The sequence below is a fragment of the Python bivittatus genome, unplaced genomic scaffold (genome assembly GCF_059951505.1).
Source record: "Python bivittatus isolate LINGU-HERP-01145 unplaced genomic scaffold, Pbiv_v1 ctg000330_np1212, whole genome shotgun sequence".
In the NCBI taxonomy this organism is placed as follows: domain Eukaryota; kingdom Metazoa; phylum Chordata; class Lepidosauria; order Squamata; family Pythonidae; genus Python; species Python bivittatus.
Window position 1 is genome coordinate 43,788,449 of NW_028277058.1, and position 264,772 is coordinate 44,053,220.

General features: G+C 38.9%; 2 protein-coding genes across 8 annotated transcripts; one reads left to right on the forward strand and one right to left on the reverse strand.

The window, feature by feature from the left end:
- Window positions 1-770: 770 nt before the first annotated feature.
- On the reverse strand, window positions 771-238,722 carry TBXAS1 (thromboxane A synthase 1). Of its 3 annotated transcripts, none has more exons than XM_015889542.3 (14): window positions 238,494-238,722; window positions 226,001-226,120; window positions 186,783-186,876; window positions 153,485-153,537; window positions 124,748-124,844; window positions 97,590-97,706; window positions 82,381-82,469; window positions 79,898-80,046; window positions 75,943-76,073; window positions 56,451-56,738; window positions 7,929-8,017; window positions 4,749-4,886; window positions 4,262-4,424; window positions 771-2,840 (listed from the first exon to the last, which is right to left on the reverse strand). In XM_015889542.3, exons 2-14 carry the CDS (start codon window positions 226,096-226,098, stop codon window positions 2,745-2,747), a joined length of 1,602 nt encoding a protein of 533 aa, XP_015745028.1. In that variant the 5' UTR covers window positions 226,099-226,120; window positions 238,494-238,722; the 3' UTR covers window positions 771-2,744. The 3 variants fall into 3 exon arrangements, with proteins under 3 accessions (XP_015745028.1, XP_025027778.1, XP_025027705.1); XM_025172010.2 differs by lacking the exon at window positions 238,494-238,722 and adding an exon at window positions 238,236-238,312; XM_025171937.2 differs by lacking the exon at window positions 238,494-238,722 and adding an exon at window positions 236,336-236,476.
- Window positions 149,127-163,525, forward strand: LOC148215964 (uncharacterized). 5 transcript variants are annotated; one of them, XM_088141116.1, is made up of 6 exons: window positions 149,127-149,687; window positions 152,508-152,742; window positions 156,486-156,548; window positions 158,772-158,947; window positions 160,378-160,562; window positions 162,891-163,525. In XM_088141116.1, exons 2-6 carry the CDS (start codon window positions 152,707-152,709, stop codon window positions 162,896-162,898), a joined length of 468 nt encoding a protein of 155 aa, XP_087997242.1. In that variant the 5' UTR covers window positions 149,127-149,687; window positions 152,508-152,706; the 3' UTR covers window positions 162,899-163,525. The 5 variants fall into 5 exon arrangements, with proteins under 5 accessions (XP_087997242.1, XP_087997243.1, XP_087997239.1 ...); XM_088141117.1 differs by having other exon boundaries at window positions 160,378-160,477; XM_088141113.1 differs by having other exon boundaries at window positions 160,378-163,525.
- Window positions 238,723-264,772: the final 26,050 nt, after the last annotated feature.

Below are 264,772 nucleotides of genomic sequence, written 5' to 3' on the forward strand. Positions count from 1 at the left end.
AAATGCATTATTTTGGACCTGTTTTCTGTTTGAACATACCTTGATGAGGTATGGACACAAGGAACTTGATCAAGAATCTGGGTTACACAAGACAGGATCCAGATATCAACCATGAATTAGCTTCGCTCCCCAAAGCATAATCCAATTCTAACTTCAAAAGTGGTAAAGAAAGACAGCAAAAAAGCACAACTGCACCCCCACCCCAGTAAAATGCACACAACCAGCCAAACAGTGCACACACACAATTGAAACAGCCCACAGCAAAGGGGTAGTGTAAACCCACAGGCAAAATAGCTTATATGCTCTGCACCACAGTCAGCTGAATCTGTTCCCCTTTGCTGTGATTGGGAACCCTTGAGACATAGACAACCACCTGCCTTTAGGGGAGCAAGAGCCAGTGAGAATTGGCAGATGGCACCCAATGGCTGACCCTTCCAGCCTAGGTGATCTCCCAGCCTCGTAGCAGGGGATCCATACTACTCCTTGGCTCATAAGAGGCCTGCCAGGGAGTTGGCTTTCAACGGGTGCCTTTCCTTCCTGTAATTTAAAGTAAGTTCATTTATTACAGAGGCTTCGCATTACACAGCACAGCATTAACTGTAGAAACACCTGCTATCTGTAATGGAAGTGGGAGGCAGGGGAGGAAAAGGACATCTTTTCCAATAAAGCAGTGTTGTCCAAACTTGGCTGGGGAATTCTGGGAGTTGAAGTCCACTATCTTAAAGTGGCCAAGTTTGGACAACACTGCAATAAAGGTTAATATTGGGGGTAAAAGTGCTTGAGGTGAGTATGATCCCCAATGACTAAATGGCTACATCCTTTTAGGTCTTTAGGAGACATTTCCAAGCCACAATACAAATGTGGCTTGCTGTTCTTTTCCTCCAGGCTTATCTTTTTCAATTTCCCAGTCTAGTCTGCAACCTCAGGATTTCCTGGTGATCTTTCAGCCACATATAGTCAGGCCTGATCCCGCTTAGCTTGTTGACTTCAGCCCAAGATCAGCTAGGTGGTGCAACCCACGGTGACAAAATCTGGTGCCCTTCTCCCTTAAAGTGGGTGCAATTCTGCAGATGCTGTTAGAAATGACAAGGAAAGCTTGATGGGAAAAATTGGACCTGTCACTCTGGCCAGTCTTCAGGCTGGGAAAGAAGTCATAAACTTCCCTTTTATTTTATTTATGTTAGTTTCCTTTATCACATGGCTGCCCATTTCACAAGCGTAATTCTGGATGGCTAACCATTATTAAAGATCCTGTGAATTTTTGTGTAATAATTTTCTCTTTGCCCACTCCGTCTACGCATAGTTTTATACGATGTTTGCCTAAAGGTTTGCTTTAGTTTTGCACTGAATATCATGTGCTTTCTCACCCCTAAGCTTTCTTCCCAGAATTGCACCAAGTCCTATCATTTTTATAGCAAGAGGATTAGAGGGGATATCACACAGAGTTGGGCCTGGAATATTCTATTTTGTGGTAATAGGAACTGGTAAAATTTTTGTTAAGCCTGTTTTATGGCTCGCGATACATTGCTTATGTGATTCCTGTGTCAAAAGGGTGGTAAACTCTGTTAACAATGGGTTTGTGGCCACATATAATTCACCCCCATCTCAGTCTTCAGTATGTCAGCATATTTTAATTGCTATATGAATGTATTAATGTGAAATGTTTAACATTAAATGTTAATGTTTAATGCCTCCCATTCATGTAAACACTATTCAGACTAGAGCTGGCATTCTGCTAAACCTAATTGTACGATTCAGTGCAAATTTGGGAGAAAGATGGCACCTCATTTGGGATTGTGAAGGCTTGTTTGCACCACCCTAGACAGAGAGAGCGTACAAAAAAACATTTCCCATGACTGGAATATCCTTAGGTCTTTCTGGAGATTTATGTTTATGTTGAAGTTTCTTGACTGAAAGTGTAAACCTTTTAAAAAATTAAAATTACACCTCATTAATCTTACAAGATTAAGAAAAAGTTTAGTAAAATGAAAAAAGGAGAAAAAATCAGTTAAGGGAAAAACCTTGGTGCTAATACAGAGTTCAAAGAAAGGTCAGGAATGCGATTGAGGGGTCAGTGAAAACCACAGGCCGTGAGAAGTTGGATGAATAAACTGGTTTTCATTTAGCTTTTTGCAATTTGGAACACACCATTAGCCAAGCCCACCAGAGGATGAAAAAGGTTATAGTCTATCACCAGATTGGAGAAGGCTGCCTTGTTTGATTTCTGGTGGGAAGAAAGGCCGAGACACACTCAGATTCAAGATTGTCAGTTACATCTTGGGGTGCAGAATTGTCTAAGTGAATCTGCCTGTGACCTTGGACAGGAAAGGAACAACTGTACCAGGAGATAAAGGCTAATCAGACCACTGACCAGTTATAACAACCTGAAATGTATTAAGAATCATATTTTTAATGCTCAACAGCTAAACAACTAAAACAATTTATTTTGTGAGTATCCCATCTTCATTATTAGCAAATTCTCCCCCCACCAAAAAAAATTAAACATGTTTTCAAAGTGCAGCACACATATCAGTCATTATAATGTTAAGTTTGTGAGCACAGAGGTTTAACTTGACTTTAGAATTTAGCATTCTAATATGACTTATAAGGCTAAAAGGCAGACCACAGAGATTTCAGATAGCAGAAGAGCGGTCTGAACAGGATGTTCTGGGGTAGGAGCTTTGATGCTTTTAACAGGTTTTTTCCATATTACAAATAAGTTTCAGCATGGGGTAAGCCAAAGCTTATGGAATGATGCTACTATCTGAACGAGAAACAATCTTGATGAAGATGCCATCCCGTGGTCCTAGTGTACTGTGAGATTTGACCTGCAAAGGGATCTGGGCAGAGGGTGAAGAAAGAGAATGCAAAGCAAGTTAGGAAGCATCAATAATGTAGGAAAGTGAACACTCTACCCTACACCTCCCAGGCTTCATATCTGTGTGAGTTGGGAGGGAGCTAGAATAGCAGACATGAAACTAGGACTAGAGAGGCCCAGGTTCAAGCTGATTCTTCAGGGAAAAAATAAAGGGAGTCCTATACATGTTGCCCAGAGCTCCTGGAGAAAATGTGAGATATAAATCTAACAAATGAACCTGAAATGCTTTGCAGGTTTCTCGGGGGGTTCTCCAGTCAGATCAACCATGGTAGACAATCTAGCTGACAACCAATCCTTCATTCCAGTGTGCTGCAGGGTTTGTTTTAGGAATATACTGGGGCAGGGTTTCTCAACCTTGGCAACTTTAAGACATGTGGACTTCAACTCCCAGAATACCTCAGCTACCTGGCTGGGGTATTCTGGGAGTTGAAGTCCACATGTCTTAAAGTTGCCAAGGTTGAGATGGGACAATGTTAAGCAGGTCTCAGGCTTGCAGTATCTATTTTATTTTTCAAAAGAAGCCTATGATCCACCAAGGGAGCCTGAGATATACCCTTCAGAGCAACCTACATGACATCTTATATGTTGAGCACATGGTGCTTAAACACAGTCTAGAGTAAATGAAGAGTGGCCCAACTGAGATTCTGAGCTTAATTCCATGTCCTCCTCTTGGAGTGAAAAACAACCAATCTGTACCAGTAGATTGTAAAAAACTACCATTTTATGGAGTACATATATGAATTTTTCAAAATAAGGGACAAGAGGACAAAAGATTAAACACCTCATCATACTCATGGTGATTCCGAAGGGGATTTGGTCAACCTGCACTTACTTTGTTTTCAATAATATAGTTCCTGAAGCCTCCAAGATTACATCACAAAATTTGACGGCAAATCACCAGTTTATGGTGGCGTGAGGCTTTTTTCCCCTTTTGCTTATTCTTGAAGTTAAAAATACTGAAATAAGTTTGTTAACTTACAGGCTTAACACATCCATTTTGCTAAACATACCCCAAGCTCCCCCCAAATCCCCCCCCCAAAGCCAAAGATTGCCACTATGCCCCTTTTAGTGATACCAAGTTGTAAACCTCAAACCTAGGAGGCTGAAAAAAGGGGCAGAATTTAATGGCAAAAAGATTAACCATCCATACAATGCATTTTTTTTTTAAAGGAGGAGCAGTTCCATGCCATCTATTTCACAAATGGTGTAGTTTGCCCCTTAGAATTAACAATGTCCGAGACCAGGTATTGGCTTCATTTCAAAGAATGATCTAGGTGGGGGAAAGTGTGTGGGGAGTCATTGGTTGGGTTCACACAAGAAATTAGACTGGGCTTCAGAGGACTGAGATCATTTAGGGGGGAGATCATTTAGGGGGGCACAAACCTGGGTCTCGGGGCAGGTTTTGAACATGAACCTCTGCAAAATTCTTAGAAATGCAATTTTTATTGTCATCAAACCCAACTTCATGCCAATGCAGCCACGAGGACCTGCCCCAAAGGGCAGATAAGCAAAAGGATGCTGCTGTTGCATAGCCTCAGATGTAAACCTGTGGGCAAGATTAAAACATTGGATGAGAAATGGCTTTCCATTTGCCTTTTCTAGTTTAAAATACTGCATAGGCACTAAATGACTTGTTTGATGATTAAGACATAGTAGTTCCATTCACACATTGTGCTCTGTGGGAGGGTACGCATTTTGCACTATGCCATAATTGGTTTAGTTTGTTTAGCATAACACATGGACCCTGCCATATAAACTCTTTCTTTTATGAGCATAACTTCCCCCCTTTTTTCTTTTTGTTATTATCTGTACAATAAATAATATTGTGATTTGATTGGCCTGAACAAAGAAATACTAGCAGTCCATGTACCTCTCAGGAATAAACTTTTCAGGTTCTGGCCAGAACTTTGGATTGTGATGGAGGTGTCCAACAGCAATTTCTATGATAGCCCCAGCAGGGACATGTTGCTGCAGCACTAAACAGTCTTTTGCTGCTTCCCGGGTGAACCTACAAGAGCAAAGAGTGTGTATTCCAGAAATAAGAAAACAAAAACATGAGAATGAAGTACTTTAAGAAGCCTTCATTTGTAAGCCATTTCAGAACCAGGCTGCTGTGTAAGTAGGAAAAGTATTACTAGAATAATTGCAAAGATAATCATTAGACAGCAAGAGGGGAGCTGATGAAATTGAATATTTTGCTAGTGCTTAAAAGCTAGTCCTTGGCTTCTAGTTTGTTTCTAGGAACAACTGATACTTGTTTTAACTAGGACTGAGAGAAGTAGTCCCACATAACAACTTATGTCTCAAAATGGGAAAGGTATGTATTTATTCATTCATCTGGTTATATGCCACCCAATCATGAAGGCTCTAGGCAGCTAACAATCTCATCCTAAATTAAAGCATCCAGAAACAAGGGAGGAGGAGGAGGAGGAGGAGGAGGAGGAGGAAGAGAGACTTGCTCTATAAATATTCAGTATTCAGTGAGATAGCCATCAGCCTGTCCACCAGCTGATGGCTATTAAGTTTTTCTGCCCAGAATGCAGGTAAAGTTATGCTATATGATGACATGACTCACTTGGGCATTTACATCATGACTCAGCCTTGTTGGGGTACACTATGATAGGGGAAAACATCTAAAAAGATTCAGTGTTGTGCATGAATTCCCTTCATTTGACCACCACATTGCTGAATTTTTGCAAAGCAATCCTTATTTTGCTTTGTCTGAATTCAGCAGCCAAAGTGGAGTGCCATTTTTGTTTCAGCTTTATAAAGCCTGTGAGCTACCTGGGAGAAGGAAATCTGAAATATTTCCTTCTCCTACATGCTGAGTCCATTTTTGCTCCTTCCATCTGAAGTCATATTGCATGGTTCCAACACCATTATTCTTTATTGCCAAGTTAAAATGTTTTCCAGTATTTGTCTCTTTTATTCTTAACTGCTGCTTTTGATTACCCACAATAATCCTCTGACAATTTTATTTCCTGATTTTTTTTAAAGCAGCTTTGCATTTTGAAAGTTTATCTTTGCATTGTTTTAAAATAAAAAAAGGAAACAGTTTGAAATTTCTGATGGAAAGAGGGAAGGTATGGTTGAAAACAAAACCAGCTCTCGCCTGATTTAAAAGTACTGGACTCAGTTTGATTTCAAATGCTAGAAAGGCTATTGAGAATATGCTTATATTCTTTATAATTGACTTTATATTGACATAAAGGTGCAAATACTGTACAGACCCAACACGTTATTGTCTTCTGGGGTAAGCAATATTATGCAAAGCACACAAAAAGAGTAGAAAGTATTAAGCAAGGAAAAGTACAAGATAAGCACACAGAAATCTAATTCAAACTAGTTTGTGCTAATTCATTTACCATACCAGTCTATTCATTCAACCATACATGATTCCATCAAGTTCTAATATACATTTATACATTTCCTTTCATTCTTTAAAGGTCTCGCTTTCTCTTTCTGAAAAGAAGTCCTAATTTATTCTCTCTATAACCAAATCATTTCAACATCTTTCCTTCAACCTGGATTCATTTCTGGATTCAGTCTGTATTAGTTCAAACACTATTAATTCTTCGACCCATCTCTTCTTGCCTCTTCAATATCCCACTGCCACAACGTTCAACTTGTTTTTAGTAGTTCCTCCCAACAGATCCAGCTCTAACAACATGGGCAGAATCATGTTCCTAAGCATGTGCATTTTTGTTTCTTTTGATAATCATTCCTGTCAATAGGCCATGTACAATCTACTCTCTTTCTGCCAGCATTTGCACATCTTAAGATATATCTATCCATTTTCCCATCTATCAAAGTGGAATAATATATTTTTAATTTTAATTTTTTGTTGTACAATATTTGTTGGCAAATGTTGAAGGAAAAGTCAGCTGCATAACCTTGCACAGTAATCTTCATTATCATGTGAACAACTACAGGTAGTTCTCACTTACTGATGGTAACTGGGACCAGCAACTCCAACGCTAAACAACACAGTTGTAAAGTGCAATGTTATACGATCACACTAACTTATGACAGCAGTTGCAGCAGTCTGGTTGCCATAGTGAAGTGACTCCTGCATGGTCACTAGGCATAATGTCACATGATCGCCATTTGCAACCTCTTGGCAGTTTCCCCATTGTCTTTGCTCATTGGAAGCCAGCAGTGAAGGTTGCAAATGGCAATCATGTGACCACGGGATGCTGCACATCATAATTGTGAGCCAGTTGCTGAGTGCCTGAATCGTGATCACGTGACTGCAGGAATGTCATAATGGCCGCAACTACACGGATCCATCATAAGTACCCCTCATTCAGGCCTGTTGTGACTTTGAATGGTTGCTGAACAAGTGGATGTTAAATGAGGACTACCTGTATAACCTTGTAAGCTTGCTTATGGAGTTCTGGGCACTGTGGGTTTTGGAATGTTTAGTTCATCCTCTCTGTATGGTGCACTGATTTTGGGGATCTCTGTTCAAATGCCTTCTTAATTTCTCTTTGCTTGCTCAGCATCTCTTAGATCTAGGCTTGTCGTGAAATGAGCCAGTTTCTCTGATTTTTTTCATCCAGTTGTTAATTAAATTTCTGCAGTGAGCCTCCTCCTTATAATGGGAAGTGAATTTTCTTCTTACTGCTGTTTGTGACTTGAATTCAGCTAACCAGCAAATGCAGTTGACTTTTTTCCCCCCAACATTTGCCATTTTTCAAACAGAGGGACTGAAACAAAAAATTAAAAGTGTATTATTCCAAATTCACAAAACTAAGTAAATGTAAAATAAATTTGAATCATTAAACTTTGAAATGATTTTTTTTGGTTAAGTTTGTAGCATTTATACTTCTGAAGTTATGAAAGCTTAAAACTGCACTAAGAATTTTGGAGCATCCTGTATTGCACCTAGGACTGATTCAAGATCCAGAGAAAGCCTGGCAACTGAGCAACTATCCAAACTCCTTACAGATTGAGAGAAGAGTCACATTCATAGTCTGGAATGGAGTGAATCACCTACATAAGAAAGAAAAGATGCTTCAGAAGCCACCCGGTCTCCTATCTTACTAACCTGAATGCCGGAGGATACATGCGCAGAGTCTCTGCTATCACCATATCAAGATATGGGAGTTCCTGTATATTTTCATAATTTGGAATGTCCTGTGGGAATGGGGAGGAAAAGTGGTTATTATTTTAACAAAATATTTATATTTTACCTGTTTCTTAGCATCACAATGGCCACCAGAAACACATCATGAAAGCATGAGGTACCAACCAAACAGCAGAGAATCAAAATAATTGAACAAAAATGCTAACAGCAAAAAAGAAAGATGAGTAAGCAAATGATATTTCTTGATGAAAGACTGCACCTAGGTTTTACAGTATTTTTACATAGGGATCTGAAAAGATCTATAAGGAAGGTTGACTTTGAAGATTACCTGAAAATTTAGTCCATAGACAATGTGGCAGCCCACATGCTGGCAAAAGAGCATTGTTTCAGCAGTGGGACATCTGTATGGTAGGTCCTGCATTGGTGGTTGGAATGTTTCCAAGTACAATTCAGAATGCTGGTTTGGATGTCTCATGCTCTCTAGGGCTAGGGTGCAGCTGTACAGAATCATGTTCCCTAAAGAGAACCTGCATGTTCTGTGTGGCTAGCCAGGAAAGGTATCCCAGAAGCTGGCCTGTGACAGTCACAGCTTACCTTCCACTCCCACCCTCCAACCCCCCATGGCCCTGCACTTTTAGTGTTCAGGAAAGCCAAAGGCTCAGGGAAGGGCTTTCCCCAGGGAAGGGTTCAGAAAAGTCAAGATGATGGCCACAAATGTGCAATTAAAGCCCTCTCCCTTTTTATGCATGTCCCAATGCAGGGTGGAGTTTTGATCACATGGTTATGGCCACCCTCTTGAGTTCTTTCTTATATCCCCACCCTCCCTGCAGACACTGCTGGTTTTAATTATGGTTTTGTTGTGCTGTTTTAAAATGTGGTTTTGTGATATTACATTTTTATGTGAGCTGTCCTGGGTTTGGGTAAATTGGGTGGGAAGGGAAGGGAAGGGAAGGGAAGGGAAGGGAAGGGAAGGGAAGGGAAGGGAAGGGAAGGGAAGGGAAGGGAAGGGAAGGGAAGGGAAGGGAAGGGAAGGGAAGGGAAGGGAAGGGAGTCAACTACAGTAGATTTGTCTGGATAGTCCAGCTAGGTGAGAATGCTTGGAAATGGTATCTGACAGTGCCATATATTTGACAGTGCCAAATGAAGAAAAGTTGCTGTTGGGCAAAAGTTTCCATTGCCTAGGACAAGATTACACACACAGAATGGTGCTTTCTCTGCTGCCTAAAATGCATTTATTTTTTACAATCTTCCAAAAAAGATCAGTGTGCTAATATATGTCAGACTCCTAGTAGTCATGCTTTCTCATTCTATCCTAGGTTTCAGGGTAGTTGTGAGGACAAAATGGAACAATTTCCACTATTGTCATGACTGCAACTCAGCTTGCTGGAGAAAGGCTGGGTTGCAAATGTGATGAAAAGCCTATTTCCAACATCCACGAATCACAGTGGATTGGATCCAGACTCTGCCCATCATAGATACAAGGTTTTTTTCCCCTTTGCTTCTAACACAGTGTAGGAATCCTGCTGACAAGAAATGGGATTGTTCCCTTTCATTCACTTGCTGTCCCCTAATGCATAGCCCCCAACCTTCTGGGAGTAGCAAAGAAAACTGGGCATTGACAAACATCATATCTGCTGGCAGAAGTATCTTGATCTGGTTATTCCTCAAGGCACATTCCCATAGGAAGAAAAAGAATATGAATCCAATCTATTGATCTTATACTGAATAGCATCTTTGGATACAGAATTAATACTATTTTACATTTCCTCTTTGGGTTTTAAATTGAACAAAAAAAGCAGTTGGCATCTTCCAGCCCTCCCTTCCAAAATGCCACCAAGTTTTTCCAGGTTTTCTTACTAATCTATTATCTGCCCACCCTTGCCACTGAGAATGGTCAGAAGGCAATAAGGAAGGAAGGCACAAAATATTACTCTGACGTGCCAGGTGAGGGCAGCAAAACTATACATGCCAATTATGCGAATCAAGCAGAACACTTACAACGCCTGAACATTCACTTCTAATAAAGCACTACGAGATACTTTATGTTAACATTTCATATTAATTTTAAGGAACCTTCCTTAACAAGGTGTCTGTTGGTTGTGTTAGAATATAATTCCCACAATTCTTACCCCATTATGATTACTGGCCATGTCCTTCAGAGATTATGGGAACGGAAGCCTAGTACAGGCCAAGCAATTGGAAGAACTGAACTTGGGTCTGTGTGTCTTAACAAGCATGTAAGGACTGGAATGAGGTCACGGTCAAAACTACATTTCATTTCATTGCATTTACATTCAATTAAAATCAATGTATGATAATTATTTATCTTGTTCTTATTGCTCTTCCTGAAATGCATCACTATCTACTCCAGGGTCAGCAAACATGCCAGCTACATGTCCTGATCACACAGATCAAAGTTTACTAAAAGACTACACAAAAATAGGCACAGATGTCTGACCTTCCTCAGTTTCTAGGGTCAGGATAAGCTTCCAGCTAAACTAGATCCATCTCAATTTCCTACCAGGTCAAGAGAGGTCAGGGAAACCTGATAATGTTAGACAGGTTTGGAGACACTCAGCTGCACACATTTGCTATTACCTTACTGATAAATGTAAAGACAGAATCTGGGTGGGTTTTAAACTGAATCTCTTCTAGAGCTGTTACCTGAAGCAGGTTCTGTGCTTACGGAGATTGTGGGGAGACCACATGAGATCCCTGGTGTCCATTCAAAACTGGAGGTGCAATGCCCAGCCTGGATTTTATTACATATACCCAATCAGTGTGAAAAGTGAAGGCCTGAAAATCATTTGAACATGGAGTTTGTGACAAAGGTATGTTTGAATAGCCAGAAAAAGCAACTAATACTGTCTTTCTGAAATTATACAACCCAAGAGGATTGTTGCATGTTTGATTTCTCTCCCATTTCATAAATTTCCTACTTACAAAAAGGTAGTAAGTCAGGAAGAAGGATTCTAAGCTAGTTTTTTCCCTGATGTGCCACTTTCCTTTATGGAAAGAGGATTCTTTGGGGGTTTTGTTTGGTCTTCTTTAATGCAAGGAGGCATTCATGCTTGAAACTTTTCCACCTACATTCTGAAGTATTAGTCCCAAAAGGACTATATGTGTGTATGTGTAGAAATCATATCAAAGCTTGATACAAAATTATAAAGAAGCCCCAGCCGTACATTTTTCAAGAGTGAAAGATTCCAGTGACAAAGCTTGGGCAAGCAAAAATTATCACTAAACACTGCTACATTTGGTCATCCTTATTTGAATCTCTGAATTTCTGAAATTGCAATCTTATGGTCTCTCAAAAGCTGTATCAGGACCACAAGATATCAATTCTTAATAAAACAAACAGGACCAATTTGATGCAGCAGGGTGGGCATGCTACGGGTCCCATCAGCTAAGGAATGTCAGCTGGCTGGGACTAGGAGGCGTGCCTTCTCTGCTGTAGCCCCTGCCCTCTGGAACATCCTCCCTCTAGAGATTAGGATGTCCCTGACCCTTCTGGCCTTTCATAAGGCCTTGAAGCCCTGGTTATGTGCCTGGGCCTGTGACCCCGAGTGTGTTAAGGGCCCTGTTGCCTGCTATATTGATACTTAAGGTTATAATTTTGTCAGCTGCTATATATATCAACCAGACATCATGGTAGTAGACAAGGACTAGACATTGTGGTAGGAAACAAGGACCAAAAGACAGTGGTGGTGATAGATGTAGCAATACCAAGTGACAGCAACATCAGGAAGGAGGAGTATGAGAAGCTGGAGAAGTACCAGGGCCTGAAGGAGGAACTAGATAGGATGTGGAAAGTGGTCCCAGTGGTAGTAGGGGCACTTGGGGTTGTGACTCCTAAGCTGGGAGAGTGGCTCCAACATATCCCAGGAGCAACATCAGAGCTCTCTGTCCAGAAGAGTGCAGTGCTAGGAACAGCTAAGATACTGCGCAGAACCCTCAAACTCCCAGGCCTCTGGTAGAAGACCCGAGATTGAGGAAGACACGTACCACCCATAGGGGTGACAGGAGATTGTGTGTCTGTGTGTTTGATGTTTGTAATGGTTTTAACTCTTTTTATGATTGTTTGCTGCCCAGAGTCACTTGTCTGAGATGAGCAGCTGCAGAAATTGAATTGAATAAAAATAAATAATAAATTAATTAATAAATATCATGGATTTCCTTTTTGAGGGACTGAAGAGAGCAAATCATGATATTTTCCTATTGTCTTTCTTCTACCTTCAGCGCTTCTGCAGCAGTCAAAGAGAAAGGGGTGGGACATTTTGATTTGCAAAATTTCAAAATCCCTTTGCTTCCTGACACCCCTTCAAGAAAGGAGTGAACTTTAGGGCTATACAGTAGTCTAGATTCAAAGGGGAAAAGGTGATTCAAAGGGCCTGTGGATGCACATCGCACCTATCGCTGTCAGCACCTCCTTAAATCAAATGGGTCTTTTCTTAGTCTCGGATGACCGAGGGAAAGATACCTCTTCTTTAAGGAGCTGCTGACAAGTGTTACATGAGCATGAACCATGCTCTGAATCACCTCTTCCCTTTCAAATCCAGATCACTGCACAGCTGTGGCAAAAATGTGTCAATCCTAGTGAAAACCTGTCAACCCTAGTGTTATTCTCCTTCCACTTGCTTCCCCCCAAACACTGGCCTGAGTCTGACAATAATAAACCTAATTAAACAGGCAGTAGCTTAATTATAATGTCCTTTCAGTTCACTTGGGCAAAACACAGGGCATTTTGGCCACTGTCATATTGATTGGCTGTCCTGTACCATTATCAAGTGCAAAAAGACCTGCATTTTTAAAGCACATTCATCTATTCAGTGGTCCTCAACAAAGCGGGGGGGGGGGGGCCTTAATTTTACTGGCCAGGAGTTTTTATTTGTAGACTAATAATCAGATTTAGGGATCTCAAAATAGAAGCTTTAAATACTAGGGTTAGAAGAATATTTCCCCTATTAGCATCCACATCAGCTTTGACCATCTTTCATATTAATGAAAATGAACTGCAACATGAGTTAATAGTGTGCTTCAGCAAATATTCCCCATGACCTACATCAGGGAATGTTGAGACAGAGATAGGACTGTTCAGGTTGAAATAAATAGACCAAGTTAGCCATGGCAAATTAAAGTCCTACATACACTGGATAAAGCTTTGGGATCTAATTCATAATAACCCAACAGCAAAACCATTAAAATGCTTCACTTTTTCTTTTCTTTTTCAGCTTAAGATTATCAAGTCAAACTGGGAATTCTCAGCACAATCTGGAAAGCATGAATGGAGAAGGCTTATAGGATGATTAAGTCCATAAACAGCAATCAAAATCAAGTTGGTCCATGGGGGAAAATGCCCATAAATGGGTGATTTGTTTAGAGATGGATCATTTATTAGAAGCAACTGAAATAAGCCTACACCCACATACATGGGTATAGGCCCTATTTAATCAGTGCTTTATTTTATTTGTAATTTATTCTTCCCTTCCAAATATCCCAGATTCTAGTGCTCATAGGAGTTTCAAATACACACACACATATTCACAGGGTATCTGTCAAGTATTAAACGGTGGTATATTCAGGGTTTTTGGGGGAAGTCATCCTTACTTCAGATCAAAAAGTGCTTACAGTCCTCTCTCTCTCTACACAAAAAAGTACTTTTTTTTTTTAAGTCATTTTGTACTTTCTGTAGTTGATTTTAAGTTGGTCTAACATGCTCCCAAATTATACGTGGGTAAGAACCCACCCAATTCAAACTCTAAATGGCAAAGTTTCCAAGGGGAAAAAAGGCAAAGAGAGGATATGAATTTCTTTTAAAAAATCCAGCTTATCATCCTAATGGAAAATGACATAAAAGTGAAGCCAAAGGGGTCCAAAGAGTATCACAGCAGTTAAGCACCACACAATTTTTGCATTACTGTTCTGCCTGAGATATAATCTTACTAGCCATGAAAATATCCAGAAATAGTTATTGCAGGTATGTTACCATAAAGAATCTTCAATCCTCCTGCCTCTTTCTTCCTTGTTTCCACCACCCTCCTGCACATCTCAGCAGACATTTGTGGTATCACTTAGAAGTCAGATGGTAAATTTAAATCATTTCTTCTCCAGCTGGCATTTGCAGCGTGGAGGTGACAATGCTTTAAATTAAGGTCTGTAGATATAAAAGGCCCATGTGTTTAGTTTAATCAAATGTTCATTTCCTCAAGTTTGTATTTATATTAAAAGACATCAGCAGCAGGGTGAATTTTCATACGCCGCCCTCCCCCCCACCAACAAAGATGATCATGTGGATCTTGAACAGAGCTCCTTTTCAATCCCTTTTCATCTACCAGACTTTGTATGCCAAGCAGGCAGCAGCAAGGAAAAAGATTTCCCATTACATCTGTGCAGAATGCAGGAACGGATAACCTATCGGGGGTGTCTGGTTTTGAAGGAGAATTGAAGGTGTATCTATATTTAAAAACTCTTAAAAGACCAATCATACATGCATTTGGATTGACAAAAAAATGTGCAGTGTAAGATATCAAGGACCCAGTCAATGCCGTAACCTTCCTGTTCTCTCCGGGCAATGCAAAGGTAGATGATGCTAATTGTGGGCACACGGTAGACAGCACTGCTGTAGAGGATCTTTGACCAACCGGGTGCCCTCCTGAGACTCTAAGACTACACTTTCTAGAATTTCCAGTTAGCGAGGCTGGAAGTTGTGGTCTTAATATGTGAAGACACCAAGGTAGGAAACTTCCTATACAGGATGTAAATTACACACACACACACACACACACACACACACACACACACACATTAAAAACAAGCCAGTTGAGGCTTCAGATTCTTCACCCTTCATTGGATAGAAAAACCTTTCTGCAAGTCTGTGTTAAAAAGCCTGCCAGTTACATTTCTTCAGTTATTTGCATGGAGTCTGAAGAAATCATGAGTTTTCAATAACAATAATTTGTTTGTGATCTTTCCTACAAGTTTTTTCAACAGCCAAGTCAAATTTGCTGGAACAGCTCAAACACCTGATACATACTTAAAATGGGATTGTGAGTCATAGTCACCACTGCAGAGCAGATCTGCCTGTCAGAGAATTTGGTTATACTTTCTGTAGGTACGTTGACTATTGTCCAGATCAAATCACAGCATCTCTTAAGAAATGGGTTTGTCACAGCTACATGTTACAATAGACTCTCTATTCTATTTAGCATATGCTATTCCAGGGAACCTAGAAATCTTTCTTCCTCAAGAGTCCAGAATCTGTTTATTTTAATTATTTAGTTTACTTTATATAACTAAATTTGTTTTGTTTTGTTAGGCAGCTAACAAAACCCAAAACACAATTAAAACTTTGTAAACATAAACGATTGATAATAAAATCTTAATAATGAAAAGACTGATAAAGGAAATGCATCTTCATAGATTTCCTGAACACTGAGAGATGCAATTCTTCAGCCAATGCAGGAGAAGCCCCTCTCCTGCCTGTGAGAAAGAAGGCTGCTGGCAGTAGGAACATCTTCAAAAGGACCTCACCTGCAGATTCAGAAGAAAAGGATGTCTGTTGGATAGTCAGACTATTAGCCTTTTTGGGCTTTAAAGGTCAATGTTCTTTGTAAAAACTACCGTCCAGTTCAGATTGTTCAGTGCTGATTTTGTATAATCTCTGTATCCTGGATTGGCTAGTAGCCTAGTTATATTTGGTGCCACTTCCAACTTCGAGCATTTTTTTAGAGTGTATTGCAATGCACGGGGTGGAATGCAAACAAGGCATGGATCATCACTGCCAAATCCCACTGGATCTGGGAGGTTTGCAGCTGATGCCAGGCATCACTGTGCAAAAGTGATCATCATCACAGCTGCTACCAGCAATTCCAATAACTGAAGCTCAAGGAGCACATCCAGACTGCTGACCTGATATTTCAAAACAGGGTGAGAGGAAACATTAACAAGAGAACAAATTATTATTACAAATGTAAATGAACATTTCCCTCATCTTTCTGCCAAGCAAGTAGGGGGCAACAAAGACACCCCACGATCCTGTTCTAGCCATCTGGTTTAGGAACTATGGCTCAACGAAGCAAGAACAAACAATTGAGCAATCTATGGTCCTTTGGCAGTCTGGTACAATCCAGAAAATGACCTCTGTATATCGACTCCTCTGTTTGCTGCAATGGTGGATTGTGGGCCCTGTGCTGCCTTCCAGAGTTTCTCACTGCAAATATGCGATGAATACCATCAACATGCCTATAGTTGGGCTTCTCAGCTTGAGTCAGAGCTGTCACATTTCAACACTGGATCTTGCAGTTTAGCTAGCATGTACTGAATTTGGAAAACTTTGTATTAATTTGGGAGAAAGATGTTGCATGACAGAACAGACATACCCATGTCACATTTTTGGGTGTCAAAATTATTTTTCGCAGGATGTAGGAAAATCTGTATATCAAAATGAATGTCTCAATCAAATGTTGGGTGAGCCATGCCAGTATAGGAGGTGATTCTAACTTTTGGTTCACCACAGAAACTATGGTTAGATGAGCTTGTAATTGAAAAACTAATCCTGAATACTAGATTTATCTCCGCCAAGATTTAGCTGTGCTGACACAACCATCATGGCTTTGCTCAAAACTTGAAAGATGGTTTTTATTTATTTTGACAACAGGACAATTGTTTCACAATCTTCCATTTTTACATCTTCAAAATATTTTATAATGCCACTTTACCTTTATTTGTTAACTTTAGTCTGAAATGCTCAAATGCATTTCATAGAGACGTGCATCATTTACATAGGATCCATTCTCCTACTATTACGTACAATAAAGTACATATTATCACAGTCCAGGAGAAAACAGAATTAATACATCAAGTGTTTAACACTTAGGAAACCAACTTTACAATCACAAGGACTGAAAGTGAAGCAAAACATTTGAAGCATCTGGCTTGAGTGTGACCCCGATGGTTTCAGGAATCACATTTCTGACTTTGTAGATTGAAGTATCTGAAAAAAATCCCCTAGACTTATATTTTCATCTCCAACTTGCTTGCTTAGTGGCATGTATCAAGCATTACTTCCTCTCATCTCCCCCCGCCCAATAAACAAGAGAGTGTTCTCTCTTTCTTAATTCCATCCGACAGAAATTTAAGAGGTGATTGTTCCCATTCACACCTCTTGCATCACCTCAATAGACTGCTGCCAAGTGTTAATGGCAGTATTCCTCTGTGTACTCAATGAAGTGCCTATGTTTCAAATGCATTGTAAATCTGTCCTCTCACCCCCGCCCAATGCTGAGATGAGATTGGCTCATCCTTGATCTTTTTTGTCAGCCTTCCTCTTAAAAAAAAAAAAATCTGGGAAAAGATGAAAGCATTAAATTATGATTTAACTTGGGCAAGTGAAAGGCTGAATACTATATTTGTCTACTTTAAGGATAACAGATCATTACTTTGAACTGTTTTATTACTGTATGGCACAACTACGAGCAGAAGGAACAAACTACAAAAGATTGTTTTGGAGACTAATAAATGTATCAGAGCATAAGCTTTCATGCACTGCTATCAACTGCATCATATACATATAATATTTCCTTAAGAGTATTAATTACATCTATATATTTACATGCCTGTTTCTATGTCTAGCCCTGATTGGGGAAGTTAGGAATATCTATTTCTAGATTTAGAATCTTATGAACAGTTATTATGGAGTAAGCGCCATTAGACACAATATGATATATTTCTGAGTAATCAGGAAAAAAAGTTGGAATATAAATGTGACTTGTTGGTGTTGTGAATGTATATAATGGTTGGTGAGCTTTTACAAGCCTGCAGATTGCATTGCAATTCAGTCTTCTCCCCATCACTTCTTATCTCTATTTTTATCCTGTCTTTCAGACAGCACTGTCTAGATTACCAAAACAGATTGACTATATTTATTGGTTTCTATAAATCAAGCCAGTTAAAGACCAATATATGCATTTTCACAATATACTAAGTTTGGTTAGTGTAAAACCTGGCTTGGTTTTCTTGTAATTTACCATGCTGTATGAACCCAGCCTGCTTGGCTATTTCTGTTTCAGGGTACTGATACATCGTGCAAATTCAGAAAATTGGCTAACATCATATCCAAATCAAGCAAATTGCACAAACCCAGCCACTGAGGATAATGAACTAGTTTTATCTCTCATCCTAGCCTAGGTCAGAGGGTTGTCGTGAAGATAAAATGGGAAAAGAGAACTGTGTCTACAGCCCTGACTTCCTTTTCATATTCATCATTAACTTTCATAGAGTACTAGTCACATGATGTATCTCAGCGTAAATAAATATTCCTAGCCATGTTAATACCTATGATCCTCAGAAGAAAACATGAATTTAGCAAGCCCCTTTGTGATTGAGTTGTGACCTGATAGCTTTCCGCATATGCCACAGGGCTCCTGGAGTATTTCCAGTGATTGTAGGCATATTAAATGTTAATAATAAATAGTTTTTCTTCTGAACATCATCACCTCATTCTGCTCATGGTGATTGAGGAAGACACCAGCAGATTGGTCATACACATGACTCTCATACTGAACCTTTTCAGGCTCTCACTGCACAAAATATGACTTGACGCAAGGTCATAAGAGCCATGATTTGAGCCCACCCTACTGGAGCATCCTCCTTCACTTCTTTTACTCTATTTCAAGCCCCACAGGACAGCCTGCCCATCTGTTTATGATTTTCCCTGAACAATGCCTTATTTCTGATTGCACAGATAAACATACTTGGTTATTTCGCGGGCAGCTGGTTAGCTCTAATTACACTGTTACTACATCAGAGCCATGGAAACCTTTGCCACCCTAGGAGAAGAAAAGAGGTGTCTAATAAGAGCTATGCAAGAAACATTATTCTGATTTTGTTTACCCTACCTGTCCTGTGGCCTTTAATCCTGCTGATCACAATAAAGTAGTTTCAGATTGAATGAAAAGGAAATAATGAAAATGTCATAATCCCCTATACCAAAGGAGAAAAAGCTGGCAATGGAAAATTCACGAAGCTTACAAAACACAGAAAAAGAGAGAAGATTTTTTAGTCATCCAACTATTCTGAGATTGAACTATTTTGGTGGAACTCTATCTTTCTCTACTTTTCATAAATTCATCATGAGTCCAGGGATGTTCCTGGAGTAGTTGATTCCTGAAAAATAATGGCTGATGAAGGCTTTTAGGAAGGGAGTAAAAAAAGAAACTTGAATATACTCAGTGGAACTGACAAAAATACTACTGGAAAATATTACCATTCTAGAACCTATAAAATGATTACAACTATCCTTTCAAAGGTTAGCATTTTCTTTACATTCATGGTAGTTCTAACAGTTCAACACATGTTTTGCTTGTGCAGACAGAGCAAAACAGTGGAGGAGTATGTGATTTGTACAGAATGTATTTTGTAGACTTGCATGTTCATGCTGGAACTTCCTATTCCAAGTAACCTTAAGGCAACTGTACAGAGTTATCTTAACTGAAAGATTCCATGTCTTGCACTCCCTCTTCAAAATAATTATAGTCTCTTTGAGTTCTATGGAAGAAGAAAGGTAGAATATAAGTAAAATCAATCTTGATCAGCCAACAGATTCCATATTTATTCCTTATTAGGTTTTTATACTCTGTATGTATATTTTCCTGTGGATGACTATGTAAGATGAATGAATGAATGAATGAATGAATGAATGAATGAATGAATGAATGAATGAGAATGAACGAACGAACGAATGAAGCCAGAATCCTAAATCAGAAGAAAGGAATACTCCAATAAATCCTCCTCCTTTCTGGCTTGATACATAAATAGTACAGATCATACTGATGATGAGTAAATAAATTCTTTAGTGCTGTGAACATGAGGAAAAAACCCAATGGGTTTTTCTTTTTCTCTAAAGAACACACAGCATAATCAATTTCTGCTTGTGTGGGATTCTACTGTAAAACATTGAACAGCATTTTTAGGTTTGTTTACAAGGATGTTAGGAAAAAAATGTGTATGACAGTGTAATAGAGTAACAAAGACACACACACACACACACACACACACACACACAGACACACCAATGTAGTATGTTCCAAGGCAGGGCATTAGTATTTGGAACACTACAACCTTTTAAAAAGGGATAATCTCTTATATTCAAAATGTAAAAGTGCTCTGTGAATACAAAAAGCTGGAGATACATTTGTTATCATAATGAATTCTGTTTCATACAAAAAAGGAAATAGGCAAGAGGTAAGAAAAATTTCTTGTTGTCATCCATTTAATTACTTTCTTTCTTATGTTTTTACTATTAACTGATGAGTGCTTCTTCCTTCCATACTAGCACAGTGATTACCATCTTCTATTACCTTTGTCCAATCATTATTATTGCAAGAAGAATGACACAACAACTAAAGTGGGAAGCAATTTCCATTGTTTGTATTTAAAAAAACCTTACTGCATTGAAGAGCCCTCGTTATCCCCTTATCTGAATTAATAATATTCACTAAATCCTAGAGATGGTCCTTGATTTATTATTTCTTTTGGAATGAACAGCAATGCAGTATTCCGGATCTCAGAGTGTGAATTTTTCATTTCCATCATCCATCTAGGGTTCTTGTTGAGAATGCTTTCCTGATCTATAATTTGATCACATGTATCTTTTTCCTAAAACATTTGGTTCAGTAGGAGCGGTGGGTGTCATGCTGGATGGAAAATTCAGAATTGAAAACCATATATCTGGAGGGTGCCCAGTTTGGGAAAGGTTAGTTTACAGTTGTTAAATGGTCTATCAATAGCTACGGGTATGAAAAAATAGAAACTCTATTTAAAAAAGATCTGTACTGAATTCCAATAATTTCTTTGTCCTGCAAGTATATAACTTAGTTGACATCTGGTTGGCCACAGTGATAAAAAGGATGGAGGACACAATGGATCTTTGGTCTAATCCCACACACATTTTCTTAGTTAGGAAAATCAATCACTTCAATTAAAGCACAGTGAGAAGCCCATGGAGGGTAATGGAGGCAACAGAAGAAGATCCATGTACATGTTATAGTTCCTACACTGCAGTGATTCAGAACATGGGAGGTGGTGTTTGAGGGGCAGAGGCCATAACTCCTTCTCCTGACTTCTGAAGGGCTTCAAAAGTCAGGAGAATTTATGGGATCGCAGAGGAGATAGAGCCATTTTTTGCTCATTTTTTGGTGTTTTGGGGTTTAAAGAATAGAATTAAGAATGGGAAGTCTCTGGGAGGCAAAATGCCTCCATTTCCTACCCTTAAAGCCTCCTCCCAAGCTCCCAGAAACCCTATCTTCATTTTTGGAAGAAAAATCCAAATGACAAAATTCTGCTATTTTGCCACCAAAAATCAGTGGTGGGAGCAAGCCTGCTCGCCCTTGTTTTAGATTTCTGGAATAGATGGATTCTGGTGGCAGAAAACCTTAAATGCTCAAGAACGTTTATCACATGGGATCTGAATTGCCTTCAAAATACTATAGGCCAATCATCTCCAACCTTTTCAAACCCAAGGTTCATCTTGAATAACCCCTTGCAACATGGGACCCCCTTTTACTTTTTAAACAGTACATTTTTGTGTTCCTGCTTTCGTTATATCTCAACCAGACCAACGCCAGGACAGCTGGAACCATTGTTAAGTTTAACCACAGAAGATGAGACTTTTATATGCCCTGCTTTTCTTGCCATGATGTACCAAGAAAGAGAAAATCTGAACCCTCTGAAATTTCCTATTACATTTATCAAAGACATAGGATTCCTTTCCTCCACTTTTGTATTTCTCTTTCAGGAAAAGGGGAAATGTTGCCAATGGGGATGCCCTTTTATCTACTTACAGTTATCTATTTTAGTAGGTAATGATCTACCTGGAGGCTCCAACTTAACATCTGAAGAATAACAGTATAGGTTAGCTTAGGTCATCTAACAGGGTTGGACTTTCATATCATCCAGCTGATGGCCATCCTGGCTGGGGAATTATAGAAGCTGAAGTCCAACATATTTCAAGGTTTCCAGATTGTGGAAGTCAACCATAAATAATTACTTTTTATGTGCCTTGGAAAATGTTGCATTTATGTATCCAGGATGGATTCTATCTTCAGCACAAGAGAAGCCCATACTATCTAAAGAGAGATTGCACATTTAAGAGAAACAGTTCATTCCAACTATAAGGTAATACTACACAATTTGGCTTAACTGATTTTATACCTACTACATTAATCAAAATTACTCTCTGGCCTTTTTTTATAATATAATTTTATTAAAGTTTTGAAAATTACAGTTAACATTTGTTTAAAAAATGTAATTCTCAGTAGTTTGTAATTAATAGGAATGTAATTATATAACTATATTACTATTGTATAAAACATCTTTAAAACAAATTTAACCTATTATATAAAAAGAGCTATATAGTGAGAAAAGAAAAGGGAAAAAAACCTCTATACTTCCTAAAATACCTAATGTAAAAAAGGAGGAAAAAGGCAGACCCCCAAGAAAATCAAAATAAAAACTTTTTAAAAAATCCCAACTAAACAAAATTTTAAAAACCCACACCTAAAGTATGTCTAATTTTAACTATATATAGAAAATACAATTAAAAGAAGTAAAAAAATATACCAGGGTATTAAAGTTATATAAATTCCTTCAATTTCAATATTAGAATGCAATTTTAAACAATGAACTAATCCTAGGCTGTGTGGAATCACATGGCCGGGCTTGCTATTCCTTTGGTATAAAGTTAATTCAAAGGTGATTAACCCAATTTTTAGATTCTGGGACACAAGGTTTTTTGCATGAGTACATAATCATCTAATTTTTTATTGGAATAAGCTTGATATATCTGAAGTTCTTTATAGATTGAAAGTGTCCAGGTTTCTGGAACATAGTTGAACAAAATATCAAGATCTTAACCTTAACTGCCTTCCAAGAACCTGGCTCACCACAGTGATTTTACTAACCAATATAGGATTACAAGAGGGCATGCCCATAGCCTCTTCAAATGTATTACATCCGCAGCGTAGAAAGAATGTGAGACAAGCCTTCTTAAACATTCTTTGAGGGGCCCAATAAAGCATCAGCGGAGGGGTTGGCTGAAATAGGTGAGTTTTTAGGTCATAGAAAACTTATCTAATAATCCTTAAAACCTGAAGCCATTCAATGGGTAACACACAATATTTCAATTCTCTCTTATCTTGTTGAGGTAAAGACCGTGATGTTTGTTTCGGCTGTCAGGCCAAGATACCCGCACGTGCTGTCCCGGGCAAGAGAGAGATTATGGATTTGGAGCAACAATTTCTTATGCCCCTGTAAGAATTAAGTGCACAGTAATATCAATGACACCTAACAATATCAGTGACACCTAACTCAGCCTTGGGACTTCACAGCTTAAACATCTGCTCGGGAGGAACTTTCTTGCTTCCTTTATCCACACTCCTTTAAAAAAAAAAAATTAAACATCACACCTGATGAACTGTTCTGAAGAACTTGAAAACTTAACACATTTTTTTGTATTATTTTAGTTGGCATCACCTAACAATTAGAGCTCTTTTCCTACGTCAACCAACAGAGCTAGAATTGCTTTTAATAATAGTAGCAGTAGTAACCTACTGGGGGATGTGGGGGGGGGTTAAGTACCCTTTGATTTTATTTCATCATCATTTCTCTGCCCCCTCCTTTTTGAGAGATACTTCAGCAATACTGGATCAGTTTCTAATTTTAAAGGGGGGAAAAAAGTCACTAAAGAACAAAGTCTGTTGTCTCTTTCTTAAGGGAGGTTTTTTTTTTTTTTTTTTAACTCTTGACCCCATGAGGCTTGCTTCACAATGAACAGTCACTAGGAAGAAATAAATAATGGGAGGATACAGAATGTGTTGTTATGATCTCTTGGAGGAAAAAGAATACAAAAATGTCCCCAGAGATGAACGGATGAAGGGCTTTGGAGGTTTAAAAGGGCTGTTTGTTTTTAAAATTTGTTTATTGTGCCATTGCCTCTTGAATAGGATTGCAAATCAAAATTAACTTTTCCTTTCTTCCTCATTATTAGAAGCCTAGGGTAGAGAGGAAGACTTAAATATTACAAATCAATTCATAAATAAATACAGCACATAGCAAGCAGACAAGAGCCTTCAGCAGTATGCAATAAGGTCTACAAGTAGAAAGCTATTATTATAATCTCTGAAAGGAAGACAATCCCTGTAGGTCATATTGCAAGTAGCTCTTGGTAGTATGCCAGTTTAAGTGCTAAATTAGCAGTGGGTAGATCTGGAGCCACGTCCCACATTAGTCACAAGGCTCTATAGGTGGCCGTGGGATAGCTGCTGTTGCTCCACTAAATCTACCTTGAAAGGTTGGGGTGAGAATTTTTTCTTTTTTCTTTTTTGGTGCCTTCAACTCAGTGTTGACTCCTGGAGATTGCCCAGACAAGTCTGTGAAGTTCTCATGGCAAGATTTTGGAAGTGTTTACCATTACTTCCTTCCTAGGGCTGAGGGGGTGTGACTGGCCCAAGATAAGGCAGCACTAGAACTCACGGTCTCCCAGTTTCTAGCCTGGTGCCTTAACCACTAGACCAAACTAGCTCTCGGTGAGGATATATTGAGCCATACAGGTGAAACTTGAAAAATTAGAATATCGTGCAAATGTTCATTTATGTCAGTAAGGCAACTCAAAAGGTGAAACCAATATATGAGATAGACGCATTACATGCAAAGCGAGATATGTCAAGCCTTACTTTGGTATAATTGTGATGATTATGGCGTACAGCTTATGAAAACCCCAAATTCACAATCTCAGAAAATTAGAATAGTGTGAAAAGGTTCAATATTCTAGGCTCAAAGTGTCCCACTCTAATCAGCTAATGAATCCATAACACCTGCAAAGGGTTCCTGAGCCTTTAAATGGTCTCTCAGGCTGGTTCAGTAGGAATCACAAGCATGGTAAAGACTGCTGACCTGACAGTTGCACAGAAAACCATCACTGACACCCTCCATAAGTAGGGAAAGCCCCAAAAGGTAATTGCAAAAGAAGTTGGATGTTCCCAAAGTGCTGTATCAAAGCACATCAATAGAAGGTTATGTGGAAGGGAAAAGTGTGGTAGAAAAAGATGCACAAGCAGCAGGGATGACCGCAGCCTGGAGAGGATTGTCAGGAAAAGGCTATTCAAAAGTGTTGGGGACTTTCACAAGGAGTGGACTGAGGCTGGAGTTAGTACATCAAGAGCCACCACACACAGACGGATCCTGGACATGGGCTTCAAATGTCGTATTCCTCTTGTCAAGCCGTCCCTGAACAACAAACGACGTCAGAAGCGTCTTACCTGGGCTACAGAAAAAAAGAACTGGTCTGTTGCCCAGTGGTCCAAAGTCCTCTTTTCTGATGAGAGCAACTTTTGCATCTCATTTGGGAACCAAGGACCCAGAGTCTGGAGGAAGAATGGAGAGGCACACAATGCACGATGCTTGAAGTCCAGTCTGAAGCTTCCACAGTCTGTGCTGATTTGGGGAGCCATGTCATCTGCTGGTGTTGGTCCACTGTGCTTCATTAAGTCCAGGGTCAACGCAGCCGTCTACCAGGAGATTTTGGAGCACTTCATGCTTTCTTCCGCAGACGAGCTTTATGGGGATGCTGACTTCATTTTCCAGCAGGACTTGGCACCTGCCCACACTGCCAAAAGTACCAAAACCTGGTTCAATGACCATCGGATTACTGTCCTTGATTGGCCAGCAAACTCGCCTGACCTGAACCCCATAGAGAATCTATGGGGCATTGCCAAGAGAAAGATGAGGGACATGAGACCGAACAATGCAGCGGAGCTGAAGGCCGCTATTGAAGCATTCTGGTCTTCCATAACACCTCAGCAGTGCCACAGGCTGATAGCATCCATGCCATGCTGCATTGCGGCAGTCATTGCTGCAAAAAGGGCCCAAACCAAGTACTGAGTACATATGCATGCTTATACTTTGCAGAGGTCTGATATTGTTCTATTTCCAATCCTTGTGTTATTGATGTCATGTAATATTCTAATTTTCTGAGATTGTGAATTTGGGGTTTTCATAAGCTGTACGCCATAATCATCACAATTATACCAAAGTAAGGCTTGACATATCTCGCTTTGCATGTAATGCATCTATCTCATATATTGGTTTCACCTTTTGAGTTGCCTTACTGACATAAATGAACATTTGCACGATATTCTAATTTTTCGAGTTTCACCTGTATATGGAGTATATGCAGTTTTGAGCTTCTAGAGAAAAGGAGGTGTAAATGTAAAGAATACCTCTGTGGCTATATGCCAAATAGCATGTTTTGGGGTAAGTAACATGTACAGCACAGAAAAGGAAAACGACAAATCAAAGAAATTAAGGCATGAGAAAAGAAATAAAATTAAAACAAGTTATAGGGAAAGAAAAGAAAAAGGAAAGGAAATGCAGAGAAATCTAGGTTACAGTAACATCATTCATTTTCCCTCTTCATATCTTTCCATCCTTGCAAATCATCTTGCTTCTCCATGCCCATACACTACTCCAAACACTGTTTTGTGCGTGTGTGTTTTTAAATTTTCATCTTTTTGTTTCTGAGGATTTCATCAGTTCCATCCAACCACAATTTTCTTGGTCTTTCCCTTTCTCTCAACCCATTCACTCTTCCATCATAGATTTGTTTTGTAATTCAAGCATAATTCATTCTATCTTGCCAATCCATGTCTATATTCATATTTTGTATAGGTTCTCACTATTGTATTCAATCACTATTCCGAGAACATCCATTCATTCTTTAACCTATCTCTTCACGTTTTACTATACATGCTTCTTAAATACCCCATTTCTACTGCATTTATTTATTTGGGCTTCTATACTGTTTGATGTATTTTTATATTTCTCCTGACATTCTCAACTTTCACATCCAGGTAACAAAGAAGGCAGAAACATATCTAGCTATTTTCACTTCTTTTGATTAAAATTCACACAATTCCCAGAGCCTTTCTGGCACCATTTGTACATCTTAAAATTTCTCTATCAATTTTGCCAACATTCTGTCAAGATAAAAAACACTTCTATTTGACTTTTTCATCATTTATGTATAACTTAGAATTGTTCGCTCCATTTTTTTTGTCTTTAATACATTAATTTTCAGATCCATACACCTTGTTATATCATACAATCTAACATTAGCTGCAAAGATTCAGGTTCTCAGTTGACAACGAAGCATTGTCTGCATACAGAAATTCATAACCCCAACCAACACATCTCTAATGTTACCACAAACATTATTTATAAATTTGTCATTTTATACACACACACACACACACAAAATTCAAGGGCACAGCACGCATTCTTGTTTTATATTCTGATAAGTGTTGAAACATTCACGAAGCATTCAATTGATACTCAGGGTATTACTTGTATTACTTCTATTATGTATTGCTCTTATATTCAGTAACTAACATGCTATTTCATAGTTGTACAAAACATTCCATAATCAAAGCCTATTCATTTTATTGTATGCCTTCTCTAAATTCAACAAATGTACAGTGAACTACCTTTGTAAATAATGAGTAGATTGTGTACATTATTGGCAAGGAGGCATATTGCTACAAATAAGGAATACTAGGTTACGGTGCCAAATTATCGGTCATTCTTCTATCACTATTTTGCCAGTGCAACAAGTTGCAAAGTCACAGACATCTGGATGACTTTTTTCAACTCTTACTAAACTTTAAAAATCAAGAAGTCATCAAATTAGAGGCAGAGGACCATAATACAAAAGATTTATGATAAATACCTAAAGTATTCAAGAGTTTAGGACACATAGAAGGCATTATGGGGGGAAAAATCAAAAATTCCATATAAAATGATCAAATCCTCCCCCCCATTCAAAAAAAAAAACAAAATCCCAAAAACCCAAACAATAGCCTGATCCATCATCTGGACCTCATAAAAGCCAGAAATGTTGGCTTCATTATGAGTGGTTGGTTCAGTATGAAACCGGAGAAATGCAACATAAATCCTCAGAGACTTGATGCATAAAGATAATGGGAAGTTTACATCTAAACAACTTCCTTGCATTGACAAGTAACAAGACAATATTTTCTTATTCATTAACCTTCTCACCTACAACATAAAGTGCCTTACCACATTCAAAGAATGTGTACTCACACTACAAAATCTTCCTACTGCATTCTTTGCTCATTAAAGAAACAACTCCTCCAACTCTGCTCTTGTTTTCACACAATGAGGCCCAGTTCTTGGGTGTGTGCTGAATTTTTACCATACCACTCATCCTATTGAGTTGGCACTGCTATGTTTGCCTTCTGTGGGACCTGCTCTTTCTGCTTTGCAAGGCTATGCTGACTTCTGAAATTTTGAATGCTCTGCAGTTTCAGAAGCTGAGCTCTTAGAAGTGACAATAAAAAATGATGAATAAATAAACATGAAAAAGGCAACTTGCTAAAGGGGCTTATTTAATCTCCATCCTTGAAGGTAGGAAGGGAAATGAGATTCTCCTCACAGAGAGGAAAATACCTACAGTCTAGAGATCTTCATTGGCAGTGACAGACTGATGAGTTCTGATGGTGAAATAAAGGACATTCCCACTGGGGTCCTGACTCATCATCATCATCTCTGATAACAGCTGAGTTAGTTTATTTCCAGTTTGTTTTTGGATCAGCTGTTACATCCAAAACTGCAGTGAAGCCAGTTTTCTGATACAACTAAAATTCCATCAGAGTTTAGTTTTCCGTTTCCCCACTGTTGGGAATTCTTGTCTCACCTTATCTCCTGGCCCCTAAGTAACCCCTCACAATAAAAGTTTAGCTTCCATAGTTTCACGCTAGCATTTCGGCAGTTGTTTCTACTGAGCAGAGGATTGATACTTTGGTGTTTTTTCAGCCCCCATCATAGCCACCCTTCAGATTTTTTTACAAATTACAAAACAAATGAAAACAGCAATGACCAAGAGCGTAGAGGAAACAGGGTACTAAATAAGATAGTTCATATATAATTTTGGAAATAATTACTTTCAAATCTGTTAAATATTACTGGTTATTATGCATAAAAATTTCCCAAGAACTGGAATCAACGACATTTATGTGGGGTACACTGGGTGGAAGTGCTGTAGGTTTAATGCACCTATTCTGATGCTCGTGTTTTCTGTAGTGAAAAATTCTACTGCTGTAAATCAGTAGATTGAGGGAACTTCAGGAGTTGGGTGGATTTCTCATACTTGCACTAAAGAAGAGATCCATATTGTCGCTTTTTACCTGCAGGACTAATGCAAGTTTTAAAAAGCTGAAAATATGTCAGCTGAGCAGACAAGAAGATACTTTTTAAGGAAAGCCATACAAAAGCACTTAGCACATATCATTTCCATTTGGTTTTGGTGAGAGTTGTAGGAATTCAAAAGGTTGGAAAATTAATTTAATATGCAGGTATTAAGATATCTTCACAACCTGGAGGATTAATACAGGATTAAACTCTGTAATTTTGGGAATACAGTTGAGAATGAGACATATCTGTTAATTTTTTAATGCTCACAGACACAAAAAAGTTATCCTGTTAAAAAAACACACTCACCTACTTCCACTTGGTAGTGATTCAAGGGTACAACTGCTGTCTATTTTTAGAGCACCCTAAGTAACATACCATTAAAATATGCATGCAGAAAGATAATGTGAGGCAGTTTGTGTTTCCTGTACTTAGACACAGGAACCCTTCTTCTGTATCTATTTTATTTTATTATGAAGAATAATTTTAATTATTCTCCCTGGCAAAAAGCCAACTCTGATTACCAAACAAGAAAAGAAAATGACACTTGTCTGAGACCATTTAAATTTCCTGCTCTAAATGACATTTATCTAAATTACATTCAAAAGAAAGAAAGAAAGAAAGAAAGAAAGAAAGAAAGAAAGAAAGAAAGAAAGAAAGAAAGAAAGAAAGAAAGAAAGAAAGAACTGCTAGTAATACTACAATTATTATGATGCCAGGTATAAACCAGGATTAACTATATTAAGGGCTCATTTGTTACAAAAACTGATGACCCAAAGAGTAAACAAAATGGGAAGCTTGAGAGACCCCAAAACAGGAAGGCAAGAGGAAGGAAAACTAATGTTCAAAAAACATAGTAATTTAACCCAAAAACAAGCCAGAAATACGTTGTTGCTACTTAACTGCTTGATTTTCCATGGATCTAAAGGGGCATTTACAGGATATATATTTTTAGACAACAGTCAATAGGTCGCTGGGAGGGGAAAGTAAATTCCATAGAAGCACCTAAATTGCTCCATATTCTGTGATTAGCTCAAGACTAACCCAATAAGGAGACTAAAATTTGAGACCACTCAATTCTGGAACATTTGTGGAAAATTTGTTGAACATCTGTACACAAGAAAGTGTCACTTAGCAATCCGTTTTTGCTATAAGGATGCTCTTGAACTAGGTGTTTGCCTAGCTTTCGTAGGAAAAATGCATTGTCATGGTACGGTTCACATAAATTGCTCTTAGACAAAGTATAAGTTTTTTAAATGGAAAAGAAATATGGTTCCTCCTATCTACACAAAGATTATGTATGAAAGGATATCAGGAAAGAAAGCACTGTAATACACAACTGATAAGATCACACAGTGCTGGGGCACCAAGAAAAGGATCTTGCTGTCCTTGGTCTAAGGTCTCATAATAACAACTTGCAGAAGGATTGAAGCTAATGAGGCAAGAAAGCTGTTCTGTAAACAAGAGACAGATGGCAGAGAGCTTCAAGGCTGAGAAGGAAGCTTAAAAAGGCGGGAGGCCCAGGATTTGGACCTTGAGACTGATATACATATAAGATGCTGTGAGAGACAGAACTTCATACGTAAGGGCTTTCTAATTCTCTAACTGCTTTTTTAACCTACTTGTGTCTGCCTGGGAACATGGTTTTGAAAAAGAGTTTTCTAGATATCCCTGGTACAAAACTTTGGTAGCATGTACCTGTTTTTTCTCCTTGGTTCTGCAAGAGGCAATCTGGATGTAGACTAAAGCAGGCATGAGAGGAAAGGGTTAGATCCCACCTTTATCTTGCCCCAATTTTTGGAAAAAGAAAATGATGAGAAATCCAAACTTGCATCAACTACTTTGATCTAAGTCAGGGTTCCATTTCAACACATCCTGTGACATGTTTTGTGTGAAGAAGTACTGGAGTTTATTTGTCCTCAGTCAACTGCTAACCAGTTTCATTAGATGACTCCAAGCTGAAGTCTTATAATCAGGGAAAACCTAGTTTCTTTACCCTAGGATCAACAGTAGCAATAGGTCCCAAAATGCTTAGTAGCAATTACTATTTTGGGAATGGGGTAGCTAAAATGGCCTGCAGTTTGTAAACTTAGCTTTCTAGTGTGGTCCCACCAGTAATGAACCCTTCTGAGGGATTTTGACTAGTACTGTACTGAACTTTTCTAAACTTCTCGGAATCATCTTTATCTTCTATTTTGCTGAATTTCAAAAGCTGCAAATACCTTTTTCTAGCATCTACTTTCTCAGATGGGAAATGATATTTTCTGTGTAAGGTTCCTAACTCCCATGACTCTTTTGAGGGATCTGGGTCCTAAGCCCAAAATTGGACAAGATGCGATATTTAATTTCACAACTATAGCTACATTTCTTCCAGACAAATGATTAAGTATTTAACAAAGAGTTGTTACATAGATTATTTATTTAATAATTCCTTAAGTCTCTTTTGATTAAAAAAAATCAGCCTTGATATTAGGCTAGCTAATATCTCAAACCCTTTTGCTACTTGGCAAAATATGAAAACTGCATGATGGCCAGTCACTGAACAAAAGCTATGGATTTCCCCTCCCCCCCCCCTTTCACATCACTGTACTGTGTAAGTACTTACAGGAAAAATAAGCATGTACTGAATTGGAATTCAAATCTTTATAGAGGAGTCATACTGCCAGCAATGCAAATTGCTGGAGCTGGAGCTGACTCGTGGGATGACTGATATTGCTTCCCCCATCTTCTTGATTTGTATATTGTTTTTATAGATTTGTTATTTGTGTTTTAATCAGGGGGTATTTATATTTTTATCATTTTATTGTCTTGGTTTTTAATTGTAAGCTGCCCAGAGTCACCCTCTGGGGGAGATGGGCAGCATATAAATTTAATAATAAAATAAAAAATAAAAATATGAAGGCTTGGGCTGTTGAAACTAAAGACACTTTTTATCTTACTTATTTTTATTTCAGTAAACTAAGCTTATTTATTCCTAACTTTTCATAAAACAAGGATCTTAATAAGCATTAAAAAAAAGATGCTTCCACTAAGTTTAAGAGGGAAAATTTGTACTTCTGCACCTAATCCTGGAGTATGCACAACTGCTTTAAGCCATAGCAGACAGGTGTTATATCTGTGCTCATTTGGGTGCTGAAGCACCTTCTGGAGACTAAACTTGAACTGTTCCATAACCCTGTCTAATACATGTGTAGAAGACAGCCATATTAACCATCCTTAATTTTAATTTAATGCAAACAAAATGGAATGGGATTATTTTTAATGTTCATCCTGGCCTTTCCAACCCACCCCACTTTCTGGAGTGTGGACTCTGATATGCCACTCAAAGGCCATATGCAGCCCTTGACCTGAAAAATGTTGCACATCCCTGTTCTACTTCTCCCCATTCACACTCTGCTTTTCCTCTGCTCTGCACCAGGTTCAATGACTCTCAACAAAAAACAAAAGAATTCAGCCATTCTAAGAAAAGCCTCAACTACAGTACCTATAGCAGCTATATTCCATTCCCCGTCTTTCGGAAACTCTGAATCTCACAGTCCTGCTACAAGATTGCACTCAAAGATTCTCCATCATTCTTGACTGGTGACCTGCATTATCAGAGCTTCTCAATATGATGCCAATAACCAGACATGCAGAGTGTATTACATGAATATATCTCAATGTAGAAAATGAAATGCACATTGGTTTAGATCACATGTTCCATTTTCCAATTAAAATTAGGAAAAAGTAGGAAATCAACTGTGTGATCCAATGAATTATACTGGATTTTACCAGCACAGACAATAAATGAAGATTGGTTACATAACTGATGTAAGATTATGTGATGGATTAGTGTGACCATTTGTGGGGGCAGATATACTGAGTTAGATGGGCAATAAAGCAGGTTTTCATTTTTACTTTGTACCATGATTAATGTTCTGCCCTATGTAAATGGAGTCACCGGGCCAGGTATATCACAACAGGATCCAATTCCCCATATCTTGGTGTAAGACATGAAGAGAAGAATAGCACCAGATATCACATAGGATCCAATTTCCCAAAAGTAAAAAAATCTGAAATACTTGGAAAGCCCCAGACCAGGAAAGGCTATGCCATGATGGGATCACAACTGCCAGAATCCCATTAGCATGTTGCCTGGGATTTGGAAGAATTATGGTCCTATTACATCTGGAAGACACCAGGTTGAGAGATCTGTTGGACAGACAACATCCCAAGGAATTGAAAACCAGCTCAGCAAAATGTAAGATATGAAAAAAATGGAAGATTGTTTAAAACAAGGGAGGGAGGGAGGAGTTGCAAAATGCTAAATGATTAAAATCAAGACTCTTTACAGCTTTTGAACATTGGATGAAAGAGCTGAAGAATGAAGGCAGGCAGAAATTTATGGGGAGCATTTTGTTTGTGCAAAAGCAAAAGCCCATCCTCTGCTAACATAAACAGTCCTCTTTGCTGAAACAGCAAGCAGGGAGCTTGCTGGAATGTCTGCTTTCATTTCACAAAGGAATTAAAAGGTCATTGGCACCAATCTTTGAACATGCGGCTGGCTGCTTGTCTAGGCTGCTGAGACAAGGGCCTGGCAGTGCCAGTGGCTTTTCTTTTCCTTCCCTTTCGTTCCCTCCCTCTTCTCCCCTTGTTTTTTTTTTCTTTTTTTCCCCTAATCATGGACTCAATTTGGGCCTGTGACCATTTAATCCAGAAGCCAGAATCACTTGGACTCCTTGAGGCCACAAGTATTAACAGCCCAGCAAGGATGTTTGCCCATTTGCTGCAGTGCATTTTTAAAACTATAATCAGAGTGTGGTTGAAAACTGGGCTTCTGAAAACAACTGTGAATAATGTTTCTAACACTGGGAATTGTGTATCCCACAAAACATTTTTTTCACTATGAACAGATTCCTAGTACACATTTATATATACACACACATGCACACACTTCCCTTTTCACCATTCCCCTGGGGATGCTGTCCAAGTGCAAATCCACAGGTCTTCTGATTTAAAAAAAAATCACTTGGAGAGTAAAGTCCAAATGGAGCTTAAGTGGAAGCAAAGGGTATCTCCTGCTACTTCCTCAGATGGCTGGATTCACCAGACATGCTAAGCCAAAACCAACCAAACCACACTAGGACTTAGCACCAGGACATAAAACTAGCCCTTGTGATTTCTAAACCATGGTTTATGGCGTAATATGATGAGTACTAATCTAGCCAGATGTGGAGTATTCAACAAACTAAAGTCAAGCAAAGAACAGCTTAATGCTATGAACAAATCCAACCATATTTATCTCAGCAAAGAAACAACCTTCACTCCTAGGGTGTCTTTAGCTAGTTCTCAATTCCCTCATAGAAACACTATTTTTTTCACTATATTCATATGTCTGCTAAGCTATAATGTGGTTTGTTATGTTGTGTAAATATTGCCATGGTGGCTTGGTCTATGGCTTAACATGGATGTGAGCCAGCCAACTTGATTCATTCAACAAGAAAACGATGACTCCGTGCATTTATTTGAGTTATATCCTGCCTTTCATTCAGAAGCTCAAGACGGCATACATAGTACTCCCCCTCCTCCCATTTTTCCCTTACAACAACAATCCTGTGAGGTAGGTTGCGTTGAGAGATTGAGTGGCTCAGAGTCCATCAGCAAGCTTCCATGTCTGACCTCAGTGGACTAGAATCTGAACCTCCCTGATGCCAGTTCAACAACTTGACCAATGTATCACATATGAAATATAACTTTCCTCTTTCCCAGGGTCATCCAAAAACCAGCAACAGAAAATGAATACAAACACACCAACTATACTACTAACCCGAGATCAGAGACCACACATATATCCTCACCCAAATTATTTAAGAGCTGGATGTAATTGTTGTGTCTTCCTTTGTGGTACATTAGTGTTTCTGCTGCAAAAAGGAAGAGGGTGGACAATGAACTCAAAATAGTCATGTTCATACATGCTTCAGGAAACTCCAGGTGAGCTGGAAATCCCCAACCTGGGTCCAGCAAAGAATCTGGGTACTAAACTCTTCGGTACAAGCACTGCAAGGAACCCCAGCATGTATGCAGCATTTGCACTAGTGTTATGGTGAAATCATGCAAATTTTAACTACACTCAGGACAAGATCTGTTCAAAGGAAAACTGGAATAGGTCTAGCAGTGTGCCTACTGGATGGGTTGTGTTCAAATTTAAAGCCAAGCCACTCTTTCAGAATATCATACAATACATTCAAGACTTGGGACTTCACCAGTTCAGAGGACTGTATACCTGAACGCTCACAACATCACAACAGAGAAACAATCAAAGCCAGCATGCAAGCAAAAATACCTTACTACATATACAGAAAACTAGCACTGCTTAAAAACTTCCACTGATTTTTTTAGCAGACTTGGAGGAGGAGGAGGAGGAGAGAAAATGTAATTTACAAGGTGAGAATAAGGTATTACCAACAATATCTTCTGTGGGAGAAAACCCAATAAAGAATTAATGCAGGGGAGTAAGGGGAATGGATTGGTGGGAAGCGTTAGTGAAATCTGTGCTTTTTTGCATCCGTTAATCTTCATATCTTTAAAGCAGCAAATACTCTTTTTTCAAAATTAAAACAATTCTGAAGGTATCACCTCCGTTTGTGTGAAGGGTTGCAGAACAGGAACATATAAATCACCTAGAAGTCACTTGAGGAAAACAAAGGACTAGATAAGGAAAAGAAAGAAAAGAAAGGAGACAGCAGTAAGTTGATTAAAAATCAGAACAAACATTTTTTGTATGTGACTGATAGACTTTTTTCTTTGGGAACAGCAACATATTTTTTTCCATTTAATTTTCCTGCTCTGTCTTCTCAAATCAAGCACAATTCCTTTCTCAGAAAGGGATACAACAATCTCCTCCAGGACAGCAAACTCCAGTTATGGTGCCTTGTTATTTCCATCTACAGTAATAGAAATATAGAACCCAGGAACTGGTAAGTTAATGTCTGAGAAGGTGCAGAAAGCAGGGCTGAAAACGGTTTCCATTTGTTATGGGGAGGGGAAAAACATCAACTTTTCTTTCTTATTATTACCTGCTCTCGACTCCTATGGCAATCAAATCACTACTGCAGGGCCTGCCTTCACTTCATGCATGCAGATTACATTACATCAGCCTTGACTCTAAAGCCCAGCAAACTGCACGTGCTGATAATTAGAACTCCTGCTCAATGTAGAAAGAGAGACGTATTTATTTGCTTATAACATTTATAGTCTGCCCCATTCCCAAGACTCTGGGAAGCTTATATAAAAGAATAAAGAAATTAAGTAATAAAAGCATAAGCATAAATAACAAAATATCATAAAAATGTTTAAGGGAGAAACAGAATCTATGTTGTGATTCCACATTCTAAATGCCCTGATCAAAAGCCAAGTCTTTGATGCTTTACAAAATTACACAGGGGGTGGGGTGCTATTAATTTCATAGGGAAGCACATTCCAAAGTCCAGAACAGAAAAAGCTGTTTCTGGTCCGACTCTCCCTTTTACTCTCATACTGGGGATGGAGTTGGGGAACCTAGAGAATTTTGTCTTGGTTGATCAAATAAGATGATAGATTCCCTCTGGAGAAATCAGTCTCTGGGCTACTCTCAATCTAAGCCATTTATAGGTAATAAATACTCCTTTTAATTGTACCCAGAAACACACCAGTAACCAATTAAGTTCCCACAGTATAATAGCATTTGGCACCAGCTGCAGCTTACAGCCCCACAGAAAGCACATTGTAGTAATGAAGAAGAGAAGTAATGACCGTGTGAGTTAGCATCACTAAGTAGGGCTACAATTGGAGTGCCAGCCAAAACTGGATGAAGGCCTTGTTGGCCATGGTCTCTATCTGTTGTTCTAGCAGCAGTCATGAGTTCAAGAACACTTCCAGGTGATAGATCTGTTCCTTCAGAAGGACTGTAACCCCATTTAGAGTTGAAGAACGGAACAACAGAAAACCTGAAGGCTTTGGAACAAACAATTCAGATTTACTGGAATTCAGTTTCAGCTTGGTTCATCCCATCCTGACAACCACCAGAGAACAGAACAGAATATCTACTGAATCTCCTGCCCAGATTCAGATGAAGATATCTGTGTAAATACAAAAGGATGGATGACCTCCCCCAGTGGCTCCCTACAGATGTTGAGTAGCATGGGGGAGAGTGCTGAGCCTTGCAGAAACCCACAGTAGAGCAGCCATGGATTTGAGCACTCCTCCCCCACTAATATTGAGAGAACCATCCACTCAGGAAGAAGCAGAGCCTCTACAATACAGTGCCCCCATACATTTAGATAATCTATTGCTTTCAAGATCCTTTGCAACTCGGCACAACTACCTTTTCTAAAACCTTCCCTAAAAAGAGAAGGCTGGAGGCTGGGCAGAAGTTGTCTAACACTGTTAGATTGAGAGATGGCCTCCTGCACCTATCAGTGTGGTAGGCATGATCCTCTCCCATATTATCAACCATCCAACCATTCATCTCATCTCTTCCTGCCTGAAGGATCAAGGTGGAGCAAGGATCCAGGTCACAGGTGGGTATACAGAGGACCATGTCCACATTGTCAGAATCTACAAATTGAAAGAAATATCAGATCATCAGGCAATACCTTAGCCCAGTTACTTCTGCCAAAGTGAAATAATCTGAATGTGAGTGATTTTATCTGAGTGAAATACTTAGCAAACTCATCACAAGAGGCTAAGGACAATATCCCATGACATCCTTCCCCCAAAGCATATGGGTGTCTTTAAACAGTGCTACATGACACTCCACTGATTTAAGAAGCTAACATCCCAAGCTCCTCCCTGTAACTTCAGGTACAGACATTCACATCTATCCACCTGTGGAGCAGAGTGCCTGCTGATTGCTGAGGTCCTGTGAAGGATCAGCAAGACCACCTGTTTCCATCCTTATAGTTGAAGCTGCTACAACACTTGAAAGCCTGGTGGGCAAACCTCAGTTAGAAGATGCTCCCTCCCCATCCTCCTCCAACTAGGTTTTGGTCATGCATAACAAGTTTGCTTTCCTTTCCCCAGGCAAGTTGATGAGGACAATGGCTTTACTGTCACCAGCATTATAGTTCCCAGGTCCACAGGAACAGTTCCTTAAGCTAGAAGGTAGTATCAACACCAATCTGCCAATCTCCCTTCTCCAGAATGCCTACCATCATATTTTTCCTACCTATCATTACCACAATCAGTGTCCCCATCTCCTGAACCTCCTTGAGACACCTCCATAAGTTTCTTCAATCGCTCATCTTCAATCTTCCCCTTCCCCTGAGTCTAGGTAGCCTTATCTCCCCAACCAGTATTCTAATCTATTCCTTTCCTCTCATTAAGTCCATGCTCTCCTTGTACACTCACTCTGTCACCCAGAGAGCAATGCTCTTATCACCTAACCTGGTTCTTCACTAGACAACCCAGTAGTAAGTGTCACCTGGGAGCATAATAGGAAATGGGCTGGGACAGTTGCTGGTTTTGAAAAACCCTCACTCGGCCATTAGTAAACAAATGCACCTCCAGCTGAACCAGCCTCTCTATGGCTTTACATTTCCCTCACTTCCCTCTGCTGATTTCCATGTCAATTTTTTAATTTTAAACCACATGAATCTTTCAATGTCATAAGCATTGACGGCACTAAATAATAAAAAGAATTAAATTATTAAATTATTTAAATAGCCATCAGAACAGTAAAGGTCACTTATGATTTAACCTTTTAAAACCGGAGATGCCATGGATTGAATTTAGGACTTCCTGCGTGCAAAGCACATGCTGTACTGCTGGGCTATGTCTTCCTCCCTTTATACAAAAGGACTGTAAGTCCACAGTAGGATCAAACCCAGTGAAGGGCAAAACTAAGCTTAATTAAAGCACACAGCTTTATTGTTCAAAAGAATACTTCATCTGCTAATTCTTCCTTTGTAAACTATGAGAAAGGAGATGGGGGTGAGAGGGCACAAAAATATGAAACTAAATTTTCAGGCATGTTTGCAGAACCAAAAGAAAATTGACCATGACTACTACTGTTATTACAAATAACAATAATAATTTGAGGGGACAGATATCCCCAAGCTGAATCAATAAGTGTGGCATTTCACAGAAAGAGAAGAAGAAAGGAGGAGGAGGGAGCAACAGCGGGAAGCTCCTTCCTAAGTCGGAGATAATGAAATGCTTCTAACCAGGCCTGACTGCTGAATATTACAAGAGCTATCATCTTGTGTGGGTTGCATGGGGCTTTATTTTGTGCCTCCCTGCATGGAGTGAATGCTGTTCACAGTGGAATTGCGGGAAACAGTCATTACTATTTATTCAGAGAGCAATGAGTGACTGTTCTAAAAAAAGCGTCAGACAGCAGCACCTGAAAAGACTTGGTGTATCTTTCTTCCTCTAAATTATTATTATTTTTCATTTGCCAAACCTTTTCCTCATACCTGCCTTGCTCAGCCCCAAGCCTCAGTTCAAAACTAGAGTGAGAATACTGGGCAAATCCATAGAGTGACTTTGAAATGATTTAATTCCAGTTCCTTTTGCAGAATGGTTCTTCTTCTCAAGAAGCTACCCTTATATGTTACAGCAACCTTTCCCAAACTGGTGCCTTCCAGATGTGTTGGACCGAGCCTCCCATTTGGTCACAGTGCCCTGTGTACAAAAATAGTGTGCTAGTAGTTAAATATTGGGCTAGGTCTAGGGAGTCTCAGGAATACGTCCACTATGGAAACTCACCAGGTAAACAAATTCACTCTTTGTCAGTACAACAGGGTTTTTGTGTGAAAAAAATTTGGAAGACAGAGTACATCATCTGCCACCTCAAGCTACTAGAGCAAAGTCAAGATAGAAATCTAACAAGTAGAACTAAATATATGTTTGTTTATGTCTTAATATGCTGAAGAGCAAGTACAGCATTCCTGTGATTGGAGCAGTCTGCTTGCTCCCCTTCAGGTTGTAAAAAAAATCCAGAAGTCTGTTTTGGAGCTAAGCATCCAGAAATGAATGCTGGAAAACCAAATATATTGTTTCTGGTTTAGTTACAGACATCCACCCTTCGATTTCTCTACTATGGCCTTTTGAGTGTTGTTCCTTTAAAAATAAATAAAACTCAATGTAAACACACAGAGTTTATCAGTCGACACAGCATGGCAGACGGATTACTATCGGGACTTCTAACCATCATAATTCTGTAGATTTGAAAAACAGCAGCTAAAATTACTCTCCTGTCCCAAGCTGCTGAAAAAACTGCAGTAACAAAAATTCCCTGACTCCACAGAAAAGGAAGAAAGATTGTTAGTTACTGTGCCTTTTCCAGTACTAAAAACAGGGGAGTCTAATAAACCTTTTGTCAATTTCACCACTGTTCTTTATGTTTGGGATATTCAGGAGAAGCTACAGAGCTGTTAAACCAGCATTTTCCTTCTGGACCAGAACTAAGAAGCTGGGAAGATGAGCGAGACAAGTCCCTTGCAATAGGAAAATCAAGCCATAACATCTCAAAACAACAAATAAACACAAAATCCTAACTTTGGAATAGTTTTAACTATCCCATATTTGAACTGAAAATAAATCAGTTTAGCTTCCCAGTACAGCCTAGTCTGTGGAAGCAGAGAGATCCAGAACCACATTCAAACTAGGACAGAATCCTTGTGTAGAAGTCCCCTATGATTCATTATCATTGGCACACAGAAGGTTTTTAGAGAATTCTTAGAGTTCTGGTCCTAGTATGTTCGTGACAGAATGCAGCTGCTGCCATTCTATCACGTGATTATCCAGTCATACACTCTTTTCTGGTACAGGTAATCCTCGTTTAGTGACCACAATTGTGACTGGCAATTTGGTCGTTAAGCAAAATGGTTGCTAAGTGAAACATCACAATTTTATGATCTTACTTCAGCTTTCCTTTGCTTTACAGACCTGCAAAGGCCACAAAATGCGAGGACCAGTCACAAAGTTACTTTTTCATCACCGTCATAACTGTGAACAGTCATTGAACAAGTCAGTCACTAAATGAGGACTACCTGTACTATGATAAGTGCAGAATGAGAAAATGGTAGTTTTTCAAGAAACTTTCTTGCGGGGGGGAGGAAAGGAGCCAATGGGCTGGCATGAAAGGGAAAGCTGGATAGGCTTGGACAGGAGATGAAAACTATTGAACCATGATGGAATAGACAGCTTTGCCTATGAAAGCTTGCAAGAGCAGGCTGGGAGAAGACTGCTGAAGTGTTCCAAAGTGGCCTGAAGACCAATGGGGCGGGGTGGGGGGGAAGGAGGATCAAAGCATCATGGGAATGGATAATCTGTTGTGGCACCATGTTCCAGAGGAAGATCAAGGAAGACAATTTCCCAACAACCTGAGAGATTGTCATCCAATCATAATTAATATCCCTTGCTTAACTCTAAGAGAGGAGAATTTAGAAACAGCTACCAGATATACAGACATATAGACACTTAAGAGACTTAAGCTACTCATTACAAGCAAAGACATAGTAACATTGATACAAGTAGCAATAATATCACTGCTACATTCTTACCTTTCATGGCTGATGCAGATAAAGGAAACAGAGGGAACACCTGTTTAAGTGCTTTAACTGAATAGTGCATAATTAACTTTGCAATTGAAAATGAAACCCAGAGATTTACCTATCTCTGATATTACAAATACAAGAAGGAAAAATGTGCAGGACAGTCTTGTGTAAATTGTCTGATTATTTCCCAAGAGCCCAAAGCCTCATGAAAATATCTAAAGAACACTAGGTTGGGAAAGGCCAGTATGGATAATAATGATAACGCAAAACTAGAATGACATAAATAAAATAATATAAAGTGACAAGAGTTGAAAGTGTCACAGACAATATTAAAAGCAAGAGAAAACAAGATGGACTTAGCCTGACACCTATAAGAGAACAAAGAAGGTGTTTCATAATTTGTGTATGTTCCCAGAAAGATTTTGTTATAACTAACTTCCAAAAATAAAGATACCTAAAAGGGGATGAACTGAGGAGCAAGTTCATGCAAAAGAAGACAATTTCATCAGGACCCTGGTTCAGAATAAATATAGTTACAATGAAAGAATTCAGAACCCAGGATTTTGTTCTGAATATCTGAACAGAATGGACTTCACATTCTTAATGGACCTAAATATCTGTTCCTACCAACAGGAGAGAATATATGTAGCTCAGGGTTGAATTGTGGAATCCTTGGGGTTCTCTGTTCCTAGTCAGCAACTATCCCAAAGCTTCTTGATTTTGGCTATTTAGGATGGAAGATGGTGATGGTGATGATTGTAGTAGCAAATTACTGGGAGCAAAACCTTTGCCAAAGTATAGAGCGTAAGCCAGAGATCTACCAGTCATCCTGTTCTATCTTCTGCCCATCTTGGCTTTAGAAACCACAGCCCAGAGTTGCAGAATCTTATGAATCAGACATAATTCATTTGGGGTGCTCTAATACTTCCTCCCAGGTAACTAGATATACAATTTGTAATGTTGGAAAGGCAGGACCAGCTCTTTCAACTGAGCCTAAAAACAAAGAGGCAGGCAACGAAAACCTTTTCAACTGATTTTTTTTTTTTAGTCTTTTAATTGATGTTTAACTTTTATTGCATTGAACATTCTGCATGTCTCATGGCTCCTTTAAGATGGTGATCCTGATCATTATCAAACTGCTCATACCAGCAGCTGCATCACCTTTGATTTTTGCACTTCTGACATTTAGGAGCAGTGGCTTCATATTGCTGATCCCTGATTTTCATCTTTCTCAGTCCTAGGAAGAATGCTTGTATATTCTGGCTCCTGACATCATGGACCAATTCAGGTTCAATTAATTTCTCTCTTAGGTTCTGAAAGTAGTGGTGGGGGAGGGGCGGGGGGGGCAGGGGCAGGCAGGGAAGCTTTCAATCTCCAGGAATGTCATTCTAACACTTGAGTTCTGAATGCTGAGAATTAAAATAAAAATAATTCTTTTTTATTTATCCAGTTTTTTATTGCATGTAAAAATGACAGTGTGAAAGTTAGATTTGGCAATATGCTAGCAGTTGTGAAACAAAGTGGCCAGTCAAATAACCTCACATCCTAAAACAGTTTAATTAGTTAAATTAATTAAATCAAGTTTAATTAGTTAATTGGAATCTTCTGGGAACCAATATGCTAAATGGAAAAAAAATGTTGTTGTTTTTCCACAGGGATCAAATTGCAAATGAAACGGTTTTCTAGCAACCTTGCTATCAAAAGATTGTGCCTCCATCTCTGTTTATAGATTATGCTTCCCAAAGATCTGTCCTCAGCTGATGTCTGTGGCAGGAGGAAGAAATGTGGATAAAACTCAATTATATTCCACCTATAGAGAATGGTGCTGAAAGAGATCAAAGTGCTCTAACAGAAATCTAGAGAAGTAAATTCTATGAATGTGCAGTACTTGCTTAAAATTGGTTTAAACATTCTTACACTCCTTGCTTCCCAGGGACCATCACTATTTTTAGAACCTGTTCCTGATAAAATGCTATTCTTATTTCACTTTTCCTGTGAAAAGTGAATAAAACAAAACAGGTGGACACATAATGGTCTGCACGTACAGCTTTATTACGTTTCCATGCTGCTTAGGTAAAAGCTACATCTCTGGAATAGGGGGTGGCTTCCTCTGACTGTAGTCTCCATGCAAGTAAACACAAAGCACCAGGTCACGGTCCCCCCTTCCTCTCGGGACCATGAATCCAAGCAATAAAAACAACTGAGCATGACTGCTGCTTAAAATATCAATTAAAGAGATACACGGTGATAAAAGCGGGCACCCTCTGTAAAAAGTACAGCTACATCGTTACTCATGAATTGACAACATTATGTCCCTTAGAAAAATGGAAGGATAGTGCTAAAAATACAGCTACGGTTGGGACACGGCAGGATGAATAAAAAATACAACATGTTCCCAAATAATGTGGAAAGACAGGTACAATTCCACTTTTACCTTGCAGCTGACAAACAATGATTTATTACCAATAGGAGCTGCCTGCTTGGAATTTCTCATAATTTTTCTCAGTATATGTGTTTTTTTTCCTTGGGCCAAATTGTATGACTGACATATGTAACAGCCTGCTTTTCTGTTTTTTGTTTTTGTTTTTTTAATGAAAAGCAGCTGGCACTCAAAACTGTTTTTCCATAAGTGGAAAAACCACCAAGAAAGTGACCATTTTTAACAGAAAAACAGCTGGAGAAAAATGGTTTAAGCAATTCTACCTTTCCTTAACCTCCTCTTGCCTTGCTTTGCTAAACTCTCAGCTTTCCATCATTATATTTCATTAAAATAACAACATTAACAAAAACAGGGAGCCTCTTTCACCATACAAGATCCCGTCTGTCTCTCATGATCACATATTTAGGGTTAAATAAATCAGAGAGAGAGAATGGCATTTTTGTGACTCAATCCGTCTCTCCTCCAATTAAATGGAGGCTTAAATATTTAATGATTTGAAATATTCACGGAAGACAGAATTGTTAAAACAATTTGTTAAATGTCTTGGGAATATCATCAGCGATGTTCTGTTTCTGTACCTGCCATCAGAGATTCAGGATTTATAATAATGCTAATCACATCTGCTTTTTATCCACCAAGCTTTTTACCCACAGGATCTCCTACCACAGATACTTAATGATATAAATAACTTGGGTAGAATGGAGTGTAATGGTATGTGGGAAAGACCTTGGGAGACTGGGCAAAGAGAAGCTGCCAAGGGAATGGTCAGATAAGAGACAGCATAGCCCACAGCTGGATTGTGGCTGGGGCAAGAGACTCAAAAGAGACTCTCCCTAGTTTCTTAGGTTGTGAAGGAGAAGGTGGGGTGGGATGGGGGAGATAATTGTTTCAGATTTGCAAGATTCTGTCAATGTAGTTTTACAATAAAGTAGAATTAGCTCATCTGGTTGTGATTCCTATCTGGATTACCCTGCAAAACTGACATCAATCTTGCAAATCTGAAAGTACAATTCTCTCTCCCCCACCCCCTTCTCCTTTACAGCCTGAGAAACTAGAGAGGGTCTTTTCTGAGCGGCTTGCTCTGGCCACTCTCCAGCTGCAGGCTATGCTGTCCCTTATCTGCTGTTCCCTTTACAGTGTCTCTTTGACCAGTCTCCCAAGGACTTTCCTACATGGAGTCACCAAAGGTAGACCTGGCAGAATGGTTAAGGACAGATCAGGTCTGGTTGTTCCACATCAGATGACAGGCAAAATACCACTTTAGAAGCAAACTTTGTCATGCAAACAAGCAAAGTGAGCAGCACAAAACCAGCAGAACAGGAAAAGGGTTGCCTCATGCAAAGAGCCTTTGGGGCAGAACCAGGAAATGTTGGTACTCTACAGAGTTGTCCTGGGAGGAGTGAGCTACTGTAAGCTTTATTTAAAGCATCTCCCTGGCAACAAACTGTTCTCAGGTTCCAGACTAGGCCCATCTATTTTTGCTGACCTATTTATTAATTGTACTGCTGTGTCGCCAAATAGTCAAAGCTCCCTCCTAGACAGGAAGGGCTCTCAAAGGCTTCCTATTTGGGCTGGAACTTTCTTTGAGGCAACAGTGGAACTCTGGATCTGCTGTTCTGTTCTCTGTCTCTGGTGCCCCTCCTTAGTTGCTCCTTAGGCTCAACAATAATGGTAGGATAACCTTTAGAAGTGGCATAATCCCCAAATATAGGCTAAGACAACACATTCCTTTTACCCCCTTCATAACACTCAGTGCAGGTTGTGCAGCTCCACGGCATCATGATGGCCTGTTAACACCAATTTTCTCAATGGTCCCACAGTAGTGCCTTTACCTTGTCTTCCTCACAAACAGAACACCCTAAAATTGTCATTAGGTAGGTATAACAGTGTAAAATGCTTCAGTTTCAAGGCATGTAAAATCAATGAGTAATACCTTGTGACCTGAACAAGTCAACAGCCTTGTTGGGAATATGAACAGAAGCATTTTTGGCAAGTGCTACAAGGCACAGCTTCATCACCTCCCTTTTGGCCTCTAGCCGGCCTCTACCACAGCATCTGCCCTCTCTAGGAACACTTTGTTTCCTGAGTTCCTATCATAACCATCACCTACCCTAGTTTTTATTCCACCTTTTCTCCAGGTTACGAGAAGAGGAGTGCTCCACTACTATGTTGGGGGGGGGGAGGAAGAGGGGTCATTTTTGCACTATGCTGCTTTAGCAATATTTTGAAATGTTCACAAAGTAGCGAGAAACATTAAACTGAACATCTGTTGTTTCTTTACCATTTCCCCTAGATTTGTCAGTTTCAATCGTTCTCCCCTGGTCAAGAAAGAGAACCTGTCATCCAGCAGTGAAGTCCAGTTCTCTTGCTGTCCTGGATGCACTGAGTTGCCCAACCATGTCAGGGATTCCTTCCCTTCTCTCTCAGATTATTTCTGACCTGGTATCTTTCCATATGTTTATTTCACATTATATTAATATGGGAGATGTCCAAAGGGTGTAGGGGAAGGAGGGCACATAAATCAAGCAGGAGATCTCCGTGAAGAATCTCAAAATTAGACTCTCCCATCCCTGCCCTCCTTATGGATGTTTTCCCCAATGGTATATGCTAAAGGCAATAGGCAACTCAACGGTGAGTCTGCCCTATTTGGCACTGACCCAGAATAGATACAACAGAGACAGGATTGGAGATTGGCAATGGGGACAACAAATTTTATGCCAGCATTCTTTTATGCCAACTCAAAAATGGGTGGATAATCCTTTAATTCAGAGGTGGGGAAAGGACTCTGATATATATGATAGGATACAGCAAGTAGTGCTCATGGGTACCAGCATGCCCACAATATCTCCAGATGGCATTTATTGGACCCTTACATTAAACAGAATTTAATTATTTTTAAAACAATAGTGGACAACACCTCACAAGACAACCAAACCTTGTGAGATTTTGAGTAAGAATGCCAACAGATTTTGAGTGAGAATGCTAAAACCTTAGAATTGCACAACATTTTGGTCATATATGTGTGTGCATGTTTTGGGCATTGTGCAAAAGTCAGAGGATAGGGCCTACCATCTGGAAAGGCTGCTGGCCGGTGATTTAGATTCAGGAAAGAGCATAAATTCATCAGCAATGGCAGAGCAATGTAAGAAACACTGAAGAGGGGAATCCTTGGAAGATGACAGCGGAGGCAGAAAACTCCACAGTCAACATCATGCAAGCAGATGAGTTTTGCAAGGACAGCTAACCAAGCAAAATCAAACACTTCCTCACAGGACTGACTGAAAGGATTTCTGGAAAGCATGGGATTCTCTAATTCGTCCTAATGTTTAATTTGTAGCTGAGTGAGAAGTTTCTAGGATCAAGCAAAAGAGACAAAACTTCTGAGTTCTCTAGAGTGCTCCATCAGGAGAGTTTGTACAAAAACATGTAACATTTTGCCTAACGTCTGGAGAACTCCAGAACTCACACAACGTTGTGTGTTATTTGTGGTTGATCCTAATAGAGGATCAACACAAATCCAGCTATGGGTTTAAATTTTCTCTCCATGGACCAAGATGACTATGATTGACTTCTACAGGATTTATAAGGTGCTTTAGTTATATAAAAAAAGTAAGGTCACCAGGAACAGTGCCTGAGTTATTTAACTATCTTCTTTCATCTTCCCATGCCTCCAGAAAGTTAACCCTGTGTTCTGTAATGCACGTAAGCTGTGAGTCATAATGACCTTAGCATCAAATTATAGGCTCAAAGACAATTTCTTTGTTGCTTTGAGTTTTCTATCTATTGCTTCCTTCTTTTTCTTTTCTTTTCTTTGCTTTGCTTCTAGGTGTGGCTCATTCCCCTCCCCAACTCACCAATTTAACACTCTGTGAGCTGCCCACGACAGAAGTAATAATCTGAAATGATACCTGGTAACTGCAACATGTAATTTCAGACTGGAGGCACCAATTTGCTAGTCAGTTTGTAGTGACACTGCAGTATTACTGTAACAGACTTTCTGCACAATTATCTTCACAGATTAGTACGCTATTCATTCTGTCTGAGGAGAAGGGTAAAGGAATATGATAAATTTGTTATCTCCATAATAAAGAAGGTGTTCTCCTTTGCCCCAAATCTTTTGAAATAAGGCTCTCAATATTAAATAAAATACATTCTCTGCAGAAAATGATGCGATTTATGGAACTTTGTTCAGAAAACAAGAGAAAACGCTGCATTCCCTTTCATATTCCAAATTAAAGAAAATGTTAACTTGAGGAGAAAACAAAAATTTTGGGCAAGGTTAAAAAAGAAAGATTTCATATTGGCCAAGAAGCATTTGTTAGCTGATCATTTAAAAATTGATACAACATGGGAAACTGGAATTCTACCTTATTGTGTTTTTTTAAAATCTGTCTTGAGTCTCACTGCTAAAAGTTAAGAAAATAAATAAAGAATTTCAACTAGTCCCCACATTTTCTGGCAATATTTCTTTTGAAGCACAGAAACAGATCTAGCATACTCAAATTTCCCTACTCCCCATCTCCATTTAGGACAAGGAAACAGAATCCTTAGGAACACATATTGCTGGATTCACATATTGTATCAAGCATGGTTTATTGATCATGGCCTATTGAATTAAATATAACTGGCTCATTTTCCATATTATGCTAAGTTCTAAATCATGAGCACAAAGCATGTTTTAGGCCAGAGGTCTGAACTACAAGTAACATGCCATGAACCCCACTTTGAAAATACCGAGTACGGCCCACAAAAAGGTACCTTTTAATTTACTTATATTTAAATTAAAATTAAAATACAATTTGATTACTCTCCATAATAGTTTTCCCCTTCTGTGTCATTATAAGTTACATGATTTGGAAGTGTCTGGGGGCCACAGCCAAAGGTTTGGCATGTAGCAGCTGAAGCTAAAGTCTGCATCCTCAATCGTGGCACTGGCTGTATTCCCATATCCTGCATTATTTATTTATTTAATTGGATTTAGAGGTTACCCAGCTCCCAAACAACTCTGGGTGGCTTACATTTTAAAAGTAAGAAGATGGAGCTTTGATCTCCCCTCCACTGCTTCCATCTTGATGTTTTTACCATAATCTGCCAACATCACATAACAACAACAAATACATAAAAGTTTGTACTTTAGTCTTTACTGAGTTTAGGCATTTAAAACTTGGAAATTTAGGAATGGGAGAACAAATGGTCAAAAATCCACTAGAAAGAATATTGTAGTTGAATAAAACAGGGACAGTGGATAAAAGGTGTGTTCTAATCATTACAGATTTTTTTTTCACATTCATCTAGAAAAAATAAAAACATGAGACACAAAGTTGCTTTGCAGAACTCCAGTTACCTCTATGATCAACTGCATAATTATTTGAGCTGAAAAGGCTTCCAAAATTTTGTTTTGTTTTAAAAAACCCTTTTATCTTTTTTCACACAGATGATAGTTTGCCAAAGAAACCAGAGTTTGCTGATTAGAGAACGGAAAAGAAATTAAGGTGAACATCTGAATTTATCATATATACCCTCCCTATATCAAAGAGAAGAAAACAAAATTGATCTTTTCTTCCTAACAAAAAGAAAACTTTTGCCTAGCATATATACCAACAGAGCTTTAAAACTATTTCAACCTTGGCTGGAGTAACCATCACCTGGAGTAACTTCAATATTAAAATCCTGTTGAATTAGACTAATGCTTTAAAGTGAACTATTCCTGTATCTCCTGAAATGCCTTCTGACTGCAGAACATCTTTATCAGAGCACCTTAATTAAGGTCTATCAGATCTGGGATGGAAATTCCAAAGAGCCACTAGATGGCAGCAAAGAGTTTTCTGTATCCTTTTGGTTAAGATGATCACCAGGAGGCACCACATGACCAGTTTAGTCCTATTTGGGACTTGTCTGACAGAGGTAGCCAGACTGTTATTCTATGGGGTTTACCCTCTCCTGGGGATTGAACTGATGGACCTTAGCACTTTAGATGACTAGCTTTAGAAGCTATCCAGCTCCTGGCACTCAGTGGTGCTGCAGGAAGGCTTACATAAAATCTATCAGAATGGTATATATCATTCCTCCACAGAGATATGGCCTGTGGTAGCCAATACACCTGAAAACATCCCCCAGAATATACTCCCCCCCCCCAGAAGTGGGGATGTGATGTAATGTAACATCTGTACTTCTCTACTCTGAGAGCCTAAGAGAAAGTGGGCTTTACAGGTAGTCCTCGCTTAATGACCCTAAAGGACCCTCCCACACAAAGAGTCACTTTGTGTGAGATGGGCGGCTATATAAATGATAGATAGATAGATAGATAGATAGATAGATAGATAGATAGATAGATAGATAGATAGATAGATAGATCTGGAATTTTCATCACTAAACAGAGTGGTCGTTAGGTGAAACATCACGTGACTGTACCACTTCGCGATGGCAGTTCCAGTAGTCCTGGTTGCGATTGTTAGGCGAGGACCTTGCACTTCTCCTGCCCTGCCATACTCGCCTCTGTTTCAACTCCCCCACTTATCTTCCCCCCATCTCTGCCCTTCTGACTGCACTCTGCCGCCATCTACCCCTGCCGCCCCCCACTGGCCCCAGCTGACCTTCACTGTCTCCTTCCTCCGGCTGCTGAGGAGGTGCACCTGGCAAATCTATCATATATATTAAAGGAGCTAATACTGAGCTCCTTCACATACACTCAATTCACTTTTTAAAAAAACCTAGGAAGAATGTTAGATATTCCCATCTTTGGGTCAAATCATTTACCCTAAAAGATAAGGCAAAGTAACTGATCAAGGTGGCAGGAAAAGTCCATTCCCAGGGGCAGAGTATGGAAAGAGGAACAGGAAATAGAAAAGGGAAACAGATGTTAAAGACAGGGAAATGCAAAGGGAGTGAGATCAAGACTAGCTGGATATTGGATAAGAAAATCCCAAGCATAGTGATACAAATCCCCTTAAGGCCCAACTTCTAACATGCAGAGGATGTTCACTTGTTTTATCTATAGCCATTCCTTGTGCAGATGGAATGACTTAGCTTTACAGAAGTCGCTTCAAATGAAATCATTTATTTCTTTAACTCATGGTAGGGCACATGCCAACGAAGTTGATTTGTGATTATATTTTTATGGTGTATAATAGGCTTTCTTGTTTCCAAGACATGGGGTTTCGACAATGTTATTGGTTTGATCTGTCTTCCTTGTTCTTGTTTTAATTCTAATCATCTATACTCTGTAAATTTCCTAGAATTACAGTTGCAGCTGATGTGGCCTACACAGCAATCAAAGAAATAAATAAAATATAAATAAGGGCACTGCTTAAGATGGAGACACCCATTTCTCTACGTTTCTCAAATCATAAATGGTTGCCGGGAGAGTTACTGGAATTGAGAGCTGGAGGTGTCAGGTTGTTACACCTAGTTAGCTTAAGTCAGATATGTAATTAATTCTACCTGAAACTTTCTGGATTTCAGACATAAGCACATATCCATTATTCTTCCTAAATACATCTTTTACCATCCCAATTTTGAGTAATAGAATACTTAGCTCAATATTTTAGATCAGGGTTGGACAACCCTTTGATGGCTGGAGTCCAAGTCTTTTTTGGGGGGGGGGTGAGTGTGTGATTTGGGTGGGAGGGACAACCAAGAGGTACAATGATTGGAACAATGTGCAACTGGGAATGGGATCCTGCATTTCCAAAGGTTAGGGTTGGGTGGGAATGGGTTTTGGGAGTATGTTACCTCTAGGAGAGGAAAAATTGGGTGTTTATTGGTGTTTTGTCACCAGTTATTGCTCTGGAACTTACAAAAAGAGATTAGGGACTACGTGAAATTCCATTTTAAATCAATTAGGTATTACCCATGTTTCCTACTGCATTTAGCTACTGCATGAATCAGATAAATAGAAATGTGCTAATTCAAGCCAGCAATGTTGTCAGCTGCAGAGGGTGGGGTGAACCAAGAAATGCAAAGCCAAACAAAGTCCACTTCACTTCACTAAAGGTTCTGCTTTATATAACCATCACATACAAATGAGTTTCCATGCTTTCGGCAACTGGTCATTCAGCTTTCACTTTGCACAATTATTGACAAATAAATGGGCTCTTGATTCCCATTAATGCTACCCTAATTTATGTACATACCTGGAGGAAAAATTCCATTCTGACTTAATACTCATAACAATCTGGAACATTTTTAAGCTACAGCAACATTAAATTGTTGCCTAATTCCATCGGTGATCGCTTCTAGGGATTTAATATTTCTTAATAAATTAGACAAGCATTCTCATTGGTATTCAGACCTTGTAAATAGAATGTGCATAATTTAAGACGGGGGGGGGTGTTAGATGACAGAATACACTTTCTTTCCTTATCCATGTGTGTATTCTGTCACTGTACTTCTGTAACACACAGGCCTGGTTTACACATTATGTTAAACCGTAATGAGGTTTTGTTTGGTTTTGACTTAACATGTTGTGTGAATTTAGACAGTTATGGTTTGGTAAAATGTACCAACCTCTGTTTTCCTTAAGAAGAACTGGCTTTTTTAGCATAGTGGTTTGTGATTAATAGGCTTTCTTGTTTCCAAGACATGGGGTTTTGACAATGTTATTGGTTTGATCTGACTTCCTTGTTCTTGTTTTAATTCTAATCATCTATACTCTGTAAATTTCCTAGAATTACAGTTGCAGCTGATGTGGCCTACACAGTAATCAAAGAAATAAATAAAATATAAATAAGGGCACTGCTTAAGATGGAGACACCCATTTCTCTACGTTTCTAGTGTTTACAAATAGCTTTGCCAAGAAAGGAGCTACTTGAAAAGGATTGGGGCTTTGCCAATATCCAGGAAAATGACATCTCAGAATAAGAGGAACTGATGCTTATACACTAAACAGACTACACTGCCTTAACCAAAGACTTCTTTGGATCCCCAAGGAATACAGTGATTAATAGTACTTGAAGAGACTAAAGAGACCTATTCTTAAGTGGAAAATAACTAATATTCAGACTGAGCATTTACCTTCTAAAGAAGATTTCCAGCCTTCCAAATTTCATTCTGGAATACTTTACAGAAGTATGAAATTGCACTGTATTCAATTACCAGAAAATATTCAAGGTTTACTGTTATTATATATTTTTAAAACAATATAACCTAATCAATAGATTAGTTTACTCATTACAATGCCTAGGTCACCAGTATTAAGTCTCTTCTGACTGACTTAGAATATAAAACATCCTATTTACTAGGAATATCTGTATGAGGTGTTTATAATTCTCCCCCTCAAAGCAAAATCTTCCAAATATTTTGCATTCCCCTAAAATGACTAAGGCATTTCTACATCATCCAGAAAATGTACAGTTTGTAGCAAAAGAATCTGATGGCTTAAAAACACCAGAATATCATTATAAAATATATCTTAAAATATCTCATTTCACACACAGCTTTGAAAGCTGAGAAAAATCTTTGGCATTAAAATTAAAATCCTGTGCACATTTCTCAAAAATTCATTGATAGGACAGAGATCTTAAGTCATCTTTAAGAGATCTTAAAATATGTCTTTTTTTTTTTTTGCTTGCAAAAAAGACCATTAAGCAGAGAAGAAAGAAAGAAAGAAAGAAAGAAAGAAAGAAAGAAAGAAAGAAAGAAAGAAAGAAAGAAAGATAGATAGATAGATAGATAGATAGATAGATAGATAGATAGATAGATTGATTGATTGATTGATTGATTGATTGATTGATTGATTTGGCTGGAATGTACTTTAGAAACTCTATCCCTGATTCAATATCCTCTGTAATAAAGATGCATTTTCTTGAATATAGCCTAAACTGAATTTACATATGCCCTTTATTTTCTAGGTGGATGTGCTGAGTAGCACCGAAAAGAGAAAAAACTATGGCAGGTGTACAGCTATGTAAGTCAAAGGGAAGGGAATAGTAGAAATATCTGTCAGTCTAATCTTTGAGACTTTACCCTTCATCATCTTGACAGGCAGAATATACTTCCCTTCTGCTGATTTGATGAGAGGAGCTACAGAAATTTGACAATCTTCACCCTTAAAATGGAAATCTTCCCAGTGATTCAGGCAAACATTTAAATTCTGCTAAACAGTGATCTTTTAAAAAATGTAGATTGGCACTTGTTTTCCCTAGGAAAGGACTGGAGGCTTTGTTTTTTTTTTTCCTAAGCTATAAAACTCCTTTGCTCACACCAGAGGCTCTAAAGTGTAGAGCACAAATAAAGAAATCAACGTGCTTTGGTGTTTTTGTTTTTGGACAGACAAAATTATATCTATTGGCTGCCCTTGTTTTTGCTGTGTGCCTGTGTATGAGCAATAGCTTCTTTCACCTCTGGAACTCTTCTTCTAACATCTATTTACACTGCAGTCTCTCTTGATACATGCAAGCCTTTTCAGCAACATATTGACTCAAGAAATCTAAGCCTCTGTAGTTGCCAGCTTCTGGGTGTAAAGTGCTTTGAGACTACATGAATGTCACTAAATATATGCAATCTGTCTTGGGTGGTTCCTTGATAACATCATCTCTGTAACTATTAAATTCAATTTCTTTTAACAGTCAGAGAAAGCTGCTTCTGCTTCTAAATGGTTCACTGCATAATGACCTAAAATATAAAGTATTACAATAGGTGGGCTGATCCACAAAAATCTTTGTTTTTCATTTTGTCTGGGAACTCCATGGAAGGAAAAGGGGTTTTCCTTAAGGGTTTTATCTGAGGCTATAATTGCTATGATATCAAACCCACAATGGAACAGACTAAATTCTGATAGAGAGGATGCTTGAGTGCTTATGCACACAGTATGAAATCATGGCTTACCATTATGTGTGAATTTGGCCAATGTATCACTGACTTTGGGATAGGGATAGACCTTGAAATGTACTTTTGTTCCTCAAACAGCAACAACGTCAGTAAAAGATGAGAGAAACATTCCTCCAGCCATGGTCACGGCCATAGGAGTGGAGGCACAACTTTTGGGAACCAAGAGCTGCGCTGAGCTGTTGAGCAGAATGCTACAGGCCATACTTCAAAAGCAGATGAATTCAAGATAGAAAAGTGGGTGGGGCCAGAACAAAAGTAATGGTTATTTCCTTTGCCTTTACATTTAATTAAAATCAAATACTATTAGTGATTGTTCCCCAAATCTTACATATAACGTGGCCCTTTATCTGAAGAAAACAGTACAGTTGAGAACTACATATATGGATCTGATGGGGGTAAATTGTAGGGATGATCCAGAAATATGATTTGCATTTCCTTTTAGTTCTGCATGTTTTTGTAACACACGGTCTTGTTGTTGTTCTGTATTTTATATTCCGATATGGCCTAATGGCCAATCAATAAAGTAAAGCATTTGGTAATTCTTCTTCCTTTTATCACATTAGAAATTGCAGCTGAGAGCAATGATGAGGCAGCATCCACGCTTCTCGAGGGGTACAGCCAGTTTTGGAGCTTGAGGTTGATCATTCCTCCCCCAGAGAGAATGGGAGCAAAGCTGGATCTACCTCTTCTGATCTGAACCACCTCTATGTTCATCTTGAGAATAACAAGGAGAAGCTGGTACTAGATAGGTACTGGTGGGGGGTGGGAGGAAGAGGAGGAGAGAAATAGGAAGGAATATCCAAATAATGCCTATTTCTGAAATGTTCTAAGACACTGACGAATATTCTTAGAAAGTTGTTTAACAAACAATGAGTAAAACTACTGTGAAAAACTGAAAGTGCAGGGCATTGGCCAGGTGATGTACTGTAGTCACTATCAGAGTATATGCAAACGATCCCCAAGTTTAATACTTGGAATCCTTTAAAAGGACTGGGAAAGGTTTTTGTCTGAAATGATCAGTTAGCCAGTTGATAGAGCAAACAGATGAATGGTCCAGTTAGGTGATGAACCAGGTCTGTGAACCTGCAACAGGATGTATGCACTTGAGAGGCAGACAGACACTTATGGCCCATGAAAGTATTAAAAAGAATCTTCTCCCTTTACAGAGATAGGCAGCACTGACCCTCCATCTGTAACTGATCCGGCTATATTGTTTTGCTCACAATAAAGTTCACAGAAGTGGGCATGGATTTGCCTTGATCTGACAGATGGCTTTATTTTGATTGAAATATGCATTTTATTACACACACTGGGCATGTAATCCACATTTGAAATAATCTTCATTGCTTGATTTTATCAAGGGGGTTCTCTCTCTCTCTCTCTCCCTGAAGAATTCTGTCCCCACCCTTTGTCTAAATGGCAGCCGGAATGCATACTTACATGTTTTGAAAAGAAGTCATCTACCTCTTGGAGCAGCTTCTCCTGGCACTGAGGATTGGTGGCTAGCAGGTAAGTGCCAAAGGAAAGCGTGCTGTTGCTGGTTTCATAGCCAGCAATCAGGAACAAGGAGGCTTGTCCAGCTATCTCATCATCACTCAACAACGCCTGCTGCTTTTTCGGCAGAGCTTCAGAAGAATCAGCTTGGTGAACTGTGTCAGGCTGTTCCATGGCAATGTCACTGGTAGGGATCCGCACATCGAGCATCAACTGGAGAAAGTCTCTGCGTCTCTGTAAAGCATATTGTCAACAAATTAAAAATCAGGAGTCTGGTAGCACGTATTCCCACGTAAAAAAAAATTAAAAACTATAAATATATGGAACTGAAGTGAGCTGCAGCTCATGGATGCCTATGCCTTTTAATAACATTTGTTAGTCAGAAAAGGTGCTACCAGACTCCTGATTTTTTGGCACCACAGAGTAAGATGGCTGTGCCCCGGCAATGCAAAAGAAGGTATTAGTTGAACAGCAAGTTACCAACCACATGGACATATATTTATTCTTACTCCCTCCATGAAATATCTTTTCTGTAGAAGACAGCAAGGCCTCTTTTCTTCATTGCTAAATAATTACACCCACATTTTCCAGTCTCTTTTCAAAAGCAGAGGTGGGTAACCCACAGCCCATATGTCACATTTCTTCCCCAGGATTGAATCACTGATATTTGCTAGCAAAATTACTGTTTTCAGTGCTGCAAGTTTTGCATTATTTTTACTGTTGTTGCTTGGCTAACGTTAAACCTAAAACAAAGAAATCACAAGAAGTAATGGAATGTAAGAATGACCTTGGAAGAGGAGGGAAGAGATGCTGCCGAGGGAGCAAAGAGATAAAAGGGGGAGGAGCCTGCAACTGAGTAAGGGGCAGAGAAAGAAACGTAGAAAGGATCCGCCCTAACTGATCAGGTGGTAAAAAGGGATAGCAGTGGGAGATTTGTAGTTTCAGACTTGCAAGATTCTGTTAACAATGAAGTAGAATTAGTTCAGTTGTCATGTTTCTTGTATGGTCTACTTGGGAGGCTGATACAAGAGCCATGTACATGGAGAGGGGTGGAATCAGCCTTCAAAATTTAGTTCCGTCCTCCTTGGTGACTTTACTGCATCATGGTGGCAAGCCCTGTGAGCTGAATATGTAGCAGTGAGGAAGATGTAATTCATCTCTTGGAGGAAAAGTTACCTAACTCTTCATATAAAGTCCAGAAGGCCTCCTTCCTCTGCCCAGCTGAACTAAACGCAATCTGGAGAAGACTGTGTTTTTTTCTTTCAATTTTCTTTTTTCTGAAAAGCAGTCCAGCAGCCTGAATTTGGGATCAGATTCCAAATCTTTATGGGTCGAGTCCTTAACACTATCTCTGAAGTGGGAAAGCTCCATGCCCAGCTATCATCAATAAATGCATTAAGACAGCATCCACAAATCACGTAACCTATGATTTCCTTTACTGTTGGTTTGTTGGACAAGCCAGAGCCACTCTTGCAGGCCAGCAATGACTTGTGTAGGCAACGTGATTGCTGGCTCATTTTGCTTCTACTTTTCAGCAGCTATTATGAGACTGGCTAGTGACTTTGGGGGGGGGGGCATATAAACTCTCCCAAGATTACTCACCACCTTCATACATATTATGCTATGTCAAAAAACAAAACAAAGCAAAAACACCCACACTGTTATTTATCACAAAACATGGACCTAGGAACATTCAGGGGGACGTGGTGGCACAGCGGCTTAATGACGCTGAAAGTTGCTGGCCAGAAATGGTTGACACTTCAGTGGTTCGAGCCCAGCTCCGCGCAGCAGAGTGAGCTCCTGCTTCCTCCCTAGCTCCTGCCAACCCAGCAGCTCGAAAACTTAACGTGAGTAGATAAATGGGTACTCTCACCCTGGTGGGAGGAAAAATGCTGGCGGCGCCTTGCAAAGGAGACAGGACCAGCTGCCAGTAACACGGAAGCCGCGCACGCCCAAAAAAGGCGTGAAGCAACGGAAACCCCGCCTCCTGCGCTCGCCAGCTGGGCTCTGCTCTAGGAAGGAGGCCATGGCAAACCACTTCTGAAACACCTTGCCTTGAAAACTGCAGGGACTCATCCAGGCAGTCACCACAGAATCAGTCACGATTGCGGATATACAACAACAAAAAAGGAACATTCAGCAAGTAGCCTCTGTTAAACTTAGGGTCCTATACCTAGAATTAGCACAAAGCCTATCTCTTTTGCTATATGCTTCTTTGAATATTGAAAATAATCCCTGAACACTTTAGATACCTCTTGCCTTTTTTAACTTAGCAGGGTATATCCGCTCCCTTAAACAAAGGCCTTTAAAATAACATTAAGGTTGTGCTGACTCAGCAATGCATATGACATTCTCCTGTTTTCAGCTCCTTTCTCCCAAACCTGCCTTTGGTTTAGCTATCAGTTTTTACGATTTTACGAAAGTGAGAGTGACCTGACACACTAGCCTTTACTCCTCCATAATTCTGTGTAATCGTTAGATTCATATCCTGCCTTTTCTCTAGGAGCTCAAGTCAGTTTACAAGGGGATCTTCCTTCCTTTAATCTTCACAACATCCCTGTAAAGTAGACTGGGCTGAGAGAAAGTGATTGGTCAAATGTGTCCCAGTAAGTTTCTGTAGCTAAGGATGGATTTGAACCTGGGTTTCCAGATCCTACTCTTAAAATTTATGCATCAAGGATCAAGATACTCAATGATGTATAATGATGTGTTTTTCAGGGACAGCCTATACAACTTCCTCTCTATTTCCTCCAGCATGCTATGAGAAATATTTGCCTTATAATCTTTTAACTTTCATTCATTTTCCCCACTAATGACAAATGTTTCTCCATGTTTCTATTGGCCAAGTTTGATTTAAACAAACTTGAAAGTGTGTGTTTGTCAAAATTATAAGGCTGCCCAACTTCATAAAGACCCTGGGAGGCATATATTAAAAACAGTGAGAAACAATATTACAAAGTAAAGAATGATACAGTGGTACCTCTACTTACAAACGCCCCTACTTACGAATTTTTCGAGATACGATCAGCTCTGGCCCCAAAACTTTACCTCTACTTGCGAACTCGCCTCGACTTATGAACCGGATCCGCGGCCATTTTCCGCCCGTTCCATGTGGTCTGTGGCCATTTTCCGCCCATTCCACGCGGTCCGCGGCCATTTTTCCGCCCATTCCACGCGGTCCGCGGCCATTTTTCCGCCTGATCCACATGGTCCGCGACCATTTTTCTGCCCGTACCATGTGGTCCGCGGCCATTTTTCCGCCCATTCCACGTGGTCTGCGGCCATTTTCCACCCGTTCCACATGGTCCGCGGCCATTTTTCCGCCCCTGACACGAGGTCTGCGGCCGTTTTTCCGCCCCAACGCATGGTCCGCGGACGCTGGAATGGTAATTACACTGAACCTTATGGGAAAATTTACTTCGACTTGCGACCAACTCGACTTGCGATCAGAGTCACGGAACGGATTAAGTTCGTAAGTAGAGGTACCGCTGTACATGTCCGTAAGATTAAAAAAAAAAAAAAAAAGACTAACAAGTATAGTATCTCCATGTGGGGGAAAAAATCCAAAATCCATGTTAATCTAAATGACACAAAAAAGTATGCAAAGGGTTTTTTGGGGGGGGTGTGGAGAATCAGAAAGACTGGATATATTTTCATGTCTTTTGGCTGGTCCTATTAAAGCTATGATCCATCTACAGATTTTGGATTAATTTTAAGAGTGACTCACATTTTTGATTTGGTGGGCATATTCCATATAACATTTGTTTGTGCTGATATTAGATGCAACACAGTAAAGATTCCCCCCCCCCCTTTGCCTGTTTATAAGATTTGGAGGGTTTTTTGGGGGGAGGGGGGTGTTGTATGCCTTCAAGTCAGTTTTTGACTCCTGGTGACTGCCTGGACTAGTCCCTGCAATTTCCTTGGCAAGTTTTTGGAAGTGGTTTGCCCTTGCCTCCTTCCTAGGGCTGAGAGAGAGTGACTGGCCCAAGGTCACCCAGCTGGCTTTGTGTCTAAGGCAGAACTAGAACTCACTGTCTCCTGGTTTCTAGCCTGGTGCCTTAACCACTACACCAAACTGGCTCTCAAAAGATTCATTAACCTTACTTTATTTTTTATATCAGGTTTCCCTAAAGTTTACACGGATCTAAATAGCTCAGATATACTCAGGGGCTTGTGAATGGTGTGTGTGTATGTGCATGTGTATATGAGCTGATCAAGAGGCACAAACCTAAAAAGTGCTTGGGAGTGTCCAACTAGATCTGTGATTCCTTAGATTTTGGCTGCTTCAGATTTTACCAATAATCTGCCTTAACGCCAATGCTGTCCGCCATCTCACATTTTTACCGCCAGTTGTAGCTCAACACACCATTCAGCTCTTGCCCTGTGCATGGAATATTAATCCTTGAAAAAGCAACTTTCAACAGAAATCTACTTGACAACAATTATTAAAGCTGGTGTGGACACTTAGTCCCTTTTGCCATGCACCAATAAGTACATTATGGCATTAAGTTGTTTTCAGTTCCTGAATCTCTTGCGTAATCTGTCAGAAAGAAACAAGAGATGCAAAATGGGTGCAAAGCTACAATTACTTCAGATGCTAGCGTAAGCTGAAAAGCTGGTTATGATTCTTTATAATAGTTAAAAAGAGCAAAAGAAATATTTCAAATTACATTCCTGAAATCATGATAGGAAATAAACAGAGAGAGGGGAGGAGGCAGGAGAAAAGGGCAGATGAGATAAGGGTATGATGGAATCATTTATTATATATGTCAAAGGATTTTATCAGATCATTGACACAAGAATGGTGAGAAACAAAGGAACAGAAATATTTAACATACTGCACTTTGACTTCACATGTGGTTAAGTGGTATGACTCAGCTAGAAGGAAAGGCCATCCATTAAGTTCCTTGGAGGGGGGGTGGTCAACAAAACCAATTCTGGGCTCTCATTCTAAATTCCGAGGAATTAATTGGCTTAGCCGTTCTCAAGCCTTGCAACCCATTTCCCTGATGAACTGCATTGTCTCTTAACATCCAACATGGATAGTCCATAATGATTAAGATAGCAATGCTATATGAAAGTAATCTGGGCTTGGCTGGACATTGTTTTTCCAATGGAAAAACAATATCGAAGCACTAAATTCTGGTCAATGATGGTAATAAAGGGTATTGATTGATACTGAAGCACTATATTTCTGCAATTGTCATTCTGAGTGGAGAAAAAGGCACCATATTCCACCTAGGTAGTGTTTTGCAAAATTCCCATCACAACGTACAAGACAATTTTCTTTGCAGCTATATTCCAATGGCCCAATTAAACCGTTTACAAGATGAGTTATGAATAAGCCTCAGCCTTATGTAAATGCTCCTTTTTTCCACAATTTTTAGTAAAAACCCAGAATCTCCATGTCTCCTCATTATGCTTGATCTGGGAGGCTCAGGCTACCATATTCAGTACAAGTCATGATATTAAATGTACCCTGAACAATACTGCAACCTCTTATCTTGTTCCCATTCAGTAATCATCATTCCTTAATTTCAGCAAAATAGCAAACTATAGCTAATTAAAGCCTTTTGAAATTATGCCCAGGAGAGGAGGGAAAAAAGGAGTCATGTTGGGAAGGGCATTGAGAGTTCTAATATCTATCTTTCTATCTATCTAGTTTGTTCATTCATTCATTCCTTTGAATTTATTGGCTACCCAATTCCAATGGACTCGTGTAGCAAGTCTGATTTGATCCCCAGAAAAATATATCCAATTCTAGTCAACAGTTTGCCAGGGTTGAAGACAGCAAGGCAGGAAGAGGAAGGCTGGGGAATAGGGAATTCTGTTCTACAAATGTTATGCAAGTGGCCATAGGAGATAAGGCTGAGAATAGGGCAGCTACCAGCGACGCAAGGATAGGACAAGGAAATTTAGAATTTAATTCTGCGTTAGCCTAATATATGACAGGACTCTATAGTTTGGTAGAAGCTGTTCTTTGTCTCATTTAGATTTTTGTGACTGTAATAAAAGGGTTTTATATGTTCAGGTTGAATCCTAGATTTTCTGTGAGTGCACCAAGAGAGGATTATTGCAGTCCACCTAAGTGGGTGGGCAGTGGCACATTAAAACCTTGCTTTGGAAGAAGATCTGTAAACCATTTCTTCTCTTCCACTGTGCCACTGAACCCACTCAACCTGCATTTATTTACCTTTATGTATATTTGTGGGTAATACGTGACATGGATTTAGGGATTTTAACAGGTACAGAGGGAAGGAATATTCAATGGGAATGGGGCATAATGATCTCAGTTAGGCTCTCTTGCCCCCATTTTAAAGATAAACAGAAGTATTGGAAGAAATAGAAAAAGAAAATAAGTTTTGTAGAAAAAAAAATTAAAAATCCAACCCATAGTATAGATATTTTGCCTCCTTTACTTGCATTTTTTTTTAAAAAAAATCCATTCAATCGTGTCCAATTCTCAGAGACTGCCTGGACAAGTCCCTGCAGTTTTCTTGGCAAGGTTTTTCAGAAGTGGTTTGCCACTGCCTCCTTCCTAGGGCTGAGAGAAAGTGACTGGCCCAAGATTGCCCAGCTGACTTTGTGCCTTAGGCAGGACTAGAACTCACAGTCTCCCAGTTTCTAGCCTGATGCCTTAACCACTACACCAAATAGGCTCTCTTACTTGCATTACTTGGTCACTTAATATTAATTCAGCTTTTATATTCATGGAACATAAGAACTGCCCTGCTAGATCTGGCCGAGGCTCATCTTGGCCTAAGATTCAGGTTCTCACAGTGGCCAAACAGATCCCCCTCGGGTGTTTGCAAGCAGGATAAATAAATATTCTTCTCCAACTGTTGTTCCCTTGCAACCAACATTTGGAGGAACACTGAGTCTTCAAGACCAGAAGCTACTGATGGACCTGTCATCTATGACTAGAACTATGCACAATGCTTCAGATGTAAACATACCATAGATTCAACAAGAGCATTAGAAAGTTAGCATTTTTATTTTCACTCCCTTTCCTAATGGTTCCTAGCATGAAGACTGCCTTTGTAGCTGCTGTACAAAGAGTTGGCTTCTTCACTGAGTTTTCCACTATCGCCCTGAAATCATTTTCCTGGTTAGAGATAATTCAGATCCCATTAATGTGTATGTGAAGTTACTGCTATGTGTCCCAATGTGCATTAGTTTACCTTTACTTAAATTGCATTTATTTATCTTTTGGTTAACCATCCACCCAGTTTAAAGAGATACCTCTGTAGTTCTTCATTTTATCACCCACAGGCTTGACCAGTTCACTGCTTATCTCTAATCCAAGATCATTTCCAAGCAAGTTAAAAACACTGGTGCCAAGACAGATCCTTGATGGAGTCTTCTTTTTACTTCCCTCCACTGAGAAAACTGTTCATTTATTCCTATTCTTTGCCTTCTGCTTGTTAACCACTTAGCAATCTATAAAAGAGCTGGCCTCTTATCCCATGACCACTAAGTTTATTCAGGAGCCTTTGATGAAGAACATTGTTAAAGACTTTTTTGAAAAACTAAATACATAATGTCAATAGGATTATCTACATTCACATGGATTTTGATACTGCCCAGAAATTCCAAAAGGTTGGTGAGGCAGATTTTCTTTTCCATGCTGATTTTCCTACAGCAAAGCTTGTTCCTCTGGGTAGCTAGTTATTTTTTTCTTCAATTACTGTTTCTATCAGCTTGACTGGAACTATAAACTTACTGATCTATAATTTCCTGGAACATCCCTGGGTCTCTTTTTAAAAATCAGTGTCACATTAGCTACCTTCCTGTCCTCTGGCCCAGAGCCTAATTTGAGTGACAATACATAATCTTTGTTCTGTTGGAAATTTCACATTTGAGTTCTTTCAGAATTCTTGGTGAGACGGGTTGTTTTTTAAACCATACCCAATTAGACTGACCCAGACTCAAGAGAGACACAATAGCACCGGATCCTGGATCAGGTGGTTTCTTCATATCTCCCTATATGGGATGGGGAAACTTTTTATTTTTGTAAAACAAAGGTATTTTATAAAAGTGATGTGTAAAACTTACTAATATGTACATACATATATATGAATGCTTCCTATTACCTTTACATTATTTATGCTCTATTTCTGTTGCTGTTACTTCAATACTATTACTGTCACTATAACAGTGGCCTCTATTACTATTACTATATTATTATGCATCAATGTCTGCTTCTTACAGAGCCCATCCATCTTAATTCCTCTCTCTGGGATTTGTCTTCTCTGTTGTTGCTTTTCAATGGCCAGGACATAGAGCTCTTGCCCCCTGTGCTTTTCCTTGCTGGCTCTCTGCACCAGTTTTCCTCTGGACCATCCCTTTCCTCTGAAGGAAAAAATGCCTTCTTTCTTTGGGCTGCAGCAGCACCTCCATTCAACGGTGAGCTCCAAAAACACCCCTCTCCTCCCACACCTGTGTCAAGGCTGCTACTTTATTGGCAATTCTACTGCGCTGATGCTGGAGGAAAAGTTCACATGGGAGGGAAAGGCAGCAGCACAGGTGTCTGCAATTTTCTTAAGCAGCCTGCTCTTCCACACTTGGGTGGATGTCATCAGGTCCTCATTAAAGTATAGTCTCTCAAGATGATCTAGATCAGGGTTCCTCAACCTTGGTGACTTGAAGATGTGTGGATTACAACTCCCAGAATTCCCCAGCCAGCCTTGCTGGCTGGGGAATTCTGGGAGTTGTAGTCCACACATCTTCAAGTCACCAAGGTTGAGGAACCCTGATCTAGCGTATTTTCCCTTCTTATCCCAATTTATTTTAGTTGTTCAGATTCCTTCCCTGAGAAAAATCAATTCAGACTCAGTACAGTATCTTTTCTATTAAAGACAGATGCAACAAATTCATTCATTCTCTGTGATCTCCATATTTTCCTCAAGAATCCCTTTCATCCCTTTACCATTTCACTGCCCAACTGCTTCCTTGCCTGGTTTTCTGCTTCCAATCTTGCTTGTTCTGTTTCCTTTAAGATTGTTGTCGAACATCAAGCTTTTGGGGAAGGCAGATTTTTTTTCCCCACTGTGCTCTCCCCTCACAAAATCCCCTAAAGTTTTACAGACTCTTGTACATTACTAGAATGCTACGGTCGTCCCTTCCTGGATTTTTGAGTATTGTTTTCACTAATGCCCTCATTTTTTAGAAGTTTCCTCTTTTGTAATCAAATGTCACTGTGTTCACACTGCTGGCAATTCCCATTCATGTGTATGTTGACTGTATTAACATTATGTTCACTGTTAGTGGCTACATCTTGCACCAGATCATTGTCACTACTTAGAATTAAGTCTAGGCTTGTCTCCCCTCTGCTTAGGTGCAACAGTGTATCCCTAGGTCTATTTTACACTTATGATCAGATATGCCACCCATAATGATCCTATGAGGAATTTGGTCTTCCAATGTTTTCTAGTATGTTAGTTTTTATACCCTCCTTGATGTGAAGTCAACTTCTCCCCCAATGTGTCCTTCTTTATCCTTCCTATATAAAGTTTGTATCCCAAAATGACTGTATCTCACTGATTCTCTTCCATTAGATTTTTGTTATATCCATTATATCTATAGTTTCATTTGCCATTCAGTACTCTAATTACCCCATAGAGATCTTCAACAGATTACTCAAACAGGAATCTGTAAGAAGGGTTTCCTTCTTAGATGTGAGTTGTAAGGCAGGACATAAGAGTATTTCTTTTCAGACAATTGAAAATAGTATATGTTGCCCAAATATGGACTTTCATCCAACCTTCAAAAATATGTTTGTTTCTGGGTGTTGAAGCAGAGATGACAATGGGACAAGAGTAATAAGTAGGTATATCATGGGAAAACAATATTAAGTTCTTCAAAACTATAACTCAGGTCTAGCCTTAGGGCACAATCCAGACAAAATTAAATGAAATCAATTGGATATAAGTATTTTAACTGATGTGCTGAAATTCCATTGATTTCAGTATGGCTTAAGTGTACTTAGCTTTCCTTGAACTCCGGCTTTAATGGTTTGTGCTGCAGCTGTTTGAAATAAATCCCTGCATAATTGGGAAGTGTGTCAGTGGAAAGAAGGAAGGTGGCCCTACATTTTTGGTTACAGAAATTATGAAAAGAAAATTGAATATTTTTTTCCCTTGATTTAATTTATAAGATCACTGAATGCTTCATATCGTGGCACTTAGTACTATCACAGAAGACAAAGCAACATCCACACCAATCTTCCTAAAAGCAGGGATAAAAGGCCACGTGAAATGAGAAGCCTTCTTTAAGGGACTCAGGAAAATAACGTGCTGGGTAATCAGCAGTCAGGACTGAGTGCTTAACCTTCTGAGAAAAAAAAAATGAGAAACTAGCTCTTCCAAGTACAAATAGCTTATATTTTTAACAACCCAACACATTTCAGAACCATGGGCTCCTTTTTCAGGGGCATTAATTGTGATAAATACTTTAGACATTCCAATTCTTAGAAAAAGAATCCATTCATGTATGAAAGGCTGTTATTATTTCTACAGATTGCTCCAGCTTCTTCTCAGCATTTTAATGTGTAAAGTATTTACAATGTTTAATGCCTTGGAAGGAGGAGCCCACAGTTCCAAAGCATATTGGGTTGTAAGAAATATCAGCCGTTGGCGCTTTAGAAAATTAGTTCCTCTTTTTGCATGTTTTTCCTTTTTATCTTCTGTACCACAGGCCCACAGTAAAAGGATGCTATTTATAGCCAGTTATAGTTTTAATTACAACTCATTTTGGTTGATAAAAGTCCTATCTATGGAGGTGGTCCATCATTGTGACCTCTCCTGACTGCCATATTTTCTTTAGAACCTGATATCTAAGCTACACTCATGTTTCTAGTCTCTTCAATTCACGCCTGTTTGACCTACACTTTTGCCCTTGACTTCACTGATCCTGTTCCCTTTGTCTCAACCTTTTCATGCTGGAACATGCTCCGTGTCAACATTTGAAACAAAAAGTAGATCCCTCTTGAGACCTAATAACTTCCTCAGATGACCTCAGAGCCAGCCTGGCTTCTTGATCATATTTTGTTGCTATGACCATAGGCTGGGATGGAAGATTGCTGCATTTGGGAAAGGTCCAAAGAGTTTTAGCTTCTTCTTAATTCTAAGTAACAATAATATTAATATGATAAAAATGGTGGAGAAAATTGCTTACTTCATGGAGTAAATCCATGTGACATTGCCATACAGTATCAAGCAAACAAATTAAATAGGTTCTAAGCTTCATAAGATAGCATGAAGATGAAATAAACTAGACTCGTATGTACCATTTTTAAATCCTATAGGGAAAAAGATGGGGTATTAATGTGATAGATAGATAGATAGATAGATAGATAGATAGATAGATAGATAGATAGATAGATATAGATAGATGATAGATAGACTGACTTCATACCTTCCATATCTTTTCTTCACTGAAAGAAAACCACCAGTGTATAACACTCTGTTTAGCTTTGCTTATCTACACAATAATTGAGTTATAGAAAAATGTAACAACAGTGCTAAACTGAGAGACATATAATTAAATATTATATATTCTTTTTCCTGGAGGGGGGATGACTACAAAGCATTTATCATAAAACCAACTGATGCTGCTATCACAGAACTTCTTGCCCAGCATAGTTTTGCAAGAGAACAAAAGCTTGACTTTATGGTGTTGTAGATAGTAATCCTTTCCATTATTGCTTGTGACATGGTTGCTCTGGGCCATGTGTCTCCTGCTCATTGGTCATTTTAATCACTGCCTGATTACACAGGATGCAATTCTTCATTAATGAAAATTGCAAACTTTATGTCACATAAAGGACAAATACAAACCTTTCTCCAAATCTTCATTTTCTTTTTTTTTAAATTAATTTCTACTAAAAGCTTTTACATACAGAAGTATAGAAAGAAAAGAAGAAAAGGAGAAAAGAAAAAGTGCAGAAAAGAATAGTTAAAGAAAAAAAAAGATAGTTAAAGAAGTGACTTCCACCCTTCTCTACAGCAGTTACAACCAAACTCATTATCCCTCCTCCCTCCTTAACATTCAGTAAACCCTTCAGCTCTTTATTCAATCTTTTTTCAATCATCAAATCCAGAAATTACCATTTCACTTTTTTTCATTTTTACAATTTTCATTTCCAAATTTCACTAAGTAACTAAATAATATCCAACAAAGTATAGGAATATAAAACATGAATACATGTTGTAACCTAATTCTACTTTCTAAAGAAGAAATATTAAATATCAGTCTTGAGTATTTTTTTCTTTAAATTGGACTCTGATATCTGTCTTTAACTGAAAATACCGAATGCTTTTTCAAAGAAATGAATTTCAACTTCTGTGCCTGAATTACTATATTTAGATACAATACAATATCTGAAAAGGTAATCAGAAATAGGACACAGAAATATTAACAAGGGACCTACACTTGAAATGTGTCTCTTAGAATCACAATGACTGATTATTCAAGTCCTCCCTCTAACTTTTCAGTGCCTGCAGCAGCTAATCAGAAGCTACAAACATCTAAGCAAATTCAGTTCTACAAAATTAATGGAAGCCAAGGGTTTTGTTTACTTCTCACTGTTTTCACTGTAAATTATACATTGTCGAAGGCTTTCACGGCCGGAATACGATGGCTGGTGTGGGTCTTCCGGGCTATGTGGCCATGTTCTGACACCAAAACAAGCAGCCACTCGTTAACCCAAACCCCACACCCCCCCACACACCCCCAATCCCCCCCCTTCAGATCTCTATAAATACCCACAAAAGGGTCACATCATCCTGGGCACAGAGAGAACTGCTCCTGTCTGTGCTCCTGCCCTCTGAAGATGCCGGTCACAGATGCTGGCGAAACATTAGGAAATAAAACTTCCAGAACATGGCCATATAGCCCGGAAGACCCACACCAGCCATAAATTATACATGTTGAAATTTGTATGGTAACGTCAGGGTTAAATAATCTTTTCATTGTATAATCTTGTACAAAAGTCAATAAATAAAGTTTAAAATGACAAAATCTTATAAGAATGTGGTAGCTCAAGAACTCTGAAATTGCCCATACCTTGCTTGAAATTTTTCAACATTTCATCTCCTTTACTCTCAGATATGAGAATGTGAAAACTCATGAAATTTGGTAAACCTGTGATGGTTACGCCATTGTTCAAACTCTTTAAAACTTTAAATATTATTTTTATTTAATTTTGGAGGACAGTAGTCACCATCTAGTGGGGTCACAGGCACCATACTAATGATTCCCAACTAAGTGATTGGATAGCCTTCCTAACCTACTTGGCTGTGCTGGCTGAGAATCAGTAGACCTACATCTCTGAATAATGCCAGATTAGGGAAGGTTGAGTTAGATTGTCTTTAGACAAGAGATATTCAAACTCATGCTCGAATCATGCTTGAATTGTCATGTTCATTTGGTGATCCTGAGCAAGCCAGTCCCCTTTTAGTATTCTGCCCAGTGTGTCAAATTCACTGGCAATGATTAGGATTAAGAAAGCAGTCAGTCAGAGGTCTGCACACAACATTTGTACACAGAATTTCATAATGCTTGAATTATAGAACAAACAAAAGTAGCCAATTAGGTTCAGTCAGCATACTATATACAGCAGTGTTGTCCAAACTTGGCCACTTTAAGATGAGTGGACTTCAACTCCCAGAATTCCCCAGCCAGCATGGCTGGCTGGGGAATTCTGGGAGTTGAAGTCCACTCATCTTAAAGTGGCCAAGTTTGGACAACACAGATATACAGTATGTGCCTTTATAAGACTAAAGGCTCAGAGCTCATATTATAGCCCTGAAAAACTAAATTTGTTTCTGTATATAGATACCTCCATATTGATTTTAATTCAGTCTTTTGAGTATTTAATCTCTCTTTTGTTTTTCAAGCATAGATACTAAAAAATGTTACAATGCTTAAACTAAAAAATTTTAGATTTGCCATACACGAGGTTAAGAACAGTATTCTCTCTTGTCTGGAATTTTACTCCCAGATTTCAAGTTTATTACATTTAGGCCATGTTTCATTCTCATATATTTTAGCTCAGCCCCTTTCTAAAACACTAGTTTAGTGATTTATCTTAGGATTGAAATGGCTTTGTTTGCTAAAATTAACAGCTGGCTTAATGGGTGAGTGTGTTTTTTATATAAACTGGATGAAAATTTGACAAGTTAATTTATTTTTCATAAAAGGATAGTGTAGTAAATCTTTACAGCACTTTGAAATGGGTTTGTTTCATCAGTGAAGAAACCTTGTGGAAAGTCTATAATCTTGCCTTGTCAGCTATATCATGAGTATGGGTACAGATATTTGGAAAATGTACCCATATATAAATAAAAAATGCAAAGATGTTTAGGAAACATGGATTTAAAATACAAGCTGTAGTTTTAACTACTATATTCAAAAAGAAAACACAAGGGAACTGGTTTAAGAAAAAACTTGTTCTGATCAAGAGGACTGGGAGAGAAAAAAATTAATCCCAGCAAAAGGCATGGTCTGGTTTGTATTCAGCCAGGCGGCTGACCCTGGGCCAGACACAATTTCTCATCCTAACTTTTCCCTTGGGATTTTATTTGTTTTCGTTTGTTTTAATCTGAGTTACAGAGTAGGAACTGAACACTATTCAGAGTCAAGCTGTGATTGGAATGGCCTATAAACCCTGCACCCCCTCAAGTCCTGCTAGCTGAACATGGTGTGTGTGTGCATGTGTGCTCCTGGGAGGGATGAGTTAAGAATGTTGGGAATGTCTTCAAGCATATATACTCGCAACAGGATCACCTAAAGCATGAAGCTGGTCAACTAAAGCAAGCAGGCATCTATATTGAGCAGCAATGATTTAGGAAGATACCGGAGGTGGATTATCACTTCAGTGACATCATTTTTATACTGTACGGGAGAAGGCAATGGTAAACCACTCCTGTATTTTACACATGGATAGAAAATATAAAATTATTAATGATATAGTGCTGGATGATGGTTGGATGGCATTCAACATTCTATTGAGGATTTGCTGAGGATCTTTCAGAATATTAATAATAGCTAGATTAAAGCCTTTGGGACATTTACTTGCTGATTTGCCATGCAGGAAAAGAAAATCGGAAGCTGCAAATACAGAATTACAGTGGGACCATGGAATGTAAGAAATATGAACATCTTTCAAACAGTGAAGGGTGAAATGAATTGACTATACATTGGTATCTTAAGCTTCAGCTAATTAAGATGGACAGGAATTGGCCACTTTCAGTCAGAAGATCACACTGTCTACTACTCAAGCCATGAAAAACAAAGAAGTAATGGTGTTGCTTTCATAGTTAAGGAAGGTGTAACAAGAACAGTACTTGGCTACAATGCAATCAGTGGCCAAATAAAATCAATTAGACTTCGTGGACAACCCTTTAATATGATGATTATCCAAGTTTATGCCCCAACCATTGATGCAGAAGAAGAGGTTGACAAGCTTTATGATCAACTTCAATTTGAAATCAAAAGAACATGCAAGCAAGATGTGCTGCTTGTGACTGAAGATTGGAATGTGTATTAAGGAGCAAAATGTAGTTGGGCTGTATGGCCTAGGAACTGACATGAAGTAGAACAATGACGTATCAATTTCTGCCAATAGAATTATTTCTTCATTGTTAACACATGTTCAAACAACCAAAATGACACTTATATACATCAACATCACTAGATGGAGTATACTAAAATCAAATTGACTACATTATTGACAGAAGGAGGTAGAAAAGTTTAGTTTAGCCAACCAGTTTCCATGATATGATCTTGAGCGTATACCCACTATTTTCAAGGAGAATATCAAGAACTGTTTTGAGTCCTGAACCACATTGATCAGGAACCAGAGACACTATAGAATTAATTCAAAAGAAGTTGTTAAGGATGAATATGAAAAGAGACTGCCAAAGATCAAGGAACAGAAAAAGCAACCTGGATGTCAGAGCAAACTGTGCCAAGAAGAGAAGAGAAAATGAAGCCAAGAAAGACATCAGAAAGGAACTTAACTAAGAATTTCAGAGAGCTGTTAGAAGAGACAAGAAGCAGTATTACAATAACATCTGCAAAGACATTGAAGATGGAAGCAGACACAGAAAAACGAGGAAAGCCTTCCAAAAGATCTCTGAACTCAGAAGGAGGTTCCAGCTTCAAACTGGTATACTAAAGGATACTAGTGAACAGGTAGATACTGACTCAAAGAAGATCAAACAAAGATGGAAGGAGTATACTGAACTATAATGGATTCATATACCAAACCATGAATCAGGGTTTAGAACTCAAAGGGGCCATATTCATATGATATTATGAGGCAAAACCAGACAGACACATTAGGTCATAGCAGGCTGTGTGAATCAGGACATTCTATCCACTTCTATTATGAGGAACACACTGCATAATAAGCAGGAGAGAGGAAGGCTGAGAAAAAGATTGATGAGAAAAATCACCATAGGAAGTCCAGACTTGAAAGAAGGTCATTCTAAGACCTTTTGTTACTTGAGGGGAAAAGAAAGATGGTGCCTCCCCATTTCATTCCCTCTGCCTAAGTGGATTCTTACTTCAAATCTAACAGTGGAAGTAGTCACTGAATCTTTATAAACACTGTCAGTGTCTCCTCCTGCTCCTGATGGCATCAACCTAGCTTGGAGGCAATCCAGGCACACACACCTCTATCTGGAAATTTACTGTCTGCCTCCAAACATCTATTTAATGGCAAGACTGGCTCTGGGTGAAAGTAAAACCTTTTCTTTCATATAATTTGTAGGCATTTTGCTAATTCCTAAGCTTCTTGTTGAGTGAGTTGGCGAAATTCTCCATGCATCTCAGCAGTTACTTCTTGTGTTTAAATTTCCATTAAATTCCTTTTCCATTGATATGCAGCAAAAAAGCCAATTAACCAAATTTCTAGCCTATGTAAGTTGGTGGTTTTACACAGCAAACAGATTCATAGCTCCATTTTTGGAAGCTTTTAAAAAGCCACTCAGATGGAAACACCACTGCAGTCAATGTTCCTCCAGGGCTGAATCAAGAACAATGAATTATTAATCTGCATGACAGTTTTCATGATAGGAAGCAGTGGGAAAACCAAGGAGGAACTGTATGTTTTAGAAATTCCCCATTTGGGCTAGTTTACATTTGATTGTAGCTTTTATGAAACTCATTTAAAATTTATGTTAGCCCTTATCTGAAAAACACTTTTCATTCTTCTGCCTTCTACAAACAATTGGATTACAAATCAAATGTTTGTAAAATGTATATATATTTTACAGGCAGCCACAGTGCTGAGATGATGATGATGATGATGATGATGATGATGATGATGATGATTTAAAAGCTGCTATTTTAATAAAAGGATTTTTTTCATAGCAGTTTTACCAGGTCAACCAACAGTCCAGCTACTGCAAAAATATTCTTTTGGAAGTGACCCATATGTTTCCTCCCATCTCATGTTCAAATTAGCTAGAAGAATGGTCTTACGCAGGATTCTCATTAATAGTATCTTGGCTGATTTAGAATGATGATGATGATGAATATGATGATGATGATGACAATGACTTTTACTACTTGTACTTATTGTATATTGCTCTGGGTGCATCTTAATGTAGGAAACAGCAGAATACTAATAATTATGCTTAGTATAATAAGAATTAAATAAATAAATAAGAATTCCATCATATTCCAGAATTCTCTGAAAAGGTTACTTATCCAATCCTTCTACTTTTCGTCCCAGAATTCATTTGATCTATAGATACAGGTTTTCAAAAATAGCTCCTTACAATTCTGCTTCATGAGCTCAGCTTTCATGGAAACAGAAAGAGACTAGCTACTTTTCATGGCAGCAGATTTTACAAATCTACAAAGCCATAATATTCTTGTTGCTTTCTTCTTTTCTCTGAAGAAACTTGAAAGCCATCACTGGGGATGGCAAGTATATTGCTGAAGCAAACAGGACACATCTGGGTAGGATATAAGCAGCTTTTAAAACAAACAAAAGCCACAAAGCAACTTACAAAAGATACATTTTCAGGTACTGCCTTTTTAACTACTCAAATTTTGAGTGGAAGGTATAATTAAACTGTATTTAAAAAACAACAAATTAAAGGATTAAAAACAATCTCTAACCCACTTAGCCTCCCAGCTTAGTCCTGTCTACATTCTCAATTTGGCCCTGACCATTTCTTGACACATTGTGGCCCAATGCTGCAAAAATACCCCTTTGGCTGAAACGGATTGCCTGCCCTACCACAAGGCTCAGAAACTGGTGTAGGATGATATACTGTTGCCAGAGGTGGAACAGCTAATAGCTCCCACTTTCTTCCTTCTAGTCAAGATGCAGAGCATCTAATGCAAGCCAATTTATTTTGGCATCTGAAGCAAAAATTCAACAAGCACATCCTTTCCTCCCTGACTGTATAATTAACACAGCAAATTTTACAAATAAGAATTTTCTGTCCTTTCCTGATAATGCAAACCAGCTGTTTGAGGTGACCTTCTCTGCCTTTTAGCAGCTTCCTCCTATGAACAAAACCCAACACTGTTTGACTGCTATCATGTACTTGCTTAGTCACTCTGAACAAAACTACAAATGGCTGCAGAATTATACTGATCAGATCACTTAGTCCTGTCTTCAGCACTGATGGACAGCAGCTGTTCCAGGCTTTCTAGCCCTATCTCAAGATGTCAAAATTGAACCTAGCACCTTCTGCAGAGGGCAATGCATGTCTTCTCCTGATCCATCCTTGTAGCTCAGATTAGCAACACTCCCATAATAGTCTATTTTTGCAGGTCAGTTATTGCACTACTAGTTATGCATTATGCTTTTCCTATGTTCATGGAAAAAACAACATCCAGCTTCAAGAATCAGCTGTCATTAAACCTTCAGTGGAAGAACAGACCTCATATTCCACACAACACCAATAATTATATTTGAGTCAGAGAGGGATTACCCTTCTTATTAACAGCTCCCTGGAAGAAAACAATTTTGAGTTGCATCTAGAAGGAAGTAGGAGAGGCCTCTCATTTTATTTATGAATGAATGAAAGAAAGAAAGAAAGAAAGAAAGAAAGAAAGAAAGAAAGAAAGAAAGAAAGAAGCTTACATGATCGCCCTTCTTGTATACCATAACTCTGACCACCTCACAGCAACAATAAAAACATGTAAGAAACCATTTTTAAAAATCGAATTTAAAAAAAAAGTGCCCAGTGCCCTAAAGCAACACTCCCCAACAACAGCAGTCACTGGGCTTCAGCCTGGTATCAGTTCAAGGATCAAAAACATGAGCAGGCATGAAAGCAACAAATAGAAATGAAATACCTATAATAACAGAGTGGATACAGAGAAGAGTATCTGGCTAGCCATTGTTGGTTACATATAGCTGAATTAAAGAGATCTTTAGTCTGGTCCAGCAACACATAAAATGCCTTACCTCATTTGGATCCTGCTGATCTCTCAAAGTAATCGTATTCTTGATGAGACTGATAAAAAACCCATTCACTTCATCTCGTTTCTTATTTGGCAAAATGCGAAGCAGAGGGATCATTATAAATGGAAATGCAACTTCAAGAGAATTGTGAAAGAGCAGTATTAGCAGTTGTTCAATTATCAGTTAATACAATTACTCCCAACCCTTAACTTCAGGCTATTTCTTTTTTAAGTTGAGAAATGTTCTATTCTTTTCTCCTTTTTTGGCATTTCTAAATGACCTAGCATATCTTCTAAAACATAAGTGAGGTAATCGCAGGAAGATTTTTTTAAAAAAGGTTGTTCCAATGGATAACATTGACACAAAAGAACTCTATTATGCTGCAGGAGTTGCTGAAACACATTTAATGCACGACAAGGCTTATTTTTTAAAAAGCTCTACAAGTTGAGATAGAAGATGGCTCTGAAAACATGATTGGGAGGTTATGAATTCATACCCATTAACCTGTCTTGCTCTGAAAACCAGTCTGCCTCACTCAGTGTTGTACTAATGTCTGCATATTCTTTACAAACAATATTTACAGAACCCTGAAACCAGTGTTGTCCAAACTTGGCCACTTTAAGATGCGTGGACTTCAACTCCCAGAATTCCCCAGCCAGTCATGCTGGCTAGGGAATTCTGGGAGTTGAAGTCCACGCATCTTAAAGTGGCCATGTTTGGACAACACTGCCTGAAACAATTAAAAGGTTTGTCTTATGGCTGTGGCAAGGTTTTGTGTAAATGTACCATTTAATTAATGAACCACGAAGTAAAAGGTCAATGAAGACTTCCATTTGAGGAATTTGCCCCGAAGTACTTGTCCTTTATAGAAACTATCCTGCTGGCATTATTCTTAATATCTTAGTTATGTTCTCTGCACAAATTTGAAGCTTGATCAGTGATTGTCATATGAGCAGTCACTACTTTATAGAGGAGAACAGTGAATTTCTGTTTTCCTACTCTAATATATCGTTAGATGGATTCAAAACTTCATACATGAATAAATAAAATAAAACTGCTTTCCCATACACAGAAAGGTTCAATCCCATGTATGTTTACTTGGAAGCAAGTCCCATGTATGTTATTTGGAAGCAAGGGGCATATTCCCATGAAAGGATTAATAAGACTTTATTTTATTTTAGCCACACTGAAACAGTGGCCTCCAAAAGGAAGTTATAGCAACAAAAGCACCAATATTATGATCTGAATAAAACATAATAATAGAGCTATTCACTGTTCATTTTTAATGACATTTGTTAAACAAATTATAGTGCAGCATTGCTAAAGAGATGCTTTGTTTTATGTTTAAATTTGTGGGATAATGCTATTTGTGGAGTCCTTGGGGTTCTCTGAGCTGGTTGTTTTCTTGCAAACGTTTTGTTACCCGGCTAGATAACATCTTCAGTGCTAAAATGGAGTGAAATTTGCTCTCTGTTTATATACTGTGGTATGCCTTGCCTGTGTTGGTCCCCCCCACCCCCAGTTTCTTGATTAGGATATTGTTTACTGCTTTTGTATTTTTGGTGATAATCTTGGTGTTAATCTCTGTTTCTCTGGGTGATGATTGCTGGTGAGGAGATGTTCTGGTGTTCTGTTTCCTTTTTATTGTCTCTTTTGAATAGTGTGTAGATGTTTATCTCTATGTGCCTGTTGATGGCTACCATGTCTGAATGCCAAGCTTCCAGGAATTCCCTCACATTTTTGGATTTAGCTTGGTTCAAGATGCTGAGAGTTTCCCAATTGAAACTATGGTTATGTCTGTCCATGTGTTGTGAGATTAAGGAGTTTTCATCGTGTCTTCTGACTGCTAGTTGGTGTTCATGGATGCGCTCAGCTAGTCTTCTGCCTGTCTGTCCTACATAGTGGCTGTTACAGTCCTTACACTGTATGTTGTAGATGACTCCTGTTTTTTCTTCTTGGGCTACTGGGTCTTTTGGTTTACTTAAGATGTTTTGGAGGGCTTTAGTTGGTTTGTGTGCTATGGAATGCCATGTGGTTGTAATAATCTGTTGGTAGTTTCTGAGACGTTTCTGATGTATGGCCGTGTTATCCTTTTCATAGCTTGGGTTGGCAGAGATTAACACCGAGATTATCACCAGACATACAATTAAGCAGTAAACAATATCCTAATCAAGGAAGTACCAGAAAAAAAGGCGGCGGGGGGGACACCAATACAGGCAGGCCAGGCCACTGTATATAAACAGAGAGCAAACCCCATTCCGTTCTAGCACTGAAAATGTTACCTAGCTGGGTAATGAAATGTTTGCAAGAAAACAACCAAGCTCAGAGAACCTGAAGGACTCCACAGTTCAACTCTGAGCTACACATATTCTCCTCTATTAATGCTGCTTGTCTCACAACTATGTGATTGTATACTCTTCTCTCTTTGATATTTTTCTATGGGATACATCCAATCAGTACTGCTAATACAAATATTCTTAAAGATGGGATAGAGCTCTGTAAGGACAAATCCAGAAAAGAATCAGTTCAAAAGTTTGCAAGCAGGAACAAGATAAATACAGGTAGCCTTCGCTTAATGACAGTAACAAAGACCAGAATTTCCATCACTAGGCAATGCAGTCATAAAACATGATATCACATGACTTCGTTACTTAGTGACGGCAATCTGGGAGTCCCTGTTACCATCGTTAAGCGAGGACTACAGGTTGTTAAGCTAGGACCTCCTTGCATCTTCCTGCTGGTTTCCAACAAGCAAAGTCAATGGGGAAGCTGGCAGGAAGTCACAAGTCCCAGGTGGTTTGCAAGCTGGTCAGCGGGCGGGTAAGTGGCTGACGCAGTGTGGTACAAGCGTGGCTGGGCAGGAGGTGACTATGGAGGCTGTGTTGATGGTGGCTGCGGGACCACATGAGTGCAGGCCGGGGGGTCACTGCTGCCATGTGCAGGAGGGCATGTGGGGGCTGCTGCACCGCTGCAGAGTCACGGCTGGCCAGGCATGCACTATGGAGTATGGACAGGGGGTTGGTGCAGATGGGCGCGCACTACAGAGTACAAGATCCCCAGGATCCTGTACTCCATAGCCAGGCTCCTTGGGAGAAAAAGCACTGGGAGTGGGAGCAACTTGTGACCTTCCCTGCCAGCTTCCCCACTGATTTTGCTTGCGGGAAGCTGGCAGGGAAGGTCACAAGCGGCAATCACATGACTGTGGGACACTGCAACTGTCATAACTGTGAGCCAGTTGCCAAACACCTGAATCATGATCACGTGACCATGGGGGTGCTGGGACAGCTGGAACTTTGAGGATCAGTGATAAGTACCACTTGTTCAGCGCCATCGTAATTTTGAACAGTTGCTGAACAAGAGGTTGTTAACCGAGGACTACCTGTAGATCTCAGCTTATCTTGATCCTGCAGGTTTAATTAACTCATATCAGGTACCCCATAATTTATTTTGGAGCAGAAGAAAGAAGACAGTAGACGCATTCCTCAGATCCCAGAAAGCCTCTTCTCCCCATATGGGTGGGATGTGAGGCATGATAGAAGCAGGAAATTCATGTATTACAGGCTAATTCCAATCTACTGAAGCTGACTGATATCACCATAAAACAGAAGATGTGGAGAGTGGCTGCTTTCAGCAGAGATCACTGAACACATCCTCTGTGCTTTTTACAGTAATTTAATTAAGGAAAAAATAACTTAAGTCTTTGTGAAAATTTGACCCTTCCCAAAGGTCTCCCAACTCTCCCAAAGACTTGACACCTTTCAGAGCAACTAAAAGGATGCTTAGGCATCTCTAAATGCAGATGGATGTGCAACCCCATCACACAGCAGAACTGCCAAGAAATTTTGCCAGCCTTCTTGAATCTTTCTTAGCTTTCTCTGATATTCCTCAAATGCTTTGGACATCCATTTGGATTAAATGTTAAGGAATAGATGCAGTCACCAATGTGAGATATACTTACTGGCAAGGATGAGAAGAGGTTTAAATATTAAAGGTCCAAAGAATCTTCTGGTGTTCTTAACAAAAATGTCATTAGGAGTCTTCTGGGAATCAATACGGGTACCAAAAGCTACACTTGCAACAATATCCAACATGAAGCAGCCATAATTCCTACAGCAAATTCAAGAATGTGGCTGTTAATCTGCAGCTTCTATCATTACATTTTATTTTTCTGCTTTAAGATATTGTGAGGAGTTTTGTGTGTGTGTGTGTTAAATCATTTAAAACTTATATCCTAGCATCAAGAGTTATTTATAACAACATGCCAAACTACGTGTAGCTTCTCTAATGCTGATTTTAAACTGTATTTGTAATTCTTGCATTATGAAAAAAATCCTGTACTTTAAAACCACAAAATGGAAAACAACAATTTCTTATGCATGGTTCTAAATGCAGTACAACTCCTATTATCATAATGAAATCTTATGAACAGCTGGAAATCAGTCCCCCCTCCCTTTATCTGCACAGAATTTTCAAAGGACTGGTTCATCATTTGATGCTTCCCATATCAAGTGATAATTGCATTTGTGAATGTGACATCACACATACAATTCCAGAAATGGATCTTATTTAAGATGTCAATGGCAATGAAAACATTTTATATATTCAGTTGCCAGTTACTAGGTACCCAAGCTGGAGTGTAGAGAAATCAAATTATGTCTCTACATACATGACACAATCTGAGTTAACAGAATTCACATAGTTGCTTTTCACATTTGTGGCTTCCTTTCTCAGGACTAAGTCACTGAAACAAAACACAGATTTCTGCTAACCTACACATTAGCTCCTATGGGATGGCTAATAATTATTAGTTAGTTTGCCTACAACTAGCCGGTGGCATTTAAAAACATCTGGAAAATGAAATGAATGTAATGAAATATTTTCATTTTAAAAATAGAAAATAGCACTAATTGCTTTAAAAATAAAAAAAATTATATAAAGAAATAAACAGTTAAAGCCCCTTTTCTCTGCAGGAACAGCAATTAAGGTGATATTCAAGAGCTATTAATCAGTAATATGTGGATGAAAAACATATCAATGCAGTATCATTTTTGTCTATCTGCCATTTTAAATAATACTTTATTTCTTCAAATAAAATTTAAAAGATCAATATGTACTGACCTGAAATAGTAATTTTTTATTATTTATTTTCAATAAAGAAAAAAAAATCATTCTGATTCAGCCTGTCTGAAATGTCCTTTTCTCTCAGATTACCACCTAGCAGAGATTTTTATTAATTTAATGATCCCAAGTTATGGCATAGACATCTACTGCCTCACTGCAGCAGTAGATCACCAATGGTGGATTTTTACACGCTCACTTTCCTCCTCTACCTCCAGCACAGCCACAGGCAGACTGTAGAAGCTTGTACTTCATTTTTTTTAAAAATAATTGCAGCTAATTCTTTTTTCCAGACCCAGCAAATGCCCCAACTGAACAAGCCACGATTAAACTCAATTAGGATTTGCTTGGAACAAGCCAAACAAACTTCAAATTGAATAATCAATTCCCCCCAAAACTATCAAGTACCAGTAGCTATTATATCACAGTATAGGTGAAGGAAGGATGAGATAGGACTGCCTTTCCACTGACTCTGTGAAAAGGTGTGTCCTTTGAGATCATCAAGCAGATCCCTTGGAGAAGTCAATCAATCATTTTACTTTGGTCACTGACCAGCAAAGCAAAACAAAAAAGTCACATGTAGTCCCTTGAAGAACTTTATAATTTTCAGAACCTTTGCCTGAGTGGGTTTCATCCTCTCTTCCTTCTCCCATCCTTTTTTCTCTCTGTGTCATGTCTTTTGGATCAGGGTTCCTCAACCTTGGCCACTTTAAGACGGGTGGACTTCAACTCTCAGAATTCCCCAGCCAGCCTTGGTTGGGTTGAGGAACCCTCTTTTGGATAACAAATCTGCAGGGGAGATTTGGGACTAGGGAAGACTCTTGTGCTAACATGTGGAGTCAATATTTTGTAAATAAATACATAACCGAACCACCTTCTTCCAACAAACCATAGTTAAGTTTCACCACAATGTTAACTATATCAAGAAACAGAAATTTTGGATCTCATACTTGTAACTGTGCTAGAGAGAGGGAGTCTATGTAATCCAGGCTCATCTACACTATGGGTTATCATGACATGCAAATACAGTCAGAGCGTGGGTTTATTTCCTTCCCAGTTTTTAAAATTTCATTTATAGACAGCTTTGATTTGGATACAGGAGTACCAATCTTTTTACTTATAATCACTGTATTTGAATAAGTTATTATAATAAAATCAACAGGAGAAATAGATACCTACCTACCCATATCTTTGAAAGTGACAACTGACAACAGAAAAGGGAAGGGAAAAATTAAAACATTTGTAAAATAATTCCATATTTAGGATAGTTTGGCAAGTCAAAGACCATAAAACTGTCATGTAGAAGATAATTTATTAAAGTACCTTTGAATGTCAAAAGCAGTACCAGAATCTGCACAGACCTTTAAGTTATTCAGCAGGATATTACATGCCTCGTTGATTAGAGGAGTCATCTATAATGAAGCACAGATATATGGTACAATTTTAAAACACAACGTATTTTCTCTACATTAATTATATACTGCAGGAGCTAACTGATCGCAAGAGCTTCTCATCAGTGGATGAAGTTATTTTCTCAAGGAAGAAGTGACGTATTACATTTATACAAGTGAGATTTATGTTCTAAAATGTTCTCTCCCATATTGAAAGCCCCTGAGTCTCCTCTATCTTGATAACTGTGACAGTTATTCTTGGTCAGAAGAAGCACTGGGATCTTTCATGACAAAATGGCACCCACATTGCACATAATATTATTAAGAACTGGAAGCAGGGATGTTCCAGTGGACGAGTGAAGTTGATATCTTTAGAGGTTCCTTTATCAGAAGGGCCCAAAAGCATCTTAAGGAATTACACCTGAACAGCTTTCCTAGTATCAGAGACAGGTTGAGTTCTGTGTTGAATGGTCTAAAAACAAGTATACAAGTCAGCTTCTCCCACCTGCAAAGACAAAAAGAGGATGAGACCTTTCTGCATGAAACCAAGAGCATGGGTTAGTGCTATCAATGGCATCACATTGCTTGGTCCTTTTGTTGCTTATCTGTCATCTCCTCCTGAATTGCACCCACCCAATCTGATTCAGGGTTTGTGTGACGACAATATTTTGGTCAAGAAATGAGATCAAAAATTTTGTTGGCAGCACTTATATGGCACCTTATGCATTAAAAGAAGGCTAGCAGACAAGTTCTGGATGGCTTGCAAAATGACGCTATTCTAGCAGAAAAGTGAAGTGCCCTCTATGACCTTCTTTGCTCAGCAATTTCTGGTAGCATTAGAGAATCAAATGATATTAATGTGACCCAAGGATGACCCTCCAAACCACTTACGTGACCAAAATTGTACAAACATCCCTTCTATTGAATCTTTTTGGTAAACAAAGGAAGGAGCCTAAAGATCCTATCAAGCTCTATCAGCTTCTTTGACAATCTTTGTTCCTGCCAGCAGGAAAGCCATTCTAGAATATGACCTTTAAACTTATGCTTCTGTTCATTAATCATTGTTTTTGTAATGAAGTTTGTGCTAGGATGGTATTTTCCCCTCTCCTTCCAATACCCCCTATCTGGTGTCTTTTGGTTGGTAACCCTTTGCCCTTAAAAAAAAAACAAAAAAAGCCCCCCATATCCTTTCTTACAGCAAGTGCTACTTAACAAGAATAATTAGGAACCAGAAGCAGAATCAAGTTGATCCTCCTGAACAAGTCATTAAGCAATAATATTTTAGCCAAACTGGAAATAGCTACTGATCCTTTTTGGTGGAAGACGCTTCTTTGCTGGAGCCTAGCCACCATGCGTTTTTTATTTTGCACTTAACCCCATCATAGTAGCATTGTTTGTGCAAGTGTTTATAGATTGCTTTGGCCTGTTAACTTTAATTGCATGAAGCTTATGTTCCCACCCCAACAACAGGGGAATGCTAAGAAGCACCCACACATTTTGTTAAAGATAGCTTGCAGTAGGAAGGAGAGACTCCATTTCAGCTTGATATAGGCACAGGAACAACCTTTCTGTTTTTAAAACTCAAGGCAAGCTATGAGGTTCTGAGAGCACCCCACCCCCCACCCCATGAACTCTATTTTTCTTTCCCTCCTCCATTAGTTCTTGTGAAATTGCAGTTGAACATTTATGTATGTCTGTATACGCGTGTGCATGTGTGCACACACATACACACAAATATATGTATTTTTACATACATATACAAAAAGATCTCTTATGGTATTTATGCTAAATGATGTACGTTCATTTTGAGACACTGAAATAATCTGTAAGTCCAGTGTTCCAAGTTTATCATGTTTTGTGGCTTTTGCCCAATCTGGTCACTAAAGTTTTTTGGTTAGGACAATGCAGCAATTAAGAGATCCTGTCTATCACTCTTCTGGGGTGCTGAAGAATTTCCTTATCCTTCTTCCTTGCCCTGAATCCAGAAAGGAGAAATAAAAAAAACCAAAAAACAAGATTTGCCTCTTCTTCTTTTTGTTTGATAACTTACTGATGATCTCCCAAAAACCTGTAGTGAGAATTTGATTTTGTTTTCTTTTTATTAGCTAAATTCCCTACAGAAACAATAAAAGTGGCTATCAACAACCCAGGGACGAATAGAAGCAAATATGTGTAGCTCAGAGTTGAACTGTGGAGTCCTTGGGGTTCTCTGAAGTTGGCTGTTTTCTTGCAAATGTTTTGTTACCCGGCTAGGTAACAACATTTGCAAGAAAACAACCAACCTCAGAGAACCCCAAGGACTCCACAACCCAGAGAGTCAGAGGAAAGCAAGATGTGACACTCTTCTCTCACAGTCCCTTTCCTTTATTCAAAATAAGCTAAGCCAACTTCCATCACAGCTAATTCAAGTCAGCCCCACCCAGCACTTCCAGGAAAGGTGATTCTTTCTCTTTCTCTCCCTCTTCCATCCAGAAATCCTTCACTCCCCACCTTTACTCCCCCTCCACCTTTTCTTCAGGAACATAACCTTCTCTATCTTTATTCTCCATTCCCAAATTAAGCTGTGTCCATGCAAAAATGCTAGCCTTAACACATGCATATAGGTGAATGATACTTCTTCAAACATCCTTCCTTCTTTGTGGAGGCAAGAGGCCTTTATGTTGTTTGCTTGGAGAGAAGTCTCATACGTATACAGTATGTTTCATCCTTACTCTGAATTCCTCATTTCCTCTCTTAGTGAGAAGCCTTGGCATGTACTGTACTGACTTTCTGTTTTTATTTTTTTTCTATCTGTAGCTGAATAGGTATGCACTATTACATTGATCTTCTCTCACAATGTCCTGTTTCATGGAGTCCTTGGTGCTGAGCTTGGTTGGTTGCTTGCAGACATTTCATTACCTGCTAGGAACATCATTAGTGTTAGTGAATGTGGGGTTTGCTCCCTGTTTATATATAGTAGCTTGCTCTGCCAATGTTGGTGGGGGTGTGGTTTTTCTCCTTGGTAATTCCTTGATTAGGGTATTGCTTTCTGCTTGTTTATCTGGTGTTAATCTCTGCTTATCTGGGTGTAGGTTGTTGGAGAGGATGTGTTCTGGTCTTTTTGTTTCCTTCTTAGCTTTTTTATTGTCTCTTTTGAATGGTGTGTAAATGTGCTTTATCTTTATGTGTCTACTGATGGCTGATTTGTCTGAATGCCAAGCTTCCAGGAATTCCCTCGTGTTTTTGGATTTAACTTGGTCTTAGGATGCTCACAGTTTCCCAGTTGAAACTGTGGTTGAGTATGTCCATGTGTTGTGAGATTAAGGAGTTTTCATCATGTCTTCTAACTGCTAGTTGGTGTTCATGGATGCGCTCAGCTAGTCTTCTGCCTGTCTGTCCTACATAGTGGCTATTACAGTCCTTACACTGTATGTTGTTGATGACTCCTGTATTTTCTTCTTGGGCTATTGGGTTTTCTGGTTTACTTAAGAAGTTTTGGAGGGCTTTAGTTGGTCTGTGTGCTATGGTGATGCTGTGTGGTTGTAATAGTGTTGGTTGTTTCTGAGACGTTTCTGATGTACAATAGTTTTATCCTTTTCATAGCTTGTGTTGGTTGTGCTGTAGTGGGTTTAGTGGTCAGGCACTTTTTGATAAAGTTGTATGGGTATCCATTTTGTTGGAAGATGTTGTTTGTATAGGTGGTCTGTTTCCTTTTTCTGGTGTTCTTGGTTGTTGCAGTGTGTTTGTACACTGTTCTTACACAGCTCCTTTTGTGGGAGGTTGTGTTGTTACTTGGTAATACAGCACTTAGTTAGTGGGGGTTGTTTTTTGATAGACTTGTGTTTCTAATTTGCCATTGTTTCCTCTGTTAATGAGGATATCCAGGAAGAGTAGTGGTTTTTTTTCTTCTTCTCTTGTGAATTTTATTCCTTTGAAAATGTTGATTGTTTCATGTGTCTTCTCTAGTTGTTCCTTTTTTATTATGACAAACATGTCATCTACATACCGGATCCATACTTTTGGTTGTATGTGTGGGAATGCTATAGTTTCTAGACACTGCATTATGGTCTCTGCTCTGAGTCCTGAGAATGGTGATCCCAACAATATTCCTCTGATTTGTTGGTATATTTATTTATCAAATGAAAGTAGGTAGTGAGGCAGAGGTTGATGAGGTCCATGATTCTAGATATTTCAGTCTTAGTGTATTTGGCTAGGTCAGGTGTGCAGTACACTACTGTTAGCTTTTAGACTGTTAAGTGCTTCAGATTCTGTGTTAGCCCATAACCTGCTAATTGTAACTATTGAAGACCAAGTGATTATTTGATAGCTCTATATGCCATTAGCCTCAAATATTATTTAATAGATTGTACTGAATGTTTATTAATTCCAGTTTCATTTTTTAACTTCCTGAATGCAGAAGCCAGTTTAGTAACCTATAGTGTTCACTCCCAACAAAACTGGCACTGTGGTTTGATACACTGCACTTAAAGGAGACTTAAACTTTTAGTAGTTTTATCTGCAAGTTAAATATTCACTGAGCTAAAATGGTTCAAATTCTCAGCCATTTTTAAAGGTGGAAACCTCCCCTTAATTAGCCCAAACTTTTGTTAACCCACAATTAATACTCCTTTCAACATTTTATAAAAGTGTGTTGGGTGCATACTTCTTCACACAGCAGAACAAATTAGAATATGCAATTAGTGGCCACAAGAGGTAATAGCCAGTTTAGACAGTTTTAAAAAGAATTTAAACCAATTCATGGAGGTTAGACAATCAGTGGCTGCATGTCAAGATGATTATATGCTACTTCCAAGTTCAGGCGCATCATGCTTCTAAATTAATAGTTGCTAAGACACAAGTGGAACAGAAAGTTGTGCCCCCACCCCTTCATTGAGGCATTTGGTTGTCCATTGTGAGGAACAGAATGCTGGACTACATAAACTTCAGTCTGATTCATGAATACTGTTATCAGAAGAGTGTTATCCAATGCACGTAGCCTTCAGCTTCCAGAATGTTCAGCAACAGCCATGCTGGCTAGGGAATTCTCAAAAAACTTTCAAAAACTGAAGCCTTCAATATTCTCATTATTTGATTAATCATCACATTAAGTTTAATTAATCAAGGATTTTCTTAATTATTGGCATGAAGTTACCAGAATCAAAGGTACAGAAAGGGGAAGATGGTTGTGATTCATTGTACCCTTCTTCTATCTTGTAATACAGCCTTCTATCAGATGGTCTCAGGCTTTTCCCGCTCCTCATTCTTTGCAGCTGTTTGCTACCTGTAGCAGCATGCACCTAACTTTCTGGTTTTCTTTCCTTATAGTTATCCTTTCTAAGGACCTTTTTTGAATGTTCCCATGATCAGTCCTCTTCATCTTTAAGTCATGTTCACCTGGCACAGATGTATGTCCTCCATAGTTCCTTGATACTTTAGGAATTGCTAATAGTCAAGCTGGTTTGCAGGATAGGAAACAATACTTTGGATAAAAAACACTAAAGCATGGTAAGATATCAAACTTTACAGAATATACTTGTTCTTTAAAAGACCCAAAGCTTATGTGCTGGTACTAATAGAGAGGATGATCCAAAAATGGTATTCTCAAAATCTATTTGCCTAGTATATATTTCCTGTTTTACTAGATAGAGTTAGCTTGGCAGGTAGAAAAATCCTGGGCATTTATATATTCTCACTGCTAATTATCCCTTGTCACTACTAATTTGGCACTGAAGTTCACATAGGCCTATCAAACAAGAATGCAAGAGTCTCTAGATGTCAAAAATACTGTATCATATCCTTGCCAGTACATATCCTGGCATTTCATAGGTCACGTGCCTTTTACAGAAATTCTTGTTTGCAACTTCCTGTAATTATGACACTGGGTTCTTCTCATTAGATTATCATAATTCTTCAAACAGTGCCTAGATATCATTTTTCCAGCAAGATTTTATACAATTGTGGATTATTTAAATTACTATTAAATCATTACTTGGGGGCACAGAAGCTTAGATTGTAAAACCACTTCCGAGTACCTGACTGCGATTTTGTTATATATGTAAAATGAAAGCAATATCACTTTTTAAATGAGAAAAAAAGGAGTGTCATAAGTTATCTCATAAGATTTTATTGGTGCAAACCTCGCAGGTTGAAGGGCCTCCTGAAAAGTCAGTATTGTAATCTGAAAACAGAGGCACACAATCTGAATTGCTAACACCATACGTGACCCTTGAAAACTTGAGGTGTGACAACCAAGGTCAGTTGGTTATCATGTTGTAATTTTTATGGTGATACAATGGGAAAATGGCTAAATACAGGGAGAATAACTACCATTATTTAATAAACCTAAATTAAAGTTGTTTTTTCCTGCCCCCACCCACTACTTTGCCTGGCCCTGCCTACATCTGCAGCGAGCTGATCAAAAAAGTGAAGATGGTGGATTTGTCCTTTTTATACCTACCAATATCTTCCAGTAATTACATTAAAACATCCATAGTATAACAAAATAAAAAATAGGAATGTAGCAAGCATCATAAAACCAAAAATTAACACCATTAAATAATATAAATAAATGGCAGCAATCATAATTCAAGTGCTCTTCTAAATAACCTTGAATATGAATCTGCAGTCATGTATTTAATAATGTTCAATTATTATTTAATAATTTTCTTCTCTGTCACATTAAGCATTACAAATTGCTAACAAGTTTGCAGGTTCCTGAGTGCTGCACTGCAGACTTCTGGGAGCTGCATGGTTTCCTGGGCATTCAAGTGAGGCAATGCTACACAGAGAAACAAATATGTAGAATTTTTGCAGATGATTTTATCCTGTTAATCAAGTCATTAGTAATTTAACTCTGTTATATATACAAGGAAGAACTTCAACTATATGCCCCAATTAGTTAGGATACTGCACCTTTGTTTAATCAATTTTCCACAGAATGTGTGGGTAGAACTACACATTAACCCGCACATTGATGATGACAAGAGCACAGTCAGGAAAAATAAAAATCAATAAACTTTGGGTGATGTCAGCTGAACAGGGGAACAAAGTTATTTATCAAACCTGACAAGAGATTCTAAAACATAGGATATTCCATTCTTCTATTCTATCCCGCAGCACTAAATCAAGCCTTCCTGTAGTTTGGTACAATATAATCAATCATTCATTCTTAACACATTTCCGTAAAAATGAACTGGAATGTTGTTAAGCATTTCAGCCACCTTAGTGACTTAACAACAATTACTGCTACTTCTTATCTTTATAACAGAATACTTATATGCCACCTTTCCTGCAGGAGATCAAGGCAGGAGATCTCCCTTCATTTTATCGTCACATGCTGCTATATCACTGCATGGCTGGCTGGGGAATTCTGGGAGTTAAAGTCCACACATGTTAAAGTTGTCAAGTTTGAGAAACACTGGCTTAAATGAACAGGAGTTGTTCCGGGATCAGACATTCTGGGTGATTGCCCATCCCCACCCAGAGTGAACTGCAGCTCTCAGCTGTCCAGTTTTCACTTGCCTATTCTTGCTCTTTCAGTGTTTTTACTGATGACTGAAGTCGTAATTATATATAGTTAAAGAGTTGTAAGTACAGGCAAACAGAATTCTACAGTGGTATATATATTGTCCACAGAAGAAATGTCTTGGTTAATTTTTAAACTGGAACATTAGGGTATCTGTCTGCTGCCCTACAGAAAGCAATTCAAAATCAATAATTTTAAATGTAACAGAGAAGAGGGGTAACTTCCCAAGAACAAAAGGTAGCAGCAAATCTGACAAATTCTGGTTGTATCAGTATCATATCAACATGTGTTTTTGTTCTGAATGTATATCCACCATTTTAGTTCACATTTAAATAAAATTTATTTTCCCATTTTCAAAGGAATATACAAAATTGAAACATAGTTTATAATGCACACTTTTTCTGAATTTTGTAATTTAGTTTGTCCATTTTAAAAGAATGTATATTAAAGGAAAGTCTGTACATAAATGCATACATTCATGAAAATAATATACAAAATGCTTTCTATTTGAGAAAATTTGCAAAAACTCATTCATGAAAATTGCTAAGAAAAATATATATTTGGAGAAATGTGTATCAAAATACATGCTAATTTCAGTGCAAGCTCTAAAAAAATTCTCAAGTTCAACTAACCTGAGAGCCAGTTTGGTGTGGTTAAGGTGCTGGCCTAGAAAGCAGGAGACTATGAGTTCTAGGCCAGCCTTAGGCATGGAACACTGAAAAAAAGTGAGCCTGATAGATTGCCAAAAATGAGAAATTAAGGGGAATTAAATGTGTTGATAAACATGAAGCTGCTAAAGAAGTTCATTTGGAAATTAGTAATGAGGTATCATTAATCCCACCTCTTCGTTACGTTGTTCCAGAGTCAGTAATGAGCTGGAGAAGGGCAAGGAGATGGAGAATACTGAAAAAGCACATGTGTTACTCGATGGAAGGGCCAGTAGCCAGTAAGGACTATCTGTTCTGGATATAGTCGCATTTCCATGAAGGAGTAGATATATAATCCTGGATCAACTTTGTCACTAGAAGCCAGTTTTGTTGATTACATAAAATACATCTGTAGATCCTGTTGATCTGGTTTGGAACAAACAGGATTTTATAGCTCTTTATGTTTTCTATCTTTATTTTGCTTCTGTAAGTTGCTTTGCAGTATTTTATGAAGAACAGTACACAAATAAATGAACAGTAAACAGGGGGACCTATTTCACAAACTCAGCAAGGTGGTTCAACTTTTTGATATAACTCACTATTTTAGGTTCCCCCATGATAATGTTGAACTTTAACCTTTAAGGTTGAAATTTTCCATGCTTGATTTCTGCCAGTACTTGTTTTCACCAACAGCAAATGAAGTAAAATTCCACAAGCATGTCTTGTGCATTTCCTAGTAACAGCATGCCCCTAGCCTTATGAAAGGCAGGGTAAGAACAAGATGAGGCTTTTTTAATGCTACTAAGTTCAGACTCCTTAAATAAACAAACAAACAAACAAATAAAATCTATGTCTGCAGAGAACCTAGCAGCATGGTCATTGCTGAATTATACTGTAAATACTAGGTGACTCAAATAACATGATGGTCAAATACCTTTCTCCCTACCATCACCAGCAAAAAAAAAGAAAGGGAAAGGAGAACATTTTAAATGATAGTTTTGAAAATGACAATTTTATAATCCAGAGATTCATCTTTGAATAGTGTTGAGGGACCACACTAAAAATACAGAAGTCCAAGGCAAAGAAGGTGGTGGGGCCAGGATTAAAAAAAAAAAATTAAAAATCAGTGCTAACTTTTAGAGAGGATCTAGAGACTCCAGCCATAGATTTTCTGGAGCACACCCATGTTTTGCATCAAATAACTGGAGAATATATATTTTACATGAGGCCAGGTGTTTATTAAAGAGTTCACCCCACTTTGGCTACATCAAAATAATCACACAGATGAGACAATTTCCAAAATACACATTTGAAAATAGTGAATATGTCAGGTCAGACTTACAACTTTTGAAGACAGCCAGCAAGACAGAGATTGCAGCTTAAAACAGAATTGATAGTACGTATGGTAACAACAGAATGCGGGCATTACAGGCACAAAAACTCTACAATCCATATATATTCCTGTGGTTGGAATAGAACTGTAGCATTTTATCATGTATCTACTATGGTTTTTAGCCTGTCTAAATCTGATAATATAACAAAAACCTAGCATTCCACTAAATATTGCAGTTACATAAAAGGTTGAATAGAAAGAATCTAGAGAATACTAAAATGCAACACATTTTTTCTCTGAACCTCAAGCTTTATATAGAAAAAATAAAATGGAATTTATGAAGCCAACTTTCTTTTGCTACTTCAACATTTGACATAAAACAACTTAACTCTCAGGATATATTGAGGAGAAAAAGCAGTATTTTTGTTATAAGAGTCAAACAAGATTCCATGCTTTTTATAATGAATCTGATCAAGATAGGGAGGAAGCAGTATATGCCATCCCAACCCACCTTTTGTTGTTTGTAGTAGAGTGGTATAACCTCTTTGTATAAATAAACATTCACACAATTTTTCCTCCCTCTTTTACACACACAAAACCTGGATAGCAAAAGGGACAATTTAAAGTGTGGGAAGAGAGAGAAAGAGAACGGGTTCCTAGATTCTTGTGGACTTCAACTCCCCAGAATTCCCCAGCCAGCAAAACAACATAAGTTTCTGTCTAGCATGCTAGCTGGGAAATTCTGGGAGTTGAAGTCCACATGTCTTAAAGTTTCTAAGATTGAGAAACACTGTCTGGAAGGATGAGCTTCTTCTCTTCAGGGAAGAGTCTTCCAGACTGATGCCTCCCACCCAGGCTAAGTACTGGATCTTTCCATACAAGAAGCAATCAAGGAGACTTCTTGCTTGAGCAACATGATCTTCCTGAGCTCTGATGTGCTCCTATATTTGTATCACTTCTTTAATCTTCCCAATTAGCGTGTACCTTGAACTGCTTCCATTTGTTCCTTTGCCTCTGCTTTGCTCTTTATTGCTATTTGTAGGCTCAGGTGAATAACAACACTCCTCTCCTCCTCTAGATCAATTTAAATATTAAAAAAAAAAAAACCTTGGCTCAGGGTACCTGTCAGCCAGTTGCATTGCACTGCACTACATTGCGTTCTCTTTTATTATTTTGTCTTTGTCCCACCAAACACACATATTCTGTGGCTCTTCTGTGCATGCGTTTCATCCCTAGTAGGCTGTTGGGTGGCATTGGCCTCCCTTGTTTCTCTTTATGTTGCAGTTACAGCAATGCAAATATTGTGGTTTTCTTCTCATTGCTTTCTCTGCACGGATGGTGGTGTTTTGGTCATATAAAGTTCAACGTTTCAGAAATGAGTTCACCGTTAGACATTAGCCTCACCTTAATTAGAAAAGAATGTTTCAAACTAACTTAGAAAATGTAAAAATAAATAAATAAATAATGAATATCTGTCCCTTTGGAATAGGCTTAGTTAATTTACTATAACATGCTTTTTCATGGACTGGGATCCATGTAGCATACACTTTACATAATAAAGTGTATCAATGCTTACAAAAGCTGGTATATAATATAAGTGCCAATCTTTAAGATGGTATAAGATTTTGTAACCTATGATTTCTATTGTCTGAATCCACTCAGTTGTGGCTTATTTCTGGTTAAAAGTGACTTACTATGAAGCATGAATCCAAACATTCTGTTGTTTTTTTTTAAAAGGGCAACTGTTCGTAATTTCCTCCTTGAGACTCCGGCTCACTTTCCTCTCTGGAAATTTCTGCCTTCCTTCACATCATGCCGCTTGAAATGCAACAGTGTGAATTTTCCTCTTGACTTAAATAATTAACTCTGTAAACAGAGACATCTATCCCTGCAAAGCACAATATCCAGGAACTATTTGTTCTTCTAAAGTGTGTCTGGCTCCTGCCAGCAGGGTCTGGCTCTGTGCAAACCAGGGGTTTTATCTTTTGTTAGGTTTAAGGAGGGGAAGGAATGGAGGCAAGGATTTGTCTTGTGCCAATGACCCATAGTAAGAGGGATTAATTTCTGTCAAGGCAATACAAAACTCTGGCCCCTCTCCCTCCAAATTATGGAGAACACATTTGCATTTATTGCTTCCCCTGCTTTAAATCCTATCAAATCCACTATCAAACCAGGGAGTGAGTCAGTTGTCTAGGTGCATTACCAATGTTATTGTCAGTTCTGATTAATCAGGGGTCCTTGGCAGGCTTATGGCCAATTAGAATTTACCATAATAAGGGGGTGACAGCTGGTGTTGCTAAGCAACAGCTGTCTATAGAACTAAAGAAGTCAGACACATTTAGATGGTACTGTGGAGTTCCACGGCAGCATGTCAAAACAACATAGGCTTCTGTCCAGCAATTTTATTTCCCAACCAAAGAACAACAGGCAATGGAGTGAGAAACGTATTTACTTTTAAGAATATGACTATGAGCGAAAAGAATGATCTCCTCCTACCCTTTGGAGATGAATTTTAAACAATGGAGACGCTATCCTCATTTTCAATTAAGAGAACGTATCAATGAACTGGAAGTTTATCCCACCATAAATTAAGTCTCCAGATGCCTGATGAGTGGATATAGGGAAATCAGCTATTAGAATAGTGAACAAGAGAAGTCAGCACCCCCAAACACTTTCATATGCCCTCTCTAAGAAATGCATGCACTATAACCTAGAGAAATTAATTCTGAAATGACCTGTTTAGAAGACAGCAAGAGTTGGTTAAGGCCAAATGAAGGATTAATTACCATTCCTTACCAGTCACCTAGGCAAATCCCACTTCTATAAGGACGCCTCTTATTAGCAGAAAATGGGATCCAGATTTTCAGCTGGTGTAAGTAAAATAGGTATTAGGTTAATGGGACTACATTGCTATATTGCATTTGAGGTTCTCATGCTAATCTGAGCTGGAACCCAAGGCCCTGTTGCTTATCTGGAACAGCCTAATACTGCCATGGAGGGGCAGAGCTGGCAAAATAAAAATCAAGGTGTATATGTGGGACTAGATAAAGATAGGCACATGCTAGAAAATTCTCATCTTATTTTATTTGGTAACTACTGTTTTATATGTGCAAGCCCAGAGAGCTACTCTTAGAAATAAATACATCTGCATATATTTCAATAAGTTATATAAAAGCAATGAATAGACATAATAATGAGGAGAAATGGAGAAGTAGCTACAGGTAGTCCTCGTTTAGTGACTGCCTCGTACAGCGACCATTTGGAGTTATGACAATGAAAAACTCACTTTGTGACCAATCCTCACATTTACAACCTTTCCAGGTCTGTAAAGCAAAGGAAAGCTGAAGTAAGATCACAAACCCAGTCGCAGTTTCACTTAGTGACTGCTTTGCTTAACAACTGAGTTGCCGGTCCCAATTGTGATCACTAAATGAGAACTATCTGTACAAGCTCTAATTTAAGGGTGGGTAACCTGCAACCCAAGGGCTAAATGAGATCCACAATCCTCTTTTTTAGTAGACTATGGAGCTTCCTCTGGCTATGGATGCCGAAAACTGACAGCACTATTTCCCACTATTTGAGTTGGGAAACAGATGAAAAACTAAAATATTGTAAACACTGAAGTTGACAAGGCAGGAACCAGCAGTGCTTTGGCCAGCCAGTACATTTGTGCAAACACTGAGCACATGCTCTCTTATTGCAAGGCTGGCAAAATAACAGCTGATTCAAAAAGACAGGAGGAAAAGTTTTAGGATTTAAAACCTGTTGGGGGGGGGAGGAGGAGGAGGAGGAGAGAGAGAGACATAGGCAGGCAGTCTGATTTCTGTGTTTTGCATATATATAGCTTCTTGTCTGTAATAAAGTAACTTTTCTAAGCTGTCTATGAAACGTCTGCCATCGGCTACCCAAGTTGATTTTATGGACAGTAGAGATTTATTCTTGTGTCTGGTATGCAATCTGAGATTAAAGTAGGTTAAAGTAGACATCAGTTACAAACTAAAGAACACCTTTACCACAACAAAGCCTGACTCACATACACGTATGATATGGCCCAACGCAATTTGTGGCACCAAATACTGACACACACCCCCCTCCCCATTCTAACTTAAGCAATCCAGAGATGGATTGGCCTCCATTGCAAAATACACAACATAGGTTCCAACTATTTACCCAGAACCTTTGTTCTCAAAAATATTTTTTGTAAAAAAAATAGCTTTTTAATGATAGGTCTTTGAGGAAATTCCAACTTTTGTACACTAATTACAAAGTGTTTAAAGTTGTGGTACCTTTCCTTTTGGGACACTGCTAGGGAAACAACAGACAAAACATCTTGTGGTAACCTCAAAGGCCAACAAATGTATTATTGCATAAATGTTCACAACCAAAGGCCAAGTGCACTATGATCCCTGCCAGTTTATGCAGGAATAAATTTGTTCATTTTTAAACTGCCACAACAATTCTAAAATCATTCATGTAATCTGGTATGATTTATTAATTTTTAATGTGCCACATGATTACTTGTTTTGCTGCAAAAAGATTAATACAGCTAGCCCGCTGGGAAGTGCTTGAGAAAAAGATATGCTTGCATAAGCAGGGGAAAATCAAGTCAGGAAATTTCCCATTGGCACTGCAACACTGGTCATTTCCATAGCAGTGACTTATAACATCATCTAGCATTATTAAATATCCCTGTGCCAAAATAAAAGTAATAAGGATAGGCTTTTTCTCATGGCAGCAATGCTTGGATAATGTTATGAAAACACTTTAAGTCACTAAAGGGAAAATGGCCTGAGGTATTATGAAGCCAATTAGATCAAGTTCTTGGATAAGACTGGGTTGTGAAACATAGACCCATATACACCACAGAGACCATGGCAGGAAAGGAGCATTGCCCATCCCTGCTTTCCCCAAGGGATTGTTAGACTGCAAAGGACTGATTGATTTCTGTAATTTAAAAAGAAAAAGCTTACATTCCCAGCAAATAACAGTTTGAACCTGTGCACTTTCATGTACAGAAAAAAGTTTGCAACTACTGGTCACCTCAAAAATTCAGCTGCTACATTTCTGGCAGTAACAGGGCGTGTGTCTTTTGCTCATGTTTCAAATGCAATAGATACTGTGCTGTACTTTCTTCTGAACCTACTGAATAGCAAGTGTGTCTTAGAAAGTATTGTCCTGATGGTGTTTCATGCATGAAAGTTGCTCCAGCTTAGATTCTGCAAAAGAATGGTAACCAAACATTTCTATCAAATACTATGCTCTTCCTGCATGTATAGATACCCTCCAACCTTTTTTTGGACTCCAAAGTGATATATAGATTTCTAATGGCATATCTTTTTTTTGGGGGGGGGGATCAATCTATAGGGATCTGAAGTCCAAATCTGATAGTTCTTTAAGAATACAAACTGCATATAGTTATTGCAAAGATGAAACAAAACTCATTCTTCATTTTCTGATTTAACACCCTTATATACTAAAAAACCTTCCCCTTAAAGGAGCAGTGACTCTACACAGGCCAATCAATAAGGCATTAACCATGTTGCAGTGATTCACTGACAATCCCTCATGATGCAATATTGCACATTTAGGAAACACATAGCAGAAAGAAAAAGAAAAACATTTTGTATGTGGAATTGTGACACCTGCCTGCATCTTACCTCTTTTATCTTTGCAGTACTGAAGGCTGGGGTCAATATGCTCCGGACATTTTTCCACTTCTCATCACGCAACATGACAATGCTGTCTGCAAATGGCTTAAAAGCCAAATCTGGATTCTAATTGAAGTCAAAGATAGAACAGGATTAAAAGCAGACAACTCTTAATAGCAATTTAACTACTGATAAACAAGTAAGATAAATACAAAGTAGGATAATAACTTGCAGCTTCCAATACTCTGAAAAGTTGTGCATTGGTTTGCCTTCACACTCTTGCTTGTATTGTATATACAGATGTATTGTGATTCTGAGAATCCAGAAATCCCCTGAAATGTTGCGGCATGGACTTCTTTGCCAAGGGACCTTCCTTTGCACTGTGCAGCTTATGTTGAGCTCAAGATGCCCCAATTGTTAATGCACACTGGGGTTTCCTTGTAATTGTGTGGATGTCCCATTCCAAGTTCCTTTGGAGGTAAGATTTCACTGTTTTGGAATGACACTACTGTCCACAATTGTTCCTACTGGGAGTTTTGTGAACCTCCAAGTAAAAACATGAATTTGAAATTCAGAACTAGTAGAGACATATTCTAAAGAAAGATTGCAATGACAAAACATTATGGATCCATGATTTAATCCCATTGGCTTCAGTTAAGCTTAAATTCAATTTATTTGGATTTAACCTGGATGAGAATAAAACTATGACAATTCAACATTTCAGTAATATTATATGAGAAACTGTTAATCTGCTGAATTATTGGAACCTTTGGAGGTGTATATTAGTTGTAATAGCATTTTCAAAATGCTAGAGATAGATGAAAATCAGAATGCTGTATCTTGATATCACCCATTCATACAGTATAAATAGTAGCTATCTTCTAGGTCATCTCATGCATCTGCTAATATATGCTGTTGTCCACAGGGTGGACACTTTGCCCTAAAAACCACAGTGAATGATCTTAAAAAGCTGTGCCCCGTGATATGTGTGTAGAGGAATGCATCACCAGTAAGAGTCAAGAGGACACCGTGTGCTATGCAGATTTTTGCCCTGAGAAACTCTGACTCTCAACCTCACTCCTGCAACAGGTACTGTACATATAAAACTGTTGCCATGCAGTACCACTAAGAAGCAGCACTCTGCACTGCAATATTTATTGCAAATCTGTTATGACTTGTCATTCTGATCAATGATTGTAGTAAAGAATGGACTGGCTCAGACCTAAATATACCCCAAATGAACATTCCTTTCAGATCCCTCCTCAAAAACTCATTTTTTCTGTAAAGTTTAGCAGAACTCCTTAGCTCTATATCCTATATAAACAATCCCAACCCAGTTTTCCCATGCCTCCATAACCTTCTACTGCAGTTCTTACATCAAACATTAGCTTAATTGTTCTTGAGGCAGAAACCTATCCATATGCACTTTTCTAATAGGCTTTGGTATCATCCATCTGTAAATGCTACGCTACAGTACAGCCTTCTTTCAAACTGGAAAATTCCAGCCAATCAGCCACCCGTGCCTTTCTACAGGATACTCTATTCAGTGTTCCCCATCCCTCGCTGCTCTTTAGATTACTTTTCCAACTATCATTCTACATTCTGTGACTGCTGATCTTCCTCAAACCTCATGGGCTCTTTTTTATTAGCAGTTGTTCCTTTAGCATGTTTTTAGAAAGGCAGGATGGTGGACCAGGGCTGGGTTTGTTGTTGTGTTGATGCTTGGTACTCCTGCACTTGGAAGGATTGATACTGAAGCTCAAGCTCAGATACTTTGGCCACCTAATGCGAAGAGAGGACTCTTTGGAAAAGACCCTGATGCTGGGAAAGATGGAAGGCAAAAGGAGAAGAGGACGGCAGAGGGTGAGATGATTAGACAGCATCACTGAAGCAATGAGCATGAAACTGAGCAAACTCAGAGAGGCAGTGAAGGACAGGAAGGCCTGGTGCGATATGGTTCATGGGGTCACAAAGAGTCGGACACAACTTAACAACTGAACAACAACAACAGCTCCTGCAAACCTTAGGCTTCTCTGGAGAATGGAGAGACTTCTTTATTTCTCAGTCTGGGCTACCAGGCTGTCAATACTCACCCACACTATTAGAATGTAATAATAGCCATTTCTATATTCCATAAAGATAAACCCTGAAGATACAGTACTTCTACACTGAGTCCAACAGAAGTAAAAAAAAGCTTAAAAGAAAAAAGAAAATGTGTTTACTGTAGTGAATCATATGGTTGAAATGAATATATTCCTCATTTTCTTTCTACTGAAGGTTTATTTGGTAGAACAAAAACAGAAATCCACACATTTAAAACTAAATGTCTTTTTTTGTTAATGAACCATAATTATATTTATAGTCAAGAGTATTATAGTGAGTAATGATTGACTTGTACCAAGAAACCATTCCCATGCAACTGTTCATGAGACTATCAACTCATCCCAAGATGAACCCCATAACAGCTGTCTTTTAATTCTAGTTCACCATTAAGTCCTATGGGATTTTCCTCCTGGGCTGGGATGATTAATCTCCTGGTATTGTTTTTATGGTTTTACTTTGCTATATGCTGCCCAGAGTCTTCATATTAGAGAAGGTTACAAAAATGTAGATAAACTATTAATGGAATTCCTATGTAGGAATTCCCATTCCCATTTACTCACTCTTTGACTTTATTTTAATGGATGCCACTGGGGGGTGGGGTAAAGAAGTGCTATGAGTGATATTAGCACATAACTATGCTTTTTCTTGCCAGATATTACATGTGGAGAACAGAAATAGGTCAGGGTCTCCTCTTGAGTTTCATCTCCTTTTTTCTACCAAGTTACATCTAGTAAAAAGAAAATGCTGTGGGACATAGAATCACTGTGCTGAAATGCAATCTCCCCCCCCCCCCGGCACCCAGTGAAATGAAATATGTGAAGGTAGACATAATCTACCAAAATTAGATTATATAATCTGATCCTATTTTACATGATAGTTCTTCCCCTTAATCTCTATTTTAGACCTCACAACCTAAGCTCCTTCACAAGTTTCTTGAGAAGTTATCATTATTCTCCTTCAGCCCAGTATATCCTACCAGGGTGTTCTTGTGGGAAAAAAACTAGAGCAGGGAGAACTATGTACACTGCCTTGAGCTCCTGGATGAAAGGTAGGATATAAATCTACAAATAAATAAACAGAATCTAGGAAACTGTTCTTCAAGTCTTAAAGGCACATGCCTTAAAGCAGAGATGAGTAACCTAGTGGGCCCTATGAAGCTCTCACCTGTTTCAGCTGAAACTTCACAGAAATTGCACTATTAACTCTGGCAACAATTAGTGGATTTGGGGTGGTACAATTTTTTTTTAATTCTTCTTTTAACAGTAGCCACTAAACCTTTTATACCTATTCCTCCAGTAAAAGAAATAAACCACCATTACAAATTTGCACAAAAAAAAGGGAGGCGGGGACAACAAACAAAATGAACAAAATCCTCCTGAATGGAAAATTGCTATTATAATCTCAGACATAATGTAACTTTTTTGGCATTGCCATACACATGAGCATCTGAGGAACAGCCCATGACTCACTGGTTGCCAGACAGATCTCATGAACTCACCCTTTTGATTCTAAGGCACAGTTATGCTATTATTGAATTTTTAATGCATTATTGTGTTGCAATCTTTGTTGTGTTAAAAACAAACTCTGCAAGTAAATCTTTATTGCAATATGAGAGATGGCAACCCCAAAGCAGCAACTCATGCAGAGAGACAATCGGCAATTCCTTCAAACATTAAACATGCCTACACCAAGTGTAGATTCACTCACACTGAACACTGAGTTCTGCCAACACTCCCACCTTCAGAAAACCAGAACAGTGAGTCATATTGTGAGTTAGCAGCTCAGTGGTTATAGTAACTTTTCATTATTTAATGTAAACTTATATGTTGTTGCCTATGGAGAGGAGCTCTTATATGTCAGATAACTGGCTATTAAAATTGAAAGAGGTGCTCAGCACAGATCTGCTTATGCAGAGGACAAGCAAACTAGCAGCTTCTACTCATGATCAATAGGTCAGACAACATGACATTCAGCATACAGAGAGAGGATCCATACTGTGGTGGGTTTTTTAAATTGCCTCCATAACTTGGGCAACTCCAGGCTTCAGTTCGGAAAACCTTCACCCCCTTCCACCAACGCAACAACTTTTACAAAGGTACCTTAGATTGTTCTTCAACAATAGCGAGCTGCCACCACAATCAATAAAAATATTGGATGGCCTCTTTGGTTAATGCCCCCGGATGAGTCTTTAAAGATCGCCACCCGCCTGCAGAGCGAACACTTTTGAGAAGGAAACGCAAACAGCGGACACACAATGGAAGTTAAATGTCAGATAAAGGTTTCCATTTTGAAGGGGGGAGGGGTCCAAAGCTGCTCCACTGACTATACTATTTTCTCATGCAGAAAAACACCAACAGATTTCTAGCCGTACCCAGCCAATCTCTGCTTGCCCTTAAAGGAAAGGATTAATGACTGTATCCTCTGTAAACAGACACATAAGGAATAAAAATGGAGCAGCGTTTATTTGAAACACAGCACAGCATTTTGTTGCATTCATATAGACCAAAGTGATATAATGGTTCAAGCATGAGACCAGAATGACAGAAATCCAAGTTCTCATCCCCGCTCGGAAATAATGTTCATGGAAAGACCTTGTGCCAGTCATTCTCTCTAATTAGGGTTTTTTGGAACAAGGGTACAATAAAACTGCAATAAATATATGGACCTTTTAAATGCAGGCTTAATCAAGTCTCAATGTACTCTGCTAATAATTCTGTACTGACTTCATTTTACAGTCCTTTCCAAGCAGATTTTATTCATCACCATATTACAATTATAACCTGTATTTCAACAAGATGATCCTGAAGGGGCCCTATGACAATTACTTAATATAATGCAAGAAAGGCTATTTTTAAAAACCATTGAACATAAAAACAAACCATGGCAATTAAATAGCAGATCAGCAGTAAAAAAGCTCCATATTAAATGCCACCAAATGCTCAGATACATAGAAAGATTTTCAGTTGGCATGTGAAATGCTAACAGAAGACACCCATTAGAAAACTGGCTGCCAGCCAACTTCTGGACACAATACAAAAGGCTAATTATGACCTGTAAAACCACCCCAAATTAAAAAAAAAAAAAATTAAACCAAGTTACCTTAAGATTGTCTTCTCCCATAAAAGCTGCTAGGTTTTGAGATTCTCCAGAAAGGCTCTTATTCTGCTTACATGTTAAGTTTTTTTAAAACCTTCTGTGTGGGTTCTGTCCTCTTGTTCTCTTTCCTACATGTTCTGAATGCTGGGAAACATTCACCATTTAAACAGGAAAGCAAGGGAAGGAGGCATGAATAATCTGTCCATTTAATCTCCTCTCTTTGTGGTAGTACCTAATCAACCTTGGCTGATCTCAAAAAGCTAACCATGGTCAGACTTCGTTAGTATTTGGATGATAGCCTATCTGGAATCCCAGGGCTGGAGGGTTAAATCTCTCAAATTAAATCTGAGTGGAAAGCGACAGCAAACCACTTATGTACTGCTGCCACAAACACTCTGTGGATCTGTGCATAACCTCATCAGGGGTCAGTCTTCATCCAAAGGAGATGTTCCTTTATCATATTTATTTTATTACTTTATTTTACTTTTTTAGTCTCCGAAAATAGAGACTCTCTTAGAACAGGATTCTTTTCGCAACCAGTGAGCAACCCATAATGTTTTGTTTCAAACAGATGCTTGGGAGTTTAAATAACATTTAACTGTTACTTTTTAGAAACTTCTTTAGCGGAGCTTTTGTTATTTTACAGCAAAAGATTTACAGAACACTATGCCAGCTGCATACAGTTCTCGGCCACCTTTCTTGTAGCAAATTTAGACAATAAACCATAAGAAATGGCAGCATAATTTCCTATTGTTTTCCAACAGAAAAAAAAGTGTGAATCTTCATTCTGGATTAATACACCTCCAAAACTCCAAAATATCCTCCAACTCTGCCCTAACTCCTCCCCCCAAAGAAATACTGGACTAAAGACTCATAAGAATGAATACTGCATCAACTGTTGCTGTCTCCATATACCTAGTAAGTGCAGCTACAAAAAAATCACCTACACCCATTTTGTAGGTACATCTACTATTTGCGGTTTTATCAGCCATGGTAGTAAAGGGGCAGTCCAAAAATAAACAATGAAATAAAAGGGCACAGTACCACTAACTCTAGTAGAATGTATACTTCTTCACAAGCAGAGTAATTTTCAAGTTTGGCCAACCTAGACTTGCTACTGACTAGCAGTAATTTCTGGCAAGCATCCATGGAACACTTGTTCACATTTCATTTAGTCATTTAGATGTACTAAACAAAGATCTTTCAAAACCTTAGATTGATCCTTAAGAAATATTATATGCGAGGTGGCCTCAGGTCAACTTCTGTGGGGCAGAAAGACCAGCCTATATTTATCTTCATAGCAAGTTGCGCGCACGTGACAGTGCTCCCCATTCCGCCATAAAATCTAGCATGGCTTGTCAAAACACGGCTCAATATCATCTGAGGAATCTGCAAAGCGATCTTCCTTTTACAGTTGGTGGGGAACGAAGATGAAAACCGATCCACTTCACTCCATGTTTGAGGGATTGAAGGTAAAACCTGTGATGAAAATACTGTGATGCAGAAGTGCCCCATGACAGGTGCATAACCTTTTGGAGAGTGAGGGCTGCGCTTGGCCTCTGACTGAGATGCTGGGAGCTGCACGCCTACAATTGTGTGGGTAGGGCCAGAATAAAGGAAAGGGTTGAAGTGAGAAAAAAAACCATTCATTCATTCATTCATTCATTCATTCATTCATTCATACATACATACATACATACATACATACATACATACATACATACATACATAGACTTATCCCCGCCCATCTCCCCACAATGGGGGACTCTGGGCGGTTTACATCAAATTAAAACAAATAAATACATAATTAAAACTTATAAAAAGACAAACATATCTACACAAATGGAGAGAAAAAAAAAATCCAAGAGGCCGCTGAAAGCCACACTAGGCCTCTAGGGGGCTAGCCTACCCCATTTCTGACAACCTCCCTCCCCGCCCCAGGCCAGATGGCAGAGCCAGGTCTTCAAATCCCTCCGAAAGGCCGGGAGTGAGGGGGCCTGTCTCACCTCCGGGGGCAAGATTTCCAAAGGGCGTGGGCTACAGCAGAGAAGGCCCACCTTCTGGACCCCGCTAGTTGGAGTTCTTTTGCCAAGGGGGTCCGGAGCATGCCCTCTCTGTGAGATCAGGTGGGACGGGTTGAAATTGTGGGTGCAAGGCAGTCCCTCAGGTAGCCTGGCCCCATGCCATGTAGGGCTTTAAAGATGATAACCAACACCTTGAATTGGACCCGGAAGCAAACTGGTACCCAATGCAGTTCATGGAGCAAAGGTGTTATATGGGTCCTTCTTCAGACTCCAAAAATAGCTCACGCGGCTGCATTCTGGACCAGCTGAAGCTTCCGGATACTCTTCAAGGCTAGCCTCATGTAGAGTGCATTGCACTAGTCTTTATGCTGAAATTAAATCTAACAATTGAATGTGGTTAATATCACTATCTGCTATGTGTTTAATGCTTTCCCCCTTTTGTCACATTAACATAATCTGGGGACAACTTTTAGTGGAGGGTGGGAAGGTGGCCTTCGAGATGGAAGTTCTGTATCCCTGCGTTAAAAGGACAAAGTAGTACATAGGATGTATTCCATGTGATATGTGTGATTTTGGGGGGGGGGGGTTAATAATTCATCTGCCAGTCTCTATCCCCATCACTGAATTATCTATAAAAGTTGAATTGTACGTTTTCTGGATGTAAAGCAGAATACAAGTACAGTACAATAATCTAAACGGTGCTAAATTCCTTTTACATTTTTATTTACTAACCACGGTAAATCCAGCAATATAAGCAAACTACAATTTGTAGAAACTCCCAAATTCAAATGGAAAGTTCTTGTTCAACTTCACTAGATGTCTCTCTTGAGACCATATGGCATTGTAAACAGCACTCCAAAACCTCTGATTACCCAGATGTTTTGGATGTCCTCCAGCCCATTCCAACAAATGAAGTTGAACTCTACATGCTTAGCTTTAAACAACTCTCCATGCCCTGATGAAACTAATGGGAGTTAAGCTCATAATTAAAATGCTTTTCTAACTGGGGTTTGCTTCAGAAGTCTGCTTACAAGTCTTTGTTTGAATAAGTGTTTCCTAAGTTGCTGACATTCTCATCATAATGAGTGTGACACAGCCAAAAAATATTTTAACATCAAGGCATTTCTTCCTGCTCTTGAGAGCAGGGAGACTAGCTGGCTCCCAGGATATGCCCATTGAATGAGGATACAGTTTATTCTGCCAATGTTTTCAAGCAAGGTATATCGTAATATTACAGCCAGGGATTTTAATAACTCAATAGTAATATGCAAGTTAATACAGAAAAAAGACTGGGTGTTATTGTGGGCACATGAAGGCCCAGAGAAGCTGAGAGAAATAGCACCCTATTCCACACATACTTGCAAATCAGCAGATTAAGGCTTGCTATAGTGCAGTGATTCTAATGCATGGAGTTTGCTATCTTAAGATGTACTTTTTGGACTCCACTCAATTCAGCTATGGTGTTCCTCCAAAAATTCTGCCATCCAGTATGTGTCAATATTGTATGAATAATATGGATCATGTGGCTGGTCAATCAATGTTTATTGCAATGTGTTGCCTAAGCACCATCCTGGGAATGAAGTCAAGAATTCTACCCAGTATGTGTTAGATGACTGACAGCAAAATCTGTCCCTCCCCTTCTCCAGTTATCAAGGATGAGCACAAGAAGGTTTAAAGAAATAAGTAACACAGGTATGTACAGTAGAAAGAAAAACTCTCTTGTATTGAGAATGCTTCGTCTCTGAATATGAAGGCAACTGAGATTTATCAGACCTCCTCCCCTATTTGAGTCTTTTGCACCAGAAAATATTTTATTCTGGCACCTTTTAATGGGTAATTTTAGATGTTGCAGCTGCTCAATTTAACTATTTTATATACTGTGATTTTAGTAAATTGTTTATTTGGATTCTATTAATTTGTTTGGTTTAATATGCTGCCCAACAAAGCATTTTTAGAAACAGAAAAGCAAAAAAAAAAAAAAAGTAGAGAAACCAAGACCATAATAAAACTATTAGGAGCACTAAAACCCACAAGTAAAACTAATAAAAATATTAAAAATGAAATGCCTGGCAGGTAAGAAAGTTCCTAGTCTGACATTCAAGTACATACAAGCAAAAAGGTTGAGAGATGTCTCGAGAACAGAAATGCACAACTTTTTCTGGGCTGAGGGTTATACCAGCTGGGTCTGCTCTCCAAAAAATGTAAGATGGATCCAAAACAAACATTAAATATGTTTTCATTTCAATTTCATTTCAATCTAATTAAATAATAATATGCGTGTTCTCTTGTTGAGCATGTAACATTTTTCCTCTCCACACTGAGAATTACAACGTGGTAACAGCTGTCGGTGGTCTCCAAGAGCCACGCTGAAAGTATGTCACCTCTATTCTAGAAAGAGTCCATTCCACAAACCAGAAGCAGCACTAAATAGGAAACTCTTTGTCTTCTAAGCCATCTGTGTTGCCCCTGTGGGTGGCAGCACCCAGTGAAGGTGTTGTGATCTAGATGCTGTCAGCTGTTCTAACTAGCTCAGTAGAGATAATTATACAACCATATGCAATATTAAATAATTATTTATTTTGAAGGCCATTTTGCACACTGTGAGACAGAAAATTAGAATCTAACACACAGTCTCTCATATAAGAAGCAGTGACTAACAACTGGCTCTTCAAACATAAATATATATTACAAGAGTGGTAGATAAAATTTTAATAGCACATTAAAAAAATACACAGAACCTTCCTGAGTGTAGGCTTCTTATTATTATACACAATGCATGGGATACAAAAGGGACTACTATTGAAGTGAGCTTAAACAGTGACTTCCAAGGACAGCTCACTTCAATGTACAGGACTTAGTCAACATAAATATGTAGCTATGGAAGCATAGATGGGGAAGAAATTCTTCCAGGATTTCACATGCATTTATCTAATTTTGCATTTCTAGACAATGCAAGAACTAAAATTTAGTTGTCATTTGAAGCATGACTAGTCATCATCAATGACAAATTATTTCAATTAGTCAATTATTTGATCAATTAACATTTAATTAATAAAATGTGGGTTAAGGAAAAAAGCAACAAAAATGCCTTGTATTACAGGATTTATTTATTTTTTTGAAAACTGAATGCATATGTTTGGAGAAATGTTCACTAAAATACATGCATGTTTTAATGCAAACTTTTTTAAAAAAATGAACATTAAAGGTTTGCTTGGAGAAACTTGACACATTCATAAAAAAGCAGGAAATGGAAAGAAACCAGAATTGATATCCCAAAGCAGCATTCTGTGCAGTAGACTAATTTAAGCAAATTTGATACAATGGAAGAGAATATACTGTATGTAGCTCAGAGTTGAACTATGAAGTCCTTGGTGCTCTCGGAACTTGGTTGTTTGCTTACAGATGTTTCATTACCCAAATAGGTAACTTCATCAGTGTGAGTGAGCATGGGGTTTGCTCCCTGTTTATATACAGTAGCTTGCCTGCCAGTGTTGGTGGGGGTGTGGCTTTCTCCTTGGTAGTTCCTTGATTAAGGTATTGCTTTCTGCTTGATTGTTTATCTGCTTGATTGTTTATCTGGTGTTAATCCCTGCTTATCTGGGTGCTGGTTGCCGGAGAGGATGTGTTCTGTTTTTTTTGTTTCTTTCTTAGCTTTTTTATTGTCTCTTTTGAATGGTGTGTAAATATGGTTTATCTTTATGTGTCTATTGATGGCTGATTTGTCTGAATGCCAAGCTTCCAGGAATTCCCTCGTGTTTTTGGATTTAACTTGGTTTTAGGATGCTCACAGTTTCCCAGTTGAAACTATGGTTGAGTCTGTCTACATGGACCACACTTACAGTGGGTAAACTACTTTATATGAACAGGGAGCAAACCTCACACTCACTCGCACTGATGTTGTTACCTAGTTGGGTAATGAAACATCTGCAAGCAACAACCAAACTCGGAGAGCACCAAGGACTTGACAGGTTTTATACACTTCACCCTTCCCACTCTATACATCAACACTATTCTTCATCTTAATTGAACAGGCCATGGTTTTCTATGAATTCAGGAGAATTACAGTATGCACAAATCAGCTACAAAATAAAAGGTGGAGAAGGAATTGGAGTTTGCAAGAAGTGAAGAAGGGAGTAATGACCAATCCATATTTTGGCCGAACCTGATATATTTAAAATACTATTAAGCCCAGGACTCTTTATATGTGCCAACATCCCATAGGTTGGGTTCATACATTAAAAACGATGACTTCTCAAATCATGCTTTGCTGAATAAGTTACAAGTCACATAGATTCACACAGTGGATGTGTTCATGCAATACGTTTAAACAACCCAGTTAGAGTCCTCAAAGTTCTCGCTTGCGGAACAAAAATACGTTTGGTTACTTTTTTGTGGTTTAGTGTGCATGCTGGCTGTGTTAACTTGTATTAAGTGTGGAGAATTCTGGGAGTTGAAGTCCACACATCTTAAAGTTGCCAAGGTTGAGAAACACTGGACTATGGAATAAAGAATGATGGATACCATTTACTTGTGGCAGTTTCAACTTATTTCAGGGCAAATTGGGATTGCAGTATTTGGGAAATAGTGGAGGGGAACAAATACTTCTGGCCACATCTGTATAAGCCCTGTCTAGAATCACCGCTCCTGCTGTAAAAATATATACTTAATTCTGTTTAACACTTGTGCAATTAAAAATTCTGTCACTTGGGGGGATGAAAATAAATCAAGCACTGTAAAATTAAGCTCTTATTTAATTACTTCTGAAATGTAATGTTGGTATTCAATTAAATAGTTTAGAGAAACATTGCTTTTACTATCTCTTGTCACTGTGCAAGGTTAGGGATACTAATGATTAGGGCAAGAATTACTCAATTTTGCCTTTCCTTGCTTTCTGGTAGTTAAATTCTTCTACAAGCACTACAGCTTTATACATAAGCAGGGAATAGTCTAGACAACATTAAATTTGCAGGTCACGCTTTGGCAAACTCAAGGTGCAACTAAGTCCATCAGAAACAATGGGATCCAAATTGGCAGTAGGACCACGATCCTTTGTAAGTTTGGGAAAAGTAAAACTCACTGAACAAACTGAAGAACTTACTTTTCAAAAAGAATGTCTCACCCTACTGTTTTTGTATGATTTAACTGTAACTAATCTTTGTAAGATAAAAATTAGTTTGTTGGAATCATTGTTACAAAATACTTTTCTTGAAACCTGCAGATAAATGGTTCTCAACCATACACACAGATGTACACATACATACACAATCTGGTCATTCAAATGATCCCATGAAAAGATGGATTTTTTTGCCATTTTAAAAGTACACAAATCAATTCTAAAGTATTTCTAAAGTTTAACCTTTGTATAAGCTTATATGAATCTTACATACATATCGTCCTGGCAGTACTAGGACACCAAAAATATGTTAATGGGTCCCTATTGTTACTTCTAAGTTAACTATCAGAAGTTCTTTCAGTGGAGAAAAACCTGGGCATATTCCATCATAATAAAAGCATCTTTAAGCACTTGTTTTAGTGGGAAAGAGGTAACCACAGACTTAGCTTTCCCAGTTAAAGTAATTCATTGATTGTAAGTTAATTTGAAAGCTTTCTAAGAGATGGAAATAATACATGCAGGAACATACACATAAATCCCATATCATACAAAACCCACAGCAACCTTGTGTTATTTTATGTCAATAGAAACATCGGTTAAACTGCACCATAAAAATAAGAACCAAAGAAACGAAACTAAAACAATAACTCTTCAGAGTGGCATTAAAATGAGAGTGGCAAAACATAACACTTATGAAATAAAATGAATACTTTATTATGGTCAGTGACCAATACAAAAACATGTAATTGGTACAACAATCAGTAGTCAGTTCCGTACATTACTAACGTGCCATAATATATAGGTAGACAAATTCTGATTGAATGTTAAAGAAAACATCCTAACAGTAGGAGCAACTTGGGGATGGTTTAAGTTAGATTTCCCCACTAAGCAGGAAGATGGAGTCATTAATATCTTCTGGGTAAATGGACCCCCCCCTTTTTTTTTTATTCACAAGAAAAAAATAGATTCAGGGAAAAGGTTAAACACCTTTCCCAAGCACCACAGCTGGCTCCTTGATCCACCTATCCTCTTATTATTAACACAAGAAACCAAGAGAATTCATATTGGAACTAGCTTGAACACACATTATTTAGTTAAGGGTAGCCGGGGCTAGGAGAAACTATGCCTCTGACAAAGAAAACTGGCTAGAATTAGCGGGAAGCAAAGCAGACTGTGTTACTACTACCTTTCATCTTTTATTATATGTTTTAAAGGAATATGAGTTATAAATGGAAGTATCTGTTGTCACTAAACATACACAAACACACACAAAGAGTGCTCAATGTTTAGTACACAAACATTCACACAGAGCCCTACCAAGAACAGGTGAACACCATTTGAATACCCAGTTATGATTCACAGCAAATATTTGTGTTAATCTAAATTTAAATTAACCTTACTTTGTTAGAATGAGCTGTAAGTACTAGTGCTTACATTGTCTCCAAGAACTCAGTATGTTTCAAGGTTGAAATCTACATTAATTAATACAAAACAATAAATATTTGTATTTTGTATATTGTATTTTTGTTCATTATTGTTTTTAATGTTTTGTTAGCTGCCCAGAGTTACTCTGGTGATTGGATGGCCCTATAAATTGAGTAAATAAATATGGGTCCAGAATTCAGTTTAGCTCAAGTGTATATTAAGCAGAAAAAGATGAGGCCATTACTGTATACCTAGTAATAAAGTGGGTAAAAATGAAATATATTTAGTCCTATAGGAAATTAACACTCTGTTTGCTGCATTTGGTTGTCTTTATAAAGTGGACACACCAGCAGGGAATCTCACTGCCGTATGGATCCATGGCCTCCTCCCAGGCCTGCTGCAAATACTGCACACATAATTAATTAATCTAGGCCTCCAAAAATCATAAAAGACTGGGAGGAAAGCCTAAAATGCTCTTCTGAAGAACATTCAAAAGAAATTTGTTTGAAGATCTGGCAGAGCTAAAGCAACTAAATGTGGTGACGGCAGTCTAGGAGCCCATTGCCCACAAAGGCAGGAGAGGCTGTAATTTAAAGCTTGAACCTCTTCCTCACCAAATTGCTATCTCCCCCCAAACCTGCTTTTAGGGTAAAGGTTTTTGGTCCTGGCAAAACAAATTAAGAGAAAAATGATTAACTTGTTGGGGAGCAGAAGATGAAAGCAAAGGTGGGACAAAAATAAATATTTAAATTGCTCCCCACTTCCCAGCCATAGTCTGTCTTAGAGAATCACAGGTAAGGGTGAGGATGCCACAGAGACAGGTGGAACATGAAGGAGCTGCCATGGTTACTGCATCTTGCCCACTAACATGGCAAGTAGAGAAGCCATGTAGCATGCGCTATGCCATCAACATGAAGTAGAAGGATACTTCACAGCCAGTGGAGACACTGGTGATGATCACTGTAAGATGCTGTCATGCAACACAGTGGCCTCCTAGTTTAAGGTTTTGCTGCCTACTCAAATACTGTCATGTTATCTCTCAGTACTTTCAAGCATTTAAGGACCTTTTTTTAAGTATATTAATCTAAGTAAACTTCAGTACTTACTTTATATTTCTCAGATGCTGCAGACACTTCTAGTACCTGAAATGTACCAACAATACATGCTCTACCTACTTCTCACATGTCCTTAGAATCTGTTCCAGAGGACTGGGAAACCCCTTGGAATGAGCTCTGGAGAACAAGTATCCAACCTGAGATCTTCAAAAGACAGTCTTACTCTGCAGCTTTTCCAATAGTTGCTTTAAATTGTAATTTTTAATATGAAAGGAGAAAATATTAAATATGTATAATTATATTCAATTGTATTTACATATAAATTACATAAAATCAAATTTAATTGTTGTCCTGACCCCACCCACTTCTTCATCCTGGCTCTGCCTGCTTTTTTTAGTTTGGCCCCTCATGTAGAAGTCAAAGACCAGGTATGACATAGACCAGCAAAATTGAGCAGCTCTCCCGTTAGGGAAGAGAACTGGAGAAGAAGGGAAGTAAAAAACCACAGTACTCAAATTAAATTAAATTCACAAAATAATGGATTCTGCTGCTCTGTAATGGCATCAAATGTGCAACATTCCCTCCTTAGGGAAATTTATAATGCGAATTGTTTTTAGATGCGAAACCAAGAGGATCTATACTGAAGATTTCTTTGGCTTGTCCTGCTTAACAATGGACAGAGGTGTAAATTTTCAGTTAAGTTTGTTCCATCCTGTTTCTATACTAATTTGCTAACATATTGCACAACATTTTGCCAAATATGCATTTTTTTCCAAGACAGTGGATTTTGTATGTTGTTTTTATGTGTATACTTTTCCCTGATATATGCATTTATTTATACTGGTGAATTCCAACACAAAATCTGGGAAAGTGTGAATACCAAAGTGCTTCTTAGAAATTCTTTAAATTTTTAAATGACATGAAATTATACTAATAAGTCTTGAAATCATTTGGTACATTAAGAAATAAACAGAATAGATTTGTCTAGCAGATATGGGTTCACTTCTTTTTGACACAACTCAGTAATATCCTAAACAGAATATGAGTGACAAGATACCATGAAACTACACTTAGTCAAAATGCTCACTCCCAATTTCCTCAGATTAATACCTTTTTTTTTTATTAGCAGCTTTGTCAATCCTTTGATGGAAAGGTAGGCTATACATTAATTCAAATGAATTACTAAAATACCAGGGTTCTTACATGTATTATGTAACTATCAAATAATTTCAATCTTCTAATTTTAAAAATGAGTTGATATTCACTTTGGAACCAAAAAATATTAATTAGATGATCTGGAAAATCTCTTCTGTAAAATTTCTCTTAGGTTGAAAGATATTTTGTTCCATTTGGGATTTTTCTGTTCCCTTTTCTTAACCACTGAATTGCTGTTCCAAAGAATAAACCCAATTAGAATCTTCCAAGACCTCTCTCAATAAAATTAAATAAGCTGATATCTTCTGAACACTTTCCGGCATGCAAGGTATTATAGTGAGTCCACATTTAACAAATTAAAGCCATTTTTCTCATGGACAAAGGCCTGACACCTGATTATAGACAGCTTTAATAAAAAGAAAACTTTTAGCAAGGTTCACTGAATTGTCATCTGATTTTTTATTAACACCTGATAAAAATTATTAATAATAATGATTTTTGTGCTAAATGCCTGGGAAATTTTCTGGGTTGAAAGGTTTTACAATTCCATCTGGTATCCCACACTTTAAATCCCTGCTCCTTTTAGCTCTCTGTATTCCAGATCCTTCCCATAATCCACTACCTAAGACATCCTAGTTGCATACATATCCAATTTATTTTCTGGATATACCTGCTTATTGTTCCAATTATCCCTTTCTATCACAATTCCATCTTTGTTCCTACTTTGCTATTTTTAAATCCCATCCAAGTCTTGTTAATGTTAGTTAAGTAGTATTATTCTCCTCCATGTCTCTAAATGTGAAATCTCTGGCAGGTATAATGCCAGGGTCAGTATTTCTTCTTGACATGGGTGCCCCCAGAATCAAAATTTCTCAAGAGATCAGCAAAAGATCGCTTTAATTTACTGACGAGGGGCATGTTAGGCACTGTCGCGTTCTGAGTTCCTCAAGATTTGCTGGGAGTCTCTACCATTTTTTAAAAATTCGAAGTATCCCAGACTCTCATGGATATCACTGAGAGAATTTGCAATCATAATGAGCAAACCTAAGAATCTAAGGCTAGCAAAATCTACTTTATATAAGTGGCAGCATGAACACAAATGCACCATACCGTGAACAACTGGCCATTTTATCGCAGCCGCTGAAGCATATTTTGAAGAAAATTATATTTTTTCTGCTACATCATGATCAAAAGCTTCCCATTTTAAAACACCTCTGTGGAAGATGGGAGTAAGCAATCACAGCCAGCAGAATGGACCATTCCAAAATAGTGAAACTGGGAGAAAAGGCTGTTCTCACCTTTGCAGTAAGAACTGGGGTGACAGGAAGCAAGTTCCTGTTTTCATCAATGATATATTGGAAAGTGTGCAACAGTTGATATATGTGCCCTACTTGTCATAGGGGTTTCCTAAATTTTTTTGAACTGTATTCTTTTAGAAAAAAATTTCTGAGAATTGTTCTAGAAAGTTTTCCTTGTAAAGTCATTCAGGGAGGGGGCCAAAAAGTCAAGATGGTAGCCATGACAGTGAGATTGAAACCCTGCCTCTTTTTTTGTGCTGCATATTTAAAAAAAGGATGGGCTTCAATCACACATCCCTGTTTTCTTATCCTTAAATCAGGGGACTAGTTTAGCATGTTTATTTATTTAAAGATTATGCATTGTACAAATATCTGAAAAATGTTTCTAATAGCCAAAACTATTTGCACTGAAATTTTATTAGGAAACAAAAAACTTGATATAACTTAAATAATTTCTCCCAACAAGGATGGTGGCTGAGAGATTATGGGAGTTGAAGTTCAGCATATCTGGATGTTATCAGATTAGACGAAGTTGGTTTAAATTTAAATTTAAATTATTCCCACAGATTCAAAGCTTGAGTGTACTTCCTCTGACATTACTTAGATTTGTGTGAGTAAATGGCCCATGAAGATACTCAAGATCATTTACATCTTCATGTTAGCATATCTAAAGAACTGGACATATACCCAACACATATCTCTCGGACATACTGTATTTCTCTAAAAACAAAATTTAACTACAATTTAATTTTAAGTTTGTTAAACATTTATTATATATTAACCATTATATCCTATCTTTTCATGCAATGGTATTTAACATGGCTATAAAAAAAGGTGAAGTGTAACACTGAATCTATATAAATTGATTAAATAAATAAATTAAAAATATCATAACATATGGGAGAGCATGTAAAACAAGCAGTCAACAGATTTGTGAAGCCAACTGGAAAAATAACAGGAGAACTGCAGAAATGAATCAACCTGGCAAAGACCTTCCCAGTTTAAAAGAAAAGATGTTTGCTCTAACTTTGATCTTTGTTTCATTTGATTGCATTTGTTGAAGTTCTGCTGGGTTTTGCTTGCTTAGATGGCCAGGCCTTTGTTAAACCCTTTATCTGTTACAGTTCCTGGACCTTGATTGAGTCTCTGCCCAACAGTTTTTCTAACCAGGCCTTCTTATCCACTCCTAGCTTCAAGAAGGCATTTAGAAATCTATCCATTCTACTTTTATAGGATTGACTGGAGCTAGAAAGGACTCCAGGTTGAACCCAAAAGTAATGTTAATGGGTCTTCAACTGCACACACCAAAAATATTTTTTCCATTTGCATCATCTCTTGCATGGAAAAGAACTTCTATGGAACTTACCTGTCAAACTTCTGTGCGTGTATTTGTAAAGCATCACTACTGAGGGCTACCTTTCCTTGCAGTTTCTGTAAGCCAACCTACTCATTTCAAAAAGTCAGAACAGTTAGAGGAGGGAATAATTTCAATGAATTCCAGCAAAGGAGCAATTATGAGATGAAAGTTTTGTGCATTACAAAAAAGACAGATCTTTGGCCAGCTCCAGCACAGTTTTCAAGTGTGCTGTGGGCTTAAAGCAGAATGACTTGCCTTTAAATTTAACTCAAAAGCAAAACTCTGGACACCTATACATGTTAAAAAAATAAAAAAGGACTCAAACTGGGCAGCCCTTCAAATAATCTCTTCAAATAAAGGAATGTTCTCTGTCTGTTATTTGAAGTATGTTCATTCTAATGCTCAAGTTATGAAACAAGGAAGAATAGATATGTCCCACCCATGCCAAGTTCCCTGAAGGAGGTCAGAGAATAAAAATGAGATTTTAAAAAAATTGTAACAGATTCTACTCTCTTTCCAATCTGGGGGTGGGGAAAAAATCCTAAGAACAGCAGAGATATTTCATTTCAAGAATGATCTGTATTATCATAGCTTTGTGATCAGCATTTACTCCAAAAAGCTTCATGTTTTATTCTCTCTGTTTCATCAGAGAGGGGATGGGAGAGAACAATACTAGAGAGCAGTTTTATTTTTGCAGAGTAGACTGAACACAGGCTCTGAATAAAAGCAGTGGAAAGGGCTTATTTGGAGTTATTTTCAAAATACAGTCCTTCTTACCTAAACAGTTTATACAGCTTTACATTTGTAAAAGCCACACAGAATGGCTTCTACATACTAGGCTGAATGTTTCTGTCTCACATTCCATATCTTCTTTTGCCTGAAATACAATTATGTTTGCAGACCAAGACTTAATTTTGCCTGTATTTTATATAAAACAACCTCTCCCAGGGGATTATCACCTTGACATGATGGGAGGCTGCAATAATCCTGAAAGCGATGCTGGCTTGATATGAGCTTCTGATCATATTACCCTTGGTGCTACACTTGAAAATAGAGAGGTGAAACCAAAGATAATGGGGCTGAGGGTAGGTGAGGTTCTGTGGACATGAGAAGAGCCAGCCCAACTAAGATGACAGAACTCCATATTCAAATCAGAAAAAGATAATGGCAAACTCTTTCTTTATTGTTGCTAAAGTATATGGACATGGCTAAAATATTTGTTTGGATGCCAGACAAATAGATCCCCTGGTCAAAGGTATGTTGACCAGGTATGTTTACTGGACAAGAATGCCAAATTTTCATAAGTAGATCTGAAGATGATGACTTGATCAGACCAAGGCTGCAAGGACCTCTGAATTATTGAAAAAGGAGTTCCTTGTTTTAAACAATACACACTATTAGAACATAGTATACGAGAAGCATAAACCAAGGAAAACCCAAAATTGCAAAAAAATGAAGCACATTATATTGGACATTTTAGAAAGAAGTGAACTTAAGTAAACTTGCATCGGCTAATTAAATCAAATAATTATATGATGTCCTATCCAGAGCATGAGATTACATGAAGGAAGCAATGATACTAAAAAAAGATGGGATCTCAGAATTAGTGAACATTCAATGAGCTTTCAGGATTCTGCATTATAGCCTCTATCACTACCACTAAAGTATTTCTTGTGCATGTCTGTTTCCTGACCTGGCCTACCTCAAAGGGCTGATACCTACAGACAGCTTTTGTTAAAAACTTCCATCATCACCATCATCTGACTCTAGAAAGGAATATTTTCTTCCCTACAGGCAGTGACTTGTTTCCCTACTAATCTATTAATGTCTGATTTCATCTTTACTAAACAATATTGTTCCATGCGGAGGAAGAGGAGGAGGAGGAGGAAGAGAAGGTTCATCACTTGCTGCTGCTCTGTCCTTGTCCTGGATATCAGCCATATCACTGAGCTTTTGAGAAACAGTTGAGCGGCAACTTCCTTTCAGTGCATTCAGAGTTGAACAAGGGAGGTTTTTTCTTCTTTTTCTTCAAAAGTTCATTCTGGATTTCTTATTTGAAGTAGCTAGGATTGTATATTGAATCTGGGTGAAGTTTCATTACAAAAACATATTTCAAGTCATTTGAAACAGATGTATCTGTGCACCTTGTACACATTTTGGTATGTCTTTAAATACTGCACCCATCCCAAATGCTTGGAATTTAAAAGGACAGGAGTCAAAGTTAATTAAATATATTAATTAAAGTCAGTAGCCAGACATAAAGTGAGAAAATGACTGAACCTAAAGCTGTCTGTTGACACCATCAAAGTGTGCTAAGTCTGGGAACGAGACAGGATCATGAAGAGATTATTAACTGGCCAGAGATGGAATTTCAGCCTAAGGCATGTGTGGCCTTTTTAAAGTCTCCAGGTATTTATGTCATCAGTCTTGAATACAGAGTTTAGGAGTTGGAGATATGAGGTGAATTCATGAGGAAACTGGCTATATAGAAACAAGCTTCAAAAAGTTATTTTATCAATGCAGAAGTAAGCAAGAACCAGTCATATGTGGCCTCTAAGCCCATTATCATTGTTTCCAAATTCTGCCACTAAAATATACAATAGAATATAAAGCAAGAATGATGTTAAGCTTTTGCATAGGTTTAATACACCTAATAATTATAATAATAACCACCATGCAGTCCCTCCTCAATGTGCAATCTGCCTGAAATGTCAGTGTATTTGTGTCACATCATTACAACGTTGTAGCACTACACACTCTACTATGGCGCTTAGGTATCACTCTTCCCCAAAATTAAAATATGGCCAATGAAAAATTGCCTATCTCTACTGTAAAATAGGCACTGTTAATACTAGAGGACTTATCAGTCTAGTAATTAAGGGTTTTTGCACTCTGTATTTCTTTTTTTTCTATTCTTTCTTTCTTTTTTTCCTGATTTTGGTTTGTATTATCTTCTAGCATTGTAAAACTCTTTAATAAAAAAGTATATTTTTAAAAAGCCCAGCAATTAGGGTGTTGTTTAATCTGGCAAGAATATTTTTTTTTAATCAACAAATACACTTGAATGTTTGTTGTTACTTTTACTATTTAATCTTCATTAATTTTAAAAAAATGAATCTACTCTAAAAAAAAAAAAAACACCCTGCATTTATTTTTAAGGCTGACTGACTCTGAAAAGTCAATATTTCAAATACATAATTTAAAAGCACAGTTAAAAACATAACCACCTAGACAAAACAGCAACAATATCATTCAAAAAGATTTGACACGGCTCCACAGATACCCTCGGAAGGTGGGAGCCATACACATCTCTGGGAGGAGGCTGTTCCAGAGTGCAAGGGCAGTGACAGGGAAGGTATGCTTCCTTGATCCCACAAGATGACAACATTTAATTGGGGCGACTAGCAAACTGAAACAACTGAAGATAGGCAGTCCCCCAAATAGCCAGGCCCCATGCAACCCTATGCAACCTTGACTTGCACTCGGAAGCCGACTGATAACCAATGCAGGAGGTTGCAGGAGTAGTGAACGTGGGCATAACAAGAAGTGCCTGTTACTGACTGCACTGATGCACTTTGGACTAGTGTAGCTTTCAGAATGGTCTGCAAGGTCAGCCCCAAGGAGAATGCACTGCAATAGTCCACACATGAGGTGACTGCTCTTTGAGCAGTACCCACAGGTCCAGGAGGAGGACCCCCAAGTTGCATCTCAGTCTTGAATGATGCAACCCTGACCAAGACCAAAGGCAAAAAGTTCCCCAACCCAGGGGGCCCAACAGCCACAACCACTGAGTCTTGTCAGAATTGAGCTGAAGTCTGTTCCTCCCCATCCAAACCCAAAGAGCCTCCAGACACAAGATCATGACATTGGCAGCTTCGCCTCCACAGCACGGCATCAGGATGTAGAACTGGGTATCATCTGCATAGTGTCACAGTTTGACACAGCACTTGCACTGAGAAAATATCTCATTCCAATCATTAGAAAATAAGGATTGAACGTAAGTATTGATCCTCAAAACAATTTACCCACTCTAACGAAATCATTGCTGCTACAGGTAGTCCTTGTTTAGTGATTTAGACCACAACTGGGGCTGGCAAAAAGTTACTTTTTCATCAACATAATAATGGCTAACAGTCACTATATCAGACAGCTGCTAAATGAGGACTACCTGAATTGTATTTATGACCATTTGGTATTTGCCAAGATATCCTGAACACCATTTAACCTTTCAACACAACTTACCTTATAAGTCTACTGCTGGAGTAGGCAACCCCAAGCCATAGATTATATCCAACCCCCAAGCAGACCTTCTGTAGTCCCCAGAACCCCTAGAGTACTCCTTGGTTGGAAAAGTCCCAAATTGTTGCCCCTTTTTGTTATGGGGATTAAAGAGAGGGTTTAAACAGTATGATTAATGCATCCATTGCACTTCTTATCACTCCACTTAATCAGGCCGATTTTCATGCTGGCGGCAAAATGCATGCCCAAAACCTCTGCAAAGCTTAAGCAACCTCTTTTACCAATTAAATCCTACCAACTGCTGTTTTGTTTTTTAAAAAAATGTGCTCTCCATTCCCTAAAAAATCTTGCCCACACCATCTACTGTGATCATACATTACAATGCCTCTTCTATGCCATGTCTGGGAATGTTACATCTTCTCAGTCACGTGTACATATATTCCATCCTTGAGCTCCTTACAGGAAGGCTGAAATACAAATGAACTAAAGAAAACAAACATGCCACCCAATTTGGGACATATTTATTAAAATCAAAGCAAAAACAGTGGGGGATGAAGAAGCCAGGCCAGATATAGAAAGGACAGAGACTTCCTGTCTAAGAAACACTTTGGGTTTCTCTCCAAGGGCATTTTAAAATGCCACAAAGAGCAAAACTGAGTTAGGTGGCCATGATAAAGATTTAGCGATCATTGAGGTGAGCAGTGGCTCAGAGTTTTAGCCAGGTACACTTGCCAACTCAGCACAAAAGCCTGAGCCTACCTAGAATAAATAAGTGCTTCAAGAACAGAGAATGTAGCAATTGACTCTCTGTTGTTTCCTGTGATGAAAAAAACTGGACAGTTGGCCATCTCAGAACAAAATAAAGGATATTTATTTATTTATTTGACAGTATTGCCCCAATTTAAAGCTCTGGGTTGTACCACACTTAGAAGATGCAAGGTGGAAATAAATGGAAACAGAGACAGACAACACTAGACACATTCAAAAAGTTGAGAATATGTTGTAGGTGCTTTCACAACATGGCAGTTTTTGTGTCGATTACAAGATAGGCCTGGTTACTCATAAAATTACCATGTGCTAGAAGGCAAACTAGTAAAATTGCTCCCCACCATTTCTTCTTGTCCTTGAGAAGCTCTACCATCCCCCAGCTTACATCTGCTTTTTTTTTTTAAGCAGGTGGACACACTTCCAGACCAACAGTACACTGTAGTTACTCACCAGTTTTCAATAGGCCATACATTGGACCCAAAAGCTTTTTTATAAATAAAGATAATGCTAGAAATCAGTACTTTGCTTTGCAGCATGATACTTAAAAAAAAAAAAAGGAGTGCTCTCTGGGTACCATTTGTCCACTGATGAAATAAGGCAAGCATGCTTGGTGCCCTGCACATATGTTGGGACACACTATTTGGGAGTTGCAATCCCATCGCACCTAGACAGCAACAGGTCAGGGAGGATGAAAGAGAGACTGACTATTTCTGAATAACCCTTGCAGACATTTGCCTATATCCCATTCAAACTGCTCAATAACAACCTGTTAAAGAAGATCAGCATACTAATATAATCTTCAGTATTAACATGATCCTTTTGAATCTTCAAACTGCTCTGCATTTCTTTCCTCAATCATCCTTACTACATGAATCTGCAGAACAGATCCATATCGTCATCTCAGACTAAAGATAACAATGAGCAAAATTAAAAGACAATGGCTTATTTTAGTACTGGGCAGGGAAATTATGTTGCATTTCTTTTCTACAAGTTCTCATTCAATTTGTTGACAAATAATTTGCTTGGTTCTCATGGGTGGAGTGTGACATGCGTGAATGCAAAAAAATGTCTTTTTTGTCCTCTCTCCGGAAATCTGCATGCTACAGTTAAATCCCAAGAGAAAACATTATGGAGAAACTCCTGCCATTGAGCCTTTTCAGTGGTTTTGCTACTGTCCGTTCACCTATGCTTGAGAAGTTGATAGAGAATTTCTCCTTTCTCTAGAGTAATTGTCCATCCAATTTCTTTGCTCAAAAACGTGGCTGAGAATTTCAGAAAGCCAGCTCAGTGCCAAGCCCCAAGCAACAGGGCACTATCAAGAAAGCAAAATCTCAGTAATCTCAATAATGAGTTTTAATGCAATAATTAGGTAAGTTACAGACTTTGGGAAACTTAGTCAGAATGCCCAGTATTCTTTTATTAGTGACTTCATTAAGGGACAGCCTCTTCCAAAGTTTTGAATTTCTTCTTCCTAGGCTTTTTTGCAACCTTCGCTAAATTGCCATTTACTTAATAAATCATTAAGAAATTTGCCCATCTCCTACTGGGTTTGATAGAGAAAGAATTGGAGAAACAACATGGATCCTTGCTTTTATATATGATCATAGCTGCAAGACTGTTATATACGCAAAGATGGAAGGACTCACAAATACCTACAGTGGAAGAATGGATTATTAAAATAATGAACTTGGCTCAAATGGCAAAGTTAACAGTGTTAATAAGAGATAATACTACTTCTAAATGTGTCTCCTCATGGCAATCCTTCTTAGATTACTTGTTTGCGTGGGGAAAAAAATGAAGCTTTGGTTGTGGGATTTAATGATTAGATGGTTTGTGTTGATAGAAATAATGCGAATTTGGATTAATCAGTGGTAAGAGATTAACCTTTTTTAATTTGTACTTATATCTGTATTGGAGATAGTTGGAAGTCACTGTTTCATTTGTCTGTTTTCACTATTCTAGTTTTTGTCTTTTTCTTTTAGTTCTATCTTCTTTCTTTGCTATACTTTCTGATTTGTATTTTAGCTGTGCTTTTTATATATCTCAATAAACATTTAATAAAAAAGAAATCTGCTGTTTACATCCAGAGATCCTCCCATTTCTTTCACAAAAGCTACCATGTCCTACCTCTTAGCAACAAAGTAGATGAGATGCTACTCAAGCAACTAGCTACCACTAAGTAAAGAAGAGGACCTATGGGCTACAAGTAATCTGGATGAAAATTGTGAGAAGATCCAATTCTTTTTCTTCCAATAATGTGGGCCTAGTAAGTCAAATCAACCCTGAATGCCTTTTCCAATGGGTATGGGAGGGGAAACTCCAATTGAGGTAATGTGTAATTCACTTCCCCAATGTAAACAGCAATGTAAACTATGTAAATCCTTGTTTGGATTGAGTAGCATATAAACTGTAGCAAGCAAGCCAATAAATGACTAGAATTCTCCATTCAGTCTGGGATTCTAATAGAGACAAACACTTAAACCCCTCTTATTCCGTACTACTAATGTCTCCATTTCAATCAGCCCTTTATCCCAAACCTTTGATTTTTAAAAACTATTTTTTTAATATTTATAATCTTTTTATAATTAAATTATAATTTAAAATGTAAAACTACTTAAACAATTTAAAAAACATATTAAATCCTTCTATGTAAGATTGTCATCTTACCTTATATAATTGTACTGGTCTAACTGACTGTAATAAAGTTAATACAATTAATACAATACCTTATATAGTACTGAACCAATCCAAAGTGTACATCGCTGATGGAAAAGTCTGAGCAACGGACCTATTGCTGAAACTCTTAGCCATAATGTAGACCGGTGTTTCTCAACCTTGAAGTCAACATGTGGACTTCAACTCCCAGAATTCCCCAGCCAAGTCCATACATCTTAAAGTTGTCAAGGTTGAGAAATACTGCTGTGGACCCACCCCTATGGAATGTCCTCTCCATTTACTTGCTTACATAAGAAATAGAGGAAAGTGCCAAACAAGTATTTGTCCCTCTTTAAAGTAACTTATATCATACACTGAAGAATCAGTGAAATACTGAAAACAACAAAGTAGTCAAATAGTCTTTGTAGCATTCTTACTATTTTATTTGCTTGTTTTTTTCTTAATTTAAAAGGTTGTAAACAAAAGTTCCCTTCAAAACAAAAGTTTTCCTAGGGTGGTTTAGAAATATTTTAAAGTCATAATTAAAGTTTTCAGTTAAAGACAGCATAGCTATTTTAAGACATCAATTGCTAAGAAGCATAAAAAATGTCAAAAAAACCCATCCATACTATAATATAAAGTTAACATTAAATAGCCTGGGAAAATGGAAATGTCTTAGTTTCACACTTAAAAGGAAACAAAGTAGATTCCAGGCAAACTACTGGGAAGGGTATTGTTGAGAACGGGGCCACCACCGAAAAGACCTACTCTTTATATTGCTGCATAGGAGACATTCAGAACGGGGCCATGGAAGATGGTATTAGGACACGAGGCAGGAAATCAAAGAGAAGGAACAACAGTGTTCATCTGCTTACTCACCATTCGGTTCTTGAAGTTTCTGAAGTCATCCTCTAAGATACATTTGATTATATCAGGCTCGGATACTACTATGTACATTCGACGACCAATGTAATACCTGTATTAGATTACAAGTGAACAGAAAAGTACATTCCATTAGTGACTAAAGTAAGCAGGCAGTAGATACATGGACTTCCATGACCTAGCAACCCTAAGTATGGAAGGAAGTCTCAAGAGTATACTTTCAACTGTCAGACACCAATTACATTTAAAAAGGTGAGAAAGGAGTTGCTCCATATTCATCAGAAGTATGTTGGGCACTACAATTATAATGTAGTGAAGAATCCAGTTTGATCTTAAAAAAGGAATTTCATTCTTGACTTTTTTTTTTTGGTTTCTATGGAACTGTACATCAATTCCTGGAGGCAAGATTAAGTTGGAGAGATATTCTCCCTATTCCAGGAAACCCAAATAAAATATTAATTAGCATTTTTGCTACATCCTCATTACAGCCACAAATGCAAAATCCCCATACCACACTAAAGCATGATGTGGTTTGTTTCTTTTTGGCTTAGCATGCTGTGAGAACTTCATCAACTGTAATATATTCAAGAAATCATAATTTTATAAACAGGACTGAATCCAACAAGTGAACCCAACCATTGTGTTGTTTATGTTCAGTTCTGATAAATAAAGGTCTACCAACAGGGTTTAGCACATTTCACCTTAATGTCAATTATATTATGAACATTACCAAATAAACAAGTAATCTACACAGCTCATGACCCAAATTCTTACAAGAATATATGCAGCTTATATGAAACTTGCTAAAAAAAGCAATTTCACATTTCATCAGAGGGATAAAATTAATCATTTGAAAGACACAATATTCTTGACAGAAATCTGAATAACATATGTTACATTTATTTCAAAATATACTGGAACGAGCAAAGTGGATGTACATCCCTGGATCATCCATAACAGGTCTTCCTGACCACCCACAATGAAGTTAAGTGTAGAATGTTTGGGCGCCTTCGTGATGAATTCAGTAACTTCAGTGAAAGAGCCTGACAAAAATTGCAAACCAAAAACATACCAAAGCACAAATGAATTTTAAAATATGCAAGGGAAATGAGCAAAATGTCTTTTATGTGAAGATGCCTTTATTTAGGCAATCTGCAATTAGGAAAAGATGTATGAAGAAAAAGCAAAGTAAAAAGTAACCTAATACTTCCTTTCACCTCCAGCAGTGGCCGTTACCTCAAACACTTTTCTCTAGTTTCTCCATCAGCATATTTGGAGTATATTCGCCCCAGCCTTAACTGGTCAATAAAAGATGTTGAAATACAGAAATGATTGGGGGATGCACAGAGCATTCAGATGGAAGACTGATGGTTTTGGCTTTTAGAGATTACTAAGTACAACGTTATCGTAGGTAAACACCACAAATATTTTTCCTATAATTCAAAGTAATTTGCTTTCTTTTCAAATTCTTATTCACATTGTTTCAAAGGGATTTGCAAAGTGTGCTCAGAAAGACATGGTAAGTTTTAACGAGTATATCCAATTTTGTTTTTAAGTAGTGGGAAGAGAGCGTTTCTCTCTTCCACTCCTCAAGTAAAACACAATTTTGTTTCTGTCCATTTCTAACGTGTTCATGTAGTATTACTTCTTGGATTTCCGCAATGCCCCTCTTCTATGAAATCCATGCATACACTTCCCCATTTCATCAACCAACAACTTTGGGGTGACAGCCAGGCTGGCCAGTGATGTGATTAGCATAGAAACATCCAGTATCCAGTTACATGTTGTGTTAAACATGTAACATGCAGCTAATCCTTTCTTCATTTTTTATTCTGAAATAAAGACGAAGAAAGCAGCTGCCCACTCTTTAGTTTTTTACTCGGAAATAAACTTGCAGAACTCCAAATCAGACTGGGAGTCCTGTGCAAAGAAAACAAAGGGTTAAATTTGCTTAGTAATGCACAATATAAGGTAGAGAACAGGAAGAACTAGAAATCGTAACACAGAAAAGTAAATATGACCTGATAGTTATCACAGAAGGCTTGCAGGATGAGAGTTCAGATTGAAAAGTGGAAAATACAAGTAGTAGCTTCTACTTGTTCCAAAGAAACAGAAAAGGAGAGTCAGAATGACTTTGTATGAAAAAAATCCAATATATCTCTGAAGAAATTCTTGTCCTTGAATAAAAGTCCTGTTGAAACTATATGAATAAGGTTAAAATGAGTAAGAAACAAAAACAATACCATTGTGTGAGTTTACTATAGGCCAACTACCAGACAGAGGATGTGGACAATGCCTTTTGAAATCAACTCACCAGGTTCTCAAGAGTGCAGATTACAATGGTAATTGAAGACTTTAGCTACCCTGATATTTGCTGGAAAACTCATTTAGGTGTAGGAGATACAACAGATTTCTGATATTATCAGCCTTCCCAGGTAGAACAGACAGGAAACATGACCAGATGAGCTAATTCTACTTTATTGTAAGGCTAAATTAACAGAATCTTGCAAGTCTAAAAGTACAACTCTCCCATTGTCCCTTTTAAAGCTTGATAAGTTAGGGAACTTCCTTTCTGAGTTTCTTTCTCTATCCATTATGCAGCTGTGGGCTATGCCCCCTCTTTTCTGATCCTTCCCTAGGCAACATCTTCTCCCCCCATCTCCCAAGGTCATTCCTACAGATATGCTATAATTTCATCTTTCAGAAATTATCTACTGATAATTTCATTTTTTCAGACAAGGGAAGAAACAAGGAGGTCAGCTATTCTGGACCTAATCCTGACTAACAGAGAGGAATTGGTCAATGGCCTGAAGGTGTCAAGCACTTTCACAGAAAGTGACCACATCATGTTTGAATGGAAGATATCTAAGGGAAGAAAGATGGGAGAAGTCGGTCAGGATTTTTGGATTTAAGGAAAGCTGTTTTTAATTGATTCAAGAAGAAAGTGGGCAGCTAACTACAGAATGAAATCCTCATATAAACAAGTTGAAGAGGGATAGAAATCCTGAAAAATTAGATTCTGAAAGCACAGGTATAAACAATCCCCATGAGAAGGAAGAATTGGAAAAGTTTAAGAAGCCAATATGAATGAATTGTGAACTCCCTTATAAGCCCATAAGCAAAAAAAGGAGATGTATAAAAACAGAAGCATGGGCAATAACTAGTGAGGCATATAGATTGGTAACCTGAGTCCACAGATGTGGAATCAGGAAAGTTAAAGATCAAATGAGGCTGATGAGGAATGTAAAATATAATAAAAGGGTTTTATTTTGTATATCCAAAATGAAAGAGTCGAGGAGGATATTGGTTTGTTATGTGGGGAAGAAAGGAATAGGGAGAATAACTCAAGGACCTACAGATCAGGTTTTTTAATATCCAAAATGGGAAAGGTATTAGAACATATTGTTCAGCAGCATGTATTCAAGCAGGCAGAAAGAATCTACCATGAACAGGGACCAGACCAAAGAACTCTATGGATACTTTGATCCCAGTAAAGTGTTAGGTCTGTCTTGATATCCTTGTAGAAAAGATAGATAAATGCGGGGCGCATGATACTTCAGTTCACTAGATTTGCAACTGGTTGAACAACTTCACACAAAGTTTGCTCATATATGGTTTTGCATTGTTCTGGAGGAAAGTACTGAGTGGGGTCCTACAGGGTTCCATATTTAGGCCTGAGCCATTCAACGACTTTATGAATGATCTAAAGAATGGAAGGGTAGGGATGGTAATCAGATTTACAGATGGCATCAAGTTAGGGAAATTGGCTAATTCCTTAGAGGTCAAATCACCGGCCAGATCCACCAGGATGATATTCTGCAGTACGTATATAGTTATGAATCTGGGTAGGAAAAATCAAATGCTTAGGCAGAGTTTTGGGCAGACTTGGTTTGGAAGCAGTGTTTGTGAGAAGGATGTAAGAGTACTAGTGGACCACCAGCTGAACATGGACAAGTAGCTGATGTAGCAACTAAAAAAGCCAACGCAATGTTGGGTTCCATAAAAAGAACAGTATGTACAGTTGAGCATGTTTAGCTTGCAAAAGATTAAACTAAGTGGAGCCATGATCTCATCCTAAAAGACTTTGTCATGCACAAGGACAGGCGTGTTCTCTGATGAAACAGAGAGCAGGACAAGAACCTATGGGTTCAAAGTAAAGGAAAGGAGATTTTAGGCTGAAAATTAGGACGAATTTCTTGATATTAATAGTTATTACACAGTGGAACATGAAAGCACAACCCACTCTTGCTGGAGTTTTTCCAACAGAAGCTGTTGCATTAGAATAATAGGGAGGGAGGGAGGGAGGGAGGGAGGGAGGGAGGGAGGGAGGGAGGGAGATGGATGAAATGATCTAAAATGTTCCTTCCAACTCATACATTCTCTATGAAGAGATTATTGCCAGAAATGGAAGCTTTTTAAAAAACATTCTCTCTTCTATGCAGGTGATTTTTTTTTAAAAAATACAGCTTGCTGGAGGAGGAGAAGAGAAGGAATCTTTATTTATCATTTGTGCTAACTCCAGTCCAGGTGATGATCCCACAATATAAAAAACAAAGAGATCAGCAACATACCGTTCACTCAGTACAATGTTCAGATTAACTCCTAGTGAGCTTCACAAAGATTGAAGCCCAGGTTTCATCAGTTCTAACCATTACGTCACAGTCGTGTTTGATATATATTCCCAGTACCTGGAAGAATATATAAATGGTCCTGAGACGTATGGCCTGCAACACAGGAGGAATCAGGAAAATGGACAGGCTTACTGCTGTACGTAGTTCACTAAATAGAGCTTGATGGTACTACATGTCTAGGCCAAAAACTGTCTTCCCTTACACAAGAGGCTTCTGCTTTTCTGTCTAATTCTCAGACTGTTTTAGGGGGTTGGGGTGATATCTTTTGAGCTTACTTTATGTGAATGAAAATATTGATGTTGCTTTTTCCTCACTCTAACATGGTACAGCTTTCTTGGCTGACTGCATGTCCTGATCTGAAAAAAACCATGGGAAGAATTTCGTCATGAGGTTTTCTCTTGGGATTTAACTGGAAGGTGGAAAGCCAACTGAGAGAAGACTGTATCATTCAAGATACAGTCTGGTCATCTCAGAGCTATGCAAGTGCAAGAATCCTGCAACCCAGTCATGAAAATCTCACCATTTTGGGGGGAGGGGGAGCCATTTATTTTCTATTAGATGAAAAGGGAATGGCTGAAAGAATCCAGACAGAATTTTCAGCAGATACAACTTGTTTACTGAGACTTCCATTACTCTGACTGAGCCTTATGAAAAAACCTGTCTTCAGACATAGCCACATCTTTGAATCAGACTCTGCAGGCAACCTCAATTTAAGAATGGTGATGAGAGGAAATCTAGATCATTATGGGCTAGGAGCTAGCTTTATGTTTAGAACACAGAGGCATATTCTTTCCCATATTTATCAAAGACATTTGCTTATCAAGAACAGTTCTTTTACATCACCTCAAGAGGGAGCCAAAGAGATTTTGTTCCCACAAACCAGGTTGCTGGGTTACTAAGGTCTGTGTATGTTTTCTTGCAAGTAAAAGAGGAGGAAGAAGGAAACTGTGAGAGAGAAGAGGTCTAGATCGGCACACTGTAAGTTGTCACCCTTCAGGATGTTACAGTTTTATCGTGTTTTTTTCTTTTCAAAAGCTTGCACAGATCACATTTTAAAAAAAACAAACCCACACCTCCCAAACACTAACTGATCCCTATCAGCAAATGTCTGCTACTATTGAAAAGTTAAAGATGTATTGCGCACACTACCGCTGTCCTCCTACTTCATGCATTCCTTTATACAAAAATGTATACATTTCCCTTTGGGGGCGTACGCACCATTCGAGAAGTCTAGCTGCAATGAACAAACAAACAAACCGTGAAATGAAATAAAGCATCAAACAAACAAAGAGACCAAATGCATAATGAAGAGAGAGAGAAGTGCATAGATAAAACAGAGATGGCAGATAAAAACTGATGCATCCAATCAAACAAGAACCTACTACACCAGAAGGCTTTTTCTATACACCAACTATTTGAGCCTGGGGAGGGAGCGGGGGGAATATCCACTCCTCAATGTAGAAGTGCCCCCCCCCCCCCCGCCTTCAGCCAAGATAGAGGCTGGGATGCAAAGAAGGACCTGAGGGCATAAGCAGGCTGATACGTCAAAAAGTCTATTTATAGAGAATAATAGCCAAAAAGACATCTATTTTTCTATAGATTTCCTCATGCCTGTTCCTAGGAAATCACTACTGTACCCATATTTTTGACATTTGCAGATGCCTTCTCATTCTTTTTTAAAATGTGTGTTGCTAAAATGGCCATTTACCAGGGTTATACCTTGCTCCTAGGGAGTCTCCTGAAATTAAATCTTGAGACTCGGGACCGCTGCATCTTGTTCCCAATGCATGAATACCAGGGCACCATGCAACGTCTCACCTGCACGTGTCATAATTTGGCTGCTAAAATACATATATTTTGAACTGCTGATAACCTACCGCAGAACAATTAGGATTCCTAGCCTATCTTTAACCAAAACTGCAAACTCTTCTTGTGGTTTTTAAATTGGTGGCTAACAGCCAAAGGTAGAGTAAATGAGTCTAGTATCAGAAACGGTTGTAATGGGAAAGGCTCAACAGGAGGAATTACGACTATGTCCCTTTTATCATCTGTGAAATTTAGAGAGTGAGTTATTAGTGAGCATGCTATTATTGGGGAAATGTTGTGCATGTCAATGTTTTCAATAAGGTTTGAGAAATAAGAAGCTTTCTAGCAAAATATTGTGCCAGATTATTGAGTAATTGAGGATACCTAATTTTGCTGAGATTTCTAATTCAGCTGTTTCTTTTAGCAAAACAGTGTTTTTATACCACATTCTTATTTTCTATTTTTATTTTGATCTCTCTTCATCACAGAAACAGTCAGGCACATTCTCTGGCCAGAAATATAGATAGTGAAGTAGTTGGTTATCCTACTGAATCTCTCTGAATATCCAGTTTCAAAATCTGAAAAATATTTTGGCAATAAAGAATGAAAACCAAAACTTGAATAAATTATAATATGAATGAATATCTTCTCTATTTCACTATTCTCTTTTACTATTTAGTTTGTATTTTCATCTGAACAGTGGGGTTTATATTTAAAGTCTGGAGCATCGAGTCAAGGATAGCTTTCTTGAAATGAAACACTCCAAACTGCAGAATCAAACACCATGATGTGTATCAAAATGCAGCATGAAACTATCATACTGACAAATGTAGCCTGGCACTAGAAATATCAATGTATATTGTTACATATATTTTAATTACAAGTCGGTTAATCTGTTGTCAGTTTCCAGTTATTTTATCCAGGGAATCTTTTACTGGCAAAAAAACTGTTCAAATTATATGCATATTATTGTTATTTCTTAGGCTTTCTAGTCAACAGCGGCCTTCTTCAACAAGGGGAAGCCTACAGCTCCAATTAGTTCAATTACGAGAGGCTTAATCATATACATCTAGAGGGCACCAGGTTAAGAAAAACCACTATGCAACTGAAATAAACCCTGTCCAACACGAGATCATTCATCATTTCAGAAACCATAACATTATTTGCATGCTCTACTCTGGACTGCTGTATCTATATTGTTCCATGGTAGCATAGCCCAGTGGAATAGATCATAACGAGCATTTGGAAGACGCCTTCGAATGTTCTGAGCATTTAATGTACATTTTCTTAGCAATCCTTATCTTGCTAATCCTTTTTAACAACTGTGTTAAAGTAACTCGGCAGTAGTATTAATATACTGCAAACGACGGGGTCCAGAAGAATGTTAGCTTGCCAAAGGCACCTTGTGAGTTGATGATAAGATCCAAACAGGAGTCTCCAGACACAAAGCTTCCTTGGGGTGTTTTGTAATATTTTGCCTGCTTTTATATAATGTTACTTGTATGAATAAGGATCATGGGGCCATTTTGTAAATAATCCCAGTTGTTGTTTTGTCATTTTAATCTCTCTTTTTGACTTACCCACACGAGATCCAAAGTCTTCCTAATTTTTTTTTCTGTCATTCATTAATGCTACATTAGGCATTAAGTCTTTATACAATGTGCACTTGCCTCCATTCGGTTCTGCCTCACTTCACAGACAAGCACTCCATAAAGAAGTGACTTCTACTGTATGTGGGAAAACACCTGTGCTCTGTTCTCTCTGTTTATAGCAAGGCCATCAACTTGCAGACAGCTTTGATCTGCCTTTCTGTTATCAGTTCTGTGCATTTCAAACATGTTGCATGCATCATAATATAAAAAGGGGGTAAAGAGCAGGGATGTAAAACAAAGCTTTGTTTTATTCTTCAGACCAACGTCTGGCAGAGCCACACAGAGAGCACCTGAAAAACCAAATGCAAAGGAAAACGATATTATCTTTTATCTGGCTAAGAGAGAAAGGGGGAAATTGTCCTTTTAAAAGAGATGGGAGGTAGGGAATAAGCATGCTGAGGTGAAATTTTTTTTCTAAAGCGTCATTCATTTCTGAAAAAAACCGAAGGAGTGAGGTTATCCTGTCCCTTATTTTTAGATATCCACATTCACAGCAGGTAGTGAAACACCCAGAAAGCAAAGCACACATTGACTCCTTTAAAAATAGATATTCAGCCATTACCGCTTGCTTAATTATTCCAGAGGTCAGAAAACTAATTCGCCAGAGTATAGTGCTTCAATGCAGTATGTTGATTCCTTGTAAAAATAAAAAATATAACATGTTACGTGATTTAACAGGCCACATGAAAAGCCTGGAAGTTGTTTTTCCAAAGCCAACAATTCTGAACCTCTGGTATCTGTGTGCAACTTTTTAAAAAATCAAAGTATAGTTGTATGCATATTTTCGTATTGGGTAATTGCTCTATGGTAAGTTTCTAAAATTGCTTCGAGAATGGACATAACCCTTAAGATTTCAAGAGGCAGAGAGGCTGGAAAGAGTAAAAGACTCAGCAGAGAAGCTGCTTACAGATAATAAACAGGAAGGAAAGTACATTTCTATTTTTATATGCATCATAATTATAGATATGTTAAGCAACACAGGTTGACAATTTGCTTTTCTTAGGTGAAGAAATATATGTCCTTGGTATACATATCGTGCACTTAGCTCCATTTTATTATTTATAAGAGATGTACTTTACCACATATATCCTGTGTTCACATCTAAGGGGGACAGGCAAAAGGAGTTTATGGGTGAGAGATGTGAAGGACATCCTTTCTCTCCCTTTGAATTAATGTGTTACTATTGCTTTAAGCCATTTTTTTCCTCCAGTATATTTTACTATGGTTTCAGAGTAAGATTGGGAGAAAAACAGAGTAGGAAACTATCTTCTGCTGAGTTAAAGCCCCTGATCTTTCTAACCCAGAATTGTTAATATGGTCAAGCAACAGCCTTCTTGCGGTTCAGGCAGGATTCTTTCCCAGCCTTATCTGGAGATGCCAAGAGTTGAACTTAGACCTTTTGATTGCAGAACCTTTTTCTTATAAAAATTAAACATCTGGGACCAGACTTATGCACGCTGTCTTGTTGGATCTAATTTGGAATGTAATACAGGCATACCTCGTTTTATTGCGCTTCGCTTTATTGCGCTTCGCAGATATTGCATTTATCAAACAGCATCGCATGCTACAGTGAAATCTTTCATGAAAGGAAGAGTCAATCGATGCGGCAAACTTCACTGTCGTATTTTAAGAAATATTTAAATTAAAGTTAAAAAAAATTTTTTGACATAATGCTATTGCACACTTAATAGACTACAGTATAGTATAAACATAACTTTTATATGCACTGGGAAACCAAAAAAATTGTGTGACCTGCTTTATTGCATTATTCACTTCACTGTGATGGTCTGGAACCGAACCCGCAATATTTCCAAGGTATGTTTGTATGTAGAAGCAGTTAGTTATTCAGAAATAATAGGTTAGTTATTCAGAAATAATTAGCTTATGGACTAATTCTGATTCTTCAAAAGGATGGCAACTGAATCTGGTGGTTAGTCCATGAACTAGAATTGTCCATCCCTTGCTAGAATTCACGTATCCAGGCTGGCCAGTGAATACTTCTTGTTCCAGGTTTCTTTTTTTTTTTTTATTAGCTATGTAGATTTGGTTCACATAGCATGCTAAACCATAGTTTAATAGTACATAAACCACAATTGATTGGTTTTGTCTTAAGTTCATTGTATGAATCCACCAAATTCCATTATGGTTTAGTGCAGTGTTTCTCAACCGTGGCAACTTGAAGATGGGTGGACTTCAACTCCCAGAATTCCCCAGCCAGCATGGCTGGCTAGGGAATTCTGGGAGTTGAAGTGCACCCATCTTCAAGTTGCCAAGGTTGAGAAACACTGGTTTAGTGTGATATGCAAGCTGTGTCTAAATATGTCCCTGTAACCATGATTATGCCTTGATCTTTTATTGGGCCCTTCAGTTCTTGCTTGTTCTTTGCTCTTGCCTTCTGGCTTGTCCCAAGTTTATGGGTTCCCCATTCCTAACTCCATACAGTTACGGACCTAGCTCAACAAGCAATTATTTCCCATGTGTTGTGTTTTAAGCAGGTCTTAATCATATCCTTTGACCTAGGCAATTCCACAAAAACTTTCCAGTATTTCTGGTATTAGAGATTTGCTGAATCATTTTTCTTATTAATTGGGCCATGTTTTCTAATGCATGATATTTCAAGACCAAAGAACTTCATATCTATCCTGCACCAAGGAAAACTACATTTTAAAAAAAGGATTTCCTTTCAGTAATAGATTAAAGAATAAATTTGCATTAAGCCCAGACTGGTGCTTGGGCTGTTACCTGTTCAGGGTGCTGACAACAGGCCAGCAGAAAAAAGACATTTCAGAGGCATCAAAATAATTTAAAGAGCTGCATTTTGACTATTTTTACTGATAATTCATTCAAGGGGTTTCTCCCCTAATTGTACCATTGGCAGCATGCCACGAAGACAAGCTTGCTTTGCACATAGGCTACACCTAGGCTCCAGACCATTATTATTATTATTTTTAAGAGTTTTTAGCATAGCCTTCAAGCCTTACTGCATATTATCAACAGCGATCACAGAAACAGAGTTTCAAATTTAATCCATATTAAAATAATCAGAACTGCAACCTGGAAGAAGGGACAGGAACATATGGCATGCTACTTCAGATTTACACACACACAGTTGCCCCTTATTGTAACCACTGTCTGGCTCATGAAAATTAGCAGCTTACAGTAGTGGAAAGAAGCAACAATCGAAAAGGTTTTGCAGCATTATGTGCAGGCATAAGAAACTGTCCCACTGGCTTTAAATGGATTGTTCATATGTTTATGAACTTTTAGAACCATCTATCTATAAACATACACACATATACACATGCATTAAACCATTTTCATTTGATTGTATTCACGTGTTATATTTGGACTGTGTACAAAGCCTATAGAAACAGTGATGACTGAACGAGCTATAAGAAAAATAGTCCCACCCGTCCATCTCTCCTACTCCTTTCCTTCCTGGTAATGAAAACAGACAAGGCTGCAACAACAGTTTTATATGAGATTACACACAGACAGCTATTCTTTCAACTCTCTCTTTTGCATGTCACTCTATATGCATCAGCACATGTTCCACTATGCCATTTTTTCTAAGAACTCAACAGTGAAATGTTGACTACTCTGCCTTAAAAAGTGAGTCTATGCTATTCTTATGTTCGCATATGGTCCGAAAACATTCCTATCGTTAGCTACATTTTAAAAATATTGAAAAGGGAAGAAAAGTTTGAGCTGTTCAGCATACAGCACTGCTAAATCAAGCTTTCAGTGAATGCTGTTTGTACAGTTTTTCCAAAAATAGTCAACCCAGAAAGGCCTGCAATAAACGGCTTACTTAAGGGTCAGTAAGTAACAGCCTGTTCTGCTACAGCTGCTAATTCAAGGGTAGTTCTAGACTGGAAGCTTTTTAATGCCATTTAGTAATTGCTATTGGGTTGTAAGCTACATGTAGAATTGCAATCAACTTTCAACACTTTATGGGTGGAGTGTTTTTAAACCCATGAAGAATATGTGTGAAACCATTTTTAATACTTTTGCGTGAGATTTTGTTATTATTTTAAAGACCAAAAAAAAAGAATCAGTGCCACTTAGAAAATTAGTTCTAAAAACTCACAGTTAAAGTGGTACTGACCAGAAAGGCAGTCAAGAAGATGTGCGAAAGTGAAAAAAGACAACAAGGGAATTCAAGGTCCTGAAATGTTGTTTGCATCAATCAAAACCACACGTCCTTCAGAAGATACTAAAATGAACCACACATTCCATTTCTTCTAGAACCAGTGGAATTCTATGAACTTTGAAAACACGTAGCAGCAGCAGGGAAATGATTTGATATTATATACAGGGAACATAGATTTTTTTTTCTGCTATTTTTCCATAGCTCTGGTTTGACACTCAAGTTTAATTCTCAGTGTTTGTCTTCTATAAGTCAGGTGTGAGTCCTTTGGGACAGAAACTGACATTAAATAGATCAAATCAAATAACATTTCTCCATTCTGCACACTAGATATGTGAGCAGATATAGGTCTATCACATTTGAAGAGGGCTATAACACATTTGAAGAGAGCTATGCCACAAAAGTGCATATTTTGCATGTAAATTATCCCAGACATATCTGCAGTCAAAACTAAGACGGTAACTAATGCTTGGTGCATACATCATAATAAACTATGGTTTTCAAAATGCAGCAATTGGTTTCACACATGACACTAAATCAGAACCAGACAAACCACATAGTGTGTTAGCACAATGTGGGAATCCAGTTTATGAACCGACTATAATAGGTTAGATGAATAAAAATCTAACCTAATGAAAGAAAACCACTTACATTAATCTTACAATGAAACCAAGAGCTCATAGAAGCAAGAATCTGGGAATTAAAACAAATATTTGGGGTGATGTGCAGATATGGGGAGAATGCAGTTGATAGAAATGGGCAAATTATTAAAACTGTTTAATCAAGATAGGGATATATTTGAAGAAAGGGAGTAACTTAATGAAACGTACACTGTATTACTTACACGTTAAGTGTATAATAACTAGATTGGTACCAAAGTATGGCTTGCTGGGGATGCTGGGGGTCATATAGTCCTGGCATATCTGAAGGTTCACAGGTTGGTAAGCTTGGGTTACCTTTAAGAAATGGAACATTAACAAACAGCATCCTGCTTGGTGGATGACGTCCTAGTGTTCCAAGGTTATTTGGGCTTTTTTATTATTATTATTGTAACAGGCTTTACCAGAACTACATCGGTGAGCATATGTCATCTCTTGCTGCTGCTGATTAGCTGAATCAGTATTCCATTTCATTAATGCATAATGAAAGCTGTTAATAGGATTGCGCTTCTCAGCTCTGAATAGGAACGTGATCCTAATAAGATAAGAGGTCATCTCTCCTGCTTGAGGAGAGAAAGAAACTGTGGACAGTACTTTATCCTGGCAAACAGAGTGTTTTTAATGTTTTTCCCACCCAGCTGCCACTGCTATTTGTCCATTTTATTACCTGTGTTCGGTTGTGACATTTTCACTCAGCTCGACTGGGGCTCGTTTTGCCTGCATTTTTAAAAAGACAGCCTTTGTCTGGCTAAACCTTTTGTGAAGTGGCAGAGTTTTCAGTGGTCCAGCCCACTGCCTTTACCAGCTCTGATGCAGAACTGACAGTACACAGGGCAGGGTTGTTTGCAACCCTGGAAACTCTCCTTTGTACATTTAAGGAATGGCTTATGTTGGAGCATACAAAATTTGGGGGTCTGAAGGCCATAATTAACCTTTTGGTGGGCAGCCAGGAAATGCACTCCGCAAGGTATTAGATGGGGCTGAGAAAAACATTTCATATCATTTACATTTTCTTAACATTTAAATGATTAAAATTAACTATATTGAGTATACTTATTAACATATGACTTTGATAAGTTAAATATAGGTTTTACATGCATACAGTGTCCATGTGAGCAAGATTCCTACATGTTCCTGCTGTTTTACACATACACACACCAACTGTTCATACATATTCAGTCCATTTACATAAATTATATACAATGTGAGCAATGTCACTGAAGAAAATAATGGAGAGGTAGAGATGGGAACTGGAGGTAGGCGCTGTGTAAATTTTCGTCTTTTTTTGTTTGTTGGTTTTACATACCTCATCTCATTTCTTCTCCGACTTTAATACTGCAAAAAACATATAAAATTGCCAACTCTGATTTTGCTGCTATCCCATATTTCTCCAGGGCACTTGACCGGTTAATCCTTCCCCGTCCTAAGTAGGGGGACCAGTGACATAGGGACACCCGCCTCTCTACAGTTCAGTCTGGTTTTACATAATGCTAAGCTATATAAGCAATCTCGCTGTTTTCTGAAAAAGAAACTTGATTATGTTGTATTCCCAATACAAATTGAGAAACAACACAGCTGTTCTCTGGATTTTCAGTTTGTTTTGCTATAAGAATATCACGATTGTTTTGTTGGATTAAAGCTAAATCCACATACAGTACTCTACGATTCTGCTTCCAGACATTCTTGGAATTTAATAAGAAGAACATGATGGGGAAATATCCCATTGATCTTGGCATCTTGTATTCAGCATATAGACTCCATGGAGCTAATGTGTATAACATTTATCTTTTTTTTTAAAGTTCTCTAACGCTGGATTATTCAAGTTACCTACAGGGTGACAGAAAGTAGAAAAAAGATTCTTCTTGAAACTCATTTCACGTCAGGATTCAAGGGTCGGTCTTTGTGACCCTTTACAAGTTAAATCTGCCATCAAAAGAATAAGGAGGCAATAAATGTAGATGTTATATAGGCTTACAAATAAATAAATAAATACATACATACATAGATATATAAACAAATAAATAAATGTGTACATAGGTCCCTGAAAAACAGTTGGAGCTGTAGCTCTGCAGGAAATGAAGCTCCTTATGGTCTTGGCCCCTGTAGTGCCAGATACCAGTGGGTCACCCAGCTGGCAGATCAGTAACGTTGAGCTTCTCTCCTCCTCTCTCAAGCAGCCGGTGGATATTGTGGAAGCAAGGGTGATTTCTAAGGATAGGATGGTATGGAGAGGTAAAGTGACTGGTGTTGGTGCAAACAAGACTAAACTACTTCTCCTTGTCTTTTTCTTATCTCAGGTTTTTCATTTTGTTAGCCTGCTGTTTTTACTTTTTTTCTGAGCCATGTATAACATTGTTTACTTCAAAAGGGAATAGCATGATGGGTTAGCATCTATGTAAGTGCTAAAAAAGAAATTACTAATTGCTTACAAACTCCAATAATAAGAGAGGGAAGAGTAACTTATACACAGACACACACACATTTATATATGAATGAGCATAGTACCTTACAGCACACTATGATCTGACATACATGCCACTAAATGAACATGCAGCTCATTAATCCAGGGGAGAAGTTGGCTCAATATGTTATAAGAATTCAATCCATTGCTATTTATTTATTTAGTGCCTTCAAGTCAGTGTTGACTTCTGGCAACTGCCTAGACAAGTCACTGCAGTTTTCTTGGCCAGGTTTTTTGGAAGTGGGTTGCCATTGCCTACTTCCTAGGGCTGGGAGAGAGTGACTGGCCCAAGGTCCCCCAGCTGGCTTCGTGCCTAAGGCAGGACTAGAACTCACAGCGTCCCATTTCTAGCCTGATGCCTTAACAGCTACACTAAACTGGCTCTTTAGTATAATGTGATTCCAGTGTATTTGTTCATTTGAGCTAGTATTTCCTTCTCTGGCAAGGACTTTCCTGGGTTTGGGGCAGTGTCATTTTTTGGCACATTCCAGGAAAAATAGCACAATAATTACCTTTGCTGATATGAAGATATTTTAAATGTGACTGATGGGAAATGCCTATATTCAAGCCCAATATTATTTTCTTCAGTGACTGTTTCAGATCTTAGTGTTTCCATCACCTACTCTCTGACCCCTTAAACTGGAAACGCCATGGGCTTTATCTGGTAATTTATGTATACAAAATATGCTTTCCACCACTGAGCTATTTCCCTCACCAGATGTTTTGATGCTGTTATGTGAATTCATCCATTTTCTTAGGTTTCACTGAACAATGAAATTTGCTTCTATTTGGATCTTCCATTTATAAAAACAGGCCTGATTTTTCAAACACACACCCAGAACTAAAGGTTATCTAAAGAAGGGGAAGAACAAATGTGACCTACAAAACCTCAGCTGAAATAATTTCCTAGAACTTGAAGGATTCCAGAATAGAAGGACTATATTGTTTTGACTTGATTAAAGCTGAAAAGTTGATTTGACATCCTGTTGTCAAGGAGACCAGTTCACACGAAAAGAAAACAAATTGTGATCGTATCGGTCAAATGATTCAAGTGACCTTAGGAAAAAAAATAAAAAAGGTTCAACTTTCAAAGCTCTGCATTCATCACAATGAAGGAGGAGGAAAAAAAAGCTCCTCATTTGGAAGCAGTTTTCAATCTGGAATGCATAAAATGCAGCCTCTTCTCCAACACTTTCATGTCAAACCCTTGAAGTCAGTTATACGTATATTGCTTCCACATAGCTTTCATTACCAGCATTCAGAAGAACCAAGAGAATTGCAAAAATGAGCACTAGCAAGTCTTCTTGAGTGACAGGAGATGATGCTTGAGACATTTTTCAGGCATAGTAATACTGATTGGACACAGGACTGTGTGTATCCCACAACACCCGCCAACAATTTGTGTGCCGAGAATAAAAACACAAAATACCAATGCATTTTGCTTGCACTTCAGTAGATTGTATAATCTCTTCTGCTGCCCAAGATTCAGAGTTTCAAAGGATTTTGATATCAGCGCTCCCACAGAGAGTTTTCCGTATTTTGACAATTTCATTTATTGACCCACTGTGAACATGAAATGCATTTTCCTCTCCACTGTCACTAGCTGTCAGTGATACAAGAGGAGAAATAAAGAAATGCAATATATAATGTATATGGCCCATAAAAACCATAGATGTGGCCTCTAGAACCATTCTAAAAGCCATCAAATGGTATATTCAGCAGTGACAGAAGAGGGAAATGACTAAACACACAGGGAGTAAATGCACTATTAATTAGTCATCTAATTAAATGTTATCTTACTTAAATCTAAAAGGAATTACATTCAGTTTTTGTTCTGTTCCACCCATTTCTTCATCCACATCCTGCTTACTTTTTGGAGAGCATTCTCCAAAACAGCAAAGGCCAGGGGCAACAAAATTTGTGCACTCCTGTTTTTAGGAGTCACTGATTTGCAGTCAGTGAGATCCTAAACTCATCTGCATGGTCGGTTAGAGAGAAGTCAGGGAGGCATGTTGGAAGCTGGACTGACACAAGTCAAAGTATGATTCTAGTAGCTGAGTGGCAAGTCTCCAGAGATGCACACGGGACTCTTTTCCTGCCCTTTCTGGAAATGCCCTAGATCAGTGTTGTCCAAACTTGGCCACTTTAAGATGAGTGGGCGTCAATTCCCAGAATTCTCCCGAGTGTACTTCAACTCCCAAGTTTGGACAACACTGCCCTAGATGGACCTAGTGCATGCAATGCATTCCGCAACACTGTGCCACAACCTCACTTAGCTACACTTGCCAACCTGTCTGTTAGTTAACAAACAACTATGTTTGAAGCAGCTGCTGGACTGGATTTCACCAAACAGAAATTCATCTCTTTGTGGCTGGATAACAGAAGCAAAGTTTCCTCTAAGTCAAGCTCAGCTTCTAGAGACTTCATGGACACGTCCATGCCATTTTCTTGGCAACTGTATACAAGCTGGTTGAAAAAGCTTATTACTAATCTGTATCCAGCTGAGGTGGATGCATTTGGTTATTCTTCTATTTTCAGTAGTTAGTTTGCTGTTATTTTTACTTGTCTAAAGTTCCCTGATCCATAAAGAGACACTCTAGAGTGAGGTCTAATGTCACATCAACCAATTTGTTACCCAGTATGAGCTGCATTTCCTGAAAGCTTCTGTCAAAAATTCACCTCAGAAACCTGGAACAATGTCACAAGTGCTGCTTGTTTCTAGCAAATAAAATGCTTCTGGCACTCCCCGTAATATTCACCTCCATACTTTTCTATGTCAGTTTGCTCCATAGTAATGGAATAGTACATTTACTCAAATGTTGGCGCCCTTTGTAATAACAAAGAGGCACACAATTTCTAATGGGTGAATCAGTTAGAAAAATTAGTTTTAAGTGTTCAAAATCAACTTTTAAAAGCATCTGGGTTAACTTTCTTTTCTCTTTTTTTAAAGCTAATTATCCAAAAGGCCGAGAAGCAATTTTCTTAAAGCTAATTATGATAGATAGATAGATAGATAGATAGATAGATAGATAGATAGATAGATAATATAAATTTATAAAAACTGAATATAGCAAGCAATTATCGCAAATAAGAAGGAAGTGTTTCTAGTCAGAGGACATATTTGAAATTCAGAGAGCATGTTCTGAGTGATGTGGTTGTCATGGGGGGCTTTTCCTTTCACAAAATGGTTGTCAAGCCACAAAATGGTGGCTGCTTTAGCCGAGACAAAGAAATCTATATGTTTGTACACTATACATCCACATACGTTCACTAGAAACAATGTAAGTTTAAAGTATAAACTTCTGAACATAGATATGGAAATGGAATTGCTTTAATTAAGTAATCAACTGATTAAAAGGAAACTGATTAAAAAGGAAATCAACTGTATCATAGCCCTAATTTTCCTGTGTGCGATGGAAGTTCATAGGCAGTGCTTTTCTGTGGCAGCATCTATATTTTGCAATAACCTTGCATTTAAACTGAGTTTGGTCTTCTGGAAACTACTGAAAACTACTGAACTTTTTGGAAACTACTGAAAAGCTTTCTGGAGGGTAACAAATGATACTTAGGACAGATGACTGTACTATGGTTTTCCAATTTTATCATTTCTTTTTTTTAATTTGGATGTTTCATTTCTTATGTTTCATTATTCTAAACAGCCAAGATTGGGATTGCAATAGGTAATCCAGTGTTTCAATGACAACAGAGCAACTGCACGTCAATGTGAATATTAATGGAACCACTTACATATCAACTGAAAAAGAAACAATCACCTATAAATTAATAAGTTTTGCATTTCCAAATGCAATGGAAGCAGAAGAAAATAGTACTCTAATTTAAACAGAGATAGATAGATAGATAGATAGATAGATAGATAGATAGATAGATAGATAGATAGATAGATAATCCTGCCTCTATTTGTACAATTCAGTGATAATACATCTCACCATACTGTGAAAATCTTGAGCAAGTGATATCTAAGGCTTGGTTCTTTAATTTATATTGATTTCTTACATTAACTCCCATCTTTTCACTGGGACAGTGAAATTGTATGTCGGCCAGAGTTGCTTTGCAATTCAGTGGCCATATAAATCAAATGATGTAAATAAATGATGCAAAGTGGGTGAGGTTGGGATGTTCTTTTGAGAAGAGACTTTTTCAATGCCTTAAGTCTGCTTTAGACTTATACTGCAGTTTCTAAGTGTTTCCCATCTCAAATGAAATTCAGTGGTACAGTGAGAAGAGGCTACAGTGAAATCAATCAGCCAGTCAATCACTGGAATGTGAAACATATAGCCTTGGGTGAAAAGGTACCCCACTTCTGTCTAGGACCTCAAGTCAACATGGACAGGATTCTTGCATTACTTTATCTACACAACTGCACAGCCACAATCTATCTGTGAGGTAGTTTGGGTTGAGCAATAGCAAATGACCAAAAAATCCCTTAGTAAGCTCCATGGAGAGCCCTTCATATAGCAAATAGCCCTATCAAATTTTATAAATAATTATTTTGCAGCTAGGGTCACAATCTCCAGCTCAGAGATGGCAGAGGTTACCCAGCTACTCAACATGGCATAGCTAGATAAGAATCTATATCACATAGATTCGTCATATTAGGATGAAGCTCCTTCAATATGATTCAGTTCCATCTTAAGATATTGCAGTTTATAACCAAGACTTCTTTTTCTTGCCCTTCTGTGTTTCTATCAGGCTTGGTGCTAGGTGGCAGTTGATTGTTGATGTAACTGGCATTCCTACTCTGGGAAATGCTAATTCCCAATACAACTACCACACCTAGAATTTACACTACATCCTAGACACACTAGACAAAGATGCTTAACTGATGGAACTAAAACAGGCATTTGGAAGACTGAACTATCCACTTGGCAAAATCAATACACAAAACAGCAGAACCAGACCAATTCCCAGGGAGGGCCTCTTAAAGGACAGACCACAAATATGTAATAACAGAACACCTCTGATTGTCACCTATAGGTCACAGCATAAGCCACTCAAATGTATCATTAATAATTTTAACTGAAACCAGATATTGATACTTCATTTTCCCAAGCACTGGGTGGTAGGCCCATATTTGCATACAACCAGCCACCCAACAAGTTTTTACAAGCAAAAAGAAACAACAGGACAATAATACCAACATGGAAACCAGACTCTGGAACAACCCAGATGTCTACTTTGCCCCCACATTTACAGCAACAATACCATCATGGGCCCCAACAAATTCATACACAAGGTTAGAGTCCCATGCTTTTCCTCTAATGTCATCATCTGCCAGCAATGTCCTTCTAGATGCTACATAGGACAAACAGGCCAGCTTTTGCAGACAAAGTTTGACATCAGGACTCAAAACAGGGACATAATAATATAGAGCATGTTAATCTCCTTGGACATTCCATCTTAGGTTTCAAAATAGCTATTTTGGAACAAAGAAACTTTGCCAGCATGACTGAATAGGAGACAGCTGAGGACCTAACATGCTGGCTGGGGAATTCTGGGAGTTGAAGTCCACACATCTTCAAGCTGCCAATGTTGAGAAACACTGCACTAGGTAGACCAGCCCATGAAATCAACTCCACACAAAGGCTAGAATGACTTTTATTGAGACTGGCTATAATAACATAATCCTGCAAGTCTGATTGTGCTGAACCTTCTCTTCTTTCTTATAGTTCACTGAATTAGGAAAGCATCTGCCTAAGCTGCTTCCAAACATTATCTGGCTGTTTTGGACTTTAAAAATGCTTCAATCCATTTTACCTAGGCAACAGCTTCTACTATCTCCATCAAAGCCATCTTCCTTTCTCTCTACAGTGGGTTCTTAATACAATTGTTAATTCATACCTGCTTGTAACCTACCTTCCAAAGAACTCCATCTGTATAACTACCCCTTACCCTACCCTTTCTCGTCATCTCATCCCCATAAAATTAAATCCCACATTGCTCTAGCCATTCCATGCTTCTGATGAGGTGAACTTCAGCTCATGGAAGTTTATGACTTAAATAAAATTATTAGTCTCAAAAGGTGTTGCCAGACTCTTTCTGAATTTTGGCTACCGAAGACTAACATGGCTCTCCTCTTACACAGCATCCTAGTTCATGTGTTATAAAGTATTATAATACTTTCTAATGATGAATGAGTTAGAAATGTTGCAATAAAACAAATACATAAATGTAAAAGTTATATCTGGAGACTTAATTTATTGACCTGAGTTTATACATTTCACTAAGCAAGAACTTTAAATTGTGGTTCGTTGAGCAAGCTATAGTGACCTGGCTTGAACACAGTACTAAACTATAATGGGTGAATTTATGTATCATGCTAAGCCAAAAATAAATCACATTATGCTTTAGCATTAATGGTGAAGCAAGCCATTATTTAATAGTAATCACATCTGAACCTCAAAAGTCATCTGGAAGTCTAATTTGAGTAAACTAAAGCAACTACATAAAGCATTTTCTCCTTACAGACTCTAGTTTTATGAATAATATCAAAAGGCAGCAGAAGATACTAAAATACTGAGCAAGAACCCAGAGACCTATTGATAAGAGTAGATAATAATAAAACCAGATGAACAAATAACCTGACCTAGTAAAATGTAGTCGCTCTTTTTCTATCCAGACTCTACATTTTTTAATGTATGCATCAAAATCGTAGATGTTCACACCTGAGAATGGAATGTGTGAAGTGTTTCTAAACTGTTGCTGATTATAAGCAGTTCTTGGGAATGTTCAAACTGTGGCATTAGTGCGTTAAAAATAAGCATCTGAAAATCACCAGCAACAAATGGACTCCCCCCCCCCCCAAATTCTGCCATGATGGGATACTCCTATTTCAGTCAGTCATGACTTTTGCATACACACAATAATAATTCATTATTCCGTACACCATTATTTGGGGAGTATTACTTCCCTTTAGAATTTTTAAAAAATGTTTTTGTACTTCTGCCAATATTGGGCTTTCCTCAAAACAGCACTTCTTTACACTCATGAGTAGATTATGCATTTTAGCAAAGGGGCCTCATAAGTGAACAGGTGTGCTACCAATTCCTTTCTCAGGGAGGGAGGGAGGAATTACTAGGTATCTAGATTTTAGCAAAGGACTTATAAAATGCAAGGTTCTTGAAAGAAGTTAAATGGAATAGGCAAAATACTAAAGAATAAACAACAGATGCCTAAGGTTGGAATAAATTAACATCTTAAGAAATTTTATGTCACTAACATAAACTCCTGAATATCATAATATAATAACAAATGGTGATAAGAGAAAGATAATGCACAAAATTTCCTTGCCAATATTTTAACAGTAATTAAAATATTGCAATCTCTAGAATCTGGCACTTAAAATAATTAGCATTCTCTTTTTTGTCATCAGAAAGGGCTTAAAAGTGATTAAACATGTATCACTTGGGAATGTTTGGTATTTAAGATCACAGAGATATGACATTTGAAGAGTTTGGGTTTTGTTTTTAATGGCTTTAAATGCAAGTGCCATCATTTAGCATTAATATGCATGACCTCAGTGCAAAGGGGAGGTCTGTCCTTAAAAATGAAAAATTATTGCAAAGAGAAAGCTGAAATATGGCTGTGCTAGTTTAACAGAAGTCATATACAAATTCCAATAATTGTGAGAATCTAAAAATGTTCCATTGCAAATTTTGCATTTTGTCCCATCTGACAAATCTGTTCACTATAACAGCAGAACCCTTCAGAAGGAGAGTTAAGTGTCTGGATGCCTACCTGAACATTGGGTGGCAAAAGGGACGGATCGTTTGGCCAAATTGAGGAGACATGAGGGAAACAGTAATCCCCTACTAAATGATGATGAATGGAGCAGACCCCAGAATCAATGAAAGTTGTAACATGTTACATCTTCAGACAGAGGTCTTGTTTCTGATTATGGAAAAAGTAGCAATCTTTGAGCAATACGATCAAAGATGGGAATGAATGTGAGAAGTCTTAAAGGGACATTCTGAGGATGTAGAAAGTTACCAGTTGCATCTGCATAGTTTCATACAGATGTTAAAAAGTTAACATATAGATGTTAAAAAGAGAGGCAGAGCACCAAGCCCCAAGGCATTCCACAACAGAGCTGCCACCAGTTCCACCTCTCTATCATAGCATTAGGGGGAGGGACCTTAGACAATGAACTGCACTTGGAGTTTGTGGCACCACAGCAGGTGTGAAAGTAGGACATATGCAGCCCTCGGTTTGTGATCTTCCCCATTTATAGGGGTGGGACCTGGATGCTCTTTCCCTGAGACTGCTGAGTACTTAGGCAGGTACAGCTGGGGTGGTTGAGTTCCCTGTGGGTGGGGTGGGTGTTGGGGCATTGGGTTTGTATATGATGGGTGTGCATGTGTGCCTTGGCCTGAGATGGGGGTGCGACTGTAAAGAGGGTAGCTGAGAGGGCAGGCAGGACCATCATGATGATGATGGGCAGAGGGGGGTGTGGCAGAAAGCTGGGGGTGGGCCACACTAGAGGACATTGGGCCACTCCTTGAAAGCAGTCATATGTCTGGCTCTTGGCTTCAACTCTCCGCCCATGGTTTTTGGATCTTTGGTGACCCTGGGCTCTTCAATGCCAGGTTGGGGTGTAACAAAGCTGCCCTCATTCATGATCTTATTGTGAATGAGGGAGCTGACTTAGTTTGTTTAACTGAGACCTGGCTGAGCCCAGAAGAGGGCGTTCCATCCTTCAGGTTTCAGGTTTTGCACCAGCTGAGATCCCAGGGAAGGGGAGGAGGAGTGGCTGTTGTTATCTCTCATTCATTACAGGCTTTCAGAGTTCTCCTCTGCAGATAACCAGCAGTGAGGCACTCTGGTTGAAGTTGGGCTTAAGGGAACAATTGGAAATGCTGCTGGTGTACTGCCCTTCTGCTGTCCAGCATCGTCCCTGCCTGAGCTTCTGGATTCTGTCATTGGGCTGGCAATAGAGAGCCCAAGGCTATTAATGCTCTGGGATTCCAATCTGCCACCTAGTGCCATTGAGTCTGGGGCAGCTCAGGAGTCTGTCCCACGTTATCAACAGTCCAACACATACCAATGAGTGCACATTATATCTGTTTTTTGTCTCAGGGTGTCATGTTCAGCTCCAACTCAGAGGAGTCTGACACAGAGGACCCTGCTCCAGGAGAGAGCTGGGTCACAGCCTGAGGAAACTTCAAGCACTTAATCACCTGAAGCTAATCCACCCGGCAATCACCAGGAGCAGCTGTGCCTGCTCCCAGAAGATGAGAAATTGGAGCTGGAAAGACTGCCCAGACAGCACCATGTCCAATAAAAGCAGAGCAACAGCATTCAGCATGTCTCCTTGCATTCAGGGGCATTCCTGGGTTTGACAGACTTCATTGGCATAGCCCTGTTTAGGAACAACTGCTAGCCTAGCTTGCTTTGTTGGGGAAAAACCACTCTGCTTATTCTACTCATTTACGCCTAAAGAAACTCTGCTATTTTGGACCTGGACCAGCTGAAGCCTACCCATGATGCTGAGATCTTGGTCTGGGCCCTGACAAAGTTTCTGCCTGCTGCTTTGGGCTTGGACTACTGGAAATCCCTTACAGGCAAGCTTCCAAGAGATTTGGGTCTGTTTGAACTGTGCATGTGATTGATCACACCTCCTGCCTGCTGCTGCTGCTTGTAATTTGCAAGAACAAAAGTAAAGCTTTGCAACCGCGCTCCTTTTTTTGTGTGTGTATGTGCGGCCTGGGACAGGACACAGGTGGTTGGGACATGATCTGGTGGTGGAAGACTAACCTAAGCCCATTGCTGGGAACAGATCACTCTCTTTGGCTCACTGGTGTCAACCCTCCCTGCAGAAAGAGAGGGCCATTTGATCATCCTGTCCCAGGTGACTGATAGATTCAGTGAGTTCCAGAGAGAGCCTGGGTTTTTTTCTGAGGATTTTGTGGGCAGTTCATTGCTGCCTGGAACAGGCAGGTGGCTGGGGCTCTGGATTGTACCACCCCTTTGTGGCCTCTACCTGTGAGCTGTGGCAGGATGCAGGTCAGTTTACTGAGCTCTGGGACACGAAGTGCCAGAAGAGATGCCTGAAGCATCATTGGAGGAAGACTCCAAGCAAGTCTGACCAAACACAGATAAGGGGTCCATATTAGGGATTACCTTGTAATAAGGGTGGCAAAATGTCAATATTTCTCTGCCCTTATTGTGCCTGCTGATAGCCACCCAAGCAGTCCTATTTAGGGTGATTTGGTCCGTGCTGAGCAGAAAGGGCCCTAAAGTTCATCTACAGGGCTACTGTGCAGAATATTCAGGCGATCTGGCAGATGAAGTTACTGATCTGCTCCAACTTGGACTCTGACTGGGGCCTGGCTTTGTGGTACAATCTGGGATGAGTTTGAATCGGTCATAAGGAAATGACAGTCCTCTGTGCTACCTGACCCGGCCCCCTCCTGGGTTGTGAAAGTAGCCTGTGGTTGGATCCATGCTGTGGTGTCAGCCTCTTTGAGGGCAGGTTGTTGAGAAGCTCATTGGTCTGCAGTTGATGAGAACCCTTGTGCTCCTTGATTTCTCACAGCTTCCAGTACTGTTTATGGTATCCTTCTAGGCCAGCTCTAGAGGTTGGAGATAGAGGGCAACATTCTATGGTGGTTCTCTTCCTTCCTCCAGGGCTGGTTTCAGTTGGTGTTGGTTGCGGGGAAGAGGTCATTCCCCAGGCCCTTCCTTTGTGGGATGCCACAGGGTTTAACTCTGTCCTTTTATTCAACATCTACATGAAACTGCTGAGTGAGTCATCCACTGCTTTGGGGTTCAGTATCACCAGTATCAATTATATCTTTTGACCCCAGGGTGGCCGAGTGAGGCTGTTGAGGTTCTATTACAGTGCCTGGAAGCTGTACAGTTTTGAATGAGGAAGAATCATCTCCAGCTCTCCAACTGAGTAGCTGTGGTTGTTGGGGCTACCTAGATCCAGGGATATTCCATCCTTGACCTTGAATGGAGTTGCACTTCTCCATTCAACAATGGTGCACAATCTACGGGTACCCCTGGACTTATAGCTCCTGCTCAATGAGCAGGTGGCAGTTGTGCCTAGGAAGGCCTTGGGAGACCTTTCAGTCAGTCACTCATGCCCTAGTCACCTCACAGCTCATCTATTAGAACGTGCTGCCCTTGAAGACCACCCAGGCAGCAGTGCAGGCAGTGATGGGCTTGCCTCGGCATGCCCTTGTGACACCCCTGCTTCACAAACTGCACTTGTTACTTCTGAAGCCTTATATGGCATAGGGCCTGGTTATTTGAAGGACCACCTATGTCCTGTGGTATCAGCCTGGCTAGTTTGATATGACATAGTTGGCACATTCCAGGTTCCTTCAATTAAACAATGACATTTATCAGGGTTCAGGAAGCATGCCTGTTCTGTCACGGCAATTGCCCTCTAGAATGAGATTTCCCCCTGATATCCATGTAGCTCTCACCCTCCTGGCACTGTGGAAAGCCTTAAAGACGTGGCTGTTCTCCCTGGCCTAGATTTAGGGTGGCTGGGGCACCTGCTGAATTGTGTGTGTGTGTGTGTGTGTTTGCCAGATTCACCTTAGGTTTTTGTTGTTTACTCCTTTATTCTAATTATTGTATTGTTGGTTTTATTGTACATCACCCAGAGCCAGTTGGAGTTGAACAGTGTCTAAATTGAATAAATTAAAGTATCAACTGGTACCACCCACTCAGGAAGGAATGGAACCACTGTTAACCTTGCAAAGGGTTTAGAAAGATACCACGGTCAGTGGCATGGGAGCAATTTCCAACAGGAGACTCAGAGGTAAATACACTGGGACATGTTAGGAGTTCTGGAGTTCTACAATGACTTCAGAGTCTGCTGTTCAAACAGTGGCTCACAACAGGATGAACCACTGTGATAAGCCTGTTTAGTAAACATTTGGCAGTGCTTACAAGAATCTGTTGCATGACCTTCCACAAAACTGAAAAGACAAAGTTTGTGTTCACCCAAATAGGAAGTCTGAGGAATGGGGTTATCCAGGATTCTTCAGACAGAGAAGTAAGAAATTAAAATAAAATTGTTGAACAAATCAAATACATTCTAATATAATCACAAGCTCAGAGAATGAACATGCTATTGCTGTGGCGATGATCAAAGCAAACTGTACTTTAAATTTTATTTATTTTTATTTATTTATATTTCAAATTTAGATACCACCCATCTCACAAAAAGTGACTCTGGGTGGTTCACAATAAAACAGCAATAAATATTAAAATACAATAAAAACAAAATGTGTGATATACATGGAAGGTGGAGCTTCTTTGGTGCATAAGTCATATGTGTGAATCTCAGAGATTACAATAAAAAATATAGTTAAAACATAGTTATAATATTATTAAAGAAACTTCTTTTTCTCTCTTTTTCTCAGCCCCAGACCATCAAACTCTACTTCCTTTGTCTGAGGGCAAGCAATATTATAGATAATGAGGGATGTGCAAGACTCACTGATTTGATCACAGAATATTTTGGAGAACCCCAGTACATTCAGTTTACCCTCAACACCATGGTGTTTAGTGGTCTCCAAAAGTAAATCCTTTGAGCTGGAGGTGATTCAAGGAGTCCCAGACATGCATTCTGCATCGAACAGGCCTGTTTCTGAACTGGTGAGCACATCTCTATAGATAACAATATTATCCCTCTCATATTACATTTTGTTGTGGGTGATTACCTTGATTTTGTAACTGTCTAGATTTAAAGCTTCCTTAATAATCCCAAGTATTATGCCATATCACCTTGCTGCAAACCCTAATTTGCAAATTTATGTCCTCAGTAAGAAACATCAATGTCTTCCAGATGAACGGGAAGGAGGGGCATACTCTGGGTTCCATCTATAAAAGAATGTCATCTGGTGGGACCCAGGAAGCCTGCCTTTTCTGTTGCTCCACCTGCCCTTTGGAATACCATTCCCCCACAAATTAGATTGGCCCTGCTGGTCTTTTGGAGGGCCCTTAAGACCTAGCTGATTGTCTAGGCATGAGGGGTTAGGAGGTCAGATGAGTTATTGTTATTAATATGGATGTTTATTCTTGGCTATCTTTTAAACATTTTCTCTGTTGTGTGCTGCCATTTTTCTAATTATATTGATGTTTTTAACCTTTGCTTGCTGTCCAGAATCACTTGTGCAAGATGGGCTGCCCTATAAACTGAATAAAGCAAACACATAAATAAACAACTGGATCCAATTTATAACAACCTCAATGAGAATGATGGGAATTCTAATTCAATATACCTAAAGGATACTAGGTGAGGGATGATTGGAGGCTGAGCGTATGTCAAAATTCACAAGCAGTTTCACACCCTAAGCCAGGAAGTAAAAAGGAAAAACAAAAAGCCAGAACAACTTACCCACAAGAAGGTCCATATTCGCTGATCAGCTTGTTATGGTTCTCCCAAAAACCCTGCATGAACATAAAAAGATGACAGAAATTATAGCCAGTTCTTTGAATTACCAGCACTGAACTCTCTATCATTTGACTATCATCCAAACCAAAACTGTTACGTGCTTAAAAAGCAATTGACAAAAATGTTCCCCCATCTTGTTAGATTGCATGGACCACCCAGATATGGAGCCACATTAAGTTGGTGAATTCCATGACTGTCCATGAAGCTTCAAGAGGAACCCTTTAGATGACCTACTGCTGCTCTAAGCAATGTCTTAAGTACCTTCTGCAATCAGGCAACTCTGTCCACATTTTTGCCTACCCGATTTTATGCTTTTCCAGTAAGGAAGAGGTGGGATATACTTTCTTTCTGGTTTCTGTCCATCAAAAATGAAGTCAGTAATTAGTTTTTCAATAATGACTTGTTGACTTGACAAATAACCTGCACACCTTCCTACAAGCATTTCACTAAAGACATTTCCACCTTCTGAAACATTAAAAATAGCAGCCTTTACTTCCTAACAATGCAAAGCAATCTATCCATTTCAAATGAGAAGGATTAAATACTTTATTAAAGGCCATTGAGGGTTTTTTTTTCTATCCTTACCCAAAGAATACACATAGAATGTTTTCTGTTTTAGAGTATTCCTTGAATATGGGTGTTCTTTAAAGCTGAGGCTCACTGTATGGTACAGAGGTATGATTTGTTTCAGAGTCACACATTTATTGGCAATTGTTTTACGATCTATTATGCTAGGTTTCTGAACGTGATGTGACATATATTTCTTTAATTAAGTTGTTATATCAGATAACTTCTAGTTGGAACTTGTATTTAATGTTTTTGACATCCTTGTTTTCTAGAATCAGCCTCTTACTAACTGGCCAAAATTTTGAAGAATAATTAAACATCAGACTCTCAAAATTAAAAACCACTGATCCCTGGTACCCTAGAGACAATAATTAAAATGATAAATGAGACTTTATTTTAAAGTTTCTATTTTGTGATGATTGCGCAAAGCAAATTGTCTTTTAGTGCAAACCAGCCTTCCCCAACATGAGCATCCCACAGAAGCATGGGTATCAACTCCCAGAATTCCAAGCCAACATAACCAAATGCTAAGGATTCTGGTAGTTGGCACACACACATAGCTTAAGGTGCCCACCTAGAGGAATGTTGATAGAAATAAATGTCTAAACAGAAAAGTGTGGCTTGCATCTTCAAGAGTGCCAAGCAGCTGCAGTAGAAAAATCAAACAGTGCAAGTATGATGAATGAAACCAAATGTAAAGAATCTAGATACAGAGTAAAAAGCACTGAAGGAAGCGTCTTTGCAGCTATCTTCCAACATAACATTTACTGGTTGTCAAAAGAGCCAGCAAAAGAGTCCTTTAGAGTAACGGTGTTTAAGAAACACTGATATACTTCATTTATCTGCTGCCATTTATTTTCCAGGAGCACTTAGTGTTTCTCATAACATGTGTAATTTCCAATATAACCCAAAATATTCAGATGAAATTGTCATGGAGAATGAATTTCCAAAAGCAGTAAAGGATAGCTAATAAGGCAGTGGCAGAGTCACTCAAACCCAAAGCAACATTAGGCTGATAATGCTGAACATCAGCAAAGAATTTCAAATGAATTGATTTACCAAAGGATCATTTTGTTGCATTAGGATGCATTTGTTTTTCAGTATAAACATGGATTTTTGCAAGGAAAGTAAGATAGATGCTTTCTAAATAAATGTTTTCTAATACCATACTGAAACAGAGAATCAGCTGCCATGATTTAAAAATTGGCTTTATACAGCGCAGGAAGAGCCCCTGGTTCTCATACATGCCTATGATGACATGGAAAATATAAAGCTGTGATGGGGATAACTTGATCTTAAATACAGGAGTAATACCAGCCATTCATCTTCTTAGCCTAGACATTGCAAACAGATTACGGAGTTTGTATCTGAGGATGACCCATCTTCCTTGTCACAATCTTCAGGCTAATACCACCGTTTGGAATGTATTTTATATACAGCACAGTATCTGATTTTCACACTGTGAATAATCCTTGCTTGCACAAAGATGCCAACAACTGACTTCATGCAGTAGCTTTATGATACATTGACAACTTTGTGGTAAACACATCAATTAAGAGTGAGGTCAAATGAAACTATAACATCTCAGGTCAGTTCCAACACTGAGCAGTTAATATATCCCAAAGAGGCTTGCACCACTGATAGTTTTTGGAAGACTACAAAAACCAGTTTCCCTTTAATGATTTAATGATTCTGTAGTTCTCTACTTAAAGAAACTCTGTCGCAAACATCAGAACTAAGTGAATCACAACGTGTGGATCAAGTCTTTCTACGTGAAAAACAGCCAACTTGGCAATACAAACCACATAAACCTAGTCTGGGAGCTCCATTAGAACCAGGTATTTGTTTAGCATGTGATTCCGGCTGACTGAACTTGTTAGGAAGAAACGTTACACTGGGCGGGATATACATTTAATTCATTAATGCCTTTTTTAAGCATCCACATTCACATAAACAATGCATGATAGAAGCTCAAACGGTATTAAAACTTCAGTGTGAAAAATGCAAAGACTTGCATGGTTAGCTATTTTTCACCCAAGTGCAATGACTGGTTTAAATGAGGATCCAGACAGGTCTAGTCAAAAAACTGGTTGTTCATCAGTTTTTCTTCTTTGTCTTGTGGTCACAGTGAAAGTAATTCAGCCACGTTCTATAAGATCCGACTTCTATGTCTGTGGAACTCTGGAGCCATATAAAATGGCTGGATCAGCATATGGAGCAGTCTGATTCAAAGACAATCCAGGAGTTAGAAAGACAAAGACAACCCGTGGGCTTTCTAGATATTAAACATGACTCAGCTGACTTAATTTCCAGGAATGTCCTTTGGGAAAAATTAAAAAGCACAACTACTGACAGGTACCTCCTCTTTCTGATATAGAAATTATACTTCAACACCACCTTAAGAGTGAGGTGCAATCCCCAAGTGTCCCTCTCTGGCACAGTAAGTATTCAGAAAGGAGTGCGACAAGGGTGTTATTCTTGCCCCCCCTCTTATACGTCAGTTCAATGGTGAACCTGCTTCATAATCCAAACTTCCATGCACCTAAACTAGCAGGGCACAAAATCCTTATAATCCTCTACACTGATGATGCCACCATAATTTCACAAACCCCTATAGGACTGAAAAGAGCAATAGCAGCAATATTTTGGTACTGCAGACAAAACCAGCTGGTTCTTAATTTTGATAAATCTACAATTCTGGTCTTTGCTAAGAGAGCCACGCAACAATCCTGGAGAGTCAAAGGGCACAAATTAGAGCAGGTTACTGCATTTAAATATCTTGGGGTGGTTTTCCACTCTAAAGGCACCTGGAACGTGCACCAGAATCACGTAGTGCAGCTAGCTCTTAGGTCTACAAGTGCTATTAAGCGCTTGTTTTATACAAGCAGAGGACAATTCATCCCTGTGGCATTAACACTTTTTGAGGCCAAACCACTGGCCCAAATCCTTTATGAGGCACAAGTAGGAACTTATGTGAAGAAGGATGCACTGGAAACAGTGCAAACATTTCTGAGATTAATCCTCGCTGCACCCAATGGAACAGGAAACACCAAGTTAAGGCTTGAGACAGGAATGCCTGCAATCCAAGTAAGGGCTTGGAGGAGGAGGATAAACCTCTGGCTGAAAATACAATTCTTTGCAGTTGGACTGACCCCTTTAGTTTTAATAGACAATTTTCCTTCTCCCTGGAAACAGGCCGTAAAGCAGAAGTTGGCATTATATGGGCTTTCTGTACCCATAATTTCTTTAGGGTATGACCAAGCAAAACAACTGCTCTCTCAAACAATAAGGAGTTTCAGGCTGAAGTTAATAGGCTGTCCCAACATGGCAGAAATTGGATAAATAAGGGCACTGGGGAACCAGCAAGATATCTACAAAATCGAACTTTCCCCACACTGAGAATAGCATTTTTCAAAGCCAGGCATAACATCTTACCATCCGCACTGCTGCAAGGCAGATACTCCAAAACCCCATTAACCGAGCGTACCCGCCCCTGTGGCGACAAGGAGATTGAAACCATTTTGCATGTATTACGACATTGTAAACTCTACAGGGATATCAGGTCTGCTTATATTCTGCCCCTAATATGTAAATTTCCAGGAAGGCCAGACAACTTCTCTGTGAACCATCTTCTAGAAGATTCAAAACCCTTTATCACCTGTGCGGTTGCCAAATTCTGCATTGCTACAATGAAAATAAGGCATAAATGGTTACAGAAATAATCACTTCAGTTTTATTTATCACTTTAGGTTTAACACATACGAGCTATCTTGTTTTTAGGTTATATATATTTTACTTCATAGTCCGTAATATTTTAGATTTATAGTTGCACAGGTCATTAATGCACCATTATAGCAGTGTATGTCACATTTTTATGTGTAATTTTATCTTTGTTATGCTAGTACTTTATCTCATCTATTTGATTTTACTTTGATGTTGTATTTTTTTTAATTTTTGCTGGTCATTGACTAAATAAATTATTATATATATGGGCTTTGCCATGGCCAAGGTTAATTAAAAAGTTGTAGCAATATTTTTACATCTTTAAGTCTGATAGACACACTATACTCATCATAGGGCTAACAGCTTCCCTATAGTGTGAAATATTCACCCTAATTATACATACTATTGTGGGATTATTCATTATCATCCTACTGCAAGTTGTCAAGAACCTACCAATGACTTTCAGCACTGCAGCCCAATTATTAAGCAATGTGAGTCCATCATCTTTAGTGACAGATGTTGCTGGATAGCAATGGCAATCACTGGGTCGCTACTGGATAGCAATAGCAATCTCTCCCACCCAGCAGATCTACCCAAGCACCCTGCCACTGGCCTCTCTTGCAGGTATGAACTGAACCACCCTGATGTCTGGTACAGAATCAGACAAATCAATGCCAAATCAATAATGAACCATTTCCTGGGTTGTGCAGTTCCTGTAGCCAAAGTGGGGACATCAAGGGGTCCTTGGAGTTTCTTGACCAAGAAACTCTATCACACACCTGCTTAGATAAGCAGACAAAAATAGTGCAGAATTATTTCTTCTAATAGCAAACTGAGTTGCTGAATATTGTTGAGATACTGTAGTTATATAGCAAAAATGGGGCTTGTGAAAACCGAAATGTACCAAGGCTTTAAGGCTTTTTTCTGATATTATTTTTAGGAAGCCCTAGGAAAGGACAGGAAGTCAAAATGCCCAGTGAGGACTACACATGCTCAATCGTCACAAAATGCCAAATGCCTGGAAAAGTGCTTGTATGAAATGGCTGGAGGGCAGAACGCTGATCAGAAGCATGCTACGTTACAGGCATGTAAAGATATCACACTGGCATGCCAATGGTAAATACTGTAATAGACACATCGCATACATACTTGTACATGCACGCAGACCATTTCCAAGACATAAGCTGTTAGTCCTTCAATTAAGTCAACCTCCATAAAGCAGAAATAGGTGTCTTTTTTCTTTAATTTTCTTTATTTTATTATACATTTATTATACCATGCGATTGGTCCGCCCCCTGGTGCCTTATGGACCCGTCAGGGTTTCAGAAGGAGCTGGGGGATATTCCCATGGATCTGCTGCACGGTCCAGCAGAGGCCTTGGCTGCTGCCTGGAATAGGGAGGCGGCCAGGGCCTTGGACAGGATCGTGCCTATGCAACCTCTCTTGCCACATCGGCCCTGACACTCCCCGTGGTTCATGGAGGAGTTGAGGGTGCTGAAGAGGGTTAAGAGACATCTAGAGCACCACTGGAGGAAAACAAAGACCGAATCCGACCGAACACAGGTTAGAGCTGCTATCAAGGCCTATCTTGTGGCAATAAGAGCGGCGAAGCGTCACTACTTCTCCGCCCTTATCGCGTCTGCAGAATGCCGCCCGGCAGCCCTGTTTTCCTAAATGAACCCCCACATCCCCCTTACCAAGGAGGGACCTAGTGATCCTTCACTAGGTCCCTCCTTGGTAAGGGGGATGTGGGGGTTCATTTTCAGGGTCGTGCAGAGGAATTTTCAGAGCATCTGCAGGACAAAGTCGCTCGGATTCATTCCAAGTTAGACTCCAAGCATGGGGCAGGGTCTCCAGGGGACTCTTCTTACCCAGTTATCTGGGAACGGTTTGACCCTGTTGCTCCTGAGGAAGTGGACAGGATCCTGGGGACTGTGAAGGCCAACACTTGCCATCTTGACCCATGTCCCTCCTGGCTGGTGAAAGCTGCTCGGGAGGTGACATGTGGTTGGATCCAGGCGATGGTTACTACATCCTTGCAGGAGGGAGTGTTTCCAGCTGCTTTTAAGGAGGCATTGGTGCACCCCCTCCTCAAGAAACCCTCCCTGGATCCTACTGTGCTGGACAATTTTCGTCCAGTCTCCCACCTCCCCTTTCTGGGGAAGATAGTTGAGAAAGTGGTGGCATCACAGCTCCAAAGGGTTTTGGAGGAAACGGATTATCTGGATCCCTTCCAGTCAGGTTTCCGGCCCGGATATGGAACGGAAACGGCATTGGTTGCACTTATGGATGACCTCTGGCAGGAGTGGGATGGTGGAAGTGCGACCATCCTTGCTCTCCTTGATCTCTCAGCAGCTTTTGATACCGTCAACCATGGTATCCTGTTGGGACAGCTCAGGGAATTGGGGGTGGGAGGTCTTGTGCTGGTTCGCCTCCTTTCTCCATGGCTGATCCCAATCGGTGGTGATAGGGAGCGAGAGGTCCCATCCTTGGCCCCTCCTTTGTGGGGTGCCACAGGGCTCAGTTCTCTCTCCACTCCTTTTCAGCATCTACATGAAACCGCTGGGCGAGATCATCCGTCATCATGGGATGAGGTATCATCAGTATGCTGACAATACACAGCTATACATCTCCATCCCTGATGAAGTAAGTGATGCCGTGGCCACCCTTTTGCGGTGCCTGGAGGCTGTAAGGGTCTGGATGGGGAACAACAGGCTTCGGCTGAACCCTGGTAAGATGGAGTGGCTATGGGTTAATGGCTCCTCTGTATCGGGGATTTTGTCATCTTTGGTGCTAGATGGGGTGGCACTGCCCCAGACAGACCCAGTGCATAATCTGGGGGTCCTCCTAGACTCACGGCTCCTGCTTGAAGAGCAGGTGGTAGCCGTGGAAAGGAGGGCCTTTGCACAACTTTGGGTTGTGCATCAGTTACACCCTTTCCTGGATAGGGATGCCCTTCGAACAGTCACTCATGCCCTTGTTATCTCCCAGATAGACTACTGCAATGCACTCTACATGGAGCTACCCTTGAAGAGTATCCGGAAGCTACAGCTGGTCCAGAATGCAGCCGTGCGAGCTATTGTTGGAGCCCCAAGGAGGGCCCATGTAACGCCTCTGCTCTGCAAGCTGCATTGGGTGCCGGTTTGCTTCCGGGTCCAATTCAAGGTGTTGGTTATCACCTTTAAAGCCCTACATGGCATGGGACCAGGTTACCTAAGGGACCGCCTCTCCCCTATGACTTCAACCTGTCCAACCCGATCACACAGAGAGGGCATGCTTCGGACCCCCTCAGTGAAAGAACTTCGATTAGCGGGGTCCAGAAGGCAGGCCTTCTCTGCGGTAGCCCCCGCTCTTTGGAACATTCAGCCCCCGGAGGTGCGATTGGCCCCCTCACTCCTGGCCTTCCGTAAGGCTTTGAAGACCTGGTTCTGCCACCTGGCCTGGGGTGGGGAGGGAATACCTCAAGCCTGGGGATGGCTAGCCCCATAGAGGGCTTCTGTCTTCAGCCTCAGATTTTTTATCTTCTTAGACTTTCCTTCTCCTTTTTAGTAATGTTTTTAACTAATGTTTTATATATTTATACATATTTATGTTTTTAATGTTTGTTGTGAGTCGCCCAGAGTTCCCCCATTGGGGGGAGATGGGTGGTTGAAAATTTAATAAATAAATAAATATATATATTTTTAAAAAGAGTATACAAAAATACCCCAAAAATGAAAAGACCAACTAACAAATAATAACAAATAAAAGAGAAAGAGAAAAAGAAAAAGAAAAGGAGACACAATCTAAGCATACCATATATATATCTAATACTGTATGGAAATTTCTAATTTGAAAGAAAAAAATAATAGTGTTGTGAAATATCATAAAATCTATGCCAAAGGGAAACACATCATCTTTTGATTGGTAGAAAATCTATCCATTTCAAAATTTCAAAAATGGTTACATTACAAATTTCCTGAACCCAGCCCTTAATATCTGGAATAATATTACTTTTCCTATTTCTCAAAATAAATCTCTTTGCCCATGCCCAACATAGCCAAAGTTCCTCAAAAATGTCAGGTTTTTTTTAATGTAATAAGTAGATTTCTCCCCAAATCTATTTATACATATTAACATATTGTTCCCAAAAGATGCCAGTAAGTCACAAGACCAAACCCTGTGAGTCAATGACCCCTCAAATATTGTACATTGCCAAAAAATAATATCTGATATCCATCCTTTCAAATACATTCTTTCTCCATAAAGCAGAAATAAGTAGCTACTGGCCACATGTGCATAAAATTCTATCTATGCCATCTTTTTTTTTTTAAGTCATGTACACAGTTTGCTTCCTTTCATCATCATCTCTAATAGCCATCCTCTGTGGGCAATATTCTTTAATTTATGTGTGTGCCATTTCAGATTTTAACACACACATATAGGCCTTCTGAATTTAATAAAAACAGCCTTTCTACCCTTTAGAGTTATTGAGAGGTTAGTGTTATGTAATTAAGTTAATCCTCATTTGTAAAGGCTAATTAACTAAATGCTAATTGAATCCACATATGAACATTAGCACAATGCATTCTCATTAGACAATTTTAAAAAATTACCTTGACTAAAACCAAGCAAATTATTTTGCTCCTTATGAAGATCTTTATAGAAAATGAAAAAGGATGGTATTTTGATGCAGTAGCATGCTTTTTGCCCTCGATTTGCATTTGCTTTGTCTGACAAAGTATACAATCAACAGCTATTGTGGCCTATAGTATTTTACCTCAGGCTGAAATTCTAAGCCTATTTATCTGGGAACAAGCCCCACTGAACTTATTGGGGCTTACTCCTAAATTAACACATGCAAGATTGTGCTATAAAGACATGCATATTTTAGGTCTACTCTAAATGGCAACTCAAACATTCCAAGCAAAACCAGTTAAGAAAGTTTTCAATTATAGTGGCAATAACTACAAGAAAAATGTTGTAGCAGGGGTATCTTGCCATCCTGGCCATATTTCATCTTTGAATAAACTGTCCACAGTGTAAAGTCATGTACTTCTCTTGTCTCCTTCATCCTCAGATCCATGAACCATAAACTCAGGATTTTACACAAACATACCTCTTTTTCTATCATGTCATGACAGAGAACAGATGATGATTAAGGACAGCTTCCCACAGCTGCTACATACTTTCCCAAAACAGATCATACAGATAGTCAGCCTGAAAAAGTAACTCAGTCATATTATTTTGGCAAATAATGAGAATTTCACCATTAAACTATACAGTAGATATGTGGTGAAGGCTGCCTGTATCCAAGAGACAAATGCTATGAGAGACCTTCAGTATTCTTTTATGACGACAATGAAGAAAAGATACAGACAAGTGTTAAAGAATTTATCTTTCTATTCTCCCCACTTTGAATCAAATCAGAGGAGCCAAATTTGTTTATGGTGGAACAGCCTCTGTCCTAAATGACCATATTGGGGTCTTCATCAAAACAAGCCATGTGTGTATGTCCGTAACAAGGAAAATCTACTGACATCTACTCAAAGCAAGTTGACAGAAGTGATTCAGAAATTAAAAATCTATGACAGGTAAAAATCTATGACAGGTACCTGGTTGCTTATAAAATTTAATAGAAATAAAAGCTATTTTTCTACTGATTCTTGGATCAGCTCCTTTTTCGCACACCACAGAAACTACCATTTTGTAGACACCTGAACCATCAAAGGTTCATCTTATTGTTTTCCTCAAACTGTTCATTTCAGGGAAATCTTAAGCAAAGAGAGAAGAAAATAAAAAGGAGTGAGAAAATAAAGGGACAGTAGTCTGTATCAGGGGAAATTCCTTCTTCCTCAAATGTTCAGTCCACACTTTCACCTTAATTTGTATAGTTGTAATTAATCAAACTATTTTTTAAAAAGCTCATGTTCCAACATTCCATTCCAACCTTCCCTGACTTGATGACCTCTGTATACATTGGTCTTCAACTCCTCATAATTCTTGGCCAACATAATGTCACACAAGCTGTGAATCATGGCATTTGAACTCTAACACAGAAAGGGCACCAAGTTGGAGGAGAATACTGGAGTTCTGCATTCCCAAATTAAGACATTGCATAAAAAAATTCTTTGATAAGAAATTATTGCACTTCTACTCACACTTCATGCATCTGTTGGTTTAAGCTTTTCAAATTTTTTAAAAAGGATTAAATATTCTAAATTTAAGAAATGCAGCCACAATAAATATACAAAGACATATATTGATTCAGGCAACACCATTAACATGAAAAAGCTGCTGTGGAAAAAGAAATACAAGTGGTTATATCATAAGCAAGAAAGAATTATTTTATAAGAATGATTTTGAGTTTGGGTGGATATTCTATGCTATGGCAGCTGAAGGTTTTGCAAAGATCAACATTTGGAGAATGCTGAGGCTTTTCCTTTTGGGGAAAACAACCGATCAGTTCTTCCATTCCTGCACAGCCATCCAAATAAAACAATGTTCCTAGCTAAGCATGTTCTTTGCTTTAGCAATACTACCTTATTAGAAAGCTAAGAAATGAGAAGGAGAAGGAGAAGAATTTATTAAATTTATATGCTGCCCGACTCCCATTGACTCTGGGCAGTTTACAATTGTTAAAACATTTAAAAACAAAGAATACAAAAACACAAAAACAGCACAAGACAAAAGAATAACAATGGCGAATGAATGAATGAAAAGAAAGAAAGAAAGAAAGAAAGAAAGAAAGAAAGAAAGAAAGAAAGAAAGAAAGAAAGGCATTGATCGTCCTTTCCAAAGGCCAGAACACCAGAAATCTGATGTTATTTGTTGCACTCCTGAACCAAGCAGTATTGCCAACAAATGATTTAAACAAAAATGCATGCCGCTTTTCTTTATCAAATCCTTCCTTAAACTAAATGTTTCTTCTTTACCAGACATGATTATGCAGCTGACTGTTCAGAGCCGAGAGCAACTAATTGTCTAAAGGAAAGAATTTGTGGGGAAGAATCATAATTAAGACGATCCAGAGATCTCTGCAAGAAGTGGTCAGCAGCCTGACATCCTTGCCCTGCTGCTTTCACAAATTTCAGTGCACAAACATAATCAGATCTGAGAAGAAGAATGGAAGGTATTATCATGACTCTGGATAGGTTCATACACTGGATGAATCCATTATGTGGTTTATTTTATTTTGGCTGGTCCTAGTGTAAAACCCAGCCATTATAGTCGGTAAACCATACTGTAAATCTTAAGGTGCTATGTGAACCTAACCAATTGTGGCTTAATCAGTAAAACATGATGAAACAAAGCATGATATGTACATCTGGCCGGGCACCATACTTCATAAAGATTAATGTAATCAGCTGACCAAGGGAGGCAATGAAAGGTCAGACAGTGGGAGTCTAAATAAGTAAGATTCATGAGGAAAGATTCTCCAGCAAATTCCAAGAGCCCTGATGGAATGCTAGGTTAACAACAAAAGAGGAGCTACATGGCATACATACTAGAGGCTACATAGCCTCTAGTGCAGTGTTTCTCAACCTTAGCAACTTTAAGATGTGTAGATTTCAACTCCCAGAATTCCTCAGCCAGCATTCCCCAGCCAGATTCTTGTTATTTATATAGAGAGTTGATCATTGTGGCTATTGCATGCTTAAGAAATGCTTTCCCAAATCAAGCACTATTAGCATCACACTAGACCAGTGTTTCTCAACCTTGGCAACTTTAAGATGTGTGGACCAAGGTTGAGAAACACTGTTCTAGTGTAATGCTAATAGTGCTTGATTTGGGAAAGCATTTCTTAAGCATGCAATAGCCACAATGATAAACTCTCTGTATAAATAACAAGAATCTCTCGCAGAATATTTTTTCACTTAGCAAATTGTCACTGGCAGTATTTCTCCAGTAAGTGCCCCAATATGAGGGGAGGAATAAGTAGAAGTACAGACAGAGGGATATAGAAGAAGCTATTGAGAGGAAGATAAAGCTCGGTATCATAGTAGTCCCAGAATATATCAACAAGTTTGGGAGACGGTTAAGTAAGAATTGCATGAATTACACATTCATGGATACTTTGATTTACTAGAGCTAACCTTATCAACTTGAAGCATAGCCAGATGCCCCATGCCCTGCAAGGCAACAGGAATAAGACAACAATCTTTTGTCATCTACTTGCCTCCCAGCATAACACTCAGCCAGGCTCTGCATAATTAAATACAACAAAATTCTCCAACCTGGTGCATTCCAAATGCATTGGACTACAATTTTCAGCACTTGCAGCCAACATGGACAATTAGACAATGGGAACTGTATTCCAACGTATCTGGAGGGTGCTATTCCAAAGACGTCAGGTCTATACCACTGGCCAATTAGCCTTATCTTCTGCATTGTGATAAAGTCACACAAAGAAGCTGACTGTTCAGGTAACCAGAGATAGCCCTGTCTTCCTAATGTATTCAACATAATCTGAGAAGTCAAACGCAAGCCTTTCTACCATAGCAACTATACTGCAACATCCACAAAGATCAGAAATACTACCTGTCTCCTGAGACAATGCAGTGATGTTGTCCACCTCCATGACACAAGAGCCTGTTTTGTCTATGTCTGTAGTTCACATCTTGAGAAATGATGAAAGCAGATATGCAGTCCACAAATAAGAAAAGCAAATTTAGAGCTATCGGTCCTAGTACAAAGCATATTCTTTTTCTCCAATCACCTACACACCCTTCTGATTCACCATGGGTTCAGCATGTTCTTGTAAATGGGCCGTGTGTGTATGCCTGTGTGTTTGTGTGGGTGTGTGTCTATGCAAATCTTAAAATTCTAGAATCAGTTTCATATGTTAAAATGGAAGCTCTGATGGAAAGCATGCTGGGAAATAGTCACCAAATCTTCACCGTTCAGAGTTAATGCGAGAAATCCTATCTCACAGTAGCTGTCGATGCTCTACAAAAAAAGAATACAGAGAGTCAGTCTCCCTCTCTCTCCTTATCATTCTAATCCCAGTCAAGAATCATCCAATGAAGTTGATATGAAGTGGATTTCGGGTAGGCAAAAGATAGCACTTCTTCACAGATGAAGAAATGTATTTATGGAATTTAATACCAGAACATTCCTGGAAGTCAGTGTATAAACACACATACTCCACCCTCCCCAAAAAACAACCCTGCAATTTGAAGTTTGTTTGAATCTTGTTATAATTTTGGAGGGTTGGTTTCCTCACAGTTCTCTTTTGCAACTCAATAATTTTGAACTCTAAGCCTGCAAACAGGGTATTAATTGTGCAATTCCTCATTCAAGGAATTTTACAAAAGTCAAGTTGCTGATGCTTCCATTTTTTGCCATTGCTTTTTTCATTTTTATCATTTCCTTATACAATCCATTGAAAAGAGAAAGACAACACAGCTGCCCAATCTCTTTTGATTGGTAATGCTAGAAGCCTTCTATCTGGAAGCATCCTCAAATTTCTGTGACTCGTTTTGCTATTGGTATAGGTTGCCCGAAGCACAATTGTAATAAAATGTCCAGTATATTCCTCTGGATATTAGACTAACGTACAACATCCAAACACAGCCAGTGTAGTGTCAAGGAAATAGACCAGAATTGCTCCAGAACACGCTAATTCAGAGGTCTATTTAAATGCAGGTGATTGCACTTGAGTCTCACTCTGAAAACACCTTTAGGAAAAATTGTCCCCCAAGTCTAACTGGCAAGTAAAATTCTACTGGAGTTTCATGCTGTGAACAGAACCTGGGCTCAGTATATCTATGTGTGCACAGGCTGCCTGCCTGCCAGCTTGCAAACTTGTAAATATTTTTATAGCAATTTTATTAAAAGTTGCAATTAAAAAGATAAAAACTAATACAATCTTTAAAAAGCAAAAAGAAAAAAAAGAAAAAAATAGAAAGTACAGAAAAAAAAACAAAAACAGAAAAAAGAATATAGTAAAGAAAAAGAAAAGAAATAAAGAAATTACTTCCCCTTCATCACAAGTATAAACAATTTTAGTAACTCATCACCTTCTCTTAAAAAACAACAAATGATCTCTTTTTCCTATATCCCATCTCTTATCAATAACAAATCCTTAAAGCCTTGTCGTTCAGTCCTGATCAGCAACAGTCCACTGAGAGATAACAACATATCCATTAAGAGATAACAACATATCTATTTTAACCTTGATCAAATAAACCAACTTTATATTCCTTCCTTTTACTTTTAACAATCTTGATCCTTAGTCCCTTCAAATAATGCCCTAGAACTTGATTTCTTTTCATTTTTTTCTTTGTCCTTTCTCAAAAAATTCTTCAGAGCTTTAACAAGTCTCTTTTGTAAATCCAATATAGGAAAATTATCCAGGTTACTCTCTTGGTTTGTTATTTGTATATCCCTTTTAATTATTAAGATATCGGCCGGGTTTTTTTGTCTGTCCAGTGTAACATCGTTTTCCATGTCATTCTTGTAGCCTGTCATTTTTAAATCCACTTTCAGATCCATCTCAATCTTGTCAGGTAAAACTTGTTCTTCTTCCATAACATCTTTTAAACCCAGTCTATCTATAGAGTTAGATGCTCTTAAAATTAACTTCCATGTCCATTGTTCAGAAATATCCTTCAATATATCTAATGTTAAAATTTTTTGCTTCCTTCTTTATTAGTAAGTCAAATTTAACTGCTCTTCTCCAATTGTAATCTTTGGTTCCTTCTGGTTCCCTCTAGTGTCCAATCTTGGAAGTCTCATCCTATCATGGTTTTTTCTTTTAAAGAGAATTCAAAACAAAAGCATTTTCCCATGGGAAGGATTCTTATAATTAATTCCAAAATCTTATTTCAAATCCATCTGTACCCTTAGTATATATCTGTATATTTCATTGTTTTAAAAAGCATGCACACACCAAACATGTGTTAGACATAGTAGTGAAAAACACTGAGATGCCAGAGGCCTTCTTCATGTATCGTGTAAGCCCAGAGTAGGACTGTGGCATGTCTGGTCCCAGCCCTACTAGGAATGAGGTTCTGCAACAGAAAGCTGATACAAACTGATATTCCAGAAAGTGGGATGATGTTGGGAACAGTCCACCAATCCATCTGGGATAGAAGCCTGAGGGGCACCCCTGTATCCCCAACCTCTATAGGGTTCTGCCTTTGTGAAGAGAGCCACAGTTTTTTACATACTCTTTGTCTGTATACCAGAAAGAATAAGTTAATTACCAGGTTCTCTGATTACACTCTGCTGCTGCTAAGTCCTCAGATGGAAGAAAGAAGGACAAGTGAGTAGACTAAAACCATGATGCAAAACGATTTCCTACGTAAGGGGAATTCTTAATTATTGTTTCAATTAAAAATTGCTGTCACCGCAAAGATTTTAATGTGCAGGGTCATGATACAGTAAAAACAGACGAGATGGATTGCAATATAATGCCTCCAGCATTTGCCATGCATCAGCTAAAAATCTGTTCGTATATTTGATAAATCTTATTCTGTACTGGAATTTGTTAACAATATATTTTTATAGTACTACATAAATCTTGTTACTAGATACCAATTCAATCATTTTCAAAGTAGCAATCAATAATGGGTAATCTTTAAACAAATAGCAGTGTTTAGAAAATCTTTTGGAATAACGATAGCATTGTGGTCTTTCCCCAATATGTAATATAACAGTGTTGCTTCCTCAATTCGAATAATCAAAACATGGCATCAGTTCTATGCAAGTACATAAATTTATGAGTAATTCTCACTATTACAATTTGGCATGTTATCTTAGGATACATTTCAAGGCCCCAAATCTCCTGTTTATTTTTTATTTTTGACTCAAAATTATGTTGTTGCAAAAAAGAAAATTAAAGCAATTTACCTTTTTTATTTACATATAACAACAGCATCATAAACTGCATCACATCAAGAGGAGGAATCAAGAAGATATTGCCAAACTATATTATGAATAACAGCTTGCTAATGCATAACATAATTTTTTTATATATTTAATGTGGTACATAGCAATTTACTCATAGCTCCCACAAAATACAGAAGTCCACTGAATGGTCAGAACCACAGATCAATATCACATCCATCTGGATGTATTTGTGCCAATCAGGATTCAATCTGCAGAAAATACTGGTCCTCTGAGTAGCCTTCTATAAGCCCAAATCCCAAGTGTTATCATGTAAAGGATTCTGTAACATTTCACATTTCATACCATACATTATCTATAAGAAACTCAGCGGACTTTGAATTGTAAAAAAATCTATAAATGTGAACTGAGCAAACATATTGCTCAGATTATCATTCTAAAGGCACAATTGGGCTTGTATGTTATCCTACCACATGGTAAACAGAAGATTTTGCTTCTTCTGTGAAGCCTGCTTGTCCATCAGAACCCAATAAAATATGGTTAATCTAGAGTTTGTTTGAAATCAGCAATGTTCAAATCATGGATTGTGATGAAGGTTTATAACAACCATAGTTAAGTTTAACCACAGTTGAGGTTCACTCAGTCTCAGCTGTGGTTAATCTAAACTGAGACATCCCAATCCTCTCATAGCACCAGGGCAGCACATGGATATAAGGCTTATTTTTGGTTCTTCATCAAAAAGAGAGCCATCTATTCCTTCCTTTATCTTTGCTAATTTCTTGTAATCTCTAACTCAGTCTTGGAATATTGACAGGATCAATAAACTATATAATTTAGTTACATCTGGAGGGCCAAATATTGCCCTCTCCTCATTTACATATTAGATATTCTTTTAAAAAAATACAAGCTACGGCATGTCTACTCCATGAGCATTATTAGATTGGTTTGAGGTACCTTATTAACACATATAAAACTCCTTTTTGCCACAACTTAGGTTTTATGTACAAATTGATTGAAAGAACTTTAAAGGAAATAAAAAACCTCCCTTTTAGTCAAGTTGCAGGCCTCGACACAGTACTGAGATAGCATTGGTTGTGCTTGTCGATAACCTATGGCAGTGCCACGACAGAGGCAGTACAATTCTCCTGGCCCTCCTTGACTTCTCAGCAGCTTTCAATAGCATGGATGATGGTATCTTTTTGATCCAGTCATGGGGAATAGGAGCGAGAGGCATGATGGTTCTCCTTTCTCCATAGCCAATTCCAGTCAGTTTTGGAGGGGAGAGGTTGTTTTCAAAGCCCCTGACTTGTCACAGGACTCAACATTCTTGCCCCTCCTGTTTCATATCTACAGTATGTGAAGTTGCTGAAGCAGATCACCTTAGCTGTATATTTGACCCTTGACTGACCAAGCAATGCTGTCAAGATCTTGCCTCAGTGCCTCGAGTCTGTGGGAGTCTGGATGGGGAGGAGCAGGCTTAGGCTCAAGCCTAGCAAGCCTAAATGACTGTGGATGTTTTGACCTCCCAATTATGAGGACTCTTCACGTGTGGTCTTGAATGGAGTGGCACTACTCCTAAAAGGTAGGAGACTGCTGTGTAATCTGAGGGCCATTCTGGACTCTCTCAGCCCAAGGAGCAGGTGGCAGCTGTGCCTAGGAAGGCCTTTGCATAGTCCAACTAACCAACAATTAGTACCAAGTATCATCTGGTACGAATGATACTGTTGTGGTGGACTGCAGAAGAGAGCAAGGTTCTCAGGAAGGAGGGGGCGCATTCCAAGAAGAGCAGAGAGACAAGAGACAATGCAGCCCAGAGCAGGAACATGGGAAATGGAAGAGGTTTAGAATAGCCACTCCCTAGAATCTCCCAGGGTATATCCACTAGCTGCAGTGGTACAGATTTAGTCTGGCAAGATTTTGTCTATATGGTGTAAGCAATAAAGGAACTGAACTCAGTTGGACTGTTTCCCTGTTGTTCTTGAGCTAGGCCCAAAACTTGTGCACCAATTGCACCCATCCATGAACCAAGAGGCTCTCCAGTCATTCGTGTGTTGGCCACCTTGCAGGTGGACTACTGCAATGCACTCTACATGAGGCTACTCTTGAAGACCATTTGGAAGCTACAGCTGGCCCAGGTTGCAATGGTATGGACAGTGATGGGCAGGCATCATCAGTGATGGGCAGGCTTCGCTATGCTCATGTCATTCCTCTGTTTTGTGAGCTGCACTGGTTACAAGTATATGTAACGAGAATAGGGAATGGCCTTGAAGGACAGGAGGAAGAGCCACTACCAAGGCAATGGTTAGCTAAAAAGGGCCTGAGCCTGGGTCCAGAAAGTAACTTGAGGAAATGTCTCAGACAAGCTGGTTCCCTAGTTCACACAGAGATACAGGAAGGGAGGAGGAAGCACATTCAGACTTGCAAGATTCTGTTTCCATTTTTTTTTTTTTTTGTCTGCGCTCAGTCGTTACCGACTCTGCAGTGACTGCTTTTTGGACGAGTCCTTTTTGCAGTTTTCAAGGCAATTGTTTTTCGGAAGTGGTTTGCCAGAGCCTCCTTCCTAGAGCAGAGCCCAGCTGGCGAGCGCAGGAGGTGGGGTTTCCGTTGCTTCGCCCCCTTTTTCGGGCGTGCACGGTTTTTCGCGCTTACCGGCAACTGCTCCCAACTCCTTTTTTGCAAGGCGCCGCCAGCATTTTTCCTCCCACCGGAGTGAGAGTACCCATTTATCTACTCACGTGAGTTTTCGACCTGTTGGGTTGACAGGAACTGGGGAGGAAATAGGAGCTCACCCTGTTTAACGCGAAGGCTGGACTCGAACCTGTGTGTCGAACATTTCTGGCCAGCAACTTTCAGCGTCATTAAGCCACTGCTCCTGACTTATATGGCATTGGTTTCTTAATCTGGTCTACCTTGTATAGCTGACAGTAAACTTCTACAGATTAACGGTAATTACATTGAACCTTATGGGAAAATTTGCCTCGTGTTGCGACCAATTCGAGTTGCAACCAGAGTCACGGAACGGATTAAATTCGTAACTCGAAGTTCCACTGTACTTAATTGTTTCCTGTAATAAATCTAATTTCATCCTAATCTCATTAATATGAGAGATAAACCACTATTCTTATCAATATGCATGTTAGATTAAGATTCCAGTCCCCTCTCAGGCCAAGCTCATGGGGTCAATCTATTCTATGCTTATGTTTCTAACTCCAAACATAACTTACCAGATCCACTTGGGCATCAATGGAGGCAATCTGTATTCACACATAATAATAAACTCAGATCTTTTTAACCTGCCCTTTGGGACAGCCTTCCCCCTGAGATCCAAATAGCCCTGACCCCTATTGGTCTTCAGAAGGGTGTGAAGACTTGGCTTTTCCTTCAGGTGTTAGGGTCAACCATCATTTGTTGGACAAGGAACAGTGGCCCAACCTCTATATAACTTTAACCTTAACCACATATCTCACTAAGCCAGCAAAAACACCACATTATGCCTTAGTGTTATGTGCAAACAAGGCCACTGATTACTAAGGATGCTGAGGCAAAATTAATTGATTCCCCACAATGGTCTACCTTGTATTTTGAAATCCCAGACATTGAGAAATTGAAAAAAAAGAGAGAGAGAGAGAGAGAGATTTTTTTCTTGTAATATATGAGCTCTTCTTTCCACAACCCACATGTTAAAAAGGAACCACAGTAGCAACATCATGGCATGCCCATTATGGAAAACCTTTCAACAGATGGCCAATCATGTTTATTCACTTTCTGCTTCACAAGCAGTATTATTTCAGAACATGTGCTAACTTGACTAGAGAGGGCAGTAGCATTTAAATTACGGATTTGATCTGTTTTGACTTCACAATGGGTTGCTTCAACCACTGTAGAATTCTTTTGAGCTCATACCTTGAATTCAAGATGAGTGTCAGTCCCACTAGGTAAACCAGACCAGGAAATCAACTCTACAGGAAGGCCAAAACTACTTTTATTGAGAGTACCGTATTTTTCCGACTATAAGACGATACTTTTTTCTAAAATCCTTACACTAAAAATTGAAGGGCATCTTATGCAAGGAAGTAAGCTGAGGAGAGAACTGCGCAGTTGCAAAACTGCCCATACTTTGTCTCTGCAAACAGGCTTCCTCCTATTGCTAGCCTCCAATCACGAGTGAAATAGCTTGTCTCTGCAAACAGGCTTCCTCCAATCACGAGCCTCCAATCATGAGTGAAACTGCCCATACTGTCTCTGCAAACAGACTTCCTCCAATCACGAGCCTTATGTAACTGACGTCAGCTGATGCTGAACAAACCAATTGGAGGAAGTCTGTTTGCAGAGATAAGCTATTGGCAGTTTCACTCGTGATTGAATGTAATCAGTTATGCAAAAGAGCATGGAAATAGAGCTGCAGAGAGATGGTTTGGACCTCCTCCCACCGAGTGTATCATTACTAAATAAAAATGTGTTCTGCACTATCTTTAAAATATTGATTTCTTAATTTTGGGTTGGAAAAGTGGGGGTCATCTTGTACATGGGGGGATCTTATTGAAGGAAAAATATGGTAGCTATAACAGAATCTTGCAAGTCTGTTTGTGCCATACCTCCTCCCTCTTCTTAAACTCCAGTGAATTAGGGATGCATCTACCTGAGCAAATGTTATCTTGTTGCTCTGGACTTTAAAAACATTTCAGCCCCCTTTAGGTAATAGTTCTTGCATATTTCCATGAAGGTCATCTTCCTCACTTTCTACAATGGGATGTTTGAAGCTCTGAAATGTTTCAGGTTGAAATATTTTGAATTTGAAATATTTTGCACATCCCTAAAGACGTGTCAGCCCTCTAGAGAATATTTGCTTTACATTAATTTATTCACTTATTTTAGAAAATGTACATAGCCACTGATATCGAATAGGTAACTCTGGATAGCTAACAAACGATACATAAAAACGAGTCCCTTCCTCATGAGATGGGCAGTGTCTAAATTTGATATATATATATATATTTATATATATATAAAAATAAAAATGTTGATGAAAACCAATGTAGGACAATACAGAATACAATTAAGAATCATTATAGTACTATAACCAAGGTGTCTCAAACAACTCACAGGACCAAACACATACATTGGACCCCACTAATATCCTGGCCCTAACACCTGAGGAAAAAGCCAAGTCTTCACACCCTTCTGGAAGGCCATTAGGATCAGGGCTATCTGGATCTCGGGGGAAGACTGTCCCAAAGGGCAGGTGTTGCAACAGAGAAGGTATGTCTCCTGAGTCCTACAGAATACTATTTCACAGAAGGGACCTGGATCATGTCCATACTGCCAGATTTGGTAGGGTGGGTACAAACCACTGAAGACAAGTGATCCTGCAATTAACCTGGCCTTGTGTTATCCAGGGCTTTAAAGATGATTACCAGAACCTTGAATTGCACTCTGAAACCTACTGGAAGACAGTACAGCTAGTGCAGCAGTGGTGTTACATGGGCAAATCTTGATGCATACCACTGCATTCTGGACCAGCTGAAGCTTCCAAATGATTTTCAAGGGCACCCCCATGTAGAGTATATTGCAATAATCCAATCAGGAAGTGGCTAAGGTATGAGTGACCATGAGCAGAGCCTCCTGATCCAGGAACTGGTGCAAGTGGTACACAAGATAAATTTGTGCAAAGGCCCTCCTAGCCACAGCTGCCACCTGCTCCTTAAGCAGGAGATGTGACTCTAGAAAAATTAGATTGCACTCTTTGTTTGGAGGAGTGCAACCCCATCCAGAGCTAGAGATGGAAGATCTTCAGATCTGGAAATCCAAAAATCCATGATCACTCAGTCTTGTAGGGTTGAGTCACAGCCTATTCTACCCTGCGTCCAGACATTGGGTAAAAACCTTGATGGCATCACTTCTACAGCCCAGGGCAGAGATGTGTAACTGAATATCATCAGAGTATGGATCACATGTCACCCTGTGCTGGCAAATGACCTCATCCAAATGCCTTTGTGTATTGAATAGGAATGGGGAGAGAATCACTTCCACTCCACACATCAAGAATTTAGGTTTGGAAACACCCCCCCCCCCCATACCAACTAAAACTGGCTTTGGAGGAAGGAAAACCATCATAGAACTGTGCCTCCCCGCCACTCTCAACCCCCTGAGCCATCCAGAAGGATAGTCTGATCAATGCTTCTGCAAGCTGCTGAGAGATCCAGGAGGTCAAGGATAAATGTACAAGTCCTCCAGAGGTCACCCACAAGCACAATCAATGGTGTCTTGGTACTGTAACCTGGTCTGAAACCTTACTGGAAAGGCTAATAATAATCTACTTCCTCCAGGGTCCACTGGAGCTGTGAGCCTAGAAAGGGAAGGTTGCAATCTGGATTAAAATTGTCCAATAATTACCACCACATTGATCTAACTACATGTCATCTCCCAAGGGGCCTCAACCAACCAGAAGGACATGGATCTAAAACATAAGTGGCAGAACTCACAGACCCAAGGATCCTATTCACTTCCTCAGGACCAAAAGGCTGGAACTTTTCCCATGTAATCAAGCAAGTCCATGCCTCAGTCAATTCCATAGGACTTGCCCAGCCAGAGCCCTAAAGATCCCAGTGGATCCAAGTAATTTGATTCAAAAGATCCTAGCATAGTCCTCAAAGCAACCCTGCGAGGACCCAATTGTTATATAGTTAAATGAACTATGATCAGGTTGGATCCAGAAACAAGCAACTGGGCTGATGGGAGCAGATATCCTTGCACTCTCTGCTCTCTCCCACCAAATGTTATGCTGAAGGATGAAGAAAAGTTGAACCTGGGGACCTAGATGGAGAGAAGGGGAATTTCTATGAAGAGAGAGCCTCTCAAAGACATCTCTGCAGGGGAGCGGTCTCTTCTCCATCTAATAGACTATCCCCTTCAGTAAGATCTTCCAACCCACTCTGTACACGGGATGGAGGAAAAGCTATAAAGAGGGGACAAAAAAGATTAGTGATGAACTTAAGCCTGGCCTTAATCTATTGTTTATAGATGGTTCATTATAATATGCAATTTAATTTTTGTTCTAATTAGAAATATTGTCATCCTCCAAGGAAGTTGTATTCAAACTAGAAATAATCTTTTTAAAATAACTTGTTGAACAGAATACTCCAAATCCCCCCTTTTCATAACGATGAAAGATCTTTGCTGTCATACTTCCAAAAAATGCAATAGGGTGTTCAGATATCATGATTTCAGATCTGAAATATGAAGCTTCCTCCCTATGCTTCCATAACTGACTTAACAGAAATTCATAGATTGTGTTCTGTTCATCCCTGCAAACTTGATCATGGCTACAGTTTATTTTGGCAGAAATGGTCTCAAATCACAGCTTACTGGTTTGGCCATTACAATGAATTCTGGCTTCAACAAATAAGCAGTATTCCATCAAGCTAGGGACAACAGTAAGAAGTCTATCTTATACTATGGAATCTATATTCCATAGTGGAATCTATATTCTATTTTCAGCCCCTCTAACTGAAGTTGCCAACGTAAGGTTCCCCTTAATTCTGATTCTGCTGAACCTGTGCTCATGCTATTTTACCATTCAGAATATTGTTGAAGACCTACTAAGACTATTCCCAACCCAGCCTCACCTACTATGTTATTTTGTTAAGACAGCACAAGTTAACTGCCTGCCTGATCAAGTTAAAGGCTATGTGCAAGCAGCAGTGAACAGCTTTCCCTTTGTAAGTTACAATCTAATTGGAGTTGACTCTGCAACCAAGAGCTCAGGTGGAAGCTGTCATGTGTACAAGTTCTGTGCATGAGTACTTCCGCACACAATCACACTGGACTCATCACTGCCCAAATGGTGAGTTCTACATGCCAATGCATTGCTCAAGCAAACCTAAAGTGACCTCAAAGAATCAGATTTTGACATACATGCCTGGAATAGCTTCAGCAGAAAACACGGAGCCTTCCACATTAGACAGAAAACCACATTAGGGATTCTTTGGGGAAAACATGCAAGTAAATGGGGCATGAAAAGAAAGAGAAAGAGGAAAAACCATACTAATTGAATAATTCACACAAAATGGAATTGTTTTCTTAATTAGACTAGAGTATACTGTCCCTATTTGCAGTTCCATAGCAGAGTCTACGTTTTTTCACCTTGGGGAGCCATTCATAGGGTCAGAATAATTGTGTGTTCTGAGCTGTCCTATGTTTTATTCCTCTTTCCAGAAATTAAGTGTCATGAAAGTGAAATTCTGTATTTACAGAGGTCACATAGGTGGGAAGAGGGAGCATAAAAAGCAGTGATGAAAAATGTAAATATACCTGAATATGGGAATCTATGTGTGTCTTAATTCAATCTATCTAGGATTCTTTATTAAAGCAGTGACCTCTGGTAGAAAGGTCATTCTACCTGTGGTCCGTATCACTCCATTATAAACTGCCCTTCAAGTCTCCTTGGTTATGAAAGTATTCTTCTTATGCTGCACCTGTCACCACCACCTATGTTAGCATATATCTTGCTCAAGGGAATCTGCAATTTGAGAAATAACTCACAGAACTCTCTGCAGTATCGATATAAGCTGGCTTTCTCCAACCTGGTCCGCACCAGAGAAATTTTATTTGTTTATGTTTTATCCATTAGATCTATATCCTTCTCAGGAGCTCAAGGCAGCTTACATGAGGATCTCTCTTCATTATATCTTGACAACTACCCCGTGTGGTAGCTTGGGGTGAGAGTTATTGGATTGGCTGGGAATGATGGGAAATACAATCCAACATATTTGAAGGCACTGCATTTGAGAAGTCTGGAATAAGTGGGTATGAGGGTTGAAACTGGCAAGGCAAGGGACCAAGAGCTTCAGAACAGACAAAACCATTATGTAAACATAGTGAGATGCCCTGAATATTTCAGTATGGGGAAAGAGCTGCAAAAATCTGTTACTATGAAACGGCAGGGGGAAGAGAGCTAAGATTTAAACTCTGGGTGCTCACAGACACACACAAGGCTGGATCCCTATATGCTGTAGCAGTTGACCCTACGCACAGATATGACTTCTTCTCATTTTCAATAAAGCTTTCATCTACTGTGCTGAGTCCTTCAAAGTTCTGTGATGAGTATGGCAAGTTGTGCACCTCAAGAGTTGTGAATCAAGCCACGCCTGGATGATATCCGGCAGAGAACAGGAAGATAAACCTATCAGCCATTAATATGATACGTCAATAATAAAATGGTATGTGCATTTACGGATTACTATATGTTTCAAATTATTGAATTTTTAAAAACTCAGAATATGATCACGTTTAAATTGAAGAGTAATATTTTTAGAGTGGGAAATAAGAGCAAAGGAGAAGTCACTACGATGCTAGCACCTGTGATGCTTTTTATATAACTGAATAATTAGGGGGCTTTTGTTAAATGTACTAATTAAACTGCCAAACAATAGAAACAAAAACTAAATAGAGACATTACAGAAGAAAGGCACAAATCAAAGTCATACTAGGATTTATTTACTGGACCTGGAATTGATGATAATGAATTTAATGGATGTTTTAATTGGATAAAAGAAAAACAAAGAAGTGAAAAGAAGACATGCTCTTAAATTATGAATAAAACCCTCCCCCAAATTAAACATGAAGGTTACATCCAACAATAAAGCAGAAGGTGAGAAAGAGGGAGAGAGAGAATCCATAAAAAAATAGATTAGTCATTAAATTTTTCCACAATTAACATTTACAAATGTTAACCATATATAATCCACAGGTATTACCGTGCAAACATGGTTTCACATTATGATGCAATCTTATCAATTGTATGATAATATCATACCAATCTTAAGCACATTTGCTCCCAATATCTACAGAATTATTGCCACAGTTATTCATATTTATATGCGTAGACATTTTACATGGCTTCACTAGCTAGCCTTATACTTTGTAAAGGAAAGCAAGAACAGAAAATGGGTGAGTTCCTCCATTTATTAAAATAAAAATTGGGAAGATGGTTCATACGGAATCCCAGCTTGGCCAAAATTAAAATCTTGAGTACTCTACATTTGAGAGTCAGTTTGGTGTAGGTTAAGAGCACCAGACTAGAAACCAGGAGACCGTGAGTTCTAGTCCTACCTTAGGACTAGAAGTGTGGGAGTTGAAGACCAAATGTCTTCAATTTGCCAAGGTTGAGAAACATTGAACTAGAGGGACGAACTGCAGGGACTAGTCCAGGCAGTCACCAGGATTCAACAGTGACTTGAAGGCACAACAGACAGAAACAAAACTCTACATTTAGGGCGTGTTCATACAAGGCAGCTACCAAGCATAAACCAATTAAAATTGCTTCCACAGGCTCACCGAACAGGGATACCTTGGCATAGATGGAAAGTCCTGAATTCATTAAACTATGTAACCATTTGCCACAGCCATACACATACCTAAAAAAGAGAGAGCCTTGGCCATACAAGTATCTAAATTAGTGTTGTCCAAACTTGGCCAATGCTGGCTGGGGAATTCTGGGAGTTGAAGTCCACTCATCTTAAAGTGGCCAAGTTTGGACAACACTGATCTAAATACTGGAGGCCTCAGGACTCTATGCAGTCTCCAAAAGCCTTATGTGCAGCTCTGGAGAGCACCAGAAGCTTTTTTCTCATTTTTAATTTGGTACATGAAAAAGTGATTAAATTCATGACTGGAGAGTAAACATATTTCCTTTTAATAAACGTAAACAAAATGTCAAATGTAGGTTTTGCTCTGGTTCTATCTACTATTGGGGGGAGATTTAGCCCTAGCACGCCTAGCCAAGCGTAGCCTTCAAAGTGTTTTTATCCATTTGTTTTATGGTCAAAGATCAAAAGGAAAGCAATAATACAATGTAAGCCAATAAAACAAGGTGAGAAATTAGCATATTAGGAGAACAGAAGGTACTGACAAACAAGTGCTGGCAATTTTCTATCCGAGGCATTAAGCAGCCAGACCATCCAAACCTCAGCATAATTCAAACCCAGAGTCTTCTAACAGCAATTGTAATTGAACAGAGTTTGACAACTTATTGACCTTGTTACTAAATGCATGAGTTGGCCTGAAATCGAGTTTGTCTGCTCTTTATTAACAGAAACCATTGACAGAGATTTCTAAGAAAGCTGCCCTTGTTTTTTCAAGAGAGCAGCCTTCAACTTGGGAAATGTCTGCACAGAGGAAGGATAACTTATACATGTGCAGGTGTCTATCCAAATGTGATTAAAATTAATACAAAAATGCGTCCTCCATTTTTCCCTTTCAAAGGATTTGCTCAAAAAAGTCAATAATTGTCTTAAATTAAAAAGCCTACATTTAACAACTGCTGAAAACCATGGCCAAAGGCAACATAATCATGCCCAAAGAAACGTCACCCAAGAGAGGAGGAAAGATTCCAAAGAGCCACTGCCAGTCAGAGCAGACAGCACTAAGGTTAGCAAATAAACAGACTAACCTTGTACTAAGCAGCATCCTCAGATGCTCATGACTCGCCGCTATATTTGCAGGCCGCAATCCCCGAGAGGCAGTTTCAGCAGGCCTCTCAGGACACTTAATATTCTAAGAAATGGCACTTCCTGTTCTGGAAAGCCAACCTAATAAGGACAGCTCCAGCAAAGCCAGAAGCCCCTAACTCAGTAGCACCTGTCACAAAAAAACTCCCACACTAATGAAAATAAATTGATATGTATTTACCCATATGCTGGAGAGCATATGTGTAATGTGTTTAGATATCACTAATACAGTTAAGCCTCCGCTAAATTTATTGGCTGACAGATAAAGAGTGATCTCAATAGCAAATCAAGGTTGACAGCGATTTTTGGCTCTGCAGTTGCTACTTGGGAATTTGTTTTGTAAGTTGTCCATTAAAAAAAAAAAAAGCCTTTTAGTCCTCATGAAATTTCAGAAGCATGATCAGGGCAATTCACGGGAAACAAGAATCAGGTAGGGAGGCTGTTTTCTAAGCTCTGCAACAATGATCAAAGAAGGGGAAAAGGGACTGTTCAAGACAGGATTTAACTTCTTATAATTCCCCCTCTTGAGGAACCATGTGACAATTATTCCATCTCACTAGACTGTCTAATGCCAGTCTTTCAGATCGGCTGAACTCCTTCAGCTAGATTGACTTGCCCCTGGGTGTTGGGGGACCATCAATAACTTTTGAGGCTGCTAGACCATTTTCTGCCTATGTACTTTCCTGGCCCACCATCCTTTCCCTTCTTGGGGCAATTCCACCTAGCTGCTCTTTCTGAGCTCCAGACACATTAGCAATACTTCTTCTTCTTTTTTTTTTTAATCATCCTTGCTTATAATTCTTTTCCAGTTGTCTGATTTAAACAACCCTGCTATATTTTTAAAGCAATGTCCACTTCAAATGAGTAGATACAAAAGAGGTATTTGTTTAGTTTATCCAAGTCAGAAGGTGTGACCTGCCATAAAAGGTTATACAGTCAAATGCTGCTGTTCCAGATTCTATTTAGTCACGCACTTCTCTACGAAATTCCATTCCATTTCTCTTCCCTGTTTTCAAATCTCTCCAACAGTCAATCCTCAGTCTGTGCCACTGAGAGCCTTTCTGTAGTAGAAAGCCACAGGAGTTATTGATGAAGTGATATAAAATCCTGTTGACATAACAATATGTTGGATTGAGTCCCACAGCTATTCAATGTGTTTTGCAGCTAGCAAAAATCTGGTTGGCAGACAACATATTGAGGTTGAACTGTTGATGGATAACCAATGGCATGTCTACCCTGTCTTTCTCACATCAACCTTTTCTTCCTGTCAATATCACCACCTGGGCTAAAGAATTTAACAGTGACTATCTAGACTGAGCTGATCACATAAACATTCCCCATTATGCTGCTACAGAGGGTCATCACCGATAAATTCACAAGCCAGGTGACATCAAGAGTAAGGTACATTCTTAACTTAGCAAGAGGACAGGCTTATAGTCACAACAGATGGCAATACCTGGCTAACTTTGGCTGATTTGGAAAAAACTAAGGATTATAGGAACTATAATCCAAAATACATGGAGGATACCAGGTTGTCTACCCTGCTGTTGAGTGAGGTCAGCAATAAGACACTTGGGGATGCAGCATAATCCAAAGAAAAAATCCCCTGACAATCTGTGCATCTTTTTGCTACCTGTTCAGTCATGTTCTTCAAGGGAACTGCCATCAATAAGAGCAAAGAGGAACAGTAATCTTTGCTTACCTTCCTTAGAGAATGTGCAAAGTGGACCTAAAGGCAAAGGACAAATGAATGGGTGTGCTGGCAACTAGTGGCAAAGAGGAAATTGGACCAATAGGTCAATCTTATTCAGGGAATCACCAAATCATGGGGATAGGACGGATCCCAAGCACGACAGGCCATGTCTCCCATAGTCTACTGTGCAAGCAACAGACAAGATTTTATAGTTTTGGTCCATCGGTGGGGGAAAAAAATCCACACTTGGTTGGTTAGGTAAGTAGATACAGTGGAACCTCGGTTTATGAACTTAATTCATTCGGTGATTCTGGTTGCACCCCGAATTGGTCGCAACCCGAAGAAAATTTCCCCATAAGGTTCAATGTAATTACCATTAATCCGTTCTGGCGTGGAGGACAGGGAGGCGGCTATTACTTGGAGGGAGAGTCCCCCTCCCTACGACCACCTGTCAGGGGTGGAAAATGGCCGCGGACCACGTGTCAGGGGTGGAAAATGGCCGTGGACCACGTGTCAGGGGCATAAAAATGGCCACGGACCACGTGTCAGGGGCATAAAAATGGCCACGGACCATGTCAAGGGAGGGAAAATGGCTGTGTATCCTGTTCGTACCCCGAGGCGGAGTTCGCAAACCGAGGTAAATTTTTGCGGCCGGAGCTGGTCGTAATCCGAAAAGTTCGTTAACAGAGGCGTTCGTAACCCGAGGTACCACTGTACTTATGTACTACATATCTAGTATCTAGTAATCAAACTAGATATCACAAAAATAGAAGATGGAAAAAACTGAAGTCCAAAACCTAGGCCAAATGTACCAGTGAAATCTGCAGCTCAAATTTAGCCTGGGGGGAAGGGGGGAGGGCAGGACAAGGTTGTAGACTGGATGCATTTGTTAATAATAGGCGCCATCAGACATTTAAAAATGGGGGGGGAGTCCAGGTGAGGGTTGGAATCTGCTTTCAAAACTCAGAAAGCTCATCTGAGGAATACTCTGTCTCACAGAATGGATGAGAGTCAATGTGGTAAGTGTTGTAATAAACCATTTTGCAAGAGTAAATTGTCCTCCTAATGATTACTAAATTAAACCATTGCTATTACAACACTGGGTGGTATTAGCATATACTTGTCATCTTGCTTCCCATTTCCAAAGAGCAACATGGTGCTTCATTGGAAGGATATTTCTGTTACATACTTCATTAACTTCCTGATGGGTAGCCAGGCTCTGTGAAGTTTGACCATGACAAAAATCAGAGGGGAAGTTGAATTGTTTTTCAATTAAAGCTGACAGTACTGGCAGAGAGAGGCCACTAGTACTGTAGGAGGCAAGGAGAACACATGATACTCTTTGAGAGTCTCTGGATGAGGGTGCAGAACTGTGACCAACAGCTTGTAAAATCCATGTGACCAGAGGCAAAGGAAATCTGGTAGAGTATTTGACAGAATCAGTCTCACAATAAATCTAATACAACTGGGCAATTAATTGCATTTTACCTTATGGGAGATAAATTATTTAGAGAAAATGTACAGAATAGAGCTTTTAGGATTACTTGATTTCTCCCTAACCTGAAAATTATCTTTCCCCAAGGAATTTGGGATTTTTAACTTCACAGAACCCATACTATTTTTAGCCAATTAAAATTATTTTGCAGATTACCAGTTGAAGTTGCATTAATAAATAGAGCCCTGCTTGGTGGGCACTCACTAAAGGATATAAAAATCCTAAAGAATTAAGATTTCTTACATTGCTCATGGCAGCCTAGCACTCATCTTCCAACCAATCTGGCCAAGAAGAGAGGCAGAATGGAGATATATTCTTCTTTTCTTATATATAAATTTTAAGCAATTATTTGAATATGATATGAACAAAATGTGACAACTAGAAATGAATGCATTTCCTAGTAAAACAATTTGCAAAATAAGCCTTTAATGTAGCACTGCCTAAGCTAACATGTGGCGACTGCAACTCCTAGAATTCTCTGTTGCCCAATCCATTTCGAAGGTGCAACAGCGGGGAAAGCTACTTTAGAGCTTACTCTTATCCAAATTTGGGAGCGGAAGAAAAGAAAACCTCAGGTTTTGTTTCTGTCAACTTCAAGGTAAATATCAGGCAAATAGTAGAAAATACTCTGTGCCCTCCAGTCACTTCCATTCTGCCTGTCTCTGCAAGAGCAATTCTAAGCACACGCAGGCATTTTACTCTCTCTGCAAGTGATCATTAAAAGCGGGACGGCAAGACATTGCATAGTGTACTAAGTCTTTCACTTCGGTTTACCATTTGCTTCTTCGCCGACCAACACTATTGGTACAAGCTTCTGCCCCTCCAACATATAAGCACTGGTTCTACAGTTTCCAAAGTAGGCCAGCATTTGATTTCAACAACTCGGTCCTACTGTGTGTATTGTTTGTTTTGCTTATCAAAGGGTGTTCTTAGTTAATGTGGAATGAAGAATGGGTAATGTCTTCTCTCTCTTTTCCCTGCTCCCCCATCCTCCCAGCAGCTATAAAACAGCTCAGCCCAGCCAGAACCAAAAGCTCAACAAAGCTCCCACGTCCCTGCCCCCGCCAGCTCCCATCTTCCATTCAACCAAAATGGGCCACTCAGGCAGAGCAGCCCAGGAGTTACAAATAGGCCAGACAGGAATAAACAGAGCAAACAAAGAATATCCTGTCCACTCCGAGAGAGGCTCAGGAAAGAGTGATGTCTCCATTAAAATTCAAGGCAGGGAAGCTGCATGCACCCTGTCAACAGCTTGGCTAATAAAATGAAGGGGGGGGGGAGGGAGGAAAGGTTTATAGAGGAAGAAAGAAAGCTTATGAGGACATGCTGATAAGCCCCAAAACTGTTACAGCCAATATTTTACAATGTTATAATTTCACTCATCCATTCCAACCAAACACAGCACAAATTCAAACCACGTCCCCCAACAACACCATGAGCCACCACAAGCCCTGCTCACCTTTTAAGTACATCCATCTGGTAGCATTCCCAAGATCACTTCTGGGGCTTGGTGGTTTAGCAATGGTTTTTGAGGCTCTATGCCATTATCCAATGCCTATCAGGATGATTTAAATAAACAACTAGGAGCAGGGGAGGACACCATCGCTGATTTAATGGTGGTGTTGAATTTGGGGCCTCTCTGAATTGCAGAGCTGAACAGCCCTCCTAGTGGCAACACTGGATCACCTCCTGTGGTTTGGCACAGAAGTGTATTCCTAACCTGATTTGCAAGCTTCATCCCCAAATGCTGACATTCTAAATATAAACAAACCACTTCATCTGTTTTGCACAGTTTTGATTAGCACTTATGTAAAATTAACTGCTGAGGAAGTTTTAAGCAATACTGCCTAGATGTTAATGCTGGATGCGAGGTTGGAGGGAGAGATTGTACATATTCCTATTCCTTATCTCTAGATGTATTCACTTTAAAGTTTAAATAGAGCCTACGCACATGTATCTTTACATGGGTTGAGCTGTTTTGCACAACCTGAACAAATATAATAAATTAGCCTGAACAGGATACATTTATTTTAGCTGTATGTTTGCAACACAGAATTAGTGTTTTGGTGTGGATTAATGAAGCATGAATAAGAATGGATATAAAGCAACATCACCAACTAAGCACAGGAGCACTGATGCTAAGGGAAATAAAAGGGATGGCAGGGAACTGGATATCTTGTTGAAATATCTCTTCCTGTGAAAGCCCTTTGGAACATGCAGATTATAGATCTGCACCTGTATGCTTCAGTAATTAGAATATCCTCACTGAAACTCTGACATTCCAGCAGGTTTTTCAAACTGGATTATTGTGATACATGCTTATAATCAGTGTAAACTAGAAGGTGGTCAAAAGACAGGAAGTTAGTGGATAAACATGGTTTCCTTAGTAATGTCTAAACTGCTACCATCCAAAGGAGTTCTTACCTCACGGAAATATAGCAGATTTCCAATCAAAGGCAAAGGTGGAGGATGACGGATTCCCACTTTATCAAGCCTGGAGAATGAAGAGGTGGTGTACCTGAATTAAAAACAAAAACAAAACATTGAATTAAATGAAGTTTTCCCAAAGTCAAGTTTTCAGAGGTAGAGGAACAGGGTCCAGAACTCAAGTAAGAATATAGCCCTGGGACCCAACTGACACAGCAATCATGGGAAATCCACACAGCACTTGCAGTGCAAGACTGGATGGGAACCTTTTATTCAATGTTCATTCTCAAATTTGTTATCACCTTATTTCAGAAAAGGCTGTTGTTTCAAGCTCCAAATATATGAGATAAAATCAGATTCTCAGACTACAGTAGTCTTGGATCACTCCAACACTAGTGATGCCCCTGATGGGTACTTTCTATTACACAATCACTGTGAAATCCAACCCTATTGATCTTATTAGATCAACCTTCACCAGCCTGGATAATTCTGACTATGGTCTTCGTTGGCCATGCAAGCTGTAGATTTATGGAAATTATCATCTAACACAGCTGGAGAGTGCCAGATGGAGAAAGTTGTTTTAGATGATTCTGCTGCCTTCAATGGATACGACTCAGCAAGATCTGATCTTTATTCACGGAATTGCTTGCTTTCCAACATTTCTATCCATTGCTGGTAAAGAGATCTCAGGAAATGGTAATGGAAAAAAATTCACTGCTCTCTTTTCCTCATGGTATAATAGGAAATTCTGCTTTATATAATATAAAATTATCTATGATACCACTAAAGCACAGGCATGCAACTGGGGGGAGAACATGAGCTGTTCTGTGGCAGGAGGACACAGCAAGGAGGTGAGGTACAGTGAAAGTGGGATTTCGTGGGATCGTTCCTTCGGTTTTTGCAAAGCGTGAGCTTTTTTGGGGGGAGGGGAGGAATGAGCAAGACCAAGAGAAAGCTTATATACCTTTTAATATTTGGCTTTTCACTGCCCCCACCCCGAAGAAGAAACCACCCTTACCTCCTTTTGTCAAAGGCAGAATTTCTGGGTGTTCTGGATCACAACAATGAAGGCCAGATGTGGATTGTCATTTCCTACAGAGGCTTTCAGAGCACCATTTTCTTCTTCCAATTCTGAGAGGAGGCAGAAACAAGTAGTGTCTGGTACTATAAGCAGATGATACAGTGGGGCAAAGAAGTATTTAGTCAGCCACCAATTGTGCAAGTTCTTCCACTTAAAAAGATGAGAGAGGCCTGTAATTTTCATCATAGGTATACCTCAACTATGAGAGACATAATGGGGAAAAAAATCCAGAAAATCACATTGTCTGATTTTTAAAGAATTTATTTGCAAATCATGGTGGAAAATAAGTATTTGGTCAATATCAAAAGTTCATCTCAATACTTTGTTATATATCCTTTGTTGGCAATGACAGAGGTCAAACATTTTCTGTAAGTCTTCACAAGGTTTTCACACACTGTTGCTGGTATGTTGGCCCATTCCTCCATGCAGATCTCCTCTAGAGCAGTGATGTTTTGGGGCTGTCACTGGGCAACACGGACTTTCAACTCCCTCCAAAGGTTTTCCATGGGGTTGAGATCTGGAGACTGGCTAGGCCACTCCAGGACCTTGAAATGCTTCTTACAAAGCCACTCCTTCGTTGCCCGGGCGGTGTGTTTGGGATCATTGTCATGCTGAAAGACCTAGCCACGTTTCATCTTCAATGCCCTTGCTGATGGAAGGAGGTGTTCACTCAAAATCTCACGATACATGGCCCATTCATTCTTTCCTTTACACAGATCAGTCATCCTGGTCCCTTTGCAGAAAAACAGCCCCAAAGCATGATGTTTCCACCCCCATGCTTCACAGTAGGTATGGTGTTCTTTGGATGCAACTCAGCATTCTCTCTCCTCCAAACACAACGAGTTGAGTTTAGACCAAAACGTTCTACTTTGGTTTCATCTGACCATATGATATTCTCCCAATCCTCTTCTGGATCATCCAAATGCTCTCTAGCAAACTTCAGACGGGCCCGGACATGTACTGGCTTAAGCAGGGGGACACGTCTGGCACTGCAGGATTTGAGTCCCTGGCGGCGTAGTGTGTTACTGATGGTAGCCTTTGTTACTTTGGTCCCAGCTCTCTGCAGGTCATTCACTAGGTCCCCCCGTGTGGTTCTGGGATTTTTGCTCACCGTTCTTGTGATCATTTTGACCCCACGGGGTGAGATCTTCCATGGAGCCCAGATCAAGGGAGATTATCAGTGATTTTGTATGTCTTCCATTTTCTAATTATTGCTCCCACAGTTGATTTCTTCACACCAAGCTGCTTGCCTATTGCAGATTCAGTCTTCCCAGCCTGGTGCAGGTCTACAATTTTGTTTCTGATGTCCTTCAACAGCTCTTTGGTCTTGGCCATAGTGGAGTTTGGAGTGTGACTGTTTGAGGTTGTGGACAAGTGTCTTTTATATTGATAACAAGGTCAAACAGGTGCCATTACTACAGGTAACGAGTGGAGGACAGAGGATCCTCTTAAAGAAGTAGTTACAGGTCTGTGAGAGCCAGACATCTTGCTTGTTTGTAGGTGACCAAATACTTATTTTCCATCATGATTTGCAAATAAATTCTTTAAAAATCAGACAATGTGATTTTCTGGATTTTTTTCTCCATTTTGTCTCTCATAGTTGAGGTATACCTATGATGAAAATTACAGGCCTCTCTCATCTTTTTAAGTGGGAGAACTTGCACAATTGGTGGCTGACTAAATACTTTTTTGCCCCACTGTAGCTGGACAAAGATTTCCCTTCGTTGCTAAGTTTCAGATTCTTCTAGTAGCCTTAGGCTCACAGAAGTGAGTTAGTGCTCCACAACTGTTTCTGTTAGCTCACATTATCAGAAAAGTATGCAACTGGTGCAAGAAAAAACGGACGAGCCAAAGGCTTCAAAGTTGCTGGCAGCACTAAAAGCTTTGGGTATGGTACTTTAGAACTCTCCAAAGGTCTCCAAAAAATCATATATTTTAATGTGACAGAAAGGGAAAAGATGCAGATTTAAGGGGTTAGAAAACCAATCCAGCAGTCAAATTATTATTGTTGTTGTTGGTCGCACAGTCAGCCAGTTGTTTAGACTGGATTTGGCATTTTATCCACCTATCAAGTCCTTCCCAAGGACCTGGGATAGGCAGATGTTGTTGTCTGATGGTGTTAAAAGTATCGTCGCAGGATATATGCTGTTCCAAGTAAAGCTGCCTTTTGCAATTGACTGATGGTGATGTTGTCAATGCCGATAGTCTTCACATGGTACTCCAGATGTTTTGGGATTGCACCCAAGGCGCCTATTACTATTGGTACTATCTTTGCTTTCTTTTGCCACAGTCGTTCTATTTCTATTTGCAGGTCTTTGTATTTGGTGATTTTCTCCAGTTCTTTCTCTTCTAATCTGCTGTCTCCAGGTATTGCAATGTCCACTGTCCAGACTTTTTTTGTCTTTCGTATCAACAGTTGTTAAGTCTGGGGTGTTGTGTGGCAGGTGCTTGTCTGTTTGAATTCTAAAGTCCCAGAGCATTTTAGCTTCTTCATTTTCTATTACTTTGTCTGTTTTGTGATCCTAAAGTGGTATTTCTTGCAGATATTCCAATGCACCATTGTTGCTACCTTGTCATGCCATTGTTTGTAGTCAGTCTCTGTGATCTTCTTGCAGCAGCTAATTAGGTGGTCCACTGTTTCTTCAGCTTCTTTGCAGAGGTGGCATTTGCTGTCTGTTGCTGTCTTCTCAATTCCAGCTTTGTATGCACTTGTTCTTAAATAGCCCCTCTGTCTCTTTCTTCAACTTTCCTGCTCTTAGCCATTGCCAGGCCTTGTTGTTATCTGCTTTGCCTGCTAGTTTTTTGTGTAGTGGCCATGTAATACTTTGCCTTGCCATGTCTCTTTTCTAGTCTTCATTTCGTCTTTCTTGTAGGCTAGTTTGATATATTCAGTATTCAGTAAGCCTTCATGGTGTACTAGCTTCAGTGCATCTTCTTCACTGTCCTTCAGATATTCTTCCAATGCCCTTTTTTCTTCTTCAACTGTCTGATGTACTTGCAACATTCCATGCCCACCTATGGTCCTGGGTTAGTAGAGTCTATCAACATTGCTGAATGGATGAACATCCATTGTCATTATTTTTCGAGTCTTCCTATCCAGGGCTTCTAATTCTGCTTGAGTCCAGCCTATTATTCCAGCTGTGTATCTAATGACTGGAATTGCCCAGGTGTTAATTGCCTTGATGGCATTTCCTCCACTGAGTTTGGACTTTAAGATCTTCACTCCTTTGATGTATTCACTACTAGCCTTCTTCTTGATTTCAGTGTGCTTCATGTTGTCAGTTTGAAGGATGCACAGGTATTTGTAGTGATCATCCAGACTCCTGATATTATTTCCATAGGGCATCTTGATTCCTTCAGTTTTCACTATCTTTCCCCTGTTGATGGTAAGGATGGCACATTTGTCCAGTCCAAACTCCATTACAATATCTTGGCTGTATATTCAGACAGTTGAGCAGCAATTCTATTTCAGATGGTGTTTTTCCATACAGCTTCAGATCATCCATGTAAAGGAGGTGAGATAGCCTGGCAGATGCTTTGATGTTTGATAGCCATGGCCTGACTTGTTCAGTATTGTTGACAGATGAATCAATGCCATGACAAACAGTAGTGGTGATAGTGAGACTCCTTGAAAGATTCTTCTCTTGATATTAACTTCTCCCAGTCCATCACCACTGACCAGCAACTGTGTCTTCCATTGTGCCACTGATCTTTGTACAAAGTTTCTGATGTTTCTACTGACTGCTGTTATTTCTAATCACTTGATTATCCAATCATGTAGCAGGGAATTGAATGCCTTCTTGTAATCAATCCAAGCTACATTCAAGTTGGTCTTCCTTCTCTTGCAGTTTTCCAAAATCAACTTGTCAATTAAGAGCTGATCTTTTGTTCCTCTGCTGTTTGAGTGGTTTCCTGTTTGCTCAGGTGGAAACAGCTTGTTTTCAACTACATGCTGTTGGACTCCATCAGCTACCACACCAGTTAGCAATGTGAAAGTTGTTGGCAAGCAGGTAATTGGCCTGTAGTTGCCTGGTGCTGCCCCTTTTGTTGGATCTTTCATTATCAGGTAGGTTTTACTAGATGTTAACCAATCTTCAATTTCACCTTCTTGCAGTATATTGCTAAACTGCTTGGCAATGGGTGGGGTGCAGACCAGTGAGATGTTTCAACCAAAAACCATGTAGTTCATCTTCACCTGGTGCTGACCAATTCTTGATCTTCCTTGTCTTTTTCTCCACCATTTCTGCTATTATTACAAGTTCTTTCATTTCAGCTTCTTTTTTCTTATCTACCTCCTTTATCCAAGGTGCATTCTTGTATGTCTTTGGGTTGTCCCATTGCTGCACCCAGAAGTGCACTGTTTCTTCTTTGTCAGGTGTTGACTGGCTCACCGCAGTCTCTCCATTGATGGATGGGTAGAAACATTTCTGATTTGACTGAAAATGGAGATTCTACATGTAGTGTGCAATTCGAGCTTCATATCTGCTGATCTTCTTGGCTATGGTTGTTATTTGCTGCTTTATTATTTCCAGTGCTTCTTTGAAATTCTAGGTGATATTTCTTGATCAGGTAGCCTTTGGTTGTTGCTGTTGTTGTTGTTATTTTATCCCACCTTTTTTATATATAACTCAATCATCATCGTCATCGTCATCGTCATCATCATCATCATCATCATCAATATTTCATCCTCCAAGCTCTGCAAAGCTGGATCACCTATATACAACATTAATGTTTCAGCAACACATTGTGTAGCTACACCAGATGTGTACTGACTAAATGACTGCTTAGCTACTAATCCACAAATTAAAATAAGACATAGTTGGAGGAACTGAAAAGATGAAATCTGGGGTTTTACATTATCAAACGATGGTGCTGAATAAGGCAGGTTGTGGTGTTTGCAAATATCCACCAAACTACATTTTCAACAGAACATGTGTAAGCAGTAGTACTTTTGAACTTTAGGAAACACCAGAGTAGATCCTAGCTAAACAGGTATCCTGATGACAGGAAATGTAAGCCAATATTAGTATCCTAAAAAAGTAAACTTGACAGGCATCATTTTCTCATGTTATTGAAGCTAGGGTCACATATGATTTTTACAGATAACGTGTCTTAAGCATGATGTACAGAACAAACATTAGGGTTAGTTCATACATAATGTTACACATAAACCATGGTTTACAAATCATATTATGCCATAGCACAGAATGTGAACCTAGCCTCTGTTTAGGACCCTTCTTTGCTTTGGGCTTCTGGTTGACAATAACAGATAGAAATGTCACTTTTCCATAAACCATGAAACTATAGATTATGGGCCACTAGGTCTTTGTTTCAATATTACCAAGCTACCAGTCAATAGTAATATTTGGCAATGTCTGGGATAAATGTTTCGTCAAAGCCACAAAGATATGTGATACATATCAGCCAGTGGATAATATCTATTAATTTTTTTCCTATTTTATCCAGCGTGTGTGATAATTAATATACTGTCAACCATAAGAGGTTCTGGGACTAGAAATATATTTTAAAATGAAGATTATTTATTCATTTATATCATGCCAGAAATGTACTAGGTGCTAAATAACATCAAGGCCAAAAATAGATTTTCACACTTCCTCTAGTCTTTGACAGAGGAAAACAGATACACTTGCTTGCTGTATGTAAGTGAAACAAGGTATGGTAATGAGGAAACCATAATGAACTAGCCACTATTATGAAGCTGGGTGACATGTTCCAAGGAACTTCTCCAGTAATAATATCTAACTATATCTTACTTGTACAAAATCATGTTTGGTATTATCCTTCCAAACTTCTGTATATTTTGGCTGACGTCAATCTCATTCTCTAATATTAAAGATATGTGAAATTGCTGAACACACTGTCAAAACTAGAGTCTACTCAACTGAGAGAGTTTCACGCTAGCAGAATTACAGGGTGATCTTCCTTATTAGGGACTAATCTGTTAACCACTAACAATGAATACATACTAAAATTACTTAAATGCTATGAGAAACAATGTCCTAATTCATTTGTTGCAGTAGTGTGAATAAATGATTATGCCATAAACTATGAACCATGGTTCCATAAATCTTGATTTATACACAGTGGTTCACACAAGATGCAAAACCATAGTGTAATGAAATGTGGGAATGACCTTGGAAGACGGGGGGTACGGGGGGAGGGGAGAGATGCTGCCTATGGAACGATCAAATAAAAGGGGGAAGAGCCCGCAACTGAGTAACAGGCAGCGAAAGAAAATTAGAAAGGACCTGCCCTAACTGATCAGGCGGTAAAAAGAGACGGCAGGAGATTTGTACTTTCAGACTTGAAAGATTCTGATAATGTAGCCTTACAATAAAGTAGAATTAGTTCATCTTGTCAAGTTTCCTGTCTGGTCTACTTGGGAGGCTGACACATAGCCAAATATGCCATATTTTGGCTTCGTGCAACTAAGTGGCATTATCTGCCAAAATGGATGACATAATGTGATGCAAGAAGGAAAATGCAGCATTTCCACTAGTATCTTTAATTCTCTGGCAAAAAATGGGTACAAAATGAAAAGGTAAATAATATGTATATTTGGGCAAGTTGAAATTAAAAAAGCATATAAATTGTATATAAAAGGTGGGCTTTTCTAATGGTCTATCTTAAAAGATGTTGCATTGATCCTGCTTTAAAAAAGCATAGAAACATTACAAAATGGAACAATACGGTGCAGGTTGTAATACTGAAATAGACCAACTTTAGACTGATTTGATATCTCTGACTCCAGAAATCACAGCTCAACACCCCAAACATAAAGGTAATCTCCTAGTCACATGTCCAGAAGGAACACATAATACAACTTTTTCCTTGATAAGTTCTGGATATGTACTTTCTTTTGCTGTATATGCTCTTAATTCAGTACGAAGCAGAGGAAATTTATTATGCCTTTGAGATGTGATATTTTTAAAAACGTTTCAGTGCAATTTCAACTAAGCAGCATAAAATTTCATAACATTTTTTCATCATGTAATTACATGTCTTAATTATATAATGTGATGTCTTAATTGCATAATTAAAAGGACATGATGTTTCAGCTTAATTAGACATCTTAATTATTATGCAAGTTCATATGCTAGCATTGTGATCCCCTTTGCAAATGTAAAACAAGTGCTTCTAGATATAACTTCAGCCATTTTGAGATATCAATAGGATGAATTCTGATCTAAATACATCAAGACACATGAGAAACAGATGGAAGCATCTGCCCTGTTGTATAATTAATATTCTTTGCATTAAAATTAGTAGGATGGGCCACTACTTTTCTATCTTTTAGAAACAGCGCAGGCAGAGGCATCCTTTGTTAATTATCTGAGATATACTGTAGTTACAGTCTCAGTTAAGCTATCCAACTTCTCAGAGACCCATAAGAGAATTGTGCTTGTATATTGTCTGTCACACACTCAAGCATCCAGCCCTTTGGTACTCCATATGCTCACCGTCTCACACCTGACAAGTCGGTATACATCCCTTTGTTCTATATACTGGGCAAAAAAATGGGATATAAATTATAATAGTAAATAATAATGTACAGTATGCAAGAACATAATGGCTCAGATTGACAAAATCGAAGCAGAGAGAAATAAAGGCTTCTAGGAATTGCTGTATAATTGATCAAGGAGGGCCTTATACTGGCCCAATGTGAAAATTCTGCCAAGCAGTCCGTGGGCACGGTGCCATTTTAGACCTAACTCATAAAAGGGCCGTGTCATATGCAGGCCTCTTCAGTGCTATTCTTGGATTCTCTGAGGTTATCTCAGAGTTATCTGAGGTTATCTTGGGTTATCTGAGGGACCACCTCTCCCCAATTACATCAGCCCATCCCATCAGATCCAGCAGGGGAGGTATGCTATGCATTCAATCAGCCAAGGACCTGCATTTGGTGGGTCTGAGGAGGTGGGACTTCTCTGCTGTGGGTCCCTCCTTGTGGAACATTCTCCCCCCTGAAGTGAGGCTGGTTCCTTCCCTGCTGTTGTTTAGGAAGTCCCTCAAGACCTGGTTGTGTCATCAGGCCGGGGGGTCTTTGGGAACCAAAGACATTCTTAGATGGCTCCACTATGATTAATATCCTTTCTCTCTGCGGGGTTTGTATATTTTAAAAATTAAAAATTTTAAACATTTTGATGATGTTGTATTTTAATAATAATGTTTTTATCTTTTATAATTATTTTTAATGTATTTATTTTATTTAATTGTTGTCGGTTTGTGTGAGATGGGCAGCTATATAAATGTGATAGATAGACAGACAGACAGACAGACAGACAGACAGACAGACAGATAGATAGATAGATAGATAGATAGATAGATAGATAGATAGATAGATAGATATTCTGACTAGCAAAGGGGATTAACCTCTAGGATGACAGAATCTGCAATATTATTCAAGCTTAATCTTGTATTGAAATCCCTGACTATATCAACCTGAGCAGGTGCGGAGCATCGCCCAAGACTGTTAATGTAGATTTCCACTTTTGACCAGATTTCTATGATTCAAGGTCAAGTGATGTTATGCAGTATATAAACATTTATTATATTCTTCTCATCAGAGAAATTAAAGACGATTGCTTGGGCAAAATTTTCAGATGAATCTAGTGGAGTGATTATGACGTTGCAACTGACTGAAATACAGATTTTCAAGCCTGCACAAAATCTTGTCCTGTTTCAGGGGCTGCTGGAAGAGACAAGCATTTATAGCCCTCAATATGCAAATCACTAGCTGTCCAGGTCACCTGAAACAAAAGAATTTTGAACTGGGCAATATGACTTGTGAATGCAAATTCCCTTATTCTGACTTCCCATCGTGCTACTTCTGGGAGAGCAGTAATAATGATTCAGGTAATATTACAAGTAAACTGGACTTTTTAGGAGTAGAAAAGGGAGGATCCAGTATGCCATGCCTTGACCCTAGGCTTGGGGGAATGATGGAGGCATCTAAGATTCTGTACCAACAAGAGAATCCAGCACCCTTGAAAAGCAATTGGATTCTTCCAGATCTCCACTCTGTAATAATTATGACAATACAGCCAGGCACATATAGCAGAGTGAAGTAAAAAAAAAGCAAGGATTGTGAGATAGAGTTGATCCTGGGGCAGCAAAGGAGGAACAGGGATTTACACCCCTCTATTTCACGCCCTGGGCAGAAAGTCCATGATACAAATTGAAATAAGATAGATAGTCCATTAATGTATGATTTGTTATTTACTGAAAGCAAATATTAATTGCTTTTCTAGATCTCACTTTTATTAAGCTTTTATTAAGGGATTAAAATTAGACTAAAACAAATCAAATAGTTAACCAAAAGACAGAAGAGCAGTACCCATTTTAAAAAAGCAGTAACTAACGTAATGTAAACCAATTAGTTTGGGGTCAGATGATTCAAATGGGTCTAAATAAATGTTTGTTTGAATCAGGGTCACCTAACTACTTTTGACTGTGCAATGACCTGGCACTGTTACCCTACTCTCAAATGACCCAACTCTCATAAGACTTTGTGCAAGATCCCCAAATCTTGTGAGAAAATATTTTTCCCAGGAGATCAGGTTGTTAACTTCTGGTGTGAAAGTTTCAAGAGACCCATTGAAGTCATAGTAAACTCATAGTAAACCACTCTTATTTCTTCAGGAATTTGCTATTCAAATGTATACTTAGGAGATATCAACTAATGCAGGAGACAGAATGGCCACAACCCACTGAAAAGAAGGGTTTTCTGAAGACTTTTCAACTTAGGAATTATACAAAATGGGCAACGTGGACAATCATGCAATCCTTTTCAGGCCTACCTCCAGCTATTCTTCTTTTGTATAATCAATTCTATTTTCAAATACACAGCTTATTGAAGAATAGTGTTTTCTGGAAGTCAACCACTATTTTTCACTCTGAAGATATAATTCTGCATCTTCTCCCACAACACCATCTGTGTTATCTGTATAGTAAGAGCCTTCTCTAACTTGGCTGCTCCAGATTTACACCAGCCCTGTTCTCTCTCACACTAAACAACTGACAGAACATGACATGTAAACTCCTTATCTAAAACTTGATTGAGAATGCCAGAATCTATTGCTATTGCTTCCTCATTTTTTGGTCCATATTTAAACACAGCTCAGCTTTACATCAATCTGACAATGGGGAAAAAAGCTATTCTGGTATTTCTCAAAAAATGACATAAGCTTAAGCCTCTATCATGCTTACCATGAATCTGTTTCATGTTCCTTTGGAAAAGATATGGGTGCTTTCTAGGAAGAACGCCAAATGCTAGAAGAAAGAAATGCCACCCAGTTTGACCCCTATATATGCTTCCCTATTTCAGATAACTTCCCATATTTTGTTTCTGTTTTATTAGGGGAGGAGACATTTTGGCTAATCAATCAGTTTATTGTGTTGACCACAAGTCACAACAAATAATGTGCTTTAAAACTATTGTTCTTGATACCACATGAGCCTCTGGAACACTTGTGGGCAATTTGTGGTCATTGTCCAGCCTCTCCAGAGTCCATGGAGGTACATCCACTCACAGTCACCCAGCAGATAAGACTGGGGGTGGGGGTGGGGAATGGATATTGTCTCTCCAGAGAAATAAGAAACAGCAACCTGGAGCAGGGCAGGCCCGCCCCTTAATTTTCCTGGTTACATCAATAAGTAGCCCTCCCCCAAATATTTGGCCAGCACCCCAAGACATTGGGGGTAATGTAGGAGCCTGAAGCAGAATCATTGGAATTTAAGAAATGAGGCTTTCTTTTCCGTCCCAGCAACTGTGTTAAGGACTGCTGTTGAGGGGATAATAGGCTGTTTCTCATAAACTTGCAGTAGGTTTAAATTAAAGAAGAGCCAAAATCTCCCTCTAGTTTTATTGCTCTGTTTCAAGCAACCTGAACCAGCTCTGCAAATAGAATCAAAGTGTTCCTAACAGTAACTATGGCTGGGATCACACAACATGAAAACACAGAGATGTTGGTTTAGCTTAGTGTGTGAACCTGCCCTGCATTCCCTGCCCTGTTAGTTACAGGTAGTCCTCACTTAATGATGTTCAGCGACTGTTCAAAGTTATGATGGTGCTGAACGAATGGTACTTACGCCCAATCCTCAAAGTTATGGCCATTACAGCACCAGGGCAGCAGAGTTCAGGGAGCCAAAAGGGCAGAGTTGGAGGGGAGATAAGTGGTTGGAGGGAGTTGAAGTGGAGGTGAGCACAGCAAGGCAGGAAAAGTGTGAGGTCCTGGCCTAAAAACAGCACAGTCCTGGCCTAACAACTGCAACTGGGACTACCAAAACTGCTGTTGTTAAGCAGTGCAGTCACGTGATGTTTTGCATAATGACCAGCGTGCTTAGCAATGGAAATTCTGGTCCCAATTAGGGACATTAGTGAGGACTACCTGTATTGTGATGGCTGGTGTGGGTCTTCCAGGCTGTGTGGCCGTGTTCTGGAAGTTGTGTTTCCTAACGTTTCACTAGCATCTGTGACCGGCATCTTAAGAGAGCAGGAGCACAGACAGGAGCAGTTCTCTCTGTGTCCAGGATGATGTGATCCTTTTGTGGGTATTTATAGAGATCTGAAGGGGAGGGATTGGGGGTGTGTGGTGGGGGGTTGGGTTAACGAGTGGCTGCTTGTTTTGGTTTTAATCCCCAGGAAGATACACACATATTCTGACACCAAAACAAGCAGCCACTCGTTAACCCAAACCCCCCCCCACCCCCCCACACACCCAACCCCCCCACACACCCCCAATCCCCCCCCCTTCAGATCTCTATAAATACCCACAAAAGGGTCACATCATCCTGGGCACAGAGAGGACTGCTCCTGTCTGTGCTCCTGCCCTCTGAAGATACCGGTCACAGATGCTGGTGAAACGTTAGGAAACACAACTTCCAGAACACGGCCACACAGCCCGGAAGACCCACACCAGCCATCGTATTCCGGCCGTGAAAGCCTTCGACAATACATTGACTACCTGTATTATTTTGCATTTTCTTCACAACATTAACATTAGCAGCAGAAAGCTTTGCTTTCGTTCTTATTTGACTTTAGGACACAAAAATATCCTCCAAAGACAAATCAGAGTGAAGGCATGCTTTTTTGACCTTCTGCAAGGCCTATGAGAAAAGAGGGTGAGGTGTGAAAATTTTCACCCTCAGTCTGCAGGACACCATTCAATTTTTTGCTCAGTCTTTAGCAGAAGCGGTAGTGAAATTACTGTTTCCTAATCAATCACACTTTCCTTTCCTCAGTAAAGACTGATTCCTTGCGTCTTCTTAATGGCTTGCTTTTTTCCTACTGTCCTAAAACTCTGTTATAATGAAAAACAGGAATTTCCATCAAGGGAGACATCGCCGGAAACGCATTAGTCAAAATGTTTTCCTCCAAGACGGCAGATAAAAAGAGGTTTGCGTTTTTCAGTTATGGCTGCTGGCATATTGGCAAGTGCAAGGCTGAGCCATCACGCACTCACATACACCTGGTTTATGGAACAGCACAACAAACAGGAGAGATGAGTCAGCGGTGCTTATGAAACACACATTCGTCATCTGAAGCTGCCGTTGTGCCCATTGTTTTGCTAACAAGCTGCAGCTGGTGATGATAAACCAGCACAAAGAGTGATTGGCTCTAGCTCCGTAAGATTACAACTCGGTTAGATTACAGGGTAGAAGATCAAATCTATCCTGACAGACTGTTGAACTGGCTAAAGATGAGTAATTGGCAAAGGCCAACAATTCATACGGAAGACCAACATTTTATTTATTCTATCCGCATCTCAGGCCTGTATTGATCCTTTACAGCCAATTAGAAAGCTGAAGAGGTGGAAAATCTCTGGGCTTCATGACTAGCACCACTTCACACGTGGGTTCTGCAGACACAGCCTTTAAAAAAGTATCTCATATTGTGCAATAGTCAAAACAGATGGATTCCTTGCTTCAGATGTAAGCATTAAGAGGATAACTCAAGATGTGGTTTACACGTGCTGTGAAATGATGGAAGAGTGAACAAATCTAATCCTTTCTTTTAAATAATCCCTTACGAAAGATTCCCTGGCAGTAAAGAACCAGCCTAGCAGGATTAATCTCAACCTTTTTCTTCCAAAGTGGTGTGGTGGAATATATAGGAGAATTATACATAGTTTCTTTAATGTGTTCAGGTCGAGAGTGTTCAAAAATGGTCTCCCCTACAATGATGGAGTCTATTCAAATACTTTGAAATGTCACCACCCATCTTCTACTGAACATGCAACCTAACTGAATACCAAGTATATGAGGCAGTTCCACACATTATGGGATAGAAGCCTGTTCCCAAGACAGGAATGCATCTGTCTCTAAAACATCCTCTGGGCAGCATGACAACACAGAGTACCAGTGGTTAATTTCTCAAGACTGAGGAAAGCGATAGCTCAAATGTGGGCGAATCCTGTCTATCTTATTACATGATTCCTAAGACTGAGGTTTACACTCTGTATTAGGTTACCCCAGTCTGGTGTCCTGTAGACACGTTGATGGCAGTTTCTACATTGCCTAGCCACACATCTTTTCAGTGTTCTCCTCTGGGATCTGCTGATCAACTAGCTGCCGGGGACCATGAAAAAGGAGCAGCAGCAGCCTCACAAGCATCTTTCAAGGGATGCATGTGGTCCATAGGTAGTTCACTCCCAATTTAAGGCATTCATCTTCACAGAAAATTTAGAGAACCAAGAAACTGAAGCAAGGTTGCTGGGAGGAAGGGGGAAGTGCGTCCCTTCCTCCCAGCAAATCTGTGATTGTCTTGTGGCTTTCTCCTTTCCTCCCGCCCAGTAACTATAATAATTCTATGGTCAACAGGAAAGTTATGCCTATATATGTGGACCTAATATCTTCTTGCCCTTCAGCCAATAAGATCCTTAGGGCCTAAAAGATATGCACACTGCCCTACGCAACCTTTTGGATAATATGTGGCTTTTAATGAAATAATTAGTAGGTCTATATTAATGAGTAAAGGTCACTATCTAAGGCTCTATTCCTTAAAGCCAAACACCATAAACATACGTGTAATATGCTACTTAAAATAATACAGTAAAAAAGTTTCACTCTGTAGGAATGCTTAAAAAAAAGTTTCACCTGACATAGATGAAGCAGTTGCAGCTAATCTTCAGAGGGCATTTGCACAATCTATATATATCCAGGTTTAAGAATGAACCCCTTCAGGCTAGTAAGTCAGTGGTACAGCAATAACCTCTTAAATCCTTCCAGTACACAGATCCACCGGATAACATGAACAAGTGTCTGGTTATATTGTGCTGACTTGCAGCTTTCATGCTCGGGTTAAATGTAGCCTCTCCTTGAATGCCGAAACTGACATTTGAAGAGCTCCAGAGTTTTCAGTTGAGCATTACAGGTGAACTGAAGAACTTGCCTCAGTAGGCATCCAGTGATATGTTTCCCCTCACTCTAATTTTACATCATTTTTCAAGTTTAAATACCACACAGACTTCAAAGTTGTCCCAATGCCCTTTGCATAATTTTCTTTTTATAATAATCCATGCAGTCTTGAATAAGGAACAGAACTTCCTCAGTGATCTCAAATCAGATTAATAGAGGCTTTGCTCTTAGAAGGAGCAGCTGAGAGGAGGGCTTGAGTCATAGGTAATTAACAGAATGCCTCTTTTTGGAGAGCAGACCTATATTACAGAGCCAAGTGTCAGACAACCTTTAAATTCCACAGAGCTCAGAATATTTTGTCAGTCTATAATAGGGATCAGTTAATGAACTGCACAGCAAAAAGGGCAAATAATTTAACGTGCTATAAGATTCCTACTTTGTACCTAAGAAGCTTTTTTATGCCCGATTAGATTCTTCGACTAGCTTTATAAACATCCAATTCTTGACTGAAAGGATCATATGCAGAAGACTTTCCCATCATCTGTTGCTAGGAATGCTAGCAGTTATACCTAGGATATGGGAAGGGAATCTGAGACCATCCAACTTGGCAAGTTAGGAGAAATGCTAGGAGTTTGTGTATCTGAGTTATATCCCATCTTTATTTTTTGTAACTCAAGGTGGCATATTTAATGTTTCCATCTCCTGTTTTTCCCACAACCACCACCCTGTGAGATGGTTTGGGCTGAGAGAACGTAACTGGACTAAAGTCACCCAGCCAGTTTAAGGTGCCTAAGGGGAGGGCTAGTACTTAGGGTCTCCCCAGTTTCTAGTCCAGACCTTCTCCACTCATATTTCAACTACACGTGGAGGCTTTAGAATCTTTGTTATGAAAAATTCTAATGCTACCCTAAATTTCTTTCCTAACCAAGTCCTCAAAAGTATGGAAAAATAATTCAGTATTTTGATTTTGAATTTTATGAGTCAACTTAGAAATGTTTTACAGTATGAAATTCCCTCCAAATGTATGTCAGCAAATCATCAAAAACAGCATTAAAAATAGTTCAGACAGAATAAGCCTCCATAAAATAACATTAATCACAGTCATTTTGGAAAAGTTGTAATTACAGACTTTGACTGAAGTAATTGATACATTCATAAATAAATAGAACAAATGGATACATAATTCCATTTCTGGTGGCAATGTCCATTTAGTTACTAATTTTAGTGTAAAGGTTTTGAGGAAACTGGAAAAAAAAACTTTTGGTAATTATTTCCGGTATGGCTTCATTATCCATTTTCCCTAAGATTTATAAACTGGTATGACATAAGAAATTCATTCAATTTTTATTGTAAATTGCCAGAGTATAAAACACTAAAAATTAAGAACAGTACATCTTTCTTTGGATCAGTGTTATTTAAAAATACGGGATACCACTGTCTGAAATTAACAGAGCAACAGAGTTCTGAACAGTCCATTAATTTTATTTATATTAAACTCATGCCTATATAAATATATCCTACGTTTTAGGATAATATTGTGAAAATGGATGCTAATACTTTTATACTATGCTTTTTTAAAAAATGTTCCTGTGTAATTTTTTTTCATTATGCTATTTTTCAATGTTGACATTGAATGTTACTTTAAAAACACATCATCCTATACACAAAAGTTTAGTATACTTTTAACTAAATATGTCCAAGATTGTAGTCAGTCATAGGCAGAGAATCATCTGTTCCACAGCTCAGCATAATGGAAGAACTGGACTTGACTATAAATAGTTATTCATATTAAGCTATAATAGCTCCAGCTTAGTGTGATGTGTGACTCCAGGCATGCTAGTCTATAAAGGTAGTTTAGGGTTTAGCTTTTTGTGGATGAAACTACTAAGGCTTAGTCAACAAACCATGGTTAAACTAACCAAAGCTTTGTGTGCTTGCATGCGTGTCATTTACTGTCACCTGGATGAAGTCATGAAAGAAACCTGATGGGCATGAGAGATTTTATTTATTTGATTTGATTTGATTTTGGCACCTTCCAGCTCCTGAGCAACTCTGAGCATCTCACAATATAAAACAGAATACAAATAAAATAACACAATGCCAGTCCAGACATCATCAACACACACACACACACACAACCCCCCCCCAATCATTTCTAACAAGGGGAGTTCTATCCACCCTACGCCAAGGCCTAGGGGAACAGAGATCTTCTTGTCCCATTTTAATATAAAAAGCTCTATGATTTGGCAGGGGGAAAAAAGACAAATTTAAATATTAATCTGAATCTTAAAGTTAAGGTTGACTTCCTATAAAAAAGCAGGAAGATGACCCTAGATGTATGGTGATGGACTAAAATTATTAAATAAATTAAGTTAGAATTTTTTGGAAAGATTCACAGATTCTAGGGCTGGGGGCTTGCAGTTAAAGACTGATCCAGGGCTAAATTTGAGCAAATACTTCATTTCCAGATGCTTCTGAGTACAGGCAAGCTTAGTGGTAAACTGTACATTTTACTTCTAAAATGATCCAGATTCAGCCTCCAAATAAACAATCACAAGTAGGAGAAGAGGCAAAGGCCTCAACTTGAAAACTTGGCAAAGCAAGATAGATTCACAGGCTGACTTCATAGCAAGATTTTGCTCTCAGATGCCTGCAAAAGTACTGCAGAAACGCTGCAGGATTTGGATGACACCTTGTAAAATTTCAGTGTAAGATCACACAAGCATTTGCGAAATCTCATTTTACAAAACTGGCATCTTATGCAGAATCTGCAGAGACTAGTTCATGTAAGATCTAGAAATTCTTGCAAGCTTTTGAAACCTCTGACATGTTAGCGACTTTATTTAAATGCTAACCTCTGCTGTACAAAATGAGTTGTGTATGCTCCAGTAGTACAGAACAATGTCTGGACTCTATTCTAGTCAGAAACAAGAAAACCTGATATAGCCACATTTTCATTCGGAAATTCAGAAAACAGATTCTTTCAGGGTTTTTTTATACTTGGGAAACAAATACTTTCTAGTCCTAAGAAATCTCTCTCCTTCTTTCCCCTTGTTCAATATTTTCTTCCTTTACACATGTTCTTGGCCTTCACAAGAAACACAAACATAAGTCTTCCATATGAATGAAGTCTTTCATTTAATTCACAGGTGCTGCTGTGTATTACAGTGTGTATGTAATAAATATGGCAGCGTTCCAGCCTCCTGGCACATCTGATATGTCCTGAGAAGTGACCACCTAAGAATCTATTTTTAAACTCATGCTCAAGATGAGCACAGCCAATAATTATGCACCTGGAGTAACTTTCTTGTTCCCTGTATTAATGAACACAATGCAAATACCCCAGTTAACACAGATGCAAGCAGGACTGTATTATCTCAGAATAGATCTCTGGATGCTTTCAGCACACAAATTTGATGCTTGGGTTGGTGTGGCAGCATGAAAGAAATCTGCAGAGGAGAAGTGTTGCACGAACAGACCATTCCCAACTACAATGGACAAAGTGGGGACAAAGAGAAAAATAGGGTAAGAATGGAAAGCTATGCTTTTGCAACCCAACATACATTTTCAAGCCAAATTCAACAGAGACATAGGAAAAATTAGAAACAAAAATATTCTGCTGTGTCAGACCAACACCTATTCAGACTAGCCGTAGCTGCTAGAATCCATGAAGTCTATTATTGACCTTGCAATAATATTTAATATGTTTTCATGATGATCAGTGACTCACATGGGCAGTTACAGACAACCAAGGGACTTGTAACCTTGCAACACCAACACATTTACAGTAGTATAACTAGTATGTGGGCAAGCTTTGAGTCTTTCAGGGCTGAAACTCAGCCCCCCAACTATCTGAAGGGAGGCAGCTGGTACTACTGTGACACTGGAAAATGCATAGCATTTTTTCTTTGGCCCAGTATTGGCCTGGAGGAGAGATCCATGTGTGGGAAAAGGTGGTCTCTGGGAGGCCAACTGCTACCATTCCCTACCAGAATCAAATAAAGACCCTTCTTTTGGCCCTTTCGGGGCATTTGGGAATGATATCCCCATAATATCTGGAAGGATAGCAGAGGACCTCTAAAAATAAATCACTACTCTCCCCAGCTTTTAAAGATTCTCCAAACATTGAAAATGGCCTGAAAACATAATACTGAAATATAGCCATTATATTACTGAATGTTGATGTGATCTCATGGTAAGGGGGACGCACTGAAATCCCAGAAGCCAAACACAGCCAGAAGCATAAGCACTGGTAGACCGACGTTACACAGAAAAGTGCACAAGTAGCTAGGCAAGGATAGATATGCTTTTATTTATTTGATTTATAGTCAAAAGAATTACCAAGATATCCTAAAAACTTAACATTGATAAAATACATGTATGTAATTCAAAACAAAATGAAACAAAAAAAAGCAGAACAAGAAAACAGTCAAGAAAATATAAATCACAAATTGCAGAATCAAATCCACTTTTCTGTGTGTGGGGAAGGACTAAAGCAATACTGTCACAGGAAGGCTGAGCCCATAGGGTAAAAGGATGGGGTCTTAAACCCCCTGCCCTAGAAGCCCTCTGGAACTACATACCCATGATCTGCTTCCTGCCTTGGCATGCAGTTTGGTAGTTAGCGCTGCCACCACCTGTCTTGAAGGGGGATGCCTATCTCCCCCCGCCGCCCCGCATATCTCCAGCGTGAGCGAAACACAGGGCATCCATGGGCTATGTGCTTTACTGGTCAGTGAAAGGGGGAAAATGATAAAAGGGGAATACATTTGATAGCACCAGCTCTGGCTCTGTAGCACTGAGGCACGGGATTAGAAAAATCAGCCCCTCCTCTCCCGCTTTTTTAAGGGGAAACAGACCAATCTCACAAGAGATACATAGACTCAAGCTTTATTTTAAAAAAGGAAGACAGAGAATGTAAACATTCCTTTTTAAGTAGTCACCTGAATTACTGTATGGCAAAGAACATAAAAAATATAGAGCTCTTCAAAACACAGGTAGAGCGTGAAAAGAACCTCCAATAAAAAACTACCTGGGACAATGTAAGGCTCTGAGCAGGCCACAAGAAGATAGATTTGCTATGAAGACAGAATTGGATATTTCTAAAAATGATAAGAGGCAATATTTTTCCATATGGACTAGATGTAATCAACTTAATATTGAATTAATTTTATATCATTATCTATAGTTATATGGAGTTTTTTGGTTAATTATATTTTTGTCACATTTAGTTTATTTTCATCACTGTAATATGTTTAGGTTTCCTTTCTTTACTACCTTTTCTATCTTTATTATCTTTCTTTACTATCTTTTTTTTCCCTGCTAATGCTGTAGCTTTTTTTGTATTTCACCAACTTATAAAAAATAAAAATGTAAAAACATAAAAAGCAACTCTAATGAAAACAGTTCCAGTTTACATAAATACACAAGGATTGAGCTTGTAGAGAGATAATAATCACAAAGATAATAAATTAGCCTAAAACATACATACCATTGAAGTATATAAAATATTATGTAATATTTCCAGCTCAACTTGCTACCTCTTCCTTAGGATGCCTAAAGCAAAAGTTCCCTTATTTTCATGGACTTTTTCCAGCTTCTTGTGGATGTTTTTATCAGAGGCCAAAAAGATTTCTCCACTCCTCCCAACATTGGTACACAGCTTCTTGCTCCTCTTCTTCTGGAGTTCTCCTACAGTCTTTTCAATGACAAAACCTTTTGCTTCTAGCAGAAAGGGAGAGGTTTGGGTCATGTGACTTTCTCGAAGACCCAGAACATGCAACTGTCCCTTGTGCAGATGTAGATTCCATGTTTGATCATGAGTGAATGTGGACTGAAACTCAGATGCATCTGGCTATCAGAAGGTGGGCAGGGAGTTTGTTTGCCCACTCACTACCAACCCAAATGCATCAAATGCATTAACTATTAGAAGTCTGAGAAAATAAAAAGGTATTTGAGAACTTTGCTGTATTTTCCTGCAACACACTAATAAAACCAGGTAAAGGTAAATTGCTCATACTTCTAGTATGTTCTTTCAAAAGATCTGACTATCAGAGGCATAATACTCTTTACTGTGCATGAGTCACTGTTCCAGGTATGGTTCATTATCAGAATGAGGCAAGGTGAGATCACCAATTCAAAGAGAGAGGTGACAAATTCCCACAACTTTTATACAGTTCTCTTTCTGTACTTTTAATACCAACTCAGCTCCTGAGTTCTTAATAGCTCAAAATGCTTTTCTACATGCTGTGAAAAACTTTACCAGGTGATTCTTCCTACTTTACTAGCTCTTGTTTAAAGGCACAGGTAGATACCAGGCTGTTCCCTTGTCCTCTGGCCTCTTGGTAACCCTACTCTAAAGGCAGGTATTTTGCTTATTATTTTTCATTAATTAATTTTATATAGCTGTCCCATAACAGAAGTACAAAGCAAATGCAACACTAATGCCAATCTTAAACAATCAAACCTATTAAAAATGAAAATACAATTTAAAACTTTTAAACATTTAAAACTTAAGGTGGTGTTCTACAAAACAAACCATTTTAAAAACTTGGGTGAATAAGAGTTTTCCCTTCTGTCAGTTGAACTATAAAGATGGCATTGGTCAATTCTTCCAGAATTGGAATCTTCTTTGAAAAGATCCTCTCTCCAAAGTTAGTGTCCATTTTACTTAGTTTGGACAAGTTCCTTTGCAGAAGAACTGAAGGTTGAGATAAGAGGCAGTAATAGTCCTGATGCATCTCTGATGTTGAGAATTCTCTCCTTTCCAGCATAGAGACCAAATAAAATGTTTATTTCACATGGTTATGTTCACCACATACTAAGCCATGGTCTGCTTAACCATGCTTTATTGAATAAGCCACATAGGCTGGGTTATGCACATCCAAACATAAAACCAGAATGACTGAAATCATGCAAATGCTGAGCCATGTATTTGTTGTGTAAACTCAGCCAGCCTGTTGCTCATTATTGATATGGTGGCCTCTGACTTACAAGACTTTAAAAATCTAATCCCCAAGCTCTGTGCTGCCATAACCCTGAAGTAAGAAACCTGCTGGATCAGACTAAAATCAATATATCCAGTTCTCTGTCTTTCAAGCCAATCAGATGTTTCCAGGAAGCCTACAAAGCAGAGCGTGGAACCAACAGTCTCATGCCTCCAACACTGATCTCTGACCTGAATATTCAGGTCAAATCTTAAGATTTGGGTGTGCCTCTCAAGATGTCAATTAAGGACAAAAGTTTCTTCATTTAATTGAGTAATGTGCCATCCAGTAATCTGACCTATAGTGGACTTACTCAATTCTTGGGCTAATATGAAATATGACAGATAAAAATGTGGAAATAGAGGTTTAGAAAGAGAGAAAACTCCAAAACAGGACATTTGGGGCAAGAGGTACTTTTGTTTCTTAAATTTGGTTATGAAAACACTTAAGAATGAAATAGAAGTTATACTGATGGTATACTTTTGCAGAGATGAGAAAGTGGAACCACCAACAAAGCACAATCAGCCACTTGGTACCTCTGAACTGCCCCAAGGAAAGGATCGGTTTCATTAGTGCACAATTTTAGACCAAGTGTGCACAGCCTAGGCCCCCCAACATCTGCATTTAGCCCCTAAAGACCCCCCAAGTGTTGATACCAAATGATTTTTAATGTAACAGGAGGAGGAAATCACTAAAAATATGCAGGGCAATCATGTTAACTGTATTTTAATCATCCAATTTAATTTTGAGTTTAAATGTATGTTAAATCAAATTTAGGCTCAGTCACTTTTTATCCTGTCCCCACCCACCATTTAGATTGTGGCTTCCCCACGGTAATCCCCAGTCACCCAAAAAGGCTTTGCAATCCTAGTTTAGATCCTGGTCTTGGAGTAGGGGATAGTCAAGTACACAGTTTCAGAATAAACAGCTCTTTGTTATGGAAAATAATATATTTTAAAAATAATAACAAAAAGAACATTTGTAGCTATGTACACAGCCATCTCCTGCTTCAGTTGATGTTTCTTAATAGCAACCAAAATTTATCCTAAGGTCAATTTTTCCCAAGTCTTGATCTCATATCAGAAAGTAACAGCACAGTGGGAAAATGTACAGACAGCAAGAAAACTCAAGGGGGGGAAATGCAATCAGGCTGGGCTTATGATGAAGTCAGGTTAAGAGTTCATTTCATGCAGTTGAATAGGGGAATGCAAGGATGGTCAATGTTTGGATCCGTTGCCTCTCAGCAGCTGTCTGATTTCCCACCCCTTAAATCATCCACTTAAAAAAATCCCAGTGCTACGAGGCAGGGGGTAGAGTTCAAGTATTTTGTATATTGTTCTCATTTGCCTGCTTTTTTTAAAAAAATCCCAAAACTAATAACACAAATTAAAACGTGTCTATTGAAAATTTCTATCAACCAAGGATGAATAATGAAAGAAAGCATTTATTTTATTTTATTTTTTTTGCAATCTAGTATCCTCCAGTGCAGTGTTTCTTAAAGTAACCCCCTGGGGGTCCCCCAAGACCCTCTCAGGAGTCTGCAAAATCAAAATTATTTGCCAGCCTATGTTGAAAAATAAAACAATAATAAAATCCCATCAAACAGTTGTGAGAAGTGGTAGCAGCAGTGAATGCAACAATGTTAATTTTTAGCCTGGTAAATATTGATAAATATAACTCATACAAACAAAAGCTCTTTTGGAGTCCTATTTGTAAAGTATACTAATAATATATTACTTTTACAAGTATATAGTAACAGACAATTTCCAACAACTTTGGTGAACTCCTGATCCTGCTGACATCACTGAAATGACATCATCTTCCTGAAGGCAGTTGGGTGGGTAGCACAACTCCATAGGAGAAAGCTTCTGCACATCCAGTACTGGGAGTTTACAGAACACACACACTGGGTGCTTCAGTTTTTTAACGTTACCTCAGGATTTCTGTCTCACAGCCCTGCACAACACCGTCAGATGGCCTGCTGCATTTTTACAGCTGCAGGTAAGGGTTTTAGCCCAGCTTATGGCTGCTTGAAAAGACGATCCAGATGTTTCTGGAATGGAAGGCCCTGATAGAGAAAGGATGCTTTCTCACTGTTTTAATTAAAAACAATCCAAGTGAACCGAAAACAGCCCAGTGCCCATGCGCTCACAAAGATATAAAGCAGCCGCAGGATCATCTAAGAGATGTAAACACATTTTCTAAAGGAGAAAAATATTATTCAGTGAAAGTTCCCCAAAACATAACCGATGTGGACATGCATTTTTTATTTCTCATTACTAAATATTTCCCAGGGCACCATGCTATTCAGATACACAAAATTTCCAGTTATAGATACTAGTAAATCTGTCCGAGTTCCAGCTTGGATGCAAGCTCTACAAACTCATAAAATTCTTTAGTTGCTGGGAGTCAGGCGGCATATAAATTAAATAAATTATGGTTGGTTGCACAGTCATCCAGTTGTTTAGACTGGATCTGGCATTTTATCCACTTATCAAGTCCTTCCCAAGGACCTGGGATAAGCAGATGTTGTTGTCTGATGGTGTTAAAGGTATCGTCGCAGGAAGTAAAGCTGCCTTTTGCAATTAACTGATGGTGATTTTGTCAATGCCGATGGTCTTCAAGTGGTACTTCCAGATATTTTGGGATTGCACCCAAGGCGCCTATTACTATGGTATTTCCTGCAGATATTCCAATGCACCACTGTTGCTACTTTGTCCTGCTGTTGTTTGTAGTCAGTCTCTGCGATCTTCTTGCAGCAGCTGACTAGGTGGTCCACTCTTTCTTCAGCTTCTTTGCAGAGGTGGCATTTGCTGTCTGTTGATGATGATGATGATGATGATGATGATGATGATGATGATGATGATGATTTTAAACAGAAAAGTGAAGGAATACACAGTCCCCAAATTTTCACTAGCTGCAGAACTCCTGATGGAAATAGCTAGTTTCACTACTGCTCTTTAAGGTATACAACAGTACACTGTAGACATCTAAGGTTTTTTAAAAATAAACTTTGCATTGCAAAAGTCATAAAGATTTCCCTTCTAAGAAAAATCTGTAAAATTTGACAAGACAGATTAGAACCACCTATCTAAGAACATCTGCATAATGCTTTCTTCTGCAACAAACCAACAGACATTTTAAAGAAGTTGCCCTTCCTTTGATTTGAAAGGTTTCCCTTTCCTTCAAGACGCTTTGCGTTTGCAACACTGTGAAGGTTAAAAATATTAAAAACTACCTCCTCATCTTCTGCGCCACTGCAGTTTAGCAATATCAGTCTTGTCAAGATCCCATTCCATGTTTGGAATTACACCACAGTTCTTTTAACAAGGCCATCTTAGCAATGTTCAACTATCATGTTATTTTGCATAGATCCACACAAACCTTAAAGGTACTATTACTATAGTAAAACATTTACGTGTACATAATACATAATCAGTTACGTATACAGTTTTTTAAAAACTGTTCAGTTTTAAAATTATGCATTAGCAGACTTTCTGCAGCACTTTCTATAACACTTCTATGCATGCCAGACACTTCTTTGGGCCATCATTCTGGAATACTGAGCCCTTTTATTGTGCCCCGTTTTGCCATCGTGGGTATGGCCAAGAGCAAACATCCATTTTTATCAGCAGATACATTATTAAGGTTATTTTCTGCTATCCCCTTAGACTCCCCAAACTTTTCTATTTTAGTTTCTTTTATATATTATTGGCTTTAGATATTGCAAATTTAAATAAATATAATAGATCAAGTCATATCATATATCACCTTTTCACAACCAGATCCCCTCAAGATGTGTTGGCATACATTTCTGTAATTCCTAACCTTTCAGTCCCACTTTGATACACCTCTTCCTCAAGACAGAACATTCTTAGGACAATCTAATGAATAACATACTGAAGGGAAGTATAAAAATACAGTATGTTAAATAAATTAAACAAAACAAAGCTGCATGGTTTTCATTACTTTTGTCTGGTTTCTTTCTGTTCACGGATAAAAAAACTTCACCTGTAAAATTTCTGCTTGACACAAGTCTATGAGAAACAGAGGAGCTTCAGCAGAAAACAGGTGGCTAACCTACTATCTACTCTGCAAAAATATCTTCCATTGGGGAAAAAATTGCATACCTTGTATTTTTTCTTTTCTTTTCAAAATGAATGGAAATGCATAAACACTCTATACATTCGCATTCGCTGCCAAAAAACAGTGTGCAGAATTATCTAGTGCTCTCTGTTTCCTTCTGGCTGTAATCTTACCAAACTTTAACAGAAAGGAAGCACCACTTCATTTAGCAGGGCTTTCTCCTCAGTAAGCTTGCATATATCTATATTTCCTGGAAGCTGAAGATAATGCATAAGACAGTGAAAAACACACTTTTAAGAAAACAGTTGGACTGACATTCCATAATTGGTATGGAATGCTTCTTCTTACTCCCCCCTTCCCTTCTCATTATCACTGGGCACATTTGTAGGAAAACAGGATGTTTTGAATTCATGCAGCTCGCTTGACAAGGTCCCTAATTTGTACAGAGAGAGAGAGAGAGAGAGAGAGAGAGAGAGATGGCTCTGCTATCAAATATGGATTCTCAGGCACCATACTTTGTTTCAACTTCTCCCTCCACCCTCCATGTAAAAGAAATAGATCCCAGCAACGTAAGTCCGGCAGGAGTTAATTTACAAGAATGTCAATGTCTAGATTAGGCTAGATGGACAGAAAGAGAGAAGATTCTTCCAAAGCCTAGTTGCATGTGAAAGAAAGGAGATGAAAAGAATGTAAAAAATAAATGCATTCCATTATTTCAAGAATGTACAACTCTTTCAGACTGGGGGAGCCATACTTGGACTTTGAAGGGCACACCTGGAACATATTTCAAAGAGATGGATAGGGCAGGGCACAACATTAATTTGATTAAATACAATTGATAAAATTATTTCCAATATATTTAACAATATCTTCTTGTGCCACACTGAAAATTAAAATTTGGTGGCAGCTTCTGAACAAGCTCAGGAGATGTGCATCCACCCCCGGAGCCCACTGTTCACCTTTACATTATCTAACTTGAATGCATGATTTAAACAAGCAAAGTTGTTTAAAATGCAATATTGCATTTTAAGTATTTACAGAAATTCTGCTCTCTCTAGATTATCACTTTTGTGTGAACCTTATCCTAAAGTAACAGAGCCGCTAACTGAATGGCTCAGATTGTTCTTTTTCTATCCCTTCAATAGAATGAATCTATGCTTGGAGATTGTATTCTATATTTTTATTATTTTTATTTCAAGCTTTGCTCATTGGGAGAAACAAAAGTTGACACCCCTTGACTGACACTTCCAATTGCATCATATCTCTCTCTCACACACACACGAATTAATATGTGAGAAATTCTTTAAGCACAGAACTTTCACTACTTCCAGGGAATGCATAAAAAAAATAGAACAAGAAAGGCTATAATTTCCCCTCCATTTCATTATTGTTTGACCTTCAATTTTTTGTTGTCTTTGGATCCTTTTTGCAACTGGATATAGTCTGCACTGTTTAGACATTTTACAAAAAGCAGCTTTTTGGTGCCAAAAAGGAAGGAAGTGTTATAATTTTATTTTTGCCCCCAATTGTCTTTGGAATAGATTTTTAAAAGTATTTATTTGAAAAGAGAGAGTTATGACTTACACCTTCACTACAAGCTCAATTTTAGGTCATTCCTAATGAAAGCAGTATGAATGGCTCAAATTCGATTGTGCTAATATTAAATCAGTACAATCATTTGTCGATATATAATGTTTTCCCTGTCCAGATGGATGCCTTTATAATGTATAAAGATACGTAAAGGAGAAGAATTAATTCCTCTCATGACAAGGGCAGAAGCATTTTTAAAACAGTGTCCTAATGGGTACAATTACAGACAGAAGCTATTTTGCTTCCCAGCATGTCCTAACTTCAAGACCTTATGAGACGGATCAAAGAGGGAGGCCAATCTTTGTTTCCATGCTTGGTGACACCTCCCATATGTTGTCCAAAGCTGCCCGAGAGAGAGAGAGAGAGAGCACACACACGAAGGAACTAATTAACTAAAAGACAGTTCAGTAAAAACAACTGTGGTACAGATTCTGGCAGTAATAAACCTCATGATGGGACATGGTAAAAAAAAAAAAAAAAAAGACCAGCAAATCTGGAGGAACACTGGCTGTAAATAGCAAATATTGTCATATCTCACATTATGGCTAGGCTGAAAATTCGTAAGAGCAAGTCTAGCCGCATCATAATGATGCAAACACAATGAATACAGAAAGCTGACATACATAGTTTAGAGCAAGTGTAACACTAATTTATACTTCTTGGTTCACATGAACATAATATAGTTTGCTTGGTTTGGGCTTCTCACTGCTCGTTAAGACCCTATGACTTTATAACTCAGTGTTACATGTGAATCAAGCCAATATGGCTTGTTCAACAAATCATAGTTAAAACAGTTTGAGTATCTGAACTTAATCACTGGCTAAGTTCATACACTGAATTAAGAAATGAGTAACTTAGCCAATTTTCACAGAATAAGCCACAAGTGTCTGGATGCTCATATCTGCCAAGCCAGAAATCATATTTACAAAGTATGTTGGTTGAGTTCATCCAACATACTAAACCACACCATAGCATGATTCAGTAGCCACTGACTCAGCCTATCCATACATCTGGGCCACTGGTGTTCCAGCAGCTCAGGTAGATGACTTTGCTCAGCCTTTCAGTAAATTTTAACCAGAAATGCCAGAAAATTAATCTGGGGTTTTCTACAAGTAAAGCCAATGCTTGAATCCAAGAGGAATTACGGTCTCATCTTAGTACATGAAGTCCAAAGCGCAGTCTTCAAGAGCATCCCAGAGCATAGAAATGGGGCAGAGTTTGTACCACCTCGATTCCTGCCATAATGCTAAATAGGCCAACGGGCTGATAGAATCCAATACATCTTTATGTTTCAGAAGAATCTTAAAAGTATGTGGAATTGCTTTTAGAGTGTACAATCTAGACGGGCAAAGAATCTTAAAAGTATGTGGAATTGCTTCTAGAGTGTACAATCTAGACGGGCAAAGAAGTATGGGAAGAGAAAGCGAGGCTCGCTTTCTCTTCCCATACTTCTTTGCCCGTCTAAATTGTACACTCCTAAAGGCAGGAAACCATTCTTTTTTCCCCATGTTACTTTGTAAAACACTCTGTACCTTTAGGCACTCTATTATTCCCCTCCAATGTGGAAAGATAAATTCTGCTGCTGCAAAATGCAGAAAAGTGTCTCCAGATTCAACTCTGCACTGATTTTCTACTTAGATCTAGCTCCACTAATTTTTAAATTCCTTATATACAGTAGCAACAGTGAGCTAGGTTAACATGATTTTGAATTTTTCTTATGCGAAACTTCAAAAAGCAGCACCAAGCCAACTCATAGCTATTTTGGATTTTTATTTTTTTTAGTTACAATAATTTATATCCAGGAATTCTGTTGTTTTTTTTAATATAACACTTAATAATTGGTCCCAAGAAACAGAATTTAGAAAACCATTTATTTCATATCATACTAAAAACAGTGTTTGGGTAAACAATCTGTTGGATATCAACATTCAAACTCCAGGAGAGAATCCAGAATTCTTGGAACATAAACAGTAATTGTTTTATTACAGAACACCTGGGCAATGATGATTCTGAGAAAGTTAAACCATACTTGAATTAGTCTTATTTCTTCCTGTGAATTTTTCACCTGACACCAGAAGGGCCTTAATGACAAATTTATATGAATGCCAGTTTTAAAATATTTGTCTTGTCTGAGGCATGGTATGGAAAGATGGAAACTTCAAATTTTGTGGACAGAGCTTTTCTCTTTTTTAAAAGAAATCTTTATTTGGGTCTTCTAGATTTTCCCATTATATTAAATAAAATCTACCTCCAATTTTTACAAGGGCTATGTCAAGGCTATGCATGTCAGCTGCTTTGTCTCCATAAGATTCCCCAAGACCCTTGAGGACTGGTTTCAGCTACGGTGAGTCTGGCTCTGCAGGTTTAAGGAGGCCATATTAATCAAATCAAATCAATAATTTTATTACAGCCATAAGGCCAGAAAAGCCATTATTCATCAAAAGTGTACCACAAATTCCCATGATCCTCCTGGTCTAGGAAGTAAGGAACCTATGCAGCACTGATCAGTTGCGGCTGAGGCTCAAACCACACTATGCTAGATGTTTTTAAACAATGGTTTATTTGATACCAGTATAAGTCTAATACCTCCACTCAGCTGGGACAATCTGTTCCTTACCCTATGCATCCATATTTATACCTCCATACACCCTATACCATACCATCCTATACCTTCAAGTCTGCTCTTGATATATCTATCTCTCTTCATCATAGCTGTCCTTGGCTGCAGTACCTGTTAGTGCTGTACAGGTTTTCCCCATGTGCTACTGTTTTTATCCCTCTGATATAATAATACAAATACATGACAGCACCCAAGAGTAAGCTTCTCCATCTCCACCTGGGCTACTATGGATAAAGAGCAGGAGGAAGGAAATTCATTTATTTCAAGCTGTTGTGTAATATTTTCTTTCCACTGTTGGATTCAGCAACTGATGCTGAAACATGTCACCTGGGCTACTGGAATGCATTGCACATGAGGTTGTCCCTTAGAGATAGTTTGAAGCACAGTACAGAAGTCAAGATGTGGCGTGACTGGGGTGGCTCACTGGGAATACTGACCAATAGCTTTGTGAATTTTACCAGTTTCTTGATGTTGAGATTTAAAACTTGAGACCCAAGCATCTTTAAGGAACCCTTCCTCCAATCTATCTGAGCTTCAAAATCTTTCACTAAAGCTCTTGTCACCACATCAGAGATTAAATTGATGGCAATGAAGAAAGATTTTACTGTCTGTTGTCCTGGTGATGGAATTCCTTACAGTGGTATTTCTTAAGGTGCTGAGTGAATGTAGGTTTATTATGGCAGGCATTTCAATCATTTGCATTTTACAGAATTGGAAGGATGCTATATTTTAAGCACTGCCATTTAAATGAATAATTGCATTATTGATATTAACTGAGCTACTATATAATGGATAGTGCTGTGGATTTGTTTAATTGCACAGTAAATTGTCCTTGGACAGTAATGGAGGACCGCATATAAATATACCTTTAATGATGCAAGCTAGACAAAAATCCAACTGGAGTAGCTTTCTAGCATGGAAATTCAATGATGGTGGAAAATGTACTTTTTGTGTCTCATTTAATCCAGTTTAGTTTATTATTTATCCAAATATTTACAAGATGGCTCACTGGCCCAAGTCCACTCAAAAGAGGTAAACAAAATAAAAGTAGATATAGAGTAACTCAATGTGCATTAACTCAATTTTAGTATGTACTGGTAGTCCCCGGCTTAAGAACACCCGATTTACGGACGACCCATAGTTAAGTATGGTGGCTATTGTAGCAAAATTCAAGTTAAATACACAGTGAGTCAAGTTAAATACACAATACTACTTATACTGTATTATACAATAATACTGTTCCGGCTTACATACAAATTCGACTTAAGGACAGACCTTGGGAACAGAACTCGTCCTTAAACTGGGGACTACCTGTATTTAATCGACATCTTATGAATGTGGCTTCATCTTTTATTTATCTATTAAATGTATATCCTGCTTTTGTAGCAAAGGATACTCAAGGCAGCTAACAGGTAAAAAACATGCAAGTGCAACAAAAAATAGAAAGTAAAATCATATTGTATCAAAGCAAAGCAAGCAAAACCATAAGTAGAAGCCAATGGTTCAAGCCAATTATAGCAAGATTTACAAATGAGCAAATGGTTCCAAGTTCTTTCTCAACAAAAAATGTTTCCACTTGCTGGCAGAGAGATATTAGAAACAGGGCCAGGTAGACCTCCTGTGGTCAAAATTTCCAGAGTCTGGGAATGAAATTTTGGAGGGCCCTTTCTCATTTCTGTCAATATGCTTCAAACTTGGATGGATGGGAAAGACAAGCTTCTCCTATGGAACTCAGACTCAAATTCCCAGGCAGGCTCACGCAAGAGAAAGCAGTCTTTCAGATATTGGCTTAACTAAAACTAAAAATATCTGCTTTTCCACCACAACTATAACTGTGGTGGGAAATTCAGGATAAGCAGAGAGGCTAAAATGCCATTATTACATGTACCACTGGAACAGCTGGGTTATATTCATTTCACTTCAGGATCTGAAGAACTGAGTGATCTATCTTTAACAATAAAAAGACGATACATTTAATCTGTCTTTTGTTCCTTTCCTTTATTCTTCCATGGTCCTCTCTCCTATTTATGTTACAAACCCGTTGGGGGCCTGAAGATCCCCCTCTTATAGAAAACTGGCACTAACACCTGGAACCAAATAAAAATCTAGTAAAATAATCTGAGTTGCAGCCACTGATAGTTTGGGGTTAGGCAAGGCATTGCAAACTCCTTTCTCTTTCCCTCTGAGGTTTTATTCATTAAAAAATACATATAACTGCTTCTATTTCCTCCTTCTTTACCCAGAATCTATAATCTCCAGTGCTATTTCCTGCAAATATCAATGGCTCTGACAGCAAATATTTCAGTGTTTTTAGCAATTTTATTATACCAACACTGTAAAAGTCCACAATATTTATAATCACATTGCTATCTTGAAAAAAAATCTGTATTCCACCTCTCCAAGAAGGTAGGCTATCCTCTACCGTACACCTGGAGATAGGATGAATAGAGAATAGCTGGAGGAAACTAGTTGCAGAGGACTGGGCCCCAGGGGCCTCTGTTGATTTATTTTTTTGTACACAAATATATATACATACACACAAACACACACATTTTTTAAAAAAATCTGCATTCTAATTATCAAAATGTGATCATTCAACAAAGTCTCTGCTTAAAGATGCTGCAGCTAAACACACACAAGGGGAGGGAGCAAGATGAAAGACAGACAAACTGGGAGAGGGCTTTGCAGAATTGGGAAGGGATTAGAAGGCATTTTATAAAATAAGCAACCTATTAACTAACATTAAGGTCCAGAAGTCCCTTTAAGTATTAGTAATTTGGCAGCAGCTTCAGATCTGTGACTTGGTTACCAGCAACTGAGATATGTATAATTAACCGGACATTTCTGTTTGAAAATTCTACTTTATTCCTCTCACCAAGACATCTGAAAAACACCAAGAATCCAAAATCCAATAACAACACCCTAATCAAGGAACTACCAAGGAGAAAACCACACCCCCACCAACGCTGGCAGGGCAAGCTTCTGTGTATAAACAAGAAGCAAACCCCACGCTCACTAACACTGATGACGTTAGCTAGTCGAGTAATCAAACGTCTACAAGCAAACAATCAAGCTCAGAGAGCACCAAGGACTCCACAGTTCAACCCATATTCTCTTCTACTGGAATTTACTCCAAGTTATAATTTAAGGGGAAATTGGTATAAAATGTTTTACAAATGGCATATTACTCCATCAATAATTATCAAGATAGATAAATCATATAACAATAATTTTTGCAAATGGCATAATGAAGAAGGAACGTTTTATCACATATATTGTTATGTAAAACAAAAATATCCAAAGTACTGGAAACCAGAAATATTCTTATTAGGTATAATAGCCAAAAATATAAACATAAAATATCACAATTTACTAAGATATACATTGACAGCTGCAAGAACAAATCTGGCTCAATGTTAGAAAAAAGGAACTTTGCTAACAATATCAGATAGCTAGAGCAAAATTAGATAATATGCAGCAATGGCAAAATTAAAGGTATATATCCATATTAGAAGTCTAATCAAATATAAGCAAGAATGGGTCTCATATATACTACATATTACACAGCAGGGCAAATTTGGAATATGGTCTTTAGACATAACTTCTTTCAGGCATCCCATCAAGTCGTCTTTTTTCAATCCTACCTAATATTGGACTAAACCCCTTCAACTGGAGTGGCAGATAAGCCCTGGTCAAAAAAATAAAAACAACATTTATATTGCTATTTTCTCGGTTTATCTCCATTTTTTAATCTCCCTAACTGGTGGCTAAATAATTTTACATCTGTTCTGATTATTTGTTTGTTTGCTTGCACTTCATTAAAATTCTCTCTTTAAAAAAAATAATGGGGAAAATGGTAAGTATATTTCATTCAAGCATCTTCCAAGTATACACACTGGTGTGCAGCCTGGGTTTGTTCAACCTCAGCTATGGAACTCCCTGGATGACTTTGGACTACTCACTGCTTTTTGGACCAACATTCCTCACTGGGCTGTTTGCTTGATTAAAATCCCCATGTAAGTCAGCCCTGAGCTCCTGGAGGAGAGGTATAACACAAATCAAACAAAAAACAAATAATATCCATCCACAGCACTCATTGACTAACTGTGAAGTGGCCAGTCCAATGTGCTTTCCTTCAAGAAAAGTGTTTCAACTCTCCAAAGATGCTTTGTGATTTCAGTAATTTTTTTTAAAAAAATGAGGAATCAATGCTCTGTTATAAACATTGGGCATATTCATTCATTTTGAAGGTTGGCCGCAGACGGATAAGGAAAATAAGGAAAGGGTCAAGATAGTACATTGGCTCTGCATCTCGTCCACTGATCAGTACAGTTTGGGTATATGAAATGATGGGGAGATAGCTAATTCAGAAAGTAGGTTGTGTGCTCCAACTTCTATTTTATAGAACGGTTCAGATCCTCCCAAGATACACTGAAGCCCAATGAAACCCTATCATTACAAATCCCATGGCATCACAGACTATCATCTGTTCTCTGGGTTTAGCTCCACAACAGAGCCTCCCATAACTACTGCAAATAGAGAACTCTTGCGCTTCTAGCTCTGGCTTTAAGAGCCACTCTAATTCTTTTTACTATCATCTCAATGTTCTTGGGCCCATCTGTCTTCAACGTAGCAATCCTGACAGAGAATGATCTCACCTCTTCCAACCCAATTTGTTGATCTTATTTTACTCACAACTACATACTTGGTTGAGCCAGTTGTTTTGATGCTAACAAACTTGTGATGCTTATTTTTTAATTGCATTCTGTTGCACAAGCAGAAAACTAACGTGGTTTGTTACTATCAAAGGAGATAGTAGGATCCTGGGATCTTGAAACTATGCCCGAACTTATACATGATTTAAAAACCACATTGGCTGGGTTCACAGAACACATTAAGTCAAAATTAAATAAGCCATACAAGACTTGTGGTACACTATATTCCTGAATTAAACACAACACACTAAGTCCTAATGATGTCTCTTCGGTTTTGGCTTTGTATGCTGGCAGGGAATTCTGATAGTTGTAGTCCCAGCATACCTGGAAGGCACCAGATTTGGAGGGCGGGGGAGGGTGGTTTGTTTTGGCAACTCGTCTTTAGGGTCTGAGACAGAAATACTTCCTGTTGACAATTTTAGTCAGAAATGGCCAGGACTGAATCTGGTGTGTTCTGCATGCAAATAATGGGTTCTGTAACTGAGCTGTGGTCTCTCCACATAGCCACTAAATGCAGTGAAGCAAAGTCTCATGGTAGCCAAGGAAGGTGGAATTTTCCTGTCTTTTGCCAAACAAATATCCGTGTGGTTTTTGAGCCCAGAATCTGGCTACACGGTTCTATGAAATTCAGCTACTAACAGCATATTCTCCCCTACTATAGAAGAGAGGAAGATAAGACATTTCTATTAGGAAAAAATACAGGGGAACTCAGTTCTATACCCAAACCATTGACAAAGATGCATATACAAACAACCAAGAAGTTGCTCACTCAGAAAGCATGAAGGTTATCTTTGCAGGGTAAGTGACAAGTGACGCAAATGTTTTGCTACCAGCATTAGCCCAGGCCCATCAGGGTTGCTTTTCGCAAACCCCTTCTATCAGCCAGCATATCATTTAAAGCATGGCATTCCACAACATGTGCCTAACAAAGAGGCCATTTAAGACTCAGCTCTGCCTGCGCTAATCTTCCAAAATCAAGAAGGGAGACATTTCACAGCACTATTCGGGTGTTTAGATTAACACTGGAAAGCTGCATCTGATGGTCTAATGCAGTACAGTGACAGTCCATGGGAAGAGGTTATTGCCACCTCTGCTGAGAAACAGAAGACATTTTTAAGCAGGATCAGATAAGGAACAGAGTCTGAACCCGCCGTCTCCATATATTAAGAAGTGAGATTAGCACATGGACTGAAAAATAAGCAGAAAATGATGGAGGAGGACTTTATCCCAAACAGAAAATAGGGAGGTCATAAGAAGTGCAGACAGACAAGCTTCATTAAGTGTCCGCTTCAGAATTATGAAACAAAGCAAATTTGAAGTGTACCCCCCCACACACACATAGACACCTACACCTCTATTTCCACATTTCTAACACTCAGGTTGGTTTAGATAAGCTGGTGAAGATCAACTTTGAACAACGATGTCTGAAAGCAGTGACAGCTTCTTCATAATGCCAAGGTTATGGTACATTAAACTTTAAATGAGAGGCAAATTCCTGCATTCATTTTATTAAGGCATTCACAGGCAGGAGAATGAAAGCCACAAAAGGAATAAGCACATCAAGGCCAGACAGCAGAGACTTAGCTCCATATTCTATTAAAGATTTTAATAATCTATTATTTATAGCAATAATATTTCATATGAAGAACTACATCGTTTGCCATCCTAAAATGTTAAAGTATTGCTAACTTCATACTTTCTCATTTAAATCTCAGTAAAACATTTTTATGCATCTATCATCCCCATGCTTTCCAGTTTTAAGTCACTCTTCTAGATAACTGAAACATTGGCTCCAAACAAAATCAGAAAGTTATTTGTTTGCTAGTGGGCCAGAAGGTTCAAAACCACAGTTATTGTAAACCAAGAAGCCAAGACTCTTTCAAGTCACTTGAAAACAGCTTAAAATGATCTAAATTTGGCAAAGAACTGCTGACTTGAAGCACCACTAAGAAGAGTATCCCTCTTAAGCACAGTGCCCCAAAACAGATGTCCTAGGCACACCCACAAGCACACTCCCAGCTTTAGACCTACATCGTGTTCTTGCAACAGTTTGGGAACTGAGTAACACATCAGATCCCCAAAGTAATGGAGATATGCTTTCTTTGGAAAAAGTGGCCTTCAGAGCATCTAGGAATGCATGGGAATATTTTCAAGGAAGCTTCCAGGTTATCCTTCTACCATTAAAGCAGAGTTAGTGTGCTGTCAATGGACACCAGTGAATCTACAAACACTTTCTTTGATATCTGCCAGGTTCCTTACCCTGGCTTTAATTTTTAATTAAAAATGGCAAGTTGTCATGCTACAAAAGAAAGCATAACCTATAGCATCTTGTTTTCAAGAATTTTTCTAAATCCCCCAAAGGCCCAATTGGCATTTTTAGAAAAACAAAATAAGGACGGAGGGAACTGTGGTTCAGTGCTATATATGGAAAAGTGCCTACCTATCCACAAAAAAATCAAAGATATGTTGGAGTGATAGAGAGAATCCTCCGTAGCTAGAACTGATCATACAGTAAATGGATGTTGTATGACAGGCTATATACAGCCCTGTAGCCTCCCCAACAATAGCTGTTTTTTGGGGAGACCTATGACATGCTCTCAAAATTCCAAATGTGTTCACAAGAACAAAAATACACTAAAGTATTAAATGATAATCACAACGGTAATACCAATAACTATTAACTGCAGTACTATATACTGCTATTCATGTCCACAGCACTTTACAGGACACTGAGTCTACTTCAAAAAGTTTACAACATAAAAATTGTTTCATGGGACACCAAGGTATGGGAACTAAGAGGGTAGTTCCACAAGATTCATGAAAATGTGGCTTTTGAGGTATGACCTACAGGAACTAAGACATGGGATCGTACAAGCATTACAGAGCAGAAAATCTGGACACAGAAGATGGGAGAGCTGGAAAAGTAAAACTCACAGGCAGAGATGTATCAGAAGAGAAGAAAAATACTTCCAGCTGACAGCTATTATTCATTTCATCCCCATTATTTTGAAACAAAACAGTCACATAAATATAATTAATTCCTATGAAGATTTGGGGCAATGGAAAGGAAAAAGAACAATTACCCAGTTTAAAGGTATTAAGAACATTCCTTTAATTATAGTATGAGTTTTCAATATATTTTGTTTTACTTATGGTAGTGAGCCAGTTTTAAAAAATTAAGTCAATCAACTGCCTTGCTTTCCATCTATTAATTGATCTCAATAATACAGCACATAAAGACTGTTAATTATTCTAATAGTTTCTGTCATGGAGAATCACAAACCACATATTGTTATGGAAATAATCTTGAATAACGCGTTTGAATCAGAGGTACAAAGGATGGTTTGAACCAGCATCTACACAGAAACTCTTTCACAGAAGATGGTCTAATTAAAATTTAACTGCCATACTTTCAAACAAGTAATCAGTTGATAATGATGATGAATTCTTGCAACTATAAATTTAACTATTTCTAATTTTGCTTAAGTAAATTAGTATTTAAAATGTCACAAAATTCTTTATTGCAAAGACATTCAATAGACACATATATTTTAAAGACTAGTATTTATCAGGGGTAACCTTTTGCAGACCTGAGTCCACTTCTTGAGATGGACAGAGTCTTGCCTTAAGTTGATAGTATCACCAAAGCCTGTTGACTTTTGTTCTTCAAAAATAACTTCAGTTTGGAAACCAAACAATGATGATCTCATTGTTCCTTTAAACTATATTTGGGAATTATAACTCTTAAGTCCACTTACCAAGCAAGGAGAACCAACATTATCGTCAGAAGAGTCAGCGTAGCTGTTGTAACATTAGTCTCGACAAAGTCAAGCTTCAAGACATCCGTAAGTCCCATTGTCTTCTACTGGAGGAGCACGCTGGTCAAACAGGCAGAAAAGAAAGACGTTTCATTAGTTAGGAGATGAGAGACTTCCAACTGTTAATACAAATGACAAGCTACAGCAAAAGAGGAACCAAGGAAGTTAAGTTACGTCAAAGTTACTCCAAACCAAAACACCAACTTTTCCTGTTCTTGCTGCCTTACAGAGGCAAAATTAAGGGTTTCCTGCATTAGTAGGCCAAAACAATACTCTTCCCATCCTCTCAACATTAACAACTACAACAGTAATAAATATTTACATAGCTGCTGCCTGATATAGCAGAGCTGGCATACAGGGATGAATAAAGGATAAGAATGAACTAACCTCTCTTATGAGGTATAGATTTCAAAGCCCAGAGGGCAGTGGGTAAGAAATCAATGAGTTCTTTATCTCTTTTTAATAGAAAATATCTTACACAATATGAAGACTCTGGGCTTGCATTGTTGATTAATAGGAATACTGCTGGACAGACAGCTTTAGAAATATGCTATCCAAAGACTTAAGCAAATAGTGGATGGGCCAGATTCCTCCTTTGCAGACCTGCTAAGGAGGTCTTTTCCCACTTGCACCTAACTGGGGCAGAAATATCCCTGGCCATATCTGGTTTCTGCTGTGTCACTGTGGCATGTGGCATCTTATTCCTAGTCTATGAAGGAGACTAGCTTATGCCATCTTTATCTGTATGGCTTTTAAAGCAGCGTTTTCCCTCTTAAACTAAGTAGCACTCATTAACAAGGTTTGTAAAATCTGTGATGCTTTGCCACCTCTTATCCTGGAGATAAAGTCAGATGGCCAGTAGTGAGCAGGATCAGAGTGGCCCTTATTGGCTATTTTGGGCTGAAAGGGGAGTGTTTTTTCCTTCCAGTCCATGGTCTGTCTCATCTGCTGCCATTCTGCTGTTGTCTGCCCAAAGAGCTAGACACAGCCACACTGCATTGGGGGTCTATCAGACCTACACAACAGCACTGTGTTGATCATCTGTTAACGCTATGGTTTAGTGCAAGGCTGAAACAGTATAATACCAAAATAAGGGGACCAACTCAACTCCCCTTTTAATTTTTCCCCAAGCAGAGTATGGAGGAATCTGGAAGTCAGCATTGGTTACTTATTTAAAGAAAGGAAAAAAATTGTACATAAAAGTGCTGCTTCTAACTCAGCTCCCTTTGTGACTCTGGCTTTTTTTAAAAAAAATATTCAGTTCAGTTTATAACAAAATAGGACAGAGGAGGAGGGCGACAGGAAGGAGTCTGAAGAAGATGCCAGAGTCCTGTACCCAGACATGCTCTGTGCTGTTGCAGCACCTTGATTCTGGTTTTTTATGGTATTTATTAATGTGTTTTTTTATATTTCCTCTGTTGTTTTTATCTGTCTTCTTATCTGACTGTTGTACGCCACCCAGAGTTGCTCCAGTGAAATGGGTGGCTACATAAATTTGCTTAATAAATAAATAAATAAAATGTCTTTCTTGCCAGCTAGTGATGTGCAGAAGAGGGAAGATAGTAAACCAATTGCTTTGCTTATCACATGTTCACACGCACAGACAGGACAGCACCAATGAGTGAGAATGAGCAATGAGAATCAGCAATGAGTGAGAACAAAGTAGTTGAGGGACAATAGGGGTCAGCATTGTGGGCAGCAAATTTCATAGTTTTATGCTGACTCAAGGATAGATAGTACTTTAATGCACCAGCTGAAGTTTCCGGATACTCTTCAAGGGCAGCCCCATGTAGAGTGCATTGAAACAGTCCAACTGGGAGGTGACCAGGGCATGCGTTACCGTGAGTAGGGCCCCCAGCTCCAGGCACAGCTTTTAGCTTCCCATTGCATTCTCCACCATCCCAGATAAATTTTTTTACTCCCTGGGCAAGAAGACCCACTTCTGAACAAAGCAAAGCAGCTCCACACCATTTAAAAATGTTTCTGTGACTACTTCTGGTCAAGATATGAAGAGGGAGGTGCTTTAGATCAGTGTTTCTCAACCTCAGCAATTTTAAGATGTGATTACTTCAAATCCCAGAATTCTGCAGCTGGGCTGAGAGCTGAAGTCCACCCATCTTAAAGTTGCTGAGGTTGAGAAATGCTGCTTTAGATTCAGCGTGGGCACACCCACTGTATCTGTAGGCAGTACCTCAAAGACAGCAACAGAGACTCATAAAAATATGTATTTGAGTTCAAGGAGGTGGCGATACAGCTGCAATACAGTTCCACCTGGTCACCACCTTCGTAATGCCTTGACTTTGAACAAATAATTCCTTTAAGAAGCTACTAACAAGTATAAAGAAGGTGCTTGCTTTGGATACTCTGCCAGGTTACTTCACTATGGAATACTGCAGTGGACCCTACTTGGGCCTGCCCTCAAAGACCACTCAGAAGCTACAGGTGGTCCAGAATGCAGAGCACAAGTTGTTATGGAATGCCTCAGTACAGCCATGTATTCTTTCCTACCTGAACTGTACTTATTACCAGTAGGCTTCCAGCTGCAATTCAAGGTGATAGTTATCACCTACAAACCTTACACGGCATAGAGCCTGGATATCTGAGGGACAATCTTTCTCCAGTTGTCTCTGCCTATCTCATAAGATCCAACAGAGTCGGCAAGCTTTGGGTCCCATCTTTTAAGCAGTGCCATTGTGTGAGACCCAGAAGACATACCTTCTCAGTCACGGCACCTGCCCTCTAGAACACATTTCCCTTGAGGTTTTTAGGATTATTCTCCCCTGGTTTGGATATTTAGCCTTTAAGCATCCAGAGTGTGGCTTTATAAAAAAAATTCTTTGGGAAATTTATGCAAATTTTAAAAGCTTAAAAATCAGGTTTTTGTACCTTCTCTGGCAAATCTCAGAAACAAGTATTCTACACTTTGTATTCCCATAAATACAAAGGCAGACCTTTCAAAGCAGCCTTTCAATTGTTTTTATTGCTGCTTTTAATGCCTCTGGTTTAATTTGCATTTTATATCTTATTTTATATTTTATTTAAAGCATTGAGAGAACTGGCAATAAAATAAATTTAATCAATAACGTAATTAATCCTAAAATCATATCTTTTATTTATTTAAGGCTTCTCTAATTTCCTCTATTATATTCTGTATTCTTATCACACCAACACACATGGACATTTGCTCACTAAATCACTTACACAACAAGTCATTCCTAAGAAGATTGGCCCCTGCAATATCCAAACTATGGTTTGTTCTCTGTTCTATAAGACATGCAATGCCCTGCCTGTGTGCTCTGCAGATTAAGCAAAAAGATCAATGAGTTCACTAGCAGCTTTGCACAGCCTTTCACACATCCAATGTGTTGTGCCTGTGTTTATAGCATTAATAGCACCAACACTTCCAAATGCAAGTCTAAATCAATAAATGCTTTGCCACATCACCGTGGTCCAGAAAGCAACGGCTTCAAAACAGGAAAATTGCAATCAACAAGCTCTTCCCTATCAGTGATTGGAGTGTTCTCCTCAAGTCAGCTTCAATAGTTTCTTTATTATACCCTTTGCCAGCATAACTGGCCAGCACTATCTGATTCTAAATGAACAACCCATGTTATGCAAAAAAGCAGTAATTATGGCAAGCAGGATACAGGAAATCTTGAACTTATGAGCTAGCTTTGTACTGCGCCAGAACATTTGGCATGTTGATCCCAGAAGTGGCAGCTCTGACTGGCAGCAACTCTCTAGGGCAGTGTTTCTCAACCTTGGAAGGGTTGAGATGTGGACTTCAACTCCCAGAATTCCCCAGCCAGCATGAATCCCCCAGCCAGAAGTCCACATCTCAACCCTTCCAAGGTTGAGAAACACTGCTCTAGGGTTTCAAGAAGGCAACTTTCCCAAGGTCTGCTACCTGGGATTATAAAGAAAACTGCCATTGTCAGGGGTTAGGATCAGGGTGTCATGTGAGGCATCCCCGGAAGATAAATAGTGGCAGCAGGAACTACAGCAAGACAGGAGGCAGGGCCAGGGTACAAAGACCCAGAGAGCTTCTTGGAGGAGACCTTTATAACTCAGTGTTACATGTGAATCAAGCCAATATGGCTTGTTCAACAAATCATAGTTAAAACAGTTTGAGTATCTGAACTTAATCACTGGCTAAGTTCATACAATGAATTAAGAAATGAGAAACTTAGCCAATTTTCACTGTCTCTTAAGTAAGTTACTTCCCAGTTGAACAGACCTCTTCTCACGGTTTTATTTCCCTTTCCAATAATTCCTCCTCCTCTACAGAATTTCTCTAGAAGCAAGCATCAACTGGAACTTCTGAATTACATAAAAAGAAAAAGCAACATATCCAAAAATAGATTTAGCTTCAGTAAATGCTTTAGCAAAAAACAGAACTGGAATTTAAGAGCGTCTGGTGTCCAGCCCTTCTTAATCTCAATGTAATGGTACAATTTTGTTATTTTATATTTTTAAAAAATGATTTGGGGACCACGGTTTCTACATGGCAACGTGTACTGCTTCACTGACTTCAAAAGTCATAAGCAAGTTGTGAGTTACTGCGTCTGAGGCCCTTCCTGGTCCACAATCTTGATGGGCAACCTCTGCACTGATGCTTCTGCATCTCACTTATTTCCCTTTGTTTCTTTCCTTCTCCTGCAAATATGAAAGAATGTGGAATTTCTGAATGGCTATTTAAAAAGAAAATGCTGTAAAGTCAACAGTCCAAAGCTTTGGACTGATCAAACTGAGTTTAACTTCAGAAAATTGTCAAGAGCTATCCCAATGATAACCCAGCTAGCTAGACTTAGGAGAAAGAGAAGAATTCTCGTTCTTTGGTCCAACACACATTTATCTGCCAATGGAGAACTTCTGAATTATATTGGAGGAAATGAATTCGAGGGTAGTATTTTCTTTAGGAAGAGAATACTCCATTGGTGCCAGTGGGCATTTTCTCACAATGCCAACAAAACTTTCAGAAGAGGACTTCTTTTGCAGGACCCTGTTAGTAAGAAAGGATGGTTAAATTACCCTCACCCCTTTATATGCAAACTCAGTACATGAGCCTCCAACTGATATTATCAATGTTAAACTTTTAAGACTGCCTCCTCCAACCAGAATCAACCCATCTGATTTGCAAGTCCTGGGAGAAACCGCTGTTGGTCCCCGACTTTTGTAAAATGAGGCACACAAACACGGTTTTCCAATGGGTGTAACTGCATTACAGAACAGCCTCTCTCTGGAGGTGAAATTTACTCCAACATCATTAACCTTATGTTACTAAACATGGAACTTTTTCAGGAGCCTTACCGAGAATGAGACGATGCCATTGAGTATGCAGTTATTAGTGATGATGTAAGGTTTTGTGTTTTTTTACAAGTGGGTTAATTTTTATTGAATTACCATGGCCATTGTATTTATATTCTTATACAGTTATTTTGCTATTAGCCACCAACAGCCTGGCCTGATTGCAGTTGTATGCAAATCTAATCAACAAAGGAACCCAAGGGATAACTTCAAAGAGGCATTGTACTGATTTATTTTACTAGGGATGGATGCTGCTCCAATTGTCAACCTGTGTGTTAATCTATATTGCAGCAATACCTACATTAGGTCAACCCTCAAGTTTCCATCCGGTAAGACAGTTAAAACACCTGGAGAAGGCGGGGGGGTGGGGGGAGAGAGAATGTGACTAGTGTTACTGTCAGATTACATCAATTGCTGTGAGAATCTGCAGACATGTAAATTGGGTCCTATCAGATGCAGACATGATGTAAGTTATTATCAAATGTATTTTCCACCTACCAAAGGAAATGCATAGCTTGCAAAGATGAAAACAGTTCTGATGTTAACAGATGGGTTTTATAATATTCAAACTGTTTGTTTGTTTTTTCTTCCTTCTAGCAAACTTGGGAGACTTCTAAGTAAGGACTGTATTAGCAGCTCAGCTCATCACCTTTAGCTTTATACAAACCATTGCATCATCCTCTACAGCTTTTGCAGACCACCACATAAAATAGAGATCAGTAATATAATGCCTATGAATGAATTTGCGGGATCACTCAATAAACAGTCTCTATAAAATGCTTTTAATTTTTTAATGCATAGCATTTATTGACATTAACAAGTCTCATTAAGTGTTTTTCCCTAATATCTTACACGGTTAAGTGAAAGTGCTGAAAATTTACCAAATTTAGCAATTGCCTGAATTATTTTTGTTTCATATCCACACCCTAGACTCCAGACTGGGAATCACCAGCCTATATAACCCTAATTCATTGATTATGTGCCATTAAGTCATTTTCCACTATAAGCATTCCCCCACCTAGTTCCTTATAGACGTCTAGGCCTAATTCGCAATCAGAATCGCCCAAAGAAGTGAAATTCTGAGGAAATGACGTTGGGTAATGCTGCTGATTGCAAGTTGTCCTTGAAACTTATCTTAAATCAAAGGTCACTGTAAATCTTGCCTAATACGTGGATATAATGGCCAATACACATTTTGCTGTAGCAGCAGCAGGAGGCATGACTATAATTCAGGTGCTAATACATGTTTTCAAGAGATAAACTGCTTACTTTTATTTTCTAACTTCCAAATATCTCCATTTCTCCTTCTACCAGAAGAGTTTGGTTCCAAATTTGTAAGAGAAAGATTAAGAAAGAATCACTAATTGTCTTAAAATATTCATTTGAGAAAAGATGCACTGGTAAATGTTACATCTACTCCTGTTGCATATTTCTGTATAATCAACAGAAAGCTAGAGGCACTGTATAGTATGGTACTGTATTCTATCAGTGCAGCTAGCCTGGGTATTTTAGCGCAGTATAAACCACTAGTTTCAAAATATGTCCTGAACAAGAATGCAAGCCTAATTTGTAAAAGTACAAATTAACGAAAAGTAGATCATAAGCTACTAACAAAATATAAGACAACTGTATAGATAGAAGTAAGGTAGAATCTCCTTCAAGTTCTGGTGACCCCATGAATACATCTACTATATGTCATTTTCTCAGAAACAATAAGGAAGTGATTTGTCAGTACTTTCTTCTAGGATTGTTTTTTTTAAACTTCCCTGTCCAGTCTACAGCCCTGGTATTGCCTGACAGCTTCCGATCCACATACAAACCAGTCTTGCTTAGCTTCCAAATCCAGAAAGCTCTGCCAGAGCTTGTCATCTGCTGAGGCAAGAGAAGTGAACAAGTGACTAAATGTGATGATAAGAAGAGTCTACTAACCTTTTGTAAACACAATGCATTTTACATCAGCAGTTCTACACCACAAATTAAACAAGGAATTTTTTCAACAATGAGTAAGAATTACTAGTATAGCATCACAAATGAAGCAATTAGTAAATGTGTTTCTCTCATTCACGCACCAATACTAAATATGACGTGAACTGGAAATTATGAGAGTTGCATTCCAAGAAACCTGAAGCATACCAGTTTGAAGGCAGTTAAGTTGATTAAAAACTGTCTTTTTTTTTTCCATCAAGCACTGAAGGATGTAATTAAGGCCATGAATATTAGCTACCATATACTTTGGGTGTGTACAGTGAAAGTCCATTGCAAATATCCAATATACAAATAGGTCCAGGTAAACAGGCCAAGTCCCCATATGCCTTTACAATGAAGCCAAATTGTGTTCTCTTTCAATAGCAGGAAAACAAATGGCTGCAGGGAGAGATGACAAATTCATGCTCCTGTCACCTGGTGCTGAAGATTTGACCAGTCCTGTTTGTTTTAGAGACATATGGTAACTGTCAGGACTCCCAGGTGCATCCAAAATTTCTCAATACTTACTTTCCCCCACCTTTTTAAAAAACACCACTGGGATTAATATCTGATACACAAGCTTCTAAGGCAATTCTATACACACACAGGAAAAAGTCCCATTGAACTCTGTAGGCCTTACTTCTATTGCAGTTTAATCTGGATTCCTTTTTGCCCATTTGAAAGATGCAACAATTCAGATTAAGTAAATCCAACAAGGTCCCTGGTAATATCTAATAATCTCTAAATCTCTAATCTCCATGTCGGCCTGCTGCAGCAAAAAAAAAAAAAAGAATTTTGTGGCATTGTAAAGATTAGCTTACACAATAATAAATTTAGTAGTCTTTAAAGTGCTGCGACTCTTTGTTTTCACTACTGGCTAAAATCTCTATTCAGACCAAGTCTGAACACTTTTAAGTTCAAGAATTAATTATCTTAAAACACATCAAGTTCACTGAGAGTAAGAATATACAATTCTGACAGGTATTTATCAGATAAGAGGAAGGAAAGATATAGTCATTTTTTTAAAAAAAATCCTTGCAAGTAGCTAATTAGCACTCTGAAAAAGAGAAGATGTAACCTGACTTTCCTTGCAGTGAACTAGCTTCTACGCTACTTGCAGTGAACATATGTTATCCTTAGGGAGCTTTGAAAAAATATGATACACCCCGTCACCTGCAGTCTGAAATAATAATGACCAGAATTCCACACCTTATTCATGATGCATAGATTACTTTTAAAATGCCAGATGAAACTACACTGAACAATTTGCTACTAAGGCTCTCGGTGGCCTCATGAAGACTGCCCGAAGCATCTTCATGCATCAAAGAGTGCTCCAACCTGGGTTAGCCACCTTTCATTGATACTGAACAGAGCCCTGGTAGGAAAGCAATAGCTTAGACTTTAAAAACTACATTTTTGCACATGAATCAAATGCACATGTTTTATATTTAAAATGCACAAGCATTAATACAATCACTCCAAGGTTGTCCATGTTATTTTTATTTATCATTGATGACTTTCAAGTTGATTTCAAATCAACTGACTTTATCTCCAACCCAGATTTTTTTGCCTCCTGTTTAAATTCTAAACCTATAATTGTGGAAATGTGTCTCTTTTTTTTAAAGGATAAGCATGTAAAAGCAAGCAAAAATGATCCCATGCAATATCTGGCTATAATTTATTTCATGCAAAATGCATATCTCATTCTAGATTAGTGTTTCTCAACCTTAGCCAGTTTAAAATGTATGGACTTCAAAGCCCAGAATTCCCCAACCCAACTGTTCTAGAGGGGTCTTGTGATCACTGCATTTTTCCATAATGGAATGTTGTTACAAAGTTACATGTTGTAACTTTGGAGAAAAGTCCATGAACAGCGCATTCTTCACAAATGCAACAACATATGTTGTTCAAGTGATGACAAGAGACAAAGCTTCTTCTCTTTACACCCATCCCAGATAATTTTTTTTTTCAAAGTTTATTTTTGTTTTTCAGGCTGGATTTCCACTGGCCATCCTTTTGGGTCAAGGTACAGAGATTGCCACTTCTTTTCAGAGGGTGCATTCACATGACATCTTTGGATAATGCACCAAATTCTCATGGCACCTTCAGACAATAGCACATGGCATCTGAAAAAAGTGACCAATCCTGGCACAAAACCATACCGGTAGAGTGATCAGCTCACTATACAACTGCAAACCACAGCTGAGACTGCTGGTTAAGGCAGCGTGCCTTGCTATGCTTTATGTTGACCCTCTGGAGGTTGCAGGAAAAGGAGAAGGAGGAGATTGCAGAAATATAGGCAGTTAAAATGGAAAAGAGGGGGGGAAGCAAACAAAGGTAGGTGCCTATAGCCTGGGAAATAAAACATGTTTCTTATCTGAGGTTACCATGTCCTATAAATGCAGTCATATAGTAGACTGTCATTTTAGGAAATGTTCACCTCAACTGATGCATTTGTTAAATCATCTTTTAAATACCACTGTTAATTTAAGGACATGAACACTGCAAAATCAACTTTGCTTAAACACAAACCCTGTCATATTAATTGTTCCTGCTCTCAAACATAGTATTTTATGTATTTCTTGTCCCCTGCAAATAATAATTCCCAGTCCTCTACAAATTCCTGAATTATATTAAATGACTGCAAAAATGCTGTTTTATGCATTAATATCACACTCCAATCCTTTATCACCCAATCTCTAAACAAAAGGGCTTCTACAGCCACAGCAAATATATTAGTTACTCAGATTACAAACTATACACACCTTCTTGGGAATAAGCTCTGTGGAATTCAGTGCAATTTACTGGTGAATAGACTTGCCTAAATTACACTGCAAATCCTAGCTAGTCTTATATAGCTCCAGTATTACTTAGCATGAACTTTCTTCTATTTTCTCATGAATAACTTTCTTAACTTCCCCTTCCATTTTAATATAGTTCAGGAAATGCTGTGTATTTTTCTTTTCATTAGGGTTTCATCTCTAGAAACAATTGAATACTCACCAACCAATCCCTGCTGTCAATCACACATAAAAAGATGTTTCATCTAATACCTTTCTCTTTGAATAGGATATGATGGAAGAACACAAAGACACAAAGCTATGACTGGTCATTAATTCAGTGATCACTGGAATAAGTCCTTCTTGTCACACCTCTCCCATGCAAATACACAGGAAATGACGGGAAAAATCTCACCTCCTACATTTTTGCTGGTCAGGTAAGTGTTAATTTCATGGGGCGGGAAGCTGCCAACTTTATTAGCTGCCGGCTGTACTAAATTCTTCCTTTTATCCCCTTCTCACCCAGAAACTTTTAAACCGCACCACAAGCCTGTACAAGCCAGCTGCACCCTTTGGACTTTGGGTCTAGAAAAATAAAATGATCTAGAAGAGTTATGGCCAATTCATTCATATCTAAAACTACAGATCCTTTCTTTTTCCAGTATTTAGAGTGGTTCCTTAAAAAGGACTAGAAAATTACAGCCATGATGTGATTTGTTTGGCTCTGCTTTGGGGTACACCCTACCACTGTGCTCTGTAAACCAGTTTATGATTTAGCACAATTGGACATGCAAGTGGAGAGGATGCCCTGCAGTTCCCATCTAAAAGTGTAATTTTCACAAATCAGCCACCCACTGTTATTTCCTTTCTTCTATCTTTAGCACCTAAGTGCTAGTGCTAATAAAGGAGTGGGCTAGAGATCTGTGCACAGAGAACCCAATAGCCCAGTGTTTCTTAACCTCGGCAACTTGAAGATGTGGGGACTTCAACTCCCAGAATTCCCCAGCCAGCCATGCTGGCTGGGGAATTCTGGGAATTGAAGTCCCCACATCTACATCTTCAAGTTGCCCAGGTTGAGAAACACTGCTATAGCCACACATCATAATTTCACATCACCAACCACCTCTGCTATTACACCAAAATTATTCTGGAAAATTTTACTATTAGGCATTAATTACATGTTCTCTCTTATTTCAGTTCAAGGCAGTGAACCTAAATGACAGTCACTGGCTTTGTAAAGGCAGTCAGTATAGGCTTTATGGCAGAAAAGTTTACGGCCATAAAGTTATTTTTCCCTTTTTATTATATTGTTATAAATCTTGATACGTTATATTGTTTCAATACAATGATATTTGTACAGTATTAAAGTTGTTAACATTCTGTTTAGATAACATGGAGTATTGGAAATAGAGAAAAAAAGATATATTCTATCAATATGAATTACAATTTAGGATGTTGATATTACAAGCATAAAATTTGACTTTTTCATACAAAATTGAGTATAACATTAGAGAGAAGAAACTCCTGATTGCCTCAAAATGTTTGTTATACAACGTAGGTTTCACTCTACTTCATTGAGCTGACTGCTTAATCCTGAAGTCTCTATTGTATAATTGCTATATATATAGTTTTACATGTCAATAAAAGGGGGTGGGGGGGAAACAGATAAGATCATATTTAACCAGAATTAAAATACCAAAAGGGCATATTTTAACCAAAGTCTCCCAAGTCCAAGACCATAGGTTGGGGCTTCATAGCACCGGGACTAAGATACGGTTGCTAGTCTGTGCCTCAGTATTTTGCGCAAAGACAAGTTGCTTAATTCCATAAACCATGGAAGTAAATTAAAGTAAATCATGAACTAGTCAGCTATAGGAACCCATCCAGGCACCGAGTCTCGCCGAAAAGTCCAGCCTCTCCACCAGGTTTTCCAAATTCAAGCTACCCTCGCAAGAGGCGTGACATACACCGTAAAAGCGATGTCCTCCTTCCCGCATGTTCACTCGGCAGCAAAACTAACCTGCTATCAGAGTACCGGTACTAAAAACACACCGCTTGATGATCCCACCACCCCCAATTTAGTCGTCGGAAACAACCAACCAAGCAGAAGTAGCAAAATCAACCTTGAAAAGAGAAATACGCAGATTAAGAAACTTCTCAAGACCGCTAAACCTCAGCTTCATTCATTCCTAGTCGAAATCGCACACGTGACTCTCACTTTTGGCCGGTCCTTAACTCTTCCACGAGTGGGCGGGGCCTCTATTCCTCTCTTGGGGCACGGGCTTCGTCTGTGCAAAGCCGTTTGCGCGTGTTCCCCTCGGAAAAGGCATACTTCAGGGCTTTCTCTCCCCCTCCCCACAATAAAAATGTTCAACTGATACCTCACAGAACGAGCAAAACCGAGGCTGCTAATCAGACGCTTCTGCACGAATAGCAGGACTGAAACGCCTTGCCTGGAACTGCCACATGGAAGGACTAGACCTTCGGAGTCGCCTGGCCCTCAAAGACGACTTGCATTGTTTGCATAGCCCAAGGGTGGGACCAGTTTGCGATTTATCTTCCTCCTTTTTTCCCCTTAAAGAAAGCATTCTCCGAGCTGAGCAGGTGTTTCGAAACCTGACGCTGAGCAAAGAACGCTGAAACTACAAGTCCCAGCGTGCCATAGGAAAGGAAAACTACCTCGCCAGTGCAAAATGGATTCTGGGAGTTGTAGTGCTAATATTTCCGGGCTCTTCTTTAAAGGAAATACCGTACTGGATGTTCAAAGAATACACGCCTCCCATTCATGCATGTCGATATATAGGTCGAAAACAATGTTTCGATGGGGTTGGCTTATATAATGGCTTCATAGCAATACTTCATTATTATCAGAGTAAAGAGACCATTACTGCTTTCTTTAAAAAAAAAAAACTGATTTAAATGATGAACTTTTAATAACAACACACTGCAAGCATTACACTCAGGAGAGAGAGACTTATTTTTTAAAGATGTTTGGTATTTTGATTTCATGGATCTTTTCAATATACAATCCTTAAATTGTTGGTTGTAAGTAAATAAATGCAAATTAAAACTTCAAAAATCCAATCCTTTATTCAGAGTAGGAGCTGTTCCTTTTCTAACCACGTTTCTGTCACACTCCCACGTGTGTTGTGTATGGCATGAAATGTTGAAAAAGGAGAAACAGCTGCAGTATGTTGGTTGAAGGGGCTCCTTTTAGTTGACACTATGACAAAACCTTCCCCATCTCTCTATCCAGAGGTAGGAAGGGAGAGTTCAATTCAGAGCAATCGTTCCTTTGGGTTTAGACCAGTGTTTCTCAACCTTGGCAGCTTGAAAAAGTGTGGACTTCAACTTCCAGAATTCTGGGAGTTGAAGTCCACACATCTTCAAGTTGCCAAGGTTGGGAAGCGCTGGTTTAGACCAACCAGAATAGAAGGTTAGGGCAGGGTACCTGTCAATTATCTTCTCCTAGGCTGGAGTTGCCTGGTTTTTTCCATCTGGCTAAGGTGCTGGGGCTGCCCTTGACCCCACTTCATTGTATTGTGTGGATGGGAAAACTCAGTTTGATAAGAGAGTCCGCATCTGTCATGGAGCCTCCTTCAGTTCTACAGCCAAGCTGGTACTTCTTACCCTCTGCTCAGCACCAGGCTGCTCCATTCCTTTGTGGCACCCTGAAATTTAGTGGTTTAGTGCTTTACATATTGCACAAAATCATTTTTGGTGTAGTTTGTGGCATAAACTCAATCAGTTTGGATAAACTCAGCTATGGACCTCTTCCCACAACGTGATTCTGCTCAGGGTTTGCTTAAAGTCTGACCCCTGTGAGAGGTAAGAGGGAAGACAGGGTTTCTCCAAAGTGGCTTCCACACTACGATGCCGCAGAGGGGTTCTTGACCCCATCAGTTTGAGTGTCAAAAATATCACAACAGTGGTTGTGACTACACAATCAAATCCCTACCTCTTTTTTATGTGTCACACATAAATTAAAATCTTGACTTTGTTTACTCCCCACCACCATGGATGCCTTGCTTCTGGCATTCCAGAAGGCACTGAAAAGCATTGTTCTTCAGCAAGCTTTAGATTCCTAGCAAAAGAACAATGGGTGATTTTAATTGTGCTTATTACTTTTAGTTACGCTCTTGTTATGCTTTGGTGATTTTAATGAGGGTTCAGGTAAGGTTATTTTCGTAGATGTTGTGCTTTATGAATGGTTTTATTGGCCAATGCCGAGAGGTAACTGACTGGGGCAATGTGGAAATTAGGCAAAATAAACAAATTAATAAATAATCTGTGCCATAGCATTACCAGTGAATGCCATCAGAGAGATTCCACCACAAACTATGTCATGCCAGGAAAAGCAGGAGGATATATTCAATCCTCTTTCCAATCAGTTTATGAAGAAATACAATAATTGAAATGTGGAAACAAACAAATAAGTAAGACTCAAAACAATTCTCCTCCACAGGCCACAATTATCCACTAATACAAACTCTCTCCTTTTGTCCTCATCAGCTTTTTCCTCCTTTGAAGACCATGACTGCTTATCTCTTGGTTGTGTTTGCATCAAACCATAATTAGCCAACCATGGTTTGTGTAAACCCAATTGGAGTGATTAGTTTATGGTTCAGTGTCTTTTGATCCAAAATCTGGGTTAATAGAGAAATCAATGGTTAGGTTAAAGATGCCTTGTGAGCACAACTGTGAGGATTATGCTTCCCACCCAAGACTGAATCACATATCCGATTCTTTATGTCACAGCCAACAACTGAGACAAATGTTGTCCATGTATATGATCACCTAGTCAGATTTTCATTACTGGAGACTACACTTCAACATGAACAGAGAGGATCAAAAGCAGGGGTAGGTGAGACAATGGTGCAAAGTAGTTAGGATTTGGAATTTCTCTTTTTTTCTCCCACATTTTGTGGGCATTTCTTTGCATTTTAATAGTTAAGGTTAATTTAGGCCTTCCACTACTTTTCTGTGTACAGTATTGCTTTGCCCCAAAAAACCTGCCCCTGAAATTCAGCAGTGCAACTGAAGAAAACCCTGGGAGTCCCAAAGCAGGATATGGGATGCTCTTGAAGATCTACAGTTGCAGTTTACCTGCTCATGCTTTAGACTGGAATTAATTGGTCTGTGTAAGTGGTGGGTTCAGTTTCCTTTTACAAGCTTCCCAAGCTGGTGCTGTTGCAGTTTCCACAGTCTATAGGCAGTGATGGCATGACCTCTCTGGATTATGCAACTGAGCCTCCTTGAAGAGCTGCTGCATGAGGAAGGCCATGTTTGTATAAACTTCCCATGATTTGGGGTGGGCATTCCTTTGTAAGAAAAATTATATAAACTAACACTTCTTTCCTGTTACAGCACACATCTCCCATTTGTTTTACTGTTCTACCACAGACTTCGTGTGATGTTCAAATCCCCAAGGGATTCCCTTTAAAATTAATTAAATAAATAAATAAATATAAGACGTTCTTTTGTGTTTTATCCATTCTCACCTATACCATTTTCAGTAAAGGCTTTACCCTGTGTTATGGCCACCAAGACAAATGCAATCTTTTCACATGTAAAAATGCACCAGTGTCTCTCATTTGCTTAATAATAGTTGCAAACATCTGAGGACAATACACAGCTAACCAGTCTCGCATATTGATTTAGCTGTTCCTTGTCTCTGTTGTTATGCATTTTTATTTGGAAAAGCAGAAATCATATAAGTTTAAGACAGCAATTTTAAGCAAAAAGCCTTAAAATCACAGATCTATGAAACAATTAATGGGAGGGTTCTGTAAAATATTGTTGAACGTTATGATAATAAAGGATGTGATACATATAGGAAAAGCAAGCAACTCACCCCATATCCAGTTTATATATCTGTTTCCCCCATCTGCTGAGTAGACAGTAAGTGTTGGCATCGTTTATATAGTTTTTATGGGCATATATATTAAAAAAAAAAACCTAACGTAGGTGAATTCTCTCATAAGCAGAGTAAAATATTAAAGGGTTCGAACTGAGAGCTTCTGCATGAAGAGGTCTCCAGACTAATTGATTCATGTGTACAGGAAAGAAGGATTCTTTGTTTCAATTTCTGTTGTATTCCCTTTTTAAATATTTATTTTTCAGATTTAAATTATGTTGCAACCTAATGTCTTAGCTGCAGCAAGTTATAAAAATATATATTTACTGCATTACCCTTAGAACTGTTGATGGAACAACCATTCTTTCTGCCAACACCAAAACTGAAGCCTTAGAAATTAGCAAAAAGGAAAAAAAGGGGGGGGGGCTTTGCACTCACACTGGAAAAATAGAAACAATTTGCAGTTTAAAAATAAATAAATAAGGATCTTATTTATATTTCATTTGAATGTAGCATGCTATAGGTTTCATAACTAATCCAAGATAGAAAAATATTAAGTTGATGCCTTTCAGTGCAAAGATGGTGAGGAATGAATTCCAAAAGATTGGTTGAAATAACACACTGAAATTGGTTGACATATTTTTATATTGTGATGAAAGCCTTTCATTTTGATTATGTGCAGACAGCTGATGTTATCAAGCCCTATCCAGGCATCTGAGTTATAAGAAATATTAATAGGCAATCTAGTCAAATAAATCTCTTTTGGTAGACGGCATATTTCCAATCCATAAAAAGCAGAACAGGATATAGGAGGAGAAATAACCCTTGCAAGAGCAGCGTGATAGGAAGATGGCTCGGTGTTCGGATCCCACTTCCACCCTATCCAGTGACTTTAGCTTAGGTCTTAGTCACTATATGGGTAACTGACAAGCATAAGTAAATAAACAAGATTTACTTGGTAAGTAACAAATCATAGCTACATAAGAAGATCCCTTTTATTAAGTTAGACCAAGGCCTGGTTTAACAATAGTTGATTGCACTGCACAAAGCCATTATGGTTTAACCATGGTTTATTGTTTAAAGGCTCTAATGCTGGGATAGGTGGAAGGAAAGAGAAGAAGAGGATGACCAGCAGCAAGGTAGATGGACTCAGATATAGAGGGCATGGGTACACTGTTGGAAGACCTGAAAGACCAGGTTAGGGATAACCTAACTCATAATGGAGAAGGTCTGTCTATGTGGTTGCTAAGAGTTGAAAATGACTTGATGGCACATAATTATAATCATTGTATAAATGCAGTGACTAAATTAATGAACACACTAAGTCAAAATCAAATTAACATCTTATGGCTGAGCCAGAGCCAAATTGCACACTTTGTACTCATAGGAATCTGCAGCTAGTTATAAGGACCTCAAAATCATAAAGTTCTCTTATGACATCTTGATGCAAACTCTACCTGTTCATATTGCATTGTGATTTATCCCACGAGTATGTAAGGAGACAAGTTTGCATCATGACACCATGATGCATGTCCTGTTACTTGACCCTGTGGTTGCCTATGATCATTCTAAATCTTAATGCAATTTGATTGGATTTGATGTAGCATGTCGTGTGCAAGGCTACCAGATCTGGTCTGGAAAAATCTTTGCTGCTATCTAGAGATTCTCCAGATTTTTCCAGCCCACATCCAGCAGCCCTAATACTGTGACCTGTGAATGCAGCCAACTGGAGTTTATTCAACAAACCATAGTTAAACAATGACTAAGCAAGTGTAAATCAGCCTTTCTGGTTTGTAGACCATAATTTATGTTTTAGTGGTTGTACAGATCCAGACAACTATAGTTTTTTCCTTTGTTTGTTTGCTTTATAAACACACCCAAAGGGGGAGCAGACTCAGAACAAAGCAACATAGTAGATATATTCTATGAGAAAACATCAGGAATCTGGTAGCACCTTTTCTGACTAACACATTTCATTAAAAGGCAGACGCTTTCATGAGTTGCAATTCATTTCATTAGTTGCACAGAGTTCTATGAGGAAAGACTGATGGAATTATATATGTTTAGCCTTGGAGAGGAGAAAGCTGTGGTGGGGGGTTTGGTAGGTAGTGCTCTTCAACTACCTGTCAATCTATCCCTTTATAAGATATTCTCCCATTTATTTTTGCAGAGGTCTTTTTCAAACTAGCATTGTATCAATTTATCAAAACTGATTGACTGATTACATATAATAGCCTTCCTCAACCTAGTGTTCTCCAGGTGTTTGAATCTACAACTTCTAGAATTCCCTAGGCTAGCTGGAGATTCTGGGAATTATAGCCAGTTGGTAAAGTCTGATGCATAATCAACAGCCCAGCAGCTTCTCCTGGGTCTTCCACAGGATGGATTCAGCTGCCACAAACAAGCTGTGGAACTAATAGAACAAAATATCTTGTCAGTAATCTCATGCGTCAGCAACTGAAAGTCATTCAATAAAATCTTATAGAGAAAATCCTGAATGTTTTTGACTCTAAAACAAGGAGGGCATCAAGGTCAGTGTGTATGGAAGAGAATTTATAAAATAAAGTTGGACTATTTGATCAGGGATAAACTGTTTGATATTTCTGGTAACTCCTCATGGACTTTTTGCTGAACCAGGACTGAAAAGACGATGATTTGTGGATTGTGCATAGATAGAAATTAGGCTATGGGAAGAAGAGTTCTTTTTATTTGTAATTTTAAAAGATGGTGAAAAGTTATGATATTAGCTTATGCTCAGTGTGATGACGGTTGGAAGCCAAATCTTTATTATTATCTTCGTTTTTTTTTTTATTTTCTTTTCTTTTTTTCTTTTCCCTGCACCCTCTGAACTTTTCTTTTACTTTTCTTTTTTCTTCTAGTTTAGTTTGTATAAGTTTTTACTATGTTTACTGAAAACTTCAATAAAATTATTTTTTAAAAAAAGGATGTATGGAAGAGAATTTATTATGTTTATCCATGAAAGAGAGGGAAAACTTGGCAAAATGTTCACAATGGCATGCTAAGAAATCTAACTTCCCAAAAGAATGGGAGTTGGAATGTAAATGTTCTTTAACCACACCGTGAAATTCAACTGGATTAATTTTTTTGTATACCACTGGCTTGGGCTAGGCCAGTGTTTCTCACAGTTGGCAACTTTAAGACATGGAAGCTTGAGAAACACTGAGCTAGGCAATTCTTTTTGATTCTCAATTCTCTCCCTGGGCCACATGAGTTGTGAACCAGATATGCATGTATGTACAGGATCCATGACATAAATGCCTACTTCACACAAAATGGCTCAATTATAATGTTTGTTTGTGGCTTATGTGCAAACTAAGCTAGTTGGACCAACCATGGTATGAAAATACTGATTTAGTGTTATGTGTGGACCAGGCTAAAGGCTCTTTGTATTGATAAAAGGGCAGATCCTTCTTCACAGTGGGAAGGAGAGAACAATCCTTTGAAAGTGGAAGTTGTGTGAGAAGCAGCCTGTCTTTATCTCTCTAAAGGGTGAAGGATAAACTCCATATACCCTCCAGGATGGATAGATTATACTTTGCCCATCAGAGTGGTGGGCTGAAAACAGTGTGATGGGGAGAAGCAGGAATAAAAACTTCCTTTGCTGAGCACAGTTCCCTCTATGCTGATGTTAGCAGCAGGAAAACAGTGGTCTTGATAAGAATAGCTAGTTGGGGAGACGCCTTAACATTCCATCCTGTGGGTTATTTCTCATGGATGAATTAAAATGCTATCCACAGTTCCTGATCCAGTGAAAAATATACTAGCAGAAAATTTGCTGTCTGGATTAGTGATCCCTGTCCTACCCCAGGCATGATATCGGCAAACTTATTTACAATGTCCATGGTATATTAAAGACAGGGATTGGTGAAGAGCCCTGATTTTGCTTCTGTCCCTTCCCACCAAATGACACCAGCTGGTGGGAAACATCCACAGATAATTCTTGTTAACATTGGATGGGCCTGTGAAGGTGAGTTTTGACAGAAGGTTACACTGTCTATCAAAACCTGCTCTATAGTATCTTTGCACAAGAGTTTTGTGTATTCAAAAGGCATTCTGATAGTAGGGTTCCTTTGGCACTTTGGGTTTGAGCTATTCCAGAAGAGTAATAACCATGTGCAAAAGGAGCTGAATACCAGTTTAACGCTATTCCAGGAACATGCTAAGCCAGTGTTCAAAAGCAGCCTGAACAACAATGAACAGCATGCCTTCCACAGGCACTAAGCATAAAAAATATATGCAACAACAGCGATGAGAAATCCTTCATCCAGATAAGGTCAAGGTGAAAAGACAGCAGTCACGACATACAGTACCTGTAACCAGAAACAAGAATTGGAGGCTTGGAGAGAAAGGATCCCATATAGTCTTTCAAAATAATAATATATTTTTCACAGTCCCTCATGTTAGAATGATAGATGGGACAGAACAAAGTGACATCATTCTAAGATGAGGGACTGTGAAAAATATATTATTACCTCTTGTAAAAATGAATAAAACACTTGATCACAGTTAAAATGTATGATAAAAGTGTGGTGCTAAGTACATTAATAAATAAAGCAAAAAAGCTTAATGAAGAGAACACAAGGACCCCATGAGAAGTCCTTGGTCTCTCTGAGCTTGGTTGTTTGCTTGAAGACATTGACATACTTGACTAGGGAACAAAATCAGTGCAAACAACCAAGCTCAGGGAGCACCAAGGACTCCACAGTTCATCCCTGAGCTACATATATTCTCTTCTATTGAACCTCACTGAGCAACAAACCAGACACAGTAGTTCATTATATCACAGCAGAGGTTCAGACAAGGGGCAGTTCAATATGGAACTGATGAGCAGAACATAATTTTCTAGATCTGACCAATTTAAAGAACAGACCACAGTCTTCAGTTATATATCTCTACAATCAGCACAAGATGCTAATCTGCAAAGTAAAAGTAAATGTAGAGAAAGAACGGAAAGTGTCGAGATACTGTATATTAGCTGAAGTTTACATCAAGAAAAAGTTCTGTAGAACAGTGAGTTTGAAGATATCTTGGAAGGAAAATCTTCTAAATGACAAGCTTATTCAGATTAGAAGATTATAAAATCAACAATAAGAAAAGAAGCAACGCAGAACAGTACTATCTTATATTGGGAGTGATTAGCACTAGCAGTCCACTATGAATACCAACAGATAAGCTGTGGCTTTCGCAGAAGAACAAGTGTTTGCATCTACTGTGCCTTTGGAAGAGATGGCTGGGTCAAAGAATTGATTCCTTCTCTTCATGTCAATCTCATGGCAACTACCAGGCTGGAAGACAATATATAAAGATGTGCATTTTATTAGCTATTTATCCAAATTTGTTTTGATATTTATATCAGAAAACTGGATAAGGGGAGGAATGAGATTAGATGGCTATTATTCAATTATCCTGCCAGCTAATATGAGTGAAAATAGGGGAAGCCCAGTGGTGGCCTAGGAAAACTGATTTATTCTGATTGTGTTTCCTGTATTAAACTGCCTCCCTTAGACTGATGGGCAGGCACAAGTTGTTAAATTTAAACATATTAGTCTCATACTAATGAATGCATATCTTTCTCCCAACACTATTAAAGCACAAATTATTTATTTTTGCTGATCTTTGAAGATCTGTTTGGACAATTTGATAATGGTCTTATCAGGAAGCTCACTTAATAGGAGGTGGTGATTTTAATGCTAGAATAGAAATTAATGAAACAGAAATTCCAGCAATATTCACCTCCCCAGAAGAAATACTGTACCTTCTCTCTTAGTGCAATAATCTAAAGATAAAAAATGCAATTAGGCCAGATTTAGTTGGGCTCATATATTTAGTACACACACACACACACACACACACACACATATATATATCTTTCACCCCTATGGGTGGTACGTGCCTTCCTCAATCTCAGGTCCTCTACCAGAGGCCTGGGAGTTTGAGGGTTCTGCATAGTATCTGAGCTGTTCCTAGCACTGCGCTCTTCTGGACAGAGAGCTCTGATGTTGCTCCTGGCATCTGCTGGAGCCACTCTCCCAGCTTAGGAGTCACGCCCCGAGTGCTCCTACCACCACTGGGACCACTTTGGCCTTTACTTTCCACATCCTGTCTAGTTCCTCTTTCAGGCCCTGGTACTTCTCCAGCTTCTCATATTCCTTCTTTCTGATGTTCGTATGTTAAATACCATCGAATACTTGCAACTTACATCTGATACTGAGGATAAAAAACTAGGTCAGAAACCTTGATTTGTTATAAAACCTTGGTACAAGGCCTTCATATAGCCTTCCAAACTAACATAATAGAAAGTAACAAATCAAGATGGTCTCACTAAACCATGGTTTGATCCAGACTCTGATAAGGCCAAAAAAAGAGATGCCCATTGTCTTTCATATCCAAATTCCTTTGTTCTAAAAAACAAAAGTGAAAAGGTAAGTGAAAAAGAAAAAGAAAAAATGATAATGGAAAACGAGGATCAACTATTGAAAGCTGCTGATTCAAAGTACACTTCCAGTTTTTGGAGGATGGTATCTATCTTTATCTATCTGGAACTTTCTTGCTTTGGAATATCATATCCCAATTATGAGATGAGAGGAATATTTTCATGCTTTATATTCAGACAAGCTCAGTCCTATAGTCTCTTCAGAAAGAGATTTTGGAATCCTGCCCCTTTTCTTTCCTATTTTGGTATCAGAAGTTGTTTCATTAATCAATGAACAGCTGGAAAAGCACTAGGGCGGATAACCTAATTCTCCCAGAGCGGATTAAAAATAATCTGGATTTGTGGGCTCCAATCTTAATGTCCTTTAATCATAGATAGATAGATAGATAGATAGATAGATAGATAGATAGATAGATAGATAGATAGATAGATAGATAGCACAGCCATTTATGCAAGACAAGAGGGTACAGCTAAAATAATCTTTTTGAAGGAAAAAAGACAAAGTGGCTAATTACTGCCCAGTTTTGTTAAACACAGTTAAGAGCTATGTGAGGCACCTACACTGGAAATCTACAAACTGACTAGAGTTGCAGAGTATTTTAGCACAAGAGCAAGCTGGTAGAAGCACATTAGTGCCATGAATTGTGCTATAAGCTATCTAGTGGAATAATATACATCACAACCTAAGTCTGCATTATATGCTGCATTTATTGATTTCAAGCAGGCATTTGATCATGTTTCAGCAGTAAAACTATAGGGCAGACATGGAGCTACATCAATTGACTGCTGTTTACTTGCTCTTATTTATAAGATACAATATATGAGAATACTAATCTTAAAGAAAGATGTCACTGTTGGTCATATTTTTGACTGTTTACCCAGGTTTACCAGGATGTTTATTTGTTCTTTAATTTCTATATTTATCCAGGCTAAAACTTGACAAAATAGAATTTAATCCCCTTAAATTGCAAATTGATATATCCCAGTGCTGTAATATATAGATGGTGCATTTTATCACATACATCTTTAAGTGTTTTGTTTTTGCAAGGAACAATGTTTATAGTTGAATTATAGTATGACTAACATGACTTTTTCAAAAAGACCCAGAATTTGAACTTGGATTATTATTGGGTAGAATTTTGAATCACTGGTATGATTCAGTTACTTGGACAGGATTTTTCATTCTTCTGGTAATTTTAAATTCCACTTCCTACATGCTGCTCAGTAACCACAAAGGAGGATTGCAGCCTTGCATTTTTATGTAAGGGGCATCCACGTACATACCAGCCATACAAATCTTTGATATAAACACCTTTATGGAGTAGCATGAGGTTTAGAGATTAAAACAGCGGTAATCCACTTTGATCACACCGTCACAGCCACCATCTTGACTTTTTGACCACATCCTGCGGATACCCCTGCAATAAAGATGATACAATCCACATTCTTAAAAAAAGTTTTTCAGGTGGAAAATCATGTCCCCAATGTAACACTTTGATTAGAAGCAAATAGAAAAAGATGGAGTCCAGAACTTGGCTAAGAATAATTAATTTTTGGCTTAAGAGGAGCTCCTACCCCAAAGACCTAGCCCCCTTAAGCCTAGCTGATCACTTCCAGGCTTCCCAGTGCAGGAGGTAGAGAACAGAAAGATTCGTACTGGGGTTGCCCCATAGATGCTTCTGAGGATGGGGCATGATAAAGCTAAAACACTGCTAAGATAGAGGATAATTGATATTGACATACAGATAGATCATAATAGAATCACTACAAATGTAATAATTGGAAAAAGGATGTTCAAACCCCAGGCTACAAAATATTTGGAACGTCTTTTTATAGCAAAATAGCATAGAGCATTTACCTTGACACACTTTAATATCCTTCCCTCAGCAGTTGTAGAAGGCAGATATATATAAAAAATAAGATTTTGCCCTTGTGGAGTAGATATAATCAAAATGCTGGCTGGCTCATGTTCTCCTACACAGCTCCTTTTATAAGGATTTTCACAATACTTTCTTATATCCTATAATTTGCAAAATCCCTCAGATGATTTTTATATTAGCCATTTACTTGTGATTCTAGAATTACACAGCAAGTGGTAAGATTCTGTCTGGCTGTTTATAATGGCCGAGTGGCAGCATTTAGGGAAGAATGAGCTGTACATAAATAGAATAAGGATTCATATGCTTATTAAGGGTTATGTTACCTAATTTTCTCTGAATCTGAACTTTAGATTGTGCTTTGTGTTGTCTGTTGAGTGTATGAACTTGATTATTGATCAGTGACATTAATAAAACTGAATTATTAATTAATACAAATGTCCATCTGCCTCCTTCCTCCTTGCCACTCTCACCTACTGCTGGGTTCACACAACATACTGAATCACAAGTAAACAAACAACTTTTTAGCTAAGCAAGTTGTAAGAACTGAGTCAGTGGTTCAATGAGATATGCTAACCCAAAACATTGGTGTATAGAGCCAGTTTGGTGTAGTGGTTAAGGCACCAGGCTAGAAACTGGGAGACTGTGAGTTCTAGGCCCACCTTAGGCCCAAAACCTTGGGCCAGTCACTTTTTCTCAGCCCCAGGAAGGAGGAAATGGCAAACCACTTCCATAAAACCTTGCCAAGAAAATTGCAAGGACTTGTCCAGGCAGTCGCCAGGAGTCAAAGACTTGAAGGCGCGCGCGCACACACACACACACACACACACACATTGGTGTAACCAAATAAACCAGAGTTAAGCTAACCATCAGTTAAGTTTGTGTGAGCATAGGTACCATGCTTTAGCATGTTAGCATGTTACATGAACCAAGCCATCATAATAAGCTATAATATGATTTGTTTTGGTTTAGCATGTTGTACGTGCATTGCCATTGTCTTTCCATACTGGACTGATCAGTCACTAGTGAGTTTACACATCAAACAAAGCTATGTTTTTTTAAAAAACCAAAATTTGTTGACTAAGCTACAATGACTAGGTGTACACATTCAGCCAGAACGGCTAATAAGTTATAACAGCCTGGTTCACACTTAACACTATCTCACAAAACCTTCCAACAGTATCTTAAAAACACCCCAGTCTGAAGGTTGGTATTTGATTCACACATCACACTGAACTGAAATAAAATAGCCCATATTATGACTTAGTGTGATGTGTGAATCCAGCCACAATCCCGCCACCTACCTTACCTCACAAGTTCCTCACGGGGGAGGTTGGGTTTATGTATCTCATTAAGCCATAAAATGATTGGTTTTGGGGATTTCAGATGTGTGAAGTAGCCAATGTGGGTTATAAACTATTATTTATGCTGCTATGCTATATACCTCTAGCCACTTCTGGCTTATTCAACAAACCATGAATTAGCAAACTGTAGATTGGTTCATCCATGAACTCAGCCTGAAAAAATAACCATATAGCCCTCCTGAGGTTTTTAAAGCAAAGGCAGGACTTACATTTATCCCTGAAATAATAGGCCTTATGCCCCAGTGAGTTTCTATGAGCACCAATTTGCCAGGCTCCCTGCTTCACCTGATTTTAATTATTTAAAATTCTTCTCGTTGAAAATAAATAAATAGGAAAGTAGCGTGCTTCTAAGCAAAGCATTGGCCTCAAGCCTCTGATCTCTTCCTAATGATGCCTGTGAGGTCCAAACAGACTTGAGTGGCATGTTTTGAAAATAAAATTGTGGAGAGCTGCACCAAGCGTTTTGTTTGAAAGTGACCTGTCTGCCAAGGCAAGACAAACTGGTTGGGGGCATCCTGGAAGGGAGCAGCACCCGCCTGCCGAGAACAGATGGGTGTTTTGTGATTGGCCAAGCTCAGCAGGGCAGCCATTTTGTAGAAGTGCCCACCGCACGTCCTCAACATTCCAAATGCGCCCATTAGCCCCCCAAGACGGAGGAGGATCCCTCGTTTCTTAGAATGGGGACCAAGAAGGGCAATCAATGTAAACATTTTGGACAACAACGAGTCTTAACAAATGTATCATACATAGGATCCCATTGTGTTTTGCAGAACTGAGAAACCCCTTTCGCTTCCAGTGGGAATGTTTGCTTGCTGGAACTACAAGTTGCAAGCCTGTGAGTCTTCCCAAGCCTTCCTTAATGGGGCAGACACTGAATAGCAGCGGTGGGTGGAGTAGGAAGTTTTTCCTCTTTGTGGCTATCAGATTGAGCTAAGTTTAGCCTCTGTTTACAATTCCCCAACACTGCCTGGAGTTTAGATGGGAAGAGAGTTTGGCTGCTTCTCTTTTTAAATCTCTTTCCCAATAAATAATACTTCCAGGCTTGAAAAGAGCATAGGCTGGCACTGAGAAGAGAGGAAAGGAATGCTGCCTGGAGTGAAAAGAACAAGCGTGTTTGGCATAACTAAAGCCAAAATAGGATTGGAATTTAAAACAAAGGACCCCACCTTCCAACTTCTCCCCTTCTCAAGTTGGCCTTTTGCTGCTGAAGTATTCTGGCTTATTATCCTCGGTATAAGAAAGTATGTAATTCCAGATTCTTTTATCACCATCTATTTCAGTTTGTCCGTAAGAGATCAAGTCATTGTTCTCTCTACCTGTAAAGGTAGAAAAAGGAGTTGCTACCATTTCTAGCCAGCATAGTGCAGCAGGAAATATCAATCCGAATTTTCAACCTGCAGGACTCATGTGATTCCTTGCTTAAAAGCTTCCCTCTCAGTCAAAATAACTTCAAGCATCAGGGCAGCTGTTTCTTGGGCATATTGTACCCTACTCCACCCCAATAGCTCTACCACTCCCTGACAACCTGGCATCAGATGACAACTTTTTTTTAAAAAAAGGCCTATTTTCTCCATGGTCATTTGCAGGGGGAGGGCAAGGGGAAGGCAAGTGACATCATGGACATCATGACATCATTGTGCAAATGACATAATTTGCATTGAACATTGCATTGCATTACACAGCTATTGCATTAATGCACAATCAAGTGTTAGTATAACAAAATGTGCTTAAAGCTTCTTTTTTTAACACTTTCTGGTTGGTGAAAAGATGTAAGGCTAAGTGAGAAGCTCACCCAAACTATATAGAACACTTCCTGAGTACATTTTTTAATTCATGTCCAAAGTTATTGTGTTTATAAATTCTTTGCGGCTTGTTATTATTTATTTATTAGATAAATATCTTCCATTTCCTCTAAGAGCATACATAATATTCCTTCTTCCATTTCCCCACCACTACCACTATCCTGTGAAGTAAGTTGAATTGAGAGATAGTGGCCAGCCTAGTTATGCAGTGAGACTCCATGGCCAAGGATGGATTTGAACCCAACACTGTCAGTTCTATATTAAACTGGCTGATGCTCAGCTTCTATATGTTCCTGCAAATTCTAAACTGAGGGAAAAAAGAAAGAAAAGAAATGTTGTCTTCTCCATAAAATTTTAAAAGGAACTAAAAATGGAAATGGCCTCATTTTTCTCTATAGTTCAAGGTGAAATTTATGCATATCCATAATCTGAAATATTTTAGATTTGCAAAGAAGTAAAATCTATTGCTAGATGTTGGTTTAAAAAAATAAAGTAAAATAATCTTATTTTATAAAGCCTAGCAATTTCCACCTATAGTTAAGTTAATAAACACACCACTAAGGCCACAAAGAGGCTTTTTAAACAGCACCCTGACATTGTAGCTGTACAATCTTATATCTTGCATGCTCTATAAAGCTATATAAGGTGGTGATTAAAAATTAGACTCAGCAGATTTTGAAGTTTTCCAATTTAATGCATGTTGTTTCTGGACTCAAACTGCACAGTACGACTGGTTGCAGGTCAGCTAAAAGCTCTATAGATCCAAAGAGACTTAATTAGGCCACAATGCATGAACTTGAGTCATTACAACCTTGCTTGGCCATGACACAGACATACATAACCCATTCACCAGGACAGGAGTGCACAGAATTTGCATGCCCACCTTTGACAACAAAGCAGCGTTTCCTTCAAGGCCTAGTGCCAGACACAAAGGCATAAAACAAATGGACACAACCACGTAACCTTTTCACGGCTCAACCCCGCCTAGACGTCTCATTACAGTAAATAACGCTGCTCCTTATTGAAAAAGGCAGTTAAATAGGGGGTGAATCCTGATAGAAGGCCATGCAGATCACCTGCCAAAACAAAGCAAATTACAGCTTCAGCTAATGCACTTTACTTTCAATAGCAGCCATCAAGAAATTCCTCTGATGGCTTCCAGGAAGGAAAAGTAGAACTTAAAAGTGATATTCTGCTCATGGAATGTTAATCAGCCATTTGTACCACTGCCTCCCCCGGCAGATACCCTCTGATTTAATCCTAATATGATCTGCTTGGGTCTGGTTAAATCCATTCCAGCTTGAAAACGGTGCTTTATGGCTTAGAGCCGTGTTTCTCAACCTTGGCAACTTCAGATGTGTGGACTTCAACTCCCAGAATTCCCCAGCCAGCATGGGGAATTCTGGGAGTTGAACTCCACACATCTGAAAGTTGCCAAGGTTGAGAAACACTGGCTTAGAGCTATGGGTGAATACAGTCAATGGTGGTTTACTCAACCAACTATGATCATGGAAGGTCTTTGGGGTAGAAATCTGGGCACTCTCAACCGAAAGGCCTCTAAATGCAACTGGCCAAGGACCAGCCCTATCACTGGGCAGAGTGAAGGAGCTTGCCTCAAGAAGCAGATATTGACAGGACCAGCAGTATCCATGGCATGGTCATGCCTTTTGAGCCCCTTCCCTTCCCAAAATATTTCATTCTGTTGGAGGACACAGCTGAATGTGCCTCTCGGAGGCCCTGATATTTTTAACTTCTCCAAAAGTCCTGTAAGACACTAAAATGCCCCATCGAAAATTACACCACTGGTCCAGGACTGTCAGCTGATTTATATTTTTGCACGGATGAGATGCATAAATAAGATCCACAAAACGCAATGTGTGCACACATCCAGGGGCAGGGGCTATGAAAAAGGGAAGGTCCATTTTGTTCTACATCTTTCAGAAAGACATCCAAGAGCAATGGCCAATATTGCAAATCCTATTGAACAAAATAGGGTACGACCACAGGGAATATGCTATATAATCAGTTTTACCTAGAATATTACACTGTATAATAATTCTGATCCTTTTCTCTCAAAAAAGGTTCTTGGGGGCTGGGGAGAATACTGTATAGAAAAGAACAACAGCAGTGAACAACTTCCTCACGAGGAACAGTTACAACTAGAGACTTTTTCTTTTGAAAAAAAAAAAACCAGTCAATTTGGGTGAAGGACATATTAACAGATTCTACGATTACACATAAAACGTGGAGAAAGTGAATCCAGTGAAGCTGAAGGGTGGGAGATTCACAGTAGATGAATGGAGTACTTGTTCACTCAGCAACTAGCCAAGCTATGGCATTCACTGCCACAAGATATCAAGATTCCTATCCTTTTGGACACTTGAAAAGGGGATTAGGCGTAAGATTTGCAGTGACCAGAATGGCAATAAGACTTTTGCAATCAGTTGCTGGGCAAAAAGGAATAGCAGACTACTGCTGCCTTGGTGACCCGTTAACATTTACTTGGCCATTCTGGGAATGCAGTGTCAGTGTTTCTCAACCTTGGCAACTTTAAGATGTGTGGACTTCAACTCCCAGAATTCCCTGCTGGCTGGGGAATTCTGGGAGTTGAAGTCCACACAACTTAAAGTTGCCAAGGTTGAGAAACACTAGGTTAGATGGACAGCTGGCTTGATCCTGCATGGTTTATCTCAAGTCTTTGGTGAGTATCATAATTTCCAGAGGTCTTTTGGTCCTGAAATACAAAGGGGCTTCTTTCTTCAACATAAAAGAAAATCTTCCATAGCATCTTCTCCTGTGAAATTATTTTCAAAGAATTTCCCTCTACTTTCCTTCCTCCTCTGACACTCAGTCCCTCTTATTGTTGGAAGGCAGATTGGAATCGTGCAATGGAAAGTGCCCGATTCTGACATCGTTTTAGTTTTCATTCTGCAGTGGAAATGTCAGGAGAAAGAATATTCTATAATTATACTTCAGAAAGACTATAATTACTTTCAATTAAATTGTGGCCCTTAATGTTTGAATGACTTGACCACAGTTAAATTCCATTATCTGATAACCATGTTTTTCTTTTCTTTTTTCTTTTTTAATCATTTGGATTTTACTGGCGATGTATGTGAATGTGAGTGTGTGTATTTCTGTATACTGGTATGCTGCCTAGTATATAAGCCTGAATCCAAGGCCTTAATATTAAATGGAACAGTTGCTAAAAGAAGATAGGCTTCTAACTTGCACTGAAAGATTTCCCAGATTCTCGAGAACTAATATCTGACATTGCCCTTACTTTTTCTTCTCCTCGTTGCAGACATATAATTTCACCCTTACAGAAGAATTCTATCTGCAAGTTATGGCCGCTGAGAACAGTACCACTGGCTCTTAGACCCTTAACACCAGCTCAGCATAGCACAATGCCAATAGTAGAAAAATGTTTTAATATTCTTTCTCAGTACAGTACTTATTACTGCTGTAACCCTTACCACTTTGAAGTAGCTCCATAATGGGAGAAAATGAATGAAAAGACAGAGTTTTGATGAGGAATGCAGTTCCCTCGGAAGCCTGTGGCTCCTGAAAAGTATTGGCTGTAGCCTCCAAAGACCTCCAAAAGTCGCTACCAAATTGCAATTTTCAATGTGAAAAAAAGGACATCTTTTCAGGCGGAACAGAATACAGAAAGATATGTAAGGCTGCTCTGCTGAAACTGTTTTTCATTGTATCAAGTCTTCTGAAAAATGGGTTGCAAGTTTTCTTTTTCTGTGTGCCAGTGTTTTATCAAAACCCTGTGTTCTGTAGAACAGCCAAAGCTGGTCATACAATATCTATAGAGTACTAAAACTCTCACTGTGTTTATTTGTTTGTCTGTACCCTCAAGTTAGTCCAAATGGTGCATTATACTGCAACAGTTTTTGAATCAAGGTACCTAAAATCCACTAACTTAAAGAATGTGTAAAAAATCCAGGACCCATTACTTCTGTGGAACTGAAATTTCCATGATGTTCAGGCCACTTTTATTCTCAAAGTTGTGGCCATTGCAGCATCCCTGCAGTCATGTGATTGTGATTTCTGATGCTGCCTGCCAGCTTCCCACAAGCAAAGTGAATGGGGAAGCCAGGAAGAAGTTTGAAGTCGCTCCCACTCCCACCTCTTTTTTGCCCGCCTATGGTCATTCTGTTTATCTGTTTAGGTAAGTAAACATTGACTTATTATTGAAGTATGTTTGCTACTTCAATTATTTTTCTATTTATGATATATACTCTTCTTAGAAGATCATGGGACCATCCAGCATTGGGATAAAAAAAATATGGTCAACCTAAAATTTAATGTTCATTCTGGTCACAAAAGACTGCACTACTTTTCTTTCAAAGGATGACCCAATGGGTCACAGGGTTGTCTAGTAGAAATTTAAACAAACAAACAAAACTACAGCATGCACACAACTCCTCATTTCAAATTGGTTTTCCAATTGTTTCCATGGATCTTTAATGTATTCTAGTTTTTAACACAGTACAATTCAAATGTTGCTGTCTTGAACTTTGGAACAGGACTCAGCTGTCCAATATTTTTGGATCTGTAGCTAGGTTCAGAAGGTTCAGAAGGAAGGTACAAGGTTAAGGTTACCTAATCTCTTCTATACATTCAAATGGGATGTTCTCTGCCTAATAATAATAACTATCAGTATTGCTGGGTGGATCACGCAAATGAGCTGTATTGCTGTGATTTTATGCAGCAGGGGAACCCATAAGTAAATGGTCAGGTTCAGGTTTCTCCAATCTGGCTGGAAACATAGGAGTTGAAATCCAGCGTATCTGGAGGAGACTAACTTGCGGAAAATCAGTAATGTTCATACTGTTAGTCAAGCACATCTAAGAAGAGGACTTTTCTGTGCAAAGGACTGTATTCTTCAATGGTAATATGTTGAGACTCCATGCCAGGAGTAGGTGGGGCTGAGTCCAGGAATAGATTGGGCCAGAACAGCTGGAGTGGGTCGTCCTTCTCTCTGTTTGGAAGCCTCTAGAGCAGTGTTCCTCAACCTTGGCAACTTTAAGATGTGTGGACTTCAACTCCCAGAATTCCCCAGCCACCCATGCTGGCTGGGGAATTCTGGGAGTTGAAGTCCACACATCTTAAAGTTGCCAAGGTCGAGAAACACTGCTTTAGAGAAGCTGCTTCTGGCACTGCTGATCAAAAGCCTCAGGGCTGCCTCTAGATGGCATCAAGGAGTTATCGCTTTCCTGCCATCTAGCGGCCCTGTCGATTTTTGCAGCCCAGATCTGGTAGCCTTAGTGGATACCTCTTCTATCTTTTCAGCTTTTTGTTTGAGAGAAGAAAAGAGATGTAAAAGACATTGGACAAACATAGCATGGTTACACAAAGGAAAAAAATATTGTCCAGCACAGAGTTTGAGGCAGGGCAATTACACTAGAAACACCTTGTTTGAAAGCACCTTCTGCCTCTCTTGCATACTTTCTAACACACCCACACACTCACATTTTTCTCCTGCCCAGTCTCCCTCTTTCTCCCCACCCAGTAGAGAAGGGACAGATTGTTTTAGTCAGATGCCTGAGTTTACTGCTTGCAAAAACTGTTTACATTTAAGCCAAGGCTGCATGCAATTTTGGGGCTGCAGGTTGCCAACCCCCGGGTTTAAGGTTTGCCTCACCCTGCATTGCAACAGCTATTGCAGTGTCACAGAAAATCATACTGTACTCAAAGATGCAGGAAGACCTATGGGTTCTCCATGCCCCACCCCCCATCCCCTTTATTTTGGCAAATGGAAGGAATCACTCCAAGCAGTGCAGAGTTTTGTTTCTCTGAACTAGACCATGTTGTCCTTTCCTGCTAAATCTACTTAGCTTTCCTCCTTTCTAGCTGGAGTTTATACTGGAACGTACCAGTCTCCGTGTTCTTTGCTATTGATTAATGTAAGCTGTAGAGGGTTAGCACGAGCTATCAATCCACAACAGCTGGCTAGGCTGGCACTTGCAAGCCACAGACACAGCAGTCATTGCTCTGTGCCTGGAAAAAAACATAATCAGTACATTCAGTACAACAGTAACTATTTTGTGTCCTGATTGCATTCTGAGGACAGAAACTGAAATGGCAGATGAATCATTGTTTAAAAATATGAGACACTCTGATGCAAATAAAACAGTCTCCCTTGACACTTCTGTGTAATAACTCCATTTTCATTAAATGTTCCAGGCTCTAACTGCAAAAATCATTTTTTTAAAAAAGCTTGTGCATATTTACTAGGAAAAAAAATCCTTATTTATTTGCAAAAAGGTTTTAGGTATCTGTTTTTGTTAGCCATTTAAACAGCTTCTCTTCCTCCTCCTTCATAACAGCTAATCTATATATTTTTTCTAATGCTGTTTGGACAAATTGTTTGGTCTAACAGTCTGTTCAGACTCATCTCTTCTTCTGTTAAAATCCTTAATATTTTGTTCATTTTCTTTTCATTTCTTTTTTAATTTAATAATTGTTTCCCCTCCCTCTGCAAACTTTGATGGCCAGAAGAACCACAGGTGTTAGACTGGCATTTCTAGCAAACTCCTAAGAATACCTCTAGTTCTGCAAACTGATGCCATCAAAATGTGTTGGATTAGCATATCTGGAGTGCACTAGCTTGGAGAAGGCTCAGCCTGAGGTATAGATTTTTCATCTCTAATTCAGATGAACATCTGAAGTGCAAACAGAGAAATACATATGGCTATGAACATTTTAACCTGATACATAGAGTGGAGAACATTGGCTTCAGTCAAGTTTCCCAGACATGTATTTGCAAAGAACTACCTCTTCTTTGAGAAAAGGGGAGAAGTTCCAGATCTTCTTGTCTTTGATTTGTAGCACTTTTCTCACTTTTTTTTCCAGCCAAAAATATCCTATTAAGGAGGGGAAAATCCAATGGCTGCACAGTTGCTTTTAATTGATAGTGGTGGAAATGTTGGTCTGGAAGTGCCAAGCGAAGGATCAAGGCCCACAATTTCTAGAACTTTTTTCTAAAAATAAATTTTCTTAGAAAAAAAATTGAGGAAATCCTGAGTGATATAGTTCACAAATTGCACTAAGCCTTAAGATATCTCTTTGGTTTTGGCTTATTATGTTGTATAAACAAGCCACTGTGACTCAGTTAACAAATCACGGTTAAACTAATCATGATCTAATGTGTTATATAAACCCAGCAACTGAGGTTCATTCAACAAACCTGATTTCTCACGATCTGTTGACCAAATCAATGTCACAAACAAATTCTAATCTAAACCATTATTAAGTTGTTTGTATGCCTCATGCTAAACAATTTTTAACAATTGTCTCTTGAATAAGCCACAATTTACTATGTTCACATCCCATACTTTATACTTTACTCAGTGGTTGGTTTCATGCAACACACTATGCCACATAGATATCTGGTAGAGTCATTGGGAATTGGGCAGCATATAAATTTAATAAATTATTATTGGTAGTAGTATTGTCTAATAATAATAATAATAATAATAATAATAATAATAATAATGTCATTTGACCCCATCTTTCTCCTGCAGACTCCCATGAAAAATGCCACAGAGAAACAAATTACATTTTGGGTTAGGATTTTATATGAACCCAACTTAAGTAACACCTTTTCATTCACTTAGAAATGTCTATTTCAGAGCTGGAGCAAGGTATAAAGAGGGAGATTCCCCAATCCAGCACCACAGAAATTGTTGTCCAAAGAGAGTTTCAAGATGCTTCTTGCTTCCCAAGGCTAACTCTCACTGCAATGGCAAATATCACTCCTGTTTCTGTCCGGGATATGTCCGAGGCAAAAGCTAAATATACAATACTGGTAAAACCAGGCAATGAGTGGCTTTGGGTTATTTATCTATTTATTAATGAATCACATTTATATGGCCACCTATCTCGCAAAAAGTGACCCTGGGTGGTGTACAACAATCAATAAAACAAATACATGCAAATACAAATACATAAAAGCAGTCATTATAAAAATATTAAAAGTCATTTTTAAGAATAAAAATGATCAAAAATTTAAAATATACAAACCACATGGGGAGAGTAAAATGATAAACCACAGTGGAGCCACCTAAGGAGGCCTCCCATTCCCTGGGACACCCCCCCCCCCCGCCAGGCCTGGTGACATAACCAGATCTTGAGGGACTTCCAGAACATTAGCAGGGATGAAGGTAACCTAACTTCAGGGAAGAATGTTCCATAACTCAGGCGCCATGTGGAAGGCATGTTATCGTGGAAGGAGAGAGTTATGAGATTAATAAAATGCCTGAATACATAAATCAGGAAATCACACAGAGTCATGGGACAGGTCATAGTGATTGGGAAGGAATGTGGCTTCTACCTGGGATTCAGATATTTAGCAATCACCCCCACTCCCCATTCACAAAGGTTAGTCCAATGCACTAAAGCTATACTGTAATTACTGTACTTTGGTTTTTGCTTAGCATATTGTTTGAAGCCAGCCCTTGTGGTATGCAAGCCACGGTTTATAGTTCAATGCATTATGTGAACACAGCCAATTTTGGTTCACCCAAGAAACCATAGTTAAATCAGTCATGATGTCACACAAGATGCAAGCAAGGTGTGAACTTAATATTTGCTTTGCCATCTCCAGGCACGTGGAGATTGCATTTTGCTGTTTTCAGCAGCCTTCCCCAAACTGGCACCTCCAAATATAGGAGAACTGCAAATCCTAGATTTCCCAGAGAAATCTTGGAGTTGCATTCTCAGCACATCTGGAGATTGTCATCTTCGTTTTCTAATCTTGTTGAGCATCACTTTCGGTGCCTCTTCTGGGAGGAAGCAATCTGTTGCCTGCTAACAGATGGTAGAGGAAATATATAATACATATCAAAAGTTCAGGGTTCCAGGTGCTTTCTTATGGCATCAAGCTGATGGATTGCAGTCAGCTTTAGACAGATCTACACATGGATATTTGTTTGAAGTGAAGAGCCACTGCAGATGCTCTCCTCCAAAATGTTTTAGTGCAAAGCTGTATTGGTCCTCTCTGGACAATCAGTTTATTGTAGAACAAACATGACATTGGTGCAGATTCTTCCAGGCAGTCTTTTCTCAAAGAAATGCTTCCTTCTTAGGAACACATCAAAGCAACTTGTGGCACCTTAAAGACCTTCACGATGGCATAAAGCTCGCATAAAGCTCTTAGTACATATTTGTCAGTGGTAAAATTAGAAGCCTTGGGTAGATCGGATGCAAGGATACCTTAACAGCTGGTTGTTGTTTGGGGGATAAACCCAGAGTCTTTACAGTGCCTCTGACTAACTACCAAAAGTACGAATGGTAGATGAAGGATGGTGGGTAGATGTGGAGAACAGATGCAGCGTGCGAATATTGTGGGAAAGTCAGGAAGTCCAGTTGTTCGGGACGGAAGGACAAGAGCAATGTGATGTCAACAAGGAAGGGAGCATCGTTTCTTTTACCCAGATTGCACAGCCTTTTTGTAGCAGGTCATTGTAGCAGTGATTTTGCAAGATTGTGGCGATGGCTTCCCAGAGAATGCATATTTACTTACCCATTTATTTACAATTTTTGTAAACCGCCCCATTCCATTCAACTCTAGGCAGCTGACAATACATATCAAAGCAATAAAACAATACAAATTCTCAAACAATATTTCACATCAGTTAAAACCATCATAGTTACACTCAGGCCAAGAATACCTCAGCTGGCACAACCTGATTCAAATAGGGACCCCAATGTGTCTTCCAGACCTGGAGGGGAAGCTCTTCTAGAGGGTAGGGGCTGCCACCAAAAAGGTCTGCCCCCCACTAACCTCTAAGATGGATACTACCTGTAGAATCCTCTCCCGGATTAAGGGAACAAGACCAGCAAGTTCAACTTGAAGTCAGTTTTGGAGATACTTGGGAGTCCAGCCAAGTAAGGTTTTATAATTAAAACCAGTGCTTTGAACTGAACCTGGAAACTGCTGGGTAGTCAGTGCAGTCCGCACAAAGCCAGTGTACATGGTGGCAATGGCTGTCATCATCAGCAGGGAGGCTGCTTCCCTCGGTATCAGCTGCAGTTTCCAAATGATCAGGTTTGACCCAGGTAACTCGTGGGATAAAGAAACAAGGAAGCAAAAGACAAGAGTCCCTATTTTTGAACCCCAGCTGTTAACTTGAGCCTTAATGTCAGCCTACATGTCTTAGGACTACAGCTCCCCGTTCTAGAATCTGAAGTTCCAACACATTTAGAGGACATCTAGTTGGAGAAAATCTGCTTGAAGTCTTGAAATGGGCCTTCATTTTGTTCCACAGAAGGTCTGTGTGTGTGCTTCTGAGTCAGTGTTGACTCCTGGTGACTGCCTGGACAGGTCCCTGTAGTTTTCTTGGCAAGATTTCGGAAGTGGTTTGCCATTGCCTTCTTCCTAGGGCTGAGAGAGAGGGACTGGCCCAAGGTCATTCAGCTGGCTTTGTGTCTAAGGCAGGACTAGAACTCATAGTCTCCTGGTTTCTAGCCTGATGCCTTATCCACTACGCCAAACTGGCTCTCTTAGAAGGAGGTACCGTATGCGTTTTTCAAGATCATGCCTCCTCTGAGATTCCTCACCTTCAAGAAGTAATTTGTTTCAGAAATATACTTTTTACAAATTTACAAATAAGTAGATGTAATCAATGGATCCATCAATTGAAACGAATGTGATTAAATAATATGCATTTAACGCTGCTATAACATGCGCTGGGAGGACTTAGTGGCTTCTTTGCCTTATAGTTTTGGGAAGGTATACAGAACCAGTACGGAACAAAAATACCATTGGTCTGGTCTTGTCTTCCCTTGCATTGTGATATCTGCTTATCTAAATGGCATGTCATGGATAACAACTGATTTGAGTGGGTTTGTTAGTAAGAACACCCTGGGAAGCTTTAGTCATCCTGGGTGAAAAGTGAAAAGTACAACAACACTGTATGTGAAAGTTGTCTATAGAGTTAAGTTCCACGGAAAGCACAAACAGAAAGGGTTTTACCAACAGCCCAGGGGAACTGTCCTGAAGACAACTTACATGAAGAGAGTTGGCAGTGCCAGGGCAGAAATTGAGCAAAAGAGATGGACCACTTAAAATGAACACCGGAGAGGGCCCCTCGCCCATCACGCTCAATATATGAACACTGTTTTCATCTGGCTTTTTTCTAGGGGGGAAAAAAATCTTGAAAGCAACAGTGCATGTTTATCTAAAACGCATCCCATAAATATCTACATTGCTTATAGCAAATGACATGGGGGGGAGCAATTTAAAAATCAAGACAACAACCTCTTAGAACTTTTTGTCAGCCAAAGAAGAT

What these genes read in the sequence shown, in the direction of transcription:
- LOC148215964 (XM_088141113.1), top strand. Translation starts at nt 152,707, where the DNA reads ATGCATTCTGCATCGAACAGGCCTGTTTCTGAACTG. An exon ending in ACAGGCCTGTTTCTGAACTG is followed by an intron (nt 152,743 to 156,485) that starts GTGAGCACATCT and finishes TTTCTGATATAG; the next exon opens with AAATTATACTTCAACACCAC. An exon ending in ATCACACTGGCATGCCAATG is followed by an intron (nt 158,948 to 160,377) that starts GTAAATACTGTA and finishes ACTCCTTTTCAG; the next exon opens with CATCTACATGAAACCGCTGG.
- TBXAS1 (XM_015889542.3), bottom strand. Translation starts at nt 226,098, where the DNA reads ATGGGACTTACGGATGTCTTGAAGCTTGACTTTGTCGAGACTAATGTT. An exon ending in GAATATGGACCTTCTTGTGG is followed by an intron (nt 124,845 to 153,484) that starts GTAAGTTGTTCT and finishes AATCTAATACAG; the next exon opens with GTATTACATTGGTCGTCGAA. An exon ending in GAAAAGTTTATTCCTGAGAG is followed by an intron (nt 4,425 to 4,748) that starts GTACATGGACTG and finishes TCTTGCCCACAG; the next exon opens with GTTTACATCTGAGGCTATGC.